The sequence below is a fragment of the Acinonyx jubatus genome, chromosome A3 (genome assembly GCF_027475565.1).
Source record: "Acinonyx jubatus isolate Ajub_Pintada_27869175 chromosome A3, VMU_Ajub_asm_v1.0, whole genome shotgun sequence".
Taxonomy (NCBI): Eukaryota; Metazoa; Chordata; class Mammalia; order Carnivora; family Felidae; genus Acinonyx; species Acinonyx jubatus.
The window spans coordinates 28,954,139-29,210,499 of NC_069388.1; the positions used below are offsets into that span (position 1 = coordinate 28,954,139).

At 44.8% G+C, this 256,361-nt stretch overlaps 7 protein-coding genes and 1 pseudogene across 13 annotated transcripts; 6 read left to right on the forward strand and 2 right to left on the reverse strand.

Annotated features, from left to right (window-relative positions):
• Positions 1-9,957: 9,957 nt before the first annotated feature.
• Positions 9,958-15,124, reverse strand: PCED1A (PC-esterase domain containing 1A). The gene is made up of 8 exons (XM_027069708.2): positions 14,641-15,124; positions 14,204-14,348; positions 13,604-13,683; positions 13,254-13,492; positions 13,001-13,151; positions 12,636-12,882; positions 10,699-10,974; positions 9,958-10,352 (listed from the first exon to the last, which is right to left on the reverse strand). The coding sequence occupies exons 2-8, from the start codon at positions 14,325-14,327 to the stop codon at positions 10,105-10,107; spliced, it is 1,365 nt and encodes a 454-aa protein (XP_026925509.1). The 5' UTR covers positions 14,328-14,348; positions 14,641-15,124; the 3' UTR covers positions 9,958-10,104.
• Positions 15,099-35,524, forward strand: VPS16 (VPS16 core subunit of CORVET and HOPS complexes). The gene is made up of 24 exons (XM_027069706.2): positions 15,099-15,256; positions 28,616-28,704; positions 28,931-29,028; positions 29,110-29,238; positions 29,318-29,462; positions 29,588-29,703; positions 29,801-29,923; positions 30,053-30,108; positions 30,459-30,548; positions 30,655-30,749; positions 30,851-30,927; positions 31,380-31,511; positions 31,624-31,751; positions 31,887-31,922; positions 32,112-32,220; positions 32,389-32,523; positions 32,619-32,727; positions 32,819-32,916; positions 33,000-33,107; positions 33,424-33,501; positions 33,994-34,163; positions 34,246-34,342; positions 35,020-35,123; positions 35,237-35,524. Exons 1-24 carry the CDS (start codon positions 15,204-15,206, stop codon positions 35,379-35,381), a joined length of 2,520 nt encoding a protein of 839 aa, XP_026925507.1. The 5' UTR covers positions 15,099-15,203; the 3' UTR covers positions 35,382-35,524.
• A 5,804-nt stretch (positions 35,525-41,328) lies between these two features.
• Positions 41,329-199,438, forward strand: PTPRA (protein tyrosine phosphatase receptor type A). 7 transcript variants are annotated; one of them, XM_027069702.2, is made up of 22 exons: positions 41,329-41,618; positions 85,390-85,473; positions 124,464-124,542; positions 125,109-125,450; positions 148,012-148,096; positions 149,293-149,366; positions 149,583-149,719; positions 163,186-163,276; positions 164,193-164,269; positions 173,587-173,623; positions 177,570-177,667; positions 178,790-178,909; positions 179,666-179,832; positions 180,333-180,468; positions 181,184-181,333; positions 182,494-182,587; positions 182,887-182,963; positions 183,438-183,572; positions 192,065-192,190; positions 192,270-192,421; positions 198,279-198,414; positions 199,139-199,438. In XM_027069702.2, the coding sequence occupies exons 2-22, from the start codon at positions 85,447-85,449 to the stop codon at positions 199,211-199,213; spliced, it is 2,415 nt and encodes an 804-aa protein (XP_026925503.1). In that variant the 5' UTR covers positions 41,329-41,618; positions 85,390-85,446; the 3' UTR covers positions 199,214-199,438. The 7 variants fall into 7 exon arrangements, with proteins under 7 accessions (XP_026925503.1, XP_053056140.1, XP_053056141.1 ...); XM_053200165.1 differs by having other exon boundaries at positions 85,396-85,473; XM_053200166.1 differs by lacking the exon at positions 85,390-85,473.
• LOC113602485 (60S ribosomal protein L5-like) lies at positions 170,630-173,228 on the forward strand (annotated as a pseudogene).
• A 142-nt stretch (positions 199,439-199,580) lies between the features above and the next one.
• LOC106980160 (progonadoliberin-2) lies at positions 199,581-206,384 on the forward strand. The gene is given in 3 exon segments (XM_027069698.2): positions 199,581-205,119; positions 205,239-205,313; positions 205,316-206,384. Coding segments are annotated over 3 exon segments (519 nt in total). The 5' UTR covers positions 199,581-204,965; the 3' UTR covers positions 205,606-206,384.
• Positions 206,385-206,509: 125 nt separating this feature from the next.
• MRPS26 (mitochondrial ribosomal protein S26) lies at positions 206,510-208,468 on the forward strand. The gene is made up of 4 exons (XM_027069697.2): positions 206,510-206,773; positions 206,868-207,014; positions 207,106-207,229; positions 207,956-208,468. The coding sequence occupies exons 1-4, from the start codon at positions 206,562-206,564 to the stop codon at positions 208,088-208,090; spliced, it is 618 nt and encodes a 205-aa protein (XP_026925498.1). The 5' UTR covers positions 206,510-206,561; the 3' UTR covers positions 208,091-208,468.
• A 21,350-nt stretch (positions 208,469-229,818) lies between these two features.
• OXT (oxytocin/neurophysin I prepropeptide) lies at positions 229,819-230,850 on the forward strand. The gene is made up of 3 exons (XM_027069696.2): positions 229,819-230,036; positions 230,195-230,396; positions 230,683-230,850. Exons 1-3 carry the CDS (start codon positions 229,917-229,919, stop codon positions 230,736-230,738), a joined length of 378 nt encoding a protein of 125 aa, XP_026925497.1. The 5' UTR covers positions 229,819-229,916; the 3' UTR covers positions 230,739-230,850.
• A 9,769-nt stretch (positions 230,851-240,619) lies between these two features.
• Positions 240,620-244,081, reverse strand: AVP (arginine vasopressin). Its single transcript, XM_027069695.2, has 3 exons — positions 242,488-244,081; positions 241,085-241,286; positions 240,620-240,849 (listed from the first exon to the last, which is right to left on the reverse strand). The coding sequence occupies exons 1-3, from the start codon at positions 242,605-242,607 to the stop codon at positions 240,671-240,673; spliced, it is 501 nt and encodes a 166-aa protein (XP_026925496.1). The 5' UTR covers positions 242,608-244,081; the 3' UTR covers positions 240,620-240,670.
• Positions 244,082-256,361: the final 12,280 nt, after the last annotated feature.

Sequence of the window (256,361 nt, forward strand, 5' to 3'; positions counted from 1 at the left end):
CTAGCCGTCTTCACTGCGTCACGGACTCCCGGGCCAGCCCCAGTCTATTATCCCATCCCTCCTGGGGTGAAGAGCTGTTTTTTGCGAGGTTTTGTCAGGGTCTGGATGCAACCAGTTTTAAACAATTTTTTTTTTTCCTGCTGAGCAAACATCTATGCTCTGGGTCTTGCTTCCTTTATACCGTCTTCTTACCTTTCAAATATTTGCCATCTAAAAAAATAAAATAACTTGATTTAAGATCTGTTGCTTCTACCGTATTTTCTGGCCTGTGTCTTTAAATGTCTAACAAAAACCCCACAGTATTGAAAATTGATATGTGATACTGCATACTTGTAAAATATTTGTAACATGTATGAAAGTAGTAAAGTCCTCTAAACTGAAGGGTACCACATCCATCTAAAAGCCACATGTTATCAGTATGTTGTCAGGCCTCTCCCTCTGCATTCATCTAACTGTGCAAGCTGAGGTCCCAGATAATGGCATGTGGAATTGTTACTCATAGGCACCTTTGACTGGATCCTGATTTTAAAGGAACTTCTCCGAAGGTGCCACCATTAAGAATTCTGTAGATGGGGCACCTGGCTGGCTCAGTTGGTAGAGCATGTAACTCTAGATTTCAAGGTCTTGAGTTTGAGCTCCATGTTGGATGTGGAGCCTACTTAAAAAAAACTTTTTTTGTTAATGTAGATGACTGTAGAGTTTTGGTAGTTAACCTTTATCCAGCTAAGGAAATTCCTTTCTATTCCTAATTTGCTAACAGTTTTGACTGTGAATGGATATTGAATGACATTGTTTTTTTCTGCATCCACTACAAGGACAATTTTGGTTATTCCGCTTTACTCTGTTTATATGGTGAATTACATTTTAGGTGTCTTAATATTAAACTTTCTAGAAAAAAAAACCCATCCTGTTCCTTGTTAACTGACATCAAATTCACACACATTTTATGTGCAAGTAAAATGCACAAATCTTCGGGGTACAGCTCAATGAATTTTTATATACTTGGGTGTCCGTGTGACTGCCACTCAGATCAAGATATAGAACTTTTCCATCATCTAAGCAAGTTCCACGTTGTCCTTTCCCAATCAATACCTCCCCCCAAGGGTAACCTCTATTGTGACTTCGATCGCCATAGATTAGCCTATTCTTGAAATCATGCAGAACAAACTCATGCAACATGTACTGTAGTGTCTGGATTCTTTCAAGGTTGCGGCTATGAGATTTCATCCATGTTGTTGCATCTATCAACAGTTTGCTCTCCTTTATTAGTGTATACTACCCTACTGTAAGGGAGGCAACTATTTATCTGCTCTCCTGTTGAAGGACATTTGGCTTGTTTCCGAGTTTTGGCTATGAATAGAACTTCTATGAATATACTTGTGTAAGTCTTTGAGTAGATAGAGGCACTCATTTCTTTTGAAGTGAAAGTGTTGGATTATAGAGTATTTGAATGTTCAACTTTGGTAAATTCTGCCCAATGATTTTCAAAGCAATTTATACCAAGCAGTGATTCCACAGCTTTTTTCAGCCTATCCACCTAATTCATGGGGTAGGGTGTCTGCTCTCTCCTGGTCATGAGATATGGTATTTATATTTGTTTCTCTCTCTCTTTTTGTTTTTGTTTTTTTTTACATTTGTTTCTCATTTTCACTTGTGTCTGGGGAATTTCTGAGAGGAGGAGGAAATACCACCTTTACTCTATCACCTTCAAATTGTACAACCTCTCTCCTTTTTAAAGCCAAGAATGCAAGTGTGGTTCAACATTAAAACACAAACACACACACACGCACGCACACACACACACACACACACAAATGTAATTCACCATATTAAACTAAAAACTAAAAACCATGTGATCATTTCAATAGATGCAGAAAAGCATTTCACAAAATCCAACATTCATTCCTAATTAAAAACAAAACTCTAACCTAGGAATAGAAGGAAACTTCCTCAACTGTGTAGAAGGCGTAGTTAAAAAATAGGGATCCCTATTAAAAAATAGGGATGCCTGGCTGGCTCAGTCAGTGGGGCATGCGACTCTTGATCTAGGGGTTATGAGTTCGAGCCCCACACTGGGTGTAGAGATTTTTAAAAATAAAATCTTAAGAAAAATTTACAGCTAATCTCACATTTGGTGAAAAAACAATACTTTTCCCTTAAGGTCAGGAAAAAGATAAGTATGTCTGTTTTCACCATTTCTATTCAATATTGTACGAAACATCCTAGCCAATGCAATAACACAAGAAATAGAAATTAAAAAGCATACAGATTGGAAAGCAAGAAGTGAAACTGTCTTTATTTGTAGAAAACAGGATTGCTTATGTAGAGGATCCAACTGAATCTTTTTTTTAAAATATAATTTATGGTCAAGTTAGCTAACATACAGTGTATACAGTGTGCTCTCGGCTTCAGGAGTAAATTCCCATGATTCATCACTTAAATACAATGCCCAGTACTCATCAAGTGCCCTCCTCAAGGCCCATCACCCATTTTCCCCTCTCCCCCGCCCTCCCAATCAACCCTCAGTTTGTTCTCTGTATTTAAGAGTCTCCTACGGTTGGCATTACTCCCTGTTTGAAACTATTTTGGGGCGCCTGGGTGGCGCAGTCGGTTAAGCGTCCGACTTCAGCCAGGTCACGATCTCGCGGTCCGTGAGTTCGAGCCCCGCGTCAGGCTCTGGGCTGATGGCTCGGAACCTGGAGCCTGTTTCCGATTCTGTGTCTCCCTCTCTCTCTGCCCCTCCCCCGTTCATGCTCTGTCTCTCTCTGTCCCAAAAATAAATAAAAACTTTGAAAAAAAAATTAAAAAAAAAAAAGAAACTATTTTCCCCCTTTTTTTCCCCCATGGTCTTAAGTTTCTCAAATTCCACATATGAGTGAAAACATATGATATCTGTCTTTCTCTGCCTGACTTATTTCACTTAGCATAATACTCTCTTATTCCATCCATGTTGTTGCAAATGGCAGGATTGCATTCTTTCTCATTGCTAAGTAGTACTCCATTATATATATAAACCACATCTTCCTTATCCATTCATCAGTTGATGGACATTTGGCCTCTTTCCATAATTTGGCTATTGTTGATAGTGCTGCTATAAACATTAGGTACATGTGCCCCTATGAATCAGCACTCCTGTATCTTTTGGATAAATTCCCAACAGTGCTATTGCTGGGTTGTAGGGTAATTCTATTTTTAATTAAAAAAAAATTTTTTTTAACGTTTATTTATTTTTGAGACAGAGAGAGACAGAGCATGAACAGGGGAGGGGCAGAGAGAGAGGGAGACACAGAATCCGAAACGGGCTCCAGGCTCTGAGCTGTCAGCACAGAGCCCGACGCGGGGCTCGAACTCATGGACCGTGAGATCATGACCTGAGCCGAAGTTGGACGCCTAACCGACCAAGCCACCCAGGCGCCCCCTATTTTTAATTTTTTGAGGAGATTCCACACTGTTTTCCAGAGAGGCTGCACCAGTTTGCATCCCCACCAACAGTGCAAGAGGGTTCCTGTTTCTCCACATCCTTGCCAACATCTGTTGTTTTCCTGAGTTAATTTTAGCCACTCTGACCAACGTGAGGTGGTATCTTAATGTGGTTTTGATTTGTATTTCCCTGATGATGAGCGATGTTGAACATCTTTTCATGTGTCTGTTGGCCATGTGGATGTCTTTTTTGGAAAAGTGTCTATGTCTTCTGCCCATTTCTTCACTAGAGAATCCAATTGAATTTATAAAAAAGCTACTAGAGGGGTGCCTGGGTGGCTCAGTTGGTTGAGCATCTGACTTTTGATTTCTGCTTAGGTCATGATCTCATGGTTCATGAGATTGAGCCTCAAGTCAGGCTCCATGTGGGAGGCCTCTCTGTCCCTCCCCTGCTGGTGCACACATGTGCACATGCACATGCACACGCACACACACACACACACACTCTCTCTCTCTCTCTCTCAAAATAAATAAACTTAAAAAGAAAAGCTACTAGAATAAGTGAATTTAGCAAAGTAACTAAATGTGTACATGGTCACCATTATGACACAAGGTCCATATGAAAATATCAATTGTATTTCTCTGTACTAGAAATGAATGATCAGAAACAGAAATTTAAAAAGCAGCATCATTTAAAAATTTTTAAAAAGCCCTTAGACGTAAATCTGGCAAAAGATGTGAGAGATTGGTACGCTGATAATTACAAGATGTTGCTGAGAGATTTTTTTAATGTTTATTTATTTTTGAGAGAGAGAGAGACAAAGGGGCAGACAGAGAGAGAGAAAGAGAGAGAGAGAGAGAGAGAGAATCCCAAGCAGGCTCTCCACTGTCAGTGCAGAGCTCTGCTCAGGGCTTGAACTCACAGACCATGAGATCATGACCTGAACCGAAATCAAGAGTCAGACACTTAAATGACTGAGCCTCCCAGGTACCCCATTGCTGAGAGATTGTAAAGAAGACCTAAATAAATGAAGAGGTATATCTTGTTCATGAAATGGATAACTCAATATTGCTAAGATGTCAATTTTCCCCAAATTTATATTGTTCAATGTAATCACAATAAAAATCCCAGAATTTTTTGTAGAAATAAGCTGATTTTAGTTTAGTTTAGTTTGAGAGACAGAGAGTGAGAGCAGAGCAAGAGAGAGAGAGAGAGTGCATGTGTGGGAGGGGGGAGAGAGAGGGAGAGAGAGAGATTGAGAGAGAGTGAGAGAGAGAGAGAATCCCAAGCAGGCTCTGCACTGTTAGCGTAGAGCCCAATGTGGGGCTCCAACTCACGAACTGTGAGATCATGACCTGAGCAGAAATCAAGAGTCAGACAGTTAACCGACTGAGCCATACAGGTGTCCTGAGATAAGCTGATTTTAAAACTCATACAGAAAGGTAAAGGATCTAGAATAGCCAAAGTAACTTCGATAAAGAAGAACAAAGAGAACACTACCTGATTTACAGACTTATCATAAAGCGATAATAATCAAGAGAGAATGGTGTTGGCATAAAGACAGACAAATAGATCAGTGGAACAGAGTATGGAGTCCAGAAATGGATCTATAAATATATGTACAACTGATTTTCGACAAAGGTGCAGCAAAGAGAATTTAGTGGAGAAATGATAGCCTTCAACAATAGTACTGGAATCAGGGGCGCCTGGGTGGCGCAGTCGGTTAAGCGTCCGACTTCAGCCAGGTCACGATCTCGCGGTCCGTGAGTTCGGGGCTCTGGGCTGATGGCTCAGAGCCTGGAGCCTGTTTCCGATTCTGTGTCTCCCTCTCTCTCTGCCCCTCCCCCGTTCATGCTCTGTCTCTCTCTGTCCCAAAAATAAATAAACGTTGAAAAAAAAAATAAAAAAAATAGTACTGGAATCATTGCATATTCATATGCCAAAAAAATTAATCACCTTGCACTATATACAAAAGTTAATACAAAATAGATCAGAGGGGCGCCTGGGTGGCTCAGTCCATTAAGCATCCAACTCTTGATCTTGGCTCAGGTCATGACCTCATGGTTTGCCAGTTCAAACCCCGCATCATGCTCTGTGCTGATGGCTGGAAGCTTGCTTGGGATTCTGTCTCTCCTTCTCTCTGCTCCTCCCCTGCTTGTGTGCTCTCTCTCTTTCTCAAAATAAAAATAAACTTAAAAAAATATTTAAAAAATAGATCACAGACCTACAAGTAAAACTCCAAACCTTGTAGAAGAAAACATACAGGAAAATAGTTGTGACCTTGAGTTAGGCAAAGATTTTTTAGATATGTCACCAAAAGTATAAACCCGAAATACTGCCCCTGATCAAAATTTAAATGGTCTCTTCTTCAAAAGACACTGCTAAGAAAAAGACAAGCCACAGAAGGAAAAAGTATTGGTAAACCACCCATCTGATAAAGGACTTGAATCCAGAATAAAGAGTTTTCAAAGCTTGAGAAGTTTTAAAAAAGGGGGGGAGGGGAGGGAGGAGCGGAGGAACAATTTGAACCGAAACTTTACCAAAGAAGATAAATAGATTGCCAATAAACACAGGAAAAGAAGGTGAACTTCATTAGTCATTATGGAAATGCCAATTAAAACCACATCACCCATGTATTGTAATACATAATATTAGGAAGACTAATACCAAGTGTTGGCGAATATGTGGAGGAACTATATCCCTCACACACTGCTAGTGTGAATATAAAATGGGACATCCACTATGGGAGAATCTTTGTCAGTTTCTTAACAGTTAAACATACAGGGGCGCCACGGTGGCTCAGTTGGTTAAGCATCCGATTCTCAATTTTGGCTCACGGTTCTCAAGGTTCTGAGTTTGAGCCCACATCAGGCTCTGCGCTGAGCGTGCAAAGCCAACTTGGGATTCTCCCTCTGCCCCTCCACTGCTAGTGCTCGCTCACTCTCTCAAAATAAATTAAAAATAAACATTAAGAAAAAAGAATATATTAATAAAAATAAATAAATAAAAGTTAAACATGCATCTACTGTATGATTCAGTCATTTCATTCTAGGTATCAGAAATGAAAACATGTGTCCATTGGGGACTGTGGGTGGCTCAGTCGGTTGAGCATCTGACTCTTGGTTTCAGCTTAGGTCATGATCTCATGGTTTGTGGGTTCGAGCCCCGTGTGGGGCTCTGAGCTGACAGCACGGAGCCTGTTTGGGATTCTCTCTCCCTCTCTCTCCGCCCCATCCCTGCTTGCACCCTCTCTCTAAAAATAAATAAAGTTTAAAATTTTTTTAAAGAAGTGAAAACATATGTCCATACAAAGATTTGTACATAAATGTTCATAGCAGCTTTATTTGCAATAGGCAATAACTAAAAATAACTCAAATGTCCATCAACAGGTGAATGGGTAAACATTGTTACAGCCACAGACTCAGCTGTAAAAAATGAGGTACTGATACACATAACATGAATTTGCATGTTTTTCCTTTTATCCCACTAATTAGGCTGAATGAAAGCCAGATTAAGTGGGCACCTAGTTAACTCAGTACGTTAAGTATCCAACTCTTGATTTCGGCTCAGGTCATGATCTCATGGTTCATGAGATTGAGCCCTGCATGGGGCTCCACGCTGAGTTTGGAGCCTGCTTGGGATTCTCTCTCTCCCTCTCTCTCTGCCCCTCCCCCACTTATGTACACGTGCATGCTCTCTCTCAAAATAAACTTTGAAAAAAGGAAGCCAGATTTTAAAAAGAGAGTGCCTATTTAATGATTCCATTTACGTAAAATTCTGGGAAGTGCAAACTGATCTATAGTAACAGAAAGCAGATCAGTATCAATGGTTCCTTGGTGTTGGAAGGAGGGAGATGTGAGGTTGTGGGGAGAGAAAGAAGGAAGGGTTCATAAAGAGGCAAGATACATTTCATTATCTTGATCGTGCTGAAGGCTTCATGAACGCATGTCAAAATTTGTCAAATTATACATTTTAAATATATGCAGTTTATCGTCTGTCAGTTACATCTCAATAAAGCAAGGTTTTTTGTTTTTGTTTTGTTTTTTTTCCAACGTTTATTTATTTTTGGGACAGAGAGAGACAGAGCATGAATGGGGCAGGGGCAGAGAGAGAGGGAGACACAGAATCGGAAACAGGCTCCAGGCTCTGAGCCATCAGCCCAGAGCCCGACGCGGGGCTCAAACTCACGGACCGCGAGATCGTGACCTGGCTGAAGTCGGACGCTTAACTGACTGCGCCACCCAGGCGCCCCTGTTTTTGTTTTTTTTTTAAGCATAGGTCCATTTCATGCAGAATTTATCTTTTACCAGTGTACATGGTAGGGGTACTTAAACACTGAGATGAAGTCAACATGCAAGGAACTGGAAAGCAAGCGATCTGCTTTTGTTGGGAAAATTCCAGTTTGGTTAAAATGTTTTGAAAAAAAAATTCCACTGATTTTCTTTTCTCGAAACACTTACTTTCCTTGGAAAATAAAGACTGGCATCACAGCTGACGAGCTCGTGTATCTTTTACTCCTTTCAGGACTACCTAAGTATGGCAAAGGAAAGGATATTGGAACCATTCTTTAAAAACCAAGATTCCATGAATGAGAGGGAGCCTGTGTAAGATGGTCTACTAAACGTGAATGGGTTTTGAGACAATGAAGTTTGGGTTCTGCCATGCTTAAGTAGCAAATAGTGTGCCTACGTACTGGAGAAACACAAGATTTTCATCATTTTTACATCTCAAAGGTCAGGAAACAATTTAAATGTATGTAATGACATGTATGTGGGTGTTGTTTTAAGTTTCTTGTTTCCTAGTCACAACTGAATAAAACCTATACCAGAGAAGTATCTTGTACTATATGCTTATGTGATCAACTGAAAATAAAATAGTTTATCTCCATTATACTCTTGTGATAGATTTCAAGTCTATGTTAAGTGAAGGAAAGGTTATGACACAGAACCATGGGCAGTGGGAGCTACGTAGTGAGATGGGGTGATTAGAAATGCAGGGGGTAGAATGACTAGGATATGAAGCACACTGAACAGTCTCAAGGTTGCTAACAGAGAGTTCCAGAATTGGGATAGGATTTGAAGGGACTGGAAAAGCCTAGGGAAGGATTGATAGGGAAGGTAACAAGGAGTTTTTAGAGGACAAGATGGCAAGCAACAGAGAGGGCCAGGTGAGACTGGGTAACTCACTCTTTTGTCAGTCAGTCCAGGTGGACAGTTTTCTCCAGCAACACTGAGAAGTTCCAGAATCAGAGGTGCAAAAGTGTCCAGAGGAAAGGGTTTTGTGGAAAGGCAGGAAAGAGTAGGCAAACCAGGTGCAGGTCTGCTCCAAGGATGGGTTTTTATTAACAAAAATAAGTTTTCTGAGAAAAAAATCTAAAATCTTACCTCCCTAACACAAGGGTTTCTTTCATTTTAGTAGGTTCCTTTCCATCTTACATCTATACCAAAGAAAACCAAGTTTATTTGTATCTTTCAATTCTCAACTACCCTGTCAAGGTTGCTCTCAAAAGCGTATTAACTCACATTGTCTGTACCAGTTTCTCCAGCACCAGCGGGCTAACTTAATAGCTTCCTTTCTTTTGCACTTAGTTGTCATCAATGACCAACACTTTTCTAGTCTGCTCTCATCTCCTTTTGTGTGATACGATCTCCTTTGCCATGATAAAATTTTAATAACGTGTGGAAACTCAATACAAGAAATCTGTGTCTCGCTCTTCCACCCAATTCTCCTTCAAGATGATTTAGCGGGTCTCCATCACCTTCTTCTCCTGTCTTACACCACCTGTCAGCCTACTGTCATGCTCCATCCCCCAACCCCGGGACACCCACCCATGTCACCATATGGCCCACACTCCACCCTTGATACTTAGGAGTCACAAACCTAGGGTCAACACCACTTGTCAAGGCTGAAACCCTGTACTCTTTAACTTACAGAGTTTGGCACAGCCTCTACCCGCCCCCCCGCTACACACACACCTTGGAATTCTCCCTCAGCTCCTCCTCTACTGCCACCTTCCCCCAACCAAAGAAGTTGGTCTGTGTTCAGTTTGCTCCCATTGCACAATATGTCTATTAAGTAATGGATTTCTAATCAGCCTTCCACTGGAGTCTGGAAGCTTCTCGTTTAACAGTTCGAACCACTTAATGAGTGTCCACTCTGTGCCAAGAATTGTGCAGATAACTGAGGGACGTGTATGTGCTCAGAAATAAACGAATGCTGAAGGCATGAAGACTGGGAAATATGGGTGAGAACTAGCCACATCCAAAATTCCTAATATTGACAATTGCAACTCAGCCCTTGTTATTTTCCAATCCCAAAGAGCAGCTGACAACAGGAGACCCCTCCGGGATCTTTAAGCACACCTGTGTTCTGGTAAGGGTGGAAATGAGTGTGTGAGACAGCAAGAAGAACACATTCGATGATTTTTAAATAGTATGAGGTGAGAGGTGAAAGGTCCAAGGTTGGAGAGGATCCAGAGGCAGCTCCCCAATCCTTGAGATCATGGTTTGGGAGACCAATTCCCTCACACAGGAAGATGCCACTCTGTTCTTCCACGCCTTTATTTAGTGACAGCAATGGACAAGAACAATGTCAGGCATAACAGACACCCTGACCCAGCACCGGGGGTGGCAAGCAGGCCCTGCAGGGCCATCGGCACATCCAGCCCCAGCCCAAGATCCAGTCTACCCAGGCCATGTCCCCGAATGGGCAGGAGGCTGTCTGTCCAGTTTGTTTGTGTGGATCAGTCTGTCTGAGTGTCTGAGCCGCTGTCTGCAGGGCCCCCCCATCCTCGGCACATGGTAGGGGCTGCTGGGAGCACAGCGTGGGATCCCCCGGTGGACCACTGGGCCCCGGTGCTGACCATGGGGGACAGGGCCAGGGACTGGAGGTGGCAGGGGGCCAGGCACAAAGTTCACTCCAGGGCCACATCCTACAAAAGAACCAGTCATGATCAGAGTGGGCTTGTGGCCAAGGTGAGGCCAGCTCTGCCTTCAGGCAGCTCTGATCCTCCAGGGTGAGCTTCTCGAGGCTTCTGTTTCCCCATCTGCAAAATGGCAATACCACTTCCCCTACCTCCAAACCAGCAAATTGTGACAATCAATGGATTCATTAATGAGTCTACAGACACTGTTCTAGACCCAGCAGTGACTGAACCCAGTCCTGGGGGCACAAGGAGCTACCCATCTCCTCAGCCCACCTGGGCACAAAAGGCTAGGCTGGGGAAGGTGCGTGGGGAACCTGGGAGAGGTGTGAAGGGAGGCCACGGAGGCACCTACCTAAGTGGGGTGACATCGAGAAGTCTTCTGGTGAATTATAACTGAAGAATTCATGGGCTGGGAAGGGCTGGCCTGGGAAAAAGGGGGTGTCCTGGGGCAGGGGGGGAAACAGGGGAGGCGGCGAGGGCTGAGGAATGGGGTAGGGGAAAGGTATGGGAGGGGGCAGAGGAGAAGGCTGGGGTGGGGGCAAGGCCAGCTGCTCCCCGAAGTCTGGGGGCTGCCCATGGCTCCCCTGGAACGGATGATCCGGCTCTGGCCAGTCCTCAATCCATGGGTCTAGGAATGGGATGGTTGTTTGTTTTAGGCCTGAGAGCCAGTTTGCCCTGAAATCTGGCTGTCCACATTTCTCTTCCCTCCTCTCGGAAAACAGGGCCACCAGGTGAAAGCACCCTCTGCATCCAACCCAGTCTTCCTCATTCCCTCTCATTTCAGGCCAAGTCCAGAGTACAGTCCTTCTTCCTTACCTTTCTCAAAGTCACAGATCTGCCTTTGCTCTGACTTCCTGCTCCCCTCTAGAGCCTTCTTCCTTTGTATGCCCAGCTCCTGTGTCTGTAACTTTTTCCTCTCCCAGCTTCTCCCCACAGACCAATAAATGAGCTTAAGAGGTCTTCCTTCTGGACAACGTGAGCTCTTCCTGTCATTCTCCTGTCCCAGCAGTCCCACGCCTCCCAAATGTCCAAAAGGGGTATTTTGACCATTTTCCATTCCTTCATCAATTGCTTCTGCCTCTTAACCCAACTCCACACCTTCAGCACTTTTCTGACTACAAGCAACCACTTCCTCTTTTCCTGACAGTCACGTGACACAGCCAATAGACTCTGTCCTCCCTGAAAGTGCCTCTGCTCTCTTTTCCTTTTTTTTCCTCCAGCAGCCCCTCTTCCCTTCTACAGCATGGCCCCCAATCTGCTCTCTCCTTTCACGGTCCACACTCATGCGCTCAGCCGGGCCCTGCTGACTCCAGATCTACTGCACATTTCCCCAGCACCTCAGAGGTCTGCTTGCACCAGACTCACCAATCACATCCTCCCACCCAACTCTTCCTTTTCACATTTCTATTTCTGGAGCTCCAAACCGGGTTCGGAAGACCTGAGCCACCACAAACTAGCCTTATAACCTTTAGAGCATCCCTCTCTTTGCTGAGGATTAGTTCTTCTCATCTAAAAAACAAGGAAACTGAACCATTATGTAATCAACTTCCTAATTCACCTCCCAAGGGCTCCAACTCCTGGCTACCAAGTCCTAGAAGTTCACCTCTATGACATTCCTGGTCTCTCTCTGCCCTCACACCCTATAGTGCTGCTACAAACAGCCTTCTAATATGACTCGTGCCCCCAACTCAACAAACACAATTCTGTAGGTGCTATGTACACAATCGTCCTAGACGCTGGAGCCAAAAGGGATGAGCTGGCAACACGGCAGGAACCTTGCTCTTTGAGGACATGATCCAGGGGGAACGCAGACATGGAAACAATCAGCCACCATGCCCCCTTTGAAGAGCAGGCAGGAACTGAAAGGCTGGTGACACCAACTGAGGGGCTTCTTTGCTTCTGCCACACTGCATGATTACCCTTCCTCCACTTCTGTCTTTCCACCCCCCACCCCCATGCCTAGCTAGAAACACCCCCATTTCTTTCCTATTCACCTGTAGGATAGGGGTCTTTTGACCCACTACCTTACGTGCTCAAAGGTTATATAAGCTCGTTCACCTACACAGAGATTTCTACATGCTAGACCGTACAGAACCAAAGCTCAGATCAGGATGTTGCTCCTGTGATCTCACTCTCCCCACGGGATGAGGAAGGAGCACTCAGGGGCCACAACAGTCCTTCAAGAGGTCCCTACTCCCCCCCGAGTACCTCTGTCCTGTTCTGTTTCTGAGCCCTGTGCTCTGTGAACCCCCTCTGCATCACTATCCTACCCCCTGTGGTAGGGCTCACCAGAAGGATAGTCACGCTTGGGCAGCTCCACACCCCAGGCGTCGGCCACGTGGGTCAGAAGCAAATGTGAGAGGTGGCGGTGGGCATGCTGGTCCCAGTGGACACCGTCTCGGTGACGGTGCTGTACCGCATGCCGGAAATGAAAGTGGAGGTCCAGGACATCAAAGCAGTGGTCCCCGGCCAGCGTTGCGCTGTAGAAGTTCCCTTCAACCACATCCCGCCGCAGAGACCCTGCCAGAGGCTGGAGCTGAGTAAGAAAGCGTAGCATCTAAGAGCCACACGATGAAGCAGGGTCGGGGAGGGAAGGCCCTCTATCTACCAGTCAGCTGCCTCCTCCCCCAACCTGAAGGGCCCCGGTCACTTGCCTCTGGCAAAAGGAAACCCCCAGTGACGCGCTCCCCCAAGGGCATTGCCATGTTCCACACCAGCAGGCAAGAGTCTGGCAACACCTGGTCCATGCGCACAAACACCCGCTCCAGGTTCTCTCGGTAGCTCTCCATTGAGCAGCGGCCATACCTGTTGGACGGCACACGCAGGGTGGGCGAGGGCAGAGGGTGGAGAGCCTCTGAGCCACACCTCCACCCCCAACCAGTATTTCCCTCTCCCCGCCGCCCCAACCTGGAGAGATCCCAGAGGCAGGAGTTGATGATCACCAGGTCCGGGGCAGGCCCGTATGTCAGCTCCTCCAGGACGCCCTCGAGGTACTCGGAGTAAACGCGGGTGAGGAAGTAGAAGCGCACAAGGTGGTGGCCAGAACCCGAGCAGAACTGGCGGACCTCCCGGTACTGTGTCCCGTTGTGCAGTTCGCCCAGCTGACCCCCAGCCACCAGTTGGTCCTGTTCAAAGCTCAGCTCCCCCTGCCCGCCCCCCCCCAACCCAGCTGGTCAGACCCAGGCCAGGGAGGAAGACCCTGCCAGGCGAGGGTCTGTGCCCACCCACCACTGGCATGACTATGGAGCTTCCCTCACCTTGGCTTTCAGCTGAGCAGCTGTGAGCAGGGAGTCCCTCTGGAGCAAGAGCACTAGGTCCTTGTACACAGACCGCTGGACTGCAGGGAGACAGAGATCCTGAGGCTAAGTCAGGCCTCACCCCACCCTAGCTCCTCCTAAGTCCAGGCCTCATCTTCCCAAGGTTAGGGCTGCCCACCACTACCTCTGTGGAGTGTTAACAGAGATAGGAGAAAAGGTAAGGTTAAAAAAATCCTGTATTACCTCCGCCTTCTGGCCACGCACCACCCTCAACTTAGTACGCAGCGACCCAAGATCACCTGGCAGAGATAAGCAGTCCCAGGAGACCAGGAGAGGGACAACACAATCTACTGCTCCCATACAAGGAGTCCCATGGGGGACTGTCAGGGAAAAAAATGCTGAACAAGGACGGGGTCAAAAATTTGACAGGCTACATCTGTCGGGACACCTGTGGATGGTGTGTGGGAAAATAAAAGAAAACCTACTGGCCTGGAACAGGCTAAGGGTAGAAAGAAATTTGGGATGGAGACAATGGGTCCAGTCATAGGAAACAGACTGAGGGTGCGAGGCTGGGTAGTGTGAACCTAGAAGGGCACTCACTTGAGTCCCCCAAGATGACCACGAACTTGTTGTGTAGCAGCTGCTGGACTTCTGAGGCCTGGAAGTGGACCATGGCGCTTCGCAGCGGGAGGCGTGGCTGCTCGTTGTCCAGACAGAAGACCATGCCGCCGCTGCCAATGACGGGCTGCGGGGAGAGGCCACTAAGCCGCGGCGCGCGTGGGGACTCAGGACAGGTCGGGCCCAGGGCCCGCTAAACGAGAGCTGCGCCGGCCCCTCCAGGGCTGCTCAGGGCTACAGGGGAGAGGTGGTGGCGGCAGAGGGGGACTCATGGTGGCGCGTGCCTCGGTGACACTTGGTACCAGAGTCAGGGGGTCTCTGGCCTGGGCACCGAGGCGCTTCCCGCGCGGCGCCGCCCTGAGCCCCGCCACGTGCCCGCCGCCGCCCCGCGCATGCGCGCGCCCGTTCGTGCCAATTACCGAGTCCCGGGGCTCTGCACCGTTCACCCGCGACCGGGGCAGGCCCGCACACCGCGCGCCTCGCCCACTGAGGGCTCCGGGCCTAGCCTCATGTTCCCGCGCCCCGAGAGGCCGGTCGGTTCTGCACAGCCCGCGCCCGGCAGAACCCGTGCGTGCCGGTTAGCCGTCGGTGCGCAGCCCAGAGCCCAGCGCTCTCCATGCGTGCGTCGCGGCGGCCCCGACGGCGCCTGGAGCTTCGGCGCCCCGGGCGGCGACGTTCACAGCTTCCACTTCCGGTCACCCATGTCCCGCCCTGCGCGACCCCCAGCGCCCGAGGGGACAAGGAGGCGGCGTGGGTAGCCGCGGCGGAGAGCAGGAGTCAGGGCCGGGCCCACCCGGGCGGGCACGAGGCCCGGGTGTGGGCGGGGGCGCGGCGGCGGCCGAGCGCAAGTTGCCCACAGTGGTGATGGCCGTGGCGGCAGCCTCACCACGTGACCCGGACGGGCGGAAGCGGAAGTGCCGGCCCGGAGCCCGCGGCCGGCGGGTGTCTACTTTGCGCTGCCCAGCAGCTGCTTGCACCAGCCATGGACTGCTACACGGCGAACTGGAACCCGCTCGGGGACTCTGCCTTTTACCGGTGAGACCCCCCCCCCCCGCCCTCCCGCGCGCGGTCCGGCTTACCCCGCTGGCCCGCCGACTAGAGTCTTCGGGCGGAGCCGGCGGCGCGCGCCCCCGTCACTGTGGGCGCTGGGGTCCGCCCCTCGCCGGCTCTCCCCCGGCGTCCACCACTTAACGCACAGCCGCCTAATGGCCAAGGGGCCGGGCCTTCCCCAGATCCAGGAAGGAAACTGAGGCAAGCACGGCGGTCACAGAAGTAGAGCAGCGTCTAACGCTGAAGCCCCGATCTGTCAGCCTCCGGAAGGATGCTCAGATCACGTTGAGGGAGGCGGCCTGCGGGTGACAGCGAGTGTTTAGTCTCCTGCGGCGAAGTGCTGCCAAAGTCAGACTACAGGGGCGCTCCGCGGGAGGCGGGATCGCACGGCGGGCGGGCGGGGTAACAGCAAACCCAGGCTGGGAGAAGGGGGCAAGTCGTTTGTGAATTCAGGAGCAGCGCGAGTGAGGACCCTCAGTTAGGGGTAACCCTCTCCTGGAAGTCGTAGAGTCCTAAACTATTGAAATGAAGTGTAAACCGGTCGCATCATTACCCTGATAAGGATTTTTCAATGGCGTCCCTTCTCTGTAGGTTAAAACACAAACTTCTTCTATTGGAACATCTGTAAGTCAGCCTCTGTTTGTCTCCAGCTCCATTTGCTCCTCTCCTACCCAAGTCTTGTATTCGAGTTGCACAGAATTGCAGGACTCCAAAACACCGCCATGTTTCATGGCTTCTCGATGTTTGCACCAGCTTTCAGTTCCTTCTGTGGGTACTGCCATTGCCCTCTTTATCTCACCGGAGAATTCTTGCTCATCTTTCAGGACTTGGTTCAAGGTTTCTTCCTGAAACCGTCGCTCTTCCAGTCCTAAGTCAGCTGACTTTCTTGGGCTTCATAGGGCCCAGTGTTACTTCTGTTATGAATGGTACAGTAGAGCAATATTTACATAGGTTTCTTATGGTATAAACTAAGTTCCTTGAGGACCAAGACTATGTTTATCTCTTTATGTCCAGTGCATTTTTAGGACAATGCCTGCTGTGTAGTAATCCCATAAAGTTTTAAGAATACTTTTGATTGCACCTAAAGGTCAGAAGATACTGCACTGGGGTCGTATTTCAGTACAAAATACCCTGTTGTGTTAGTGAAACTCTATACCATTTTTATTCACGTGTTAAAAGTTTTCAGCGTAATTTTTGATAACACAAAATGTTAGCTCTTAACACTTTCAAGATGGACAAATGCTTTGTGGCAATTTTTAGAGCTCGGTTGCTTTTGTTGTTTATTTATAATTATTATCTCTTGTAAATATGCATATACAATGTGAAAAAAATGCAAAAACTTAATGAAGAAGCAGTAAAGTCAGTAGGAAGTAACAATGATTTCAACTGTTTTTTTTCTTGTGGAGAAGGGATGTCATTTGACAGAAGTAGCCATATGACTTAGTGTTTACACATACAGCATACCCTTTTAAAAGTATGAAAACACACGTTGTGTGTTTTGAAAATACATATTGCCTACACAGGTTTGTTAAATCCGAGAATGCTGAAGACAAAAGACGTCATTACCACAGAGCTCCTGTTTATCACACAAAGTCTTAGCCTTGTTGATGCATCAGGAAAGTTTTAAATGAATGTAATTGTTGAGTATGTGCCATAGACATGACCTGTCTGGCTAGCCTCCCCTTCCTTGTGCTGTACTGCCAGAAAGGGTAAAGGTCTAAGCCTTTGACTTTTGCTAATGAATGTTGAGCCATTCTCTGTTCTAGACACTGTTAAGTATCTGATATGTATTAACTTGTTTGTTTCATGACCCCATGGGGTAGTTATCATTAGCCCCATCTTACTGATGGGGAAACTGAGACGCAGAGAGATTAGGTAGACAGGTTACCCAGCCAGTAAGCGGTGGAGGCAGGCTTTGAATCCAGTCTTTTAGAACCTTTAAATGTGTTAAAGCATAGGGTTGTTTTTGTTGTTTTTTTTTTATGTTTATTTATTTTTGAGAGAAAGAGAGCGGGAGCATGAGCGGGAGTGGGGGAGGGGCAGAGAGAGAGGGAGACACAGAATCGGAAGCAGGCTCCAGGCTCTGAGCTGTCAGCACAGAGCCTCACTCTGGGCTCGAACTCACAAACCCCGAGACCATGAGCTGAGTGAAAGTCAGATGCTTAACCGACTAAGCCACCCAGGTACTTCTTTGGTTTTGTTTTGTTTTGTTTTATTTTGTCTTGTTTTAACAGGAAAATATAACAGCATATTCTAGCTTCACCAGAGTGGAAATTTTTTTTTTTTAAGTTTACTTAAGGAACCTCTACACCCAATGTGGGGCTCCAACTCATGACCCTGAGTTCAAGAGTCGCATACTCTTGCAATTGAGCCAGCCAGGCTCCCCCAGAGTGGACATGTTTTAAATGCAACTATTTGGTTTTATTCATATTTGTGCATAGCCTTATGCCAGGATATGTTCCAGTAAGTGAATTAATGATAAACAAGTGGCAGGCATTGCTTTTCAAATCCTTTCTACAGGATAGGATACTTTTACATTGGAAGTAATGTTTTGGAAAGTTCACTGAATTTGGGAATGCAAGGAGAGGGAGTGGTTACTAGTTCCTATGGAGTTCCAGAATTTTAGCCATTTTTATCCTAAAAACCAAACTTGGATTGATCCCGTTGATTAATTTTGCTCAACCCTTTGCCAGGCTGTGTGTAAATAAAAAGACACTAAAGTGTCTTAGTGTGACCAATAAAAAGACAGACCCTGTCTACTCTCATGGAGCTTATAGCCAGCAGGAGAGATAGTTGATAACCATTAATGACTTAGTATTTGTTTAATCATAATCACCATAAAGAAGAGATATAGGGTCCTAAGAGAGTATATAGAATAGACTGGAGGTTAGAGGTAAAGAAAACTTTCTGAAGGAAATATAATTCCCCCATCCAGGGGATGAGTAAACGTGAGTGCAGGGACTGTGATGAAAAAGAGCATATACAAAGGCCCTGAGGCAGGCAAGACTAGGACACCCTCGATTGTCTAAACAGAGAGCCAGTGTGGCTGGATTGCCACAGGTGAGTGTTTGTGTGTGTGTGTGTGTGTGTGTGTGTGTGTGTGTGTGTGTGTGTAACTTCTAGAGGCATTAGGGAGGACAAGTTAGAAGGGACAAGCAAATATGGAGGCAAGGGAGACTGGTGAGGGGGCTGGAGGAATAGACGAGGGAGAAGTTGATGGTGGCAGTATGGTAGAAATGGAGAAAAGGGGATGCATCAGATATTTAGGGGACAAAATCAGAGGAGATTGTGATAGGTTGCACTCAGTAGGAAGGAGGTAGAGCAAAGAATTGAGGATGATTGGGGTTTTGGCTTAAGATAATGAGAAAGGAAGAGTGAGTTTTGTGCGGAAAGGGTTAGCTTGATTTGGGGCACATTATCTCAGGTACTTTAGAAACATCCCTTATGGTAAGGGAAAGGAGGCAAGATACATTATGTTCTCCTAAAACTCTTCTTAGAAAAGGGCTTGACTATTTTAGTAGGATTGCGGGGGGTGGGGGGGTGTAACACGTAAACATGAACTTTTAAGATTTTGTCTTTAAGTAATTTCTACACCCAATGTGGGGCTTGAACTTAACACCCCCGAGATCAAAGGTCGCATGCTGTACCAACTGAGCCAGGTGCCCCTAAACACAAACAATTTTAAAAATTGTGGTTAAATATACATAATATAAAATGTCCTGCCTTAACCATTCTAAGGTACACTCCAGTAGTAGTAAGTACATTGGTGTTGTGCAATGAATCTCCAGGACTTTTTCATCTTGCAAAATTGAAACTCTATAACCATTAAACAATAACTCCCCATTTTACCCCTCCCCCAGCCCTGGTAGCCACCATTCTGGTTTTTTTTTTTTTTTTTTTAATGCTTATTTATTCTTGAGACAGAGACAGAGTATGAACAGGGGTGGGGCAGAGAGAGAGGGAGACAGAATCCGAAACAGGCTCCAGGCTCTGCACTGTCAGCACAGAGCCCGACGCGGGGCTCGAACCCACGAACTGTGAGATCATGACCTGAGCTGAAGTCGACGCCCAGCCGACTGAGCCACCCAGGCGCCCCGCCACCATTCTGTTTTCTGTTTCTGTTTCTGTTACTTCCACCTCGTGGCTGTTGTGAATAACGCTGCTAGGAACATGTGTGTGCAGATATCCCTTCGAGACTGTTCTCAGTTCTTTTGGATACTGAATGGAACTGCTGGATTACATGTAATCCTGTTTATTTTTTGGGGAGGAATTCTCATACTTTTTTCCATGGCAGCTACACCATTTTACATTTCCAACAATGTACAAGAGTTCTTTAGTAGTATTTATTTTTGAGGCAGATTGGAATCGAAGGATTTCAGGGGTGATGGTGGGCTCTCCTTCGGGCCTGAGGATTTTGGAATAAGTAGATTGTTCCCCAAGGCTAGACTTGATGTGCCCCTTCCTCCCCAGTGGTTCTGTAGCCCCGCGTGGACCCTTGAGGCAAAGGCTGGAGATCATCTGTTTTCACACAAGGGCTCTTCCCACACTGTGGCGGACCATGCTTGGAACTGGGAACTTCCCAGGAGTTCAGCTGCACAGCCACAGGGATTTCTTCAGTGTTTCCTGGAGGGGGCTGGAACTGAGGCTGCAAGAGCTGCTAGGTTCAGTGATTTCCTGGTATTAGAATCCAGGGTCTGTTTACTGCTGCTGAGATTTCCCACTTCTGGAACCCGGGAATAGAGGAGAAATATGGGACTGGCCTTCCTCATTAAGGCTGTGGCTGTCCTTATAAAAGTCCATACCCCTCGGCTCTTCTGAGAAGCCGCTCTCCCTGCTGCCTTTCACCTTGCCTATCCATACCCCATGCCACCCTGTAGGCACAGCTTGAGTCATCTGACTGTCCCTGAGAAGGCTTCTTCACCTCAAAGCCTTGGGAGGTGGTCCATGTTTTGTTGTTCTTCGCTCCCTGACTCTTAATTCGTGTACCCCGTGGAGGGGCTCTGCCCTCTTCCCAGCTAGGTCTGTGCTGCCACCAGCCTCCTGAACCACATCCCCCACTGACTGATTGGACAGCTTCCTGGACATCCCAGCTCTTGCGACCTGCCAGGGTGACTTAAGTGGCCACCAGGCTTCATAGTTCCATGAGTTCTTCTCAAGTGACTTTATCTACGTTAGCCACCCTCCACCTGGTGCCTGTGTTCTTCCAGAACTGCTTTCCCTCTGAAACATTCAATTCACGCAGCTCCCTCTGTGACCATGAGCTCCTGTCTTCACTATACTCCGATACCTCCTAATACACCTGTCCTTCAACCTCATCGGGCTCCCCATCCCAGGAACCCTCTGTTCTCTTCGTATCATGTGCAGAGCCCCCTTCTATACACATGCCCCTCCCTGTCCAGCTTGGAGTGCAGCCATAGTCAGTCATTTCAGTTTCTTGCCTTTTCCCCAACAACTTTGTTCCTTTGTCCTTTGGCTGCATCTGCCTGGCACAGGGGCACCTCCCAGTGCACCAGCCACTCACCATCTCTACCCGCGCCCAGGCTACTGAGTGCTGCCAGGCAGGCCACAGACAGGCAGGGTGGGACTACTGCAAATTGTGCCCACCAGCCTCAAGTGGGCCCTCGCAGTCCTTTTATGTGGGGTCAGCCTACACTCATCACAAGGGCTCTACTTTTCCTTTAAAAAAATTTTTTTTTAATGTTTATTTCTTTTTGAGAGAGAGCATGAGCAGGGGAGGAGCAGAGAGAGAGAGAGAGAGACAGAATTCAAAGCAGGCTCTGAGCTGTCAGCATAGAGCCCGACGTGGGGCCCGAACCCACGGACCGCGAGATCATGACCTGAACCGAAGTCAGACACTCAACCAACTTAGCCACCCAGGTGCTCCGCTGCTTTTCCTTTTAAAAGATTACACAACAATTCAAATAATTTCGAAATATTGCAAATCATAGTCTTCTTGGCCCCTCTGCCCAACAGCTGACTTCACCTTGTGCTTCCCAGAGAACTTGAAGTCACATAGAAGGGCTAAGACTTCCCCCTACCAAACCTGCCAGCTGTCTATCCTGACCCAGTGAGGAGATGTGCCTGTCTCCCTGCCTTCCCAGAAACCACGCACCATCCACCCATGCCCTCCGTCAGCCACAGGGCTTCTCCAGCTGTTGTCCAGGACCCCCTGCATCAAGGTCACCTGAGATGCCGGCTACATTGAGCTTCTGTGGCCAAACCTACTCCATTATCTCTGGGGCAGATACTAGAAATGTGATCTGTATCTCCCCATCCTGACAAAAAATAAACTCCCCCGTTCCACAGGTCCCTCCTTCTCACCCCTTCTTTCTTCTCGCCGCTCTAGCCAAAGGTCTAAAGATTGCCATCTGTATTTGGTTCTGTTTTTTTCTCTTCCCACTGACCATTCGCTCTGGTCAGACCACCCTATTCTTAGTGACATCCTGTCACTTCAGCGGACAGATCTCAGGCCTCATCTGAACTTTACTCCCTGGAACACTGGTTAGAGATGAATCTTCACTTCTCTCGGAAATACACCTTAACCTTTTACTGTGAACATTTTCAAGTGTTCAACAAAGTAGAATAGTAGAATGAACACCCAGCACTATCAGTTAGGCTTAAAAATGTTATGTTACAATATTTGCTTCAGCAATTTGGAAGTTAAATATTTTATGGGCACCTGAGTAGCTTAGCAGTTAAGCGTCCAACTCTTGGTTTCGGCCCAGGTCATGGTCTCATGGTTGGTAGGTTCAAGCCCCCCATTTAGCTCCATGGTGGCAGGGTGGAGCTTGCTTGGGATTCTGTCTCCCTCCCTCTCTCCACCTCTCCCATGCTTGTGCTCTCTCTCTCTCTCTCTCTCTCAAAATAAATTTTTTTTTAAGTTCAAATATACATAAACGTAGTAAAAGTAATTTAGTGGATCTTCATGTACTCATCACCTAGCTTCAATAAGTATCAGCAGTTTGCTATTCTCTCTTCACCCCTTTTTAATATTCATTTTTTTGAGAGACAGGCAGACAGTGTGAGCAAGGAAGGGGTAGAGATAGACGGAGACACAGAATCTGAAATAGGCTCCAGGCTCTGAGCTGTGAGCACAGAACCCGTCACGGGGCTCAAACTCATGAACTGTGAGATCATGACCTGAGCTGAAGTCAGACACTTAATTGACTAAACCCCCCAGGCATGCGTAGGCACATCTTTTCAATCAAATACTTTTTCTGCTATATTTTAAAATAAATTACAGACATAACTTCAATGTGCATTACTTTTAAAAAAATGACAATTTTTTTCCTGCGAAAAGCAGTCTTTTCTATGAAACTGCAATACTATTTCACACCTAACAAAGTTAACATTTAAAATCATCTAACAACCAGTCCCTGCTCAGACTTACCCAATTGTCTTCAAAGTGTCTTTTTATGTTTTTTTATTAAAAAAAATTTTTTTAATGTTTTTATTGTATTTTTGAGAGAGACAGAGACAGAATGTGAGTAGGGGAGGAGCAGAGAGAGAGGGAGACACAGAATCCAAAGCAGGCTCCAGGCTCCTAGCTGTCAGCACAGAACCCAACATGGGGCTCAAACTCACAAACTGCGAGATCATGACCTGAGCCGAAGTTGGATGCTCAACTGAGCCACCCACGTGCCCCCAAAGTGTCTTTTTATAATCAGTTCAAATCAAGGCCTAAACTAGAATTACTCGTTTGCTTACCTGTCTTAATTAAGTCTTTCATAAACTTGACTATTGTTATCCCCACTCCCACCCTTACCTTTTGTTTTTCATGACATTGACTTGTTTAATAGACCATTGGTTTTATCTGGATTTGTCCCATTACTTCTTTGTGGTGCCTTTGAACTTGAACTGTATAATCTATTGTAGTCTGAATTTCCTGAAACTGTGTTGTAGATCTAGAGGCTTGAATAGATTCAGGTTGAACATTTTGGACAGAAACATTTCATGGGTGATGCTGTGGTGTTTATGCTGCATGAAATCTGGAGGCATCATTACATCGGATTGCCCACTCTGAGGGAAGTTGATTGACCAGTGGGTTCAGCTGCTGATGGCCACCCCCTCCCTTGCAAAGTCATACATAATCCGCTTGCAGGCTGGTCCCCCCAGGAATGGTGCCATATTGGGATCAGATATTAGTCTCTGCTATTGGCAGAGAGGTTAGCCACTCAACAGTAGTGTTAGGCCAGGTCAGCCTTGGGTAGGGAGGCTCCCAAGACATCTACCCCAAGTGAGGTTATCATAGGGTTTTCAAGCAGCCAAAGGCTAGTCTCCTTGGACACAGGAAGGCAACCTACTTCCATTGTTTGCAGGTTTCAGGATCCAATTATTTTCCTCATAAGAGCCATTAATTCTCACACGAGAAATGGTATGTTGATGATTTAACAACCCACACAATTAAATTTTGTGTTTGATTTTTAGCAGTGAGAGGCTGTGTGGCCACAAGAAAGAAGAGATTCTGTTAGGGCTGTAATGGAAGCTTTCTGCTTCTCAGACCATGACTTGAGCTGAAAGTTAATGAGCGCAAACTTGTCGTTTTCTCTTTGTAAATGTCCAAGTGCACTCAAAATAATCTGTCCCAATCCCCAGCCCTTACAATCACCATTACTGCCATACATTCAGGCCCAGAAGTCACCCCAAGGTGCATGTTTGACTTGGCATTTCACCACAGTAAACCGCAGGCTTGATTAATTGTGGTGCCACTTCATGCAGTAGGTGACTAGCATTTGTTTCCCTTTGCCGGGGAGCTCAGCACTGCCCTCGAGCCCAAGCACACAACCAAACCAATCCCCAAATCGCATCTTTAGGAGTCTGTCTTCTGCCACCACTCCCTGCACCAGGTTTATAGCAGTTTGGGTCCAGTTGGGAGACTTAAACTGAGAGAGTTTAATAAACACGAAGAATTATTAAACTGATAAAAGAGTAAGTATAAGGTAAAAGAAAGTTTTGTGTGAATCACCCAGGGCTGAGGGAGAGTACCCAAAGAATGACAAACTTGGAAGGGAATCCCCTCCCCAGGCTGGAATTCAGATCTTGCTGGAGAAAATAAAAATTGCAGCTCACTGGAGAGTAAAGTTCACTGGTTTGCCCGGACCACAGCTGGTCCCCAGTTGCTGGGCAAGCAAGAAGCAGCCCTCTGGAGTTCAGAAGGTAGGGGGACACAGGCGAGCTGCGGCTGGTGGCCAAGGGGGTGGGCATGGAATGGAATGGTGGTAATGGTGCAGAGAGGCAGCCGGGAGCACATGGTGTCTGTAAGCTGAGCCACAAGCAGTGGTTGGGTGCACAGGTGTGCGGAGGGGGTCAGTGGAAACCCAAGGGCACAGGCAGGGTAGCCAGTGGACAGGCAGGCATCTTGGCAGCAGAGGAAGTAGAGCCTGGTATGGGCAGGAGTCTAGGAGTGTGGTGTCTGGACCAGGGAGCCACGGGAAGGTGATTCCGGGTGAACTCCAACTGGAAGCAGTCAGGAGAGCCTGTTCTGCATCCCTCCAAGCGCCCTCTACTGAGAAAGGTTAAGATCACACTGTGGAGGAGAAATGCATAAAGACACACTGTCTGTTCTCACAGAACAGTGTCGGAGGGTGATTTTGGAGCTAAGTGGCAATAAATTGATAACTGGCGTGGTAGGTCTGTGTGAACATCTATTTTCCCATCAGATTTTCATGGAATGATTTTAGTAACAAAATGTCAAAAAATGCACATGGGTTATCAAAAATTCAAATAATGCAAAAGTCTAAAAGTTGGCAGTCCCCCAACATCCCTCCTTCATTCACCACCCTCCCCACAGGTACCCACTATCTCTGGCTGAATTCAGCTCCATGTCTCTGAGCATTTTTCCATGTGTTTACACACCTACATGTAATTATATGTAAATATGCTTGTCAAAGGTATGTGCTCAGTTTTTGTATAAAATAAATAGGTTAACATGGTTCCTACTGAGCTGCACCTTTTGTTGGTATTTAACAGGACATCTAGAAATCATTCATGTCCGTACACAGACTCAGCTTATTAATGGCCACATAATATTCCCCAGAATGGGCATCCCATAGTTTATTTAACCTGCACTGTACTGAAGGGGGTTTTTCTAGGATTTGGGGGAGAACTAAAAGGTCACTTGACTCTTACATATTTTTTATATACAGAATTTTTTTTAAGTTTATTTTATTTTATTTTTTTTTTTTTGAGAGAGAGAGAGAGAGTGTGAGCTGAAGAGGGGCAGAGAGAGAGGGAGACACAGAATCCAAAACAGGCTCCGGGCTCTGAGCTGTCAGCACAGAGCCCAACGCGAGGCTCGAACCCACGGACCGTGAGATCATGACCTGAGTTGAAGTCGGACGCTTAACTGACTGAGCCACCCAATATACAGAATTTTAATTTTTATGTAATAAAATCTATCATTTTTTCCCTTGATAATTTCTAGGTTTTCTGTCTTGCTCTGAAAGACTTTGCCATAGTTCACATTATAAAAATATTAGCTCATATTTTCTTAAGGTTTTTGTGTTTAGTTTTTAAATATTTTCACATAAAATAGTATGATTATAGCTCTTGACCATTTTTATTTTCTTTTGGTTTTATGTTCATTTTTGAAAATGACTCAGAGCCTTTCGTATTTTTAAGAAAAGTACCTCTTTTCCACATGTGTCACAGACATTTTTGAAAATCCCTTATCGTTGTCTTCATAGTTTGTCTTCAGTGGATTTTTTTAAATCTATGAAAGTTTTTTGATGTTAATCATTTTAATAAATAACCATTCAAGTGATTTAAAAACTCAAAGTCCCTTTCCCATCCCTGTCCCTATTCAACTGGATTCCACCCCGTCACCTACCAGTAACCAGTTACTAGATTCTTAGAAATCTTTCCAGAATCTTTTTTTTCAAATGGAAGCAGATACAAAGCACATGTATTGTTTTACCCCTTTTTATATAGAAGTTTACAGAAGTCCATTTTTATTTAGACTCATTTGTTGTTCTTTTTTTGTGACTTCTGGGTTATGTATCATGCTTAGAAATTGTTTCTATTTTGAGAATGTGAAAATAGCCAAGATTTGTTCTGATACGGCTTTATTTTTTTTTTAACATTCAAAGTTTGAATTCCATCTGGAAAATATTTTATTGTAGAGATTAAGTAATGAAATAGCGTTCATGGAAATTCTTTCCATATGGCCCATTGTCTCATTTCAAGTATCAATTTGCAACAATTTGAAATGCCATCTCTAGTAATGCTAGTAATGCTCAATTCCCGGTTCTTTTTCTGGACTCTTTTCTCTTCCATCAATCTATTTGCTTATTTCTGTGCCAAAACAACAGTTTTAATCAACTTTAGTTTTATATACTGTATTTGATATTTGGTACATATCTGTTGTTTTATTTTCAAAATATTTTTAGATATTTTCCAACATTTTCTGTTTAAGATATTTTTTTTTTTTCTGCAAATGAGTTTTGGAATCAGTTTGCTCTTCTAGTACCCGCCCCCCCCCCCCCCATTGGGAGAATTTTTATTGGAATTCTTGTGTACTCATAGATCATTTTGGGATGTTTCTTCATGTCTTCTGTGTCCTTTGATTTTTTTCTTTCAAATTTTTATTTAAATTACAGTTCATTAACATACAGTGTAATGTTAGTTTCAGATGTAGAATTTAGTGATTGATCACTTACACACAACACCTGGTGCTCATCACAGACGTGGCCTCTGTAATGCCCACCACCTATTTAACCCATCCCCCTGCCCACCTCCCCTCCAGTAACCCTAAGTTTGTCCTCTGTAGTTAGGAGTATTATTTCCTGGTTTGCCTCTCTTTTTTACCCCCCTATGATTTTATTTTGTAAAAATGTTTGTTAGGTTTATTCTTGCCTACCGTCATTTTATTGCTGTCATGATTAGGATCTTTTAGAGTTATATTTCTAATTGATTCTTGCTATGGTATAGAAAAGTTATTGGTATAGAAAACATGTAGGTTTTTGTTGATTGCCGTACTGAGCTCTTTTGTTCATTCTCCCATAGACTGCTTTGGATTTTCTTTCTTTCTTTCTTTCTTTCTTTCTTTCTTTCTTTCTTTCTTTCTTTGAGAGAGAGAGAGGGCACAAGTGATTGAGGGGCAGAGAGAGAGAGAGAGAGAGAGAGAGAGAGAGAATCCCATGAGGGGCAGAGAGAGACAGGGGGGCTGGAAGAGAGAGAGACAGAGAGAGAAGCGTGACTCACCCGAAGCCGGGCTCGTTTTTTTACCCGAGGTGGGGCTTGTGTTCACCTGAAGCGGAGCTCGAGTCATCTGATGCGGGACTCGAACTCATGAACTGGGAGATCATGACCTGAGCCGAAGTCAGATGCTTAACCAACTGAGCCACCCAAGCGTCCTGCTTTGGATTTTCTAAGTAGACAATCACATTATTTGTGAATAGAGCAAACTCACTCCTTCTCCAAAATAAAAACTTCTTTTTTTTTCTTAAATTATTTTGGCTAGAACCCCCAAAAGAATGTCAAATAGAAGGTAATGGTAGGCATCTTTCTGATTCTTATCAGGACGACTCCTGAAATGATACCGGAGGAAACACTCCCCTTAAATACTGCTTTCTCTTGGTTTTCTGGGATAGTGCCCGTTCCTTCTCTGTCCCCATGTCTCCACCTTGAGCCATCAAATGATGGCATGTGTCAGGTGTCCCACGCTGTCTTCACACAGTGTGCACTCTCTTGGAGATCCACATGTCTCAGATTGCAGCCATCTCATGCGGGCTTGTGATTTGTGTTACCTTGCATAAGCTGAGCGTTCAGAGATTGACATCTACCCAGGACTCTGTCCCCAGCTCTGGACTCACCGAAGAGCTCTTCTTGGATTTCTCTCAGCCACTGCTAACTCAATGCCTCTAAAACGGAGTTCATTATCAGCAAGTGTTGAGCTGGACCCCTGGCTACAAAGCCCACAACCTGATTTGGTGTTAAGAACCAGGCATAGAGGAAAGTCTGCCTGCCCTGAGAGACCCTCTCAGAGGGTCTTATTTCCTGCTGATGCAGGCCCAAAGCCAGCCCACCCCACCCTGACCCTACCTTAGTAGTCCTACCTGGATATTGGCTGCACAGCCGGCCTCCCGTGCCAGGAGCTCCTGCCATCCTCGGACAGGAGAACCACATCCTGCACTGCCAGCACCGTCTGCTCCCTCACCTGCAGTCCCTACGCAACTAGTGGTCAGTGGCCCTAGATGTTTCTGGTCATCACCCTCTCCCACCTGTGGGGGGCCTCGACTGCCTTGTGAAGGGCAAATGGAGGTTTTAGGGGTTCTTCTGGGGCTCACTCCCATCTGGAGGCAGGGTCATGAGGAGGCTAATCTCTGCTTGCCTCTGCACGGGCAGGAAATATGAGCTGTACAGCATGGACTGGGACCTGAAGGAGGAACTCAGGGATTGCCTGGTAGCTGCTGCACCCTACGGGGGCCCCATTGGTATGTCACCCGTCTGCCACTGCCTGCTCCGGGACAATAGGGTGGACTCAAGGTCCATGATTCTCGGGGGCCTTGCTGTCGGGTGGTTCTTGCTGATGTGTGCCACTCCGATTCCCCCCCACCTCTCACCCCCTACTGAGATGCTTTAAATTGTGGTTCTCCTGAAGCCTGCTTCATATGGGGTGGGCCTGGGGACCTGGGCAGAAAATCTCTTCGTAAACGACAGCACTGTTGAGGAACCCGTGGCGGAAGGAGAAGGCTGCCAGCGTACGGCCAGTGCTTGAGATCTATTCTGCTTCCGGCCTGCCTCTGGCCAGTCTGCTGGTGAGCATGCCTGACCCACCTTGGGGCTCGGCTGGGTCCATGCCCCAAGGACAGCCTCAGGAACCTCCCTCTCCTCTGCAGTGGAAGAGTGGGCCCGTGGTGTCCCTAGGCTGGTCAGCTGAAGAGGAGCTGCTCTGCGTGCAGGAGGATGGTGGAGTGCTGGTGTATGGGCTTCACGGTGACTTCCGGAGACACTTCAGCATGGGCAATGTAGGGGCCACAGGGGGCTGGGGAAAGGGATGCAGTCCGTGACTCTGTGGCCCCCTCAACCCTCGGCCCCTCTCCCCAGGAGGTGCTCCAGAACCGGGTTCTGGACGCCCGGATCTTCCATACTGAGTTTGGTTCAGGCGTGGCCATCCTCACCGGGGCCCACCGCTTTACTCTCAGTGCCAATGTCAGTGACCTCAAACTCCGCCGGATGCCAGAGGTGCCAGGTGAGCCCTGACATCCCCGAGACAGCCATTCAGTGCCCACAGATGTGCCTCCAGACTGTGGGGCCAACAGAGGCGGAGGCTGTGGGCTCTGGTCATCCTGAAGCCGTCCTCTTCCCTGGCCACAGGTCTGCAGGGTGCACCTACGTGCTGGACCGCCCTCTGCCAGGACCGAGTTGCACACATTCTTCTGGCTGTGGGGCCTGATCTTTACCTCCTGGACCAGTCCGCCTGCTCCGCAGTGGTGAGGGCCCCGGGTTGGAGTGGAATGGAAGGGGTGAGGGAGGCAGTGGGGAAGCTCGGAGAAATCAACATCTGGTGTCCCCCCCGGCCTGCCCCAGACACCTTTTGGCCTGGCGCCAGGAGTGAGCAGCTTCCTGCAGATGGCCGTCTCCTTTACCTACCGACACCTGGCACTCTTCACGGACACAGGCTACATCTGGATGGGGACAGCATCACTCAAGGTGTGATCCTGGGATGACACGGGGCACTGTGCCTTGTCCAGGAGTGATCTGTTAGGGGCAGGGGTGGGGCTTTTTAACCAGACTGGTAACTACTGAGACAAGGCCATGGTGTTCCCTGTGCCCTTTCAGGAGAAGCTGTGTGAGTTCAACTGTAACATCCGGGCCCCCCCGAAGCAGATGGTCTGGTGAGGATGGGGGTGTTATGCTGGGGTGGGCACAGCCTCGTTTCCTGAAACACCTGGATTCATCCTGTCCACTGGCCATGCCAGGTGGAGCTTGCATCTTGTCTTCTCTGCCACTGCATACTTGAGGGAAACCCCTGCCCCCGCTGTGGGCCCCAGATGCCCCTGGGAGCTGACAGCACAGGGGGAGAGGGAAGCAGATGTCAATCAGAGAACGGGATAAGGGGTAGCACATATGTGCAGGGCTCTACCAAGGCAAAGTGGTATAAGCAGTGATGTGGGAGAATGGGAGATGTGGCTGTACTGGCTGGCGGTGTCCTGTGTGTCCCAGATGTGCGTGATGCTGCCCACAGGTGCAGCCGCCCTCGCAGCAAAGAGAGGGCCGTTGTGGTGGCCTGGGAGAGGCGGCTAATGGTGGTGGGTGATGCGCCCGAGAGCATCCAGTATCCTTGGAGGACTGCCTGGGGACGGGGGTGGGAGGGAAGGAGAGGGAGGTTCACCTGCCTCGCCCCATTTCTGGATGCTCTTGGGAACCTTGACCAAGCTCAGGTTTGTGCTGGACGAAGACTCCTATTTGGTTCCTGAGCTGGATGGGGTCCGCATCTTCTCTCGTAGCACCCACGAGTTCCTACATGAGGTTCCAGGTGAGGCCCTCACAAGGGCACCATGTGACCCAGGGCAGGATCAGGTCATCGAGTGCTGAGGATTCCCTGTCCCACTAACCCGCACCATCTCCCTCCCCTAGTGGCCAGCGAGGAGATCTTCAAAATTGCCTCGATGGCCCCTGGAGCGCTGTTGTTGGAGGCCCAGAAAGAGTATGAGGTAAAGCCCTGGGCTTCTCCCTGGGCCCAAGGGTGTTCTCCTTTCCCTTCTTAATTGGCTCAGCCCTGTGCCCCTGGCTGGGCATGGTGGACTCAGCCAGGTGCCACTTGTCAAGAGAAGAGCCCGGGCTGGACACTGGGCTGGAGAGAGTCAGCTCAGGTGCACTGAAGTGTCCTCCGTGTGGTGATGGGGAGGCGCAGGGAGCCCTTACTCACCTCAGCCCAGGCACAAGTCAGGGTTACTATCCGGGCCCCTCGCTGGCAGTTGTGGGCTGATACGGGGGGGAGGTATGGGCACCTCAGGTGGACTGCAGGCTGAAGGGGTTTGGGCTTTGGCCTCTGCAGCCCCTCCAAACCAGCCCATGTGAAGCACAGTCCAGGGGACGGGGGACCAGACACGGGGTATTCTCTGTCATGGCACTCCATCCCTGGTACCCTTCCCCCACCCCCCAGAAAGAGAGCCAGAAGGCAGATGAGTACCTACGGGAGATCCAGGAGCTGGGGCAGCTGACCCAGGCCGTGCAGCAGTGCATCGAGGCCGCGGGACATGAGCACCGGCCAGACATGCAGAAGAGCCTGCTCAGGGTTGGCCTGCACAGCAGGGCTGCTGGGGGGCTGGTGCTGGGCAGGGGGTGTGCTGGCAGGAGGGGTGTGTGTGCTGGGGGGGTAAGATCTCTTGACCTCTGGCTCTTCTCAGGCGGCCTCCTTTGGGAAGTGTTTCCTCGACAGATTTCCACCTGACAGCTTCGTGCGCATGTGTCAGGACCTGCGTGTGCTCAATGCCATTCGGGATTATCACATCGGGATCCCCCTCACTTATAGCCAGTATCCTCAGGCCAGCTACAAGGATGTTTACAGCCAGTGGTGGTAGGCGAAGGGGAGGGACTGAAGATGCTTCCTGAAAGTCCTTGGCAAATAGGGCTTATCCCCCAGCTGGATCCTTAACCAAGTAATTTACAGATATAAGCAGCTCACCATCCAGGTGCTGCTGGACAGGTACAGCAAACCCCAGGGTTCTGGGAGGAGGGCTGTACGTGGGCAGGCGTCACAGCCCCTGCTGGGTTCTTGTGGTCACTGTTCCTCACCCGTTTCTCTGGGATCTGGGAGGCCTGAGTTATAGGCTGGGGTCAGGCTGCCCTCTCTATCCCACCTCACTCTTGTACCCTTTACCCCCTTGCCTGCCAGGCTTGTGTTGCGGAGGCTTTACCCCCTGGCGATCCAGATTTGTGAGTACCTGCGCCTTCCTGAAGTGCAGGGCGTCAGCAGGATCCTGGCCCACTGGGCCTGCTACAAGGTGAGGATATAGGGTGGGGTTCAAGGGCATTTAGGGGATTCCAGGCCCTGGTGAGGTATAGGAAATATGAAGTGTAGAGCTGAAGGGGTAGATCGTGATAGAGGGCAAGTGGGGGTGTAGGATGAAGGGTGAGATCTAGGTGTGTGTGACCACTCCCTCTATCTGCAGGTGCAACAGAAGGACGTGTCTGACGAGGATGTTGCTCGGGCCATTAACCAGAAGCTGGGGGATACGCCTGGTGTCTCTTACTCTGACATTGCTGCGCGGGCCTATGGCTGTGGCCGCACAGAGCTGGCCATCAAGGTGTGGGCGCCCAGCCCTGTCCAGATGCTCTGACATTGGTATTAGAGGCCACCAGGCCAGCTCCTTCTCTCTGTGCCTTTCTCCCCACCCCACAGCTGCTGGAGTATGAGCCACGCTCTGGGGAGCAGGTACCCCTTCTCCTAAAGATGAAGAGGAGCAAACTGGCGCTGAGCAAGGCCATTGAGAGTGGGGACACTGATCTGGGTGAGCAGGGTTTGGAGGAGGGCCAGGCTGGGGCCCCTGGGCTAAGCAAGGGGCCAGGCTGGAGTCCCTACATCACCTTATTGTCTTTTAGTGTTCACGGTGTTGCTGCACCTGAAGAATGAGCTAAATCGAGGAGATTTTTTCATGACTCTTCGGAACCAGCCCATGGCCCTGAGTTTGTACCGACAGGTGCGCCCTGGGCAGGGATGGGGCTGGAACCTCCTGAGCCCCTGAGTTGGCCTTGCTGACTGCCTGCCTGTCCATGGCCCCAGTTCTGTAAACATCAGGAGCTAGAGACGCTGAAGGACCTCTACAATCAGGATGACAACCACCAGGAGCTGGGCAGCTTCCACATCCGAGCCAGCTATGCTGCAGAGGAGGTCTGAGGTCCACGGCCGGGTGGGGCCCGTGGGCTGGGCTGTCGGTCAGGTTCCTTCTCCAGGGATCTAGGCCTCCTGGTACATGCCCCATCTGGTCCTTCTGCTGCGGGAGATTCTGGGAAGACGTGAGGCCAGGATGGTGGTTGGTCCCAGAGGAGCTAGCCTCCCCCCTGGGGACACCAGAGTGGTGCACCCAGAGGGTAAGGCTGGCCCTGGCAACCCTGGGCACAGGGACCGGGGAGAGAAGTGTACCCCAGATGAGGATGGCTGATTTCCTTTGTGCTGTGAGCTCAGGCTTCCCTTCTTGTGGCTGTAGCGTATCGAGGGGCGGGTTGCAGCTTTGCAGACAGCAGCTGACGCCTTCTACAAAGCCAAGAACGAGTTCGCAGCCAAGGTTTGGCTTACTTTCTTCTTTCTTTCTTTCTTTCTTTCTTTCTTTCTTTCTTTCTTTCTTTCTTTCTTTCCCTTTCTTTCTTTCTTTCCCTTTCTTTCTTTCTTTCTTTCCTTTCTTTCTTCCTTCCTTTCTTTCTTTCTTTCTTTCTTTCTTTCTTTCTTTCTTTCTTTCTTTCTTTCTTTCTTTCTTTCTTTTTATGTTTATTTGTTTTTCATAGAGAGAGGGAGAGGGGGAGCCTGTGCCAGCAGGGGAGGGGCAGAGAGAGAAACAGAGAATCCCCAGCAGGCTCCGCACTGCCAGCACAGAGGCTGATGCAGGGCTCAGCCTCTGAACTGTGAGATCATGAGCTGAACCAAAATCATGAGTCAGATGCTTAACCAACTGAGCCACGCAGGCTCCCCTCATTCCTCTTTTCTAAGAACCCCTTTTCCTCCTCTCCCGGTCTTTCCTCCTTGTCCCTGTCATCCCCATCCTGCCTCATCTCCATCCCAGGCCACAGAGGATCAAATGAGGCTCCTACGGCTGCAGCGACGCCTAGAAGATGAGTTGGGGGGCCGGTTCCTGGACTTGTCTCTACACGACACGGTCACTACCCTCATCCTTGGAGGCCACAACAAGCGCGCAGAGCAGCTGGCACGTGACTTCCGCATTCCTGACAAGAGGTGGGTTAGGGCAGCCGGCTGCAGATGGGTCCTGGGACCACCTGCCCATCCTGCAATACCTCCAAGCCCAGCTTCCCCGCAGGCTCTGGTGGCTGAAGCTGACTGCCCTGGCCGATCTGGAAGACTGGGAGGAGCTAGAGAAGTTTTCAAAGAGCAAGAAATCACCCATTGGCTACCTGGTGAGACACAGGCCGTCGTCCCTGTGCCCCACCTTCAGGCAGGGTAGTCCTGGGGAGAGAACCAGGCCCAGAGATAGGCAGGCAGATGGCCCATTCATGCATCTGTTCAGCTGTCCCACATAGTTAGCAGGTGCTTCCCGTGTCTGCACACTTGTGGGCCAGAGCTGTGGGAGAGCAGGCTGAGTTAGGACGCAGATGTTGGTGAGAGAAGGAATGAGCTGGTTTCTCCAAGGAGGCCCACAGCCCACACCATGTGCCTAAAGGGGAAGGTCTTGTTTGAGTAGGGGGTGGAGGGGCACTGGGAGGGCATGTGCGGGAGGCAGTTGGAGGACACCGAGGAGGTTTGTTTTCTGTGGCAGGTGGATCGGTAGGTGGGATAAGGGCAGCCATGAGAGAAAACACAGGCCCCGAGAAGTCAAGAGACTTCTATTGTGAGAGGGTGGCAGCGGATGGTGGAGCCTCAAGGCACTAACAGATCTGTGGTTTAGGTGGTTTCTGCCCTGAGAATGTTGAGATCACAACTGTTGCACATGTCAGGGAGGGGGTGGGATGGGGTTATATGTACTGAAGCATATATGAAATGCATAGGGGCAGTGTGCCCTTTGGACTTTTGCTCATAAGAGAGAGGATCTGACATACCTTCTCCTTCCACCCCTTCCACCCCTTCCTCTCTTAAGCCCTTTGTTGAGATCTGCATGAAGCAACACAACAAATATGAGGCCAAGAAGTATGCCTCCCGTGTGGGTCCGGAGCAGAAGGTCAAGGCCTTGCTTCTCGTTGGGTGTGTCATCTGAGAGCCCTGTGGGTGCTGGGTGGCTGAGCCAGTGGGCTGATGAGGGGCATGGTTTGTGCCCTTGGGCAGACCGACACCATCTCCTCTCCTCACAACCACAGGGATGTGGCTCAGGCCGCAGATGTGGCCATCGAGCACAGGAATGAAGCAGAGCTGAGCCTTGTATTATCCCACTGCACTGGAGCCACAGATGGGGCCACGGCCGACAAAATTCAGCGGGCTAGGGCACAAGCCCAGAAGAAGTGAGGGGCTCACCCCACACATCTCCTTGAGCTGTAGCCTTGGCCGAAGCGTCACTGCGCATCCAGCTTCTCCCCCAGAGCTAAGCTGAGGAGCTGGGGTGGGGTCGGAGCCAGGGGTCTGGATGTAAATAAAGTTGGGACATTTTAGAGTGCTTGTCGTATGCAGTCCAGCCTAAGCAAAAGCATGCTGGAAGCAGAACCATCCAGGTGCCTCAGCAGAACTCTTATGTGTTTGATTATTTTGGGGCTGAAGGGGGAGCTGCTCAGCAACATTTACAAGAGACTTGCTCCTCTCACTGTTACAGAAGGAAGCCCCCCCTCAAGCTCACAGCCCTTAGGAAGCTTACAGGGGGCTGTGCAAAACTCAAGCAGCAGCTCATCAAGAGCCGCACTGAAAAGCATTATACACATACGCATAAGAACCATGCCAAACACTTCACCATTGCTATTTCCTTTATTCCACAAGACCGCCCTATGAGATAGGTAACATCACCCCCTTTTACAGAAGAGGAAATTGCGGACTGAGGAGGTTTGGTAACAGTGAGTATGTGGCAAAACTGGGATCTGAAACCATGTTGTGCTTTTGGGGTCTCAGGGCTTCTTCTTGGCTATTGTGGTGACAGAGGAAGGACGACTAAAATCAGTCTCTCTGAGCAGAGAAGTCTGAGGCAAGGCCCCCGTTTGCACTGCAGTAAGGGTTGGAGGACCGATAAGCGTGTGGCCGGCGTGTTCAAGGGTTAGAGGAGAAGCTTCCACAAACCTGCCCACCTCCCCGTGGTGAGCAACTCCTGAGTGGTCTCTGGGCTGAAGAGAAAAGAAGGACGGAAGATCTCAATTCTGCCAAGGAAGAACCACAAACTGGAGTCCCCTGACTCTCCCCTACCCAAAATAGAAGCTTCATCCCCATCAGTAGGAGCCCTTCTTGGCCCTCCAGACCCCATCTCTGGCCTCCAGTTTGCACTCCAGTTACCTTGGCTTCATGCCCTTGTGCCCCCACCCAACACTGAGGGCATTTCCTTTTCCTCTTGTTGTGCCCTTAGTCTAGGAGAAGGACAAAGAAGGAGACCAAAGCCCAGAGGGAGGGCAGGTCTCACTGGAGCTTCTGGCTTTCCCTCCTTAACACCCCTAGAGCTGACTTGAACTGAGTGCTTGAAAAGAGTGACTCAGAGCCTGGTAAGGTGTTTCTTTTTCTTCTTTTCCCTCCATATGATTTGTAAAAAATGTAAGTTTGAATATCTTCCAAGGGGATATAAATCACACTACAAAGCGGCCATTTGTTATGCTCACCACTTATTACTTGGGGCAAGAATTTGGACAGGATAGAACAGTCGTTTCTGCTTCACGATATTTGGGACATGAGCTGGAAGACTCAAAGGCTGGGGTGACCTGACATCGGGGGGCTGAAATCATCTGAAGGCTTGCTAACTCACAAGTCTGGGGGTTGAAGCTGGTTGTTGACAGGAACCTTGGCTGGGGTCGTGGGCCAGAACACCTGTGACCCAGGAGAGTTCACAACATGACAGCCGGGTTCCAAGGACGGCCTCCCAAGGGAGCCAGAGCTGTGCAGTCTTCCCAAACCAGCTTTGGAAGTCACACAGGGCCCCTGAGTACCTGCCACATTCTGTCAGGGGACATTCCCACCCCATTTCAAGGGCATATAGACTCTTCTTGCTAGGGGAGAGGCAAGGCTCTGGAAGAGTGTGCAGAGCCGGCAATGTGGCCAGTTTTGGGAATCCCAGTTAGGCACAGCCCATCAGCCTTCTATCAGAATCAGCAGACAGGTCCAGGGAGAGGAAAAGAGATCCCAATATTAGGCTCATCATTTGGAGTTCTTCCTCCCCAGCCTTGGCCTCACAATTGCTCACTGCCCTGGCAGTTCTTCGATGCCTTTTTAAAATGTTGCCTCCAGTTCCTCTAACTGTTCTCAGTGAAAAAGGGTTGGTATTTTGCAACCCAGTGTGCCCTCTCTGGAAAGGGGGCCCTGGGCACTGCATTGAGAATGTACACAGTAAAAAGCCTGCACCCCCAAAGTAACATGCCCCATATGAACTCCTGTGATGTGCAAACATTAAGCACTACACATAGGAAGTTTAGAAATAGGTGAGAAATAACGATGACATACAAACGAGGCGACTACATAACAGGGTGTATGCATGTGGAGAAGCACCAGAATTGTCCCAGGGGAGAGCTGTCGGAAAATTAAAGGCAGCTTTGTGTACTTTTTTGTAACGTTAAACACTGATTCCCTCCCTCCCCCAATATTTTATCATGACAACTTGCAAACACCTAGTTAAGTTGAAAGAATTTGCATTGAACATCTATGTACCCACCACCTGGATTCTGCCGTTAGCATTTTACTATACTTACTGTATCATACATTCCTCCATCTATCCATCCCTCTATCCATCTTAAGATGCACTTCAAACTAAGTTGCAGTCCTTGGTACACTTCTGTCTAAATACTTCAGAATTTCATTAACTACGGTTCATTATCTGCAATTTTTTTCTTTTTAGATACAATTTATATATAACGCTCAGATCTTAAGTGTACATTTGCAGAGTTTTGACAAATGCATACACTTACAGTGATATTTTTAAAACGGTATTTTTCCCCCAAAATCTTAGATTGCTCAATTAAAATTAACGTAAAAAGCCTTCTACTCTGAAAGATTTGCACAGCTGCCCTGGGTCTATAGTCATAAATGGGGCCATGTCTTGGCCAATGAATGGGGCTAGGATTGCGCCTAGGACCAGGATTTTGGGACTGGGGGCAAAAAATTTGGAGACCTTTCTTCTGGTTTAGGATATCAATGACAGCCCTGGAGTGAGGGTGAAGGCCTCAAGATAAGGGGGCTACAATCTTTTTTAGGTACAAAGCTCAAGCAAATGACCCTTGGAGGTAGAACAGTGGCCTGGAAAGGCACTTGGCTCTCATTTACTCCAACTTTCTATCATTTTGCCTTGCTTTCTTTTCATTACAGCATTTAGGAAATTTTCTTTTTCACTTGTTTGTTTATTGTCTGTCTCCCCATCCACAATCTAAATTCCTGAGAGCAGAGACCTTTTCTGTTTTATTCCCTGCTGCGTCCAGCACATGGTTTGCCCTCAGTATTTGTCGAGTGAATGATTCATTGTTCCATTTGCTAGATGGAGAAAGAAGGCCCGGAGAGGGGAGGTGATCTACCTCATGAAATAGGAGTCCTTTACCCCAATTCTCCAGCTCTTCAGTCCAGCCCTTTTCTCGTGAACCCTGTGACTCCTTGGGGCACCTGTGGGGTGGATGACGAGCGCCTACCTATACGTGCATGCACCTACACGTGTAGGCGTAGGCCCCGGCAGGCAGGGCCTAAAGCAGGACTGGGAGCAGGGCTTTGGCCTCCCACGTGGGTGGGCCTGAGTACAGGAAACCTGCCTGCCTTCCTCTCTCAGGCCTGCTCTCTTATTCTTTCCTCTTGGAAGACATCCCTTTGTCCTGTGGTGATGGGGCAAAAGTGTGGAACCCCTGGGCCTCAGATGGGAAGGGGAGGCTGGGCAGGTCTCCATAGGTGGGCAGATGAGGATGGAACTCTGTCCTTTCCAGTGGCAACAGTGTCTGTGTGATTACCGAGCTGAACCAAACCAGGGTCTTCAGGATGGGATGTCCAAGACCCTGCCTCTCCTTGGTCTGAGGTTCTCTCACCCCTACATGCACACCACAAATGCGCTGACCACAGGGCCACTGTCTCATGGAGAGAAGGAACTGCATTTCCTGAGAATGGATCACTTGCCAAGCTGTACATGCTTATAATTCTCAGTCCAGGCCTGGGACGTTCCAGGAAGAGTAGCAGAGGGAGACTTAGGTCACTCAGTCAATGCCAGGGCTTGAACCCCAGGGCTCTGTGACTCTCACACCCAACCAGCAGCATTTTCCCAAGTGTGACCACATTGTGTGTGTGTGTGTGTGTGTGTGTGTGTGTGTGTGTGTGTGTGTGTAGGGGGGTATCCTTCAGATGATCTTGAGGATAAACACTTTTTTTCTAAATTTTACTTAAGTAAACTCTACCCCCAACGTGGGGCTCAAACTCCCAACCCCAAGATCAAGTGCTATATGCTCTGCTAAGCCAGCCAGGTGCCCTGACACTTTTTATTTTAATAGTTATTTTAACATATGTTAGAAAGTGTAAGTAGAATGTCAAACATTTTATGGCAATGTAAGTAAAATTGTAAAGAAACAAATCAGCCAAAAGAAGCATACTAAGAGATAATAGGGTAGGTCAGATGTAGACAAGGCAAAACTAAGCTGGTGAGGTCTGGTCTTAAGGAACTGTTGCTACCCTAGCCACCCACATGCCTCCTGCACATACAGTCTTTTTTTTTCCCCCCAGGGTTTCTAAATGCTTTGAGTTCAGGCTTTTCCCCTGTGCAGGCAGATTGACTTGGGACTTTCTGGGAAATGTTTGGAAGAACTTGCCCCCATTGGCTGCCCCTGGGGGCATGTGGCTAGAGTGTCCACTGGGCAGAGGCGCGGAGGGTTTGGCAGTTTGGTGACCCCTCTGGGCGGGCCCTGCTGAGAGGGAGCAAGAGACACCACTCTCCATAGAGAAGGAACTTCCCTGCCTGGGAAGGGACGGCCTGAAGGAGGCCCACCGCACCCCGTATTCCCAGGCCTTGGCTCTGGTCAGCATACACTCACTTATTCCACAAATGTGGAGGAGGGAGCGTGCATATACAGTCCTAAATTGGCGCCCCAACTACAAGCGGTGGTGGGGACTGGAGGTAATAGGGGCACCAACCCCGAGGAAATAGCAGCTGACGTGGACTCTTGCGCCAAAATGTACCCCCAGGCACCCCTTGTCACGGAGAGTTGCCGCTGGCCAGACTTCCCCTCGGGAGCCACCCACCAAAGGCGCGGACTTCAGCTCTGGGATTAAGGGCCCCCCAGCAATCTCCGTTTGCACACTGCTCTGCAATATGTCTCCAGCCTGCAGACGCCCAACCACTCGCCCTGATCGGGGATCGGAGCGTTCGAGGGACCTCGTGTGGGGGCCACAACCAGGAGAACGTCTCACCCGCCACACACCAGCCCCGTGTAAAGGGGCTTCAGTTGCGGACTCCCAAGTCCGGTAGCCTGGGAACCCACTGCGGCCGGACAGACGTACGCGTAACTTTGGGACGCCACACGTGGGGCAGGGAGCCCCGGGGAGGAGGGCCACGCCTGCAACCCTGACCCCAGTCCCAGGGGCGGAACGCAGATCCCGGTCCTCTATGCGGTTTGAGCCTCCCCTCCCCCATGGCGTATCGCAAACGACATCCCCTCCGCAGAGCACCGTGTGTCGTATTTTTCTACTCGACTCGGTGGCAAGCCAGGCCCCGGTACGCGCATCTAGAAAGCGGGAGAGATTTCCTTGGGGTTTGGGTGGGGATGGCGTGAGCTGACATGGTGCGTAAGAGGACACTTATGGTGCCAGGTCCATTCTAGGGGCTTCGCAGGTTCCTCCCCCCGAGAGAGCCTACGTCCTTTTGAGTCCCTTGCGGCAACTTGGGGGAGGGTAAAAAGTCGGAATGGAACACATTTGGAGAGCGGGGTGGAAAGGCAGCTTTTGAGTTCCAGGCCGTCCTGGTTGCTAAACATTGGTATAACTTGCATTTGGCCTCAGTTTCCGCATCTGTAAGCTGGGAAGAAGGCCCACGTCCAGGGGGCTGGGACTGTCGAAGCGGAAGGCGTTGGTGCACCGGCATCAGTGCCCCCGGGCTCCGGCTTCCCCGACGTCTGAGCGGCGGTGGGGCGCAGTCAAGCCTCCCCGGCGGCGTAGGAGCGGGCGAGACCGTGAGCCCAGGCTCAGCGCCCTACACGAGCTAGCGAGCGAGCGCTCGGAGGCGCGCAGGGGCGGGGCCCGCGCGGGCCGGAGACGCCCTTTCGGTATGGGCCAATCAGCGCCCGTCTCTGAACCGCCAATGAAGAAGCGCCTTACAGCCAAGGCCGGGTCGGGAGCGAGGCTGCGGCGAGTGCGGCGCTGACAGAGACGCGCGCGCGCGCTAGCCAGCTCGGACCCCGGGCCGCGGCCGCCATCACCGCCGCCCGCCCAGTCGCCCCTCAGCCGCTTCCCCTCGCCATGGAGGCGAGGCCGCCGCCGCCGCCGCGGAGCTCCGAGCCGCGGGCCGGGCGGCGGCCCTGAGGGCGTGTGGCGGGCCGAGACGCCGCCGCGGAGCCGAGGCGGAGCCGCCGTCCTCGTCCCCAGCGGTCCCGCCCAGCGCCGGACTCGGTGAGTGCTCGCGGCCGCCGCCGCCCCGGTGGGCTCCGCAAGGGGGGGGGCGGCCCCCAGGCGCGGGTGGGAGGGGTCGCGGGCCGGAGCCCCAGCCCCTCTTTTCCCGGTAGCAGCCATCAGGCGGCTCTAGTGGGACCCCGCGTCCTTGCGCTGTCCGCGGGGAGGGGGGGGGGGTCCCCGGAAACGTGCCGGACAGGGCGCCGACCCCTCTCGACTGCCCGGGAACTTCGCGTGCGTCCTCCTGGGGCCAGGCCAGGGCGCTGCCGTAGTTCATTCTGAACGAAGCAACTTGGAACGGTGAGACCAGAATCTGCTCAGGGCCATTTAATGGGGAGAAAGAGGAGAGTTGGCGTGAGAACATTTGCTCTTGCGGAGACCAACTTTTCTTTCCCTTAACCCCCCCTGGCCCCTGTCCCAGGCCCCCCTCTTTTCCGCCCACTCCCAACTGTTGAGGCTGCTGAAAGAAGGGAAATAGGGGCTCAGAGCTGCCCAGAATTCAAAATGAGCCGATTGGGAACGCAGATCCCCTTCCTTTTTACTTTTGGTAAATAGAAGCAACCTTGGTTTTTGGAGAATTGGTTCCTAATTGTACGTCCTGAAGATACAAATGACAATGGCAGAGCCGAGGGTGGGTTGTTTGCTTGTGTTTTCGATCAGGGATGATGTTTGTAGGACCGAGAGGAGGAATGCTCAGAGCCTCCGTAGGCAGGGGCAAATGCCTTCAGAAACCTGTTCCCGGGGTAGGGATTCGTGCTCCAGGACCAGTCACCTCTCCCAGGAGGCGTCTTCGCCGGCCGCCTGCTTGCTGTGACGGCAGCCCCAGAACCAGAAGATGGTGGGCGAGGAGAGAACCGAGCGAGGGTGGAAGATGGGCGAACATCCTCCTGCCTGGCCACTCCTTCAGAAAACACAGATCTGATGCTGTCACTTGTTTACTTAAAAACTCCTCGCTCTCCTTTTCCCACGGGATGAATGAAGCCCAGAATGTCCCGTCAGGTCATGCGAGCCTCTGGACAGGCTGGCCATTCATATGTACTCCGAGCTTCCCTCACCCCTAGCCATTCAGCCCTCACCCCTGCTGGACTGCCTCTTCACGCCTTTGCACGCCCTTGCTCGTGCGAGCCTCTTCCCGCCCCGCCTTTACCTGCCAGGCTCTACCTCTTTCTTTAAAGATCTTCTCCTTTGGGAAGCCTCCTGAGGCCAGGAGCTGTGTCTTGTGTTCCTTTTTCCATCTGCCGTGCCGGGAGGATTCTTCCTCTCCGTTGTCCTGTGGGTCCCATCCCGTCTCTTCCCCCTTGGGTGTCTTGTCTCTGTGTACTCCCAGACCCCCACTGCCTGAGAGCATCTTCTCCCGGGTGTTTCCTGAAGGCCTGCCTGCGTGGAGTCCCTGGCACCCCGGGACTCTCAGAATCCTGGTTGCCTGTCTCCCCGTGTCCATTTCATCCAATCCCCGTAAGTAGTCAGTCAGCAGGAACCGGCAGGTCTCACATCTTCTTGGTCTCCAATCTGCCTGTCTCTGAAAGCCTCAAAGCCCCCTGGTCTTCTTTCACCTCTGCTGGCCTCAAGTGGTCTGGCTCAGATGTGCGTTCTAGGGCGTGTGGGATCCAGGAGGCTGTTCACTGGGTACCTTTTAGCAAGTTATTTACCATCTGGATGAAATTCAGAACCAGAAAAGCCAATCTTCTGATTTAAGTAAAGGCATTCATGTGCCTTCTGTTTGCCACGTGAAGTGCTTGGGATGCAAAATAAAAGCAAGGGAGTAAAATCTTTACCTTTTAGGGGCTCATAGTACAGGTAAGGTGAATACAAATACATCCTAAGTGCTATGACAATGTGATAATAATAATAATAATAATAATAATAGTTATTTCATTTGCCTTGTGAGACACTTTGTAATAAATTTATTCTATGAATGACTTAATCTTTCAACAGCCAAGTAGGGGCTTATTCCTGTTTGACAAGGGTGGAAACTGAGGCCATATAATGGGCAGATGGAGGAAGAGTCAGGATTTGAATCTTGGCAGTCTAGTTCCAGAGCATCTGCCACGCTGCATAGACAGCATTCCTTCCCTGAGAGGTCCAAGAAAGCTTTCCTGGGAGGGGTGTTTGGGTCATGAAGGGTGCATATGAGTTTGTGTGTTGTAGACAGGATGTAGGAAAGAAGGAGCAGCGCGGAGGAAAGAAGGAGGGCTTGGAGGTGGAAGGAATCCACTATCCTTGGGGAGCAGGGAGAGGTTAAACAACTGGGTTGGGTAGAGGGGAGAAGGGTGGGAGATGAGATTACGGTGAGCTTGCAGGGCTGTTTGTGCTGTTTTCAAGTTTGGGCAGTGGAGAGCCACTGGGGGATTTTAAAGACCGTCAGGGACCTGCGCTGACTGGGCTTTAAAAGATCGCTTTGGGGCAGTGTGAGGCCAGATGCTGATGCCCCTGCAATTTAGGAGGCAATGACCAAGCCCTACTGGGGCAGAATGATAGCCTCTTAGACTCAGAGGGAGGCCTACAGAGAATCCTCAGTTTTGGGAAAAGATCGATACATCTGAGAAAAAAACTCCAGCAGTATAAAAAGGAAGAGAGAAGAAAATAAGTCTCCCTCCTACCCTGCTTCCTCCAGAGATGGCTGAAGTTTCCAGTTTCTGTGGCCTTACATAGACACTGTTGCTTTAGAAACCCATGTCTACCTGTCCATGTTCCTCCGCCCGTGGTACATACCAGTCACACCTTTTTCCTTTTTCCTTAGCACATTTAGAAAATCATTCCATATTTGTAGATATAAAGCTGTTCATTCTTTCTGTTGACATTTTAAAGTTTTTTCATTGTATGGCTGTAGCATAGTTTGTAACCAGTCTTTGTGTTAAGCAACATTTAAGTTTCCAGGTTTTTCTATTACAGTGTTACAATGAATGTTTTTGTAGATAGTACATTGTTAGGAACTTATGTGTAAAATGATCTGAACCATGTATTTCTAGAAGTGGAATTACTGGGTCAAAGAATATATGTGCATTTAAAATTTTCAGACATGTAGCCAAATCGCCACCTCTTCAAGGAGGTTGTACTAACTCAGTCATTCTCCTCCCAAAATGTGAATGGGACTCAGTGGATCTTGATCAGCGTGTGTATGCGATGCTTTTTCAGATATCATAAGCCTACTTTTCCTTCACCTACTCCCCCCCCCCCCCCCCCCCGCCATGTGATTCTAACTGATTTCTTTTGGTTTATGGAGGGAGACATTGAGGCTCAGAAGGATAAGTGCCTTGTGTGATTTGTCAGCATGGGTGGTGGTTGTTTTTTAAGCAGTTCTGATATTTGTATTGGTCCAGCACCTTTCACTGGAGGCACTCAGAATTGATTTGTAAACATTGTTGTATTATTTTTCTCCACCTTCATGTGGAAAAAATGGGATGCAGGTGAAGTTTGAATTTGAGTTATAAGCAGGAAGCTGGCCAAATACAGAATCTTGTCTTTTTACTTCCAGTGCAATAACTAATAAATGTTCCCAAATACCAAAGCTGAAGAAAAATGTTTTTAGTGAGACTGAGTACAACAAAAATAGCACTATATAACACAAACTTAATAAAATTGAACAGCAAACCCATAAATAACCCAACATTAAAATTTGTTTTAATATATTCTCTATAAGGATGTCTGGCTCAGTCATTAGAGCATGTGACACTTGTTCTCAGGGTTCAAGCCCGAGATGTTCAAGCCCCATGTTGGGTATAGAGTTTACCAAAATTATGTATATATACTCTCTATAGAAAAGAGAATTTATTAAATTGTAAAATTTTAAATGTAAAATTGTATTTGTTTTATTTTTTTAAATTTTTACCTTAATTCCAGTTAACATACAGTGTTATATTAGTTTCAGGTGTGCAAAATATACATACATTTATAATTCTTTTTAATTTTTTATTTATTTTTGAGAGAGAGAGAGAGAGACCGAGTGTGAGCAGGGGAGGAACAGAGAGACAGGGATCTGAAGCAGACTCCAGGCTCTGAGCTGTCAGCACAGAGCCCAACATAGGGCTCGAACCCAAGAACCATGAGATCATGGGACGTGTACAATATATTGATTCACCAACTCCATACATCACTTGGTGCTGATCACAAGTGCACTCCTTAATCCTCGTCGCCTATTTAACCCATCCCCCCACCCAAACTATATTTACTTTATTTATTTCTTTGTTTATTTTTAAGTAGGCTCCACACCCAATGTGAGGCTTAATCTCAGCCCTTGAGATCGAGAGTTGCATGCTCTACCGACTAAGCCAGGCAGGCTCTTGTACATTTAAATTCACATCTGTTTGTGTCAGTATACAGGCATAGCTTTTTTTAAGTCTGTATACATGGAGTATGATTTTTGTATTTTTGAAGAGCATCAAATATTTTATACTCATTTATGTATCTAATTTATATATAAATATTTTTAAATTTTAATTAATTTTTTTTTTTATTTTAGAGAGAGAGAGCACGAGCAGGGAGAGGAAGAGAGAAAGAGAATCTTAAGCAGGCTCCACGCTCAGCTCAGAGCCTGACACGGGGCTCTGTCTCCCTAAGTGTGAGATCATGACCTGAGCCGAAATCGTCAGTTGCTCAACTGACTGAGCTACCCAGGCGCCCCTCATTTATGTATCTGATTTAAATCACAGAATAGTATTCTATGCATTGATAACGGTAATTTAATTCTTTTTACTATTATAAATGATTTTGGTTAAGATTTTTTTTTGGTTAAGATTTTATTTTTAAGTGATCTCTACACCCATCATGGGGCTCAAACTCACAGTCCCAAGATCAAGACTCGTATCCTCTGCTGATTAGGCCAGCCAGGTGCCCCATAAAGGGTACTTTTCAGCACCTTTCTTCAAATACTTCTTTTGGATTATTTTCTTGGACTCTTGCTCCTAAGATGGGTTCACTGAGTCAGGTTATGGTTCCAGTGCCAAATTGCTATCTGGAAAGGTTGAACTACATTATAACATTATCAGCAATTTATGTGGCCCTTTTTCCTGACAATCCAGTCAATGGTATTACAAACAAAACCTAATATTTGATTTTATTAATTTAACCAAAACATAATGGCACTTTGAATTAGGTTTAATTTACATTTCTGTGGAAAGAGACCAGTAGCTCATTTAGATTTTGAAATAAGTACAGTGCTATGTTATGTATCCTATCCAAGAGTTATGTATTTAAAGAACTTTTTTTTTCACCCAGTGTTTGTTTATTTTTGAGAGAGAGAACATGAGCAGAGGAGGGGCAGAGAGAAACGGGGACACAGGATCTGAAGGGGGCTCCATGCTGACAGCGGCGAGCCTGATGTGGGGCCTAAACCCACGAATCGTGATACCATGACCTGAGTTGAAGTTAGATGCTCAACCGACTGAGCCACCCAGGCACCCCTAAAGGCAACTTGTTTTTAAGGAAATACATGGTTAATAGGTCAGAAATAATGTGGAAATTTAGGTATGAAACATAAGACTAGATGCTGTTTAACTGGGAATACTAGACATTGTGCCAGGAACTGGGGATATCCTAGAGTAACATGGATGTGATGTATGACCTTTAACATTTGTGAGCTAATGCCAGAGAAATTCAATGTTAGACAGTACCTAAAAATTTACAAAGGCCCTGAGCTGAGAAGGGGTTTAGTAACTTAGGGCATTGCTTCTCTAACTTGAATGTTCACATGAACCATCGGGGGACCTTGTTAAAATGCCAAGTCCTAATTCAGTAGGTCTAGGGTGGGACTTGGGATTCTGCATTACTGACCAGCTCCCTGGTGAGGCAGATACTGCTGTGGGTGGCTTGATCACATTTAGAGTAGCAAGGCCTAATTGAGGCCTTTGTGAGTAAGAGGGGTAGTTCTCCACACTGGCTGCACTTTAGATTCACCCGAGGAACTTAAAAAATCAGGGATGCAAATACCCCACCCCCAGGTATTTTGATTTAGTTGGTCTAGGGTGCGACCTGAGAATGTATATTTTTTTAACTCCCCAAGTGATTCCAGTATGCAGCCAGGGCTGAGAACTCCTGGGCTAGAGAGAGGCAGGAGCCAGAGCTGAAGGGCCCTATATGACATGCAAGGGTGTTGGACTTTATCCTGAAGGCAGAGCTAAGCCATTAGAGGATTATAAGGAGGAGTGAACTAATCAGATTTGCAGTTGTAAAAAGTTCACTGTAGCTGCAATCTGGAGCGGTAGTTTTCAAAGTGGGGTAGGTAGGATGATTCACTGTGATGCTGGAAGAAAATTAGAGCTTTTTATCATTTTTATGATAAAGCATTAAATTTAGGTATTGTCACCGGCATCTTTTTGGGTCTGTAAGTCAGTGTTAATGTGTTAACTGTAGAACTTTGGGTGTCCTCAAGGGAGTTCTGCTGTGAGCAAGCAGATCCATAACCATACATTTGCTTTCAGTATATTGCATCATTGATAACAGTTTATGTTAGTTTTTATTAAACTAACCCTCACAAAATGGACAGGTGACTTAAAGCAATTTCTGCAAAGAAACCAGGGACTGAAGAAAATACGAATAATGCAAGCACAAATAGCTGACCCTTGTTCAGCTATTACAAACTCTTGGTGAGCTACTAAATCAGGTCAAATAAGTCAGCCCTTAATATATTGGAAAGTATAGAGAAGCCTATTTAAAACATGGATTTACATCCTCTGTCATTGATGGGAATCTTGTTTTAAGAGTATGTAGAACCTTGAGATATGAAATAATGAAATCTAAGCCTGTCATTAGTACCAAGACATCTGAAAACAGCATACAGAGACTCTACATTTTTCTTTTTCCAGTGATGTTTCAAGTTATAGGCTATTCAGTGAGATGCTTTACACAATTTTATTAACCTAGTGACTAAGGTGTATATTTTGAGGTTTCTCGTTCTTATGGAAGACAAAAAGACACATACCATTGACAGATTCTTCCTGTTGTGCCCTACCCACCAAAAGGCTTGCTTTAAAAAAAAGTATGGAAAACAATATGTCAAGAAACCAAAATGCATTCCTTTTTCAGCAAATACTCTTGTATGATGAACAGAAAATGTTGCTGAAGATTTGAACAGTATTAGGACAAATTCTGCAGTATGGGAGGTTTGCTATATGTAATTATAAAAGTATAGAAGCTTCTATCATGTCTTAGTATTTGCTAGGTTTTCTTTTAATAATACCCCCCCCCCCCCCATTACATCTTTTGTGAGCTACTGGAGGAAGATTATACTGGAGAAGACATAATAGTAAATGATTGCTTTAATGACACTGCTGTGTGGAATAATTGTCTAAATGTAAACTACCGACAAAGTTGCTTTGACTAAATAAAAGGATGAAATTCATTCACTGCCTCTTCATGGACTATTGAGGCAGGTTATCATTTGTTGGCTATCTTGTAGAGTTGATGTTATGCATTTTTCTTTTACAAAAAAAAATTGTTGACTTTTTCTGTGTGTGCTACCTGGCAAATATTATTTGAAAAATTAATATCCTCAATCTGTCTCTTCAAGTAAAGGTGTTATCTTAACAGTGAATGAAAAGTAACCACTTTTTCTCTTACAAAGAAATGTGCTCTGGAGTAGTCTTTTCCTCATAATTAAAAAGAAAAGCTTTATTGAAATAAATATAATTTACATATCATAAATTCACCCTTTTAAAATGTACAGTTCAGAGGTTTTCAGTATATTCTTGGAGTTGTACAGTCATCACCGCCATCTAATTTCAGAACATTTTCATCATCCCAAGAAGAAATTATGCACCCATTAGTGTCATTCCCCGTTCAGTCCATCCCCCAGCCTCCGGCAGTCAGGTTACCTTTCTGAGTCTATGGATATGCCTGTTCTGGACATACCATATAAATGGAATCGTACAATGTGTGGCTTTTACCTAGTTAATGTTCTTGGGGTTCCTCCATGTTGGGCATGTATTCGTACTTCATTGCTTTTTGTAACTGAGTGATACAATGTCCCATTATATGAACATACCACATTTTGTTTATCCCTTAATCAGTTAGTGAACATTTGGATTGTTTCCACTTTTTGCCTATTAATGAATAATGCTGTCGTGAACATGTTTCTACGTAGACATATGTTTTGATTTCTCTTGAGTATATGCCCTGGGAGTGGAATTGCTGGGTTAAATGGTAATAACTCTTTAACTTTTAGAGGAGCTGCCAAAACCGTTTTCTAAAGCAGATGCGCCATTTTACAGTTCTAGCAGCAGTGTACCAGGGTTCTGGTTTCTCCATACCCTCGACAACACTTGTTGTTCTGTGTGGTTTTTTTTTTTTTGTTTGTTTGTTTGTTTGTTTTTGTAGGCTCCACACCCAATGTGGGGCTGGAATTCACAACCCCGAGATCAAGAGTTGGGGGCTCACTGACTTAGCAAGCCAAGTGCCCCCTCTGCGTTCTTGATTAAGCTATCTTAGTGGGTGTGAAGTAGTATCTCATTGTGGTTTTTATTTGCATTTCTCTGATGATTCATGATGTCATTGTTATTTTGTTGCACCTATAAAAACTCTCATAACTCTACACATGAAAAACTCGGAAACATAATTTGTTACCTGATAAAAATCTCCAAATGTATTTCTAAAAAATGTCCAGATGATCTAGTGAAATAAAGGACCTAGACATTGATCATCAGTGGTTGTTAAAACCATTAGGAAAGTTTATAATAGATCAGACTGACAGTCTTATGATTAATTATGTTATCTCCAAAATGGACACAACTAAACCTTATGTTCCTCCAGTGCTGTACAGTAGGAAAAATATAACACCATTCATGAAATATTCTCCCCCAAACAAAATAAGATCAAATCTGACTTATTAAATTTCTAGATTTAACACAAGTTTATAGAATGTAATTAGAAAATCATAATGTGAGAAATTCTACAGACGAACCCAGTTACTTCAAATAATGCAAAAAAAAAATGGAGAATTATTACAGATTAGAAAAGACTTGAGACATTAACTCAATGTAATATGTATACCTTGTTTAGATCCTGTTTCATATAAACCAGCTGTAAAAAGATATTTATGAAACCATTGGCAATAATTTGAATATCATCTGTATATTTGATGATTTTTGAAAAATTATTTTAATTATTTTTAAAGTATTATAATAGTATTGGAGTTATATTAAAAGGCAAGACTCCTGGGGTGCCTGGGTGGCTGAGTCAGATAAGCATCCAACTCTTGGCTTAGGCTCAGGTCATAATCTCAGTCATCAGATTGAGCCACGATGTGGAGCCTGCTTGGGATTCTCCCTCCCTCTCTCTATCTACCCCCTCCCTACCTCAAAAAAAAAAAAAAAAAACGACTGTTTTCTCTTAGAGATAAGTACTGTAGTATTTACGGATGAAATAATGCGATGTCTCAAATTTGTTTTAAAATAATTCATTGTGGGGGCATCTGGATGGCCCAGTTGGTTCAGTGTCCCACTTTGGCTCAGGTCATGATCTCATAGTTCTGTGAGTTCGAGCCCCACATTGGGCTCTATACTGACAGCTCAGAGCCTGGAGCCTGCTTCGGATTCTGTGTCTCTTTCTCTCTCTGCTCCTCCCCCACTCACACTCTGTCTCTCTCAAAAATAAATAAAAACATTTTTTAAAAATTAAAAAAAATAATCATTGTGGGGCCACCTGGGTGGTTCAGTCAGTTGAGCGTCTGGCTCAGGTCATGATCTCACAGTTTGTGGGATCGAGCCCTGCATAGGGCTCTGCACTGACAGGGTGGAACCTGTTTGGGATTCTGTCTCTCCCTCTCTCTCCCTGCCCCTCCCCTGCTTGTATGCATGTGCGTGCTCGCGCTCTCTCTCTCTCTCAAGATAAACTTAAAAAATAATTCATTGTGTTTGGTCATTTATAGATGATTTACCATATATTAATAGTTATTGAAGCTGGGTATATGTATAAAAGAGTTTATTATAGAGTTTGCACTTCTTTTGTGTGTTTCAACATTTCTATAGTAAAAAGTTAAAAAAGAAAATACTTTAAGTGAATAGTTTTAGTGGGATTGCAAATGCATTTGTTAGGAATAAAAAATGTAACATCTTCTGATTAGTTTTCAAGAGTAATTGCATCAGGGAAGATGGACATTTGCCAGCGAGATTTAAAGGAAAATGTTTGTATAATGGTTGGGGTTGGAAAAATAAATGGCCATGATTTAGTAAGCACTGCCATAGTGCTCCTTCCTTTTTGGACCCGTATTTCTTTCTGGCTATGATAGCCATTAAAGCCAAGCATTGATTTGAGACCAACTTTTAGATTGCTCTGTCGTAAAGTATTAGAATGAGGTTTTTCAAGCAGAGGGAGAAATATTTGATTATATGGATCACACTAATATTTTTAAAATTAACTTAATATTTTAATGATAGCAATAGTTTTTATACTTACCCATATAGAAACCATTATTGTGATCATTACTTTGTTACATTTGAAAATCAGTGTTTTGTAGCATTCACATTTATTAGTACTGTTGTCATATTTATAGGTGAGCGTTTTTTTGGGATGTATATATTGGTTGATTGGCTGGTGTATAGTTGAAAGGTTTGTCATTACTGTGGAGAATGAACTGGACAGAGTATAGAGACTAATTTGATGGTTGTTAGAGCCAGGAGTGATGGCATTCGGGAATGGTTTGGGGTAGGGCGAGTGGGGATAGAGATGGGGATGGGAAATGTCTGGTAAGTATGATTTAAGCAATAGAAATGTTAGTAGGGTTCTAGAACCCTGGCTTTTTAGAAGAGATGATTGTCAGTGAACTGAGCTTCTGTGTGTGGGAAGAATTTGAAACCTCATTGCTATGAATTGTGCAAGTGGTTCTCAAATATTGATTGACAAGTAAGTAGCTTAACCAGCAATTAGCTTTCAAACGTTGGTTGGCCGGTGGCTTAATACAATGCCGTAAATACATTAATACTACCCGTTAATAAAGAGAATGTCTTCCATTGATGTATCAGCAGTACTGTTACCAGAGCAATGTGGAATAGTTCCAGGACTTTCAACTGTTCTTCTAAAAGGAACTGGGGGAGGGGTGGCAGAGTTTATACAGGGATGCTTCTGTTCTTCTGGTGGTCCTTTCCATGTCTCCAGTGATGTGAATGCTTTACTCACCTCTCAGGGAGTGAGGCCAGTCCCTGATTCAGTACCTCTGCCTGCTTTCTCTGTGAGACCACTGCTCTTTGGTGCTCCTTACTGCCCGACTGAACCCGCTTACTTTGTTAACGGGCTAAATTCACAGCGACTTCCAGCTGGTGTTTCTCTCTTTACCCAGTCTGGGGTGCTAGCCTGGCCCAGCGTTTTGCTACTCGTTGGTAGAAGTCATAAAAGATTGCTTTTTCTTCTTGTAGTTCATACCCAGTAAGCAGTAGTGCTGTTGGCAGCAGTTGTGAACCTCTCAGGCAGTGATTCTTGATAGTGGCTGTCTATGGTGGAGGGGAGGCAAGTTTGAGAAAGTGTTGTTGTTGTTGTTAAATGTTTATTTATTTTGGCAGAGAGAGAGAGAGAGAGAGCACAAGCAAGTGGGGTGGGGGCCAGAGAGAGAGGAGAGAATTCCAGGCAGGCTCTGTGGTGTTAACGAGGAGCCTGACTTGGGGCTCGATCCCACGAACTGTGAGATCATGATCTGAGGCAAAATCAGCATCAGACGCTTAACCGACTGAGCCACCCAGATGCTCCAGTTTTTCAAAAAACAAAAAAAAAAAAATACATGGGGCACCTGGGTGGCTCAGTCGGTTAAGTGTCCGACTTCGGCTCAGGTCATGATCTCGCAGTTTGTGAGTTTGAGCCCGGCATCAGGCTCTGTGCTGGAAGCTTGAAGCCTGGAGCCTGCTTCGGATTCTGTGTCTCCCTCTCTCTCTGCCCCTCCCCTGCTCGCTCGCTCTCTCTCTCTCTCAAAAATAAGAATAAACATTAAAAAAATGAAAAAAAATAAACATGGTATTATGTTTTTTAGTCAGTGTATTTTTAAGTTCTGCTTCATTTAAAATCTTGTATGCATTTCAATAATTAGTACATGTGCATGTTAAAATATTCCCATAGCTGGGGCGCCTGGGTGGCTCAGTCGGTTAAGCGTCCGACTTCAGCTCGGGTCATGACCTCACAGTCTGTGAGTTCGAGCCCCGCGTCGGGCTCCAGGCTGACAGCTCGGAGCCTGGAGCCTGCTTCCGATTCTGTGTCTCCCTCTCTCTCTGCCCCTCCCCTGCTCACACTCTGTCTCTCTCTCTCAAAAATAAATAAACATTAAAAAAAATTTTTTTTAAGTAAAAAAAAAATATTCCCATAGTATTAAAAATACACAATAAAAGGTAATTCTCACCCATCTTCCAAGTTCCCCTCTTCAGAAGCATCCCCAGGTACTATGAAACTTGTAAAACCTTCCATAAATAGTACATGCTCATACAGTGTGTTTCTTAAGTTTGACATTTCAGCTAACATTGAAGGAGGCTATGGGTGCTTTATGTTTACTCAAGGGGGTGTGTTAAGGCAAATTGAGGTGTGCTGTTCTTACCTTTGGGTGGGGGGTTAGGTGGAGTTCAGTAGTTTCTCCAGTGTTAGTGGGAGAGATTGCTTAAACAGTTCATACTTAGTTGCATTTAGTTTTCAAAGGTTCTACTTTAAAGGCTATTGGAGAGCAGGTAGTGGGTAACAGAGCAGCTCACTTATCTGTGTGTTTTTTTTAACGTCTGAGTGGGGCTTTTGTGCACAGAAAGGACTACTTAAAATTACTTGGGTTTAAATTAATATTCATTTGATTTAATTGGCAAATGAAAAACTTGGTTTTCCTTTGGTCTTGTTATTGTATTTGTAAGCATTGTAATTTTTGTACAGAAATAAGAGCAATAACTTTTACTTGCTCTTTAATTAATGTAATTCAAGCTTAACATATGAAATTCCTTCATATTCCTTTATTAGGGGATTAAATTTCCTTGGATGTTTAAAATACATTTATACATTCAATCTGTCAAGTACAGCCAGTCTTTGATAGGTCAGAGTTACCACCTTAATAAGCAGAATCTCCTTAAGCACTTGAAAAATACTGAGAAATTAAACTTACAAATTTAGAAAGCAGACGCTCTTAAGACTTCCAGTGCTTTTCATTAGCTGAATCTGAATTACCAACATTTAAAAACCACATATCCTAACCTAACCAAAACTTAGTACTGGGGGTATGATATACCTTATCTTGTTCGTGTCTTTTTCTTCCAGAGTTGTAATGTCATTTATCCAATTAAGGAAGAAATGGGAAAATGTAGAAGGATGAGAGAGGGAAAAGAAAGGAGTAAATGTTATAAACTGTACATTTACTCCTCTAACTATCTTTCCAGGAGTTCTGTGACACACTGTCCTGTTTTTTTCTCTACCTCTATGGCCACTCCTCAGTTCCCTTAGGCCCCTCTTCTCTAATCACTCTTGAACTTCTCAAATATTTCCATCCTCAGCCCTCTTGTGTTTCATTCTACACATTCTTCCTGGAAGCACATGCCTAGGCCCATGGCATCAGCTTCCGGCTTCTTGCTAATTAGGAGAAAATTTGTCCTCAGCACAGACTGGATGATAGCCAACAACCTACTGGTCGTCTCTCTTGGGCTGTTTCCCAGACACCAACAGGCTCAGAACTGCCCTCATCTTCCCTTTAAATGTGTTATTTTTATATTTTCTATTTTGATGAATGGCACAACCCAGTAACCCAGACCAGAGACTTGGATGATAATGTTCATGTGGTTAATGATGTGTTCCTGTCTGTTTTACCTTTAACATTTCTCAAATTTGCCTAATTTCCTCTATCCCATTTGTCCCTTAGCTCAGGTTTTTACTCACGTAGATGACCGCTACAGGTTTCTTAGATGTCTACTCATTACTTCCTTGTTCCAGGTCATTTGTCACATTGCTGCTAAGAGTACTTGTTTTGACTTTCTTGTCTAATCACAGCACTCTCCAGTTTGTTTTTTTTAATTTTTTTTCTTTAAGTGTTTATTTATTTTTGAGACAGAGAGAGACAGAGCATGAACGGGGGAGGGTCGGAGAGAAAGGGAGACACAGAATCAGAAACAGGCTCCAGGCTCTGAGCTGTCAGCACAGGGCCCAATGCGGGGCTCGAACTCACGGACCGCAAGACCATGACCTGAGCTGAAGTCGGACACTTAACCAGCTGAGCCACCCAGGCTCCCCAGCACTCTCCAGTTTAAAATCCTCTGGATGGGCACCTGGGTGTCTCGGTCAGTTGAGCATCTGACTCTTGATTTCGGCTCAGGTCATGATCTCACGGTTCATGGGTTCGAGCCAGTATGGAGCCTGCTTGCAATTCTCTCTCTCCTTATTTCTCTGCCCCTCCCCCCTCAAAATAAAATCCTCAATAAAATTCATACTCCTTATCATACCAAGTTTTTGCATTCCAACTCCTCTTAGCCTTTTTAGCCTTACCATCCCCGCCCCCCCCCCCCCCCACCATGCCCACTGTGCTATACTTCTTCAGATTGTCTGCCTTTGGCTAGACTGCCCATATCCCTCTTTGTCTGGCATTATAATTTCTTATATGAGGATTACCTCTTAGAGTCAGCATTGCCTTACTGACTGCCTCAAGTCTGATCTAGGTATAAATCCTGTGCTTATTTCTGTCAAGTCACTTACCATATTGTGTGGTAATCCATACAGTTATGTTGTATAATAATCCAGACATTAGCACGTGCAGATTAGTGTTCTTAGAACAGTATTGGTGGTTCAAAATGGTAGTAATATGTAGTTTTGCTGAGGCACAAATTCATGTTACCTGCTCCTTGAGTTTGGCAGCAAGTGGGTTCACTTAGCTCTTCAGTGAGCCTAACCTCACTTCAGGATCTAAAGCTGTCTTTTTATTATTTCCTGCTTTTTCCTATTCATTTTTTAGTTTTGTAAGTTTTATTTTCTGATTCCAATACTGGAAAAGTTTTTTTTTTTTAATGTGTTTTATTTATTTTTGAGAGAGAGAGAGCGTGCAAGCAGGGGAGGGGCGGGGGGGGGAGGGGGACAGAGGATCCGAAGTGGGCTCTGTGCTGACAGCAGACAGCCCAGCGCAGTGGTCTAACTCACGAACCACAAGATCATGACCTGAACTGAAGTCAGACACTTAACTGACTGAGCCACCCAGGTGCCCCAAAAACTGGAACATAGTTTTAAAACAAGAAACTTTAAGCCCCTATTATGCCCTCAAAACTCAGAAGGTTTTTGAGATGCCTTTTTCTTCTTTTCTTTTCCCATCCTCCTTATCTTTGGCATGAAGTTAGGGGATGCAAACTCAAACATGTATTTGGAGGCCAGGCAGGCACTCTGAATGAGAGGAGTAAATCTGCCGGGTCCTGTGCCATACTGGAGGTTCCATGGCCTAAAGGAGTTCACATTCGATTTTTTTTAAATTTTTTTTTAACATCTTATTTATTTTTGAGACAGGGAGAGACAGAGCATGAACAGGGGAGGGTCAGAGAGAGGGAGACACAGAATCTGAAACAGGCTCCAGGCTCTGAGCCGTCAGCACAGAGCCTGACGCGGGGCTCAAACTCACGGACTGCGAGATCATGACCTGAGCCGAAGTCGGCCTCTTAACCGACTGAGCCACCCAGGCTCCCCTCATTCGATTTTTTTAACACACTGTGCTACCAGTTTGTGACGGTCACTCTAACTGCCAAAGACTATACGTATATGATCCAGTTTATCTTTCTCTTTGAAATTGAATTCATAAAACAAAACTAACCATACTATTACTTATTCTTCTAGACTCCACTGATGTATCACCTACTTAGTGAAGCTTCCTGATTTCACCCAGAGATTACCTTTCCTTTCTTTTAGGATTGGCATAACAACTGTACTGTTGATCACAGTGTATTTTAATTACTTATTTTCATGTCTAATTTCCTGGTAGTTTATTGAGGACAATTATTTATTGATGAGCATGTCTTCTATTAAGAGTTTAATACATTTGCGTTGAACATTGAATGAAGTACTAGGCAACAGGTACTGATTAAAACCAAAATGTGGAGGGGTGGCTGGGTGGCTCAGTGGGTTAAGTGTCCAACTTCACCTCAGGTCATGATCTCACGGCTTGTGGGTCTGAGCCTCGCATCAGGCTCTGTGCTGACAGTTCAGAGCCTAGGGTCTGCTTTGGATTCTGTGTCTCCCTCTCTGCGCCTCCCCTGCTCATACTCTGTCTCTCTCAAAAATAAATAAAACATTTAAAAAATTAAAAAAAAAACAACAAAATGTGGAGGTCAAGAATATAATAACACTTTTTTTCTTTTAGTGATTTGGAGCATTATGTGTCTACACTAAATTTCAGCTTTGCTTATTATTACTGAGAATTAAGTTACCGAGAATGTTAGTGATGATGTCTGTGTTGTTGGATTTGATGTGGACAAATCTGTGTACAGATGGTGACTAAACAACTTAATCACAAATAAACAATGTTTTGTCCCCCTGAGAAAAGATGCATTGCTGGGGAAACTTCTTGCTTCCACTTTCATATGGTTAAGAGAGATTAAACACCTGATGATTATGGAAAATATCATTAGTAAAATGAGGAACTTTAGTACCCTTGGACGAGAAGGGATTTGGAATTAGCAGATTTCAGCTCTATTTCTGGTGATACTAATTAGCCATCTGACTACACAAGTCTCTCTGGGTCATAATTTCTTCATCTGTAAAGTGATAAGGAACTTGATGGTTTAAGATCCTTCTATCCCTAAAATTACTTAATTTGAAAACACTGTAATTTCTAAAATATTATGGCCAGTGAAGGAAGTACTTACGGTCAAGCTCTTTCCGAGGAGAATTTGAAGTAATTTCCTGAAATGTATGATGGCTTGTGTGTGTGTTTCTAAGTTCTCTAGAAAGACACCAAAGAAATTGGTAATAATAATAATTACCTCTGGGGGCTAGGGTAGTGGATGGCCACTGGGAAGGATGCCTTCTAGTCAGTGTATTTTCTTTTATATATTTTGAATTTTATAACATGTGCCTGATTATCTACTCAATAAGGACAAATTTAAATTTATACACATATACGTAAAAAAAAAAAAAGTCAGAATAAAGGGAAGATAAAGGTCTCATGGTAAGGGAGAGGCATCCTGGGGATGTTAGTACAGAGACTGAGTCGATTAGATGCTGTGCAGTCATTTATTTATTTATTTTTATTTTTTTTATTTTGAAAAGAGTGGATGCACACATGAGCAGGGGGAGGGGCAGAGAGAGAGGGAGAGAGAATCCTGACTTGGGGTGGGGTTTGATCTCATGATCTCATGAGATCATGACCTGAGCTGAATTCCGGTGTCAGACACTTAACCAACTGAACCACCCAGGTGCCCCTTTTATTTATTTGTTTGTTTGTTTATTTATAAGCTCCACATGCAACATAGGGCTTGAAGTCACGACCCTTAGATCAAGAGTTGGATACTTTTCCACCTGAGCCACGCAGGCGGTCCCCCTTTTAGCTGTTTTTAAGTGCATACATCAGTGTACATTCACATTGATTATCGTGCTACTATCACTACCGTCCATATCCAGAATATTTTCATCATCCCCGAAACTCTCTACCCTTTAAACAGTAACTTCCCATTTCTCCCTTCCCTATTCCCTAGCAACTACCTTTCATTAATTCTTCTTTTTTAATTTTTATAAATGTTTGTTTATTTTTTGAGAGACAGACAGAGTGTGGGGGCAGGGGAGGACAGAGAGAGAGGAAGACACAGAATCTGAAGCAGGCTCCAGGCTCCAAGCTGTCTGCGCAGAGCCCAACGCAAGGCTCGAACTCACGAACCGCAAGATCAAGACCCGAGCCGAAGTCAGATGTTAAACCGACAGCCACCCAGGCTCCTCTCATTCTTTTTTTTTTTTTTTTTTTTTTAATAAATACTGTATTTCCTTTATTCAAAGATAAGGAAGTATTTTTTAAAATTTATTTTGGGGGAGAGAGAAAACATGAGCAGGGGAGGGGCAGAGAGAGAGGGAGAGAGAGAATCCCAAGCAGGCTCCATGCTGTCAGCAGAAGAGCTCGACTCGAGGCTTGAACTCATGAACTGTGAGATCATGACCTGAGCTGAAATCAAGAGTCAGACGCTTAGCCAACTGAGTCATTCAGGTGCCTCTACCTTTCATTAATTCTTAACATTAAACACAATTTGGTCCCAGATGTACTGTATTACCTTTTGAAATCTTATATGTTGATGGCATTAGGTTACTAATATTTTGGTTAGAACTTTTTTTAATACAGCTCAGACTGTTTTTTTTTTTTTTTTTTTTATTGTTTATTATTTTTGAGAGAGAGAGAGAGACTGAGAGCAAGCAGGGAAGAGGCAGAGAGAGAGGGAGACACAGAATCAGAAGCAGGCTCCAGGCTCTGAGCGGTCAGGACAGAGCCCGCCGTGGGGCTCAAACTCACAGACTGTGAGATCATGACCTGAGCTGTAGTTGGCCGCCCAACCAACTGAGCCACCCAAGCGCCCCTAGCTCAGACTATTTTCTAACTTCCATTGTGGTTTTCATCTTAAAAAAAAATTTTTTTTTAATGTTTATTTTTTAAGAGAGAGAGACAGAATGCGAGCGGGGTGGGGGTGGTGCAGAGAGAGAGGGAGACACAGAATCGAAAGCAGGCTTCAGGTTCTGAACTGTTAGCACAGAGCCCGACATGGGGCTTGAACTCACAGACTGCGAGATCATGACCTGAGCCGAAGTCAGATGCTTAACCGATTGAGTCACCCAGGTGCCCCAAATTGTGGTTTTCATCTTTGATCCGTGGGTTATTTATAAGTATGCCTTTTAATTTTCAAACATGAGGTTTTTCTAGTCATTTTTTTGTCATGGCTTTATAGGTTAATTGCATTGTGGTTAAAGATGTGGCTTATATGATTTCAGTCCTTTGGAAATTGTTAATATTTATTTGCTATTTGGCCTAGTACATCCTTCACCCAGATTCCACATTGTTAATGTTATATTGTTAATATTTTACCATAATTTCCTTATCTTTGTCACTTTATCCTTCTATTTATACAGGTTTTCTGAATCATTTTGAGAAACGAGTTGTAGACATAATGCTCTATCACCTCTAAATCAGTGTGTAATACCTTTTAAAAAAAATTTTTTTTTAAATGTTTATTTTTGAGAGAGAAAGAGCGCAAGCTGGGAAATGGCAGAGAGAGAGGGCGGCACAGAATCTGAAGGAGGTTCCAGGTTTCGAGCTGTCAGCACAGAGCCCGACTCGGGGCTCAAACTCAAAAACCGTGAGATCATGACCTGAGCTGAAGTCAGATGCTTAACCAACTGAGCCACCCACACGCCCCTCCTTGTTTTTTTTTTTTTTTTTAACGTTTATTTATTTTTGAGAGAGAATGTGTGCGAGCAGGGGAAGGGCAGAGAGGGAGACAGAAAATCCCAAGCAGGTTCTGCACAGAGCTGATGCGATGGGGCTTGAACTCATGAACCACGAGACCATTATCTGAGACAAAGTCAGATGTTTAACTGACTTAGCCACCCAGGCACCCCAGTCAGTGTGTGTTCCCTAAAAAAAAGATTCTCTACTATATAACCATAGCACACCCATTAAAATCAGGAAATAAATATTGATATAGTACTGCTATGTAATTCACAGACACCACTCAAATTTTCTCTGATCTCCCAATTACATTCTTTACAGCAGAACCAACCAACCAACCAACCAACAAAACCCAAAAGAACAATAAAAAATCAGCTCCTCCCTCCAGAAACAAAAGCAGAAAAACCTTTTCCCATTCTCCTTGTAATTCTGATTCAGAGATCATTCACAACCATGATGTCTCTTCAGTCTCCCTCAATTTGGCATAGTTCCTCAGTCTTCATTTGTTTTCAATTATCTTGACAGTTTTGAAGAATAGGCCAGTTACTTTGTAAAATGTTCCTCAGTTTGGGTTAGTCTGATGTTTCCTCATAAATAGATTTAGGTTGTGCATTTTTGGCAGGAACACCACAGACATGATGTCGTGTTCTTTTCACTACATCATATCAGGAGGCACTGGCCAACTTGTCCCATTACTGGTTACGTAAAATTTTATCACTTGGCTAAGATGTTATCTGACAGGTTTCTATACTGTAAGTTAGTTGAAAAGTATTTTGCACTTGCTGATAAGTAAACAATACACTTTGTGGCATGATGCTTTGAGGCTATATAAATAGACCATTTCTCATCAAATTTTCACCTACTAGTTTTTGCATCCATTGATGATTTGTGCCTGAATCAGTTATTACTAAGTGGTTGCCAGATGGTGAATTTTTAAAATTTCATCATCCCTTCTGCATTCATAATTTGGCATTTCCCTGTAAAGAAAAGCTCTCTCCCTGTTTTTAAAAAATCATTTAAACATATCAGCATGGACTCCTAAATTCCTGTTTGATACATTTTGCGTTTATTTTGATGCTTGAATTTTCTCTGATTTGGTCAGCGGGAACCCTTTTCAAGCTGGCTCCTATGCCTTTTTCTCATGTCCTCATCATTCTTTGATCTCTTACTTTTTGGCACAAGGTTTTTATGCTCATCTTGTACTTGCACTGTCCCAATGCTAGGAGCACCCATGTCATGAAAGAACTCTGGTTTCTTTTGTTAGAGGATGCATTTATAAACCAAGATCCAGACACCAGATGTGTTCCTTGTTACTGGGATGTCACTGCTCTTAGGCTCTATTAGAGGTCAGAGGTAGGACATTGTTTTTAAATGTACCCAGGATTTAATTCATAAGTATGACTGAATGATGCCATGAAGAGGTCAGTGCCACTGAAGGAAGTTTACTCATAGTTCTCCAGAAGCAGGAGGCAGTACACCTTGCTATGCAGGGCCACATGGGGGAAGCAGGAGGCAGAAGGAGCAAGAAGAAAGCATGGGTGAGAGCCTTTATTGCTATAGTGTGGGAAGCTGTTGGAATGTTCCTTGTTAGGCAGGAAGTGAAACACAGATGTTGTACTTGTTGTTGGAGGGTTTGTAATATTTTTTACATATACATACATATGCATATAAACATATATGAGCATCCATATCTGCCCAAGAATGTTGAAAACCATGATTTCACTATTATACCCTCACTGATTTCGTTCTAACACCACAGCATTTTTTCCCTAGTCTTTCCCCTTTTTGAATTTATTCCTCTTTTTCTGTCATTGAGAATCTGGCTCTCTGTCCTTTTTGCTCCATCCTCCTTAGGTAATAATCTCCTGACTATGAGGACCATCTCATTGGCTCCAGCCTCACTGAAAGTGCTGGCTGAGCACCCCATCTAGTTCCATGAGCCATTTTTATATACAGACAGTTCTCACTTCGTACTGTTCTCATGCATGAAGTTCTGTTAACATGATTTTTAATTCTTTTTTTTTTTTAAGTAAGCTCTACACCCAACATGGGGCTTGAACCTACAACCTTGAGGTCAAGAGTCACAGGCTCCACCAACTAAGCCAGCCAGGTCCCCCTAACATGGTTTAATTAAACAAGACTAGTCCCCAAATAATGAGTAGCTGGAATAGCTTCTCCAAAAATTTTAAAATTTACTCAGACCCTGTAGTAGATTAATACTTCCCTAGACATCATTCAGTTGAAGGTAACTTTTTTGTTCTTTCTTTTTTTGGAAAATTACCATCTCTGTACTGCTCTCAGCTGAACTTTACACAGCTCTGCATTTCCCTCTGTCAGTTCCTCTTGGAATAGTGGGTGGGTAGCAGAAAAGAGGATATGTACAATAATGTATTTTTAGTTCTTTTGAACAGGGGTTGCTCCAGCCATTGCTATTGATGACAGGAAGTATATTTATAGCTTCAAGGAAGGAGGGCCGTGGTTTAAGAAAACCTGGGAGGCTGTACTTCATTTATTTATATTTCATTAGAGTTCATTTACACTTCATAGGAAGTTCTTGCCTTAGAAATGTAGTTGAAGTGAATGGACTTAGAAGTATAGGTATTTTCATAAGTATATGCAGTCTGCTCCTGAATTTGGAAAAATCTTCCATTTTGAAATTTCACAATTCGCAATGCCTAAAACAAAGGGCACTACATGATATGTGCAGAGAATTCAGGTGGTAGCATACAGTTGTATAGTAAGGAGATTGAAGGGGTACTGAATATTGTCCCAACTAAATATTATTCCTGAAGTTCTTATTGGTACAGCTTCTGTGATTTTTCTTTCAGAGATTGAAATCAAATACTGAGATTTTTCTTTCAGAGACTGAAGTCAAATATTGTATATGGATCATAAGATAGTTTCATATGACTATCATAAGATAGTCACAAGTAAAATCATTTTGGAGTTTTCCAGTACGCATCACATAACTTTCTCACAGGTTTGATTGGGACAGGACTTTTGCCCATGACTGTCATGTGCAATGGGCACATTAAACACAAGTTAAATTATTCTGAAGCTTTTTCTCTTTTTCCTACTCCCTTTCTTAATTGAGGGAAGCAAAGAGCTGGTTTCCAAGGATACATCTCCTCTCTTATGCTTGTCTCAGATTGACGCAGTCATGGAAACCAGGCAGTAAACTCATTCTTGGCAGCTACTAGCACTGGTCTGATCTTTTCTTTTAAAAGCATGAGATTCTTTAGTAGTACATTTTGAGAAGGTTGATGCCAAATGGTTCCAGGTCATCTCAAAGGGGTTGGGAATTTTGTTGAATAGCTTAAAGCGATTCAGTTAAATATTAACAGGTTTCTAAACAAAACTGCAGTGATTTACCTGAAGATTTTTATGTCTAGTTTAACTGGAAGGATTAAAATTACAGAATTATTAATGTTTTTTAATAGTCCTTTTTTAGGATATTTTAAAACATTCCTAATTTCAGGATTTTATTTTTTGTTTTTAATCTTATGAATTCAAAATACTAAGAGTTGTATAGCTATACTTTATTTAACACAATGAAGGTTTTCATCTGTTTTACTTGAAAAATAAAATAAAATCTACTGATGAAATGCAAAAGGAAATAATGGCTCTTTAAAATATTTTTTGGATTCTGAAGCTGACTGCTGTGGTTCAAATCCCATCTCTGCTATTTATTAGCTATGTAACACAGGACAATTTACTTAACCTCTCTGTGCCTTAGTTTTCTTATCCGTGAAATGGGGGATAATAACTCCACTTCATAGGGTTGTGTTGTCATAAGGAGAAAATGAGTTAAGTTATGTCACATGCCTAACTCATAGGGAGCACTCAACAGATTTGACTATTCCATTTATACACAAGGAATAAGGCTGAATAATTCAGAGAAGGTTTGTACTGAATTCATTTGTGAAGGACTTAAAAGAAGGAAGGCATTTTTGACATATGTATTATTTTTTAGGTAACAAGGGTGGTGGAGGATTTAGGAATCTCATCCCTACTGCAAATGGATAAACCATCTGTTTTCAGATCCCTTTTAAAGATTTAGTATTGGGTTTACACAATTTAGCAAGATATTTGTGGATTTGACAAACATTGATTGCTTGATTGCTACATGATACGTAGGTGCTGGAATTTCAAAGGTGAATGAGACACATCCTTTTCCTTAGAGAGCTTCCTGTTTTGGAGGGGTGTAGTTGGAGAAGGGTGAAGAAGTGAAGATGACCTATTACAAAACTTAATTCTTTATACATTGTGTTAAGTCCTACACTAATAGACTTCTAAATTTTAAAAAATGATATGGGGATAGGAGAGAGCACAAATTAATTTAAGAAATATGAAGACTAATATGAGGAAACTATAAAGCCTTACTGAAGGATTTTTTAAAGATACAAATTCAATATTTATGCTATGTTCCTGAATGTGAAAGACTTAAATATTATAGATACCGTATAGATGTCAGTGCTCTCCAAATTATTCAGCAGATTTAATGCATATTGTTTTGTAAGCCCAGTGGGATAAACCTTTTTTTTTTTTTTAATTTTTTTTAAAGTTTATGTATTATTTTGGGAGAGAAATAGTGTGCGCAATCAGGGGAGGGGCAGAGAGAGAGAGGTGGGGGAGAGATAGGATCCCAAGCAGGCCCTGTGCTGTCAGCACAGAGCCCAATGAGGGGCTTGAACCCACGAACTGTGAGATCATGACCTGAGCCAAAATCAAGAGTCAGATGCTCAACTGACCGAGCCACCTAGGCGCCCCTGGGGTAAACCTTTTGAAAGCTTGACAGATTGTATGGTATGGTTCATTTGGAAGAATAAATTCAGTAGTTGAGAAAATTTTGAAAATTTTTGAAAAGAACAATAATCGGAGAGCTGTAGAAATGGGGAAGGTATGTGACACTTGACTCTGTGGATAGTAGAATATATCACAGAGTTAAAGGTATTTAAGACAGGGAGTACTTGGCTGGCTCAGTCAGTAGAGCATGCAGCTCTTGATCTTGGGGTTGTAAGTTTGAGCCCCATGTTGGGTGTAGAGATTACTTAAAAAATAAAATATTGGGGCGCCTGGGTGGCTCAGGCAGTTAAGCGTGCGACTCTTGATTTGGGCACATGTTGTCATCTCATGGTTCATGAGGTGGAGCCCATGTTGGATTCTGCACTGACAGTGCAGAACCTGGTTGGGATTCTCTCTCTCTCTCTCTCTCTTTCTCTCTCTCTCTCAAAAATAAATACATAGGGACCCCAGGGTGGCTCAGTCAGTTAAGCGTCTGACTCTTGGTTTCGGCTCAGGTCCTGATCTCACAGTTCTCAAGTTCGAGCCCCACATTGGGCTCTCCAGTGACAATGCAGAGCCTGCTTAGGATTCTCTCTCTCTTCCTCTCTCTCAAAATAAATAAATAAACTTGGAAATAAATAAGCATTAAAATTTTTTTTAATAAAATCTTTAAAAAAAAGATATTTAAGTTTGACATTTGTGTTAGAATAGACAAGCATGTAGAGCAGAGTAGTAACTTCAGAAACAGACAAGGATATGTGTGAGAATTTAGAATATAATAAAAGTAGCATTTAAAAATCAGGGAGAAAAGGCCCACATGTCCATCGATGGATGAATGGATAAAGAAGATGTGGTATATATATACAATGGAGTATTACTCGGCAATCAAAAAGAATGTAATCTTGCCATTTGCAACTACATGGATGGAACTGGAGGGTGTTATGCTAAGTGAAATTAGTCAGAGAAAGACACAAGTCATATGGCTTCACTCATATGAGGACTTTAAGAGACAAAACAGATGAACATAAGGAAAGGGAAACAAAAATAATATAAAAACAGGGAGGGGGACGAAACAGAAGAGACTCATAAATCTGGAGAACAAACAGGGTTAATGGAGGGGTTGTGGGAGGGGGGATGGGCTAAATGGGTAAGGGGCACTAAGGAATCTACTCCTGAAATCATTGTTGCACTACATGCCAACTAATTTGGATGTAAACTAAAAAAAAAAAGGGGGGGGGGGAGAAAAGAATGGACTATTCAATAAATGGTCCTGCAAAAGTGGGTTGTTTGGGAACAAAAATATGTAAAGACCACTAAATTAGACTGTGCTCAAATAATCACCAGATTATAGAGGATACTTAGGTGAATTACTGAACTAACCACATTCTTCATCTTTTCTCTGGAATGTACTGAATGATTCTTTAAAAAAAAATTTTTTTTTACATTTATTTATTTTTTTTTTAATTTTTTTTTTCAACGTTTATTTATTTTTGGGACAGAGAGAGACAGAGCATGAACGGGGGAGGAGCAGAGAGAGAGGGAGACACAGAATCGGAAACAGGCTCCAGGCTCCGAGCCATCAGCCCAGAGCCTGACGCGGGGCTCGAACCCACGGACCGCGAGATCGTGACCTGGCTGAAGTCGGACGCTTAACTGACTGCGCCACCCAGGCGCCCCTTTTTACATTTATTTTTGAGAGACAGAGACAGAGCACAAGTGGGGGAGGGGCAGAGAGAGAATGAGGCACAGAATCTGAAGCAGGCTCCAGGCTCTAAGCTGTCAGCACAGAGTCCAGTGCAGGGCTTGACCTCACAAACTGTGACATCATGACCTGAGCTGAAGTCAACCAGGTGCCCCTGTACGGAATGATTCTTAAACTGAACACTCATGGTTGGTAATAAACTACTCTGGTATACCTTGCCTTTTACAATCACAAATTGAATTTTATACTTTTAAGGGTCAATATGTTCCAAACCTGCTTATGCCAGTTTTACTTACTGTAATTTTATAACCTAATTAAATATTATATAAATGTGAGTATAATGAAATATGAGTATAAAGGTAGTTGTTTTTAAGAAAGTTAAGTTGAAGATCTTGAAAGGATTAGATAAGTCCCTTTCCCCCCAAATTACTATCTTCTTTTTAAGTTTATTTATTTGCTCTTTAGTAATCTCTACACCCAACGTGAGGCTTGAGCTCATGACCCCAACATCAAGAGTTGCATGCCCAGGGCGCCTGGGAGGTTAAGTCAGTTGAGTGTCTGACTCTTGATTTCAGCTTAGGTCACAATCCCAGGGTTGTGGGACCGAGCCCCACATTGGGCTCCGCGCCGAGCTTGGATCCTGCTTGGGATTCTCTCTCTCTCTGTCTCCTTCTCCCTCCACCCCCTCCTTCTGTCCCTCTGCCCCCTCCCCCTTTCATGCTTGCTCTCGTGCATTCTCTCTCTCTCTCTCTCTCTCTCTCTCAAATAAAAAAAAAGAGTTGTATGCTCTTCTGACTGAGCCAGCCCCCTCCCCACCCTGCCCAGATTACTATCTTATTGGTTGTGGGCACATTTTAGAAGATTAGAAAAAAAAATCATAAAAATCTTGTTAAAGATTCTATGCTCAGTTGTCTCACAGTTGTTTGAATACTTGTTCCATTTTATTTTATTTTATTTTATTATTGTATTTTAAAGTGTATTTATTTTGAGAGAGAGAGAGAGTACTCATGAGCAGGGGAAGGGCAAAGAGAGAGGGAGAGAGAGAGAATCCCAAGCAGGCTCCACACTGTTGGTGAGGAGTCCGATGTAGGGTTCAAACACATGAACTGTGTGGTATCACGGCATGAGCTGAAACCAAGAGTTGGATGCTTAACTGAGTGAGCTACCCAGGTGCCTCTTGTTCCATTTTATTATTTTTTTTTAATGTTTATTTATTTTTTTGAGAGAGAGCTTGAGCGGGGGAGGGGCAGAAAGAGAGGGAGACACAGAATCTGAAGAGGCTCCAGGCTCTGAGCCATCAGCACAGAGCCTGATGCAAGGCTCGAACTCACAAACTGGGAGATCATGACCTGAGCTGAAGTTGGATGCTTAACCAACTGAGCCACCCAGGTGCCCCGCCTTGTTCCATTTTAAAGAAATTGAAATTAAAAATCATGGGTATATATTATCGATATGATACATGTAAGAAAGAACGTGTGAAACATAAATTATCCATACTCACAGAGGCCTTGGCTTTCTACCAGGGTATTGGCAGATGAATGAATGTATGTATATTTGTTTTCAGTAAAAATCAAATATTTAAGTTACATATGTATATATTTTTTTTGTTACCTGATCTACTGCTTTTTTTGTGTGTAACCAACCAGCCCCAATCCCTATTTGTGTTGGGTAAAAGTTTTTACCTGTCCCTTCAGGAAACAGAGGAGATGCTTTTATATGCTTAGGCTAAAGAAAACCTTTCTCAAAAGCAGGGGTCATCAAATATTTTCTGTAAAGAGCCAAAGAGTAAATATTTTAGGCTTTGTGGTCCAATAAGCAAAATCAAGGCTATTCAAGGTACTTTAAAAAACACATTTCCACAAATTTCTTATTGATGAAATTAAAATATAATAATTATTGAGTACAACTTTTTGTAACAATAGGTATATTAATGAGAAAAAGGGAATTCTTTTTTAAGGTGATACATTCACTTAATTGGAGTTCAGAGTTACTGTTTCCTATCAAAATTGATTTCAGATGTTAATGATGGTCTGTAATAAGATTTTACATATTTCATCTTTGAAAATGTCTTTACATAGATGTGTAGCCAAATATCGGTATCAGCCCACAAGCATATGATTTTAGTTGAGCATATTAATCACTTGGGAAGCATTTATAAAATTATATTATTCTTTTAATATTTGCCTTTTAGCATATCGTTAAATAGCAGATTAATTACTTCCAATTAAGGGTTAGATGGAAGCTCCATAATTTCACTGTTAAGTAGACTTTGAAATATGGAAATTTCTTTGTACTTTCATTGAAGTCCTAAAACTGCTTCTGGAGCTGTAGTTGTTTTGTTTTGTTTTGTTTTGTTTTGTTTGGAACTGTAGTTTTGAGCTAAGAAAATCTGTCCTCTGAAAATTTGTTTGGGGGGGTGCCTGGGTGACTCAGTTCATTAAGCATCCAACTGTGCCTTAGGTCCTGATCTCACAGTTCATTGCTTTGGACCCTGAGTCGGGCTCTGTGCTTGGCAGTACAGAGCCTGCTTAGGATTCTCTTTCTCTCCCAGTCTCTGACCCTCCCTTCCCTTCTCAAGAAAAAAAGAAAAAAAAAAACTTAAAAAAAATTGTTTTGGAATGTAGATCTCACTTCTTATTTTAAATTTAACAGCATGAGAAGTGTATAAAGCAACTTGACATTGCTTATGATTCAGATATTAATTTTTATCTCAATGACTTGATTGTAGTTTGACTTTCACATATAAGTGTTGTTCTGCCCTGGTAATGTTAGATTGAATTTATTTAATTCTTTTTTTAAAGTTTATTTATTTTGAGAGTGACAGAGAAGGCGTGAATAGGGGAGGCAGGGAGAGAGGGAAACAGAATCCCAAGTAGGCTCCACACTGTTAGTGCAGAGCCCCAGAAACTGTGAGATCATGACCTGAGCAGAAATCAAGCGTCAGACACCCAACTGACTGAGCCTCCCAGGCACCCCCAGGGTTACTTTATTAAATATTGTAAATCTGCAGCAAAAGCAAAGTTTCAGAGCCATTCATTATTTGATAATCTGAAAGAGGTTTATTGTTCTGAAAATTTTCATTCTCAACCCAGAGCTTAAAAGATTAAAATTCACAGGGGCACCTGGGTGGCTCAGTCAGTTAAGCATCTGACTCTTGACTTCAGTTCAGGTCATGATCTTGAGCTAGTGAGTTCAAGCCCTGCATCAGACTCTGTGCTGACGGGTCTGAGCCTGCTTGGGATTCTGTCTCCCTCTCTCTCTGCCCCTCCCCTGTTTGCACTCTCTCTCAAAATAAATAAACTTTAAAAAAAAAAAAAAGATTAAAAATCACCAAATTTTACTACAGCAAAGTCCCTGAACTGCTCTGTGGTCAGGCAAGTCAGATTATTCAGCTTTTATTTCTGGCAATAATTAAGACCATGACAGTGAGTGAAGTTCACCATCAGCACTGTTGGCTCAATAACACATGATAAATTTAAATATTTTTCAGAGTACCTGCTGATGAAGAATATATTGAATAACTGCCTTGCATCTTAACAAACTTTGCAAATTATCCAACTGAGCTTTTTTCTACTCCACATTACTATTATCAGTGGTAACACATTTTAGCAGATTGCAATTCAAATTGTACTGAATTAGTATTTTCTCAATTTCTGGCCTGTAGTTGTTTAACAGACTATTCATGGAAGCCAATTTTTCATTCACTTAATTTTTTTTAAGATTTCTTTTTTTAGTAATAATCTCTATACCCAAAGTGGGTCTTGAACTCAGAACCCTGAGATCAAGACTCACATGCTCCACAGACTGAGCCAGCCAGCTGAAACTTCATCCAGCTTAAACTTGGCATTGACTCCTTGAATAAACAACTGAGCAGTATTGGTAACATCTGTCCACTCATTGAGAAACAGGGACTTTACATGAACTCATTTGCCTTTTCTTTTTTTTTTTTAAGTTTATTTATTTTGAGAGAGAGAGAGCATGTGCACGAGCAGGGGAGGGGCAGAGAGAGAGAGGGAGAGAGAGAATTCCAAGCAGGCCCTACACTGTCAGTGTGGAACCTGACACAGGGCTCAATCTCATGAAGCATGAGATCATGACTTGAGCTGAGATCAAGAGTTGGATGCTTAACAGACTGAGCCACTTAGGTCCCCCTCATTTGCTTTATTTATTTAGTTAGTTACGTAGTTAATTTAGTTTATTTATTTGTTTTAAGAGACAGAGAGAGCACACAAGCAAGAGAGGGGCAGAGAGAGAGGGAAAGAGAATCCCAAGCAAGCTCCACACTGTCAGCGTGGAGCCCGATGTGGAGCTTGAACTCACAAACTGTAAGATCGTGAACTGAGCTGAAAACCAAGAGTCCGACGCTTACCCCGCTGAGCCACCCAGGCGGCCCACATTTGCCTTCTTAAAATGATTAATCTTAACTCCCTTTATCCTCAACTTTTGGAGTAACTGGTCTTTTTGAAAAGCTAGTAGTCTTAAGTTTATTTTCTCTGAATATCCTTCTTCAGCGCCTAGAACTGAGCATGGCTTAAGCAACTCACCATTGACTAATAAATTACTTCCTTTTCTTGGCTAATAGATCAGCCTTGGATTTTTCAGATCATGGCTTTTCCTGTGAATTAGAAATATTGGGTGACTACTTAGTGTGCTAATGTTGGTGTATATTGAATTTTTTTTAGCACAGCTGTAGTGTCATTGCATAATAAACACAGTGCTTCCTCGTGTGACTTAATAGCAAGGTAATCCACACTGTCCATCCACTTTGCTTAAAAACATGACATTATCAAAAAAAAAAAAAGCATGACATTATCTACTTTCTCTTCTTGTTTTGATACGATGACTATGCACTGGTAACACAAAGAAATAAGCTATCACAGTGCAGTATGTCAGTATGCGCATGTGGCAGTCAAGATGCTGCTGAGTTATATAGCTTCTTCGCTGATTTCCTCAGTGTGATTTCCACTCTGTGGTGCACTGAGCAGCAGTGCACAGCTCTGTGAGCACCACATACACAGGTAGCCACTCAATTTTGCCACTGTAGTGTTGAAGGCATCCATAGGCAACATGTCAATGAGTGAATGCAGTTATGTTTGATGTTGTTTATGGATACTGGAGTTTGAATTTCAATATAATTTTCACATCATGAAATACTATTTTGATTTTTTTCAACCATTAAAAAGTGGGGCGCCTAGGTGGCTCAGTCAGTTGGGCGTCTGACTCCGGCTCAGGTCATGATCTCACCCTGCGTGGGTTTGAGCCCCGTGCCAGGCTGTGTGCTGACAGCTCGGAGCCTGGAGCCTGCTTCGGATTCTGTGTCTCCCTCTCTCTCTGCTCTTCCCTATTCACACTCTGTCTCTCTGTGTCTCTCAAAAATAAATAAACATTAAAAAAATATTTTTTTTTTAAGTATAAAATCATTCTTAGCTTGCAAGCCTCACTAAAACAGATGGTTTGTTCTACTCCATTCTGCATACAGCATTATACCAAGGCCAAAATCAAGAAGGAAAAAATTGACTAAAATTTGATTGCGTAAAAAGATAATATAAACAAAACTAAAAGATAAACTACAGATTGGGGAAATGTATTTTTTTTTAAGTTTATTTATTTATTTTGAGAGAGAGAGTGAGCAAGCATGAACGAGGGAGAGGCAGAGAGAGGGAGAGAGAATGAATCCCAAGCAGGCTTCATGTTGTCAGCAGCACAGAGCCCAGCATGGGCTTGAACTCACAAACCCTGAGATCATGACCTGAGCAGAAACCAAGAGTCAGATGCTTAACCAACTGAGCCACCCAGGGACCCCAGCGGAAGCATATTTTTAACCCTATGTCAGGAAAAGATTGATGTCACCTAGTATTAAGGAGTCCATGCAGATAAGAAACAGACCAAAACACTATTAGAAAAATAGGCAAAGAGTGTAAAAAGTTCACCAAATAAAATCTATGTCAGTGATTATATCAACTGTTGATCTGGTACTGAACTGGGAAGGGCAAAAGAAAACATGGGAGACTTTCACTTTACACTTCATACACTTTAGTATTGTTTGAGATTTTTTTTTAAGCTGCTCTTTTAAAAATTTTCCTTTTATTTTTATTTTTGTAAGTAAGCTATATGCCCAATGTGGGGCTTGAACTCACAACCCCGAACTCTACCAACTGAGACATCCAGGTGCCCCATTGTTTGAGATTTTTACAGCAATCAGATACTACATTTATCAGTATTTTTGTAAATAGCCCAAAAGTTTTCTCATAAAATTTTTCAACTGTTGCTTGGTTTTCTGGTCCCTAAATTTTGTTTTCCTGCATGGAGATTAAAAAAAAAAAAAAGGGTGTGTTCTTTCTCTTTCCTGCCTCTGCTCTGCTATATGTGTGGCTCTGGTTTAGAAGACAGCATGTGGAGCTTAGGCCCCATCAGATTTCCCCACCCTAGTCCAGCTTTTATATGTTCTTGAGTGTGTTACTGGGCCAACATAATGGGTACTGCTTGCATTGATGCCATGTTGACTTGGAAATCTAGGGTTTGATTTTTCAAATGAAGATGGAAATTTGTTCTATTATGCATCTTCTAAATAATATTGACATCAGGGATTTTGAATTGCTTTTTAATTTTATTTTTGTTTTAAATAGTTTTTTTTTTTTTTAAGTTTGTTTATTTATTTTGAAAGAGACAGAGTAAGAGCAGGGAAGTGGCCCAGAAAGAGGGAGAGGATCCCAAGCAGGCTCTGCCCTATCAGCACAGAGCCCGACTTGGGGCTTGAACTTATGAGCTGTGATATCATGACCTGAACTGAAACCGAGGGTCGGACGCTTAACAGACTGAGCCACCCAGGGGCCCCTAAATAGTTACTAATAGAAGTAACAGGGATGGAGGGATTCTTCTAAATCAACTCTTAAAAACTTATCTTTGGTAGAATTCTTGATTTTCCTAGATTTGTTAAATGTTTCTAAAGATGTTTGGCATAGGTATTAACTTCATGGGCCTATTGTAAACAAGCCAGTTTTTTTTCTTCTTCCAAGTTCTGAATTAAGTCAGTCAAGAACAATAACAGAACCTCCTCATAGGTGGGTGACTGCTATTGCATTCCCTCAAGGCATTCGGTTACCAAGGTGAATCACAAGGAGAAGAATTTTACTTTGCATTTTCTTTTCAAATCAAAAGTTGTGGAATTTGATGCGCTCGAAGCATGCAGTTTTCTTTTCCTGTGGTCTATGTAGATGATGTCATTAAACTAGATTTTGGCTTTTATTATTTAAAAAATATATATTTATTTGAGAGAGAGAGCTGCCGGGGGAGAGGCACAGAGAGAGGGAGAATCCCAAGCAGGCTCCATGCTGCCAGCACAGAACCCGATATGGAGCTCAAACCCACAAACCATGAGATCATGACCTGAGCCAAAACCAAGGGTCAACCACTCAACCGACTGAGCTACCCATGTGCCCCTAGATTTTGGCTTTTTTGGCTTTTAGATCTTGGTTTAAAATACTAGAATGATTGGCTAAGTGATGATTATATTTTATGTGGAATTGAAAGAAGCTGATCTGATCAGGAGGAACCTTACCCTGAGCATGGCAGGAAATGAACTTGTAATAGCAGTTAACACACAGTGTACCAGCTATACATAGCGAAAGATGAGTATGAGAGAAAGTAAAAGTAAAGTGTAAATTACAAGTTTGGGAGAAAGTGACTTTGTGATCTAACTTTTGTGAGAGCCAAAATTGGGAATACTGGGTGGACATGTACATGTCCCTAGATTTTAGAAAGATATACTTCAAAAAGTTGACAAGATAGGAGTATGAATCAGTAGGAGTTGTATACTAAAAGGAAGGGCAGTTTAAAGACAAACAAAAAAAACTGCCCTTAAACCAAAGATAGGTAAGTGATTACTTCTGATAGATATTCAGACTTGATTAAGAAATTAGAAGACGGGCCGCCTGGATGCCTCAGTCCGTTAAGCATCCACCTTCAGCTCAGGTCATGATCTCATCATTTGTGAATTCGAGCCCGCATCAGCTCTCTACTGTCAGTGCAGAGCCTGCTTCGGACCTTCCTTCTCCCTCTCTGCCCCTCCTTCCCGCCCGGCCTATCTCTCTCTCTCTCTCTCTCTCTCTCTCTCTCTCACACACACAAATAAGTAAACAAACAAAAAAAGACATTAGAAGATAGGGAATTTTGAAAAATACAGGCAGTCTGTCAGCAAGTTTAGAAAAAGTAAGTTGTCTTAAAATTTAATTAGTATTAAAACTAATTTTTTAATGAAAAAGCCCTTTAACCTTTTATGGCTTTTATTGCTATTCTCTAGACCTGCATTTCCAATATGATAGTCATCAGCCATATGTGCTATTGTATTGGGCAGCATGTATGTAGAACATTTCCATCACAGAAATTTCTATTGGGAAGTGCTGTGAAAATGAGATATATTATTAGAAAAGCTTATAAAAAGGATAATTGTACTTTTCTATCTAGAAATTTTACTGAAGAACTATGTTTTTATAATCCTGAGACATTGGTGTGTGCTTCTTTGTTGTTAATATGTGCATTTTGTTTTTTATTTTGAAATAATGTTAAGTTTACAGATAAGTTGCAGAAATAGTACAAAGAGCCTTTTCCCTCTCTGAGCTATTTGAGAGTAAGTTGCTCACTTGATGCTCCGTCAGCCTTGAATACTTTAGTGTGTGTTTCCTACAAATGGGGACATTCTCCCATATAACCACAATACATCCATTAAAATCCAGAGCTTAACAGTGATACAGTAGTACCAGCTAATCCCCAGATCCCATTCAGGTTTTACCAGTTGTCCCAATAAGAACCTGTAGAGCAAAAGGATCCAGTTCAGAAACACATATTACATTTTGTTATCTTGCCTTTGACTTGATTATCATGATATTTTTGAGGAGTGTAGGCTAATTATTTTGAGTATTTCTCAGTTTGGGCATGATGTTTCATCATGGTTAGATTCAGAATATGCATTTTGTCAGGAATACCACATAAATGGTGCTGTATTTTTACTCTGTTCTGTCAGAGGCACACAATTTCCATGTGCCTTGTTTCTTATGATGTTAATCGTGATCACTTGATTAAAATAGGGTCTCTTGGTTTTCTCTGCTGTAAATTTACCTATTTTTTCCTTTGTAGTCAGTAAGTACTTTATGAGGAGGAAGCACTTTGAGACCATGTAAATACCTCATTTCCTATCTCCCTTCTCAAACTTTACCCTACTAGTTTGAGCTTCATTGATATTTCTTGGCTGGATTATTGCTGCAGCAGTTGCCAAATGATGATTTTTCTACTTTTATCATTTCCGTAACATTCATCCAGTGACATATCATAAGGAAAATCCTTTTCTCCCTGTTTGTTTATGAATTTATATTAATATGTATTTATGCATTTCTGTTTTATTCAGTGAATTATTATCTATTAATATGTTACTTTGATGCTGAATTTGTCTCATATTTGGCTAGTGGATGCCCCTGGTTTCAACCTGGCTCTTGTATCCTTTTGACATATTCTATCATTCTTTGATTACTTCCCTTCCTGACTTTCTGGCACAAGATGTTCCAGTCTCTTCCTGTACTTTTCCTGCCCCAGCCCAGTCATTTCACCAAGGAGTCCTGGTTCCTTTTATTGGAGAATGTATTTAGAAACCAGGCCTGGATGGTAGGTGTATGATTGTTCTACTGGGGAATTGCTGCCCCTAGGCCCTGTCAGTGGACAGAACTGGGTAATATATGCATGTATATACATACACAAACATGTGTATCCTTACACATGCATCCATCTTTGTGTGTGTGTGTGTGTGTGTGTGCATACACATGCACATTAGACAAGCTTTGTTCAATCATATATTATAGTGCTGCTGGCTAGGAGTTTAGTATTACTGAATCAACAGTGAGGAGCACTTGGGTGGCTCAGTCAGTTGAGCGTCTGATTCAGCTGAGCATCTCAGCTCAGGTCTTGATCTCAGGGTTGTGATTTCCAGCCCTGCACTGGGCTCTGCGCTGGGTGTGGAGCCTACTTAAAAAACAACGACAACAACAAAAGATATATCCAGGAAAAAGAAGAGGATATTTGCTGATCTGTACATGAGGTCACTCTAGAAAGTACTAAGGTAAACACCTGTAGTGCTTGGTGGATCTATGGAAAAGTAGGTAAATTTGTAGATTTGTGAGATCACAAACATAAAAATTGCACAGTGCACAGTGTTGTTGTCTACTATGAGCATCATAAGTGTTTTTGTGATGAGGAGGTGTCTGGTTTTGTTAAATGCTTTTCCTGCTTTGAGATGATGTGTTTTGCTTCTTTATTAAGATTGGTATATAACACCAATACATAGACTTTTAAATAGCGGTTAGTTTCTGTTTTATCTCATCTTTTGCATTGTATGTTGGGTTTATTATGAAATGACTGTTTGGCAAGATTGTATTGCAGGCATGTCTTCAGTATATCAAACATTAATGAGAGTATCTTTTAAAATTGGGGCAACTGGGTGGCTCAGTTGGTTAAGCATCTGACTTCAGCTCAGATCATGATTTCACAGTTCATGGGTTCGAGCACCGTGTCAGGCTCTGTGCTGACAGCTCAGAGCCTGGAGCCTGCTTTGGATTCTGTGTTTCCCTCTCCCGCTGCCCCTCCCCTGCTCTCTCCCTGTCTCTTTCAAAAATGAATAAACATTAAAAAATAAAATCAACTTTGTTGAGGGACACCTGGATGATTTAGTCGGTTGAGCGTCTGACTCTTGGTTTCAGCTCAGGTCATGATCTCTCAGTTTGTGAGTTTGAGCCCTGTATGGGGCTCTGTGCTGGCAATGCAGAGCCTGCTTGAGATTCTCTCTCTCCCTCTCTGTCTGCTTCCTCCCCCCACTCATGCCATCTCTCAAAATAAATAAAAATTTTTAAAAAAAGAGAAGGTTTTGGTTTCTATTCAATGATCTCTAAAGTTTTCTTAAAAAATCAACTTTATTGAGGTATAATCAATCTTCTTACAATAAAACATACCATTTTTCTTATACAGTTGAATGAGTTTTTGCCAAATTTATCTACCTAAGTGATTGTCACCATGGTGAAGATACCTAACATTTCTTTAACATCCACAATTTTCCTTGTGCCCATCACAGTTATTCCTCTCCATACCCTTCTTGGGCCCGAGGCAATTAGGGATCTGTTCTCTCACTATAGATTAGATTTCTTTTCTAGAGTGTTCTAAAACTAGAATCATGTAGTATGTACTCTTTTGTCTGGATTCTTTCACTGAACATGATGGGGTTTTTTGGTTTTTTTGGTTTTACTTTTATTTGCATTTATTTTATGCATAATTTACTTCTGGGCCATAAGTTTTTGTTTCTTTAGTTTCTTCTGGGATATCTTTTTCTTCTTTGTTACCTCCTCTCCTGGTTTAGGAACAACCTGCTCTTTTCTAGTAAGGATCATCTTACTGTGGCAGGGAGCAATCACATATGGGTTAATCCAACCATGAGCCCTGTGATTCTATGCCACATCTTGGGGACTTTGTTCACCTGGATGTACTCTGTGACCAGAAAATCTACATTGAAATCCTTAAGTTCAACATTACTGTCACCATTTTTAACATGTGTAGTAAAAATTCAGCACTCTTTTTTTGCCACCGACCCTGTATCCAGCCCCACTGTTTGGCCCGGGCACACCTACCAACTCTACCATTGTAGCAATGGAATGATACACTGCTTCTGCAAAGTGACATCCTTCAGATACTTGTTGGCTTTTCACAGATGCGTACCCTTGATGGCCTGAGCCATCATGTGTGTTCTTAAGGTGAACATGAAGATTTGAACCTCTTGATTTACATCATTTTGCGGGGTATTCTGGGTCAAGCGAATAGCAAACCATTTTCAGAAATCACCTCAGGCCTGCTTAGGGGAAGAGTGAGCATAATGTTTCTGACATTCATTCATGTTGTTAGGTATATTAGCAGTCATTTCCCTTTTTTCTTTTTTCTGAGTGGTATTCCATTATGTGAATATACTGTATTTTCCATATGTTAATAAGCACTTAGGTTTTTTTAGTTTGATTGCCTCATGAATAAAGCTACTAGGGGTGCACCTGGGTAGCTCAGTTGGTTAAGCATTTGACTTTGGCTTAAGTCATGATCTCATGGTTTGTGAATTTGAGCCCCATATCGAGTTCTGAGCTGACAATGTGGAGCCTGCTTGGGATTCTCTTTCTCTCTCGCCCTCTCCCTCTGCCCCTCCCTCACTCGTGTGCTAGCTCTCAAAACAAATAAATAAACTTTAAAAAAAAGCTACTGGAAACATGTGTTCAAATCTTTATTTTATTTTTCAAGTGTATTCATTCTTGAGAGACAGAGAGACAGCATGAGCAGAGGAGGGGCAGAGAGAGGGGGAGACACAGAATCCGAAGCAGGCTCCAGGCTCTGAGCTGTCAGCACAGAGCCTGACGCGGAGCTCGAACCATGAACTGTGAGATCATGACCTGAGCTGAAGTCAGAGGCTTAACCAACTGAGCCTCCCAGGTGTCCCATATAGTTTTACACTTTATATTCTCATCAGTACTGTGTTGGAGTTTCATTTCTTCCACCTCCTCACCAGTATTTGGCATTGTCGGCCTTTTACTTTTTAGCCATTATGGGTTTGTGGTGGTGTCTCATTATGGTTCTATTTGCATTTTCCTAGTGACTTAATGGTGTTTCCCTGTGATGGGTGTCTGTTTATGTCCTTACTGGCCAATTGTGTATTTGCTTTTATGAAGTGTCATTTTAAATCCTTTGCCCATTGTTGGATTATTTGGTAGTAAGTAATATCTTATGCTTGAGTTGTAAGGGTTCTTTATATATTCTGGATATAGCCACTAATTATATATACGTATTACAGATGTTCTCTCTTAGCCTGTGGCTTGGGTTTTTTTTTTTTTTTTTAATACTTTTTAAAGAATTTTATTATTTACAAAATAATTTTATTATATGGGGCGCCTAGATGGCTCAGTCGGTTAAGCATCCAACTTCAGCTCAGGTCATGATCTTGCAGTCTGAGTTCGAGCCCTGGTCAGGCTCTGTGCTGACAGCTCAGAGTCTGGAGCCTGCTTCAGATTCTGTGTCTCCCTCTCTCCCCCTCCCCCACTCACATTCTGTCTCTCAAAAATGAATAAATGTTAAAAAAAATAAAAATAATTTTATTATTTAAGTATTTATTTAAGTAATCTCTACACCCAGTGTGGGGCTTGAACTCATGACCCCAAGGTCAAGAGTTGGATGCTACCCCTACTGAACCTGCCAGACACCCCTGGTTTTTTGTTTTTTAATGGGGTTTACCAAAGTGTTAGAAATTTGTAATTTTGATGAAGTGCAAATTATTGCTTTTTTTTTTTTTTTCGTGTTTTTTTGTATCCAATCTAAGAAGTCTATCTGTAGTAGGCAGAATTCTAAGAAGACCTTAGGGACCTTAGCAACCTGCACTCTTGTATTATTTCCTTCCTGTGGGTGTGGGCAAGATCAGTGAATATGATGGGATTTTACTCCAGTGATTATGTTACATTACGTGGCAAAAGGGATATTAAAGATGTAATTAAGGTATTAATCAGTTGACTTTGAGTCAGCTAAAGGGAGGTTATACAGATAGGCCTGTCCAATCACATGAACCTTTAAAATCTGGGTCTAGAAAGAAGTCAAAAGACTTGAAACATGAGAATTCAATAAGAGGGAGATTTTTCACTGCTGGCTTTTAAGATGGAGAGAGGTCTCTATGGCAAAGATTGCAGATGGCCTCTAGCAGCTGAGAATGGCTCCTGGGTGAGAAGTAGCAAAGAAAGAAGGATCTTAGTCCTACAACTGCATGGAGCTGAATTCTGCCACGACTGTGTGAACTTCAAAGAGGAGCATTAGATGAGAACAGCCTGGTAGATACCTTGAGTTTATCTTTGTGAGATCCTTAGCAGAAGTTCCAGCCATGCTGTAGTTGGACTTCTGACCTCTAATTTTGTTGTAATTTGTTACTTAGTAATATAAAATTAATACACTGTCCCAAGATGGTGAAATTTTGTCTTATGTGTTCTTATGCTTTAGCTGTTACATTTAGGTCTAGATCTAATATCCTTTCAAGTTAATGTTTGTGTATGGCATGAGAATCGAGTGCAAAAGTTCATTTTTCCCTGTCTGTGTATCCAATTATTCTGGCCCTATTTGTGGAAAAGATTGTTCTGCCCCATTGAATTATCTTGTCATCTTTGTAGAAAATCAGCTGGTCATATATTTGTTATTCTATTTCTGAACTCTCTAGCCTATTTTCTTGATTTCTATGTCTGTTTGCATACCCATAGGATAGTGTCTTATTCCCTGCCAGGTAGTCTCCTGACTTTTTTTTCTTTGTCAAAATTCGTTTGTCTATTTTAAGATCTTTAGATTTTCATGTAAGTTTTAGAATCAGCTTGTCAGTTTTTATGAAAAAACCTGAGAATTTGATTGGGATTCCATTGAATCTGTAGTTTCGTTTGGGATGAATTGACATTTTAACAACATCAAGTCTTTTGGTCCACGAACAGATTATATCTCTCCACTTATTTAAGTCTTCTGTAAGTTCAGCAGTGTTTCGTAGTTTTCAGAGTACAGGTCTTGCACATCTTTTGTTAATATTTACCCCTAAATAATTTGTGTTTTAAAAATCCTATTGTAAATGGTACTTTAAGAAGTTTAAATTTTCAGCTCCTGCTGATATATAAAGATACAATTGAGGATGAAGTTTTGGGGTGGGGGGAGGTTTGTGGAGTCTAGAGCCGACACCCAAGAAAGAATTCTTGAAGACGTCTTTGGTGCAAAAAGGTGATTTTATTAAAGCATGGGGACAGGACCCATGGGCAGGAAGAGCTGCACTGAGGTTGTGGCAGGTAACTCATTATATACCCTCAGGTTGGGAGGGGGTCAGGGATAGAGTAAGTCTCTAAGGAATTTTGGAAGCAAGGTTTCCAGGACCTTGAGGGGCTAGCTGTTGCTAGGGAAATGCCATTTATTACCATTTAATAAAACCTCAGTCATGAGACCCTTCAGATGTATGTTGGGGCATAAGCTTGGAGTATGATTGCCAGCATATATCTTGGGGCAGTTGAGATAAAGGAGGTAGACTTACAGGATCCTCGAGGTTGGGATAATGTTAAGCTTAAGTTCTCTTTTGCCCCTAGCGAAGTGTCCTCATCCAGACAACTGAGCTCCTAGAGGGAGGTCACTTTGCCGGTTTCAAGGACTTGTCAATGGGCTGTAGGCAGTAAGGGAATTTAATTTGCCTTAGTTTCCCACATTACCATGGCAAGCATTTAAACCCCTTTCCTTTGTTCTTGGGTAGCCAAGAGTGTCTGAGGAACATCACACATATTCCACCTGGTGAGTGGGGGGTGTGTGCCAGCCTGTATTTTGCCCTCAGCTTGTTCCATGCTCCCTCATCAGTTGTTTATTATGTATATGGTTTTTATAAAAAAATTTTTTTAAGGTTTTATTATCCATATTTGAGAGGGAGACAGAGCGTGAGCAGGGGAGGGGCAGAGAGAGACAGAGAGAGAGAGAGAGGGAGACACAGAATTCGACAGCTTATTTGTCTAAGCTGTCAGCACAAAGCCCAATGCGGTGTTCAAACTCCCAAACCGTGAGATCATGACCTGAGCCGAAGTCAGACGTTCAACCTACTGAGCCACCCAGGCACCCCTGCATCTGTTTATTTTATGTTGACTTTATATTCCGCTACCTTGATAAACTTATTGTTTCTACTAACTCTTGTAGACTCCTTAAGGTTTTCTATCTATAAGATCATGTTCTCTATAAATACAGTTTTATTACTTCTTTTCCAATATAGATACCTTTTTATTTATTTTTCTTACTTTGTTGCATTGGCTAGGACCTTCCAATATAATGTTGAATAAAAGTGATAAAAGTAGGTATTCTTGCCTTGTTTCTGAGCTTAGGGAGGAAGCATTCAGTATTTCACCATTAAATGTGGCATTAGCTTTAAGTTTTCCAGAGACAGTTTCTATCAGGTTGACAAAGCTTTCTTATAATTCCCAGTTTTCTAAAAGAAGTTTGTTGGGATGGTTTGGATTATAGGGAGAAAGCATAAAGTGGTCTTGCTTTTTGAACTCAGATATTTCTCCCTACTTTCTTTTTATCAACATTGTTTTGGCTATTCTGCATTCTTTGCATTTCTATGTAAATTTTATAATCAGCTTTACAACTTTTAGCTCTGCAGTTATTTTTCTAGGTCAGGGTATGTTTATTTCTCTCTGCAGCATTTTGCATAAATTCTTCAGATATATTCTCAGGTTTATTAATTTTCTCTTCAGCTGTGTCTTCTCTAGTGGTTTACTTGTCTATAAAATTTTAGATTTCAATGGCTATTTTTATTCTGTAAGTGCCATTTAGTTCTGTTTTCGTATCTTCTTTTTAGAGTGTTTGTGCTTTTGTTATGGTTTTGATGCTTTTACGTTATTATTTTTTAATTTTTTTAATGTTCATTTGTTTTTGAGAGAGAGAGAGAGTGTGAGTGAGGGAGGGCAGAGAGAGAGGGAGACACAGAATCTGAAGCAGGCTCCAGGCTCCAAGCTGTCAGCACAGACAGAGCCTGATGCGGGGCTCAAAGTCATGAACTCAACTGTGAGATCATGACCTGAGCCGAAGTCAGACATTTAACCGACTGAGCCACCCAGGAGCCCCTAGATTTGTTTTTTAAGTTTATATATTTTGAGAGAGGGTGAGCATTAGTGGGGGAGGGGCAGAGAGAGAGAGAGAGAGAGAGAGATTGAGATTCCTAGGCAGGCTCTTCACTGCCAGTGCAGAGCCTGACATGGGGCTTGAACTCACGAACCATGAGATCATGACCTGAGCCAAACCAAGAATTGAACACTTAACCAGCTGAGCCAGCCAGGTGCCCCACAACTCTAGCTTTTGGTTCATACTTTGTTTCTTGCCACTGGCACTTTTGTTTACTTTCTTGAGAACTTAGCTAAGCTTCTCAAAATATGTTAGCATTTATCCAGTTACTATAATAACTGAAGAGTTTTAGTACATTTTCTAGATTGCTGTATTGTGAAATAAAATAGATGACTCTGTGCTTTAAAGATTGAGTTTAATATACAGAAATATTGGGTGTCAGCCAAACCTAAAACTACTTTTTACATATTCATTTATTAATTTCTATTTTTAAATGGCAGCTCCTCTTTAAAAAAGAGATCAGGAGCCTGATTTTGCCATCTACTTCCTGAGGAAGCAAAAAGGCTGAAAGTTGGTGAATAGAAAGACCATTGGTTGCTATAGTAAGCATGAGACTTCCTGGCAGTGACTCTATTAACAGTAGGAAATGAAATCATGGCAGTGTCCCTTTAATTTGCCACAAGGTTTTGTTTTCCATCTTTGGAGTAGGAAGTTCTGCTATATCAAGGAATTGGCTCTTCCAATTGATTTTATTCAGTCAGACAGTGATTAGAAAGTCTCACTGTGTACATTGACTAACAAGGGTATACATAGATCTAGGGTTCTGAAAAGAACTGAGGCTGGAGATAGATGGAGAAAAAAGGATGAGATCCAGAAAAGTGGATGGAGAAGTGGTTCTCAGCCCTGGCTGCACTTTGGAATTACCTGGGGTACTTAAAAACAGACAGACAAACAAAACCCAAACAAAACAATCAAAAAGTATTTTCAGTCATTGCCAGATGTTCCCTAGAAGGACAGTGCAGTAGAAAAGTCGTAGTTTGGGGATAAGGGAGGAATGCTCCTGCCTTCCCTGGAAGGACCTGATTTCTCATTGAATTCAGTTCTCATGAGCTCTTCAGTAATCTGAACTGTTTAAGATGGAGCTTTGTCCTGTGGCTCCTGCAGGGTTCAACGCAGCTCTACGAGACACCTTGTTAGAGTGTATTCCTCTCCCTGGGAACAATGCAGGGGTTTAAATAGGACTGTTTTGTCTTTCTAAAGGTGTTTTTTTTTTTTTTCTTTGCTAGTTGCAGGTGGCACACCAAAAAAACAAAAAGGTATTTATGGAATTCCAATGAGTGGTGATGGATGATGCAGTTCAAGTAACTAAGGTAAGAGAAATAAAACCAGAGTGGTGAGGAGCTTTGTCACCCGAGTTAGTGCCCTCACGAAATAAAGCTAAAATCCGGTTCTCTCCTACTCCATTTTATTTCTAAGCTGTATGACTAGCTTATTTTTGTGTGATTAAAAGCATTATAATTACCATCCTTTGAGAGGGTGGCTCTCAAACTGGTCATGAATTTGAATCACTTAAAGAGATGTTTTTTTTAAAAATGACCGAAGTCTATGCCCTGCCACCTTGCCCTTATTGAATTAAAGTTTCTGTGGGTAGAGTACAAGTAATCCAGATGGCATCCTTGTGGAAGAACCGATGCATTGAGGCAAAGAGTGCAATACTCTGTCTTATGTGTAGCATTGAGTAATGTGTCTTAATAAGGGAAAAATGGATTTTTATTATTCAACATTCCCGTTGCTCCAAGTTTTAAGTGGGAGTGTAAATCAGCACTACAGCTTTGGAAAACTGTTGGGCATTTTCTGCAAAGCTAAACAGACATCTATCCAGTGATGCAGGAGTCCCATTCCTACATATTTGCCTTTGAGATATGAAAGCTTTGTTTGTAATAGCTAAAAAATGGAAATGATCAAATGTCCAAAAATAGGTGAATAGGTAAATATAAGTAGTGATATATTCATACAATGGAATTTTTTTCAGCAATAGAAAGGAACAAACTACCAATACACATACAAACATGGATGAATCTCAGAGATAGAATGTTTAGTGAAAGAAGCCAGACACAAAGTAGATGTTTAGTTACCGGAAGATGAGATATGATGGAAGTCAGACTAGTGGTTCCTTTAGCAGGAAGTGGGAGGTTATGACTAGAGGAGGGTACGAGAGAGCCTCGGCAGCACTGAAAAGGTTTATGTTATTGTGTTTGTATACTTATTTCTTTTTCTTTTTTCCCCTGTTTTTGGTAAAATTTACATAACATAAAATTTACCGTTTTCATCATTTTTAAGTGTGCAATTCATTGGCATTAAGTGCATTCACATTGTTGTGCACCCATCACCACCATCCACCTCCAGAACTTTTTCATCTTCCCCCAAGTGAAACTCTAACCCATGACACACTAAATCCCATTTCTCCCTTCCCCTAACCTCTGGCAATCACCATTCTTTCTACTCTCTATCTCTATGAATTTGATTACTTTAGGTACCTCATGTAAGTGGAAGTATACAATATTTATCTTTTTGGTGTCTGGCTTTTTTTTTTTTTTTTTTTTAATCTTTATTTATTTTTGAGAGAGAGAGACAGAGCACAATCAAGGGAGGAACAGAGAGAGAGGGAGACACAGAATCTGAAGCAGGCTCCAGGCTCTGAGCTGTCAGCACAGAGCCCAATGCGGGTCTCGAACCCACAGACTGCGAGATCATGACCTGAGCCGAAGTCTGACGCTTAACCGACCATTAATTAACCACTAATTAGTATAATGTCTTCAGGGTTCATCCCATGTTGTAGCACATATCAGAATTTTACTATTTTTTTAAAGAAAATTTTTATTTTTTTTTTTAAGTTTATTCTTTTTGAGAGAGAAAGCACACAGGAGCAGGGAGAGAGAGGGAGAGAGAATATCTCAAGAGGTTCTGCACTGTTGGTGCAGAGCCTGGCATGGGGCTTGAACTCAAGAATTGTGAGATCATGACCTGAGCTGAAACCAAGAGTCGGATGTCCAACCAACTGAGTTACCCAGGGGCCCCTACTTCCTTTTTAAAGCTGAATAATATTCTGTTGTATGCATATATAACATTTTATTCATTCATTCATCCTTCAGTGGACATTTGAGTTGTCTCCACCTTTTGGCTGCTGTGAATAGTCCTGTAATATATATTGGTATACAAATATCTGTTCAAGTCCTTGCTTTCAGTTCTTTGGGGGTAGGTACTTAGAAGTGGAATTGCTAGATCAGATGGTAATTTAATGTTCAGTTTTTGTTTTGTTTTGTTTTTTGTTTTTTGTGTTGTTTTTTTTTTAAGGAACCACCCTACTGTTTTACACAGTGGCTGCACCATTTTACAATCCCATCAGCAGTGCCCAAGGGTTCTGATTTTTCAATATCCTCACCAGCACTCCTTCCTTCCTTCCTTCCTTCCTTCCTTCCTTCCTTCCTTCCTTCCTTCCTTCCTTCCTTCCTTCCTTCCTTCCTTCCTTCCATATATATTTACTTCCAGTATAGTTAACATGCAGTGTTATATTAGTTTGAGGTGTATGATACAGTGATTCAACAATTCCATACATCTCCCAGTGCTCATCATGACAAGTATACTCCTTCCTCCTTGCCACCTATTTCCCCCACCCTGTGCTGCTCTGATAACCATTAGTTTGTTCTCTATAGTTAAGAGTGTTTCTTGGTTTGTCTCTTTTTCCTTTGCTTGTTTGTTTTGTTTTAAAACTTCCACATATAAGTGAAATCATAAGGTATTTGTCTTTCTCTGACTTATTTCACTTAGCATTATACTCTGTAGCTCCATCCCATGTCATTGTAAATGGAAAACTTCATTCTTTTTTATGGCTGAATAATATTCCTGTGTGTGTGTGTGTGTGTGTGTGTGTGTGTGTGCGCGCGTGTAGCATTTACATTACTATAGGTAAGTAATATTATTCAGTGTCAGGCCAAGCATTGTTTTCTGGGTTTATAATGTTTTTCCCTGTAGGTTTATGTTGTGGACCCTGGGCTATTGAAAGGAGAAAATGAATAAAAAGTTAATTCTGTTTTTGAAACTATCAGTTATTTCCAGTCATATTTTTATTTCATATTTAGACTTTCTCATACAGTTTTTTTCTTGGTGATTCTAAGTTCCTTTTTTTCTTGTCTGAATTTTTATTTCACTTTTCCCTATCTTAGTCATACACATTCTAGTCTATGAAGACCCTTTTCATTTATACTCATTGTTTTTTTTAAGCCATCTGCACAACTGCATTCTTGAAATTTTCCTTACCACATTTTTGAGTTGGACCCACTCCACTGATCTTTGGTTTCCGTCTTCCTGCCTCCTCCCTTTTTTTAAATTTTGCTATAGTTCATTCTCAAGCTACTTCTTGAGAGAAGGGGTACATGGCAGATAAACTTTGATACTTTCTGATGTCAGCTCTTCCCTCATGTTTGAGTGATGATTTGATTGGGTATAGAATTCTGGATTGCAGATTCTTTTCCCTCAGAGTTTTGAAGTCATTGCTCTGTTTTTTCTGACATTCATTGTTGCTTGTGAGATGTAGAAATTTAGCCTCATTTTTGTTTCCTGTAGGAAATTAATTTTCTCCCATCTCTGGAAGCTTATCTTTTATATTCCATATATTTTATACTTTCATAGTGATATACTTGGTGGGCCCCCTTAATCTGAAAACCAGTATTTTCACATTTAATGAAGTTATCTTCTTAGATAATGTTCTCCCCTCCATTTTTTTCTTTTTGTCAGAAACTTTCTAATATCGGGCCTCTCCGATTGTTCTGTAATGTTCTTATCTATTCACTCTTGTTTTCTGTGCCTTAGCTTCTCTTTTCTGGGAGACTGTCATGATTTTATCTCTCAGTCTTTCTATTGATTTTTTTTTTCAGTGTATTAAAAAAATTTTTTTAGAACTGATTCTTGTCCTGATATTTAAAAATGCATTCAGGAGCACCTGGGTGGCTCAGTCAGTTGAGCATCTGACTTGATTTCAGCTCAGGTCATGATCCCAGGGTCATGGGATTGAGCTCTGTGTCCAGCTCCACTCTGAGTGTGGAGCCTACTTGGGATTATCTCTCTCTCTCTCTCTCTCTCTCTCTCTCAAATTAAAAAAAAATAATTGCATTCAGTTTTTGTTTTATCTCTGAAGATAGTTTCTAGAAGTTTTGTTTTTTGTTTTTGTTTTTAATTATCCCTATTTCCTCCAGTCATTTTCTTTTCCTGTTTGTTTATCTTGGTCAGGTGATACTTGCCCGTTCTTTCTTTTTTAAGAATGAAAGATTAAATGGGACTACACCAAAGTAGAAAGCTTCTGCACAGCAAAGGAACCATCAACAATTAACTGAATGGGAGAAGATATTTGCAAGCAATATATTCAGTAAGGCGTTAATACCCAAGATACATAAAGAACTCATACAACTCAACACCAAAAAAACAACCTGATTTAAAAATGGGCAGAGGAGGTGCACCTGGCTGGCTCAGTCAGTAGAGCATATGACTCTCAATCTCAGGGTCGTGAGTTCGAGCCCCATGTAGGGTAGGGAGTCTATTAAAAAAAAAAAAAAAATGGGTAGAGGACCTGAAGAGACATTTTCTAAATAAGACACACAGATGGCCCAACAGTCACATGAAAAGAAGCTCAATGTCACTAATAATAGAAGATTTCTAGTTTATGACAGAAGGAGCCCCAGAGTGAGCCCTCAGCTCCTTCTTACATTCCATAGTGGCTGTGGAAAAGAGGAACTGAGTGAGCTGTTACTACCGATATAGGTGTGTTACCAGTTCATCCTTGTCATTACAGGTGCAAAGTTTGAGGCTCAAGGAACATAGAGAATATTTCTTAGGGAAAATGTTTAAGTGTAAAGTATTAGAATATGGGTTTGTGATACTTATTTATATGGAACTTGAATTCCTCATCTTGACGGTGTATATTAAGGTGATGGCTTGATCTGAGTCCTAGAAATCAATTACATAAGAAATGTATAATTGAATACCAATCATCATTTTGGTCCTGGTATAGGGTTAGTGAATACAAAGATAAGTAAGGAGCACATGAAGAGGGAAACTTGGATAGTGCCTGCTGTATACTAGACTCAGTGATAGAGGTTATACATTGTTACATGTAGATATATTTATGTGTATATTACGTATATTAGTTTATAGTCCTCACAGTAACCCTCTGATATTGGTGGGAGAGAGTCCTGTTTTAAAGATGAAATGAAAACTCAAAAGTTAAATACCAGGCTGTAGTAGGGACACAGAGCTAAGTTTGTGTCACTCTACCCTGTTGCTTCTCTAAGGAAATAATTGCTTTCTTAATTTCTCATGTATGATCAAAAATATTGTATATCGCTAACCTGAGCACTGTTAGTTCTTTGTTCCTTGCATGTATTGGGCATTTGATGAGTGTGACCACTTTTGGCGTCTCAGTGAAGTAGACTTGGATTCTGCTCTCAAGGAGTATATAGTGTATGGTGGGGACACAAAAGAAGATGTTTGCCTATGAGCCAGGAGCTCATTGAAGACAAGGACAAGTCTTTTTTTTTTTTTTTTTCTTTTTCCCCTGAAGACAGGGACAGGTAGTTCAACTTTAAACTTACCCCAAAACCTTCAAAATTCTAATGTAAGTTTAAAATAATTGGCTTTCTAAACCCATCACCTACTGGCTTTTCAACGAAAGTTTGCTAAGTGAGTGGCTGAACTGGAAAATGAAGGATAAGAACTTTGGCTTTTTCTTTCTGTATCCCTAATATTTAATGCAACACCTTGCCTGTAATTGGGACTCAAATAAAATACCTGTGTGTGAGTAGTAGAGGAACAAAAGCTGTGGGAGCTAAAATTTAGTTGTCATTGTGTCCAGAGAACCAAGAACCTGAGAAACTTTTGAGAAAGGAGATAACTACTATCACATGTCAAGTGCAAGTTAAAGAGGATGAAAACTCTGGGGAAAAAATTGGATTTGAAGAATTTATTTGTAGACTTGAGAGTGAAGGCTTGAAGAACACAATGAGGGCATTAAGGAGAGGTGGAAAGTGAGGAAAGAAAAGCAAAGTACATCTTACCCAAGTTGGTGGTATGAGGAAAGAAGGGAAAACAGGAGGCTGCAGGGTTAAATGGGGTAAGTTATTGTGTTTGCATTTTGTTTCTTTTCTTTTTTTAAAGTTTATTTTGAGAGAGAGAAGGCACATGTGCTCAGGAGTGCATGAGTGGGGAGGGGCAGAGAGAGAGAGAGAGAGACCCAAGCAGGCTCCTCACGTTGAGTCCAACATGGGGCTTCATTCCACAAACGGTGAGATCATGCCCTGAGCCAAAATCACCAGTTAGACGCTTAACTGACTGAGCCACCCACGCACTCCTGTGTTTGCATTTTAAAAAATCTGTTTGGAACATCTGTGCCTATTTGTAAAACAGAGGAAAGTGAGAGCTGGAGAGGAAGGTTTGAAGGTACCAGAAGGAAAGGCATGATAATGTAGGGTGAAAGATCTGAAATGGAATCAGGGACACAGAGATTAATAGTCTTTGAAAGGATGAGGGAATCTCTTCTTCTAGTCCAAACAGAGAATAGAGGCTCTGTAGAGAAGGGAGGGTGATGTCCTCTTGTCACTAAAGCCATCTGTCCAGAGGGAGCTTTGAGCTACTGTGCTAGAAACTGACAAAGGATGTTTTCTGCATAGCACTGAGACCCTGAGTGTGATGCTTTTGAGCTGTGGTTGGCAGCCTGAGATAGGAATGGTGAAACCACATGGTGTGGATAATCCATAAATCAAGATGGCACTTTTTTGTAGATTAAAGTGTTATGGGATGGAGATTGTCTTACTCCGTTTAGGCTGCCATAACAAAAGACCATAGACTGGGTGACTTAAACAACTAAGATTTATTTCTCATGGGTTTTGGAGAACTGGCAGTCCAAGACCAAGGTGTTAACAGGATTGGTGTCTGGTGAGAATACTCTCCTTGGGTTGCAGACACCTGACTTCTTGCTGTGACCTCCCATGGCCTTTCTTTGGTGTGTGGGGGGGCAGGGGAGGGGTGAGAGGAGAGAGAGAGAGAGAGAGAGAGAGATCGTTCTTCCTCTTATAAGGCCACTAATCCTTTCACAAGAGCCTCACCCCACGATCTAATCTAACCCCAGTTACCTCCTGAAGGCCCTATCTCCAAAATCGAATTGGGGATTAAGAGCTTCAACATGAGAATTTGGGCGGGGAACACATTCCGTCTGTAACAGAAATGTACTCTTATTCACTCTTCTCCTCAACGATTCAGAGGCTTTTATAATTTTCATTAATATCATTAACCAACAGTTTGGACGCCTATTATGTGTTGGTTTTTATTTTAGGTGTTGGGAAAACAACAAAGTAAGAAAATTCCTGCCTGGAGGAGAGAGATTTTATATATATATAATATATATGTATAAGGCTAAATTATATAGCACATAGCATTATAGACTAAATGCTGGATGAGTAGAATAGATACTTAAATGTTTTCACTTTTATGAGTATGTGCCAGTTTGAGAGGTGAAAACAAACCCACTTTAATTTGCCTTTTTTCCCCATTTATTTTTTTATTTTTTTTCAATATATGAAATTTATTGTCAAATTGGTTTCCATACAATACCCAGTGCTCTTTTTTCCCCATTTAAAGATGAATTTTTTTCACTTGTGTACGAATTGCCTGTTCATGCTTTTTGTTCACCCTTCCATGGATGTGTTTGTACTTACTGATTTGTAAACACTTTAAAAAGGTTATTTAGCCCTTTGCCTATAACATTTTTTTTTTTAATGTTTATTTTGGAGGGGGGAGAGAGAGAGAGAGAGAGAGAGAGAGCGCGCGAGCGAGCGCACAAGTGGGGGAGGGGCAGAGAGAGAGGGAGACCCAGAATCTGAAGCAGGCTCCAGGCTCTGAGGTGTCAGCACAGAGCCCGACGCCTGGCTCGAACTCATGAACCAGGAGATCATGACCTGAGCTGAAGTCGGATGCTTAACTGACTGAGCCACCCTAGGCGACCCAGCCTGTAACATTTTGAAAATGCTTTTCATAGTATTTTGATTTAAATTTTGTTTGTGATGTTTTGTTGATGTATAGGAGCTTAAACATTTTATGTATTTGAAGTTACTCAATTTTTGTTTTTTTGTGTTTTGGAAAGTGTTACTACACCTCAAGAACAGACAAATATTTACAAATGCCTTCTTCAAGATGTTTAGTATAAACTACATACATAGTATTGTACTTTATACTTAAAATTAAAACTTTTTAAATGTTTGTTTATTTTTCACACACACACACACACACACACACACACACACACACACACAGTGTGAATGGGGGAGGGGCAGAGAGAGAGGGACACAGAATCTGAAGCAGGATCCAGGCTCTGAGCTGTCAGCAGAGTCCGACACGGGGCTCAAACTCATGAACTGTGAGATCATGATCTGAATAGAAGTTGGATGCTTAACCCACTGAGCCACCCAGTGCCCTATTTATACTTAGAACTTTAAACCATTTTGGAATATGTTTTTTTGGAATATTGCGTGAAATGAGCTAATTTACTTTTTGCCCAATCAGTTTAGTAGTGGATTTTTTTTATGTTTATTTTTGAGAGAGCGAGTGAGCACAAGTGGGGGAGGGGCAGAGAGAAAGAAGGACAGAGGATCCAAAGAGGGCTCCATTCTGACAGCAGTGAGCCTGATGTGAGGTTCGAACTTGCAAACTGCGAGATCATGACCTTAGCTGAAGTCGGATGCTCAACCGACTGAGCCACCCAGGTACACCAGTTTAGTAGTTTTCCTAGTACTGTTTATTAAATAAATATTTATCTTTTTCTGATTTGAAATGCTTTATCATATATGGAATCTGTTACTTGTTAGTCTGTTCCTGTATCATTACCAGAGAGGTTTGTTTTTTTAAAAAAATGTTTTTTAGTGTATGTTTATTTTTGAGAGACAGAATGTGAGTGGAGGAGGGGCAGAAAGAGAGGGAGACACAGAATCCAAAGCAAGCTCCAGGCTCTGAGCTGTCAGCACAGAGTCCTATGCGGGTCTTGAACTCACCAGCCTCGAGACCATGACCTGAGCTGAAGTTGGATGCTTAACTGACTGAGCCACCCAGGTGCCTCTGGGTATTGTTTTAGACCAGTGTTTAGTTCTGAAACTTTTTGCTGTGTTGTTTCTGGTCATTTTTACACATGGGTCACTCAGAGGTATGTCTAGTATTTTGTACACATATTTAGAAAATTTGTTTCCCTAACTCCCTCTTCACCATGATCCTCCCCCCTACTCTCTAGTTGGGCTGGAGTTGGAACTCCGTTTCATTATGCCAGGGTGGAGATAGACTACGTGCCTCTACCCATATTCTCCACAGCTGCACCATGGGGAGGGAGAAAAAGTGCTGCCTCGTTAATGCAGGATTGGAAGACAGAACTCTGCTCACAGTTTCTGGGCCACAGTGAGGTGAGGAGAGGGAGGGGTGCCACTTTTTTGGTTGTTGTTTGCCTGGAGTGGGACATATATGGTCAGAATGTTTTTATCTTGCCTGAGCTGCCCTTTTCCTGATCCTTTGTCTAGAGAAAGCAGTCTTGGCACTTTTTTGATTGTGCTCATTACTGTTTGCAGGTTGTAGGCCTCTCCAGAGCTCAAACTAGGACATAGCAAAAGTCAAACCAAACCAAATCAAACAAAAACTAGGAAACTTCCTGCTTGGTCGGTCAGTCCCTTGGTCCATGGGCCCTAGCCAGTCCACCTTCTTTTTTCCACTTTTCAGGATCTTCTGTCCGTTCTTTCTTGAATTTTGTCTGTTTTGTTTTGTTGTTGTTGTAATTAGGGTATGTTTATGTTGAAATAGGGTAGAATACGCATACTCTAGAAGATCTAGAAAACCCCATTTCAGTTTTAAAATACGAACTTTAGTTAAGGAACATTAGTTTTTTTCTAAGTACACAATCTTTCATCTTTTTTTTTTTTTTCTAAGTACATAGTCTTTCACCTACAATTAAATTTTGGGAGGATTTTCCCTAAAGATTACATCTCATTTTGTTTTCTCATCCCATTAGCTAGAACTTCTAGAACAAAAGTCAAACTAGGGCCTGCCTCCCATATTCAGCCTACTGTCTTTTTTGTGTATGACATATGAGCTCAAAATGGTTTTACATTTTTGAATGGTTGGGAAAAACCTCAAAAGAAGAATAATATAAGCAAACTATATCAAATACAAGTTATATTAACATTCAGATTTCAGTATCATATATAAAGTTTTACTGGAACACAGTCCTATTCCATATTGTCCATGGCTGCTTTCATGGGACAGCAACAGAGTTGAGTAGTTGCTACAGAGACCATATGCCAGCCCTTGGAAGATCAGTAAATCAAAGTGGTGATAGCCAACATGCTTTTCGTATTTTCTTATTTCAGCGCATCCTGCTTTTCAGTATGTTACTGACCATTAGGCTAAGATAATCTTTTCAGCTGAAAGGTTATTTTGTTTCTGATTTTGAGATTCCTGAGAACTTCCCCTCACAAATATGGTTCTTTTCCTCCCTTCCCTGACTCTTTGAGCACCACCTGCTAGGTAAAGTAGAAACCTAAGAGGAGTAACAGCTCTCTCTCCCTCACCTCAAGAGCAGATCCACCACTGTCAAGTCCTATAGTGCCTACTTGGAATGCTTTTACATCTCTGCCGATAGCCTAACCTTCTAACTGGGCTACTTAGATCCCGTCCTCTGTCCTCTGTCCCTAGCCAGAGTGTTCATTCTCTCGTGCTTGTACTCTCCAGAGGCTTCTGAATGCTTGCAGGACAAAGAAAAATTATCCTTACACGGTCCTGCTCCACATACATCTCCCAACCTTCTCTGGTACCATGCTCTTCATGCTCCAGATACAGTGGCCTCTTTCAGGCCCTGCTCCCACCATTGCTGAGACTACTGGCTAGAATTGAGTCTCCTGTCCTCCTTTCCTGTTTAACTCCTGTTCATTCTTCACATTCCAGTTCAAGGAATCAGTGCGTCAGGCAGGCCTTGACTGAGCTTTCTTACTAGGTCAGGTTTTCTTTTTATAGGCTCTTGGAGTCCTATAATTCTTCTCCTAATACTAGTCACATTTGTCCATGAGGTGATTTGTTGAATGTCATTTTTTTGTTCTTAGACTGTAAGTTTCATGAAGGTACGGATTTAGTTAGGTTTTGCTTGTTAATGTGTCATTGCTAGTGCCAGGAACAGGGCCTGACACATAGTAAATGCTCAATAAATTTTTTGGGGGTTTTTTTTTGTTTGTTTTTTTGAGAGAGAGAGGGAGAATGAGTGGGGGAGGGGCAGAGGGAGAGTGGGAGAGAGAGAATCTCAAGCAGGCTCCATGCCTAGCACAGAGCCCAGTGCGGGAGCTTAGTTTCATAATCGTGAGATCATAACCTGAGCTGAAATCAAGAGTTGGGTGCTCAACTGACTGAGCCACCCAGGCACCCCATCAATAATTTTTTTTTTTTCTAACAAATGCGGTTTTTCTTTTTTTTAAATCAGGAGTTTTACCAGCAGCTGTTTTAGCATCGGTCAGGGTAATCATGTGCCTTTTTAGTATTTTGCATTATTTTAATGAGGATTTTTGTTAATATGTTTCTCTTTTTTAAAATGTTTACTTTTGAGAGAGAGAGAAAGGGAACAGAGGAGGGGTAGAAAGAGAGGGAGAGAGAGAATCCCAAGCAGGTTCCGCACCATCAGTGCAGTGTCCGACATGGGCCTTCATCTCATTAACTGTGAGATCACGACCTCAGCTCAAATCAAGGTTGGACTCTTAACTGACTGAACCACCCAGGTGCCCCAATATGTTTCTTAATAATAGATCATGGTTAAATTTCTGAAGTAAAACCAGCAGGCCGGAGCCTCGAAAAAGTTGCAGTTCAAAGACAAGTCTGTTAGAGAATTTTCTCTGGCTTGGAGGAGGAATCAGTTCATGCCTTCAACTGATTAGATATAGCCTGCCCATATTATGAAGGCCAGTCTGCATTACTCAGAGTCCACTAGTTTAGTTTAGTTTTTTTAACAAAATACAAGAGAACAAATCTACACCTATATTTATTTACTTTTCAGTAAGTTTAAATCCTTCAGGGTTATAGCATCACACAGATTCTGTGGCTCATAGCTTTAGCAGGAAGGTTGCTTCGGAATTTGGCCCAAATCATGCCACTGTTTCCATGAGCTTGAGTTACTTTTCCCCCACGTTACTCTGGTGTTGTTTGGTTTGCCACCAGGAGTCACTGTGTTGTTCTTTGCTTTGTACACACAAACACATGAAAACAGGGTCAAGGCCATCCCACAAGTCACCGAAACTTGCATCCCGGTCACTGCTTCTTAGCTGCCAGGGCTGGGTGCCTGCACGGCTCCCTGACCTCCCTAGAGTGCTAGGAGAAGCAGGGTGCCAACCCCAACATCTCGTGCCTAAATACAATTCAGTTTCATCTCGAGCACAGTCACCTTCAATTTTAAGAAGAGCTGTGTGCTCCCTCTGGTTCTGAAGACCCTGCTTATACCCAGCAAAGTTGGCCTTGGACGTATTTGTTGTTTTAGGGAGTCCTGTTCCCCAGAGGCCTCCACAGGTGCCAAGATGGTGGAAAGAGCAAGGCCCATTGGTTTAAATGTATATCTCATAAATATACCTTCACAGAAACATCAGACTAATATTTGAGTAACATGTGGCCCAGCCAAGTTGACACATAAAATTAATCATCACAGGTCTAGCCCATGTCAACTTGTCACACATATGTATCTCCTGAAACCATATTTAATCTCTGAATAAAGACAGTAACAAGGTCATGCTTCCACCTAACATGAGATAACTATCCTTCCTATAACCAAAAACTCACTTACCTTTTCCCCAGGAGAAGATGTAAGGCCCTTGGATGATGTTTACTTTTCTTCTTGATAACCTGTAACCTAAATACTGTGATGTAAAGTTAACAATGCTGGAGTACTATGATCAGCTCTTTAATATGATATTATTCCCTGAATAAAATGTTTCTGTATCTATTTTCTATTGTTGCCTATTTTCTATTGCAGAAGACCTTAAAACTTAGTAGCTGAAAACAGCATGCATCTAATTAGCTTACTCTTCTTTGAATCAGCAAACTGTGCTGGGTTAGCTCTTTGGTTCCTGTGTGGTCTTGACTAGAGTCATTTGTGCAGCTGTAGCCAGCTCCTGGTTAATCTGGGGGCTGAGATCGTCTCAGGCACATGTTTGGCAGTTAGTGTTGGCTGTCTGCTGGCCCGCTCTATGTAAAAAGGTCAGCCAGGGCTGCTTCATGTTCCTGCAGCAGTGTTTCCAGAGAGCAAAATGGAAGCGCAGGGTCTCTTGAGGTGTCAGCTTGAAAGTTATCCATCACTTCTGCTGCATTTTGGTGGTTCAAGCAAGTCACAAGGCCAGCTCAAATTCAAGGGATGGGGAAATAAGCTCCACCTTTTGATAGGAGTGCCAGATTCTCATTATAAAAGATGTGTGTGCAGAAACAGTAGGAATTTTTGTAGCCATCTTCACAATCTACCACATTGTCTTTTTTTCTGACTGCTTAAATTTTTTTTTAATTCTTCGTTTTCAGAAATAATACTGTAGTATGTAAAGACACAGATTTCCATTTCTTTTATTGGCTTGGGGTTCTTAGGACTTCTTGAATCTGAGACTTGATGTCTTTTGTAAGTTTTGGAGAATTTTCAGCCTTTGTCCCTTCAAGTATTTCTTCTGTCTTATTTCTCTTCTTCCTTTTATCTGGGACTCAAATTACTTATAGATTAGATCATCTCATTGTATTTTCTTACCTTCCCTTTTGTATTTTTTATCCCCTTGCCTCCCTCTCCTTTATCATAGATACTTCCTTCCATTTCACCAGTTCTCTTCAGCAGTTCTTAAATCCATCTGTTGAGACTTTATGTCAGCTATTGTATTTTCTCAGTTTGAGAATTTCTATTTGACCTTTTTTTTTTTTTTTTTTTTTAATAGCGTTGATTCTTAGCTGAAATCCTTAATGCTGTGGTACTGTTCTCATCTGTTTTCTACTGATTATCGTGTTATTTCCTCATGGACCAGACACTGTATTTTTTAAATTGTAAAAGTATTTTGAGACTTAGGATGATATCCTTTTCTAGACAGGATTTAGATTTGTTTCTCACCTTGCCTAAAGTTCTTAAATCATTTTAATACAGTTTCAGGGGTTGAGATTCTTTTAAAATGGACTTTAGTCCTACTTTAGTCCACTGCCTGGGATACCTTTTATGTGTGGGACACTTTGCCAAGTGTTGGGTAGGTTCTGTGAGCAGAGCGCACATGGTCTTTGATCTACATTTGAGCATAGAATCTTGATTAAATGACAGATGGATGTATATACAGTCAAGTTCTGTAAAAACAACGAAAAGGTTGCTATGGTAGTGAATATTTAGAGTGGGGAGGGTATGAGAATGGTCCTACCATAACTTAGTTTCAGCATGTTTCATTTAAGCTCAGACCTGGCTGATGTTGAGAGAACTGGAACCAGAAGCTTCCAGGCAGAAGCATTTGTCAATATGAAGACTGAATGACACCAAAAAGAAGTGGGGGTAATGGCAGGGGGAGTGGTGGAGGGAGAATTGAGATGTAGAGTTGTCCCTCATCCCTCACCATTCTTCTCCTAGTTTCCTTCAGAAGATTAGTGAATTAGGAATTGATCAGTCTAGGCTCTAGATCTAGCTGTGTGGTCCTGTACTAGTTACCTGATTCTTCATTCAAAGCAAAAGTGGGGGGGGGGGGGTGCTTGTGGGAGGAAGGTGAGGACTTCACATGGTAGTGGGATGGGAAGTAATGAAAGAAGTACATGAGGAGAGAGACCGTACTAGGTTTCTTCATATTCCTCATAAGTGTTTACACAGTTTGGCACATATAGTAAGCTTTCTGTAAATGCCTGTTGATTTAACAAAATTAGAATAGATGAGAGATTTTTTTTTTAATGGGAAATCATAGAAAAACGAGATAAAAATTTTCTATCTTATTCCTTTATTTATTTATTTATTTTAACATTTATTCATTTTTGAGAGACAGAGCATGAGTGGGGGGAGGGGCAGAGAAAGAGAGGGAGACACAGTATCCAAAGCAGACTTCAGGCTCTGAGCTGTCAGCACAGAGCCCGACGCGGGGCTCGAACTCTCAGACCTCAAGATCATAACCTGAGCTGAAGTCAGATACTTAACCGACTGAGCTACCCAGGTATCCCTTATTCCTCCATTTAAAGAAAAGAGAGCAAATGAATCTAGATGATTTATCTACCCTCATGTATGATAGGAGTTCTGCTGACTAACCTGAAATGTTTTGGGTAACACGAGAAAGGTAGGTAAGAAAACACTTGAGATGTGAGCTCCTCAAGGGCAGGAGGTTCTCTCTCTGCATCGTTGTCTGGCACAAGACAAGAACTTAGTTGAACAAATGAGTCAATGATTGGTTCTCTGCTTTGAAGGAACGTAGGCTGTTCTTACCTCACAAGACAGGTTTACCATCCATTTGCTTTGTATAAGGTCCAAGAAGAGATTAAGAAACTATTTCCTTTCATATTATTAGCCCAAACTTCTGATCTGATCAGTGGATTATAGAACTTAAATTTCCTCAAAGCCCAGCAGTCAGAGAACATGTTGTTACACTGAGGTAAACAAAAGCGTACCTCTCGGAGCCTCATGAAGTATATTTTATTTCTGGCCACAGACTCTGGGTCTTGAGCTGATATTTGAGAGGGAAAGATTGGAACTTAGTAGACCTATACTCTCTGTATCTTAACTTTCCAACCATTATGTAAGGTTTTCTTTTTCTAGAAAGAGACTAATGTGGAATGAGAATTCTCACCAGTAAATGCAAAGCTTTAAGTAGGTCATCTGACTTTGCTTTTGTGCACTACATTCACCCTGGTTATAAAAGGGCCTTTCATTAGTTTTCTAGGCTTTCATCACTCCCAGACTCTCCACAGGCTTTGTGAAAGAATTAAACTACCCTCCCCCCCCCCCAATGCCTGCCTCATGGACTCTTTCGTAGAGTACACACTGCCCTGTGTGCAGCTCGGTAGGGACTCTTGCAGACACCGAGTATATGAACAGTCCTCCTTCCAGATAAGAGATTTCAGTATTGGCTAGTGCCATAACATTGAAATCAGCGTCTGCCAGGAACTAATATACTGACTTGGCAGCCTAATTTTTGCCAGATTCGTAGGCCAAAATTTAAATGTCTGTATTAAAATGATTTTTAAATAAAATGTGCCTCTAGATAATTTCCATCTAAGCAGTTGGATAGGAGGCTGATGAATGCTTCAAATAACCTACATAACCATCATTTTTTTTAAAGAAGAGAAGCAGCACTGCAAGTGTAAGTTTTGTCTGCAGGAATAGAAGAAGAAAGTAAACACAAAATTATGGAGGGGCATTTAGCAAGCTGCTTGTGGCATAATCTGAAGGTAGTAAAGGATTTGCATTGTACTGGTGTTAAGATCCGTATCTCAAGGCAACTATAACTGTAGAGAGTTAATGATATTTATTGATTTTTCAAGGACAGAAGCCTATCTGTTATAATAGATTCCAAATGATTCTGGTGAAATTAGTCTCTTGGGGCCTTCCGGGTGCCTGCTCTGTTGTTGCCACTATAAGATACTCTGACATCTTTTGATTTTAGTCACTTAAGTCCTTTATTTTTTTTGAATCATCTTTAATGTCTTACCATCCTTTCCTATCAAAGGTAGACTCTGGTTCAGCAATTCAGCTATTCTCTTGCCATTACTCAACCCTGTTCCTTATAGTTCTGTTACATTCAGCCAGCAAACCTTAATTCCGTGTTTTCCAAACCATCACTGCTTAGAGAATTTTTCCAGAAAAGGATTCTTTTTTTTTTTTTTTGAGAGAGACACAGAGAATGTGAGTGGGGGAGGGGCAGAGAAAGAGAGAGAATCTCAAGCAGGCTCCATGCTGTCAGCACAGAGCCCATGCGGGGCTCGAACTCATGAAACTGTGAGATCATGGTTGAGCCATAATCAAGAGTTGGGCACTTCACCGACTGAGCCGCCCAGGTGTCCCCTGAAAAGAAGTCTTGAAAAATAAGTCTCATGTCAGCTGGGTCCTTTTCTTTGATTTCTTGCCATTTTCTGTAGCAGCACTATTAGTCTTTGCTCTTTTTTCTTTCTCTTTCTCTTTCTCTTTCTCCTTCTCCTTCTTCTCTTTCTCTTTCTCTTTCTCTTTCTCTTTCTCTTTTTCTTTTGTATTTATTCTGAGAGAGAGACAGAGTGAGTCGGGGAGGGACAGAGAGAGGCAGAGAGAATCCCAAGGAGTGTGGAGCCCAGTGAAGTTTGAGGGGCTCAAACTCATGAACTGTGAGATCACGACCTGAGCCGAAACCAAGTCAGATGTTTAACCGACTGAGCTACCCAGGCACCCCAGTAGTCTTATCACTTCTTGAAAGTTTATTCCACTGTCTCCCCCTCTTTTTTAGCCTTTGACTTTTCTACATACTTCACAAGAAATCTCAAAGATGTCAAACTGAAGCTCCTTCGCTTTTCCTGTTCTTTCTCTTTTGTCTTCCTACTGAGTCCTCATCAGCATATGCATTTGATTAGTTTTCTCTTAACCTAACAAACAAACCCTTTCTTGAGTGCAAATCAGTGGTCATTTTTGCTTGGATATAAAAATCCTCTATCTAGTTACCTTGATACCCTACCCCGCCATTATTTCTTATGATTTGCCTGTAGGTTGTTGTGGATTTTTTATGTAAGTGATTGCATTTCCTGCAAATAATCCTATCCTATCTAATTTTTATTATTCTGATTTCTTTTTCTTATTGCCAAGGCTAGGACCTCTTATAAATTATTGAATAGAAGAAGTGATAATGGGTCATCTTGTCTTATTCCTGATTTTAGGGGCACCTGGGTGGCTTAGTTGGTTGAGCATCCGACTTCAGCTCAGGTCATGATCTCACGGTGCATGGGTGTGAGCCCCACGTCGGGCTCTGTGCTGACAGCTCAGAGCCTGTAGCCTGTTTCAGATTCTGAGTCTCCTTCTCTCTTCCCCTCCCCTGCTCGTTCTCTGTCTCTCAAAAATAAATAACATTAAAAAAATTTTTTAAGGGAATGCTTTCAGTGTTTCCCTATTGAAAAGAGTAACTAGATAGTGTTACTGTTTTAAAATAGGAACTGTTTTATCAGGTTAAGGGAGCCCTCTATTCCTAATTCAGAAGGATTTTTTAAAATCATGAATTCATGTGTTTTTATCCAGTATTTTTTATGTATAAATGGAAATGATTTTATGATCTTTCTTCTTTAATATGGGTGAATTATATGTATAGATTTTATATCAAAACATATTTGTATACCTTCGATAAACACAGATTGATTGTGGTTTATCTTTTTTAAATACCAGAATGACTTCATTAATACCTTGTTTAAGATTTTTGACCTGTATTGATTATTGAGTGGAAGAGGGACTATAATTTCTTTTCTTGTAATGTTTTTGTTTAATTTTAGTGCCAATTTTCACTCACCTCTTGGAATGAGTTGGGGATTATACCCTATTTTTTTCTCATCTATCATCTTGGCCTAGTGTTTTCTTTGTGAGAAAATTTTTAACTTTTGGTTCAGATTCTTTAATATTTATAAGAATATTCCGTTTTTTTATTTCTTTCTGAGCTGATTTTTAAGTTCTTTCTAGAGATTTGTCTGTTTTACGTTTTCAAAATTATTTGTTTGTTGTTGTTGATAATAGTTGTTGATAATAGTCTCAGTTTTCATCTGCTATATTTGTAGTTATTTTTACTTATAATATTTGTACCTTCTCTTTTTATCTTTTGTTGATTTGTCAAGGAACTATCCTTGAGCCTTGTTTAATTTTTATTGTATATATTTTGTGTTATTACATTTGTCATTGATTGTCCCTATAATTAAAAAAAATTTTTTAACGTTTATTTATTATTGAGAGACAGAGACACAGAGCGTGAGCAGGGGAGGGGTAGAGAGAGGTAGAATCCGAAGCAGGCTCCAGGCTCTGAGCAATCAGCACAGAGCCCGACGCGGGGCTCGAGCTCACAAACTGCGAGATCATGACCTGAGCCGAAGTCAGTCACCCAACCAACTGAGCCACCCAGGCACCCCAGATGGTCCCTATAATTTTAAACAACTTTATAATTGATATAAAATAAAACTGTATACACATTTAAAGTATAAAGTTTATTAAGTTTTGACATGTGTGTGTGGTGAAACTATCACGACAGTCAAGAGAATATGAACATATCCGTCATCCCCCCAATTTTTCTTGTGTACCTTTATAATCCTTCCCTCATGCTGGTGCCTACACCTTTGTCCCCAAGCAAGTACCGATCTATTTTCTGTTGCTATAAATTAGTTTGTATTTGCTAGGGTTTTATATAAGTGAAATCATGCATTATTGTACTAACTATGTGTTTCTGATGCTTTGACCTCTGGGGCCTTACTCACCCTGGAAAGACTGCCCCTCTCAGGGTTAAGCAATTTCTAGAGATGATAAACAACTCACCTGCTGGTGTGCCTTTCATATGCAAACCAACCAATCCAGAGCCCATACCCCAACCACCTCCTTTTTAGGGCTTTCACACTCTGGGTCACTATCTGCCTGATTTCACCCCCAACCAGGAGCTAGGCAATTAGGGATAGCCTTTAAACCCCAGAGCCCACTGTTATTATTCAGATTAGCTAATCCCAAACCTGTTTGCCTTGCCTCTGCCCATATCTTCCTGCTGAAACCACAATATAAAGTTTTCTTACTGGTATTTGCCCCTCACTCCCCCTGCCTTCTAACCAACCTAGTGCTTCCCCATGTGGCCCCTGTGTGGCATGGCATGCCACCTCCTCTTGGGAATTGTGAATAGCAAACTGTCTTTTCAGTGGCAGTCATCTGATTTTTTGGTCTCATAACTGAATAATAATAAAACCTATGTTTTAAAACAAGTAATGCTCTCTTTTGTCTTGTTTCTTAGCATAATTATTTTGAGATTCATTCGTGTTGTGAATTAATAAAAACATTCGTTTTTATTGCTGAGTGTTCTATTATATGGGTATAACAAAATTTATTTATCCCTTGATCTACTGATGGAATTTTGGGTTGTTTCCAGTCAGCTATTACAAATAAAGCTTCTGTGAACATTAATGTACAACAAGCTTTTGTATGGACATACATTCCTCTTGGATAAATACCCAGGAGTGGAATGGCTGGATTGTATGGTAGGTTTATGTTTAACTTTTTTAAGAAACTGACAAATGATTTTGTCAAAGGGGTTGTATTATTTTACATGCCCGTGAGCAACATGTGAAAGTTGTGACTTCTCCATATCCTTGACCATACTGGGTATTAAAAATCTTTTAATTTTAGCCACTTGAGTGTGGTATTTTGTGTTTTACTCTGCATTTCCATAATGATAAATGATTTGTAGCATCTTTCATGTGATTGTTTGCCTCACATATATCTTCTTTGGTGAAAATGTTCAGATTTTTTTCCCGTTATTTTTTTGGGATCCTTGTTTTCTGACTGCTGTCTATATAAAAAAAAATACCATTTTAACCATTTTTAAGTCTACAGTATGGCATTAAGTTTCTTCATTATTGGATAGCTATGATCACTGTCCATCTCGAAAACTTTTCATCCTGCAAAACTGAAACTCTGTACCCGTTGAACAACTCTTCACATCCTCCCCCCACCACCCCACAACCCCTGGTCACCACTATTCTACCTTCTGTCTCTATGAATTTGACTACTCTGTGTTCTTAATGTAAATGAAATCATACAATATTTGTCCTTTTGCAACTGGTTTGTTTCATTTAGTATGATGTCTTCAAGGGTCATCCATGTGGTAGCATGTATTAGAACTTACTTTTTAAAGCTGAATAATACTCCAGTGTATGTATATACCACATCTTGTTTATCTGTTCTTCCCTTGGTGGTTAGGTTGCTTCTACCTTTTGGCTATTGTGAATAATGCTGCCATAAACATTGGTGTACAAATACCTGTGTGAGTCCCTGCTTTCAGTTCTTTTGGCTGTATACTCAGAAGTGGAATTGGTCTGTCATATGGTAATTCTATGGTTAATTTTTTGAGTAATCACCTTACTGTTTTCTGCAGTGACTGCACGATTTTACATTCCCACTGACAGTGCACAGGGTCTGAATTTCTCCACGTCCTTGTCATTTTCCCCTTCCTTCCTATCTTCCTTCCTTCCTTCCTTCCTTCCTTCCTTCCTTCCTTCCTTCCTTCCTCTCTCCCTTCCTCCCTCTAATTCTTTCTTTTAATAGCCATTCTAATGGGTATTAAGTGGTGTCTCAGTTTTGATTTGCATTTCCTTAATGATTAGTGATTTGAGCATCTTTTCATATGCTTATTGGCCACTTGTCTGTCTTCCCTGGAGAAGTGTCTGTTCAAGTCCTTTGCTCATTTTTTTTGAAGTTTTTTTTTTTTACATTTATTTATTTATTTTGAGAGAGAGAGAGAGAGAGCGCGCGCGCGCACACACACACACACACACACACACACACACACACACACACACACACACACACACCCCAGCAGGGTAGAGTAGGGGCAGAGAGAGAAAGAGGGAGAATCCCAAGCAGGCGGTGCTGTCAGCGCAGAGCCTAACGTGGGGGTTTGATCACACAGCGAGATGATGACCTGAGCCGAGATCAGGAGTTGGACACTCAACCTACTGAGCCACCCAGGAACCCCTGCCCATTTTTAAATCAGGTTGACTTTTTCGGTTTTTGAGTTGTAGGAATTCTTTATATGTTCTGATTTCAATCCCTTATCAGGTGATTTCCACACATTTTCTCCCATCTGTTGGTTTCCTTTTTATTCTGTTAGTAGTGACCGTTGATACACAGACATTTTTAATTTTGATGAAGTCCAACTTACCTGTTTTTTCATTTTGTCGAACTATACTTCTAGCATCATATTTAAAAAATCATTGCCAAATCCAGTGCCTTGAAGCGTTTCCCCGTATGCTTTCTTCTAAGAGTTTTATGGTGTTAACCTTTATGTTTAGGTCTTTGATCCATTTTGAGTTAATTTTTGTATATGGTGTAAGGTAGGGAGCCATCTTCACTCTTCTGCATGTGGAGACAGTATCCAGTTTTCCTAGAACCATTTGTTGAAAAGGTTGTCCTCCTTCCACTTTTGCACCCTTGTCAAAAAATTATTTGAGTATGTTTGTGTGGATTTGTTTCTAGTTCTGTTTTATTTCACAGGTCTGTACATTTAGCCCTTTGCTAATCTCACACTGTCTTAGTTATGGTAGCTGTACTGAGCCTTAACACTGAGTAAATGGATTTCTCCCATTTTATTCTTTTTCAAAGTTGCCCCTGGTTTGTTTTTATTTTTTATTTTACACATGTAACCTATACTATACTTTGGTTTCATATATCCAGTAATTTATTCCAGTGTATTTAAACAGCAAATATTTTCCCATATTGTTCTTTGTCTTAACTGCAATATAAATGTATACCAAACTGTTTGTTTGCTTGTGGAAGTAATCTGATTGACCTCCTTGCCTCCAGGCTTATATCTCTCCAGGCCCCAAACTGAATCTTGCCTTAGGTATAACTTAAAGGCAGTAGAATTTAACCATCTGTCTTATAGCTTTGGTGGTCCTGCATTTCATGTATGGAAGTGAGCATCTCTTCAGGGCCTCAGACTTTTACTAGTTTTAGTGGGGGCAGGGGGCTCCTCTTCCTTTTATTTTGGACCTCTCTACCACATTGCCTTTCTCAAGAGAAGACCTGTAGTAACGCAAGTTGATTTCTGGTGTTCTAGGACTGCTTCACAAGCCCTTGGCGGTTTTTCAAGCTGCTTTAGCTCCATGGCAAGTATTCAGTGCGCTGTTCCCACCCCACCCTCTCTTAATGGCATGTATCAGTTTTCTGCTCACCCACACCCACCTATTCCTGCCTCCTGCTCCTGTCAGATGTCTCTTGGCCTGGCTCTCCCATTGCTGCTTTTGTCACTCTTACAGCTGTCTTCTTCCTTTCTTTGGCTACTGCCTGACTTCCGTGGCAGCTGCTCTGTCATTGCTTGTCTGCCATTCTACCCCTTCTCCTACCCTCATACCCTGCACCCCTGCCCCACGTAGGTGTGTGATGTACATTCTCCGTGTTCAGAACTAAGCTTTATCACCTTCCGCGTGGTATGCCGTGTCCCCAAAGTGGTCATCCTCCTGTTTATAGCATCATGACTCACCTAAGTGAGATAGCTGGGCCTTCCTTACCTCTGGCATCTTATTGTTAAGTCTTCAGTTCTATCCCCATGAAAGGCTTCCTGGACCCAGTTCCAACGTGTGTGTGTGTATGTGTAGGCTTTGCCACACCAACAAGCAATTCTTGGACACCAGTGTGTTCAAGAACTCAACTGCATTCTGACACTGTCTACTTGGAGATAGAATCAGATTCCACAGGTAAGGGGCTCAATCCCACAAGACCTCCCTCTACTTCAGATGACTGGCTGTCTACAAATTGGTGGTTCCAGTAACCCCCTCCAACTCAGGAGGCCAGCTGCAAGTCCAGGTTCTTACCTGTACTTCTGACCAACTGGCTATAAATCAAAGGTTCCCAGGACTATCTCCTTGGGTTCGATTAATTTGCTGTAAGAGCTCACAGAACTTAGGAAAACCTGTTTACTCACTAGATTTTTTATTTATTACAAAAGATATTAAAGGATACAAATCAACAGCCAGATGAAGAGATACATAGGCGAGGTCCTAAACAAGGGGCTTCTGTCTTTGTGGAACTTGGGGCTTGGCACAGTGGCAAAAGGAAGTGTTCTAGTTTCCCAGTTTGGAAGCTTTCTGAACCCCCTTCTTTTTTGTTTTTTATAGAGACTTCATTACATGGGCACAACTGATTAACTCGTTGGTCATTGGTGATTAATTCAACCTGTAGCCCCTCTTCCCAGGAAATCCAGGTGGGACTGAAAGTTCAAATCTTCTATTCATGGTTGGTTCCCATGATAACCAGTCTCCATTCTTAGGTGTTTTGCAAAAGTCACCTTCATTAATATAAACCCAGTTGTGGTGAATAGGTTTATTATAAATAGTGAAACACACATTTCATCTTTATGGCTCTGAACATTTTTGGGAACTGAGGGCAAGAGACCAAATATAACAAAAGATGCTCCCCTTGTCCCTGTCTGTCTCTCAGGACATTTTAAGGGTTTTGGGAGCTGTGAGCCAGGAGCTGTGAATAAAGATCAAATATATAACACAATGTTACATTAGTTTCAAGTGTACAACATTGAGATTCAACAAGTCTGTACATTTGTATATATTTCTTATAAATCACAGTGTCACGCCCTGTAAATTCTCTTATCAGATTCCTCTAGATATTCCTGCCCTGCCCTGAGGTCCTCCTGGTTTGTTGGCTAGGTGACTTCTGAAACCTTTGGTCAGAGCCGCCTTCTAACCTCAAACCACCCCAGTTGATCCTCATTCCTGCTGTCGTGGTTTCTAAAATCAAATTGTTCCAGTCTCCCTGTGCTTAAAAGCCTTTGGTGGGTCTTGAGTGTGTTCCATGCAAGATCAGAACTTCTTATTGTGGCCTGGAAGCCCCTGTCTGATCTGATCACTGCTTCCTGTTACCTCACCACCTGCGTTACCTCCACACATCCTCACAGACCCCAGTCTTCCGTGTCTGTCATTTTCATACTCATTTAATGCATGTTTATTGAGGTCCTGCTGGATGCCCTCACCCAGCTCTTTGCCATTCCTGGAACCAGATAGGCTTGTTCAGGCCTCCAAGTCCTCTCGCTTGAAAGACTGTTTCTGTCATTCTCTTGGCTCACTACTTACTCTTTATCCTCCTAAGTTCAGTTCAAGAATTACCTCCTCTGAAAATTCCTTCTGGTTCTGCAGTTTCACCACCTCACCTTAATGTTAATCAGCTAGCATTATTTATGGCAGGTGATGATTCAGGGTTTGAAGAAATAGTTTATTTGTGCCTCATAGCTGGCTAGGGAACTATATGGACGACCATGTTTTATCTAATCTTTCTGGTATTCCCAATGTTAGGTAAAGTGTGAAGGCAAGGACGTGAGCTTTGGAGTTTTAAATGCCCTGAGTTTGAATCCTAATAGCCACTCATTAGGTATGTGGCCTTGAAGAAATTCCTTAACCTGTGATCTTTAGATTCTTCATCTCTGGAGTGGAAGAACAGTATGTAACTCATTTTGAGGATTACATTGATTAAAGTATATAGAATGCCTAGTACTAGTGCTAAGCACCTATCAGGCAACCGTGGATTGTACTTGTAAAAGTAGTTTTTGTTCTTAATAATAAATGATATAATGTTGATTGAATGAACTGTTAGCTGAAGGAATTGAAACCTCCTTCTAGGTGCTTTTTTTTTTTCCAAAAAAATTTTTTTTCTTTCTTAACGTTTATTTATTTTTGAGAGAGAAAGAGAGAGAGAGAGACACACAGCATGAGTTGGGGAGGGGTGGAGAGAAAGGGAGACCCAGAATCTGAAGCAGGCTCCAGGCTCTGAGCTGTCAGCCCAGAGCCCAATGCGAGGCTCGAACCCACAAACTGGGAGATCCTGACCTGAGCTGAAGTCGGACGCTTAACCAACTGATTCACCCAGGCACCGCTTTAAAAAAAAAAAAAAAAAAAATTAACGTTTATTTGTTTTTGAGAGAGGGACAGAGACACAGCCTGAGTTGGGAAGGGGCGGAGAAAAAGGGGCTTCCCCTCGCCCCCCCCAGCCCAAATCAAGAACCTGAACAGCTCTAGGAGAAGGCCCAGGCAGAGTTTGACATTCTTAGCTGCCACTTCTTTGTTTCTCCCACACCTGGGAGACATCCTCAGCAGGGCTGAGAGTTGAATACTTACTTTTCTCACAGAGAGCTTCATCTCTGTGAAAAAGGTGAGTTTACTTAAAATCAAGGCTAGTACTTGAATGGTCATCTGTATTGAATATCTGAAAATCAGTGATTGATTAATGTGAACACATTTAAGTCAGTCACTGCCCCATTACTTAGAAATCTATAAAATGGAAATAATCATCAATTAGTTTTCGTTGGTATTAGAAAGATTTATCTGTTTCTCCATTAGTCTTTACATTTTTAAAGGGTCAAATGGTGATAAGATTTGTAAAGAGAAGTCAGATAGTCCTGGACTTGAATTCTGCTTCCACAATTTACCAGCTATGTGATCGTCTCTCAATTTCTTTAGCTGCAAAATGAGAGTTAAGAAGAGTATGTAACTGGTAGAGTTGCTGTGAGATTTAATTGAGATAAAATGCCAAATATTGAGATAATTTGTACCTGATGCTTCATCATATTTTATCAGTACTAATGTATTGAGTATTGAATGCATAACTTTGAATAGGTGTACTCTTAATAGAAGCTATCACAACCAAAGTCTACACTCTGGGCAGATTGGTCAGACTCTCCTTTGCTAGTGGGGGCTTCACAATATTGATTCCTGAAACATTTTTTTCTCTAGCAAGTGAAGGCAGCATTGTACTTGCTGGCAAAGGGGCTGAGAAAAATACATTCCAGAGCACTTTATCATTCCCATCCTAGGTGATCACAAGTCATAACATTTAAGAGTTGGTCTTCTTATTCCTTATAACTAGCTGTATGTATCAGGATTGGGGTTGGTTGTATATATCAGAAAATAAAATAGGTTTCTTTCTTTCTCATATATATGAAATCTGAAAGTAAGCAGGACTGGTATGGCCCGTTGGTCAGTGTCATCGGAGAACTCAGTTTCTTTCTAACTCTCTATTCTATTTTATGTCACTTCAGGGTCCATAATGGCTGCTGGGGCTCTAATCATCACATCGAAATTCCACATTATAGGAGAGAGGACAGGAGAAAAAAACTTCCTTTTAAAACCACCTTCCTAGAAATCTCATCATACACTGTAGCTTATAATTTCTTGGCTAGAATTGAATCACTTGTCCACAACTAGCTCAGGAAGGGGGCGTGTTCTCCTTACTATTACCACCAGTTTTCGCCCTTCTTCCTCTTAAATGAAGATGGCATGTCTCTCAGGACCTCTCAGGGTCCACTGACAGGGAGTGTATGTTTGATCAAGAACTATTTCTTTTTGGCCTGAAGCCAAAGGAATCATTCTCTAGCGGATACTCAGTATGACTGTAATGATACAGGTTGTATATTTCAAATAATTTACCCCTGAAATGCGTGTAAGCATCTATAATCGCTTGCTTATAAAGTTAAAATCCAAGATTTCTGTAGTTCAAGAGAACTACCCCTGCTTCCAAAGGTGCACAACACAGTAAGTTGCAGTAACACCTTTATCAGCGTCATAGGGTTGGGGAGGATTAAGTGAGAGGAGGCATACAAAGTGCTCAGTGCAGATGGGGCTTTGAGACAGGACGGCAAGTGTGAGTGATTTAACAGTTAGTGGACACTGCCCACTGTCCCCACCACTGAGTGTACAGCCTCCACATGTATCCCTAGAGAATGTCTCAGATTTACACTGAATTCAGATTTTAAGAACATTTAGAAAATGTTGTTAGACCCTCATATATCAGGAAAACGATAGTTACAATTTTTCAGAACTTCTTTGTCATATATCCTAGAGCTTTTAAGTATTGCCAGTGGCATCTTGGTTTTCCTCTGTTACTTGAATGTTAAACTTTCCAACACTCTAATGCATGTGCAATGGAACTGATTTTTTTTTTTTAACTAAGAAATGCTTTTGTAATGAAATAAGGACTGTATATTGGCCCTTTTTCTGGGTGTGGTAGAGTAGGAGAGAAAACAGAATGTGTGTGCCATTGTGTCTAATAAATTAGGGAACTGCCCAGAGTTCATGACTCATCTCCCAAAGCCTCCCTGCTCAGTTATTCTGTAACTCACAGTTAACCAAAGGATTATGGTTCACAAGTGCTTTTTGAAAAATGAACAAGGTATAGATTTGAGTTTCTTCCTTATTTTGCCTTTCCTGAAATATGTAATTCTGTCTTTACTCAGCTAGTCTTGTCTAATCAAAAATGATATGTGGGATAGCGGAAGAAATCGTATACAGCTAACTCTTCCTTAACAAGGCATGTATCCCTTGGATAAATGCCTAGTAGTGCAATTGCTGGGTCGTAGGGTAGATCTATTTTTAATTTTTTGAGGAACCTCCATACTGTTTTCCAGAGTGGCTGCACCAGTTTGCATTCCCACCAGCAGTGCAAAAGAGATCCTCTCTCTCCTCATCCTCGCCAACATCTGTTGTTGCCTGAGTTGTTAATGTTAGCCATTCTGACAGGTGTAAGGTGGTATCTCATTGTGGTTTTGATTTGTTATTTCCCTGATGCTGAGTGATGTTGAGCATGTTTTCATGTGTTGGTTGGCCATCTGGATGTCTTCTTTGGAGAAGTGTCTATTCATGTCTTCTGTCCATTTCTTCACTGGATTATTTGTTTTTCGGGTGTTGAGTTAGATAAGTTCTTTGTAGATTTTAGAAATGAACCCTTTATCTGTCATTTGCAAATATCTTCTCCCATTCCATCGATTGCCTTTTAGTTTTGTTGATTGTCTCCTTCACCGTGCAGAAGCTTTTTATCTGATGAGGTCCCAGTAGTTCATTTTTGCTTTTGTTTCCCTTGCCTCCGGAGACATGTTGACTAAGAAGTTGCTGCGGCCAAGATCAAAGAGGTTTTTGCCTGCTTTCTCCTGGAGGATTTTGATGGTTTCCTGTCTTTCATTTAGGTCTTTCATCCATTTTGAGTGTATTTTTGTGTAGGGTGTAAAAAAATGGTCCAGGTTCATTCTTCTGCATGTCGCTGTCCAGTTTTCCCAGCACCACTTGCTGAAGAGACTGTCTTTATTCCATTGGATATTCTTTCCTGCTTCGTCAAAGATTAGTTGGCCATACATTTGTAGGTCCATTTCTGGGTTCTCTATTCTGTTCCATTGATCTGAGTGTCTGTTTTTGTGCCAGTACCATACTGTCTTGATGATTATAGCTTTGTAGTGTAGCTTGAAGTCTGGGATTGTGATGCCTCCTGCTTTGGTTTTCTTTTTCAAGATCGCTTTGGCTACTCGGGGTCTTTTCTGGTTCCATACAAATTTTAGTATTATTTGTTCTAGCTCTGTGAAGAATGCTGATGTTACTTTGATAGGGATTGCATTGAATATGTAGATTGCTTTGGATAGTATCGACATTTTAACAATATTTGTTCTTCCTATCCAGGAGCATGGAATCTTTTTCCATTTTTTTTGTGTCTTCTTCAATTTCTTTCATAAGCTTTCTATAGTTTTCAGTGTATAGATTTCTTACCTCTTTGGTTAGATTTATTCCTAAGTATTTTATGGTTTTTGGTGTAATTGTAAATGGGATCAATTCCTTGATTTCTCTTTCTATTGCTTCATTGTTGGTGTATAGGAATGCAACCGATTTCTGTGCATTGATTTTATATCCTGCAACTTTGCTGAATTCATGAATCAGTTCTAGCAGTTTTTTGGTGGAATCTTTTGGGTTTTCCATATAGAATATCATGTCATCTGTGAAGAGTGAAAGTTTGACCTCCTCCTGGCTGATTTGGATGCCATTCCCATAATATATACTTTAAATATCTCATAATTTTATATATCAATTATACCTCAATAAAGCCAAAATTAAAAGATTCCTTTCACAGTGGCAGCGTAATATAATCAGGAATTAATGCAAGAAGACATGAATAGGACAAAAAAATGAGTAAATACAGTAACACCTTAAGGAACATTTTCTGAAAAAGTAAATGGAGGGGCACCAGGGTGGCTTAGTTGGTTGAGTGTCTGACTTGATTTCAGCTAAGGTCATTATCTCATGGTCGTGTCAGGCTCCGTGCTGAGCATAGAGCCTGCTTGAGATTGTCTCTCTCCCTCTCTCTGTCTCTGCTCCTGTCCCACACACCCTCTCTCTCTGTCTTTCCCCCCCTCTCAAAATACGTAAACATTAAAAAAAATAATAAGTGGGGAGAATACTGTGTCCCAGGATTATAAAATTTAGTACCATAAAATGCCATTTCTCTCTGATCTGGTTATTTTATCAGTCTTTTATTATAAAAATGTTCAAATATAGAGAAAATTGAGACCATTTTTTACCCACCCCCACCACATAGACCCAACAATGAACATTTTATTATACTTGTTTTATCAAATTATTTGTCCATCTATCTGCCATTCCTCTGTTCATTCATATTCATTCATCTTTCATATTGTTTTTAATGTATTTCAAAGTAAATTGCTTATATCAGGATACTTCTTCCCAAATACTTAAGCATGCATATCATTTATATTTGTTTATGGGTGGAATTGTCTTCAGAGGTGAAATTTATGTGCAAATGGACAAATGTATTTCCCTATCAAAATACAGAGTATCATGCTAAGCAAAATAAGTCCATCAGAGAAAGAGAAGTCATATGATTTCACTTACGTGTGGAATTTAAGAAACTCACCAGATAAACATAGGGAGAGGAAAGGAAAAATAAGATAAAAACAGAAATGGAGGCAAACCATTAGAGACTCTTAAATACAGAGAACAAACTGAGGGTTGCTGGAGGGGTATTGGGTGGGGGGGATGGGCTAACTGGGTGATGGGCATTAAAGAGGACACTTGTTGGGATGAGCACTGGGTGTTCTATGTAAGTGGTTGAATCACTAAATCCTACCCCTGAAACCATTATTGTACTGTAAGTTAACTAACTTGGATTTAAATTTTAAAAAGAAAACAGTTTTTCTCTTGTCCAGGAAGATACACTTATATTTTTTTCCAGTAAACCTTTCATCTCTTTCATAGGCAAACATTGTTCTGATTTTTTTCCCACCATAGGTTAGTTTTTTAATCTTTTATTTTGAATTTTCTTTTAATTTCAATTATTTATTTTTTTAGTCATCTCTCTGCCTAATTGTGGGGCTCAAACTCAAACTCGACCCCAAGATCAAGAGTCACATGCTTTACTGACTGAGCCAGCCAGGCACCCCTCCACTATAGATTAGTTTTGCTTGTTCTAGAACTTCACATGTATGGAATCATATGTTATATGCTCTTTTATGTAAGGCTTTTTTCACTCAGCATGATGTATTTTAGATTCATTCACGTTGTCATATCAGTAATTCTTTCCTTTCATTGCTGAGTAATATTCCATTGTGAGAACATACCACTGTTTATATAATTTCTTATTGATGGTTACCTGGATTGTTTTCAGTTTTCTGTTATTATGAATATTCTTGTACTAGTCTTTTTGTGCTCATATGTTTATATTTCTCTTGGGTAAATGTATAGGAATGGAATTACTGGATCATGAAGTAGGTATATATTTGGTTTTATAAGAAGCTGTTACCTGTAGGGGTACCTGAAGCTGTCAGACAAACTAATTTTTAAAATAAAATGAAAATACAGGGCACCTGGGTGGCCCTTTCGGTTAAGTGTCCGTCCAACTCTTGATTTCAGCTCAGGTCATGATCTCATGATTTGTGAGATAAAGTCCTGTGTTGGGCTCTGCGACGACAGCATGGAGCCTGCTTAGGATTCTCTCTCTACCTCTCTCTCTCTGCCCCTCCTCCACTTGTGCATGCCTGTATGTGTGTGTGTACTTGCTCTCTCTCAAAATAAACATTTAAAAATAAAATAAAAATTTCACAAAGAGTAGCCCATCCTAAAAACCATTCTGTGAAAGGCAAAACCATTCTTACTATTAGATTGTGTGCACTGGGTTCCTGGCATTGTGCAGACTACAGCTGGCAGTTCTGGTTTCCGTCTGACATTTCATAGTACATATTTCCTTTGGATTCAAACTACTTAACCATTCATCTGTATTCGTAACCATTCATCTGTATCTGTATTCATCAAAGGCTAGACCTTCATCATAGAACCAGCTTTTAAAATCAATTCGGAGAGAGAGGTGTGGGGAAGAGATAAATTTGAGAGCGTATGGAGTGTCAGTAAATCAGATATGATAGAAGGAGGTTGAGGGATTTAACAACAAAGAGGTTGTGTGTGTATGTGAGAGAGAATGAGAGGGGCAGGGGAGGGAGAGAGAAATACCAATGGTTCCCCTCCCCCATCAATTTTAATTTAATTTTTGCAAAGTTTATTTTTAAGATAGCCAAAAGATGTCCTGTATACTGAAATAAAATGATCTCCAGAGAGCCTCCTCATTCTGTTCAAAACCAAAAGGTGTCCTGTATATTGAAATAAAATGATCTCCCGAGAGCCGCCTCATTCTGTTTAACAGGCTTCATAGTATTCCATTTTATGAATAGGCCATCATTTATTTAATCATATTTCTCTCTCCTGTTGATAAACATTTAAGTTATTTCCAATATTTTTCTATTGCAAACAGTGCTGCATTGAATATCCTTGTACATAGGGCATTTTTAAAGTATGAGTATATATATCTGTAAAATTCTCAGTTGGAATTATGTCAAAGGGATTGTGCTTTTGCAATTCTGCTAAATATTTACAATCATATGAGAGTACCTTTTTTCTCAAATCTTTGCCCCAGTACATTGTTGTTAAGTTTTTTATATTTGCCTATCTGATAAGCAAACACTGATATCATGGTGTAGCCTTAATTTGGCTTCCTCTAATCATGAGTTGAGTTTAAGCATTTTTTTATATATATAAGAGAACGGTTTCCTTTTCTGTGAATTGTCAGTTTCATATCTTTGCCCATTTTTCTTTTGGATTGGTGGTTCCCTTTTATTAATATGTAGGAATCCTTTATATATTAGGGAAATAAGACCTTTGTGAATGAGTTGGAAATATTTTTGAAGAGCTCATTCTTTAAAAATACAGAAGTAGTTGTTTTAGTGGAATGGTGGAAAAAGAAGCCAGATTGCCATGGAGACAACTCTTCCTAGAAATTTGGCTGCAAAGTAGAGTAGAGAGAATGCTAGCTGAAGGATTGATGTAGAGTCAAAAGAGTTCTCCCTTTACTTTAAATTCTTATGTCTAAATGCTGTTATAAGTTAAAGCGTGGAGGTGGTGGTAGGGGATCTACAGGACAGGATTCCTAATGAATTGAGATTTTTAGGAGGAACTGTAGATGAGGAGGAAATGTGTAAATATGTTGACTGGGAGTTAAGGGTGTCATGCAGTCCAGTGGCTTCTATTTTCTCAAGTGAAGGCAAAGCCAACAGCCAAGAGTGTGGGAGGAGGTGGTTGGAGAGGAGAGGAGGTTCTTTGAAATCACTGCTATGGAGAATTGGAGAGAGCTGAGGAGGGAAATATAGAAACATTGCAGAAATTGTTTGGAGTTCCATCGAAGCAGTAGTAGTATCAGCCTTATGGCTTGTTTGGTTTTCTTAAGCAGCATTTGGCAGTCCCGAATGTGGGGCTGTTGGTTGGATTAGTTTAGGATTGGGCTGTTTTTGTTTTTCCCCGTGTAAGTAGAATAGAAAAGGGGTAGCAAAAGAATTTAGGATGTTAGCAAGGTAGTGATGGAATTGACACCAAGCCTTCTTGGGTAGAGAAGGAAATAGGACAGAAATACTAGATAGAAAATTAGAGAGAGGTTCAAGGGACCGGAAGCCTAGGTGAGGTCAGAGAACAGGTGTAGACATAAAAGAGAGGGAACCGTAAGGAATAGAGAGTGTGGTGGAGAGTGGGAAGGTAAGCCTCAGTCCGAGTTTTTCCTGGTGATGACAGAACCAATGTCAAGGCTGGCCCAAGTGGAGTAGAGATGTAAGGTTCTTGGAGTTGAGGAAGTCCAGTAATTCATAGGCTGGCCCGGATGTGAATTGTGGTGGCTGTCATCTGTGAGGATGTTGAACCATCTTCCAGGAGAATATCAGGACTGGGGGATGGGGAGAAAATTGTGAGCCACATTGCAGTCTCTTCAGTGATAAGGGAGTGCTAGCAAATTATTAGGCAAAAAAGCCCTCAAGAATGGGGACCATTAGAACAGGTTCTAGGGAGAATGGTTTGCATATGAGATCCTTGAGTGAGGAAACTTCAACTCTCCTTGGTGACTAGCTCTGGGATACTTGGAATAGATTTGGAGACTGGAAGAGGAAGGAAGTAAGCAAGCACAGGTATGCATGCAGTTTAGTCTGGGAGGCAAGAGGTCACAGGAATTTGCCAGAGAGACTTTATAATATAAATTTATAATATATTATAAAGTCTCTCTCTGAGAAGAATGAGGCCTTGACTGTGGTTTTCCTGGTTGTGGTCTATAGCTACACCTTGTTACCGACATGGATCTTTTTACCTTAACATACCTCTCACGGCCTAGTTTACACGCACAGGTCCTCTCCAACTTGCCATTCACTGTGCACTTCTTTTCCCTTGCAGCCTTTCACATGAAGTACGGCTTTCTTCTGCAGTTTTCTTCTTTTTGATTCATATATTCATGCTCTGTAGTGAAATCTGATTTCTTTTTAAGTTAATTTGATTGGTTATTTTTTAAATTTTTATTTATGTTAGAGAGAGCATGCGTGCACTTGCGTGCAAGTAGAGGGGCAGAGAGAGGGGTACAGGATATCTATGCTGATAGTGAACCCGGTAAGTACAATACAAAGAAGAAAATAAAAATCATAAAGTGCCATGCTAAATGTTTATAGATTTTCCCTTCCAGTTTTATTTTCATGCATATACTTTCATACACATACATGAATCTAGTTAAGATCATATGGTATATTCAGTTTTGATCTGTTTTTTTAAGCTTAAAAAATGAAGTTCTTGTTCCATTGTCTTAAATTCTTTGAATTGTAACAGTGTATTATCTTGAATAGCAGCAACATAGTACTTATTTCAGCTTTTTCCTATTTTCCCTGCTGTTGGATATTTGGATTGTTTCTACTTTTCCATTTAATGAATATCTCTGTATCATTTTCACCTGAGTTTCAGATAATTTACTTTTACTTAGAATAGAGCCTTGGAAGTGGGTCACAGAACAATATGGACACATTTAAGATCCTTGTATAATCTTTCTGGGAAGGCATTTGTTGTTAGAGGCTAATGGCCATTCCGACCAGTGTCTGATTCCTTTTCATGAGACTCTTGCTAGCATTGAATACTTCATATAATTGATCATTTCTGATTTGGAAGGTAGAAATATTATCTCGTTATTATATTCCTTTGATTAATGGGGATGGTTAGCACTTTTTCATGTATTTTCTTAGCTGTTTTTCTCTTCTGTAAATTACCTGTTTAGGATTTTTAGGGTTTTCAAAATTGAGGTCTTCGTGTTTTCCATATTGATATGACTTCTTATTTTAACGCCTTGTCTTATTGGTGGCAATTTTCCTAGTTTATTTCCCTTAAAAAAATAGACTTTATTTTTTAGAGTAGTTTTGGGTTCATGGTAAAATTGAGCAGAAATTAGAGTTTCCCAATACTCCCTGCCCCCATACATGCACAACCTCCCACGCTCGTCATCCTGCACCACATGGTACGTTTATTACAGCAAATGAATCTGCATTGACACATCGTTACCATCTTGTTTACATTAGGATTTACTTGGTGTTGTGCATTCTGTAGGTTTGGACAAATATATAATGACATGTATTTACCATTGTATTATTATACAGAATAGTTTTACTTGAAATCCTCTGTGCTCTGCCTTTTCATTCCCTCCCTCCTTCCTAGCTCCACAGCCACTAATCTTTTTACTGTCTCCAGGGCCTTGCCTTTTTAAGAATTATGTCCTATAGTTGGAATCATACAGTATGTAGCTTTTCCAAATTGCTTTCTTTCACCTACTAATATGCATTTAAAGTTCCTTCATGTCTCTTTGTGCTTTGGTAGCTCATAACCTTCTAGTGCTGCATAATATTCCGTTGTCTGGATGGAGTCCAGTTTACTTATCCATTCACCTACTGAAGGGCATCTTGGTTGCTTCCAGTTTTGGCAATTAAGAATAAAGCTGGGGCTTTATGGGGCACTTCGGTGGCTCAGTCGGTTGAGTGTCCAACTTCAGCTCAGGTCATGATCTCACAGTTTGTGAGTTCAAGCCCCATGTCAGTCTCTGTGTTTACAGCTCAGAGCCTGGAGCCTGCTTCAGATTCTGTCTTCCTCGCTCTCTGCCCCTCCCCCACTCATACTCTGTCTCTCTTTCTCTCAAAAATAAACATTAAAAAAAAATTTTTTTAAAAGAATAAAGCTGTTGTAAACATCTGTGTGCAGATTTTTGTGTGGACATAGTTTTAAACTTGCTTGGGTAAATAACAAGGAGCACAATTGCTGGATCCTATGGAGAAGGTTTAGTTTTGTAAGAAACCACTAAACTGTCTTCCAGAGTGGCTGTACCACTTAGCATTTCTGCCAACAATGTATGAGACTCCCTGTTGCTCCACAGGCTCACCAGTATTTGCTGTTGTCAGTACTGTGGATTTTGGCCATTCTGATAGATGTGGTGTCTCATTGTTTTAATTTGCAATTCCTTAATGACACATGTTATTGAATATCTTTTCATATGTTTATTTGCAATCTCTCTATCTTCTTCATTGAGGTGTCTAATAAGGTCTTTGGCCCATGTTTTAATTGGTTTATGTTCTTAGTTGTTCATTTTTAAGAGTTCCTATAAATTTTGGGTAATAGTCCCTTAGCAGATGTGCCTTTTGCAAATATTTTCTCCCAGCCTGTGGCTTGTCTTCTTTTTCTCTTGAGATTGTCTTTCACAGAGCAGAAGCTTTTAATTTGAATGAAGTCCAGGTTATTGATTATTTCTTTTATAGATCGTGCCTTTAGTGTTATATCTAAAGAGTCATCACCATACCCAAGGTCATTTGATTTTCTCATATGTTATCTTCTAAGAGTTTCATAATTTGTGTTTACATTTAGGTCTGTGAGAATAAGTTTTTGTGAAAGTATAAGGTCTGTGTCCACATTTTTTTCTTGTGTATGTATGCCCAGTTGTTCTAGCACAATTTATTGAAAAGACTATCTTTGCTCCATTGTATTGCCATTGCTCCTTTGTCAGAGGTCAGTTGACTATATTTACGTGGGTCTGTATTTGGGCTCTTTCTTCTGTTATATTGCTCTATTTTTCTATTCTTTCACCAATCCCACACTTTTTTTAAATTTAATTTTTTAAATTTACATCCAAATTAGTTAGCATATAGTGCAACAGTGATGTTAGGAGTAGGTTCCTTAGTGCCCCTTACCCATTTAGTCCCTCCCTCCTCCCACACCCCCTCCAGTAACTCTCAGTTTGTTCTCCATATTTATGAGTCTCTTCTGTTTTGTCCCCCTCCCTGTTTTTATATTATTTTTGTTTCCCTTCCCTTATGTTCATCTATTTTATGTCTTAAAGTGCTCATATGAGTGAAGTCATATGATTTTTGTCTTTCTCTGACTAATTTAGCTTAGCCTAATACCCTGTAGTTCCATCCATGTAGTTGCAAATGGCAAGATTTCATTCTGTTTGATTGTCGAGTAATACTCCATTGTATATATATACCACATCTTCTTTATCCATTCATCCATCGATGGACATTTGGGCTCTTTCAATACTTTGGCTATTGTTAATAGTGCTGCTATAAACATTGGGGTGCGTATGTCCCTTCAAAATAGCACACCTGTATCCCTTGGATAGATACCTAGTAGTGCAATTTGCTGGGTTGTAGGGTGGTTCTATTTTTAATTTTTTGAGGAACCTCCATACTGTTTTCCAGAGTGGCTGCACCAGCTTGCATTCCCAACACACTATCTTGATTACTGTTGCTTTATGCTAAGTCTTGAGTCTGGTAGTGTTAGCCCTCCAAGTTTGCTCCTCTTCAGTATTGAGTTAGCTCTTCTCAGTCTTTTGCCTCTCTGTATAATCTTGAGAATTAGTTTGTCAAAATCCACGAAATAACTTGCTAGGTTTTCATTGAGATTGCATTGAGTCTGTAGACCAAGTTGGAAAGAACTGACATCTTAACAATATCGAGTCTCCCTGTTCATGAACATATTTATGATTGATTTCTTTTACATTTAGTAGCTTTTATTTTTTCTATCATCAGATATGCCATTTTACCCTTGTGGTTTCTTACGTTAGAAAAATCTTTCCTCATTCTGAGCTCACATAAATATTCATTTCTTTCCTTTTAAAATGTGTTTTTAGGGCACCTGAGTGGCTCAGTTGGTAAGTATCTGACTTCCGCTCAGGTCATATCTCATGGTTCATGAGTTCAAGTCCCGCATTGGGCAAGCTCGAGCCCTACCACGAGTGAGTCCCACTTCTCTCTCTCCCTCCCCTTCTTTCTTTGCCTCTCATGGGATTCTCTCTCTCCCTCTCTCTGCCTCTTGCTCACTTGTGCCCTCTCTCTCTCTCAAAAATAAAAAAAAAAAATGTGTTTTTAAGCATTTAATTCTTCTACCCATCTGGATTTTATTTTTGGTATTTGGAATGAGGTGACAGTCTAACCTTCTCCCCCTAAATACATAGTTATTTTCCCCCCAAACCATTTCCTATCAAGAATAGACATGTACACATATATAGTATGTGAGCCTTCCAGTTTGTTTTCTAACCCTTTTGGAGGAAATTGTATGCTTTCCCAATTTTAGATTATGGTCAGGTGGGAATAGTGGAGAAGTGATCAATCTTGTATGGCTGCACCTTGGGGAAGGCATTACTAACCCCATTTCCCTACTAGGCATGTTGCTGGTACCAGAGTCAAACTCCTGAGATGTGCACGAACCACCTCCATCTCCCCACCCTTCCTCAGAGGTTCTCATGTACCCCTTGGAAAGTACCCCTTGCTTCCCTTGAGCATCATGACCATATTTAGTTACCACCAGGCTGTGAGGCTCCTGAAGATGGGATGTATGAGTGTATTGCTCCCTGGTTCTTTCCCTAGTACCTAGTTCACTGAAGGGCACAAAAATCCGAATGGCCCAATGAGCCACTATTACCAGTAAGAATGTGCCACAGCCCTCTGATGCGGTTTGTGAAGAAATAAAGGTTGGGAACAGCTGTATAAGGTCTGTTTCAAAGGGCATCACATTCATACAGTCACCCTACCTTCTCCAAACTTCTCATGCTGAACATGCTAAAGCCGCACATGGCAAGCACGAGGGGAGCTTTTCACGGGACTGATTCCTGGCTCTTACCCCCAGAGATGCAGTCTGCTATGGGAATTTTTTTAAGTTCTTTGGGTGATTCTAAAGTGCAGTCAAGGTTGAGAATCACGCTTTAAAAAGTAGGTTCTTATTAAGTATTATTTGTATTGATATAATGATTCAATTAAGTAGTTGGATTTGGGGGGAAATGTGCATATCAGACTCCCAAAAGATCATTGGTCCTATGTGCACATTTTATTGCTGGGAAGATTTTACTCCACATACTCCTTTGGTGAGTATTTTGGACATGGTTAACAATAATATAGGGCCTTATCTAACATGGCTGTCTGTTTTCTAGGCCAGCATGGATTCCTGGTTCATTCTTGTTCTGCTTGGCAGTAGTCTGATACGTGTAGGTGCCAACAATGCAACCACAGGTAAGTTGTCATTTAATAAAGCTGGCATTCAAAATGGAATTTTGCTGTCACATTTAATGACCTAAAATTGGAGACCTAGGTGATATTAAAGAAAAAAAACTACTAAAGTTTTACTTTAAAGTGATGGTATAAAGTAAATATCTTTGGAAATCTGAGTCGTAGTGAATGCTCAACGTTGCTCTATATACAATATACTACTTTAAATAAGTAGATTATATGTTCATTCCTGAAAATTTTTTTTTAAATGTTGCTACTTAAGATTCCTGTATACTGATTCTGAGGAAATAAGTAATGAATCCAGTTTTCTTCTTCCCTTAAACAGTAGTCCTTTGGAGGTGCTAGAAAGGGCCCAGCATTAGATAAAAGTGTGTGTGTGGGGGGGGTGGTTGGGGAGAGAGAGAGAGGGAGAGGTCTTTCTTTGGTCTATTGGTGTTTAAGAGTTTATTAAGGCTTGCTGCTTTGTGCCTTATAACTTCAAGCTATCACATTCTTCATGGGTTTTTTCTTTCTTTTGTGTGTGTGTGTGTGTGTGTGTGTGTGCGCGGTGTGTGTGTGTGTGTTTATAGTTTCACCTTCAGTAAGCGTTACAAGATCTATGAAAACATCAACAACAGCATCAGTTAAAGAAGAGACCAAAACTTCAAGTCCTGCTTCTTCAGTAACTTCTCTGTCTGTGGCACCAACATTCAGCCCAAATCTAACACTGGGACCCACCTATGTAACCACTGTCAATTCTTCAGACTCTGACAATGGGACCACAAGAACAGCAAGCACGGATTCTGTAGTCACTACAATTTCACCGAATGGAACGTGGCTTCCAGATAACCAGCTCACAGATGCCAGCACAGAACCTTGGGAGGGGAACTCCAGCACCGCGGCAACCACCCCAGAAACTTTCCCTCCTTCAGGTACTAGGGATGGTTTCTGTTTGTTTTTCTTTTTCTCTTTGAGGTTACTCACCATTTTATTGTTTTGTGTTTTCTAGCCATAAGATTTCTTGAAATAATAAACATTGCAAACTAATGTTAGCAGATATAGAGAATTCTTAGGAATATCTGGCTAACATAGAGTTAAGAGGAAAGAAGAGATATTCCAGAGGCTATCCTGCTTTGCCTGACATTCCGGTTAGACCAGGGAGGCTTAAGTGTCAAAGGTGGAGGAAAAAGTTTGAAAATACAAGAGAAAGGGAAGCTAATTAATAATTCGAGAAGCTGGGGCGCCTGGGTGGCTCAGTCGGTTAAGCGTCCGACTTCAGCTCAGATCACGATCTCGCGGTCCTCGAGTTCGAGCCCCTCGTCGGGCTCTGGGCTGATGGCTCAGAGCCTGGAGCCTGCTTCCGATTCTGTGTCTCCCTCTCTCTCTGCCCCTCCCCCGTTCATGCTGTGTCTCTCTGTCTGTCTCAAAAATAAATAAATGTTAAAAAAAATTTTTTTTAAAAAACAATAATTCGAGAAGCTAAAGATGAAAGGGTGCAGAAGCTGGGTGACAGGATTAGCCTTGAACAGAAGGGACCCTTGGAGATCATGGGAAGGCGAATGGGTCTGGACGTGCATAACAGATATGGGATAGGAATACACAGGCTAGGGGTGGAGTTAGAGGAGCTCAGGAAACAGTTAAGTTGCGTGCCAGTTTGCTCAGGGCGTTAGCCCTGCCCACTTCTTTCCTTCAGTTCATCACTAGTTGATTTGCAAGTGGCACCAGAAATAGAATCAGCCTTGAGTCAGAAACCAGGTGGGGTAGGGCAAGTTTCTGACCCCTTTGAGCCTCAGTCAGGGTCCTGGTCTATAAAAGAGAAGGGGTCCCTCAGATGGCTTCTGTGAAGAGTAAAGGAAATTGTCCCCCAACAGCTGTGTAACTGTCATTCCTTTCCTAACAAAAATCACTGTTCCCTGTTTTGTTTTATTTGAATTGTTTATTTTTGAGAGAAAGAGAGAAAAGAGACAGAGCTGGGGAGGGACAGGGAGAGGAGACAGAGAATCCCAAGCAGTCTCTGCACTGTGTGTACAGAGCCCACTGTGGGGCTCGAACTCACAAACCATGAGATCATGGTCTGAGCCGAAATCAAGGGTCAGATGCTTAACCAACTGAGCCATCCAGGTGCCTTTTTTTTTTTTTTTTAAAGTAGGCTTCATGTCCAATGTGCAGCCCAACATGTGGCTTGAACTGAAATCAAGAGTCAGACTCTTATCCAACCGAGCCACTCAGGCGCCCCGTTGTTCCCTTTTCTGTGGTCTCACCCCTTTGGTTCATATTTCTTCCCTGTTAGATAGTGAGGGCCCCTAGATTAGAATCACGTCTGGCTCATGGAGAGCATTCAGAAAGTATTTGCTGAATTGAATCTCATTCGGTTACTACACATGATATTTTTTATCTAGACCGTGTAACCCAGACCCTGCACTTGCCTGCTTTAATCCCTTGTTTTCCATTGTAAAGGCTATGCAGCACTTGCAGTTACGAGCAGTCTGCTGAGCCACGCTACCTGAGTTTGGATCCCATCTCTGCTGTACACTGGCTGTGTGACCATAGGCAGGTTTATTTCACCTCTGTACCTTAGTTCCTTCATCTGTAAAATGAGAACAAGTCTGCTGAGCCACGCTCCCTGAGTTTGGATCCCATCTCTGCTGTACACTGGCTGTGTGACCATAGGCTGTACACTGGCTGTGTGACCATAGGCAGGTTTATTTCACCTCTTAGTTCCTTCATCTGTAAAATGAGAACAAGTGATAGTAATAATACTTCCCTCGCTCAGGAACTAGTAGGATTAAATGAGTTGATACAGGGAAAGCATTTACAGTGCACACCTGCACACGGGAGGCACTATTTTTAAGCGGTAGGCATTGTACTAAGAGTTTTACGGAGGTATCCTATGAATCCCATGAGGTAGGTTCTGTTTTCTGTTTTGCAGGTGAAGGAGTTTTACAGTGATGAAACTAACTCCAGGAGTGTTTTTCAAAGTAAAGGTCGTGACCAATTCATGACATCATTTTAAGTGGGCCATCCTGAGTGATTTGTTTCTTTGTTTTTTAAGTGGATGGTCCTGTTCCATTTTGTGTTCTTTTTATGTAATGTGTATTATTTCGTGAAACTTTAATTTCAGTTATACAGAAGCACATACTAACAGTGTAAAATATATTTCTTGCTGTGAGTTATGGCTGTTGCTTAGGGAGGGAAGACAAAATAACGTATGAAATAACTCGTATGAACTGAATTAGTGGGAAAGGTGAGCCAGTAACCCATGCCTGGTTGACTCTGCAGCCTGTGTTCCTCACTTCTGTTCTGCACTGTCTTCATTTAACTGTTCTGTGAGATGACTGGATAATTCTCTCCTTTTCATAGATGCTTTAATGTAGGACTTTAGAGGTTAAATGATTTGTCTTAGATCTCAGAGCCAGCAGGTAGCAAGTTAGGCCTATTTCTCACTCTTGTGGTCTTTCCACTCTGCTGTTAAGGAAACGAATTTTCCATAATCTGCCTTAGGTCCAAATTATGCCACAGCTAAGAAACCAGTTATTATACAGCTAACACATTTCATGTCTCAGGAGAGACTGAGGCTACATTTCACTGGTGACTTTTTCAAGACGAGTAAAACTCAAGGAAACCTTTATGGTACATCAGGATGTCACAGTCTGAACCCCACATCCTTCTCATCACTACCCTCTTACCAGTCCTCCCATAATCGTTACTTAATAATTTTTGGTTAAATCAGTATTTAATGCTTTGTCTTACTATAACTGTGATGTTATTCCCTGCTGAGCTATAGGTGTAATGTGATCATTTTTCTTTTCTTGTACAATTTTTTTCCTGGATTTTATAATTGCCTTATGTTTCTGTTTTAGTTTTCTTTTTGCCTATTGCCAGCCAGTTCTTCTCATACTTTCCATAGACTCTCGATACAGTTTCAACAAAGTCAGATCTGTCAGGTAATCTGTTTTTTGTTTTTTGTTTTTTCCTACAGATTTTCCTCCTGAGTCCTCCATTGTCTTACTCAAATCTGGGCTTGATCGTCAGGGCTGCTGCCTAGGTGTTGGTCTGGGATTTCCCTTCTCTTTTATTTTGTGAATTCCTTTGTTTCCTGGCTTCTATATTGACATCTTTGTTGGATTACTCCATCATTGGGTAGAACATATCCTCCAGTAGCCTCCTGAGAGAGAGGTCCAAGGGAGGTACATTGCGTGAGACCTTACGTGTCTAAAACTGGCTATAGGGCTGCGTATAGAATTTGAGGATGTATTTGTTTTCTCCAGAATGTCTAAAACATTGCCCTGACTCCTAATTTCCAGGCATGGAGGAGTCTACTGCTATCCTGATTGTTAATCACACTTTGTGTGTTTTGGGAAGATCTTTCCTTTGTCATTCATGTCCTGAAATTTTACAGAAATGTGTCTTGATGTGTATCTTTTTCATTCATTATGTTGGGTGCTTGATAGGGTTTTTGGAGCCTTGGTTCTTTGATTCTGGAAATTTTTGGTTCTTCAGTTCGGGAGATTTTTCTTATATTTGGAAATTTTCTTCCATTGTCCATTTTCTCTGTTTTCTTCTTCTAAAATTCCTATTATTTAGATATTAGACATATCCTAGATTAATTCTTTAATCTTTTACATTTTTCTCTCCCATTGATCTTTGCTTTGAATCTCTGTTCTTTTCCTTTTTAAAATAAGCAAGTATGTATATATTCCTTTTTCTTGTGTTTATAACACAAATTATACACATATGGATTGTGTACATTTCTGCACATTGCTTTTTTCCATTAGCCTGTCAAGCTTGTTCTATATTACAGTAAAGAACTGCTTCATTGTATGGATATACCTTAACATATTTATCTGTCTTCCCTATCAGTGTTCGTTAAGGTTGTTTTCAGAGTACTCTTAGAAACAGTACAATTTGTCATTTCAAGCATACACGAGAATGTTGGTAGGATAAATTATTTTAAGTGTCCATTTGTAAATTGGTGGATATTGCCAGATTTTCCTCTGTTGGGAAATTTATTCCTATAAATAGTGTGTAAGAGTGCCTGTTTTCCTTTGCTGTCTTTAGTGCCGTAAATTATCAAACTTTTGGATCTGTGCCAGTCTAACAGGTGAAAATTAGCATCTCAAGTGTAGCTTTAATTTGCATTTCACTGAGTGAGGTTGAGCATCTTTCCATATTTGGAAAGATCACTTATATTTCTTTCTCTAAGAACTCTGTTGGTATCCTTTGCCCGTTTTTCTTATTAGAATGTTAGGCTTTTCTGACTCATTTATAGAAGCTCTTTAATGTTAGGGAAACCCTGGGGCACCTGGGTGGCTCAGTCAGTTAACAGTCAGACTTCCACTCAGGTCATTATCTCGCGGTTCATGGGTTCGAGCCCTGCTTCGGGCTCTCTGCTGACAGCTTGGAGCCTGGAGCCTGCTTTGGATTCTATGTCTCCCTGTCTCTCTGTCCCTCCCCTGCTTGCGCACATACACGCTCTCTCTCTCAAAAATAAACAACCATTTAAAAAATTGTATTAAATGTTAGGGAAACTTTGTGTACCTGTGATAAAGTTGCAAATATTTTTCCCCAGTTGCTCATCTAGCTTTTCTGCATTGCAGAAGCTATCATAAGCAATTTCAAATTTTTTTAATTAAAAAATTTGTCAGTTTATTTTAACTAAATATTTTCTAGGTATTAGATCATATATAGGAAGGCTTTCCTTACTCCAGTATTACAAAATAGTTCTCCTTATGTTTTCTCCTAGAGTTATGGTTTCTTTCTTCTTTATGTGTACATTTGTGTGCATGCAGGTGTGTGCATAAATCTTTGATCGATCTAAAATTTAGTCTGATGTGAAGTGTGAACTATGGATCTGTTTTTTCCCAAAATGGTTAATGACTTGTCCCAATACCTTTTTTTCTAAATATTTATTTATTTAGAGAGAGAGACATAGAGAACATGAGAGGGAGGGGCACAGAGAGAGAGAGAGAGAGAGAGAGAGAGAGGAAGAGATTCCCAAGCAGCCTCTGTGCTGTCAGCTCAGAGCTGTACTAGGTGTTCATCACAAACTGTGATATCATGACCTGAGCTGAACTCAGGAGTCAGAAGCTTAACTGACTGAGCCATCCAGACGCCCCTGTCCCAATACCTTTTTTTTTTTTTTAGCTTTTTTTTTATGTTTATTTATTTTTGAGAGAGACAGAGACTGAGCGTGAGCAGGGGAGGGGCACAGAGATAGAGGGAGACCTAGAATCCAAAGCAGGCTCCAGGCTCTGAGCTGTCAGCACAGAGCATCACACGGGGCTCAAACCCACGAACCATGAGATCATGACCTAAGCCGAAGTCGGATGCTTAACCGATTAAGCCACCCAGGCACCGCCCCCTCTCCTCCCCCCCCCCCCCCCCCGCCTCTTTTTGTTTCTTAGTTTGGTGTTTTTTTTTTATGTCAGTACCCTTTAATGAATTATGTTTTTTTCCTCACTGATTCAAAATGCCACCATATCATATATTGAATTCTGATCTCTAATATGTATTTAGGTTCTCATTTGTTATGTGAGTTCGATTTCTTGGCATTTTTATTTTCTATTAATCGTTTTCTCTATCCAGAAACCCCACCGTTCGGTTCTCTGTACAGAACCCCACCGTTTTAATAATTGTAACTAAAATAATCAGTATTTGATAAAGTGAGTCATCCCTTGTTAATCTTATTTTTCAGAATTTTGCTAGCAATTCTTGATTATTTTTCTTTATGAACATTAGAATCAACTTACATAGCAGGAGAAAAGTTTCTATTGATCATGTCACATTTATAGATTAACAGGGACAATTGACGTCTTCAAGTCTATCTAAGAATGCAGTGTATTCCATTTGCTGAATTCTTTGTATTTCTTGGCAGTGTTAAAGTTTTTGCCACTGATGTTGCACATGTTTTGTTCAGCTCATTTCTAGATATTTCAGAGGGGTTCTTTGTTACTTTGGTGTTTTGCTTTGTTTGTTGTTAGTATAAATGGAGTATTTTCTTCCACTGTGTCCTCTAACTGGCTGCTGTCGGGGCTGTGAAGGCTTCTGCTACTGTCATTTTTACTGTCATTTTTGACATACATCATTATTTTAGTTTTGAGTATACTACATAAAGCTGTTGGGTTATGTAGGTATATTTTATCCTGATCATCTTAATAAATTTCCTCAGTGTTTGGGGTGCCTGGATGGCTCAGTTGGTTAAGTGCCCAACTCTTGATTTCGGCTCAGGTCATGATCTCACGGTTTGTGAGTTTGAGTCCCACATTGGACTCTGCACTGACAGTGTGGAGCCTGTTTGGGATTCTTTCTCTCTCTCTCTGTCTCTCCCTCCCTTCCTCTGTCTCTTTCTCTCACTCTTTCTCAAAGTAAATAAGTAAACTTAAAAAAATAAATTTCCTCAGTGTTTGACATAATTTTCTTCAATTATCATGCCTTCAAATTAGTCTTTCTTTTTGTCTTTAAATGATTTGATGAGTATCTTCAGAACAAGGTTAGAAAACAATGGTAAAAGTCGGCCTTGTCTTGTACCTGACTCTCAAGGATGCTTTTAGTGGTTTTCCATTAATATGGCGCTGACTCTTGGGTTGAGATATAAACATATTTATCATGTTTAGGATTTATTAATTTATTCCTGTTTTGAAGAGCATATATGTCAAATTTTGCCAGTTGCCTGTTCAGCATCAATGAGCAAGATCTTTCTGATTTTTTTCCTCTTTTTATAATACGCTATGGTGAATCATTTTAATAGATTTCCTAACTTTATTCACATTTCTGCAAAAAAAAATCATACTAGGTCATGTTGTATTTTTCTTGAATGAAGTGTAGCAATTTGTTTGATATTACTTTATTTGGGATTTTTCCATTGATAATTTGTAAGTTATTTCTAAATTAAATTGGTTTATATCTTTCCTTTATATGTGTGCTGTTTTTTAATTTTAATTGTATGTGTGCTATTTTTGATAACTTTTAGTTGTCAGTGTTTTGTTTTGCTTCACAGAAATCATTGAACTTAACCTAGAAAATTGTGCATCTCATGCATGTTTTCAAAATTACTTGAATGGATTTGAAGGAAAGTCATCTCTTAAGATTAATTTCCTACATAGTGTTAATATTTGTTATCTTACATACTTATGTCCATTTTCGTGCTTAAGTTGGCTAACCATTTATCTGTTTCACAGTTTGTTGCTTTTTTCCTTCCAAAGAGTGGGTTTTTTTTTTTTCAGTTTTTATTTTTCAGTTTTTATTTCATTAATTTCTTTTCAATTCTTACTCTTTCTTTTTGCTTTTCTTAGATTTATTTTGTGCTCTTTCTTTCTTCCTGAGTTGAATGCTTGACTTGATTACAGTCTTCCCACTTAATATATTTAATACTATGAATTTTTGTAAGCACAGCTTCAGCCATATTCCATAAGTGTTCCTGTGGGTAGTTATATTAGTTATGGTGCATTCTAAATATTCTGATAAAGACAGACCAAAATTCAGTGACTTAAGTAGACAAAACTTTGAAACAGTTTTCTCTGTTAGTATATAGAATTTGGTCTACACTGGTTAGATTTTATTACCTGTTGCCATTTTAAGTCCTTTATATTCTTAACTTAATTTTGCCCTGTTGTATTTCATGAATGACCTAAAAGACATAAAGGCCTGTAATACAGTTATGTTTGTATTTCTGTTTGCCTTCTTATACTTTTTATGAATATTGGTGCTGTGTTGCCTTTGTGCTCTGAGAGGACAAACCACTGGTTAAAGTTGAGTGGGTCTGAGCAATCTTGTTTCCCATTTGTTGGAGGGTACCTCATTCTAGCTCCAACATACATAAAGAAAGAGCTGATTTTGTCTTAACTTAGGTTGAATAGTAATGTTTTTCTTTAATTTGAGTGAATGTTTCTATTTTTCACTTACTACACAGGTAATTCTGACTCGAAGGACAGAAGAGGTGAGCCAGTCACCTTATGTCTGTTGTTGTCCCTTTTACAGTGTACAGAATTCATCATGTTTCCTCTGCTCAGTCTTGGTAACCTTGTGCATCTGTACGGTTGTGTGTTTACTTTCCCTTAAATTGTTTCCATATTAACCTCTGTTCACAAGAGTAACGGAAACAAATATTCATTATGTTTTCAAGTACAGATTATGGATTCTAACAGTTATAATATCTTTTAGATCTTTTAACAAGTAATAAAATAGCTGTATCTTATTTTATCATATCACCCTGCTAATATCACCTTTTGGTGATATTAAGCCATTATTTCTACACCAGAGCTAATTCCTAATGTCTAGTCCATAATTGCCTATAAACATCCTAGTTTTTTGTGTTGTTTTCCCTAGTCTATAAAGCATTGACCCTTTGTCATTTTATATGGATTTTATGGGTTTTCACCCTCTAGCGTGACATCCCTGTGACTGGAGATGCTGTGTCAGTGGTCTAAGCAGGACTGCCGGATCCCTGGTCACCAGAGAACAGATATGGGAGTACTCGTGTGCAGTGACACATTTTGCTTAGGAGAGTAGTAAGACTGTCATCAGAGGGTGTAAGAGAAAGAGATCATCCAAAATCTAAGGAATGATCATCGCATTTGAGTTTCGAAATATTAATCTGTGAACCAGTTTTTCTCATATGTCACCTACTTTATTAAATGAGACTTCTTGAGGCTTTTTGTTTTCTTATTCTGTTATTTAACCATGCACAATTTTCCCTGCATAATTAAGTAATGGAACATTTGAAGGCTTATGAATTCCCACTAAGTAGAAAGCATCTGAATCAGAAAAGTAGATATATAACCCTTTATGTGTTGTCCATCTGCCAATGTATTTGGTGAGGATTAGTGAGGTGTTATACTGTGCACACATGTCTTTTGATTATCCAGCTCTCACTTTCTTAAACTCAGGAACTGGGTTCTGTTAAGTAGTGTCTTTGCTATTCACATTTGCTTACTAGATTTTCACTATCAGATGTAGAACTTAACAGATTTATGTTGCAATAGATAATTATATTTGTTCCTTAAAACTCTTTTAACCAATCTGAAAAGTCCAAGTGGTGTAGGCTTGAAGACTAAACATATAGCTCTCTGATTTCTTCCTCTACATAGTGTGTATTTTCTTAATATTTAGCCTTTCCTTGCCCCGGTATTATCCCTGTTTTACCTAGGTAACAAATAAGGATTTGAGTAGTTTTAATATTATGATTAAAAAGAAATAAAATGACCTTGATTATCTAGATTATTGCTAATTGTGACATTATTTATATGTACTAGCCCATATCCTTTTTAAGTTAAAAAAATAATTTTATATAATTGCTTTTGACCAAACAGGAAAATGAAGAGACATACATATTCTCAGCAATATCTAAAGCCCCAAATGTAATGACACTTTTACCAGAGCAGATCTTTAGAAGTATTTCTATAAATTTTGATATCACATTCTAATTTTAAAGCCAAGTGCTTTCTGAGGAATGAGGCAAATTTTTAAAAAATATTTGCATCATAATGGGTTTGCTAAGCAAAGTATGTCATATGCAGATGAATTAAATTACCAGCTTTTCTGCACTGGTCTCTGGGATGGGGTGCTTTTGAACAGCAGTGGCTGGTGTTTTAATTGTCAAAACAGAAAGGAATAAAAAGAGGGAAGGGAGGCAGGCAGCTTTGCTTCCTTTCTTTTGAAGTCTAAGAAACTGGTTGTTTTTTCATGTGTATTTTTTTTTTAATGTATCCCTCATTATTTAGTAGTACTAGCTTTTTTTCTGATTATGGTAAAATATACTTCCTATCAAATTTGCCATTCTAACTGTGTTCAGTGGAATTAAGACATTGTCGTGCAACCATCACCACCATCCATCTCCAGATGTTTTTAATCATCCCAAACTGAAACATCCCAAATTAAACACTAACTCCTCGGGGCACCTGGGTGGCTCAGTCGGTTGAGTGTCCAACTTCGGCTCAGGTCATGATCTCACAGTTCGTGGGTTCAAGCCCCACATCAGGCTCTGTGCTGACTGCTTGCTCAGAGCCTGGAGCCTGCTTCAGATTCCGTGTTTCCTTCTCTCTCTGCCCCTCCCCCGCTCACCTTTGTCTCACTCTGTTTCTCAAAAATAAATAAATGTAAAAAAAATTTTTTTTAAACAAAAACCACTAACTCCCTGTTTCTCCCTTCCCCCAGCCCCTGGTAACCACTACTATATTTTCTGTCTCTATAAATTTGTCTATTGTAGATACCTAATTTAAGTGGAATCACAATAATACTTTTCCTTTTGTAACCAGCTTTTCTTTTAAAACATTCATACTGGTGTTAATTTGGGTGGTTTGTGTAATATATAGTAATGCATTAAGTGCAGTTCAGGTGTTATCTTTTAAGTACATCTTCGCCATGAAGTCCCTGGCCACTAGTACACTCTCCAGCTGTTATTTAGTCTTCACTAATTTTACATAACAATTTTATTAGTTTTGTTCTAGAGAAAACCAACTCTGAGACAGATTTGCATGCAGCAAGTTTACTGGAGAGTACTTTCTCTCTCTGGCACCTGTGAAGCAGTAAAGGCGGTAGTATTGAGTAGAGACAGGACATGAGATGCCACAAGAGCAAAGGTAGGAAAGGCCTCAAATCCTGCAGGGAGCTTGGGAGCTGGAATGGGGTTGTAAGAGCTTTTCCCTGGGCCAGGCTACTCTCTCTCTCTCTTTTTTTTAATGTTTATTTTTGAGAGAGAGAGAGAGAGACAAGAGCGTGAGCGGGGGAGGGGCGGAGAGAGAGGGAGACACAGAATCCAAAGCAGGCTCCAGGCTCTGAGGTGTCAGCACAGAGCCCGATGCAGGGCTTGAACTCACGAAACGTGAGATCATGCCTTGAGCTGAAGTCAGAGGCTTAACCGACTGAGCCACCCAGGCACCCCAGGGCCAGGCTACTCTTGTAGGCCAAGGGCAGTTCCTGTGAAAGCCCTTGACTAAGAATTGTTAGCCACTAACCCTCCTAGCAGCTAGGAGAATGGGTTCTTTGGTCTTGAAGGGGAATCTATAACATCTACTGTTCTTAGGAAGTTTGAGCAGGTGGTGATGCATATTCTCATTCATCTATTTAGAGATTTTCTTGTGTGAGAAAATGCTATTGAATGATCTTGATATATAAAGGCTAGGGAGTGAGTGGCATAGTGGAATGTTCAGAGAAGCAGTGTATGCTGGTTAAAAGCCTGGGCTTTGGAGCTAGACCATCTGGGTTTGTGTGTTGACTCTTAACCACTTACTAGCAGGGTGGGATAGTTGTCTAACTTTCCTGTGACTCTTTCTGCCATTTGCAAAATCAGATAGGAACACAGTGTCTTTCATAGGGTTGTTTTGGAGAATGAAGTAACACATATAAAGTACTTGACCTAGTGCTGGGTCAGCACAGCAGTTGCTCAGCAAGTGCTGGCTATCACATTGCTACTCCTACTATTCTGTTATTGTTACAGTTGATGGGAGATTAAGGAGGTCAGGAATCTCAGTTGGTCAATCAGGACTCACAGAAACGGGGCAATCGTAGGCCTCCTGGAGGCTGGTGTGTGCACAGATCCCAAGGCAGGATCATCTTGCAACGGTACCACTACAACGGTAGACATTTAGCTGTTCCTCTGCCCTGTACCTTTTAAACAAGGTTCTGCATAAACGCATCTCCTCCTACCTTTTATTTTAATAGTTTTTTTTAATAATAGGATTTTTACATAAAGACCTTATCACTGATAATTGTTAAATAGCAAGAACACAAGGTAAAGCTATTGTAATCATACTTTAGATTATTTTAGGTGTAATAGTTTATATAACTGGGGTTTTTTTTTATATCCAGAAATGGTATCCTCTAAACATTTGTGAAGAAGGAGCCCTTGAACTACAGAGTTCTAGAACCAGACACAGTAAGCATTCTACTGAACCACAGAGGCTCCTTTAAGTTTCTCAGCTCTCATCAGATCACCTGCTCCCCCTGGCTTTCATACTTTGCTAAAGTTGGAATCTAGAAAGGGGTTCACATTCTTGTTTAAAGAAGTATTTTTTTTTATCATCATAGTAAGTGACATTATTGTGAACTCCATTTATGATGGCTTTCCCTAAGTAATCATATATTCATTCAGTACCTGTTAGATGTGAGGATTCCAGAAAGAAAAAAATATACATTCCCTGTCTCATGGAAGAAACTCGTGAACACCAAGCATCAGAGCCCACTTGGCTACACACTATTTGGATATACCATGCAAAGTGCTGCCAGGGAGCTTGAAAACATTTGTGCCTGGAGAGTGGGAAGGAGGCATGAGGATGAGCTTTAGGCACTTTAAATTAATATGGTGACTGAAGAAAATGAAGATGCACCAGGTAGGGTGAAAGAGTAAGTCAGGTGTATGAGGAACTGTGCACCGTTGATGTGCATGAGTTGGGGAGTGGCCAGATCTAGCCTCAGCACAATGGACCCGGTGGTACAGTGGGCCCAAGGGTCAGGGTGTCTCTTGGTGATGGGAAGGAAGGAAATGATGACATAGTCAGATTTTTGTTTTAGAAAGATAAGCCAGAGGCCTTAGGGAAGATAGGTAGGCAATGGAAATTAGTTTCTCAGTAATAATTTGGCCCTAGACAAGATTGGGCTCAGCCCAGTGGTTTGGGCTCTTGAGGCAACCTGATGATTTTTGCTGTTTTTAGAGCCAATAGGAAGGACTTAACATTTTAACTCTGCCTTTGAGAACTGATAAATACTTCTGTCAAAAAGTGTAGAGATGACACAAAATGGACCTCAGGAATTGAGCTAGAGGAGTATGACTTTTACTTCAGTGGTTATTTTTGTAGTTGGCCAAGGTGTGTCTAAGTCTTTAAGTGACTCACCTGTCTACATGTGAACCCTTAGAATAACATGACCCTTTGTTTTCTTGGAAAAGGGAGATAGCAAATAGACGTCTATTGTCCCAGAACATCATTTTAGTATTTTTGAAATTCTGTCTCATAGTCGGAGTCTAAAAAGTGACATTTTGCTAGAATGGATAGTGGATAGGAGGTGGGGGAGGGCAAGGAATAGACCAATGTGCTTGCCTTGCCTACTACGCCAGCCTGTATCATGCAAGGCCACCTCTCTGGAAGACCTAGACCAGGACATGCCTTAGCATGATATGACAAGTCTATCCAGTTACGGAGGAACTCTAGGAGAATGCCTTGATCCTGAGTCTGTGTCCAAGTCTGAGATTTGATACAGGGAGCTATAAGTTCTCTCCTCTTTTGTTAATAGATCTGAGTCTCCTTCCCTCACAGCAGCGTGGGGATGTCTTTCCTATCTGTATTGTTTTTAACCACATCAAAAACATGGGTGTCGGGGCACTTGGGTGGTTTAGTGGGTTAAGTGTCCCAACTCTTGATTTCGGTTTAGGTCATGATCTCATGGTCATGAGATTGAGCCCTGTGTTGGCTCCTCTGTGGGCATGGAGCCTGCTTAAGATTCTCTCTTCCTCTGCCCGTCCCCCGCTCATGTCCATGTGTGTCCAGCTCTCTCAAAAAAAACCAAAAACCATGGATATAATTCATATGTCAAAAGGTAAAATCTTGCTTCTGTGACAGAGGACTGTTCTGGCCTAAAAGCATGGAATAAAGTGGTGTTGTCCTGTAGTTTATGAAGAGCCTGGAGAATAGTGTCACTTTGTGGTTTTGCTTTAGAGTGGCAGTTTTTTATGGGCAAGTTAATGTCTGTGCTTAGTCTCCTCACCCATTCAAACAGGGCTAATAATGGTACCTAAGGGTTCTTAGGTTAATTGAGTGATAAAATATGTGCATGGTGCTTTGCTCTGTGCCTGCTATAGAAGTGCAAAAATACTCACTGTAATAATTTTTTATTAATTCCTAAGTTATCAGGCTAGCTGAGTCTCTTGTCATGTTGCTTGCAGTGGTTGCATTGGTCATAAACAATACTGCACTGCTTCCTGGTACTTGTTCCATCCATTCATTCATTCAGGACTTGTTCTGACCACCCCACTTTACATCACAGAATGCTTCCTCCATTTCCTCTTTTACCCTGCCTTATTTTTCTTCACAGCACTCATTACTACATGTATTATATATTTCTTTACTTACCTGTTCTTTCTTCCCTACTAGACTGTAAGCTTCATGAGGGTAAGAAATTTTGATTTTATTCATTACTGTACCCTCAAGACCTGCCTGACACAATAAGTCACTCAAATATTTATTGAATGAAAGAATAAATGCTGAGTGCAGGGATATCTCAGTGTGATCTTGAATCCATGCCTTCAAGAAATTTGTAATTTAATGGACATATAGTCAATGACTTTAATTCAGTGTGATTAGTGTTGTAGCAGAGTAGGTACATAGTGTTATGGAAGTGCAGGAAGTGAGCCGTTACTCACAAAAGGTGATATTTGATCTGGAATTGTATAAGTGGAGAGGTGGTAATAACATTCTAGATCAGGGTTTGGCAGACTTTTTGTATCAAGGACCAGATAATACATAATTTCAGTTTTGCAATCATACTATCTTGGTCACATCTATTCAACCCTGCCTTAGTAGTGCAAAAGCAATCATAGTGTGTAAATGAATACGGATGTGCTGCAATCAAATTTTATTTATACAAGCTGGCAGTGGGATACATTTGGGCTGTAGTTTTCCTGTTTTAGACAGAGACTTGCCTGAGCCCAAAATCTGGACTGAGGTTCTCTGCTAGTATGTGAACTTTTGGATGCCAAGGCCAAAATGTCTTCCCTTGATATCAGGCACTTTGCAAATGCTGCTTCTTTTAAATCATCCATTAACTGGAAGAGGTGGAGAGTGATAATACGTTTGTATTTCATAAGGCATTCCACAAAGTTTCCAAGAGGTTTTCACACTACTACTAAGTAGGGTAATAGGTATTTGAACTCTCAGGTTTGTCTGACCCTAAAGCCCCATGCTCTGGAAATGGCTTTCTTTTGACCTCCTGCTGAGATGAAAATTTGGCTAGATGAATAACTCCAGGTTCAAAGTGCTTCCTAAGAACTTGGTAGACAGGGCACCATTGGCTTTGGCGATGGTATTATAGATGTGAAGTCATACATAAATCTGATTCTTGTTTCTCTATTATAGGGAAACTTTTTTCTTCCGTTGGAAGTTTTTAAGGGTGGCTTCTGGTTAATTGGTTGATTTCAATCCAAAGTTTTAAAAGCTTGGTCAGGATGTATCTAGGTAAATCTTCTTTTTCAGTATTGCCACTCAAACTTGATGATCCCTTTTGGCCTGATAACTGAGCAAACTTCCTTGTATAATTTCTTTCCTTCCTACCTTACTGTTCTCTTCTTTGGGAACTCCTAGATCTGTCCAGTTTGTCTCTTTACTGTCACAGTTTCTATCTCACTCTTACTGCTTTGTGTCTTGGGAACTTCCATGATGTGGTTTTTCACGTTACTAATTGGTTTTTCAGTTTCGTGCGTTCTCCTGTTCAGCCTTTCTGCTGTTTCTCCCCCAGTCGTGTTTTAGTTTCTGAGAACTTTCTTAATTTTCAAATTGCTCCTTTCCCTCCCATTTCTTTTGTTGTAGTAAAACATACACATAACAAAATTTACTATCTTAACCATTCCTAAGTGTACAATTCACTGGCATTGAGTTCACTGACACTGTTGCACAATCATCTCCACCATCCATCTCCATAATTCTTTTCATCTTGTAAAATTGAAACTCCATACCCACTAAACTGTAGCTCTCCATTCCCCCCTCCCTCCAGCCCCTGCCCCCCCCCTCCCCGCCATTCTACTTTCTGACTCTGAATTGCACTACGCTAGGTGCAAGTGGAATCATATAGTATTTATTTGTCTTTGTGTGACTGGCTTATTCACTTTGCATGAGGTCTTCACGGTTCATCCATGTTGTAGCATATGTCAGAATTTCCTTCCTTTTTTAAGGCTGAAAATATTCCATTGTGTGTGTATACATCATTTTGCTTGTCTGTTCACTCACCAGTGGCCATGTGGTTGCTTCTGCATGTTAGCTGTTGTGACTAATGCTGCTACAAACATGAGAATACAAATATCTTTTCAAGATCCCGCTTCCAATTTGGGGGGGGGGGGCATATACCCAGAAGTAGAATTGCTGGATAATATAGTAATTCTATTTTTAATGTTTTGTGGAACCACCATACTGTTTTCAACAGTAGCCATACCATTTTACATTCCTACCAGCAGTGCACAGGGCTGCAGTTTCTCCACATTCTGGCCAACACTTGTTATTTTCTGGAGTTGTTTGTTTGTTTGTTTGTTTGATAGCAGCAGTCCCTGATAGGTGTGAGATTGCTCCTTGTTTTATAGTGGGCTTTTAAAAAAATTGATGCAGTGTGCTGTTGCAATATATTTTTATTTTTTAATATATATATTTTTAATGTTTATTTATTTTTGAGAGAGAGAAAGAGAGCATGAGTGGGGGAGGGGCAGAGAGAGAGGGAGACACAGAATCTGAAGCAGGCTCCAGGCCCTGAGCCGTCAGCACAGAGCCTGACGCAAGGCTCAAACGCACGAACCATGAGATCATGACCTGAGCCGGAGTCGAACACTTAACTGACTGTACCACCCAGGTGCCTTGCAGTATATTTTTAAAGATTATTCCAGTTAAAGAAATACTCTATTTCTTGTATTGTGTCTGTTTCCCAGGACTGCCATCGCTGTCCTTGGTATCTGTGAAGGTCACTTACAGGGCTCTAGTTGAACTTTACCCTGGAGCATTGAGTGGATTAGAATGTGCTCACAGTAGGTATCGCTTCAGGAGGACAAACAGGGACGTATCCTAAACTAGGGGTTCAGTCATGGTTTAGGAAGTTGGATGCAGTTCTTCTGTAGGTGGAGCTGCCTTCCTTTCTTTTTTCCCCTTCTTAATGTCCTGTGGCCACCTAGAATTACCTCAGGCCCAATCCTTGCCCTTTCTCTGTCATCAGGGCTGACCCAGGAAACTCTCTATGGGCCCAGTGTACCTAGCAGTCATGTGCAATGTAAAAACCCTTTCTGAGTGCCAATTCTAACCAAACCAGAAAAAACCGTTTATGAGGCAATCGGGGATATTTAAACAGTAAGTGAATATTAGATTAGATTAAGGAATTAATGTTGCTTTATAAATAGGATAATGGTATTTTCGATATGTTAAGAATCCTTATCTCTTTGTGTTACATATTGAGATAATTACAGCTGAAATGATAGGTTCAGCTTTGCTTTAAAATAATCCAGTGGGGGAAGGGTGGCGCCTGGGCAACTCAGTCCTTTGAGTCTTGATTTCAGCTCAGGTCATGATCTCATGGTTGTGAGATCAAGCCCCATGTCAGGTTCCATGCTGAGTGTGCAGCTGCTTAAGATTCTCCCTTTCTCTCTGCCCCTCCCCTACGTGTGCACGTGCTCTCTCGCTCTGTCTCTCTCAAAAAAGAAAAAAAGAATAAAATAAAATAATCCAGTGGAGTGGGTATAGACCAGTGGTTCTCAACTCAGGGTGGATTTCTCCCAGAGGACATTTGGCAATGTCTGCAGATGACTTTGGTCATCACAATTGAGGTTTTCTGCTGGCATCTAGTAGGTAGAGCCTAGGGATGTTGTTAAACATTTTACAGTGCACATGACAGTCCCTCCACAACAGAGAATTATCTGGCCCAAAATGTCAGTAGTGTGAGGTTGAGAAACCCTGGTAGAGATTTAAAAAACTGACATATAGTGATAACGTTGGAAGTAAAGTGATGTGTACATAGGAATTTGCTGTAGTGTTCTCTTTATATAAGTTTGAAAGTTTTCCATAATACGAAGTTTAAAAATATATGTGCAACTTATATTTAAAAAAAAAAAAAAAAAAAAAAAGCCATCAGCACTCTCTGACCGAACTTCCACTCTATATAGAGTGCTGTTTTCCCAGCTAAGTCTGAATGGGGCACACAGCTTGTTACCCAGCCTGTGGGTGTACGGGCCCTGCATTGACAAACCTTTGGTTAAATACCATCCTGCTACCCCAAGGCCTACATTCATCCACGGGTAGGCCTGGTTGACTCTAAGCTTGGGGTGTTTCCAGGCCCAGACTTGTTGAGCTAGTACTTAACCTTTCAACTGGAGGCTCTTCGGCTCTGATTGATCTCTCCAGTAGTCCGTTGTCTTCTGCAGATCCCTGTTTCGGGTCTACTAATGCCACTCTTTGTTGCCTTCCAGATATGCTTTTGATTCATTAGTATTTTTATATTTCTTCTATCATTTCAATGTACTTTTGGGAAGAGAAAGAAGTAAGATTATGGATTCAGGTCACTCTCTTGAGCCAGATGTCTCTAATTACCTTCTTTTTATGCGTGGTGGACAACCCTTTGTGATTGACATTTAACAAAGCCATATTTAGTGATAAGTCATTAATCTAGTATTTGTTTAGTGCCAAATGTATGTGAAATTCTGTCTGGGTTTTAGGTATGTGGTGAGAAACAAAGCAGGTATGTAATTCTTGCCCTTGTGGAATTTATGGTGTAAAGGACTGACACTCATTAATCAACTACGCTCAAATAAGTATATAACTACAAAGTGTGGGAAGTATTATCAAGAGCAGTAACAGAATGCTTTGTGAGAATAACAAGGAAGATAGTAGCCAATACTGACTGAATACATACCACATACCGTGCGTACCTGGTTACTGCGCCAAGAACTTTACATGGATGATCTCATTTAATCTGCAGATAACTTATTTTAGAGATAAGGAAACTAAGACTTCAGATCCTAATTTAGTTTTAGGAAGTCAAGAGAGACCTCTCTGGGAAAAGTAACACTTAAAATGAGAACTGAATGACTAGGAGGTAGCCAAGCAAAGAACGGAGGGAGGCTATGTAAAGCAGGAAGGAATAACATATTTGAAGGCCTAAGGAAGGAATGAACTCAGCATGAAGGGTGTTAGAGGCAGAAGTGGAGTGAGCAAGCAAAGTGTAGCAGGGGATAGGGTGGGCAGGGGCGAGCGGGGGAGGTTGTTCTAGGCCAGGGTAAGGGAGTTAGATTTCCTTCTAAAGGCTTGGGAAACTATCAAAAGGTTTTATAAGAGAAGAAGATGGTCTGACTCGCTTTCTTAGAGACCACTCTGCCTGCTTTGGGGAGAATGGATTGGCAGTGGACAGAGGCTTACTGTGGTCCAGAGGAGAGAGGATGGGGATTGAAACTACAGTGATGTCAACAGAATGGAAATAGGCAGACAAATTTGAGGCATTGATTTTAGCCCTAAAACATATTACTTGTAGCTGGGTTGGATATAGATAATAAGCAAGAGGAAGAAATCAAGGGGATATCCATGTTTCTTGAGCAGCAGGGTGCATGGTAGTGCTGACTACTGAATGGTGAGGGAAAGGTTTTAGACACAGAAGGTTTCACTGCCTGTGAAATTTAAGTGGAGGTGGCATATAGGCCCAGAAGAGAGGTCTGACCAACCAGTGCAAATGTGGGTGCTGCTAGCTTATCATTTGTGCTTACAGCCATCTGTCTGATCAGATTGGCTCGATAGAGGTCAGGAAAGAGTGCCAGCGTGTGCCTGGGTGGCTCAGTCAGTTATGCCTCTGACTTCCGCTCAGGTCATCATCTCATCGTTTGTAAGTTCAAGCTCCACATCGGACTCTGTGCTGTCAGCACAGAGCCTGCTTGGGATCCTCTGTCTCCCTCTGTTTCTGCCCCTCCCCTGTACACACTCTCCCTCTCTCAAAAATAAATAAGCATTTAAAAAATTAAAAGAATTTAAATAAAGAAAAAGAAAAGAGGCCAGGGACGGAGCCCTGAGGAAGTCAGACACTTTGAGACCTGTTGTTGAAAGAGGAACAGCTAGTAAGGTTAAAATGAGGTGGAGCAGCCAAGAGGTAGAAAATCAGAGGAGTGCTTTGTTGTGGGAACCAAGAGTTGAAAGTTCTTCAAAAAGGAGGGAGTACGTAGCCGGTTTGAATGCTCATTTCATATGAGAGCCACATACCAGGGTGTGTTTGAAAATTGCCATCAACAAAGAAGCATGGTATACCTCCCATCTCTTCTTTTTTTTAATTTTTTTTTTTTAACATTTATTTACTTTTGAGACAGAGAGAGACAGAGCATGAACAGGGGAGGGTCAGAGAGAGGGAGACACAGAATCCGAAACAGGCTCCAGGCTCTGAGCTGTCAACACAGAGCTCAACGCGGGGCTCGAACTCACGGACCGCGAGATCATGACCTGAGCTGAAGTCGGCCGCTTAACCAACTGAGCCACCCAGGTGCCCCCTTCCCATCTCTTTTAAAAAACCTTTCCATCCCACATCTCCCTCCAGCTGCTGTTCCTTCTCTCTGCACCTCTTTATGGTCAAAGTCCTCACTTCAGGAAGAGGTAGTATCTCACTCTCTTCTCTTTCCATCTTTATTTCACTCCCTTTCGGCTTTCTCACCGACTACTCAACTGAGACCACTCTTTGAAAGGTCACCAATAGGGGTGCCTGGGTGGCTCAGTTGGTTGAGCGACCGACTTCGGCTCAGGTCATGATCTCACAGTTTGAGAGTTCAAGCCCCGCGTCGGGCTCTGTGCTGACAGCTCGGAGCCTGGAGCCTGCTTCGGATTCTGTCTCTCCCCCTCTCTACCCCTCCCCTGCTCATGCTCTATGTCTCTCTGTCTCTCAATAATAAATAAACGTTAAAAAAAAAAAAGTCACCAATAGCTGCTGTCTTGTCATATCTTGTTTCACTTCTCTGTGAAACTCACCTACTTAAAATCTATTGACAGTATCTGAGTTGATTACTCCCTCCTTGAAACACTCTTTTCTTGGCTTTTATGATGCCATATTCTGCCAGATTACTTCCCATCTCATGACTGCTGCTTATGAGTCAGTTTAGCTAGCTGATCTTTTAAAAGAATGTAAATCCAGTTATATTTCTTCCCTTTTCAGAGCCCTCCAATCACATAGCGCTTCTCATCACATTCAAAATTAAATCCACACTGCTTACCATGGCCTACAAAGCCCCAAGTCTTCTGGCTCCTGCCCACCTCTGCAGTCACATCCTGTACTAAAACTGGCCTTTGTGCTATTTCTTGAACCTGCCAAGTTGCTAAGGGAGATTATGCTTGCTGTTCTCTGTACCTAGAAAGCTCCTTGTGCAGATCTTCGATGGTTTACTTCTTCACATTATTTAGATGTCTGCTCAGTGTAAGCACTATAGACCTTCCCAGACTACTCTAAAATAACCCCCTCTAGCCCATCAGTCTCTCCCTTTACTCTTCTTCATAACACTTGTCCTTGTCTGAAATTGTATGTTTACTTGTTTGTCAATTAATATGCCCCTACTTCCCCCAGATTGTAGGCTCTCAGTCACTTGTCTGCTTGAAGACTTCTCTGTTCCCAGAGTCTGGAACAGTGCCCCGCTACAGTTACTGATCAAGAAGACAAGTCTTTGGGTCACCTGGGTGGCTCAGTCCAACTTCAGCTCCAACTTCAGCTCAGGTCATGATCTTGCAGTTTGCGAATTCAAGCCCCGAGTCGGGCTCTGTGCTGACAGCTCAGCCTGGAGCCTGCTTCAGATTTTGTGTCTCCCTCTCTCTCTGCCCCTCTCCCACTCATGCTCTGTCTCTGTCTGTCTGTCTCAATAAAAAATAAAAGTTAAAAAAAGTTAAAAAAAAAAAAAAGTAAGACAAGTCTTTGAGGTGACAATAATGGATGTAATCCAGACCATATGTGACAGGATTGACCTTTGCATGGGAGGGACACGCCCTCCCTTTTAGCGAAACAGAAATGGTGAAGTTAGTTACAAACACAGACTAGTTGTATGGTTCGTGGTGGGGGTGTGGGCCTGGAGGAGGATGAGTCGGCACCTGGTTAGCTGCCATGAGAAAGGAGGCTAAGTATTGGGTGGATAGGAAGCCAGGCCCTTTGGAATGAAGGGAGGAGTTGTTCTGTCTCTGAGCCAGATGTTGCTGTAGTTGAGCTCCTGGTAAAAGGTAGCCATGCAAAGAGGTACAAAAGAGTACCCGGCATTTTTAGATACGTAGTGCTTAAGGATCTAATGTCCCTTGCTTTAATCAGGAACATTATTCTTTATGCCAGGAAACCATTGTCCTTTTACCTTCCCCTCCTATCTTCCTCTAGATGGAGCCCATTGAGACTAGGACAGAGTGCACTGATGGCCCTACACACCTAGCTTGCCATCAGGATTGACATGTTCATGCTTTCAAATATTTGAGGGTTTTTTGGTTTTTGTTTCTTGTTGTGTGTGTGTGTGTGTGTGTGTGTGTGTGTGTGTGTGTGCGCTACGCGCTGTTTTAGACTCTAACAATGAAAGAAACAGAGTCTCTGCCTTATAGGGCTTTTATTCTAATGCAGGGAGCCAGTAAACAAATGTCCAAATCAGAGATGGGATGGGCGTGTCACTCTGGGTCCTCACCCTACCTTTTGCCTCGCCTTCCACCCACACTGGCCCTGGGGTGGCAGTGGAACATGTTCTGTCTCTCACTCACTATCCATGGCCTGCCGTCTACAGAAGCATTGAGTGAGCTCTCCATTGCATACGATGGTAATGACGTATTCTCTCCATTTCAGATGAGACGCCAATTATTGCAGTGATGGTAGCCCTGTCCTCTCTGCTCGTGATCGTGTTTATTATCATAGTTCTGTACATGTTAAGGTGAGCATGCTAAAGCTTCTATGTTCTCTTGGACTCTGTTTCAATACCCCAGGGTCTCAGTATGCCCACACAGTCCAGAAGATAGTGAGATAAGAACAGTGAATAGGATAGAGGGGACTGCCTTGTGATACTAAAATTAAAATTCTACATAGTAATGGTTTAAAAACTCTACATAGTCTTCCTCAAGACCCAGCCCCTCCGCTTTGCTTCCATCTGCCCAAATCCAGTCCCCAGCTCCAGTTTAACCTAAAGCCCAGGATGGTGGTTTGAGGTTGAGGGAAAAGATATAATCTGTGTCATTGCTGTTAGGTGGGTTAAGATCCTCAGATCTAACCCTACTGTAGCAACCCCTAAAAGTACCTGAATGGAGAAGGTGCGCTGACTAGAGACCTATATTTCTAGTTGGGGGTTTGGGGGCACACGTAAGATCTAGGATCCCTGACCCTGGTGTGCTGAACTGAACTGCGTGAATTACAGAGTTCCCCCTTCTGACTTTCTTCAGGGTCCTCTAGATATTGTTCCTCAAACAGGAAGGAAAAGCAAGCAAGGGGAAGCCAGGGGAGAGAAGAGAGAGATGCATTTGCCCTCTTCCTGCTAAAGTTACTGCCCTGGCTAATTGGGATTAACTCTGCCCTTATCTTTGGCTTAAGCTGCTCTGTGCTCCCTCTGTTCTTTTGCAGGGATAAAGAGAAGGGAACCTTACACACCCCTACAATTTGTCATGTGTCTCCACCATTCTGCAGGAGACTTGTAGCCAGACCTGTGCCCACCCAGTCTGAAGCTCCGGGCTTCTCCCTGATTGCACCGGGGAAATACCAGCATTTTAGCTTAATAGGGATATTCTTATCTCCCCTCCGCTGTATTCTACTCACTTACCCCTTCTCCACCTGGTACGGCTGTCATCTCCAGTGAGTCCTGGAACTGGAGCCACACAGAGGAGCCATACAAGCCAGAATATACTGTTATGGCACCTGGGTTGGATTCTAGTGTGCTGAGGATGAGCAGGAACATCCTGAGGCACTCGATCACCCTGGAATGGAGCTGCCTCAGCATGTGCAGGACCTGTCTCTAAAAGAACATGTTTATTTGGTAAAGGAGATTTAGGATGCTGAATTGATACATGGAAACATAAAGCTAGTGATTGGTCTCTCCTGACTCTATGCTTGCTTTTTCACTATGAACATTTTCTCATTTAGGTTTAAGAAATACAAGCAAGCTGGGAGCCATTCCAATTCTTTCCGTTTATCCAATGGCCGCACTGAGGATGTGGGTAAGGCCCCCCTTAATGACATGGGGAACCTTCGTGGAGAAGAAAATCAAGAAATTAGGGGTTTCCCATCCTAAAAGGGCAGGGAGGGGGAAGACTTGAAGAAAGCAGTCCTGGTTTTTGGAGGCCTGGTGCATGAGATAGAACACCCAGTTTAGTCTCCAGAGAAGGGCTGGGTCTCCAGAGCACCTGACCAACCTTCCCCCTTGTATACTGCAGAACCCCAGAGTGTGCCACTTCTGGCCAGGTCTCCAAGCACCAACAGGAAGTATCCACCCCTACCCGTGGACAAGCTGGAAGAGGAGATTAACCGGAGAATGGCTGATGACAATAAGCTCTTCAGAGAAGAATTCAATGTGAGTTCTTTGCTGAGGCTGGTGTGTCAGCAGGGAGGAAGGCAGACCGAAGGTCAGGCCTTTTGAGTCACGGGGTAGAAAACAGGTTTCTAACGGGTTAAGAGGTGAGAAATTTTCTACCAGGTTCATCTGACTCCTTTCCTATGTGATCATAGACAGGAAATGAAATAAGATTTGCCTCACCTCTCTCATCTACCCATCCATCCATCCATCATCGCATCTGTTACTTTGTTTGTTTAATAAATACTTACCAAGCATCTAATATGTGTGAGGCACCAAGGATTTGCTGGGGAGCAAAAACAGATCCAGTCCCTGCACTCAGGGAACTCACTGTCCAGTAGGAAAACCCCCATAAATAAGAACAAAAATATATAAATTCAGACAGTAATATAAGACATGAAGGACTGGTGCATAGTTGTAGGAGCCTATATTAAGAGGTGGCCTTTTAGAGTCTGGAACACGGGTCGCAGAGTGTCTTAAGCAATAGACAATAGGAATAAATCAGTATAGAAATGAAGACCATGAAAGACTGCTGAGCACAGGCCTCATTTGGGGTATTTAGATTTGTACTTTTTTTTTGTAACTCCCTTAAGGAAGCTGAACATGTTTGGGGATCTACCAGTTGATATTCCCAGCCACCAGTTCTGATTCCAGTTCAGAACTTCCTTGAAGAAATTATGTTTTAACTGAGACCTAATCATAGGCGAGGGCATTGGTAAAAGTGGTGTGGGAAATATTCCAGGCACTGGAAATAGCAGGAGCCAAGCTATCACTAGTAAGGGTGGGTAAGGGAAGAGCGCATCCAAAAAATAAAGAAGGGCTGTGTGTGACTAAAGGGCAGAGACTTGGGGAAGTGGTAAGATATGAAACTGTGTAAGGCAACTGGGCCAGGCTGTAGATGTTGTGGATTGTGATGAGAGAAGAGAAAGCCATGGACCAACCAGATTTATATTTTGAGAAAAATCATTCTAGCAGCTAAATAGAGAAGAGCCCATAGGGAGACCAGAATGGATGCAGGGAGTACAGTTAGGGGCTGCAGCAGTTGTTAAGAGCCGAGGTGCTGATAGGTTGACGAAGGTGGTAATGATTAGAGAGAGGGGGATGGACAGAGAGGAACAGTTCCAGAGTTGGCTAATTCATCAACTGGGGCATTGTTAAACTCTCAGTCTCCTTCACATCTTCCCACTCAGCCATGTGTCAGCTTTGTCTTTTAGGCTGACTCCCCTCATGTTGCCAAAACGTCTTCCTCAGTTCTAAGTGCCACATGGAGGTATAACAAGGTCCAGTGGGAAAAGGATGACTGTTTCTTCCTGTGTGTCTCCTTTTATCAGTGAAGAAAACTTTCCCAAGAGCTTCTGAAGACTTCCCTTGTCACATGCTCTTTCTTAAATCAGTGACAAGCAAGGGAGAATTAGGCTTACTGCAACTGACTGAGATCAGTCCAGATTTTTCCTGTGTCGTGTCAGGGTTAGGCAGACAAGCCCACAGAATGGAAGCCATAGTAGCAAGGGGGAAGAGAAGAATGGTTATTGGGTGGGTGAGTCACCACTCATATCTGTTTTATCACTGAAGGGCTTAGAGGAGTGGAGAGTGATGTGAGCAGCTTTGCACTCTGAGAAAATCATTAGCAATGATGTGGAGAATAGATAGGAAAGAGGCAAGAGTTAAAGCAGGAGCCCATTTACCGGGCAAGAGTTAATGGAGTAACTTGGACTCTTTTTTGGCTATTGGAAAAATGGCATTGTGTAGTGCTCATTATTGATTGGGAACATTTACCTCATCCCCGAAGATAGCACCCAGTCTGAATACCATAGCTAGGTCCCAAATAGGCACTCTACTGTTTCATAATCTATAGTGCCGACTGCTTCTAGGTAATAGGGTTTGTGACCTCATGGCCAAATGTCTTTTTCTGTGAAATGAGTTTTTTGTTTGGAGGAATATTGCCTGAGATAAAACATTCCAGTAAATCCCTGGATGGAGGTGGTATTCCTAGAGGCGTAGTAGGCAGATTTAAACAGATACTGTGGTGAGAGCCAATTGCCATGCTACCATGGCCACTGTGTTCATGGGTTCATTGGGCTAGCACCGCAGGTAGTGGAGGAAAGGGCCGAGCAACATCTCTTGGGTTTTTAACGGTGAATGCTATCTGGTGAGCATACAGGTGAAGCATAAATATTTCCTGTCTTTCTTGTTCCAGTTGTCCACCACCCAGGGATCGGCTTAGATCCTGACCTCCAGTGAGGTAGTGTGATACCTTGCTTGAAGTTCTGTTTCCTGGAAGGATTTCTCTTCTGTACTCATTCAGAACATCCCTTAAGTAGATTATCCCGTATTAGTCCACTTCCAGAATGGGCCAGTATGTCTCACAGAGCCATTTGTGCACTAGGCTGGACTTTTTTCTTCTGTTAACTGTTGATATCATTGGGAAGTTAGGTGTGTCTAGAGTGGCTAGGTGGCAGGTGTTCTGTGCACATCACTTCCATCTGGTGGTAGAATTTTGTTGGACATGTTTAAATTTGTGGCTTATTAAGTCATATACTACTTAGCTGATAATGGGCAGCTGAAGTGACTTGAATATCTAGTTACCCATGGTCAGGCTTATCGTCTCTACCAGAGCCCAGTGCTAAGCTAGCAACCCAGCTAAACTTGCTGACAGGATCATGGTTTTGTCCCCAAATCCTAAACTTTTTCATTATGATTTTTCTGCTCAGCCTTAAGCACAGACAATTAGGGCCCCGCAGAATCAACCAGAACCAATTTCTTTGTGGCCTGGGTTAGCTAGAGAGCCTTCTCTCTTTTCATATCACTCAATAAATGAATCAGAACAGGACACCAGCATGCCTGTGGTATAGGCTGTCTTCAAAATCTAAAGTGGCTCAGCATGCATCAGTCCTTCCTAAGGAGGGAGGGGGATGGGCAAGGAGCAGCAACTTGTCCTTTATGTTGGAGGGGATATCCTGACATGCCACAGGTCTTTGACTTCCAGAAAATTTGGCAGAAGTGGCAGGCCATATTTTTTATGTCCAGCCTGAACAGCTAAGGTACATAATTCCTTCAAGTCCCATGAGCTTGATGTCATCAGCGTAGTTGTCAGGGTGATGCCCTGTGAAACAGACAAAATCCTCACGAACCAGATCACATCAGAGAGAGGTCAAGATGATTAATCCCTGAGGCTGCTCCTGCCATGAGAATGGGAACTGCTTCATGTAGTCTTTGTGCACGGTAGAGGAAAAAACAGCTATTAGTCAATAGCTATATTCCAGCAGTTATGCTAATTTGTAGAAAGGAGAGTGCATCTGGAAAAGCACCTGTAAATCGGCACCTGTACACGATTCGTATATTATAATCTGACATCCTTAAACACTGCCAGTCTTTTATGCTAGTTTATTTTGTAGTTTGCATGTGGGGAGGTGGTAATAGGAAGCATCAGAATAGCTAATACTAGTAGTTAACTGAGCACTTGCTTCATGCCATCACTAAACCCACACATGGAGATGTAGTATCTCATTTTCCTGCAACTTATAATCTTCTGTAGCAGTTCAGACCTCTGTAACTCACCTAGAGACTTAGCCTTTTGGCAAAGCTTGCATTTGCTCTTGCTATTTTAATGGTCCTCCTTATCCATTGGATTAAGAGACCAGTGTGGGTATTCTATCACTTTCTCTAGATAGCTGTTCCAACCATACATTGAGAAAAATAGGTAGTTCCTAATGTAAGTGCAGTTTGGGCCAAAACTCTTTCCATCTCCTGGCCTGCAAAGGGTCCATTCTAACTAGCATAAAATAGTGACATTCTGGGTTCCCAGGAATTAGTTAGCTCAAGGCCAGACCTAATAGATCCCAAACAGTGTATTTCTCTTTACCCCGGGGAGCTACCATGGTAGGTGGCTGTAGATTCTTAAGGGAAGATGAAGAGGAAGTTCATGGTATATGAGTGTTGATGTTATGGGGCAGAGTTCTTCCTTACATATGCCTAACACTGAAGGGTTCTGGATCGTGAACTGACGCAGGCCAGGAGTTGGATGCAAAGGAGCCCTTTCTGTACCTTAGTGCTCTAGGCAGTCCCCCTTCACTGACCTAGGCTAGCTGCCTCCCATTTTTATTATTAGGAGCCTCACAATGGTTTATCCACAACTAGAGATGTCAGAGCCCTGGTGACTATGGCCTCTGAGGCTCCTTCCATCCCACTAACATCACGAATCTCATTTTGAAGCCAGTCCCTTCCACCAGCATCCCACTCTGGTAAAGACTGGAAAGCACTTCTGAAAGATTCCAGTGCTTTCCATACACACGTGCACTCTCTGGGAAGGCAAATGTTATCCTATCAGGGACACAGTGAAGGTATCACTCAGAAGGTTGAGCCTCTGGGAGCCCCTGTAGCACTGATATCCCACACTTTGTGCCAAAGGCTTTCTGGCTTTTCATTGTTACTTAGCTGGATTTAGCATGCAGTCCAGGTTTCCACTGGCCAACCTAGCCTGCCATTTTGTAGCCAGTCTCCTGAGCTGTTACACTACCTGCAGAAGTTCACTTAACCATATTATAATTTGAAATTAGAAATTTGGCCTTATCCAAGAATGATACTCTTCCCTCCTTGGTCTGAAATCTCTAAAATCTGTATCAACAACTGTTCCCTATGTGAGTTTTGATGATCCAACTCCATGAATTCCTGCAGTTTCCTCTAAGTATTAGCTCTTTTCTTTTCTTTTTATTTATGTATTTTAACCTCCAAGTTGTGTTGTGCTTGTATCCTGGCTATCCATGAGCGATGAGAGCTGAGTTATGGGGCAGTTTTCTTCCTCATAACAGTAGGGTGCAGTGGAGAGCATAATAAAGATTTTTAGAAGTTGGCTTTCTCCCAACTCCTCTGTTTCGGCATCATTTTCACTGTCTCACTTAAGGCCCTGTCTTTCACGTGAGCCACCCAGGAAAGATGTAAATTCCATTAGCATTAACATTCAGCAATCAGCAAAATACTGAAATCTTAACATTTGGTTCACCAAAATGCATGGCACAGTCATAGAAAGGCCCTAAGTTTTGTGCTGTCTTTGGACATAAACATTTGATGTTGGAGCTGGGCTTTTTCTTATTATCTAATAGTGTCAGAAGTTACCCCACACCTTGGTTTTAATGTTTCTCGTTTCCTTTTAATTGGGATTCTTCCACATCTTTACCACCAGTGAGAAAATATCCCAGGCGATTGCAAGCAGTAACTGAAGTCGGGAACTATGGGTGACTTGCTCTTTCTCATCCTGTAACTTGGTTGACATTTCCTTTCCCTTCATCTGAACCCAGTGATCAGGGGTACATCGCCCTCATTTCCCCCCTCGGTCTCTCCACCACTGCCCTGTCTAATACTAAACTGCTAAGTCAGTTAAGGTTTTTTGTTTAAAAACAGAAGTCAACTCAACCAAATTAAGCAACAACAAAAACCCAAAGCATTAATTGGGAAGCATCAAGCTGGGGAAGCTGGCAGAATCAAAAGCTGATGTGGACTACTAGCCCTGGGGCAGAACAAGCCCTATCCTGGTGGCTCTGGGGCTCTCTAGGGAAGCCTCTGCTCCTTTCTTGGTATCACAGTCCTGAGAATCTGGTCTGGCACAGTGCAGCTCAGGTGTGACTGTGCCCACATCAGTCAGCCCTGGCTGGAAAGAGAAGGAGTAACACATAGGGCAAACATGCCAGCTTGTGTCTACTGTCAGAATAATATGATCATGGGGTGAGAAAGGCCTTTTTAAGCAAAACACAAGATTCAGAATCCACAGTGGAATAGATTGAAAGATAATAAATATATTAAAATATTAAATGTTCCTATGAAAAATGATGTCATAAAATGGCCAACTGTGAGAAACGGTTTGCCGCAGGTAGAGAATTTTTCATAATACATAAAGAGCTTCTATAAACCTGTGAGAAAAAAGTAAACAGTGCAGTAGAAAAGTTAATAGTTCATAGAAAGAAACCAAATGGTCTATAGACATATGAAAAGCTCAACTACATATAGTAGTCAAGGAAATCCAGATTAAAACTAACCATTATTTTGGGCCTGTTAGATTTGAAAATTTAAGAAGATTGATGAAGTATGGGCAAAGGTATTGGGATACAGATACTCTTATGCACGGGTAGAGCGAGTTTAAATTGGGATAGCAGTGGAGGATGATTTGGCAATATCAATCAAATTTTAAATGTTTATACTATCTGACCTAACTTCTGGGACTCTAACAGAAAACCAAACATGTATTTGTACGAGGTTGTTCATTACAGCATTATTTATAATAGCAAAGAAAATAAAATGAAAGGCAAATATCTGTCAAATAGCAGAATGGCTAAATTATTTCTTGCATCTATTATGAAATTCTAGGAGTGTCTGGCTGGCTCACTTAGTAGGGCATGCGACTCTTGATCTCAGTGTCATGAGTTTAGGCCCCATATTGGGTGTGGAGCTTACTTAAAATAAAGATTAAAAAAAGAGGGGCACCTGGGTGACTCAGTCAGTTGAGTGTCCGACTCTTCTCCTCAGCTCAGGTCGCGATCTCAGGGTCATGAGTTCAAGCCCTGCATCGGGTTCCACGCAGACAACATTGAGCCTGCTTGGGATTCTCTCTCTCTCTCCTCTCTCAGCTCCTCCCCTGCTCACACGAGTGCATGCATACTCCCCCCCCGACCCAAAAGAAATAAACTTTTAAAAAAAATAAATAAAATTAAAAATAATAAAAAATAAATGTCTTGACCTAGATTTCTAAGTCATTGTTATGGGAGAAAACACATTGCAGAGGACTATACATGGTATAATCCCATTTTTAAAAAATACTTCTTACTTTTTAAAGGTTTTATCTTTTTTTTTAAGTAGGCTTCACACCCAGCATGGAGCCCAATGTGGGCTTGAACTCATGATCCTGAGATCAAGACTTGAGCTGAGATCAAGAGTCAGATGCCTTACCGACTGAGCCACCAAGGCATCCCCTAAAGATTTTATTTTTTTAAATAATCTCTACACCCAAGATCTCTACACTCATGACCCCAAGATCAAGAGTTACATGTTCTACTGACTGAGCCAGCCATTTGCCCCCAAAAATACTTTTTAAAGTCTGGAAAAATACTGTGAGCTATGAGCAGTGGTTAACTACAAGGAGGGTAGAATATAGGAGAGACATGATAGGGAACTTTCACTTTTTACTGAATTATTTGACTTTTTTTATAAGCATATTCTTTTCATAACATTTTAAAAAGTAGAGTTTTTTAATATGGTAAATGAAACTAATGGAGCTTAGCTTTAGCATAATATCCACTGTACTTTAATGGATATATAACATGTGGAATAAAAGTTGATGTCCCAGCTTGAACTGTGCCCAGGAGTCTTGTGATCCAGTCTCTTTGGAAAGGAATATCACCAAATGGGAAATTGTTGTGGAGAAAAATTGGACCATGGAGGTGAACAGCTGAAGGGATAATAAGCATAGGACATGACAGCTGTTTTCAGATATTTGAGGCTAAATGAGAGTGTGTAGCATTTCTATGAAACCCAACAACGGCTGAAAGTTCTAGGCGATGGCCTTCGTCCTAGAGGTATAAGCTGGACGTTTTAAATTGACCAGCATTTGTCTTAGAAGCATTGAATTTATCTAAAAGAAACACTCTGAAAAGCCACTTATTGAGGTCCCTAAAGCATGTTCGAGGCTTAAAAGAAAAAGACAAAATTTAGTTAGCTTCTGAGAGGAAAAGTGACAGAGAAGAGAGAGAAGAGTGGAGACAGTGAGATGGTCTGGATCTGCCATGTCCCATTGCAAGCAGGATGTGACACCCTCCCTGCTCCAACTCAGGACTCTACATCCTTATAGAGACAGCTTAACTCTTGGACTTCCAAGTAGAGAAGCATGTGTGTGTGATCTGGCAACAGAACTGTGTGGCATCTGAGTAAGAGGAAGGCAGAATAGCCTTTACATTGACCGAGTTGTCTCTAAATAAATGAATCAGAGTCAGAAACCTATAGGCATCGACAGGAAATGTGTCAGGGGCTTTGGAATTCACAGTCCAGGGAATTGGGGGTTTGGGGTGTCCAAGGGACAGAGAAGGCTCCAGCTGACCTCTGAGTTTTCCACTAGTCAGTGCAAGGTAAATACAAAAGAAATGTGTGTCTGGGTGTTGGGTCCTCCTAACCAGAATTGTTGCAATGAGATGAACTGCCTTAAAAGGAAGTAGATACCCTGTCGTGTCAGAGTCCTTAGGCACTGATGACCTTGCTTGGGTGAGAGTGTTTGCAAGGGGATTCAGATTTAGAAGAGAATGAGACCCAGCAACCATCTGGAGATCTTAGGCAGCACAGTGAGGCAAGAAAAAAAATGAAAGGCATTAAGGATTAGAGAAGAAGAAACAAAATATGCGTTTTTGCAGAAGAGAATAATTGTCCTTGGAGAAATCCAAATACCCATCAGCTAAATTATTAGAATTAATAAGTTATTTTAGCAAGGTTGATAGATACAAAAACAGCATAAAAAATTAATGAATTTCTACACATAAGCCACAATCAGAAAATCAAATAATTTTTAAAATATGTCATTTACAGTAGCATCCAAAAGGAATAAATTTAACAAAATTTTACAGAATCTTTGGAGAAAATTATAAAAATGTTTGAAGGCATTAAAGAAAAAGCCTAAACAGTGAAGAGTTAAGATCAGTGAATTAGAAGGCTCAATATTGTAAAGATGTCAATTCTCCCCAGACTGATCTACAGATTCAATGCAATTCCCATAAAAATCCCAACAGGTTTTTTGTGGAACTTGACAAGCTGATTCTAAAATTTATATGGAGGAGAAAAGATTCAAGAATAGCCAAGACATTCCTGAAGAAGAAGAACAAGGTGAGGAGACCTGCCTTACCAGATATAAAGAGTTATTACAAAATTAATTAAGATAGTTTTGTATTGGCACTGGGATAGACGGATTGACCACTGGAACAAAATAGAGAGCCCCAAAGCAGATTCATGTATGAGTGGAAACTTATTTATGGCAGAAATACCATGGCAGTTTAAAGGATGGTCTTTACAATGAGTAGTGCTGGGACAATTGAGTAACCCTTTGGAATAAATGAAGTTGAATTCTTGTTTCATACCAAACAAAACATTGGTCCCAGTTGGTGTAGACACTGTAATTTAAAAGACAAAAACAATGAAACATAGAGATAGTAATGGAGGGAAGTATACTTATGAACTCACAGTGAAAAAGGATTTAAGATTTAAAATGTTGATAAAGGGAAACATTGATAAACTTGACTACATTAAAATGCAAAACTTCTGGGGCGCCTGGGTGGCGCAGTCGGTTAAGTGTCCGACTTCAGCCAGCTCACGATCTCGCGGTCCGTGAGTTCGAGCCCCGCGTCAGGCTCTGGGCTGATGGCTCAGAGCCTGGAGCCTGTTTCCGATTCTGTGTCTCCCTCTCTCTCTGCCCCTCCCCAATTCATGCTCTGTCTCTCTCTGTCCCAAAAATAAAATAAAAACGTTGAAAAAAAAAATTTTAAAAATAAAAAAAAAAAATGCAAAACTTCTGTCCATAAATAGATATGACAAAGAAAACGAAATCGCAGGCCACAACTTTGTAAAATATGTTTGTAACCCTTGTACTGACAAAGGATGCGTATCTAGAATATATAAAGAACTCCCACAAATAAATAAGAAAATAAATAAGCAATCCAGTCGAAAAGTAGGGGAAATACTTGGAGGGAATCCCGTTGACCAGGAAACTATGGAAAGATGGTGAACCTCATTAATAATCAAGGAAATGTAAATTAAACCTACATTTGCTATATTTAAAGTCTGACAGCAAATGTTGGTGAAGATACAGAAAAACTAAAACACTTCACATTGCTTTTGGGAGTGTAAATTGGTACAACTATCTCGAAAAACAGTTTGGCCTTATCTGGTAAGATTAAAGATGCTCATACCTGAAACTCTTGCACATGTGCACGAGGAAACACATACAAATTAGTGCTCAAAGCAGGATTGTTAACTGTAAACAACCCAAATATTCATCAGTAGTAGAATGGATAAATAAATGGTGTGGTCTCAAAATGGAGTGCTACAAAGTAGTTGAAGTGAATGAACTTTGGCTACCTGGAGCAACCTGAGTGAATCTTCAGAATATAATGTTGGGCAAGAGAAAAGGTCACCCCTTGATTATGATTCCATTTTTATTAAAAAAAAAAAAAAGACTGAACAAAAAAATATAAAATGTTCAAAGATACAGAATGTGTGGGATACAAATAAAGTAAGGTGATGGTAAACACAAAATTCTGCGTTTACTTGTGGGAGGAAAAGGAAGAGGATATGAAGAGGAAGGGCCCAAAGAGAACGTCTAAGTTCAATTGTGTGATGGAGGGGCGCCTGGGTGGCTCAGTCGGTTAAGCATCTGACTCTTGGTGTCGACTCAGGTCATGATCTCAGGGTTTGTGAGTTCAAACCCAACATCAGGCTCTGGGCTGATAGTGAGGAGCCTTCTTGGGATTCTGTCTCTGCTCCTCCCCTGCTTGCTCTCTTTCTCTCTCTCGAAAATAAATAAATAGACTTAAATTGTGCAATGGATATCCTTTTTTATAAATATAAAGGTTGAAAACAATTTTTTTTTAAAAAACTTGACATTTAAAAAAAATGATTTCATTCATAGCCTGGCTTCCAGAAAGAGCTTAAGCAAGGGATGACATGGTCTTTGATGCCACCTAGTGTTTCTAGAGATTTTAACATCTGGTAGCCTTCTGGTTCAGATGCTTGTGCCTCACTCCGTGAACTAGGTTTTTCAGAGTAGAAACTGAAAGTATAGAGTTCCCCGCCCCACCCCCACCCCCCACCTTGTTTTCACCCCTGCCCTGGATTGTTCAGTGTGACCCATTGCATGTAGCACCAAGTTTTCTGGGTCAGGCCCTTTCTTTTCTCTTGCCAAACAATGGTGCCTGTTTCTCCCTAACTTTCCTTTTAGGGGTCTCAGCCTTGCTGGAGACCTAGTTTTCCTGCATCGTCACTATGGGAAGCTGGGAATGCTGATTGGACTATAAGGTGTGGTCATTGTCCTAACCGACCCCTGAGGCCTATTTTCAAGAGTCTTGCTGTCACTACTTGTGCTCTACATCATTTAAGCAAGGGGTGTACGGAAAAATAATGTCTCTGGCTTGTCATGAGGACTTGTATCTCATCCTGCCCTGTAGCAGGGTGGAAACCTATGGACATCTAACCTGTCTGGAAGAAGAGAAGGCAAACCGGGGGTGAACTGGGAAATTCCAGACTTCAGTCAGGTCTCTGTTCCATGTGCAAGAGTCCAGCCCAGGAAACTCCCTTTTCCCCTTTAGGTATTGGCAGTGCAGGGTCTAAGGAAATGCCTCTCTCCGTAAAATGACATGTAGAACCTGCAGGACTTTAACTCTGAAAGGAAATTCTCATGAGCGAGTGAAGGCAGGTGGACTATGAGACCCTGACTTCTGTTAGGATCTCCCACTTTAGTTTCTCCTACTGTGATCTTGCTTGTTCCTGGGAAGTGTATTTGTTCTCTTCTTAAAGCTTTTGCATCTGTCTGGAAAAATTTGTTGCGTTTAGGCTGGCATTTCTTTTATTTAATGGTACACTTCTTTGATATTCAAAGCTAGAAACCTGAGAGTCATCCTTTATTCCTGTCTCTCTCTTCCCAACCCACCTTCCCATCTCTAATTCTAACTCCAGAATATGTGTCAGATGCATCTTTCCTTGTACCATCATCCTTCATGCTCCCATTCTTGCCTTCCCACTGGTCCCTTTTCCACATAGCAGCCAGAGTGATTCTTTAACATGTAAGTTGGAGTACAGTTGAAAGCCTTACATGGTTTTCTCATACACTGAAAATAAAATTCAAACCCTCTGTTCAAGGACCTACATGGAATTGTACATACTATCCTTGCCAAGCTTCTCCCCTCCACTTCCTCTTGCCATCCTCACCAACCACATTCCGCGTTGTCTACCGAATACCCTCACTAGCCTTTCATTCGCCTCACACAGCCAGGCCTTCTCCTGCCTCTGGGTCATCACAGGTGTTGGTCTCTGTGCCTAGAATACTACTTTCCACACTTCTCCTTCCTCATCGAGACCTACCCTTAATCTAAATTTGGGTATTTCTTAGGCTTTCTGATACTTTCTGTAGTAACATTCTGTTCTTTCATTGTACTTATCATGGTATGTAATTTATATTTATTTGTTTTATTTGTTTAATGTCTTTCACAAGTTTGTACTGTCCTTGAGAACAAGGACTGTGTATATGACTGATTCACCACTGTTGGCTCTGTATTTATTCCAGCACCTAATAGGTACATAATGTATATCTGTCAAAAAAAAATAAATGAAAAGTAGTACATGAACCATGATTTACTTAACTGTTCCCCTACTGTTGAAAACTGAGGTTGTTTTCAGTTTTGGGTCGTTCCAAACAATGATAAAGTAAATAATTTGAGCAAAGATTTTTATTTCCTCAGGCTAGATTCTCAGAAGTAGAGTTGCTAGGTCAAGAGTATGGATACTTTTAAGGCTCATAAAACATATTTCCAAATCATTTGTCAGAAAGGTTATCTAGGTTGGAATTTGAAACTTTCTTTTTTTGCTTTCTGAATTTTGAATATATGGAGCATGTAAGAAGAAAGCAATTCAATTAATAAAACTTAGCTTCCCACTCCTGTAAAACTAATTTATTGAATGCTTATTCTGTGCCAGACATGAGATTATGGTATTTACTCCTCATGTGGCAGATATCATTAGCCCAGTTGTACAGATGAGGAAATGTGCTAGAAAGTTTAACAGATTTTCTCAAGTTCATACAATCCAGACTGTCTCATGTCAAACCATTTATTTCTACCCACACACTTCCCAGTGCTAAAATGGTGCAGATTCAGTGTCACTTAACCCAAATCCTCTGCTTCCTAACTGCTGTGTCCATGTGAATGCCCTCCCACCCATCTGCTTGTCCTTGCTTTCTTGCCACGTGGTACGGGAGACGGGGCTGTCATACCCTTCAGGTCCCTAGGGCTTAACTCAGCTGACCATCCAGACCCCTCCTGTGTGGTTCACTCTGAGATGCTTCTTATCTTTGCATGTTGGTTAACATGGGGATAAATGGCCCATCCCTTCAGTTCTGTCCCCATTCCTGTTTACAGGGGTGGTCCATTTTGACCCAGCATTGTAACAGATCCCTAACCACTCCGTAATCATATAAAGAGCATGCTGCACTTTTAGTAACAGAAAGGGTATTCTGCTCCCTGGGGATTCTTGGTGTTAAACTCTAAGGAGCTTGTAGGCTATATTTAGAGGAGGGTGCACTCTCTGTGTTAGGCTGCAAGTATTCCCTGGGCCCATCTTTTTCCCCCAAGTAAGGGTACAGCTTGCTGTCAGGTTGGGGGATAGTGCAGCATTTGGCATGTTTGGTATTTATCCCTGTTAGTAACTTCCTGTAATTTCTCTTAACCTTTCAGGCTCTCCCTGCTTGTCCTATCCAAGCCACCTGTGAAGCTGCCTCCAAGGAGGAAAACAAGGAAAAAAATCGATATGTCAACATCTTGCCTTGTGAGTGTTCGTAGAGTTTCCTGGCGTATAATCTGAAACTGCATCTCTAGCCAGATTTTTTGAGGATGGAAAGAATCTCGTGGTTGATCATAGGAGAGCTGGTAATAAGAGTAGGGTCAAACCTTTGGGCTGGGAGAGCCTTTGTGGACCCCAGAGTGACCCTAGGTGCTCATCAAGTTCAATGAGGAGCTTGCCCATAGGCCTCAAGTTTCTGGGTCAAGAGGAGCAATTTCACCAGGACCGGATAGGAAGTATGTGGTTGTTACAGGTTTTTGTAGTGCTTATCGCAATGAAATCCTAATACAGAGTTCTCTTCATTAACCCCTTCCCAGAGTTAGTCATTGCTAGTCAGTTGATTTATAACCTAACAGACATTTGTCTAGGCCAGTGGTCTCCAAAATGGGGTGTGTATAATCCAGTGGGATGGGAGAGCAAAATGTTGAACTGTGCTTTTTTTTATAATTGCCTTTTCAAAAAATATCCTTTAAAAAAATTTCTGGTGTATTTTTGGGTACATACTATAATAGAGATCACTATACTAGGCCTTTATAGATACTGAAGTTTTCTTATTAATATATGAACATATGCATATTACATAATTTTTTTTAAATGTAATTGGTATCCTGGTTACATTGTTCTGACTTTTTTCTTTTAATGGTGTATATTGGCAGTTCATCTGTCAAGAAACAGAAGCATTCACTTTCCTTTTTATCAACTGCTTACTGTTGCATGTTGTGAATATATCTTAATTTATTTAACTAGTCCCTGAATAATAGCTGAGATGTGTCCAAATTTTTGCTGTTATAAACAGTGCTGCATTGACATCTTAATACATGTGTGTCTCTGTGCACATAGGCACAGATGTCTCAACCGGCCTGGTTGTATCGTTAACTGAAACGTTAAATTTTTTTTCTAGATGATCATTCTAGAGTCCATCTGACACCAGTTGAAGGAGTTCCAGATTCTGATTACATCAATGCTTCATTCATCAATGTAAGGAACTTGAGCTTTTCTCATTATTACCTTGAATGACCATTGGCTACCATTACTGGCTCCTTCCCAGCTGCACATTAGAAGGAGTATTTGTGATGGCAAGTTGTCCCTAAGGAGTCTAATTTTTTTAAGAAACTGAAAAATTCTTTTTTTTTTAATTTAACTTGTTTGTTTTATTTATTTATTTATTTATTTATTTATTTATTTATTTATTTATTTTAATTTACATCCAAATTAGTTAGCATATAGTGCAACAATGATTTCAGGAGTAGATTCCTTAGTGCCCCTTACCCATGTAGCCCATCCCCTCTCCCACAACCCCTCCAGTAACCCTGTTTGTTCTCCAGATTTATGAGTCTCTTCTGTTTTGTCCCCCTCCCTGTTTTTATATTATTTTTGTTTCCCTTCCCTTAAAGTCCTCATATGAGTGAAGTCATATGATTTTTGCCTTTCTCTGACTGACTAATTTCACTTAGCATAATACCCTCCAGTTCCATGCACGTAGTTGCAAATGGCAAGATTTCATTCTTTTTGATTGCCGAGTAATACTCATTGTATATATACATATCACATCTTCTTTATCCATTCATCCATCCATGGACATTTGGGCTCGTTCCATACTTTGGCTATGTCGATAGTGCTGCTATAAACACGGGGGTGCATGTGTCCCTTCGAAACAGCACTCCTGTATCCCTTGAATAAATACCTAGTAGTGCAATTGCTGGCTCATAGGGTAGTTCTATTTTTAGTTTTTTGAGGAACCTCCATACTGTTTTCCAGAGTGGCTGCACCAGCTTGCATTCCCACGAAAAATTCTTTTTAAAGACCAGGTAGTTTCATGTGTATTCTTATGTTTACCCTGTCATCATTCCCAGAGATTTCCCATGCAAAAATCTGAATCTAAATGTGTACTTTTCTATAAGAGTCGGTGAATCCTTTATTGAACTTATTCAGATGACTAAGAACAAAAGCAGGTCTTGTTATCTTTAGTAAAAGTATGGGAGAACAGGGCAAGAATATCTGACACCAGGTAAGTCTGGTTAGCTGTGAGGGAAGAGCTGAAACTGGGAGGGGATTTTTTAGTGGTGATTTAGAGAATGTTTACAGAAATGGTTTAAGAGACTTGAGTACATTTTGTGGGCTGTGAGGAACCAGTAAAGAAGGTTTGAGAAAGAGAGAGGGAAAGTGACCGCAAGCTAGCAAGAGCAAACCTGACTACCGAAGCAGGATGTGTGAAGAGAACAGTGATAGAATTTGCACACCACAGTTCACAGCAGCATTAATCACAGTACCCAAAAGGTGGAAGCGACCCAAGTGTCCATCAGTGGATGAATAGATAAGTACAATGTATATACATACAGTGGAGTATTATTCAGTCTCAAAAAAGGGAGGAAATTCTGACACATTACAATTCTGAAGACATTATACTGAGTGAAAGAAGCTGGTCACAAAAGGACAAATATTTTCTGATTCCATTTACACAAGGTACCTGCAGTGGTCAAATTCATAGAGACAGAATGTAGCGTGGTGGTTGCCACGGGCTGAGGTGAGAGGGGAATGGGGAATTGTTTAATGAGTAGAGAGTTTCAGTTGAGAAAGATGAAAAAGTTCTGGAGGTGGATGGTGGTAATAGTTGCCCAGCAGTGAAAATAAACTTAATACCACAGAATCGTACACTTAAAAATGGCTAAAATGGGGGGCGTCCACGTGGCTCACTTGGTTAAGCCGACTTCGGCTCAGGTCATGATCTCACGGCTCATGAGTTCGAGCCCTGCGTCAGGCTCTGTGCTGACAGCTCAGAACCTGGAGTCTGCTTCTGATTCTGTGTCTCTCTCTCTCTCTGCCCCTCCCCTGCCCACGTTCTGTCTCTGTCTCTCTCACTCAAAAATAAATATAAAAAAAATTTTTTAAAGAATACTGATGGAGAGATTAGCATTGAACATGAGAAACAGCATTTGTTCCCCTGAGATTGATGGTAAAGGAGAATATTGAATAGATAGAGATGGTTTGTAGATGTGGGTATTTAAGTTTATTTATTTTGAGAGAGAGAGCATGCGAGCAGGGTTGAGGCAGAGACAGAGGGAGAGAGAGTCCCAAGCAGGCTCTGCATTGTCAGCACAGAGCCCAATGTGGGGCTCAAAGTCATGAACCATGAGATCATGGCCTCAGCCAAAATCAGGAGTCAGATGCTTAACTGACTGAGCCACCTGGTGCCCCACATCTGTTTTCTAAGAAGTCAAGTGCTGGTTATCTGGTGGAAAAAAGGGGATTGGACTGTGACATTAGAGTAATGAAAGTTTTAGAGTAGCTTCTGAGATCAGTAAGAAAGAATACTGAAAAGAAAAAAAAAAGGCCTGTCTAGCTGCACTGAGGGGCCAAGATGGAAACCATTGATGTGTACGGCCTCAGTTGTGTGATTTTTCTCTAGCTGTACCCTAGGATTGGTAATATGCAGAGAAGTTGTGGTATTCAGACAAAGGGGCTGCTTCAAGTAGTCAGCCATGTGCTAGAGGTTCAGTAGAGAAACGGAGTAACATTTGGAATGAACTGCACTAGGGAAAGGTGGTGGGGTCAAGGAACTCTAGGTCTTGAGAAGGTGGAAGAACAATCTTGGGATAAGACAAGGAGAAAGATGGAGGAACAAGAGACTACCCAACAAATAGGCTATTGGGTGAACTTCAGAAATGGAGCAGTCCAGACATGCTCACTGGAGTAGATTTGCTGACATTCTTGTATGTTTTTAACACGATGGTCATGTGTTTATAGTTGGAAGGAAAGGCAGCCTAGAAGAGACATGATGGATGCCCCTAGATAAGGAAAATAAAGAAAGGCTAGTGATCAGCTGGGATTCCCAGGCTTCTTTCAAGGATTGTGATGAAGGGGATGGGAGGAACAGCTTGACTGTTACACAGAAGAATATAGCAATATATTGCTATAGAATGTATCCATGTGAAGATAAAAGAATACTCAACTAAAAGTGGTCTAGATGGGAACATGTATTTATCTCATATAATCTGAAGACAGTTGTAGGCCAGTTCTAGCGTTGGCTGAGTCTGTGACTTTCTTAAGAAGCACCCAGATGCTCCCATCTTTCTACTTGCTTACCTTCTTCCTGTCCACGTTATCTTTGTGGTCACAAGATGGCTGCAGCAGTTCCAAGCATTCCTTATAAATACAACAAACAGCATAGATGGGGAACATTTCTGCACATGCTTTACCCTTTTTAGGGAATGTGACCTTTTCCAGAAGCTTCTGCAGCACCATGCTCTTCAGGGTCAGCAGGCCAGGGTTGGATCACATGCTTATACCTGTCTCTAGTCACTAGATAGGGCATTGAGAATTACCGTGATTTACCCTTCTGAAGCTGGGAGTGGTCACCTTACAAGCCAGTGGAAAGTAAATATCCAAACAAAATCATGGTTCTGATGGCAAGGAAGAGAAAGGGAAGAGTGGCTTTTTTAGTTGGTAACCAGCATTGTGTATCACCGTAATCAATTTGCCTCCTCCCTGCCTTGAGGGTGAAGACAGTCAAAAATTAGTTGGATGTTAAGGACATTCACTTTCGAATGTCCCCTTTCTGAGAGCTTTCTACTTTTCTTCCTTTCTGGTCTTATACTCTAATAAACTTTTGCCTGCTGCTCAAAAAAAAAAAAAAAAAAAAAAGTTGGATGTTAAAGATGGTAAGCAGTAAGATGGGTTTATTCATGGTGGTGGTGAGTAAGGGTCTAGGAGGAAACAAGACCATTCCTTTGACTATGCTTAGTTGGAGCTCACGTTGGGGCATCCTGTAATGCTTTGATGGTTACTGAAGAGTTATTAACAGGTGAGATGAAAGTTTAGATGAAGAGAGTTAAATTTCGGACCCTTATGATCTCAGTGAAAGTAGAAAGGCAGGAAAAAGCTTAAGGTTAACTATGAGTAAGAGTCAGGGATTAAAGAAGATTTAGGTCCACAGGTTTTTTTGAGCACCTGCTTTGTGCAGAGCACTGTGTGGGTAGGCTTAAAGGTTACAGAGATAACATTTGGTCCCTGTTAACGACATACAGACCATTTCCCTTAGTGAGCAATGTGTATGAAGCTAGTATTGCCAAGTTCTGTGGGACTTAGTAGAGAACTATTCAGACAACTTGGTGATCCAGTAGAGCTAAATATTGAAGGGTAACTCTGAGATCAAGAGAAGAAAGATGGGCAGAAACTTCAAAGTAAGAGGAGAAGCATGAGCAAAGTCAGAGACTGGAAACTGCAATCTTAGATTATAAGGTATAAGATGGGAAATTTAAAAAAAGGAAAAAAAAGATAGGAAGTCATGGGGGAATTGGTAGGGACTGCGTCTTAGAAGGCACTGAATATTAGATGTGTCCACTGGGGTTCTTAGTTGCAGACAATAGAGTCCACTTTTTATTTACCCTCATAGTCAAGAAAGGGTTTATTATAAGATACTGACTGGGTAGCTCACAAAATCTGTGGGAGAGCCAGTGAATCAAGCTAAGGTGCTGTCAGCAAGGAACAGAACAGCTGTAGATGAGCCCAGCTATCCCATGTGACTTGAAAACCTCTGCACAGGTGCTACAGAACTGGATGCTTCTGCTGCCATACTTGGCCAAAGACCCTCTAGCACAGTCACCTTCTCACATTGCTTATTTACTTCTGCCCCAGATCTGGTATGGGAGCATCTGCTAGTAACAAACTAGATCTTATACAGAAGTGAGCTGCAAGGGAATCTGGGGAATATAGCTTTTCATTTCTGAGCCTCTATAGTAAGAAAGTCCAGCTACAAGGAGGTGGGACTGGGTGCTGAGTGAGCCACCTCGCAGTATCTGCAAATTTTCAGTACAGCTAAAGGTTTTGATTAATTCTCTAGGCAGTGAGGTTTAAAGGCGTTAAAGACAAGGAGTGACATGGCCACATTTGTTTATTGATCATTTAGGTTTACCATGTGCAACATGGATTTAGGAGGGACCAATTGGATAGTAGCAGGGTACAGATAATGAGGGCCTATGGAAGGGTTGGAGAGGAAGCAACAAAGTAAAAACTTTAAAGGTAGAATCTAGCACTTGGTGATTAATTGTATATGTGAGAGACTATAGGGTGATACTCCGTAGGGCGTATGTGGAGTATAGGGTGGTCCACATGGGTGTATCCACCAGACAGTTGGTCATATTGATCTGGAGTTCAGAGGAGATAATTCCAAAGCCATGGCCTTGGAAGTCATTAGTGAAAGAAAAGTGGGGCCTGGGCCCCCCCAGCCTCTGCCGGGCACACTGAGCAAGAGGGGCTCATGAGTGACACAGAGGGAGACCAGGAGAGAAGAGTATCTCAGAGGGAAAAGGATAAAGAAAGCATTGAGGAAGCATCAGGTTGTCAGCAGGGTTAGAGATCACTGGGAAATAAAGAGCAGATATGCTTTGGACTTGGAGTATAGGGGCAAACAGTGTCCTTTGCTGAAACAAATAGAGGACATTTATTGTGGGCTGTCAGTTATTCACACTTAACCAAACTTTTTCCCTCTATTGAAGAATAGTTTCTACAACAAAAATGTAAATATTTAAAGTGTAGAATTCAGAATTGCAGTGATAACAGTTCTGCTGTCATCAGCATTATAAAAGTATTTGGGGGGTGGGGGGACTGGGTGGCTCAGTTGGTTGAGCATCCGACTTTGGCTCAGGTCATGATCTCGCAGTCTGTGAGTTCGAGCCCCGTGTTGGGCTCTGTGCTCAGAGCTCAGAGTGTGGAGCCTGCTTTGGATTCTGTGTCTCCCTCTCTCTCTGCCCCTCCCCCGCTCATATTCTCTCTCTCTCTCTCTCTCAAAAATAAACATTAAAAAAAAACCATTTTTTAAAGCCTGTTTATTTTGAGGAGAGAGAGAGAGAGAGAGCATGAGCAGGGGAGGGGCAATGAGAGAGGGAGAGAGAGAGAGAATCCCAAGTAGGCTCCGCACTGCCAGCATGGAGCCCGGTGCAGGGCTTGAACTCATGAACCGCAAGGTCATTACCTGAGCGGAAATCAAGAGTCAGGCGCTGAACCAACTGAGCCACCCAGGCACCCCTAAAAACATTTTTAACAATTTTATTGAGATGTAATTCACATACCATAATTTTCACCCATTAAAGTGTACAATTTAGTGGTTTTTAGTATATTCACAGATGTGTGTAATCATCACTATCCAACTTTAGAATGTTTTCATAACCTCAAAGAAACTTTCACCCCCTAGCTATTGCCTCTTATAGAACATTTTGCCTCAATAAGAGCTTTATTGTTTGGAGCACCTGGGTCGCTCAGTTAAGCATCCGACTCTAGACCTCAGCTCAGGTCTTGATCTCCAGGTCATGAGTTCAGGCCCCATGTTGGGCTGTGCACTGGGCGTGAAGCCTGCTTAAAAAAAAAGAAAAAAGAACTTTATTGTTTATTTACAGTTAACCCCCATTTCCACCCCTGGCAACCCTTTAACAAGCCCTTTTCACAGAGAGCTGAGATGAAATGTGGGTCTTGAAGAGACGTGGTTCCCAGCACCATAGAGTGGTGGCAGCAAGCAGGGGGGAGTGAGACCTAAGGTTCGGAAAGCACAAAGGTCTGAAAGCAAACCTGACATTGGTCACAGGAGGTGATGAAACCGACAGTGACACAGTTGGCAAGTGGGTTTTCAACCTGGAGTCTTACCTTAGATGTCTAAGAGTATATAGGGTCTTTAGAAGTGTTTATTTTTAACTCATAGGAATGTAGCTACTGGAGCAAGCTAGTTTTGAATTTCAGAATTCTAAGATGTCTCAGAAACCAGGCAGTCACATTTTATCTTTCCCTTGATCATAACACAAGGAAAAGCAGTAGTTTTGCCTCATTCTAGTAACACCTTATTGGTTAAGCAGTGCTGCCATATCACAATATTAGCATGCTTTTGTAGGGGACATATGGCATACTCTTGGTTGGGACAGGAAGCACTTTGTGGCTGGGCCCTCCAACAGTGCTTTTTAACTATTCATGGCCCACATGCTCCTGTGAGAATTTAGCAGTGCCTTCTTGTGGAGCAGGGATATGACATGGCTTAATATACTCTAAGAGCTTCTCAGCCAGTTAAGGCTTTCTCAGTTTTCATCTTCTAATGATTAAAAACATTTGCAGAAACGTGAATTCCCCTTCTCAATAAAAACTTTAACAAGCTCATTACTGACTCTAAACACGTCTAGTTCTGGGCCTAAAGCTTTCTACTGTGCTAGGAAGGAACTCAGCCCTGCTCTGGTTTGAACTAGAATAGGACGTGGCTTCTCAGACTCAGGCCCCCTCCTTTTTTCTGCTACTGCCTTGCACACTTGTATTCCACACCGTTTTCTTGGTGTGAAATGGTGTCCCATCTGTGAAGCTGCCTCCTTCCTCACTGCCCACTCTGTGTCTGTCTTTGAGCAGCAGAGGGTGATTTACAATCCTTACATCAGATGATTTTCACTTACCTAGGACTTCGCAAGTGAACACTACATTAAACAAGAGGTTGAAAAGATACATAACTAAAACAAAGACTGAAAAAGAAAGTTACTGCCAGCTGTTAGTTTTTCAGAGGCCCCTTTTCTGTTACATGGCATTCCCAGGCCCCTTTGCTTCTTGTCTCCTACTACCTGTCATGGAGAACCCCATTGTCTAACACTGGGAACTATTCCACATACCCACAGGCTATTCCCCAAAAGTTTTTATACCTGGGTAAAGCATTATCAAAGAAATAACCCCTTAAAAGAGAAGAACCCCTTTTCCTTCCTCACGAGGGTCCAGCTTCATCCCTGGAACCACCACATATGCTTCTGCCTTAGAGGGTTCCTGTCCATTAACATTAACACTAAGACCTAGATTGTCAGCTGCTGAGAAAGCATCAGAAACAGTCTAGCTGCTGGTCTGTGGTGAACCGCAGACGCGGGTCTCTGTTCCACAGCATGGGGTTTGTTAAAGTTGTCAAGAATAAGGCTTACTTCAAGAGATACCAGGTGAAATTTAGAAGAAAACGAGAGGGTAAAACTGATTACTATGCCCGGAAACGCTTGGTAATTCAGGATAAAAATAAGTACAACACATCTATATACAGAATAATAGTTCATGTAACCAACAGAGATCTCATTTGTCAGATTGTTTATGCCCATATAGAAGGAGACATGATAGTTTATACAGCTTATGCTCATGAACTCCCCAAGTGTGGTGTGAAGGTTGGCCTGACAAGTTATGCTGCAGCATATTGTACTGGCCTGCTGCTGGCCTACAGGCTTCTCCAGGCTTATCTCCATGGATAAGATCTATAAAGGCCAAGTAGAAGTGACTGGAGATGAATACAATGTGGAAAGCATTGAGGTCAACCCAGTGCCTTCACCTGCTGTTTGGATGCAGGACTAAGAAAGAAGTTAAAAAGAAGAGGTGGAACCATCCCCAAATGTCTGTTGCCCAGCAGAAAGATGGGGTAGCTCAGAAGAAGGCAAGCTTCCTTAGAAGCTGAGGAGTGGGCTGCTGAGAGCTAATAAACCAAATCACAATTTTCTTTTTTTTTTTTTTTAATATATGAAATTTATTGTCAAACTGGTTTCCATACAACACCCAGTGCTCATCCCAAAAGGTGCCCTCCTCAATACCCATCACCCACCCTCCCCTCCCTCCCACCCCCCATCAACCCTCAGTTTGTTCTCAGTTTTTAACAGTCTCTTATGCTTTGGCTCTCTCCCACTCTAACCTCTTTTTTTTTTTTTTTTTTTCCTTCCCCTCCCCCATGGGTTTCTGTTAAGTTTCTCAGGATCCACATAAGAGTGAAACCATATGGTATCTGTCTTTCTCTGTATGGCTTATTTCACTTAGCATCACACTCTCCAGTTCCATCCACGTTGCTACAAAAGGCCATATTTCATTTTTTCTCATTGCCACGTAGTATTCCATTGTGTACATAAACCACAATTTCTTTATCCATTCATCAGTTGATGGACATTTAGGCTCTTTCCATAATTTCAAACCACAATTTTCTATGAAGATTTTTCAGATAAAGACAATAATACACTTATTCATCCAAAAAAAAAAAAAAGTCTAGCCTACAAGTTGGTATTTGGATGTTCTTACATCAGTGTTCATTAATAATTCCCTTTGAGAAGACTACCTAGACCATGTGATCTTTGTAATCTTTGATTCCTGATACCCAAAGCTAATCCTTTGGAAATTTCTAGAATGGAAATCTTGTTAGTGGCCTGGACCTTTTCACAAGGGAGGCTTTGTTAACTGGTTGGGAGTCTGGAGAATTTCATTCCTATCCATTCTTGGTTCTCACTTTCTTTTTCTCCCTCCCTCCTCTCTTACCCCACCCTCAGGGCTACCAAGAAAAGAACAAATTCATTGCTGCACAAGGTAAAGTAAATGACAATTTTTTACTTTCAGGCTTAACCATGAGCTCATTAGTGGGCTTGGACTTTTTCTTCCAAATGCTAAATAGATTAATCAGAATGCTGTAACTTTTCTGTAATTACTGTCACCTGAAAGAAATGCAGTCTGCCTTGCACATTTATAATTAAGGGCCTTCATCTTGATGACTTAGTATCCAGGGGTCCTGTAAAAGTAGTCCTTTTTTGTATGTGCATAAAAAGGACTGGAAAAGGGTACACACACACACACACCACAGTCTGATGAGGTCCTCTGTTTGGGGGCCCTATGGGAACCTTAGGTTCAGGCCAGGCAGCTAAGAGTTTGAATTTGAATTTGGTGTCCGGAGAGGATCGGCCACCTCACAGGGTCCAGGCTGGCTCATCTCCTCCCCCAGTTGTTGAGCCTGAGCTCATCTATTATTCACAGAAAAGCGGTCTAGGAACCCTCAGAGCAGGGACCCAGTGCCATTGCCTTGTACGTGCTCTGCACACGTTTCCATAGTCCAGAGTTTTAACACATGTCTTCCACCTTTGGGATCCTAGCAAAAATATCTCGATGTTTGCAGCACTAAAAACAATGGATGTTATTGGTGGTCCATCAAAGTCCATTGTTTTAGTCATTCAGCAAATGTTTTTTGACTCTCTGTTATGTGTCAGGCACTGCCCTAGGTGATGGGGATATGTAAAGGGATAAAACAGGATATGGTTCATGCCTTTTTGGGGCCCTTAGTTGGTAGAGGACAGTTTACACCAAAATTAACAAGTTTCGATAAGTAGCTATACTGATGCAATAGCGACTAGCCACGTGTGGCTATTTAAAATTAAAATTTTAATTAACTGAAATTAAATAAAATTTAAAACTCAGTTTCTTAAACATACTAGTCACATTTTAAGGCTTAATAGCTACATGTGGCTAGAGACTAACATACTAGTACAGATATGAAACATTTCATCATTGCAGAAAATTCTATTGGATGAGTACCATGGTAGAGATAAAACAGATAGAGAGGTAAAATAAGGTGGTTAGGAAAAACCTTAGATCCTTCTTGCCCTTGCAGTCTCCCACTAGGGTCTGGCCATTGCCTAACCAGGCCCTGCTTTCTCTCACCCTCTGTAGCCACCCATCAGGTCAGGTCTACCCTCTGAAGCCCAACTCAACTGCCCCCTACTCAGTGATCATTTTAGCACGAACAGTTACGTGCAGTCTCTTCCTCTCTCTATTTGCCACGGGGCCTTGTTGATGCTATTGTTGAACAATATTCAATGTATTTATTGAACTAAGGTCACCTATGATTTTCTGATGCACCTTTTCTCAGACTCCCATCCTCTTGAACCCCTCCCCAATACTTCACACTCCTTGAAATTCTCCCCTGTTATTCCCTGACATTCAGTTCTCGATTTTTCTCACTTTTCTAAATATCCCTTCACTGGCTTTTCTTCTTTCTGCCTCTTAGATATAGTTTCTCCCCAAATCTGTGGATGACTACTTTCTTGCAGCTCCATTCTTATCTTTCGTGGCACCATTTCTCTCAGGTCTGCCTCTCTGTCCGCTCTTCCTTAGTCTTCCAAGTTTTTCTATCTGAACTTGCATAATGCTTCAGATCCCCAGGTTTCTCTGTTTGACCCCTTCTTTTCTTCTCTTCTGTATCCTCTTTGAGAGACCTCATCTCATACCTACCTGTTTGACTGGCTACTGCCTCTCTTGAGCTTCTGAGCCACATTTTCAAACTAATTTTCTACCCCTTCACCTGGATACCTCCACATACCCGTCCACATCAAAAACTAAAATATGCCTTGGGGCGCCTGGCCGGTTCAGTTGGTGGGGACATGTGACTCTTGATCTTGGAGTTGCAGGTTTGAGCCCCACATTGGGTGTAGAGATTACTTAAAATCTAAAAAAAAAAAAGAAACTCACTAAAATATACCTCTCCGGGGCACCTGGGTGGCTCAGTCGGTTGAGCGTCCGACTTCGGCTCAGATCATGATCTCACAGTTTGTGGGTTCGAGCCCCACGTCAGGCTCTGTGCTGACAGCTCGGAGCCTGGAGCCTGCTTCCGATTCTGTGTCTCCCTCCCTCTCTGCTATTCCCCTTCTCACATGCTGTCTCTCTCTCAAAAATAAATAAAGGTTAAAAAAATTAAAAAAAAATAAAAATAAAAAAATAGTAAAATAAAATATACCTCTCCTTCAGCCCCCAAACTGCTTTTTCTCCTGTATTCTCTGGCTGTCACCATGACTGGAATGCAACCCATCTAATCAACCAAGCCAGATTTGGGATCATACAAATTTCCTACCCATTCCTTTCTCTGAGTATGAGTGGTCCTCTTATTTCTTTCTCCAAAATCTGTCTTCTCTGTCACACTGTCTTACTCCTGTCATCTCTTCTAGCTGTGTTGTCATAGCCTACTGATTGGCCCTCTAGGCCCAGCCTTGCTTCTTGGGTTCCTTCCACGAAAATGGCCTTTCTTGATGCAAAAATTTTGTTAGAACTCCTGAAAATCCTTTAACGATTTTCCATTATCTATAGAACAAGCCTGCCTTAGTCTGACCTCTACCCCTTTAGATTCTGATACCTTACCTGTCTTTCCAGCTCTATCTTCTGCCACTCCGTGTACCCTCCACAATCACCTTATTGCACTCCTTACAATTCCTGGACATCTCATGCTCTTTCTTGCTGCTATCCCCTGCGCTTCTGCCTGGAGCACCTCTTCTCCCTATGTCCCCTTTCTAAACTCCGATCCACCTGATCCACCTGAGCCTAACATATGGCTCAGATGTCACCACCTCCAGGAGATTTTTCCTGACCTTGCCAGGCAGTGGCAAGGCCTCTGTGCATCTTTTTGGCGTGTGTCCACTTCTGCCATTATTTGTTTTTCTTCTTGTTACTATTTTTTTTTTTAACCAAAGGGAATATAAAGTTTAAGAAAGTCAAAAAGGTATTGCGAGGCATATAAAAACAAAATGTCCCCCCCCCTTTCCTCTTCCTTTCACTCTAATTCAGCCATTTTTATCTGTTGGTGACTTCTTAGGATAGATAATTTATTTAATCCTCTTACAGATTACCTCACACTCAGACAGACATGCATACACAAATCCTTTTTCCCCATTCTCCCAATAGAGTTAAATCACAATTTGGGGTTAAGACAATATTTATTATTTACATTATTATTACTGTGCTAGTATTATTTACAGCTAAGTACATAGTATTCAATGATGTTCCCCCCAGACTCTCCACTAGAAGTATGTATTTTCTCTCAGTACCTTCAGATACATGAGGCTTAATTCTTTTTAATTTTTTAATCTTGGGATCCTCCTAGAACTTTTTTCAGTTGCCCTCTAGCCTCAGAGCTCCCATCTTGAGCCTTCCCTTCACCAATACCCAGGGAATTCCATTAGCCTCTATCCTATGTTAGCTCCCATTTCCTTCTCTTTGTTTGTGCCCTCATTTTTGTGAAGAAATCTTTCAGGGGCTTTCCCAGAAAGGCTGGACTGGGGTAAATTTTAAATTCTAGCCTGAGCAAATCAACCTGTCCTCTCTGTGGCTAACGACACCCACCTTAGAACATGATAGGAAGGAGTAAATGAGATGCAAAGCACTTAGCTCACTGTCTGGCCAGTAACACAGGTATTTAGCAAGCGGTCATGATTTCTAATCCTCATTTATAATACCCTTGGGAGACATTATTTATGTTCTCTTTACATTTCGACAACATCCCACCCCCCACTTCACTCCCTAGTGAAGTACCTGGCACATACAGAGTGGATGGGAAATGTTCAGTTAGTAGGTGGGTGGATGGATTGATGGATTGGATATTTAGCTGGGGACACGTGGGCACAGGCTTCCAAAAGTCAGGAATGAATGTTCCCAATTTCCCAGCAGATTTCTTCCCCTTGGTGTGTGTTCTCCTCATCTTTGCTATTGGCTACTTTAGGACCAAAAGAAGAAACAGTGAATGATTTCTGGAGGATGATCTGGGAACAAAACACAGCCACCATTGTCATGGTGACAAACCTGAAGGAGAGAAAGGAGGTGAGTGGAGACATTAGATAGACCAGCATAACTAGCAGAGGAACTCCTCTGTGTTTGAGCCTGGGCTGTCTACCCTTTGTGGTTCCTGTGCCAGTCATTGATCAGACAAAGCCCAGGCCACTGTGCTTATCAGAATTTCCTATGGCCTGGAAGTCTCAGATGAACTTCAGGGGTGTGCCTAGGGCATGTTGCCTATGTCTGATAGTCAGACAACTCACCCTGGTTTCAAAACAACCTGAAGGAAAGGTTGGGCCATTTGCCAAGAAAAGCTACAGAGGAGCTTTTTCCCCCGTGGCTTCTCCAATCCCTCGTTCCTCTGGTTTCCTGCACCTTCTCTGAGTCAACAGAGGAAACTGTATGAACTGAGACCCTGTGGGGTGCAAGGGAATCAGAGGCCCTGGTCTGATCATGCACTCAACTTTCTGACTGATCCTTTTCCTTTTGTGTCTGTGGCTGCCAAGTCCATGCCTGGCAAGGCCCTTCATTGCACCATAGCTAAAACCAATTCTGAGTTCTAGATCAAGCCCCAGAGAATAACCCCCATTCATGACAGTCTTTTCCTAGAATGGCCCTTAAATTACCTTGATCCCCACTCTGAGGTGTTGAGTGTGTTAATCATCAGTTGCACAGTGCTTAGGAGGATTGGTACTAGGGCTGGGCTGTAGGTTTGTTTCCTCCAACCTGACCTCTGACTCTGAGAAGCTGTTCAAGGTCCAGGCACCAGAGAAGGCATCACTCTGCCCTGGTTACCCCCTTAGCAGGTTGCTGGTTCCTGGGAATCAGGCGGGCCTGTCCCTAGACCATGACCTGGCATAGTGGAAGGGCACATTTTGTAGGTAAAGTAGCTTTTGATTTGCCCTGAACTGAGGGAACAGGGGTGGGAAAGAGCAAGAAGTATAGGGCTGGGGCTATGTATAATTTAAGAGATAGTGCTAAACAGGATGGAAGCTGAGGGACTTGAAAAAAGAAGTTAAATAAGTCTGCAGCTGACGGAGGTGAGAGAAGAGGCCTTCTCTGGGGACTTCTGTCTGGGCTTTTGTGCTCCTTTCCTTCAGGTCCTTCACATCTGCTGGGGGCAGGAGGTCTGAGGTCATCAGGTGATGTGTGTCTGTTCCCTTCCAGTGTAAGTGTGCCCAGTACTGGCCAGACCAAGGCTGCTGGACCTATGGGAATATCCGAGTGTCAGTAGAGGATGTGACCGTCCTGGTGGACTACACAGTGCGAAAGTTCTGCATTCAGCAGGTACTGCCTCCTTCCTCCTTTCTCCTCTCGTATTTGGGATCTGCTGACCACTAAGAGAGTGGAACAAACTGGGTCATCCCCCCCTCTTATCCAGGGTGGTCAGGAATCACTGAGTGTGAGGTATGTTTGGACTCTGAGATTAGAGATCTGGGCTCCCAAGGAACTTTGTCAAAGCTAAGGGAGGAGCATTTTCATGACTGGGAGAAAAAAAAAGTATTGAGATGGAGTTTGATCATCATCGGGATGATGTATGTGCATCAGGAGGTGGTATAATCTTCTGGGGACTTGACCCACCTTCTCCTTTCTTACTCCAGAGGCTCCTGACATCAAGGATATGGTGGGCCCTCCTCTTGGTCCTCCAGAGTGACCCTGGAGGCTTGAGCAAAAGTTGCCTTCAGAGCTGCGGGGTGGTGTGGTGCTATGAAAAGGGGACTTAACAAGAGTTGGGAGACCTGCATTGTAGTTCTGATCTTGCCATTAACTAGTTCTGAGACCTTGACGGGGTCACTCAGCTTCACGGAGTTTCACGTTTCACACCTGTCCGCTGGGAATAATAGTAACAGCCCTGCCTACCTCCATGGGGTTCCTGGGAAGAGATCCTGTCTCCGTAGTTCACACTTCCTTGGGTTCATTCTCATCTTCCCATTGTCATTGACCACCACAGCTGCCCTGGCCCCCAAGCCTCACCTCCCCTCCCCTGGCACTCCCCTACCCCAGGTTATCAGGGCCAACACACAAGATCTCCTCACTCCACAGGTGGGCGACATGACCAACAGGAAGCCACAGCGCCTCATCACTCAGTTCCACTTTACCAGCTGGCCAGACTTTGGGGTGCCTTTCACCCCGATCGGCATGCTCAAGTTCCTCAAGAAGGTGAAAGCCTGTAACCCTCAGTATGCAGGGGCCATCGTGGTCCACTGCAGGTCAGTGTGGCTGACCCTTGGCTCCCCATATACCATATTCTCCCACGGTTAGAGCAGGGGAAAGCACGGGGGCCCTGGCTGAGGAGAGGGGGCTAGCACAGAGCAGATCAGCTGTTAGGGTCCTGGGACAGCAGCCAGAGAGACTCCTCAATTTTGGTGCTGGGTATAGAGCGTTTGAGGAAAGAGGGAAGGGTAGTCACTCCAAGATTGGGGATGGGCAGACCACTGTTATGAAGCCAGAAAGCTGGATTGAGTGCTGCTTTGTGTACTTGGAGCCTTCTGACCTTTCTAAGTGTCGAGGTTCCCTGGTCCTAATAAGTAAAGGTACAGAGTCCGGGGTGCAGTGGGATTGTTGGCTCCATGAGAGTTCCAGCTAGTCACCATTCAGAACTAGAATTTAGTGGCCTGAAGAAAGAGCCCTGGCCTATGCTGCCCCCTCCCTGTATGTTCCCACAAGGCATGCTGGCCGTCCCAGTAACACCCCTGCTCTCTGGCTACAGTGCGGGTGTAGGGCGTACAGGTACCTTTGTTGTCATTGATGCCATGCTGGACATGATGCATACAGAGCGGAAAGTGGACGTGTATGGCTTCGTGAGCCGGATCCGGGCACAGCGCTGCCAGATGGTGCAAACAGATGTGAGTGATTTGTGGATAAGGTGGGAGGGGTGAGGGGGGGAGGGCACATTCCAAGACCAAAACATCTGCTAGCCTCATGGATTACTCAGCTCCTAGGTTATTGTAAATGATCAGCATGCAGTGTAATGAAGGACCCTTATAAATTATGTATTAAAAGAGACACGGAGCATAGAGGAAGTTGTGCCTACGGGAATTGGGAACGCAGGTGTCATTTGCACTAGACTCCTAAGGATAAGGAACAGGTCCTAAGAGAAGCATGCAGGCAGCTGAGAGAACCAGTGCCCACAGAGTTGTGACACAGATTGGCCATGTCCAGGAGCAGCAGTGGCCGTGTCCACAGAGCAGCAATCCGCTCTGTAGTTGGGGCATGGAGTTCAAAGCGCACAGCACTGGAAGGGAGCCTGGCAGAGGTTTTGTGTGTCACCAGATTTTGACAACCCCTTCAGACTATTAAATGTGTGTTGTCAGAATGAGCAGGAATTGGATCTGTCCTTCTCTCCAGGCTTCCAGTCTAGGAGGCTGCCAGAGTAGGACCCTCCCTCCTAAGTGAAGCACCCCCAGAGGGACTCATGCATTTCAGGTCCTGCCCCGGGACGAGAGTGAATGATTTTATTCCTGCTAGGGTCAAAGGAGAAGTGGACCGGAGTGAACTGGAGGTGGGAGGGTGTGATCTATGTTGTGTATAACTGAGAACTCGGGCATCATGGCATTTCAGATGCAGTATGTCTTCATATACCAAGCCCTTCTGGAGCATTATCTGTACGGAGATACAGAACTAGAGGTGACCTCTCTAGAAACACATCTGCAGAAAATTTACAACAAAATCCCAGGGACCAGCAACAATGGATTAGAGGAGGAGTTTAAGGTGAGTTGGAGCTGAACTCCTTCATTCAGACTGGAGGATTCACGTGCTCTGGGGAATCCCCTTGTGAGGTATGTGGGTGGTTAAGGGGTTATGTGGGTTTCTGGTCCTTTACTCATACCCTAGTCACTTTCAACCCATCCTGTATGTTAAAATCACTTGGTGGTATTAGGAGGAAAGAAAAAACGGGCAATATGTTTTTTAAGTCCCCAAGTCTGCCCCCCCACCCCCACACACAGGTGATTATAATGCATAAGAACAGCAAACCTTTCCTGTAAGGACCAGAGAGTAGATATTTTAGGCTTTGCAAGCCATGTGGTCTCTGTTGCAACTACTTAAAACCGTTGCTATAACATAAAAGAATCTACATATAGATGCTATGTAAACAAATGAGCATGGCTGTGTTTCCATAAAAGTTTATTTATAGGCAGCAGATCAAACTTGGCCCATGGAGCATAGATTGCTGACCTCTGCTGTGTGCCATTGGACAATGGTTCTTAGCACACCTAAGGAATATGTCACACCCTTGTCAATACAGGTGTTCCCAGAAGAAGAGATTTCTGGGTTGCAGTGGGAAAGACCACATCCCTTAAAGCAGTTCTCAAACTGTAATGGCACACAGATTACCACAGGAACCTGTTAAGGTGCAGGTTCTGATTCAGCAGGGGGAAATAGAGTTAGGGCCTAAGATTTTTCATTTCTAACACAGTGAGACTGATGCTGGTTTCTGGGCTACACTTTGAGTAGTAAGGATCTAGAAGGAGCCTCAGAATCAGGAGAAGGGAACATTTGCATTTGAATAAAGTTTTCTAAAGAGTCCAGTCTTCCTCTGGCAGAGCAGCGGGGAGAGAGGAAAGGCAGGCACACTCCTTCCTATGAAGCTAGGATCCTTGCTCCAGGATCATAAAGTTCCAGCCCCAGGGAATCCCAGAAGGGTCCACAGGAGCCCTCAAGGCAGTGTTTCCCAAACACTTGTTCTTGGCTTCTTCACTGAGCTTATGACAGAAGGAACTGGGTTCCAGCAAGAAAATGTGGAAATGGAGGTCAGGGCTCCAGTGAGGAGCAGTAGACGCCAGAGTAGCCTAGAGATGCAGGTCCAGTGAAGGCATCATCTTGCCAAGTTATGGGGCGCAGTAATGTTTCCCCTCTCCTTCCCAATTCAGAAATTAACATCAATCAAAATCCAGAATGACAAGATGCGGACTGGAAACCTTCCAGCCAACATGAAGAAGAACCGGGTTTTACAGATCATTCCATGTAAGAGCCCTCTCCCCATCCCAAAACCTTAGTGTCCCGTTCCCTCCTTCCCCTTTACCCCTTCCACTTCTCAGGTGCTAATTAATGATCACCTTGGAGACAAGAATTAGGGCACTGCCTCTTGTCGCTCTCAGTTCTTCAGTGGCTTCTGGAAATGAAAAAGCATGAAGGCCAAAGGGTTTCTCCCTCCTGCGCTGGGAACAGGCATGTTATTGCCCAGCTGGGATGGGTGGGAAGGAGAGATTGAAAGAGAGCCTGGAGGTGATGTTGGGGAGCCACAGCTGCTGTCCTTCCTGCAGATGAATTCAACAGAGTGATCATTCCAGTTAAGAGGGGTGAGGAGAACACCGACTACGTGAATGCATCCTTCATTGATGTAAGTGGTGGCTGTGTCCCCAGAGCTCCCCACCCTCCATGGAGACTCAGCTGGGCCTCGCAGTGCCACCCTCCCAGTGCTTGGGAGGGTTGTCTTTGAGTCAGTCAACAAATTCAGAACTGATACCAACCTGTACACTAGGTCTTCCAGGCCCCAGAGAGCAGAAGGTGGGGAGGAAACAGAGGGCACACACCAGAGTGATAGCTAGAGGGAAAGCTCATAGCACACACCAAAGGCTAAACGCCTCTGGTCCTTCCCATATCTGTTCTCTTCATCACAGCTCCAAACCCCCATCCCTCACCCTCTTCAAAAGAGACTAGCGTGTCACACAGGGTTTGGTCCTTGACCAAAGGGAGCTCTGCCTGGGATGAGTTTGCCTCCAAGCAGCCCCATCCCATCCTAGTGGCCTGTCTTCTTTGCTCTCCCCTCCCTGATTAAACCACCTTACTCCTACCATTGACCTGGCCTGCATAGGGCTACCGACAGAAGGACTCCTACATCGCCAGCCAGGGCCCTCTTCTCCACACCATTGAGGACTTCTGGCGAATGATCTGGGAGTGGAAATCCTGCTCTATCGTGATGCTAACAGAACTGGAGGAGAGAGGCCAGGTGAGCTCAAAGAGGTCCTGGGCTGTGGGAGAAAGAGAGCACAGGAAAAGGGTACGTGTAGGGGAGCTAAGAAGATCTGTTTGGCATAAACTGCCCAAAGAGCCATATCCAAGCAGCTGATATGTGAGCAGTCTGGAGCTTCTCTCAGGACTGGAAGGGCAGTGTGATCTGAGTCCCCAGACAGTTCCCACCATTTTACTTCTGTCCTGAATACAGTTCGCCCCGAGCCTAGCGTTGTGCACACCTCCTCCTCCCACCCCCCTGGCGGGGACAGAGCTGGTGAAATGAGGGATGCAGAGCCAGACCGAGGCTCTGATGTGGAGTTCCTGAGTGTCTCTAAGAAGAGGGTGCCTTCCAGGCCAGAAAAATGAACCAAAGGACTGTGGGAAGATGAGTTGCCTCTTTGCAGACTACAGTAAAGGAAGCAGTGGAACTTGAGAAATAACAACAACACAAAAGGATATTTATAAGTTAACATTCAGCTAACAAGGAAATCTTTTAAATTTTTTTTTTCTTTAACATTTATTTATTATTGAGAGACAGAGAGATACAGAGCGTGAGCAGGGGAGGGGTAGAGAGAGGGGGAGACACAGAATCTGAAGGAGGCTCCAGGCTCTGAGCTGTCAGCACAGAGCCCGATGCGGGGCTCGAACTCAAGAACCGCGAGATCATGACCTGAGCTGAAGTCGGTCGCTTAACCGACTGAGCCACCCAGGTGCCCCAACAAGGAAATCTTTTAAAGAAAAATGTCCTCTAGTCATTTAAAAAGTAGAATTGCTTGGGAACTCTGAATATAAGGGACCATAGAAGCCCCCTTAGGTCAGCTCCATTCAGTGTAGGAGCTCTCTTAACACTGTTCCTGAGTCACCGTGCAGCCTCTACTGAGCACTTTGAATCTCAGAGATCGCTCTTTCTCTGCGCACCCCCACCCTGGGTGGCCCAGTGTGTGTTCACACAGTGTTTCTGATCTTAAAAACTCTCTCTGCTGTGGTTAGAGTGCAGTAAATGGTTGCTTTGTTATGCCTGGCGCGTGACTTAACAGGGATCAGAATTGAGAGAAGCCAGCAAGGGCCTGGTGATAAAGATCTTTCTGAGCCACAGTGAAGAGTTTAGACTTTATAGGGCACTTTAAGAGCCCTTGACAATATCAGATTTGTGGGGTTTTTTTGAAGTCCTTTTGGCTGAGTGAGGACAGATCAGAAACGAGCACACCAAAGGCAGAGAGGAAGTCGTGACAGTACTGCTGGTGGCCTAGACTCAGGGATGGTGACAAGGGGTCTGTCCCAAAAGATAGTGAAGAGATGCATGGACTGGGCAGGGTGAAGAATTAAGGATGACACCCACTTATGACTCACTGAATTTGCAACCAATTAAAAATAAAAATTACTAAATACATCCTACATTAGTTGTTACCAGCTACATCTTCCCCGTTCTGTACTTGTACAGTTTGTTTATTTTAATCTTGATACAGTTTTATACATATTTGCACACCCAGCTCTTCTGTGCGCCAAGAATTTTTTCAGGCTTAATCATTTAGCACATTGGCTATTCTTTCCAAGTTTCCATCACGTCTCTAATCAACAGACATACTTCATGGGTCTTCATCTATCATTAATGACAATACTGATGAAGTGGAGTTTTGGGGCACAGTTCCTGGCTCTGCAGTTGTGCAGTGAGCTGCTGTGTTATCAGGAACTAGGTGTGTGTCTCCTGGCCCTCTGTGACAAGCTAGGATGGAAGGTGCACGTAAACCACAGACCTGCACGAGGTTATCCCCACGCCCCCTGCCTCCAGATCTATGATGGACAGGCCCACACTGCAGGCAGAAGAGCTGGGATGGCAAGCACAAGTATCCTGTCTCCATCCACTGCCCTGGAAGGAAATGTGGCCCAGTGAATACCTCACTAAATACATAGGGATTTAGTCAGTTGACTGAGGCCCGTTCCCCTTTACCTACCACTCGGCCTTATGCCTCTGTCTTTGCAGGGCCAGGGAGACAGGTAGCAGCTCTTGCCCTCAGAAGCTTCTGAAATGAATCAGAACAGGATATTAATAACATTCTTTACAAGGCCTCACTGCCCCCCTAAGACCTAATTCCGCTTCCTGTTCCATCTCCCATTCGTCTTGTCAAGTGTAGCCTCCAGGGAGGCGAACACAGTAAGCCTAACTGATACATTTATACAACATGACACCACCACTGCCCACGCCTGGTTTTAAATTCTCAAGGAAAAAGTCTTAATTCCAAAATGTAAATTTTATATACATTAAAATCCCAAAAGAATTAGAACTTAAAATCCAGAGTCCTCTTCTCCCTGTTTTCTTTTTCTCCTCTATCCTAACCAGAGGGGTCCACCAAGATGCTTGTGAGGCCTGGGTGCCCTCAACAGCTGTAAGTTGGACCGTTTGTCCGAGTGGGCAGAGCAGTTCCAGCAGTTTCTGCATGAGGACAGCCCAACCCAAGGTTGTGTGCCCCTTACCCAGTGTCGGCAGAATGAGATTGCATTAGGCACCTGCCATAAAGCGTGTGTCCCCATAACCATTGTCAGCCTCGGACCATGCTGAGACTAGTTGCTGTCCAGGGGGAGGAAGTTAAAGACAGCAGGAGAAAGGACACAGAAGCTTCTGCTGTAGCTTCTCTAGGCTATCTTTTCCAGAATCCATAACCCGAAAACATAAATCTGAGATTAAAGCCCTGTTCCCGAGTATTCTGCTGCTGGACTTGAGCACATCTATTCCCAGTCTCCCATCCTCTGCTACTGATGATTTTAACACCTGCCTTATTGCCCCTTAGTGGCCCCTGTGCCTGATGCCTGCCTCTGCTCTTGAAGGCGTAAGTATCCACGTGGGCGACCCACTTATTCTTGGTCTTTCCACCTCTCGGCTCCCTCAGCCACCCAGTCAAATCACAGCCTTGTCCCTGCCAATATCTGCGCTGCCTTTGAGATCTCAACCCTGGGTCCCGCCCTGCTTACCATCTGCTGATCGCCAACCTCACTACTTCCCTCCTCTTACTCGAGTTAAGTTTTTCTCTCCACCAAATCTCTAGAGCTGTGACCAGGGCCCGGGGGCATAAGAGCACCTGGCTCCACGTCTCCGACACAGACAGTTTCGCCACTCACCACTGACAAAATCCACAGACCGAGAGACACGAGTGGAGGTGAAACAAGAAAAGAATCTATTTCAGTGAGGCCGACACTGGGACGATAGCAGACTTAACATCTCAAAGACTATCTCCAAGTGCTGAAAATATTTCTAGGTTCATGTAAGGAAGCTGTGGGACAAAGTTCAGTGGGTACGTGCAGGTGGGCAAAAAGGTCAGGTCGATCATGGTCAGATATGTGGGGTCTTGCTGAAGTCATGGCAGTCATTATTGCCTCAGGGATAATTTCAGTTCCCATCCCTGGATGCTTTGCTTGCCGGATCTTTTGCCTGCGTTAAGAGAGAGGCTGGAAAGAAAATTAATCAGAAAGTACAGACTGAGGTCAAAATGGAAGTGGTTAAAATCCTCTTCCAGAGCCACCGACTCCTCCACTTTTCAGCCTGGGACTCCCCACTCATGTTCTCACCTTCCTCCCTACTCTCTCTAGAGTTTTTGTGATTTGTCGTTATTATAATCCTTCCCTTGCTAACATCTGTTATTCCCCCCGGTCTCTTATTTTCATGGCTCATTTTTCTCTAAGAAATCAGACAAGAGCAGGTTCATCTTCCCTCCTGCAAGCACCCAGCCTCCTCAGATCTGTAGGCATTCTCTCTCCTTCTCTCCTATTGTAGCGGGAGGGGGTCCCTGCCCCTCTCTGTCCACCTGTCCACTGTGCCGGGCCCCCCCCACCCCCGCCTTCTCAAGTGTGTTGCTACAGCGCTCTCTGACCCAATTACGCCAACCAGCCTTCGCACTGTTGCACTTCCTGTCTTTACAAGATGAAAATCTCTCCTGTCCCACAGTTCCTTCCCTCTGCCCCCATCTCTCTGTACCCCTTCCTTCCCAGCACAACTCCTTTGAGGAGTTGGCTTCCTCCCTTCCACTTCTGTCCTCATCCTGTTCCTTCTCGGTCAGGATCACTGGTGACTGCCTTCTTGCCCTTCCAAAGGCCTTTCTTCTCTCTTGTCTCTCTGGTCCTTTTATTGCAGCATCTGAACACTCAACACCTCCCGCCTCCTCAAAACACTTTCTTCCTTTGAATTCTATAATATCACCCCCTCACTGGCCCGGCAGTTCCTTTCATTTTCTTTGTGACCACCTCCTCCTCTGCATGACCTTTTAATCATTGAGGTGTCCTCGACTCAGGTCTTAACCCTCTGTAGTTTGTCTTAACACACTATCTTTTGAGGACCTCATCTAGTCCTGTGGCTTGAGATGCTGTCTATACGCCAGAGTTCCCCAAATCTGTGTCTCTAACCCAGCCCCCTCTTCCCACTTGTGTATCCACGTACCCACCCGATATCTTCACATGGCTCTCCGTTGAGGATCTCGAACTCCACCTGGCCCAGATGAAACTTGATTTCCTCCTTCCCCCATACTAGTCCACCCCAGTCTTGCCATCTCAGTAGGTGGTGCCGCCTTCCACCCGCTTGTTCAGGGAGAAGTCTAGAAGTTCCATTCATCGCTCCCCTTTCCTCACTCCTCACACCGGTGAGGTCTGACCTGTGCTGACCATATCCGCTTCTCTCTAGTGTAACTACTGACCCGTCCTAGAAACCACCGTCCCCTCACCTGCACCACTGAAGTAGCCTGGCAGCCCGTCTGCCTGCTTCCATTCCACCCACTTTTAGTCACCTCACATGGCAGCCGGAGATCATTTTGAAAACATAAACCTAACTGTGGTCACTGCTTAGAGTCCATTTGGGGCTTCCTGAGATCTTGAGGGGAAATTTACTTATGCGTACAAAATTTAGGAACCTTTCATATTGATATCCAGTCCCAAGACTTGAATTACATTGTTCTTCCTCACAGGTTCCCTTGCTCATGTTAAATAGTTTCCATTTTCCCTCGTTCCCTTCTGCCCTCTAGCTGCTGAGTGGAGCATGGCTTCTGAGATGGGTCACAGCCTACTCCCTGCGAGGGGGGGTCCCACCTTTGCCCTTGCTCTGTGTTCTGCACAGGCCTGGTCTCCAGCTCACATCTCCCTCCTCAGCAGGATCCCAAGGCCTTTGTAGCCCTGGGCATCAGGAGGTACGGCTGCTGGCCCCTGTTCTGGATTCCTCAGGTCCCCATTCTGCCTGCTTAAGGAAGGGGGTTCCTCTCCTTTGGCCCAGAGAAAAGTCACCCCAGGAGATTTCTAAACTGGAGCTGTTCTTGTGTATTCCAGAGCCTTCTCCCTCAAAACTTAGTTCCCTAACTCTGTATCCCTGGAGGCCTCCTTCCAGTTTGCTCCTTTTCTTCTCTGTTGTGCCTCACCACTAAGGTCTCAAATACCTGAAAGCCATCAACTGTGGGTCCGTACTATTTCTTTTTCTAGTCATACTGTGATTCTAGCTCATACACTTCATTTCTCTCAAGCCCATTTGGATCTTAGCACTGGTAATGGTTTTAAAGTTCCAGTCTTCACTCGTAGCTGGTAAGCTGTGTAAAGGCAGTGTTGGGAGGGAACTATGGCAGCAAAACTCATTCCACTCACTAATGGCCTAAAAACCAACATAATCTCTTGTTTAAGAGCCTTAATTAGAATTTTTTTAAGCTGTTTTTCTTGAGAAGAGGTCCCAGGGCCCCAACCCCCAAGGCATCCCCAGGGCCCCCAGTGGGCATATTGTGGAAAAGCACTAGTCTATGACATTGCTGTGATCCACCACTTTAATAATTCTGTGTTTTAGAATGAGCTCAACATCATTTATAAAGTGGGTAATGAATGATTACACATATGAAAAGCAAGAAGAGTCACTAAAATGGACTTCTAATGATTAGTTTATTCGGACTGAGAGACTATTGGTGATTTTTATTTTTCTACTTCTCATAATTTTCCCAGTGAATGTAAAATACATTTGTGGTTGAGGATTTTAAAATTGCCAGTAGTGAAGTGTCCGAGATCTTCACCGAAATGCTCTGAAGAAATGGACAGTATAACTATATTGTTTTATTTATGTATTTATAGCCTGACCCATTCTGCAAGCATTGAACAAATTCATTTACCAGATACTGAGAGCCTACCACATGCAGGCAGTGTGCAAGGTGCCGGGGAGACAAAGATGAAAAGTGGCAGTCGCTGCCCACAAGGAGCTGTGGAGGAAATTGAGCCAGATGCCAGCAAGACAGGCCATAAACCATCTCCTGCTCACTAGCAAGGACAGCAGTGCGGGTGCCATTGCAGGATCAAAAGATAAAGAAGAGGGGCTCCTGGGTGCCTCAGTCAGTTGAGCCGACTGGTTGAGGTCATGGTCCAAGGGTTGTAGGATCAAGCCCTGTGTCAGACTTCGTGCTGAGCATGGAGCCTGCTTACGATTCTCCCTCTCTCTCCCCCAGTCTGTCTCTTTCTCTCAAAAAAGAACAAAAACAAGATAAAGAGGGAAGGGATGATGGGGTGCCAGTGTGGCTCGGTTGAGTATCTGACTTCCACTCAGGTCATGATCTCATGAATGAGCCCACATCGGGCTCTGTGCTGACAGCTCAGAGCCTGGAGCCTGCTTGCGATTCTGTGTCTCCCTCTCTCTCTCTATCTTCCCCTGCTCGCTCTCTGTCTCTCTCTCTCTCTTTAAAATAAATACACATTAAAAAAAAAAAAAAAGAGGAAGGGGATGAAAGGGTGCTGTGGCCTGTGCTGTCTGAAGCACCATGGCTGGATGGGAATGTCACTGGGGTCAGTTTCCCTGGCTTAGCAGTCTGACATATGTAAACATCTGTAAGATGTGGAAACACCCCAAGGGAACAAGGGATGGGGAGGCATTGGAGCAAAGACATTTCTCTCCACCCTGCCATTGAGTGTTGGATGCAGCTGAGGTGATGGTCAGAGCTCTTCAGAGATACCATAATATATTGCAAATTAGACTGTAAGTAACACCGAAACGTTAAGGGATTATGTCCAGTAAGGGAATTAAGTTTTTAAATTTACATTTGACTCGTGAACAACATGGGGGTTGTTGTTCAACCCCTAGCACCCTGTTCCCACTTTGTGCAGTCAGAAATCTGTAGGGGCACCTGGGTGGCTCAGTCAGTTAAGCATCTAACTTCCGCTCAGGTCATGATCTCATAGTCTGTGGGTTCGAGCCCCGCATTGGGCTCTGTGCTGACAGCTCAGAGCCTGGAGCCTGCTTCGGATTCTGTGTCTCCCTCTCTCTCTGCCCCTCCTCTGCTCACTTGCTCTCTCTTAAAAATAAACATTTAAAAAAAAAATCTGTATATCCCAGGGATGGAAGCTATAGCATATGGAATATAGTCAGTGGTATCGTAATAGCGTTATATGGTGACAGATGGTAGCTATGCTTGGGTGAGCACAGTATAATGGATAGATGTGCCAAATTACTGTGTCATATACCTGAAATTAACACTGTGTGTCAACTGTACTTCAATTAAAAAAAAAAAAATCTGTGCCGGGGCATCTGGGTGGTTCAGTCGATTAAGCGTCTGACTCTTGGCTTTGGCTTGGGTCACAATCTCATAGTTAATGAGTTTGGGCCCCACATCGGACTCTGCACTGACAGCACAGAGCCTGCCTGGGATTCTCTCTCTCCCTCTCTCTCTGCCCCTCCTCTGCTCTGTCTCTCAAAATAAGTAAACTTAAAAATTTTTTGAGAAAAAAAAACCTGTCTTTAGCGTTTGACTCATCAAAAATGTAATGAATAGGGGCTCCTGGTGACTCGGTCGGTTAAGTGTCCCGACTTCAGCTCAGGTCATGATCTCACAGTCCGTGAGTTCAAGTCCCACGTCAGGCTCTGTGCTGACAGCTCAGAGCCTGGAGCCTGCTTCGGATTCTGTGTTTCCCTCTCCCTCTGCCCCTCCCCTGCTCATGCTCTCTCTCTCTCTGTCTCAAAAATAAAATAAAAACATTAAAAAAAAAAAAAAGATTCCCTCTGCCTCTCCCTTTGCCCTCAAAAAAAAAGTAAAAAACAAACAAAACAAAAAAACGTAATGAATAGCTAGCCTACTGCTGACCTGAAGACTTATCGGTAACATAAACTGTTAGCACATATTTTGTATGTTTTACATATTCTATACTGTATTCTCATAATAAACTAGAGAGAAAAGAAAATGGCATTAAGAAAATTGTAAGGAAGAGAAAATACATTTGTACTGTACTGTATTTATCCAGAAGAGTCTGTATATGAATGGGCCCATGCAGCTCAAACCCGTGTGGTTCAAGGGTCAGCTATAGATGTCCTAGTGAGGATCAGAAGTTAATTGGAGTGATATTAAGTAATGTAATGGCACTGAGGTTTTGGTACCTTGGAGATGAAGTGTGTGCAGTAAGAGCTGGCTAAGAAGGGACCAGGCAGCTCAGAAGGCAGCCCTGCCTCTGCCACACATCATATCCCGGATGCCTCACCTCTCCCATTTGTCTCTCCAGGAGAAATGTGCCCAGTACTGGCCCTCGGATGGAGTAGTGTCCTATGGAGACATCACAGTAGAGCTGAAGAAGGAGGAGGAATGTGAGAGCTACACCGTCCGAGACCTCCTAGTCACCAACACCAGGGTAAGGGGGCCGGTGGGTGCGCCTCCTCCCACGGGGAGAGCCACGGTGCCCTGCATCTCTGACCCCCCTTCTTCCAAAGGAGAACAAGAGCCGGCAGATCCGGCAGTTCCACTTCCATGGCTGGCCCGAAGTGGGCATCCCCAGCGACGGAAAGGGCATGATCAGCATCATCGCAGCCGTGCAGAAGCAGCAGCAACAGTCAGGGAACCACCCCATCACTGTGCACTGCAGGTACCACTCTCCCCAGCCCTCTGAGGGGCAGAGAAAGTGACGAGAGGCAGGCAGGGAAGGCGACCGTGAGCATCCCGGTGAGCATGTGGCAGTCAAGTTTGACGACCAGCAGGGGGCCAGATGATAAGAGCGTCTTGGTGTTTGAACTTCGCATTAAGTGCTAGGGAATCGGTGACATTAAGATATTGGGCAGGAGGAGCATTTGAGACCATGATGGGATACAGGAGAGCAACAGGGGAGACTGACAGTGGAGAGACCAGTTGGACAATGTGGGGGTGAGGGTCTGGCCTCCTTAAGAAACAGAGGAAAAGGAGGGGCACCTGGGTGGCTCAGTCAGTTAAGCATCCGACTTCAGCTCGGGTCATGATCTCACGGTCTGTAAGTTCGAGCCCCATGTCGGGCTCTATGCTGACAACTCAGAGCCTGGAGCCTGCTTCGGATTCTGTGTCTCCCTCTCTCTCTGCCCCTCCCCTGCTCATGCTCTGTCTCTCTCTGTCTCAAAAATAAATAAAAACATTAAAAAAATTTTTTTTAATAAAAAAAAGGAAACACAGGAAAAGAGAAAGGGTAACGATTTTCAAAACAGTTTGAAGAAAAATAAACAAAACTAAAAACATACTTGTGAAAGAGGAGTCCAGGGTGTAGGATATATCCCAAGTGTGAAACGGGATTACTGATAGTAGTTGGTGTCACTGACAGAAGATGGTAAGGGGACTCATTTGAGGCGGGGGTGGTGAAGGTGAATTGTTTGGGGCATGTTTGATTGCATTTTATTTAAAAAAAAAAATGTACCATGAGTTTGTATTGCTTTTATAATTAGGAAGAAAAAAAAACTCTTAAAAGAGAATGAAAACTAGAGTATAAATCCCTGCCAATTAGTTTTAAAAATAGAAAAATGAGCAAAGGAACTGCTAGGAATGTATCCAGTGAATGTGCTTCAGGAAGGTTGTAAATTATCTAAACATTAATAGGGGACTGATTCCATAAGCTCTGATGTATCTCATGCTACAGAGCTGCAAAGATTAATGAGGAGTCTGCTTATATACTGGGTATGGGTTAATCCTCTAGACTTATTGTTTTGTGAGCAAGGCAAATGAGAGATAGGGAAAGAACGTAGTTTTCTGTTGGGCGGCACCTGGCTGATTCCGTGGGTAGAGCATGAGACTCTTGACCTCAGGGTCCTGAGTTCGAGCACTACGTGGGGTGTAGAGATCACTTAAAAATATCTTAAGGAAGGGGACACCTAGGCAGCTCAGGCAGATAAGCATAGCTCAGGTCATGATCTCAAGATCATGAGAACGAGCCCTGAGTCCCTTGGGATTCTCTCTGTCCCTGTCTCTCTGCCCCTCCCCCATTCACATTCTCTCTCACTCTGTCTTTGCCCCTCCTGCCCTTGCATTTGCATGTGCACACACTCTCTCAAAATAAACTTTAAAAAAAAAAGTAAAAATAAAGGGGTGCCTGGGTGGCTGAGTTGGTTAAGGATCCAACTATTGATTTTGTGTCAGGTCATGATCTCATGCATCGTGAGTTTGAGCCCCACATCAGGCTCTGCACTAACACTGTGGAGCCTGGTTGGGATTCTGTCTCTCCTTCTCTCTTTGCCCCTCTCCCACTTGTTCTCTCTCTCTCAAAATAAGGAAGGAAGGAGGGGAGGGAGGGAGGGAGGAAGGAAGGAAGGAGAAAGGGAAGAAAGGAAAGAAAGAAAGAGGTAAAGGAAAGGGAGAGGAAAAGAGGAAGAAAGAAAAGAGAAGAAAGGAAAAGAAAAAAGCGAAGAAAAGAAAGAAATCTTAAGGAAGAAGTGGCCAAGTGCAGCAGCTACTACAGACGGATGGTAAACATGAAAAGATGCTAAACTTTACTAGTAATATTCTGAGAAATGAGGATGAAAATAGTGCAGCGTGGCTTTTTATCCATTGGATTGGCAAAATTAAAAGGATTCCTTGGTGGGGTGCCTGGCTGGCTCGGTTGGTGGAACATGCAGCTCTTGATCCTCAGGGTTGTGCGTTTGAGCCCCATGTTGGGTTTTGAGATTACTTTAAAAATTAAATTAGAAAATAATAAATAAAAATGTTAAGGAAAAAGGATTTCTTGGCCTGCCCAGATAAACACTTCTTTCCCTACACTTTTTTCTCTCCCTTGGTCACCCTCTCTTGGCAAACTCCAAATTCTCTAGCTACCCTGCGTCTGCACCGTGCAGCTGAGTGTGGCTGAAGAAAAGCACTGGGTTACAGGCCTCATTTTATGATCCTGACCGCTGGTCTCATGGTGGGCCCTTAGCGCTGCCTTGCTGTCCTTCCGCACCTTCCACTCTTCTAGACCAGGGCTGGACCCACTAGGACCCACTGCCATATCTGGCCTGCCACCTAGTTTTATATGGGTCTGCAAGCTAAGAACTATTTTTACATTTTTAAATGTTTTTTTGGTTTTTTGGTTTTTTTGTTTTTAAATCAAAAGAAGACTAGAGGCGCCTGGGTGGCTCAGTCAGTTAAGCATTCGACTTCGACTCAGGTCATGATCTCACAGTCCGTAAGTTCAAGCCCCAACTTCAGCTGAAGCTCGAGCCCCACTTGGGGCTCTACAGTCCTTCTCCCTCTCTCTCTGCCCCTCGTTCATTCGTGCTCTGTCTCTTTCAAAAACAAATGAATAAATTTTTTAAAGATTTTTTTACTCAAAAGAAGACTATTTTATGACCTGAAGATTGCTTGAAATTCAGATTTCAGTGCCCCCATATAAGGTTTTATTGGAACACAGCTATGCCCATTTGTTTCTGTACTGGCTGCTCTGGTGCTCCAGCAAAAGAGTTGAGACCATACGTGGTGCTCTCCTCACCTCACACTGCTGCTCAGCACATAAGAAGTCAGAGTTGCGCTGTTACATCTTGATTTTGTCTTTTCTCAGCAAAACCTATGATGTATTCTATCTGGCCCTTGATAGAAAAGCTTGCCAGACTTTGTCCTGTATGACTATTTCACACCTCCTCTCAAACCTAAAACCACCACTGCCTCTTCTGTCCTCATGCTTAAGAGAGGACGGTGATTTCTGTTTGACGAAGAAAAGAGAAGCAATCCGAACTCCCACAGGCTCCCACCACCACAGCTGCCAATCCACCTGCCGTGGTGCTGTGGACCCTGCATCCCTCCTGTCCAGTGGATGAGTTGTCTGAGCTCTCTCTGTAGCCCATTACATTAACCATCTATTGCTAATCTCCGCACCTTAAAACAACACACATTTAGCTTACAGTCTCTGTGGTCAGGAGTCTGAGCACATCTTAGGCGAGTTCTGCGCTTCAGGGTCTCACAAGACTGCAGGCAAGGTTTTGGCTGGGGCTGCGGTCCCATCTGATGCTCGATTGGGAAGGATCCATTTCTGAGCTCACCTGGTTGTTAGTAGCATTCAGTTCCTTATAGGCGGCTGTACTGAGGGCCTCTGTTGTTTGAAATTCCATGCCACATGGACCTTCCCAGTGTGGCGGCTAGCTTCTTCTAAACCAGCAAAAGAGAGAGTGTCTCCTTGCAAAACAGGCATTATGATCCCGCATAACATCATATGCGTGTAGTTAAATACATCCCATCACGCTTGCTGTAAATCTGTTGGTTAGAAGCACAGCACATGTCCTGCCCACACCCAAGGGGAGGAGATCACACGAGGGCATGAACAACAGAAGATATCGTGGGGGATCGTGGGGGATCGTGGGGGCCATGGTGAGGCCTGTCTGCCACACACACCCTCCACTTGGATATCAGTTCCATCCGCTTTTGTCTCCTCAGGACTTGACTTCAGTATCCTACATCATCAGGTTTTCCTCTGAATAACTGTCTGGATAACTACCATCTTCATATAGATGTGCTATAATTTCTCCCATCTTAATATTTTAAAAACTCTTACCTCAGGGCACCTGGGTGGCTCATTCGGTTGAGCGACCGACTTCAGCTCAGGTCATGATCTCACGGTTTGTGAGTTCGAGCCCTGCGTCGGGCTTTGTGCTGACAGCCTAGAGCCTGGAACCTGCTTCTGATTCTATGTCTCCCTCTCTCTCTGCCCCTCCCCCACTCATGCTCTGTCTTTCTCTGTCTCAGAAATAAATAAACATTAAAAAAAATTTAAAAAAGAAACAAAACTCTTACCTCTAATTTCCTTCCAGGTAGCCCTCTGTTTCTGTTTTCCTTAATAGTAAAGCTTCTCAAAAGATTTGTCCAGACTAACGCCCCAGGTCCTCTCTCCTCATTCTCTCTCTCTGTCCCATTCCAGTTAACCCCTTTCCTCCCACATTCCATTGCAGCTGCCCCAGTGGGGGCTACCTGTGACGTCCACGTTGCTGAGTCCAGAGATCATTCTGTCTCGTTACCCTTGACCTTCATCAGCATCAAACACAGTTGACCACTCACTTCTCTGTGGAATGCTTTCAGCAACACTTCTTTCCTGGTTTGTGTCCTCATTGACTGATTCCTCCTCATCCATGGTCCAGGGCCTCGTCCTTGGACCTCTTGTGAGCCCATCTTGTCACCTGGCTTTCATCCCAACTCCCACATGTCATTATCACTGGTTCAGCCTCTCCCCTAAACTCCAGATTTATATGTCTAGTTACCCAAGTCAACATTTCCACTTGGGCATCTTCAGTTTAAAGGGTTCAGATAAGAACTTCTGGTCTTTCTTTCTAAGCCTTCTATTTGCACAGCCTTCCCCCAAGTCAGTAAGTGGCATCTCCGTCCCCCAGCTAACTCCTATGAGAAGCTTTGGAGCCATACTGTTCTCCTTATTTCCTCACCCATGCACATCTCATGTTGGACCTTGCTCTACATGGAAAGCAGTTTCAGAATCAAGTATTTCTCACTCCCTCCAGCAGCACCTCTCTAAGCCACCACCCCTTCTTCCCAGTACTTATACTGGCCTCGCTGATTTCCCTGTCCCACCTTCCTACCTGTTCTCAACACAGCAGCCTGAGAGACCCTTTTAAAACTTCAGTCAGGCCACATCACTTAGAATCCCAACATGATCTGAGGGCTCTCACCTCGCCCCGACCACGCTCCTTCCTTCTGTCCGTCCGTCCATCCATCAGATCCAGCTACACAGCTTCCACACCTGGACATCCTGCCTTGTGCCTAAGATACTCCTCTCCCAGACAGCTACAGGGCCTTGGCCCTCGCCTTCTTCCGGTCTCTGCTCATGTGACCTCCTACTAGAGAGAGAACCTTCCCCAACCACCCTGCCTAGAACTCCTGTTCCTCTTTTTCCTTCCCACACTGCATATCATATTGTCTGGGGATACTGTTCCCCTCCACAGCCCCTGCCACACAGCAGGCACTCAGGAAAGGTCTGCTGAAGCAACTGATGACATTGAACAGGGCAGATAATATGGTCAGAGCCTGGATTCCTGGGACTTAGGAAGCAAATGAGAGACACGGAAAAGAATCAACACACACACCCCAGCGCAGAGGGGCAGGGTTTCTCAGGAGAGGAAAGACAAGACTAGAATCCCAACATGAGTGAGCAGCGGGTCAGGGCAACTCAGGCACATTTGCAGGTAGACAGTGAAGGCTCAGTGTTGGGTAGGAGGGGGGTATATGTGAGGTTCTTCGCTGTCCTGTGGGCAAGTCCCTCAGCAGGCAAAGTGGGCCGTGCAGGAAGGACAGCTGGGGTGCCACTTCCTCCTCAGAGCAGACTGAGCATGTGGCTTACTTGGAGAGGAGCAAATGGGCCTCCTGCCCCAACCCACCCCAGCAGCTCCATTAGATGACAGCCCTTCCCAGGAGCTGTCGCCATTACCCTCGGCCTTTATGTGCTCGTTGCCGCTGTCTTCACCTTATCAGCACAGTGGGCTGTAACAGATGTGGTAAGTGCATCTGCTCTATTACAGCGCAGGGGCAGGACGGACGGGGACCTTCTGTGCCCTAAGCACAGTCCTGGAACGGGTGAAAGCAGAGGGGATTTTGGACGTCTTCCAGACCGTCAAGAGCCTGCGGCTACAGAGGCCACACATGGTCCAGACACTGGTATGCTGCCCACACCACCGCCCCATCTAGAGCCCTTCTTTGTCGGGGCCATCTCAGGGGGAGGCTTTTCCAAGCAGCCCCTCCTCCCCCAAGGTGCCCCATACAGAATGAGCCTTGCGGGCATTGAGAGCAGAGGGGCACAGCCCTGCCACCAGTAAGAGAACCAAGCGGAAGGCTAGAGGGGGTGGCTGGGTGCCCCACGGGGCTCCATGGGTCCTGGCGTGGGAAGTCTCAGGAGTGCTTCCTTTCTTTGGTTCAGGCTCCTGACCGTCTCGGTGACCAGTAACCACTGAGTATGGGGATAAGCATCCAAAAGGGTCCCTGAACCTCCGAGAGACATGTCTGAAGGGGAAAGAAAAATACATTTTAAGAGTTTGGGGAGTTGGTGAGGCTTTGAGAGCCAGGGCGCCTGCAGCTTGGCTACCATGGTGAGGTGTGGGCCCCACAGAGCCGTCTCCCTGCTTGCGTGGTTTGCCAGCCCAGCACACTCACGTCTGACCACTGTAGGCCTAGGACGACATCTTCCTCTCAGCTCACCTCCATCCAGAGGAAATTAGCTGTACTCAACCCAGAAGGAGAGTACAGGCAGGTCAGGGCTCAGGTGCAAGTCCAAGAACGTTCATTTCCTCTCGGTTTTCCATTTTTTGTAAAATAGGTTTGTCAGGAACTGCAGGTACCTTGTTCTTGTCAGTAACCCTGGCTTTTCCCTCCTTGTGCTCTCCAGGAACAGTATGAGTTCTGCTACAAGGTGGTGCAGGAATATATTGACGCATTTTCAGACTATGCCAACTTCAAGTAAGAGGCGATGAGACCCGGTGGACAGGAAAATTGCCTTTAATATTTTGTAATATTCTCTTTTGTTAATATACCCAAAATTGTGTATATATCTTATAACTGTTTTAGAAATTGGTACATAGGCTTCTATTACCTATTAGGTGGAGATTTTATATGTAAATGTGTTAGCACTGATAGTCCTTTTTCCAATGTTTTATTGGGGAATTAAATAGTGTGATGTTTGGATTGATATCGTGAAATCCTCTGCCTGGAAATTGGGCTGTATTATTCTTTGGTTTAGACATCTTTTCCTGAAGAAGAAACACAAAACTCATTCCAGGTAGCTCAGTGTCAACTAAGAAAATAAGCACAAAGTTCTCAGAGCTCTTGAGGAAACTGGTTGTCCTGGTGCCTACCCCCACCCCCCCGTTCTGTAAATAATCCTTCCCCTCTCTACCCCCTCCGCCACCACTCACAACCCACTGTGGGGAGTAAGGGGACCAGAGCGGTATCTCTGGCACCACACTAGGGATTATCAGGTAATAAAAGCTTTGACTCCCTAAGGAAGCGTCTCCCTTTGTCTGGGGTGGGGCAGCTGTACCAGGGCCAGGGCTCTCCCAGGCCACTCCTGGCCCTGCTCTCAGTGTGCTGTCTCAGCTGGTCTCAGAAGCCGTAGTCTTCTCGACGACTCCTTTCGGACCCGCGCAGCCTCTCCAGCTCTTAGCTAGTTGCCAGGACCCATGTCTCATTCTCAGCACGTCTTTGGTGCGGTGATCCCAGCCAGCCTCACTCCCTGGGAACATGGCCAGGGTCCCCACTGTTTGCCTAGCGTGGGGCATGGAAGAGAGAGGAGGTAGCTGGCTAAGTAATGCCAATCTGGATTGTGCTACAAAACTCTGGATTGTGTTGCTTTGTCCAGGATAAGCCTTTATATCCACACTTATTGGGTTAAATAGCTTTCATTTAATTTAACAAAATTTCACTTCATTTCATATTTGGACTTTTTTATGAGAAGTGCCTCAGACCCAGAGGCCAGGGTGATGGGAGTCTTCGATCCCAACTTGGTATCAAGCCTGACGTATTACACAAAAGCGTCTAACTTTTGTGTCTTAAATAAGGTGGGTGTTTCATTTATTTCTCATGTAACGGTGTGCCCAGTCCAGAGACCTAGTGTCCTCCCATCTTGTGGTCCCAGTGTCCCTTTAGGATGTTATTCGTGTCCTTGTGGCTGAAGCTGGATCACCGTCTTCTCCCATGGAGAAGCAGAAAGAAGATGGAGAGCAAGCAACCTCATTTCTAAGGACATGAAGCTTCCTACAGCCTTCTTTCCATTTGCACTCATACCCCATTGGCTAAAACTTAGTCCTAGGCTGTACCATAGGACAATAGAATTGCTAGGAAACGTGGTCTTTGGTTGGCACAGCTGGGAGGGTGGGTCTCTTCGTTGCCTCTCATCCTCATGAGCAGCCCCTGATGGGAACAGGAGCGTAAACTGGTTGCCACAGCTGCGACAGCCTCAGTGCGAGGCTGAGAGAGTCTTGTGGCCTGTGGGGCCTTTTTCAAGAAGCAGGGATAGGCCCTGCGCTACTCAGGCTGTCAGGAGTGAGAAGTGGCACTCCATTCTGGGCCGTGGAGGCACACTCAGGTCATTGCTGGTGTGCTTTTTGGCGGAGATGGGACTTGAGCTACCCAAGGGATGCTGGGAATTTGGATGAGCAAAAGGAGGCAAAGTCATACAGAGCCACATTACAGAAGGCCTCAGAGCCCAGGTGAACAGATGGGTTGGCTCCAAGATGGAAGCCAAGTTCACCACATATTCAGGATATCCTCAGGAGGCAGGGGCACCATGACAGACAACCTCTGGAAGTTTCTGTGAGGTGAGTATGTGTCAGAAGTACTCGGTCCTTCTGTAAGAACTAAGGAACTCCAAGGGGCAATAAATTAAAAACTCAGTGGTTTTCAAAGAAGCCTAAGTAAGTTAAGCAAAGACAGAATATGAAGGATTTCTGAGGAGAGGTGCCATGTTTGGGAAGGAGACCCTGATTTTTTGCAGGCTACCTCCTGGCAGATGGAGAAGAGCAGGCTGGGGTCAACAAGCTACATAGCCAACTTATAGGAGAGCCCTTCTCATGCCTGTGCTGCCTCGCTACCCCCCACCAGGCTGCCTACCTCCTGTTGCTCGGGCTGGCATTGAGCAGCTTACACACCAGTGCTTACAAGGGTTTTTACAGAAGGACTGAGTATCTCTACCAACTCACCAGTGTGGGCTGGCAGCTTTCTGCTGGAGTCCACGCTGATTTGCTTGGTGGCTAGGCCAGTATTTTAAATACCACTGGTTGCTTAACAGACATCTTTAAGCAGGCCTTGCATGGTTGCAAGAGACATAAACCCAACGGGAACTAGTCGAGGCTAAAGGGAAGTGTATCAGGGCTCACACCACACAGTCGTGTGAGAATGGCAAGGGTGATTGCTTCATCCATTGCCCATCTCCCAGCTAGTTAGCTATGCCCCAGGGAGCATGAGCCAGTGCAGATTTCTCAGAAGGGGGAGGGCGAGGCATCCAGTGCCCACCGTGCTCAGACCTCACTTCATCAAGTCAGCACCCTCCTGGGCATTCAGTTCCCTTCAACACCCCTCTGACCACCACCAAATGTACAAGTCTTTGATTTAAAAAAAAAGGGGGGGGTGCCTGAGTGGCTCAGTCAGTTAAGCGTCTGACTTCAGCTCAGGTCATGATCTCCTGGTTCGTGGGCCCAAGCACCTACATCAGGCTCCATACTGACAGCAGAGCCTGATTTGGATCCTCTGTTCCCCTCTCGCTGCCCCTCCCTGACTTGCGCACTCTCTCTCCCTCTCTCAAAAATAAACAAACATTTAAAACATTTAAAAAACAAACACCACTTCCCCCAGGCCTAAAGTCTTCTGCCTTTATGATAGACTCACTCTCACCTCTTCCATAGTTCATCCCCACAGATTCCTTTCTTTCCAATTCCCGGGGATCCACTCTCTGTCCACTAGTTCCTGCCTTCTGACTTTATCCTCACTCTGGAGCCACTGCTCCTCCTTTCTCCTCCTTCAGAGACTGGCCATTCCTGTGGTCTGTAGGTTATGCCTCCTTAGCTCTTCTGCAACCCTGAGCTCCAGGTCGGCTTCCTGCCACGTGACTGCACGTGGTGACTCACGGCACCTGTCTCACACTCCCAATGCCCAGGGGTTCACCCTGTCTCTCCAGAGTCTTCGGTCCCTTCCTCCAGCCTTCCAGCATTCTCTGCGCCTCCCTCCCTCCACCCCTAGCCCACAGATCCAGACCTGCCAGCACTTCCTGTGTTGACTCTTCTCCATTTTGTTCCTTGTATTGGAGCACCACTGCTGCCCTGTGTGCAGACTCCAGCTAACTCTGTCATCCTTCATCCAGACCATCTGCTCAGGGCTTCATGCCCCTCTGTGCTCCAGCAGCACCCGAGCACACTGCTCTGTGCCTCTGCTTTCCCAGCCGGCTACAAGCAGTTCCCAGACTGGAATGAAGTCCTATCCTCAGGACCGAGCATTAGTTGCTCAGTGGTGAACACATGGCTTTCTGGGTCCTGCTGAGAGGGATAGGAGGATCAATTCCAGAGTCTATAGTCTGGAAGAGGACAGCAAACGTTCCTGAAAAGCTATGTATGTGGCCAGAAAGAAAGGAACAAGAGCATCCTTTGGGAAGCTTAGTTCTGGTTTGGATGTTTTAGGAAAAACCACAAACAAACTACGGAAAAAATAAAGGCACCCCATTCCTCTTTTAAAATAAACACAAGGGACTTGGAATAAAACATTCTGTAAACCCAAACCAGAACTAAGCTAGTTTACTGAACTCAAAGGAATCATTTTCACTAAACCATAAAACAAATGTTTTTCCTAAAAATTACTTGGTTAACCAACACACATAGGAACAAAGTATTTTCCAAAACAATTTCACTGAACATACAATCCACACATTGTTTGGAAATTGATGTGTGCCTTCCTGCAAGGGAAGCTGAAGTCCAGGCGCCCATGAATAACTGGTGCCTGTTGTGCCATCCCCTCCCCCTTCTTTGCTTCCGGATTTGATGCACCTGCTCTCCTAATGACTGGCCACCACGCCACCAAGCCTGACCCTGGCCCTTGCATTTGCTGTTCAGCCCAAATGTGGAAATTGCCTATTAACCCTGTAAACAGGCCTCTGCCCGCTGCCCCCGCTCCAGGCGAATAGCTGGTGGAAAGCTAATAGCTGGTCCACGGTGGAAAGTTGAGCTGATGCAGAATGAGAGGCAGGGGCATGTTTCAAGTGTCTAGGTGAGCTGTGCCAAACTCCACGAATAGTCTTGGGTTGAGCACAGGATGGGGAAGGCTTGGAACCTTGAGAGGCAAGATTATTCCTACCCCCTGCTCATAGGCCCACAGATGCTGCACTGCCCCCTTAGCTGAGCCCCCTCTCATGGGCCTGCAGGGAGGAGAGAGAAGCCCCACCCAAAACTACCTCCATCTAGAGCGACCCAGCCCTGGTGCTCAGGTGTGTGGATGAGGTTCATTCCATCCACCCCCTTTTACAGTTGAGCAAACAAGCCCTTAGGTCCCCATGGCCTCCCCCAGACCTCTCCACAGGTTGCTGGCTCCCCACTCAGGCTGCCAACTGCGTGGGACACGGGTCCCCAGCCATTGCCGCCTCCGGGCCACAATTTCCTTTTCGGGTCAGGGAAGACTGAGGGCTTTGTCGGCCTAAGGGCAGGAGCCTGAGGATGCAGCCCCGGAAGTGGGAGGAGGATTCTTAAGGGCGTGGCCCGGCTGGAGCAGTCCTACCTCCTCAGATCCCTGGGAAGACAGGGAGCGGGAGCAATCTGTCTGGTGACCCCAGGGCCAGTGGCTAGGAACATGCACTGGGAAGGGAAGAGTGTCGGGTGGCAGGCTACTCCCCCTCCCTTCATGGAGACGTCACTGGAGTCTGGACCAGGAGCAGGGGGAGGAGTCACCATAAATCCCAGAGCTGGCTGTCTGGGGGTCCCACTGTCACCTGGAGGAGCCACCTCAAGGAGCCACCTCGTCCACAGCTTTCCCTCCGTGAGTGAAGAGGCTGCTTTCCCTCAAGGGCTGGGACTCCTGGATGGCAGTCTGTCCTGGGTGTATGGCACTCTGTTCCTCTTCTCCCTCCCAAGTCCCTCTTACCCATGAATCACGTCCCAAAAAGAACCCTTTCCCTTTCTCTCCCCAACACTGTTTCTATGCCTGCTGCCTCTAGTGTGGGAGGGACGAGGGGTAAAAGCACTTGCCCCTGTCACCACCACACATCCATTCCACATCCCCAACTGCCATGGAAGAGAGATGGCAACCCACAGAGAAAAGGCAGGGTGCTGTGCACCAGGTGCCCCCAGTGCCCCTACACTGCTGCCTGTCTCTAGGAGGGCTCCCCTGACCCGAGTCTCTGTTACTTTTTCCAACTTTCTACTTCTGGAATCCCTGACGGGAGGAGGGGTAGGCCTGACTGACCAGGAAGGGCCCTCAGCTGGCAAGGCTCGAATCCTCTATGCCCTGGGGGGGGGGGGGGGGGGTCTGGGGAAGGCTAGCCGCCAGGAGCCTCTGGGGTCCAGATCCCTGGACTCCTGGGATGAGGAGCAGTGGCAGAAGAGGGAAGGGCATTAGGAACCACTAAAGCTGCCCCTGAAGCGCCAGCTGTCCAAGGGGCCCCCGGCAGAAAAGGAAGGAGGTGTGGATGGAAGTATCCGCCTTCTTGAGTGCTGTCCACTATCCGTGGGAGCAGCCCTGTCATGGCCGGCTGCAGGCTAGGCCTTCTGCTACTGCTGCTGCTGACTGCCCACCCTGGACGCTGGAAGGCTCAGCACTGGTCCCAGGGCTGGTACCCCAGAGGAAAGTGGGCTTCCAGCTCAGCCCAGCACCCACAGCATGTCCCAAGGCTCCCAGGTAGGTTAAGGGTCTCCCCAGCCTGAGTGGGAGGAAGAAGGTGCTGGGTGGAGCTCCTTCACCTACCGTGAGCCTGGGATGGGGTAGTGGACAGGCCACAGCCTTCGCTCCCTTCTGAGGAAGGGTCCTGGGCACTGCAGCAAGCAGACCAGACAAGGCTGCCCATAACCTCCCAAGCGATGCCCTGGCTCCCCTTAGAACAGTGTGCCCTGGGAGGCCAGAACCACAGGCTGGTGGTCCCTCTACAGGAAGCAGCGCCTGGTGCAGACACTGCTGGTAAGTACAGAGAGAGGCCCAGGCATTGGCCACCAGGGGCCATTATGGCCAAGGACTTGGGCTATGTGGACAGAAGAGGGGGTAATGAGAAAACACAGAGACGCCCCCTGCCAAAGCACCCTCAGGCACACAGCCAGATGCCATCTGCTATTCTTCCTATTTCCCAGAATTCTTGGAACAATTTATGATAAGATACTTATGTTAAAGTAAAAGATTAGAAGTCATTAGTGGAGTAGGAGGAGACAATTGTGCTTAAAACCTCCATAAGTAAGACCATAGCTGTAGCGGGATCCTCTAGGCTTCTTTCTCATCATCAGGAGAACCCAGTGTGTCTCCCAGTGGGAAGAGATGAGGAGTGTGAACTCACACTAATAGAAGGGGCCCCAGAACCAGGTGGTCACTGCACTAGCAATGACTTGGTGATTGCAGAAGACCGAGTGCAGAGATGGATTACTACTATTTTGCAAATTTATTTTAAAGTGCACCAGGAGGGCGCTAACTGAAGGAGAAAGTGGTAAATTCCCATAAGGCAAAAACTTATCACCGAGTTTAAGTCGGTGTGAGCTCAGGCTTTTACATACCAGGTTAAGGGTGGGCAACACCCAAGGAGCTACAGAGCGCCCACGCTGGGTCCTCTAGCAGCCAAGGCGCGTCCGCCAGAAGGCCACGTCCAGCTCCGCGGGGACAGGCCTGGAAGAGAGGGGGCGGGCAAGGTCGCAGCTGGGCTGCCAGGGCATCTGCTAAAAAGCCCGCTTCCTCCCCGCGCAGACCGAACCTAGAGCGCCGCGCCCTGCAGCCCTCCAATAACGATGTGAACTCCCTGAAGCTACTGCCTCGAGTTCTCTCAGTCGTCCCCTCCCTTGCCCACCCGCGCTGAGACCCTACCCCGCGCGGGGGCTGGAGGGACGCGGGCCGGGCCCGCCGGCGGGAGGGACACGGGGCGGGTCATGGCAGGCCTCGCAGGAAGGGCGAAGCCAGAGCCAGCGGGCCGGGGGGTGGACGCAGACGTGGAAGGGTAGATGCAGATGTTGGCAGGTGCGCTCCCCTCGACCCGGCTCCAGGAGGTGGGAGGCGGAGCCCGCGGACTACGAGTCCCGTGGTGCCCCGCGCCCGCTTCCGGGCCCCGTGATGCCCTGCGGCGCGCCGGACGCGGGGCATCCTGGGCCATGCTGCGCGCGCTGAGGGTCCTGGGGGCGAGACCCCCGTGCGGGCCTTGGGCCCCGCTGCTGCAGCCGGTTCGCGGCCGCAAGACCCGCCATGACCCGCCGGCCAAGTCCAAGCTCGGGCGCGTGACAACCCCGCCTGCGGTGGATCCTGTAGAGTTCTTCGTGCTGACGGAGCGTTACCGACAGTACCGCCAGACGGTGCGCGCCCTCAGGTGTGTACGACTTAAGGGGAGGCGGGCGTCGGCGCCGTGGGCGGTGTGTCCGGGCGGGCGTAGAGGGTGCCGACTTTGGCGCGTCTCTGCCCAGGCTTGAGTTCGTGTCCGAGGTGCGGAAGAAGATGCACGAGGCCCGGGCCGGGGTCCTGGCAGAGCGCAAGGCTCTGCAGGAAGCCACTGAGCACCGCGACCTGATGGCCTGGAACCAGGCGGAGAACCAGCGGCTGCACGAGCTGCGGTGAGTGGGCCGGGAGGCGGGGCGGGCCGCTGGCTGGCGCGGGGGAGATCCAGTCGCACTGAGAGTCTCTGCCTGTTGCCCTCCACCCCAGGTTAGCGAGGCTGCGGCAGGAAGCGCGGGAGCAGGAGCAGCGACAGGCGGAGGAGAAGGCCCGGCGGGCTCGAGAGGCACAAGCCTGGGCGCAGCTCAAGGAGCAGGAAGCGTTGCAGCTGCAGGTGGGCCTTGTCTCCAGGGGCTGGGGCTAGAGGCCAGGAACTCCGCCTGGGCCGCACTCGGAGTCCTGGGCGCCGCGAAATGGGGCACTGGCTGCGTGCAAAGAGAGAGCGAACAGCCTTGAGTCTTGAGAGTTGGCAAGTAGGTGAGGATTTGGGAAAGATGGCGTGCGAGGAGAGTGCCTGGCAGGCGCAGAAGTAAGAGTTGACATTGGAAAGTGTTCAAGTACTTGGGTGATGGTAAGCCTGCATCTGGGAGGGACCCCCGGTTCCACAAGGAATTCGTATTTTGCCTTACAGGTGATAAAGTCGTTGAAGTTATGTTCTAGGCTAGGAGATCAGGTATGAGGCTTAAAAGCAGACCAGTTAGGAGTGATCCAGCAACAGAGGACGGGGTCTGAATTAAAGTAACAGAAGGAGAAGGACAAGTTTGAGAGAGATTAAGAAGGACATTGAGGCAACATTGAGGAACTGATTCCACCTAGCAGGTCCAGAGGTTGTCACAACTGGTGCGATTTCTTATCTGAGAAAGACGAACGTGGTAAGGCTGCCTGATATTTTTCCACTGGAAGGTCCGCAGGATCGTAGCTGTAGTGGGAGCCTCCTCTACAGAGGTCCTAGGCTCCAAGCATCCATCCAAAGAGAGCTGGAGCCTCTCCCTTAGTGGGCAAAAGGGCAGCAGGCATGTGCTGGAGACTTCCATTCAGCTGGCCTTCTCTCTCACAATAGGAGGAGGCAAAAAATTTCATCACCCGAGAGAACCTGGAGGCACGGGTGGAAGAAGCATTGGACTCCCCGAAGAGCTACAACTGGGCCATCACCAGAGAGGGCCTGGTGGTCAGGCCACAGCACAAGGGCTCTTAAGGGCCCAGTAAGGACAATGCCTACCCAGGGACCATGTGTGTATGGGGTAGGAGGGTTGGGCCTGATCTGGAATAAACCAGTTGATGTTTCTTACGGAGAAGGAAGCTCAACATATTCTGGTGTGGCCCTCACATTCTGGCCTCTGCACCCACCACTTGGTCAGAAACTCCCATACACAATGCCCTGTTCTACACCCATGTACAACTCTGCAAAGCACCAGACCTTAGAGGTTTCCATCTCACAGAAGCAGAATGGATCATAGTCCCCTCAGGCAGCCAGGTCGTCTACTAAGTGTCATCAAAGACTGGTTGGGAAATTACAGTCCTTGGGCCCAACTTGGCCCGCTGCCTATTTTTGTAAATAAATTTTATTGGATCACGGCTACACTTGTTCACTGACTACTTTCACACTACAGTGGCAGAAATGGGTAGTTGCAACAGCGACATTTGACTTGCAAAGTCTAAAATATTTTATACATGGGTTTTTACAGAAGAAATTTGTCAGCTCCTGATCTAGAGCGTTAGGACTCCAACCAGATTATCAAGTATCACCCAGTACCTGAGAAACAAGCTAACCACTAGCCAAAGACCTGCTTCTGCCTGACCCTGAGATTTGGCGGCTAGGGTCTGGTGTGCCCAAGACACAAGACAAGGAGGAGACCCCATTTCTTCTGGTGGCTCTTTCTACCCATGGCCTCAGTGGCTCACATGCACCCTGGCACTGCCAGCTTCCTTGGACCATGCCCCAGATTGGTACTGGTTGACCTTTACAAGGTCAATATGGCTTATCAAGCACTTGGACCAAACCCTACAGGTACCAGAAATACTTGTAATTGAAGTTCACAAGGTGGAATAAGTGAACATACAGATTTATGGCCCCTATTCAGACACAAGTCCTCATGTTTCTCGGAGCCAGAGCTGGTGCCCCTTTGTCACCGTTCACCTGAACTTGCCCAGTTACCACCAGAGGAAAATGAACAGAATCCTAGTTTCTTTCCCCAGCTCCCATGTTGCTGAGACGATCTGGAAACACCTAAGACGTGAAAACCTTTTAGGGAATATGAGCCACCCCTCAACATTTAGGTGAGGAAGCAGGTATAGAGGTATAAGCAGAGGGCCAGTGGTTATATCGCCTTGTACCCAGCTCCCATCAGGGCCTTGCACCCCTGACGGCAATGGCCTCCCTTCTCAGGCTGATTAGTGTTTTCCCTGGCAATGAGCCCAGGCACAGGATAGTGCAGTTCTTGATTTCAGGTGCTCAGTGTAACTTCTGAGGTGAGAGCTGATGGGTGCACACTGTGGGCCATGGGTTGACAACTGTGCCCATAGCCTTGGGCTTTGTTGTGGTAAGAAGTGGACCATCTGGTCCCCTGCAGTGGAAACCTGTCACATGGGACCTGGCCTGTGTCAGGAAATCCGGTTTCCTTCTTGCTAAGTCCCTGCCCTTCTGCACCAGGATCCAGACAAGCGATCTGTCTTCACCAGAGAAGAGTGTATCACACTTGAAGCTCTGTCTTTGGGCTGCTTATTTCCCTTGGGCTGCAGCTGTCCTTTAGGGTCCTGCATGGGGCTGTAATTCCTTAACATTCACTGCTGATGCCAGTATGTCATGCAGAAGCACCTGTAAACCAAGCTTCGGTGTTTTTATTTTTCACCCATCTTCCTGGTATAGGCACCGATAGGCAGCTTACTGGTACCGTCAGGTTAAATCAAGCCCAATCCCATCTGTACCTATATCTAATGGATCATAGAGTGTCATTAGGTGCATAGGGAAGTTATCGTATCCTGCCTGGTCCAGACTGCAGTTACGTGGTGTCCCTCGGAAGAATGCCTAATCTCTAATAGAACCCTGATAGTTAACCTGATGGCCTCAAAGACACCAGGGGCTCTTCTGAGTTTTACCTCAAGTTCCAAATATGCCTTGGGTCTGCTATATACAATGTGAGCCTGGATCTGCTAGAAAATCTCTTGCTCAAGGCCCCACCTGAGCATAGTAGATTGAGGGCTATCCAGTAAATGCATTTGGGTAACAATACCCAAACGTAAGTGCTTTCGCCAAGATTTGAAGAGGCCTGCCTCCCTACCATGCTCTGTGCACAATGGGGCAGTGAGGGTAGTTTGAGGGGCAAGTGCAATTTGTGTTTCACTTGGCTGGGGGTGGGGGGTGGCAGTAAGTATGCCAACCCCCCCCCCCCGGAACTTTGCTGGGTGGCCAGTTTTTCCCTAGGATTTATCTCCCCAAGCAAGCATCAATGTTTTACACCTGGATTACTGCCCCTTCTAGTTCTCCGAGATAAGCAACATGACATCAGTGAAGTGGACCATCAAGATGTCCTGGGGTGGGTGGTCATGGTCTTGAGGATTAGGTTGAGCAAATTTTCGGACTTATTGGGGTGCCTGACTCAGTAGAATGTGCAACTCTTGATCTCTTGATCTTGGGGTTGTAAATTCAAGCTCCGCGGTGGGTGTAGAGATTGCTTAAAAAGAAAATCTTAAAAACAAAAAGCCCACAAAACTGCAGAGTTACTCACATCTTGGGCTGGGTGGCAGTGGTATACTGCCGCCAGGTAAAGGCAAATTGCTTGTGGTAGTCCAAGTGGGCAGGAAAAGAGAAGAGTGCATTTGCCACATGGATGGGCACCGGGTGCTGCCTTAATCTCTTCCATCAAGGAGACCACACTAGACCTGAGCAAGCTTAAGGTCATTCCCCAGATTTTTCCAGTATACTCCAAATTTTCTGTGTGGAATATAGTTACAGGTATCCAATATTCCCTGAAATCTTTGGGAGGCTCCCTCCGGAACTTAACCCTGTGGTGGTTTTCCTGACAAGTGCAGAGGTGAGAGGGCTCCCTGGGAAATAAGCCCTGCAGACTGCTGAAATAAGGCAATTCTGGATTCCAGCAGAAAGAGTCAAACTTGCAACTCCCTTGCCTTCCCAGGAAGGAAGTCAAAAGCGACATTTACAACCCCAAATCCTGAGACCAGTGTTTCTCTTGGTCGCTTTGATGAATATTTCCTCACTGCAAGTAAGTGTATAATCCATAAAAGTGAACATCCATGTCAAGAAACAGAACATGGGGTCCAATTCATAGTTCTGCTTCCAAGGCCTCAGTAAAGGGACAGGGTCAGAGCTGCATAGGCCCCACCCTCACCAGTACTCCACAGTGGCGCTGTGGGTCACAGAGCCAATAATCACCCACAAATGCTTTGGCATTTCCCGTTGCTGAGGGTAAAAACACAGGTAAGGGATTGAAAGTCTCTGGGAAGTTGTGTTCTCTTTCACACTCTTATTTTTTCTTTTCATTGCTGGCCCCTGGGGGAAAGAGATGGTCCAGGAGTGGGATTTTGTGCCTACGGATTCCATAGCCACTGTGATGTCCTACGGGTGGGTGGTCAAGGTCTTGTGAGTTTGAGACACAAACGAAATTTGACATGTGGATGTCAGTCATGGCTACCGCACCCTTGCCCATCTTGCCAGACCCCAAGCCCACAGGGGCTGGTGCTGGCGGACCTGCTGCTGTTGCTGTTGAAGTCCAGTCTCGTGCAGGAAAGCAGGAGCCACTTGTGGCTGCAAGAGGTGACCCAGATGCTGAGGGGAAATGTGGATTCACCCTTCCTCTGGCCACAAGAACAAACCTTGCCAGAGACTTTTAGGTTATTGTCCTAACGGAGGCCAGCTGGCAAGGAAGTGTGGGCATATGGTGTGCAGACCTCCAGCCGCCTGTGGAACTGAGGATCGTGGATGAACAACTTTGCGGCACTGTTTGTCACAACTTACAGTATGTAGAGCGAGCTCTGCAGAATTGTACTGCAGGGACTTTTTCTTTCAATCTTTAAAAAGATTTTTAGATTTACTTTGAGAGAGCGCATGAGTGAGAGAGAAGCAGAGAGACGGGGGGGACAGAGGATCCAAAGCAGGCTGTATGCTGACAGCAGAGAGGCTGACACGGGGCTCGAACCCACAAACCATGAGATCATGACCTTAGCTGAAATGGGCCACTCAACCAACTGAGCCACCCAAGCGCCCCTGCAGGGACTTTTTAAAAATAAGGTGAAATGGGGTCACCTGCGTGGCTCGGTCAGTTGAGCGTCCAGCTCTTGATTTGGGTTCGGGTCATGATCTCTTCTTGGTCATGAGATCAAGCCCCGTGTGGGGCTCTGTGCTGGGTGTGGAGCCTGCTTGGTTGTCTCTCTCTCCCTTTCTCTCTGCCCCTCCCCCCCTTCTGTCTCTTTCTCTTAAAATAAATAAATAAACATTTTTAAAAAGGACTTTAAGGGGCACCTTGGGTGGCTCAGCTGGTTGAGTGTCTGACCTCATGTTGCAGGTCGTGATTTCATGTTTCACGAGTTCAAGCCCCTCATCTGGCCCACCACTGTCGACGTGTACCCGGCTTGGGATCCTCTGTTCCCCTCTCTCTGCCCCTCCCCCACTCACGCTTTGTCCTTCTCAAAAGTAAAATAACTATTTTTAAAAATAATCACTTAAAAAAATAAAATTTTTAAAAAGTGAAATGAACTTGGAGACAGTAATATATTTTGACAATTAGGGATTTATACTTTCTGAAATTCTGTAAAGTTATTAATAATTATATCACTTGCTTGGTTGTTTGTTTTGTTTTGTTTTTTTTCCTTTTAATTTGAGAGAGTGAGCTCAAGCAGGGGGCAAAGGGAAAGAGAGAGAATCTTAAGCAGGCTCCTTGCTCAGCACGGAGCCCAACAAGGAGCTCAATCAATCCCATGACCCTGGAATCATGACCTGAGCTGAAGTTAAGAGTCAGATGCTCAACCAACTAAGCTATTCAGGTACCCCATACGTCACTCCCTTGTTCTTTGGTTTTGTTTTGTTTTGTTTTAAGTTTGTTAATTTTAAGAGAGAGAGAGAAAGCACAAGTCAGGGAAGGGAAGAGAAGAGGGAGAAAGAGAGTCCCAAGCAGGCTTTGCCAGCACAGAGCTGGATGCCGGATCCGAACCCACAAACCGCAAGATCATGACCTGAGCCCAAGTTGGACCCTAACCCGACTGAGCCACTCAGGTGCCCCACCCACTTGGTTTCCAATCTGAAAACATTCTGACACTTGTAATTTTTGTCCAAAACAAATGTAGCTCAATTCCAACTTCTAATAATGTATAAACTGTATTTGTCAAGAGGGATTTTGTGTAAAATACCTCCAAATTAATGTTTGGCAAAAATCATCATTAAAATGTATATTTTTGAAAGCAGCTGTCTATACCCCTTTTACCATCCATCATTCGTCGGGACTGTCACTTCCTTGTGTGAGACACGTGTTTTTTTTTCCCTCTGAATATTTTGTTGCTCCCTGTAACATTCAAAGCCTAAGAGAAAATTTTTAGTAACAAATTTCCAGTATTTCAGTTCCTGACCTGGTGAAATTTAAATCTGTGTTTGATTTTGGATGATCTTTGCATGTATACTAACTGCTGTTAAGGTGCAACTGATCTGGGGGTGACTTGAGCTGATTTGAGTCACACCTCTTAGCTACCTGGACCCTCCAGTGAGTTTATAATGAAAATAAAATCAGATCTGGTAAAAGAAAAAAAAAATTCTCCAAGAAATAGGAGATGGTTTGCCTGATTGCCCCCCTCACTGCTTCAATCCAGAAATCCATATGAATAAATCAAAGCTGCAAGTGGTTACAAGCCTGGTGCAATTTGCCTGGGCTTGAATCCCAGATCCTTCAAGTATCGTTGGAAACATCTCTTAGTCTCTGTGGGTCTGTTTCCTCAAAAGTAAAACAGGAACAATACTGGTATCTACCCATCAGATTGTTGTGGCAATTGAATGAGACATTCACGTGAAGCTAAGTTCAGTGCCTGGAACACAGTAAGTGCTCAGTACACGTTGAATGCTATTTTTTCTTTAATTTGAGTATAGTTGACACACGAAGTCACATTAGTTTCAGGTGGACGATACAGTGATTCAACAACTCTGTACATCATGCTGTGCTCACCACAACTGTACCTACCATCTGTCCCCATACAAGGCTACTGCAGTATCATTGACTGTATTCCCTATGCTGTACCCTTCATCCTCGTGTTGTGTCCATTCGATAACTGGAAGCTTGTACCTCCCACTCCCCTTCATCTATTTTCCCCGTCCCCCTACCCACCTCCCCTCTGGCATCTACCAGTTTGTTCTCTGTATTTAAGAGTGTTTTGTTTTGTTTTTTTAATTTTTTTTTTTTTTTTTTTTTTTTTTTTTTTAGTTTATTTAGAGAGAAAGTGAAGGAGGGGCAGAGAGAGAATCCCCAGGAGGCGCCCCACTGTCATTGCAGAGCCCAACATGGGGCTCAGTTCCATGAACTGTGAGATCATGACCTGAGCCAAATCAAGAGTCAGATACTTAACTGACTGAGCCACCCAGGTGCTTGTTTTGTCTTTTTTTTTTTTTTTTGGATTCCACTTATAAGTGAAATCATATGGTATTTGTCTTTCTGTCTCTGACTTACTTCACTTAGCATCATACCCTCTAGGTCCATTCACATTGTCCCAAATGACACAATTTCGTTCTTTTATATGGCTAAGTAATATCCCAGTGTGTGTGTGTGTGTGTGTGTGTGTGTGTGTGTGTGTGTGTGTGTCTTACATCTTTAGTCATTCATCAATGGATCCTCGGACTGCTTCCGTGTCTTGGCTATTGTAAATAATGCTGCAATAAACATGGGGGTGCATGCATTCTTTGAATTAGTGGTTTTGTTTTCTAGGGGTAAATACCAGTAGTAGAATTGCTGGCTCATACGCAGTTCTACTTTTAATTTTTTGAGGAACCTCCGTGCTGTTTTCCACAGTGGCTGCACTGATTTATACACCCGCCAACAGTGCATGAGTGTTACTTTTTTTCCCCCACATCCTTGCCAACACTTGTAATTTCTTGTCTTTTTGATTCTAGCCATTCTGACAGATGTAAGGTGATATCTCACTATGGTTTGATTTGCATTTCCCTGATGATGAGTATTGTTAAGCATCTTTTCATGTGTCTGTTGGCCATCTGTATATCTTCTTCAGAAAAATGTCTGTTCACATCCTCTGCTCATTTTTAATGTGATTATTGGGGGTGGTTTGTGTTATTTTTTTTTTTTAATTTTTTTTTAATGTTTATTTATTTTTGAGACAGAGAGAGACAGAGCATGAATGGGGGAGGGTCAGAGAGAGGGAGACATAGAATCTGAAACGGGCTCCAGGCTCTGAGCTGTCAGCACAGAGCCCGACGCGGGGCTCGAACCCACGGACCGCGAGATCATGACCTGAGCCGAAGTCGGCCGCTTAACCGACTGAGCCACCCAGGCGCCCCTATTATTTTTTAATTAAACTAGAGAACGACCTCAAATCATACCATGGGCCAAGAAGAATTACATACCAAATACAGTCAAACTGGGAATGAATTTCTGGAAGAGGCCAAGATCTGCCCTGCAGCTCCCCTTACCTCCAGCAGAGGGCAGTCTTATCAAGACAGTGACAGCACCCTCAAAAGTGTAAGAATTTGACCGCTGTAGTACTTGTCTTAGGATCGCTCGACTTTACAATGGTACAAAAGCAATATACATTCAGTAGAAACCGTACTTCGACTTTTGAATTTTGTTCTTTTCCCAGGCCAGCGATACCCAATACAGTACTCTCGTGATGCTGCGCGACAGTCACAAGCATCCCCCTCCCGCAGACGGTTAAGTGCCCGTCTGGGCACCGCTGCTTTTGCTTTGCTTCCACCTTTGCTATCGTTTCTGCTGCCATAGCATCAGGCGGTGAGGACTGAAAAAAGGGAGCTTCCCCACTCTCTCTGACTTTAGGAGACGATATCCTGACTCCCCAGACCAGACAGGACTTTTGGAATCAATTCTGTCCACACTGGTGCGCACGTTGAGTTGTGGCCGGACAGTACTAGAGGGGAAAGCATGGTCGGCTCACCCACCGGTGCCCTGGAAGTTCGTATTCCAGTCTCCCTCCCCACCTGCCTGCTACCGTTCACATTTCAGAGTCCTCAGGCAGCCACTTCACGCATTTTGTCCAAAATTATAGCATGCTAGCGTTCAGTGAGAGAGTCAGGGCCAAGTATGCGTGTTTCATCTTCTACAGAACAAGAAACTTCTTCTTACTTTAAACTTTTTAACTGAAATATACATACCTAAAAGTGCACAAATCTTAAATATTTTGCTAATTTTCACAAAATAAGCCTAGTGCAAACTCAACACCAGATCAAGAAGCATCTCTCTGATGGGAGCCCCTCTCCCCTCCTTCCCCTCCCCAGCACAAGGAATTCAGTGGGCCTCCGTTTGAACCTCACGTAAATGAAATCACACCTTTCAGTCCATATACATCCTTCCACGTAACACAATGACTGGGAGATGTCTTCACACATAGTAGTAGTTTGTTTCTTTTCGTGGCTTTATTGCTATTGTGTAAGTTCATTTAGTCCACTTTGGTGGTGACGGACACAGGGGCCGTTTCCAGTTTGGGGCTGTTACAAATAGTGCCGCCAAGATGAGCACCCTTGGATGTGTCTTTTGATGCTCAGAGGTATGTTTCTGGAATGGAACTGCTGGGCCATGTGGTAAGTACAGGTTCAGCTTTAGAAATCTCACTGCAGGGAGATTTCCCAAGTAGTTCCCCACCAAGCAGTGTATGAAGGTTCCTGCTGTTCTGTATTCACGTGGTAATGCTAGCCTTTTAAATTTTTGCTGTTCTTTTTTTTTTTAAGTTTATTTTTTTTTGTTTTTGAGAGAGAGAGAGAGAGAGAGAGAGAGCAGGGGAGGGGCAGAGAGAGAGAGAATCCCGAGCAGGCTGTGCCCCGGCCAGCGCAGAGCCCAATGTGGGGCTCGAACTCACAAATTGTGAGATCGCGACCTGAGCCAAAACCAAGAGTCTGATACTAAACCACCTGAGCCATCCGGGTGCCCCAAGTGCTAGCTATTCTTGTGGGCGTGTGTCTCCTGATGGTTTTAATTTTAATTTCCCCCCAGTAACCAGTGGGATAAGTACCTTTGCATTTTTACTGGACAACTGTTTCGCTTCTCTTAAAAATTTTAAGGTTATTTAAGTAATCTCTATGCTCAACGTGGGCTCAAACCCATGACCCTGAGATCAAAAGCCACACACTTTTCCAACTGAACCAGCCAGGGGCCCCTGGATAATTGTATAGCTTCTTTTGTGGCTTTGTCTTGGCTCGTTTGTCTTTTTCAGTTGATTTTGTAGGAGTTTCAGATTGTGACTATGAGCCCTTTTTTGAGTGTGTATGCTGTGCTAATAAGAGTGATTTGATTCACGGGGATCTTTGGGAGGTACTAATTATCATGGGTCTCCCAGGTCTTAAATAATCAGGAAGCCCACTAAGGTCCCACTCTAAATGGCCAAAATACCCTGTCTGTGGTGAATTGGGGCCCAACCTGCACCCCTGCAATATAGCATCCTAGTCCCTTGCCCAGTCACCAGACCTGTCTTCATTCATAGACCAGGGCCACTTGGGTAAAGGAGAAACCCTACAATAACATTACATGTTTGTACTATACATCTTCCTCCTAGTGTTTGCCAAAGAGTCCAGTTACCTGTGTAACTGGAGTAGGGGAGGAAAAATTCCCAGACCTTCCTGGAATTTCTGGGTACACTAATCCCCAGGGACCCAGAGTTCCACTGTGGCCCTCTGATCAGAACCAAAGCTTGTGGCGGTCAGGACGTAAGTAGGACCTAGGAAACAGGATGTAGCCTCGTACCTTTATAAAATATATGTGTGTTGGGGGGGCAGGGGGCGGTGAGAGATAACCCCATGGAAACCCAATGGCTTGCCACACCAATGACATTTCTGGGACCCATATGTCTGGGGCAAGTTGGGACATGTCGTCAAAAGTAAGAGAGATGTCTCACACTGTGCTGATAGGGAAAACTAAACATACGAAAAGTCCTGAATCTGGCAATTCCACCCACAGGTATATACCCAAGAGAAATGATACGTCTGCCGAAAGACACACAGAGGGTTGTTCATAGAAGCTCTATTCATAATAGCTAAAAACTGAAGATAACCCAAAAGTCCACCAACAGAGTAATGGGTAAACAGCTTCTAGTATGTTCGTACAACTGAACCCTACCCAGCAATGACACAGAGTTGAGCCACGACTGTATGTAACAGCAGTGGGTGAATCTCCGGGAGATTATGTCGAGCAGGGAAAGCCAGACATAAAACAGGACATACTCTACGATTACACCCAGATGGATTGGGAACCAGGCAAAACTAACCAATTACGATACTCATTAGAGGAGAGGCTCTCGGGCTGCTGAACAAGAGAGTGCACGGGGGTCTCTGCGAGTGCTGGTCGTTGTGCTATTTTCACAGTGTGTCAATAGGTAAAAATCCATTGAGCCGTACATCTCAGGTTTGTACACTTTATATAAATTTCACTCTGGTAAATAAAAGTGAAGGAAAAATACTTTCCATCACAAGGGCACGATGACGTAGTGAGAAGTGACTGCATAAATTTGTTGGCCACGAAGGTAAAGAGGGCATCATATGAATATCCTCTTTATATAAACGTGTGTTGCTTTTGTTTTGTTATTTTTTTAAAGTTTGTTTATTATGAGAGAGAGAGAGAGAGCATATGAGCAGGAAGGGGGGCATATGAGAGGGGGACAGAGGATCCAGAGCAGACTGACAGCAGCAAGCCCAATGCGGGGCTGGAAGTCACGAACCAGGAGATCATGACCTGAGCCGAAGTCGGTCGCTCAACCGACTGAGCCACCCGGGCGCCCCTAAATATGTATGTTGCTTTTATAGTTAACAGCAAAACAGATGGTCTTTCTACCCCCAAAAGATGACGGGCAAATTGCTATACCTAGCGCCTTTTACCCCTGAAAAGGGGACACAGTGCATGGTGACCCTCTTGATTTTGGGGTCCACATTGGCCACCCTTGAATGTGCTGTTCTGACCCATGTGCCCGAACCAGAACGACTGCCGGCTTGGAGAGTCTTCTAAGGCAAGAGGACACCACGGGCCATCCAGCTGCATGGCAGGCAGTTCTGCCTTTTAGACCTGTGACCCAGAGAGTCCCCTCGTGCTTAAGATGTCCCCCGTGGACCAGAATGCTGGGGAAGCCTGTGGCAAGCTCCAGTGAGATCTCACGTCAGAAGTCCCTCAGGTTTCAGAACAAAGCTGTAACCCTTTTTGACAAGTCCCTAGCTCCCTTGGAAAAACAGATCTTCCCTAGTCCCCCAGCCCTGTCAGAGTTTGCCTGATGCTGACACTCCAGGTGGGTTTCGGTTTAGCCTATTCTGTATCACAAACCACCCCAAACCTTCATGGTCTGAAACAATAAATACATGTTACTGCTCACGAGTCTATGTCTGGATGATTCGTCTGCCCTCGGTTGGGCTCCCTCATGTATGTGCGGCCCGCTGTGGGGCAGATGGCAGCAGGGGCAGGGGCAGATGCACTGTCCCTGAACGCATGCACCTTCCTCAAGTCCTATTTGTTTTTGTTTTTTTTGTTTTTTGTTTTTTTATTTTTTATTTATTTATTTTGGGGACAGAGAGAGACAGAGCATGAACGGGGGAGGGGCAGAGAGAGAGGGAGACACAGAATCGGAAACAGGCTCCAGGCTCCGAGCCATCAGCCCAGAGCCCGACGTGGGGCTCGAACTCACGGACTGCGAGATCGTGACCTGGCTGAAGTAGGACGCTAAACCACTGCGCCACCCAGGCGCCCCCTCACGTCCTATTTGTGATCTCATGGGGAGTCTCATGTGGCCAACCGACCAAAGAGGAGGAAAACGGAGTCCTGTTTTTAAACAGCTCATATCCAGATGGCAGATGTCTGTGGTGTTGCTGTCTCGCTCACGAGTGGCCCTGAAGGACAGTAAGGAGATGGCTTTCCCCAGCTAGCAGCCCTGGAGACGCAGTATCACAACCGCTTTACCTGGGACTAGAGACACCCTTAGGGACAGGCAAGTAGCTGATGACTTGGCTGCATGATAAGGGGCTTGGCGCTTAGCAGCTATGTGAGGGGGAGGGGGGGTAACACGGAGGCCTGTGGGAGAGTATGTGGATGGACCTTCAGAACGGACCTGAAGTTGGGGAATATTTGTGTCTCTTTAGGAAGCTCACCAAAAGGACCTACAGCAGAGGTGGGCTGTCAGTAATCTGGGAGTAAGGTAACTCCGTGCCTGCACATGTCAGGCACCCTTCAGCCCCTCCCACCGCACGTCTTGTTGCTTGGACTCAAGAACGACGTGGTCACGGTGGTGGGGATTGCGGCCGAGTGCGTGCTCGAGCTCACGGACTTGCCCTCACCAACGCCGACCTGGCTACCGTCACTGCTGAGAGCCCAACCCGACAGCGGCAGGGACCCACCGGACGCCTCATACAGCACGATGGATGTCCCACCAAATTGCCTCTGATGGAGGAACTCCCTTTATGGGAAAAGAAAGAGGGCAATGGATTCTCTGGTCTGTCCGCGCACCCATCCGAGAGGTGGGCCTCGAAAAACACCAGAAACAGCCTCCTGAGGGCAGACTTAGGGCTCAGAGACCACGGGGGGGGGGGGGGGGGCTATTTTCGAGATCTGCAACCAAGATGTGGGGAGAGAACCGTTAGCCCCAACAAAGAAACCTCATTGGGGCTGTGCGATTTCCGTGGGAACTGCTGAGCCCCTCTGGCATAAGAATAGAGAAGGTGGCTTCAGCATCGTAGACCATTCTGCGGGACGCATGCACACGCCATCTCAGCCCTGTCAGCCCTACTGTCCCTCCAGCCACCGCTGGGAGTCCTTCCCTGGGGCTTCAACTGGCTCCACACCAGGACCATCAGGCGGAGGGGACACTGCTCACCTTTCCTTCTTTCTTTCTTTCTTTTTTTTTTTTTTTTAAGATTACTGCTCTACAGCACTCTATTGTTTCTATTTTATTTTATCTTTATTTTTGTTCCAGTATAGTTAAGATACGGTGTTATATTAGCTTCGGGGGTACAATATAGTGATTCAACAGTTGTCTCCATTCCTCGGTGCGGTCATGATGAGTGGGCTCTTATCCTCTTCCCCTATTTCACCCATCCCCCCACCCGCCTCCCCCCTATGGTTGAGTCTGTTTTTTGGTTAGTCTCTCGTTGCTAGTGTTTGTCTGTTTCTTAAATCCCACGTACGAGTGAAATCGTATGGTATTTGTCTTTCTCTGACTTATTTCAGCTAGCATTATGTTCTCTAGATCCATCCGTGTTGCTGCAAATGGCAAGATTTCATTCCTTTGTATGGCTTTGTATGGCTGAGTAATATTCTATTGTATGTGTGTATGTATGTGTATATACATACACATGTATATGTATGTGTATATATACATATATGTATATGTGTATATGTGTATACACACATACATACATATATGTATATATGCATATGTGTATATACACATACATACATATATGTATATATGCATATGTGTATATACACACATATGTATATGTATACATGTATATGTGTATATGTACGTATATGTGTGTGTATATGTATATATATATCACCTCTTCTTTATCCATTCATCTGTGGGTTGACACTTGGACACTCCTTCTGTAATTTAGTATTGTAAATAATGCTGCAATAAAACATAAGGGTACATATATTTCTTGAATTAGTGTTTTCATATTCTTTGGGTAAATATCCAGTAGTGGAATTTACTGGATCATATGGTAATGCTACTTTCAATTTTTTTTAATGTTTATTTATTTTTGAGAGAGAATGCATGGAGGAGGGGCAAAGAGAGAGGGGGACAGGGGATCCAAAGCAGGCTCTGCACTGACAGTAGAGAGCCCAATGCGGGACTCAAACTGATGAACCAAGAGATCATGACCTGAGCCGAAGTCAGACACTTAACCGACTGAGCCACCAAGGTGCCCCTCTACTTTCAATTTTTTGAGGAAACTCCATACTGTTTTCCACAGTGGCTGCACCAGTGTGCATTCCCACCAACAGTGCAAGAGGGTTCCTTTTTCTCCACATCCTCGTCATATTTGTTCTCCCAAGCCACGAGCATGGAATATCCTTTCATTTGTTCATGCCGTCTTCACTTTCTTTCATCAGTGTTTTATAGTTTTCATAGCACAAGTCTTTCACCTTCTTGGTTTAGTTTAGTCCTAGCTATTTCACTATTTTTGGTACAATTGTTCTTGCTTGTTTAATTGTTTTAATATCTTTTTTTTTTAATTTAGCGAGAGGGCAAACACGCAAGCAGGGGAGAGGGGGAGAGAGACAGACAGAGAGACAGAGAGAGGGGGTGGGAAGCCTAAGCAGGCTCTACACTCAATGCAGAGCCCAACACAGGACTTGATCCCACAGCCCTGGGATCATGACCTGAGTTGTAATCAAGAGTTGGACACTCAACTGACTGAGCCACCCAGGTGCCCCTATTTTGGGTGCAATTGTAAATGGGACTATTTTCTTAATGTCTCTTTCTGTTTCTTTGTTATTAGTGTTTATAAATGCAGCGGATTTCTGTACATTGATTTTGTATCCTGCAATCTTACTGAATTCACTAATCAGTAGTTTTGGGTGGAGTTTTTAGGGTTTTCTGTATATAGTATCATGTCATCTGCAAAGAGTGAGTGTTTTACTTCTTTACCAATTTGGATGCCTTATTTATTTTCTTGTCTGATTGCTGTGGCTAGGACTTCCAGTACTATGTTGAATAAAAGTGGTGAGAATGTACATCCTTGTCTTTTTCCTGATCTTTGGGGGAAAGCTCTCAGTTTTTCACCATTGAATATAATGATATCTGTGGGGTTTTCATATGTGGCCTTTATTATGTTGAGATATGTTCCCTCTAAACCTATTTGTGGAGTGTTTTTTTTTTTAATCATGAATTGATGTTGCACTTTGTCAAATGCTTTTTTGACATCTATTGAAATGATCATATGGTTTTTATCCTTTCTCTTGTTGATGCGATATATCACATTGATTGACTTGGAAACATTGAAACACCCTTGCATCCCGACACTGTTCACCTCTTAAAAAGTTAACGGGACATATATTTTATGACCCCGCAATTTTACTCCTAGATAACTACCCAAGAGAAATGAAAACGTGTCCATGCAAAGACTTGTATAGAAATGCAAGATTATTATAATGGTCAAAACAGGAAACAGTTAAATGTTTATCAGCTGGTGAATGGATAAGCAAAACGAGGTACATCCGTGAACTACTCAGCAATAGAGAAGAACCAACTGCTGACACATGCAATCACTTGGATGAGCCTCAAAAACACTATGGCAAATGAAAGAAGCCAGACACGAAAAATTACACACCATATACTTCCGTTAATAGGAACTTTCTAGAAAGGGTGAAACGACATCAGTGGTTTCCTGGGGCTGGCAATGAGAGCAGGGAGCAATGGCAAACAGGCATGAGGGACATTTTCAGGGAATGAAAGTGTTCTAAAACTGGATTGGGGTAAAGGCTGCACAACCGTTTACTAAAATCGTCAGACTGTGTGATTACAATGGGTGGGTGTTATGCTACACAAATTATACCTTATTGAAATTGTTTAGTGAAATTCCACTTTCATGACAGCCGCATTTGGCACAGCTGATCATTGCCTCCTCCTTGAAAGCCTGTCTTCACGCTACATTCTTGTTCTTACCTGCGCTCCATCCATGGTCTGTTTAAGAGCACAATTCAACCCTTTCTCCATCTCTACTCCTCCTGGGTGAGCTCGCTCTGGTCTATGCCTTTAAATATTGATACTGATGATGTCCAGATGAACGTGTCTTCAGCCTAGCCCTCTCCTGAACTCCCGACCCTCGTAGCCAAACGCCTGCTCAAAGTCTCCTTCAGATGTGGGATGGGCATCTCGAACATCATATGCCCACACTGAGCTCCTGCCCTTCCCAACCCAAAGCTGTGCCACACTCAGGGTCCTCATCCCAGTTGATGGCAGCTCTGTCCTGCCCACTGCTCAGCTCTAAAACCTTGGAGTCATCTTGGATTCCTCTTTTTCTCTCTCGCCCGTATCCAACCCATCAACAACCCCCAACTGACACTTCCTTCTAAACATGCCTGGAATCAGATCACTTCTCCCTCCACACACCCACCATCTTGGTCCAGCCCGCTGTCATCCCCTGTGGGGATTCTGCAGTAGCTCCCCCACCGGCTTCCCTGATTCCACCTTTGTCCTATAGTTGAAAAAAACTATATAATCTCCAAAGTTGTCCTAATAACTTGTAAATCCAGTCACATTGCTTCTCTCTGCTGAGCCTTCCCTGGTTCCCCATTGCATTTGGCCCAATCTGACCTGGCCCCACATTAACATTCTGACCCCAGGTCTTTGGTCACTCACTCTGCTCTGGCCCCTCTGGCCTCCTTGCTATTCCTTGAACATGCCAGACACATTTGCACCTCAGGACCTTTGCACTTACTATTTCTGCTGCCTAGAACACTCCCTTTCCATGACAGGCAGAATTCCAAGATGCCCCTGTCTGTAATCACTCCTGATATCCACACATTTGTGTACTCTCCTGTTGCATATGAGTAGGACATGTAACTTTCTTCTAACCAATAAAAATCATGGTAAAAATGATGAGGTATCACTCCCTTTACATTATATGGTAAAGGTGAAGGGATTTTGCAGATATATTCAAGGTCCCAATTATCCAAGTTAACCAGTTTGACTTTGAGTTAAAAGAATGATAGAGATTTCACTATGTTGTACACCTGAAATTAATGTAACGTTGTGTATCAACTATATTCGAAAATATTTTTTAAATTAAAAAAAAATTTTTTTTAACGGTTATTCCTTTTTGAGAGACAGAGAGAGACAGAGCACAAGCGGGGGAGGGGCAGAGAGACAGGGAGACACAGAATCCAAAGCAGGCCCCGCGCTCTGAGCTGTCAGCACAGAGCCCGATGTGGGGCCCGAACTCACGAACCGCGAGGTCATGACCTGAGCTGAAGTCGGATGCTTAACCCACTGAGCCACCCAGGCGCCCTAAAAAAATTTTTTTTAGCGTTTATTCATTTTTGAGAGGCAGAGGGAGACAGAACACGAGTGGGGGAGGGACAGAAAGAGAGGAAGACACAGGGCCCAGATTCTGAGCAGTCAGCACAGAGCCCAATGCGGGGTTCGAACCCACGAACTGTGAGATCATGACCTGAGCCGAAGTCGGCCACTTAACTGACTGAGCCACCCAGGCACCTTTCAAGTAAAAATATTTTAAGAAAAAAAGAAAAAGAACAATAACAGAAAAAAAAAAAGGAAAAGAGGGGTGCCTGGGTGGCTCGATAGGTTAAACATCTGACTTCAGCTCAGGTTATGATCTCGCAGTTCGTGAGTTCAAGCCCCATGTTGGGCTCTGTGCTGACAGATTCTTGGGATTCTCTCTCTCCCTTTCTCTGTGTCCCTTCCCCACTTGCACTCTCTCTCTCTTTCTCTCTCTCTCTGTCCTCCCCCACTCACACTCTGTCTCTCAAAAATGAATAAATGTTAAATTTTTAAATACTTTTTTTATTTATAACTTTTTTTAATTTTTATTTATTTTAGTTGTTTAACTTGTTTTATTTTTTATTTTTTCAAATTTACATCCAAATTAGCATATAGTGCAACAATGATTTCAGGATTAGATTCCTTAGTGCCCTTTACCCATGTAGCCCATCCCCCCTGCCACAACCCCTCCCGTAACCCTCTGTTTGTTCTCCATATTTAAGAGTCTCTTATGTTTTGCCCTGTTTTTATATGATTCTTGTTTCCCTTCCCTTATGTTCATCTGTTTTGTATCTTAAATTCCTCATATGAGTAAAGTCATATATTTGTCTTTCTATGACTGATTAATTTTGCTTAGCATAATATCCTCTAGTTCCATCCACGTAGCTGCAAACGGCAAGATTTCATTCTTTTTGATTGCCGAGTAATACTCCATTGTATATATATACCACATCTTCTTTATCCATTCATCCATCGATGGACATTTGGGCTCTTTCCATACTTTGGCCATTGTTGATAGTGCTGCTATAAACATGGGGGTGCATGTGTCCCTTCGAAACAGCACACCTGTATCCCTTGGATAAATGCCTAGCAGTGCAATTGCTGGGTCGTAGGATAGTTCTATTTTTAATTTTTTGAGGAATCTCCATACTGTTTTCCAGAGTGGCTGCACCAGTTTGCATTCCCACCAGCAGTGCAAAAGAGGTCCTCTTTCTCCACATCCTCGCCAACATCTGTTGTTGCCTGAGTTGTTATTGCTAGCATTTTGACAGGTGTGAGTTGGTATCTCGTTGTTTTGATTTGTATTTCCCTGATGAGGAGTGATGTTGAGCATTTTTTCATGTGTCGGTTGGCCATCTGGATGTCTTCTTTGGAGAAGTGTCTATTCATGTTTTTTGCCCATTTCTTCACTGGATTCTTTCTTTTTGGGGTGTTGAGTTTGATAAGTTCTTTATAGATTTTGGATACTAACCCTTTATCTGATATGTCATTTGCAAATATCTTCTCCCATTCTGTCGGTTGCCTTTTAGTTTTGCTGACTGTTTCCTTCGCTGTGCAGAAGCTTTTTATTTTGATGAGGTCCCAGCAGTTCATTTTTGCTTTTGTTTCCCTTGCCTCCAGAGACGTGTTGAGTAAGAAGTTGCTGTGGCCAAGATCAAAGAGGTTTTTGCCTGCTTTCTCCTGGAGGATTTTGATGGCTTCCTGTCTTATATTTAGGTCTTTCATCCATTTTGAGTTTATTTTTGTGTAGGGTGTAAGAAAGTGGTCCAGATTAATTCTTCTGCATGTCGTTGTCCAGTTTTCCCAGCACCACTTGCTGAAGAGACTGTCTTTATTCCATTGGATATTCTTTCCTGCTTTGTCAAAGATTAGTTGGCCATACATATGTGGGTCCATTTCTGGGTTCTCTATTCTGTTCCACTGATCTGAGTGTCTGTTCTTGTGCCATTATAACATTTATTTATTATTGAGAAAGAGAGAGACAGAGCATGAGCAGGGGGGAGGGGTGGAGAGAGATGGAGACACAGAATCTAAAGAAGGCTCCAGGCTCTGAGCTGTCAGCACAGAGCCTGATGCGGGGCTCAAACTCACGAACTGTGATATCATGACCTGAGCTGAAGTCAGCCGCTTAACAGACTGACCCACCCAGGTGCCCCATAAATGTTAAAGTTTTTAAATAAATAAGTAAACGTTTAAAAGAAAAAGGATAATAAAAATGTAGATCCTGGTGGGTCTGGCCTAATCAGGTGATCCTTTTAAAAGAAGTTTCCCTATGCTCAGAGACTGGAAGCACCAAAGAGAGAGAGATCTCTCCCTCTGTTTCTGGCCTTGGAGAAGCAAGCCATGAGTTCTACAGCTGCAAGCAAATGAATTCTGCCAACAATCTCCCAGGCTCCGGGATGGAATGCAGCCTGGCTGCCATCTTGACATGACCCCTGTGGAGATCCTGAGCAGAGAACCCAGCTGAGCCATGCCCAGACCCACAGAAACTGGGGATGGGGGGCGGGGGTGGGAAATAAGTGGGTGCTGCTTTAAGCTGGCAAATCTGTGGTAATTTGTTATGTAACCATAGAAAACAGGGCCACCTTTCAGATAGCCACGTGGCTTCCTTCTTTCCTTATGCCCAAGTGTCTGCTGTTACCTTCACAAAGAGGCCTGGACTGAGCACCCTGAGAAAAATTGCAACATGCCCCCCCCCCCTTTTTCTCTACTGCAGTCGCTACCTTCTAACCTGCTGAAATAGGGTTATTATTTAATGCCTCCCCTCCTCTGCTGGAATATAAGCCCCTGAGAGCGGGGAGTTTTGTCCATTTGGTTTGCCAGTGCTTCAGGCATCTGCAGTGGGACCCCGTGCATCTTCGGAGGAGGAGGCCTTGATGAGCTGAAGGAATGCCAGCCCTGGGGGGCCTTTATGCGAGGGCAGTTTATGTGCATGTGTTAACTTTGGTGAGGTCAGGGTGCCCAAAGGACAGGCAGGAGGCCCTTCTGGGGCTGCCTCCAGGGTCAAGCCCTTGGCCTTCTAGCCCGGCAATACCGATGGGCTGATTTGGGTGAGAAACAGGATTGGCCGCTGACTGTAATGAGGTCGGCCTGACCAGCTCCTCATGCCAGGCAGCTGACACAAGTGTCTCGGGGCCAGCCGGGCGCTGTGACCCGCGCAGCCCCAGCAGCCTCAGCACCCTTTTTGAGGAGGGTCCACAAGAGTGACGGAGCGGCTGGGGCCATCCTAGCCTACGTGTAGAGCCTGAGCCCACTGAGTCTGCTCTGACACTGGCCTCATTTCCTCTGTGCAGTGGCAAGTTGGGCTTCCCAGGGAGCCCTCTGAGATGGCGTCCAACATGCTGGGTGTTCGTTACCAGGGGCCCTCAGGACCCACACCCGTGGGAGGGAAGGGGTCGAAACAAAAGTCAGACGTTCAACCTACTGAGCCACTCAGGCGCCCCCAATTCCCTTCTTTTTTTTTTTTAAGATATATATATATATATATATATATATGTAGTCTCTACACCCAACGTGGGGCTCAAACTCACCACCCTGATATCAAGAATTGCATGCTCATTAGCCTGAGCCAGCCAGGTGCCCCAGCAGGTCCTTTCTTTCTTATTTATTTATTTTTAAGTTTATTTATTTATTTTGAGAGAGAGAACATGAGCAGGGGAGGGGCAGAGAGAGGGAAAGAGACTCCCAAGCAAGCTCCCACTGTCAGCGTAGAACCTGATGCAGGGCTTGAACTCATGATCCGTGAGATCATGACCTGAGCCAAAATCAAGAGTCCTTCTCTTAACCAACTCAGCCACCCAGGTCCCCACCCCCCGCAGGTCCCTTCTAGAAGGATTGGTTCTGAGCATCTCCTTGTTCATGACATTGACCAACATCCCTTCCACTGTGGCGGTCTGTCTTTATCTGTAATTATTTTCATTTGAAGATATATTAAAAATGCAAAAAAAAAAAAGCACTCTTTTTAAATGCATAAAACAAAAGACATAGGATTGCAAAAGAAACCAAGTATATTTATATTCAGATATCAAAATGTTAAAGCAAATTTGTGATACAGTCACAATGCTTACTTAAAGCATTAGATATCAAAAACTTAAAATATATATTAGAAATATAAATACATAAATGCAGCATTAGATAACGTCCAGTAACTGCCATAATTTCAAAGTGGTGATGAGTCTAAACAATGTTTGGAGACATTTGCAATAGCTGCGATGTGATAGGAGAATATCTGTCATTTTGATTTGTGACAAAGCCACATGCGTTGCAAGTCCCACTGGTTCTTTGCCCACCTCATGGTTGAAGCAAAGGCTCAATGTCGGTTAGAAGTTAGAGAAAATAAAGCCCTTTCCCTATACAAGTTCCAGGTGCAGGGAAGCGGGTGCTGGTGGGAGGGTGGAAGTGGGTTCCTGGAAATTTGGGCTCAGCAATCGGGGACCTCGGGAACAGAGGAAACAGGATGTGCTGCGGCCAGGGCAGAGGCCAGATGGGGAGCCTGGCGGGGTCCAAGGGTCTGCCCTGTAACCCATCCACCAGGTATTGGGAGACGAGCTACACAGTCCTTGGTTGGGCCGCACCCCCATACTCCCTGTCCCACCCTAGGTCACCGCACAGGCCACCCTCCCCCGCACGGCCTCACTGTCTGCCTCCCCTGCCCCCAGTCCATTAGCCGAGGCGGTGACCGTGACAGGGCCAGGCCCCTGCAAATGAGGGGGCGCGCCGGGCGCCCACGGCCTGACCCGCAGTGACCCGCTGTGACCAGTCATACGGCGGCCCTCTTAGACAGGGCTCCGCCTGCTGCGGCCCCAGCCATAAAAAGGCCGGTGGGAGAGTCGCCGCTGCAGCCGCCGCCCCCGACCCAGTGTGTCCACACCATGGCCGGCTCCAGCCTCGCCTGCTGCCTGCTCGGCCTCCTGGCGCTGACCTCCGCCTGCTACATCCAGAACTGCCCCCTGGGCGGCAAGAGGGCCGCGCTGGACCTCGACGTGCGCCAGGTGAGCCCCCGCCGCGACCCACCGCCTCTGCCCGCCCCGCCGGGGCCCCAGGGGGTTTAGTGGACGTGCGCCCCTGCCCGTGACCGCGGCCCCTGCACACCCCGAGCCCGGGCCCCCGGCCTCGCGGGGCCCGCGCTCACCCCCCGCCCTCCCGCCAGTGCCTCCCCTGCGGCCCCGGGGGCAAAGGGCGCTGCTTCGGGCCCAGCATCTGCTGCGGCGACGAGCTGGGCTGCTTCGTGGGCACGGCCGAGGCGCTGCGCTGCCAGGAGGAGAACTACCTGCCGTCGCCCTGCCAGTCGGGCCACAAGCCGTGCGGGAGCGGGGGCCGCTGCGCCGCCGCGGGCATCTGCTGCAACGACGGTGCGCTGCCGGGGCGGCCCGGGGGCGGCGGGGGCGGCAGGGGCGGGGCCGGGGTCCAGGTGGGGGCAGTGCGGAGGTCCCGGTGGGCGCCGCCCCGGGGGCGGAGTCCAGGTGGTGCCGGTGCGGAAGTCCCAGTGGGCGTGGCCCCCGGGGCCGCTGCGCCGCTGCCGGCGTCTGCTGCAGCCCGGGTGAGCCGGGGCCGGGGGCGCGGAGGGGGGGCAGAGGCCGAGGACCCGGGACCCGGAGGGGACCGCGCAGGGCGGCCCCTGACCCGCTGTCCTTCCAGACGGCTGCCGCGCCGACCCCGCCTGCGACGCCGAGGCCGCCTTCTCCCAGCGCTGAGCCGACGGTCCGGACAGCGGCGCAGCGCGCCCCTCGCCCCTCCGCAGCCACCCCCAGAAATAATGAAATAAAATAAAGCAGAATTTTCTCCCCCTGCAACTCGTCTGGCGTCTCGTTTTCAGAAACGGGAAGGAGGGCGCTGGGGGAACCCCGAGGGTCGCGCCTGGCGGGGCCTGCGTCTCCGGGCAATTCCGAGCGGGAGGGCCGGGGTTCGGGGCGCGCCGTTCCCGCAGCCGAAGTCCTGCACGGGCTGGCGAACGAGGGAGACGGAAACAGACCCCAGCTTCCCGCTCCAAACAGAGCTGGGGGCCTTTAGCAGGTGGCCTAACCAGGAACATTTCAAAGAACCCAAACGACGGGGGTGCTGACAGGGAGCCAGAGGAAGGGGAGACGGCCAGTGGCGGGGGAATGACTTCCCTACCTCTGGAGGGAGGCTTGAACCGCGACCCGAGGGCTGGGTTTGGGGCCTCGCAGCTGAAGGGCTTTCACGTTTCCGAGGAGCTAGACTCCAGGCCACCGGAGGCCACTGGTGCGCAGAAGAGGTGGCCGAGCTGCCGAGGACCCAGCAGGCCTGCCTCTGCCTGTGCGGCTGAGGAACTTGACAGTGCTGGGGACCCCACGGGCCAGGGACTCCTGGGAGCCCACAGCCACAGAATGACCGCAAAACACAAAAGCCGCCAACAAACAATCTTCAACCTACTTCTCGGCCATTCCTGGATCCAAAACCCTTTTGAGAATCAAGACGGCCTAATTCCTCTTTCCCAAAACATGTGGTCATTCACTTACCCGAGCAGTTTCAGAAGGTCCACGGCCACACTCCCCCCTGCAAGTGAAACAGCAACAGATCGCTGTTAGAAAAAGTGTAGTTTCTAGGGCTTTCTCCCACACTGGAGGTCTGCATAGCACCCCCCCCCCCCCACACACACACAGCAGTATGTGGGTCTCACCAGGTGGAGAGAGAAAAAAATACCCTGAAGCGGACCGTAAGACTTTTTTTACTATAAATTACGAAAACAGGCAAAATCTTGGGTGAGGTGGTGACTGGAGGGGGTCCAAGGGCAATTCTGGTCATACTCTCTTTTCCTGGTCTGGGAGCTGGTAAAACAGGTGCGTTCATTTTCCGAAAACTTAACATGTGCATGTGATTTGCTAACTTTTATATGTATATCATATTTGAATATATTTTTATATTTTATATGCATATCGCATTTGAATAAATATACATTTTAAAAATGAAAAAAAGATCATTATTGCTAAGATGTGTAAGAAGAATAGAGATGAGGCTTTTGAAAATCCCAGTGGCTTACAGCAACCTGGACTGTGGTTCTTTTTGTTTGTTTTTTTAGTTTATTATTTGTTTTGTTTTAGATTTCACATATAAGTGAAACCATACGGTGTTTGTCTTTTTCTGTCTTATTTCAGTTAGCATAATACCCTCTAGGTCCATCCGCGTTGGCACAAATGGCAAGATCTCACCCTTTTCGTGGCTGAGTAATATTCCACTATATAGACTGCGGTCCTTGCTGAGGCCATGAGACTAGCCCCTCCTTTGACCCCACATCTGGGGGGATTAGTCATCAAAAGGGACACGAGATAACTCAAAGCGGAGTCCCGTTTAAACCAACCATGAGGAAGGATTCGGTGTACTAGCTGGGTATTTGAGGACGGTCGCAGAGTTCTGTGTCCCTCAGAAACCACACAGCCAGGGAGGGCTGCAGCTAGAGGTGACCGAGCTCCTCAACTAGAGACGTGTGGGAACGGATTTGTGCTTTCCCGAGCTGGAGAGTTCCCCCCCGCCCCCCGCCACCTTAGCAGGAAGTCTGGGATCTCCCCTGGGACCTCACTGCTTCCCCTGAGTGTCCTGGGGTGCCAGCCCAGCTGTCCCCACCCTGGGAGAGAGCTCAGGTCCCCTCACCCACTCAGGCACCCACTTTGCTGTCCCACTCTTCCTAAGAATCCAAAGGTCGATAGTATTTTATTGCCTCAAAACACAGGGTCAGACTGATGCCTCTTTTCCTGAGTTTGTCCCAGAGGTGACGTCAAGCTGGGTCCAGTGGCCCCACTGGCACAGAAGCGAGCTGGGTGTCATTCTCCATTCTTCTTGGCTGCTCAGTCCCACGGCCTTTGGTCCTCGCTAGAATGACCCCTTCAGACCTCCAAAGTGCTTGGGGGCTTGTCCAGGGCAGTGGTTCCCACTTTGTGTAACTTTATTCTTTGTTCTTCTTCTACCCGGAAGTGAAATTCCTAGAGAATATGCCCACCTACACATAATTTCAAAAACCGTATAATTAGTCTTAGCAGTAATATAGAGAAAAGGAATTTAGTACAAAATATTACTTTAATACGTGACCAAACAGGCAAGGCTACGCTAGGCAACATACAATCCAGTTTCTACTTATAACAAATATAATAAAAAGAAATTGGGACCCATTCTCTACAAGATGTTCAGGAAAATACCGTAAGAAAATGAAAATAGGGGCGCCTGGGTGGCTCAGTTGGTTAAGCGGCCGACTTCGGCTCAGGTCATGATCTCACGGTCCGTGAGTTCAAGCCCTGCATCGGGCTCTGTGCTGAGAGCTCGGAGCCTGGAGCCTGTTTCAGATTCTGTGCCTCCCTCTCGCCAACCCTCCACTGTTCATGCTCTGTCTCTCTCTGTCTCAAAAATAAATAAAACGATAAAAAAAAAATTAAAAAAAAAAAGAAAATGAAAATAAAAAGGTAGAAGGGCAACCAGGATCAATATTCTCTTTTGTGGGGTGCCTGGCTGGCTCAGTCGGTAGAACAGGTGACCCTTGATCTAGGGGCCATGAGTTCGAGCCCCACTTTGGGAGTAGAGCTTACTTTTAAAAAAAATTCTCGGGGCGCCTGGGTGGCTCAGTCAGTTAAGCATCCGACTTCGGCTCAGGTCATGATCTCGCGGTCTGTGGGTTCGAGCCCCGCATCAGGCTCTGTGCTGACAGCTCAGAGCCTGGAACCTGTTTCAGATTCTATGCCTCCCTCTTCCTCTGACTTTCCCCTGTTCATGCTCTCTCTCTCTCTCTGCCTCAAAAATAAATAAATGTTAAAAAAATAATAAAATTTAAAAACATAAAAATAAAAAAAATTCTCTTTTGTACCTTAAGGAAAATACAGGCTCAGATATCAACTAATTGCAAAGAGTGTAGTCATGGAACACTTGGGGAAATTTAAATAGTGCCTGAATGCTTTATGATATTAATATATCGTTGAGTTTGCATATGCGTGGCAACAGTGTGTGGTCATGTTTATTTTTAATTCATTATCCTTAATTCCAGTATAGTTAACACACAGTGTTACATTAATTTCAGGTGTACAATGTAGTGATTCAACAGTTCCATGTATCACCCAATGCTCATCGACAAGTGCACTCAATCCCCTTCACCTATTTCCCCCATCTCCCCACCAACCTCCCCTCTGGTAACCATCAGTTTGTTCTCTATAGTTAAGAGTCTGTTTAGGGGCACCTGGGTGGCTCAGTGGGTTAAGCGTCTGACTTCTGCTCAGGTCAGGATCTCATGGTTCCTGAGTTCGAGCCCCGTGTCAGGCTCTGTGCTGACAGCTCGGAGCCTGGAGCCTGATTCAGATTCTGTGTCTCCCTCTCTCTGCCCCTCCCCCACTCATGCTCGCTCTCGCTCTCCTCTCTCTCTCCCTCAAAATTAAACATTTAAAAAAATTAAAGGGGTGCGCCTGGGTGGCTTAGTCAAGCGTCAGACTCTCAGTTTCAGGTCATGACCTCGTGGTTTTGTAAGTTTCAGCTCAGGTCATGACCTCCTGGTTTTCAAAGTTCAACCCCACATCGGCTGTGCGCTGATGGTATGGAGCCTGCTTGAGATTCTCTCTCCCTCTCTTTCTCCCTCTCTCTCTGTCCCTCCCCTACTCACGCTGTCTCTGTCTCTCTCAAAATAAATAAATAAACTTTTAAAAAATTAGAAAAAACTAATTTAAAAAAAAAGCATGGTTTTCAGACTGGAACACTCTTGTCCTAAAGTCTCACACAGCTGTTGTTTTACAAATTAGTATTATTTACATAATTCATATTCCTAATTTACACTATTTTATTTTACTTATTTTGAGAGAGAGAGAGGGAAAGAGAGAAGAGAGAGAATCCCAAGCAGGCTCTATCAGCACAGAACCCCACTCGGGGCTCGATCTCACCAACTGTGAGATCATGACCTGAGCTGAAGTCGGACGCTTCACCAGCCACCCAGGCGCCCCTGGTTTTTTTATGTAAACTCAAAGCCCAACATGCAACATGCGGCTTAAACTCATGACCCCAAAGTTAAGCCGTGGGCTACACTGGTTGAGCCAGCCAGGCGCCCCAGTCTGAAAACTATAAACATCAACTTGATCGCTGAACATTTACGGCCGATTTTCCCATCGTGCTGTATTAGCGACTATCTGCGGTGCGATGCTGAAGGGCCGCAATTTCTGTTTTCTGTAGGGTCCGTACGCATAGGTTAAGCAAGCTTGCTTCTCTTCCATACCTAAGTTTAGTGTAATTTAGTTTTTAAATCTGGAATGGTGTGAAAATCTACCAAAAGTTTTTGAAGCATCATAAAAGATGATTGTCTATGGGGCAGAGGTCGGGGATATTTTTTCCCCATTCCTGATATTTCCTTCTTATAGGCATCCCTGAGGTAATTCTCCTTGAGGTGGGGCGGCGGGGGGGTGGGGGGTAGGGGGGGAGTAGCTGATGGGATGATTTGAGAGGAAAGGAATGTGCACATGCACAAGCCCACCCCTTCATCTCCGATGCCTCATGGAATCAGGCTGCCAGGCTGGGAAGCACATGCTGTCATCATGGTAAGTGCATGGAAAAGCAAAGAAGCAGGAAAGTCCTGGGAAGAAGGTCCAGCTCCCTGTGCCTGGGACGGTAAACTTGTCTCCAACTTGTTAATCGGCCTGACAAAGCCCACTTGCCAGCAGATAGAACTAACATCAGCTCTATCAATAATAAAGGTGGTATTGCGGCTTCCATAGGCCACGTTCTTTTGTTTCACTTTTCAATCGTTGCGGAATTCAGGGGTTATGGTTGGTTAAGGTTAAGGTTAGGCTGCTGTAATAAAAACACTGAAATGGTAAGGAGGCTTTAGAGGCTTCTAGAGGGTAGATGTTTATTTCTCTGTTTCTTATCAGCCTAAGATGAGCATTCCTGGCTCTGTCCCATTCCATCACTTAGGGACCCAGATTTCTTCTGCCATGCAGTTCTGGCATCTCCTTGTCCTTGTCATTGTCTGATGCTTGAGTCTAGGATGCTGTGGATTCCAACGGGTGGGAAAGGAAAGAGTGGGGTGGAGGCACAACCACTGTCATAAGACCCCAAGTTCACTATCCCTTTTACTCACATTTTTTTAAATTTTTTTAACGTTTATTTATTTTTGAGAAAGAAAGAGACAGAGCATGAATGGGGGAGGGTCAGAGAGAGAGTGAGACACAGAATCTGAAACAGGCTTCAGGCTCTGAGCCGTCAGCACAGAGCCCGACGCGGAGCTCGAACTCACGGACCGCGAGATCATGACCTGAGCCGAAGTCGGACGTTTAACCGACTGAGCCACCCAGGCGCCCCTACTCACATTTTATTAACAAGAACATGGTCATATGGACACACCTCCCTGCAACGGAAGCTGGAAAATATAGTTACAATTCTATTACTACGTAATTCCAATCAAACTCCCAGAAGTGTGTTTTTAAGTGTGTTTTTGTTTGTGTGGGATTTTTTTTTTTTTTTTTTTTTTTTTTTTTAGAAATCATTAAGCTGCTTGCAAAATTTATATGGAATAGCAAAGGAACTAAAATACCCAAACCAATTCTTTCTTCTTCTTTTTTTTTTTTTTTTTTAACATTTTTAAGAGTGGGAGAGAGCCAAAGCATAAGAGACTCTTAAAAACTGAGAACAGGGGCGCCTGGGTGACTCAGTCGGTTAAGCGTCCAACTTCTGCTCAGGTCATGATCTCACGATCTGTGAGTTCGAGCCCCACGTCGGGCTCTGTGCTGACAGCTCAGAGCCTGGAGCCCGATTCGGATTCTGTGTCTCCCTCTCTCTCTGCCCCTCCCCTGTTCATGCTCTGTCTCTCTCTGTCTCAAAAATAAATAAACATTAAAAAAAAAATTAAAGGGGCGCCTGGGTGGCGCAGTCGGTTAAGCATCCGACTTCAGCCAGGTCACGATCTCGTGGTCCGTGAGTTCGAGCCCCGCGTCAGGCTCTGGGCTGATGGCTCAGAGCCTGGAGCCTGTTTCCGATTCTGTGTCTCCCTCTCTCTCTGTCCCTCCCCCGTTCATGCTCTGTCTCTCTCTGTCCCAAAAATAAATAAACGTTAAAAAAAAAATTTAAAAAAAAAACTGAGAACAAACTGAGCGTTGAGAGGGGGTGGGAAGGAGGGGAGGGTAGGTGATGGGCATTGAAGAGGGCATCTTTTGGGATGAGCACTGGGTGTTGTATGGAAACCAATTTGACAATAAATTTCATACATTAAAAAAGATAAAAAATTAAAAATTAAAAAAACCAAAAAAAAGACAAAAAAAATTTTTTTAAGTTTATTTATTTTGAGAGAGACAGAGGCAGGATGAGTAGGGGAGGGGCAGAGAGAGAGAGAATTCCAAGCAGGCTCTGCGCTGCCAGCACAGAGCCTGATGTGGGACCCGAACACACAAAGCTGTGAGATCATGACCTGAGCCGAAACCAAGAGTTGGACACTTAACTGACTGAGCCACCCAAGCACCCCTACCCAAACCAATTCTGAAAAAGAACAAAGTTGGAAGAGTCATGCTACCTGATTTCCAGACTTACTAAAAGCTATCATATTGGAGACAAGATGGTAATGGACAAGGGACAGCTCTACAGACCGATGGAACTGACAAAGGAGTCCAGAAATAGACCTACATGGATATGGTCAAATGATTTTGTGGGAGTTACGAAGACAACCTAAAAGGGAAAGACTCATCATTTGAACAAGCAGTGCAGGGACAAATGACTACCCAGATGCCAAAAACGAACTGCAACCCATAACTTGGACAATACAAAAATTAACTCAGGATGGTTAACTCAAATTCTCACCTGTTTCAAACTTACACAGTTTTGCTGATTACCAACAGAGCCATTCCAAACATTTCCATTTCACTTGGATGACTGATGGGATTGGCTGGGTTAAACAGTAAGCAAAAGCATAACTTTACGAGAAACTATTAAACATTTTTCCAGAGTGGTTGCCTGATTTTGCGTCTTCACCAACAATATATGAAAGTCCCAGTCACTCCATAGCCTTGTCAGTACCTGATATTGTTAGCACTTTTTAAAGTCATTGTAATGAATGTCTCATTGTGGTTTTAATTTGCATTTCCCCACCAGCTAATGCTGTTCAACATCTTAACATGTGTTTATTTGCCACCTATATATGTTATTTGGCTATACGTCTGTTTAAATCTTTTGCCTATTTATTTTATTTTTTTTTTAAGATTTTAAGTAATCTCTGCACTCCACGTGGGGCTCGAACTCACAACCCTGCGATCAAGAGTTGCATGCTCTACTGACTGAGCCAGCCAAGGGCCCCAAATCTTTTGCCCATTTAAAAATTTGAGTTGAGGAGCACCTGGGTGGCTCAGCCGGTTAAGCGTCTGACTCTGGCTCAGGTCATGATCTCGTGGTCCGTGAGTTCAAGCCCCACATCGGGCTCTGTGCTGACAGCTCAGAGCCTGGAGTCTGCTTTGGATTCTGTGTCCCCCCCGCCCCGCCCCTCCCCCACTCGTGCTCTGTCTTATTCTGTCTCTCAAAAATAAATAAATGTTAAAAAAAAAAAGAATAAAAATTTGATTTGAGTTGTTGCTCAAGGTCATGAACCATTTCTTCCATAGTTTCTTCAAGATGTTTCACCGTTTGGAGGCTCCTGGGTGGCTCAATCGGTTGAGCATCCAACTTTGGCTCAGGTCATGATCTCTTGGTTTGTGAGAGTGCGAGCCCCACATCGGGCTTGTTGCTGTCAGCTCAGAGCTCGCTTCGGATCCTCTGGCCCCCTCTCTCTCTGCTCCTCCCCTACTTGTTCTCTCTCACACGCCCTCAAAAATAAATACAAAACATTTAAAAAATTTTTTAAAAAGGATGTTTTATAGTTTAGGTTTTACATCTAGGTATATGATCCATTTTTAAACCAGCTGTGGGGCACCTGGGTAGCTCAGTTGATCGTCTGACTTCAGCTCAGGTCATGATCTCACAGCTCTGTGAGTTCGAGCCCCACATCGGGCTCTGTGCTGACGGCTGGGAGCCTGAGCCTCCTTCGGATTCTGTGTCTCCCTCTCTCTCTGCCCCTAACCCACTCGCATTCTGTCTCTGTTTCTCTCAAAAATAAATAACATTAAAAGAATTAAAAAAAACAGCTGCTTCTTTCCACTTCCTTGTGTCAGGAAAGGTTTCTAAATTCTTATTAGGTCTGGTCCTGCCACAGACAGTCCTACCAAGACCTGGGACCCACCCTGGATGGGCCATACCAGGGCAGAGGCAGGAGACCATGGCAGGGATAAAAGCCCACACAGCTCTTGCCCTCCCTCTACATTTAATCATGATGGGCACTGAGCCAGGTCAGGGGTGACAGAAAACGGAGCTCTAAGACCAGAAAAAACTTGACCTTGACTTGGCACATGGAACCTGGTCAGGTCTGACTGAGGCTGAGTCATAAGGCTTTGCCCCAAGGTAGGGTGTTGGGGTCAGGGCACAGAGTGACTTCTGTCTTTGCTCCCTCCTGGCCTCTAAGTGGAAGATTCCAGAGGAGATGTAGCCTCTTCTCACCCCAAGTTCTGGAGCAAGAAATCCCAAGGATAGGATGTGGAGAACAGAGGGGGCAGAGACAGAGGCTGGGAGGTGACGGAGGGAGTGAGAGGGCAGAAGGTGCAAGGGAGGGATGTAATGGGACAAGGAGAGAAGCAAGAGTGGGCCAAGGAGCTGGAGGATGGGGAAAGAGAGGGGAGTGAGGCGCAAAGGGGATAAAGGAATAGAGGGGACAAAGAAGGACATAGGGACACAGAATAGCACAGGCTAAATACCAGTGGATGTCTTCCCTGAAGTTGCATGTGTCCAAGGGTGGAAGGTCCTAATGTGAGTGTGTGCACCTGTCCATGGTTGAGTCTGTTGTGTTTGTGATTTTGAATGAGTATCTCAGGGTCTACATCTGTAACTGTGGTCAAGGATCATAAGGAATGCGGCTCATGATTATTTGTTGGTCTGTGTGGCAGCACGGATGCGGGGACATGTAGTTAGGGTCTCGGTGGGCTCCCTCTCCCACTCTGGCTGAAGGGCCCCCATGGGACCTGCTTAGCTTTTTCCTGGACAGAGAGTACCTGGCCCTCTCTCTGGTGTATCTGGGGTGATTTGCCACCCCCCCCCCCAACACACACACACACACACACACACACACGGCACAACCCTGAATGAAATAGTAGACTGGAAATCTGGGGTGTTGGGTGGGTCCCTGAAGCTGTGCCTCAGTCTCCTGGGATGTAAATGGGGATTGGAACTCCCTTGGCTCCTCCCCTTCGGCCTTTCTCGCGCTTCCCTCTGAGGCTCTCAACCTCTGTCTCTCCATCTCGGCTTCCTCTGTCCTTTCACACTATCTTGTCCACCAATGTCTCTCTCCTCCTTGCCTTTACTTCTATGCCTCTGCCAGAGGATGCCCTACTCCCGGCTCTCGCTCTGCCCCCCCCCCCGCCCCCCCCCCCCCCCAGGTCGCCCGGTCCCTAGAACTCTGCAGAGCCAAGATCTCTTCCCTTAAAGATCCCTGACTAGTTGCGGCGGGTGAGGTGGGGGGGTCCGCGCCCCACCGTCTCTTCTGCCCCCCTCCTCACCCCTGGAGACGGAAACAGACACTCGCAGGTGCATTTTAAAAGGTTTATTTTCTGGACTGCGGGGGCGGGAGGGGGGAGCGGGCGGCTCAGTAGACGCCGGGTGCGGCGGGCTCCGCAGGCTCGGGCGCCCCCGCCAGCTGCACCAGCCTCAGCAGCAGGGCGCCGGTCGACCCGTCCAGCTGGGTCCCGTTGCTCCGGTCGCTGGCGCGCGCGCGGCGGTGAAAACCAGCGCCCTCCCGGCACTCGGGCTCGGTCACGCAGCTCTCTGCGGGGGGCACGGGCAGAGCGCGCCGCTGACCGACCCAGATCGACCAGCCGGGGCCCGCGGGACCCCGCCCGCCCCCGGGGCCACGCCCACCGGGAACCTCCGGACTTGCCCCGCCTGGACCCCGGCCCCGCCCTCGCCCGCCCCCGGGGCCGCGCCCACGGGAACCTCCGCACCGCCCCCACCTGGACCCCGGCCCCGCCCCCGCCACCCCCGGGCCGCCCCGGCAGCGCACCGTCGTTGCAGCAGATGCCCGCGGCGGCGCAGCGGCCCCCGCTCCCGCACGGCTTGTGGCCCGACTGGCAGGGCGACGGCAGGTAGTTCTCCTCCTGGCAGCGCAGCGCCTCGGCCGTGCCCACGAAGCAGCCCAGCTCGTCGCCGCAGCAGATGCTGGGCCCGAAGCAGCGCCCTTTGCCTTCGGGGCCACAGGGGAGGCACTGGCGGGAGGGAGGGGGGCGGGGGGTGAGCGCGGGCCCTGCGAGGCCCGGGGTGTGCAGGGGCCGCGGTCACGGGCGGGGGCACACGTCCACTAAACCCCCTTGGTTTTCAGGTGACTGAGGATACCGCACTCAGTGACAGCCCTCAGCACCCTCTCTGTCCCACCCCACCCCCACCCCCACCCCCGGGCTACACGGAAGACACCCTCCCTCTCAGCTCTGGAGCCATCAGTGGTGTGCACCCTTCTCAGCTGCCCACCGCCCTTCCCATAACTCAGACCTTCTCCCGCGCCCTCACTCAAACTTGATCTTCAGCACCCACGCCCCTAGCAGAGAGCGTCCTGCCAAGCCCAGAACACTTCCAGGCCCTTCCTCCCCTTTCCTGTCCCATCGCAGCAAGCTGGTGGGCCTCTCTGGGCCCTGACCTCTGCTCACCTCTGTGGACTGTGGGTGAAAGCCGGAGACCCAGGGAGAGCATGAGGCCCCTTAGTGACTCAGGCTTCCAAAGGTGCCAAGCAGAGAGAAGGGTAGTCTGTGGGGGCTGCTCCCTATCCACTCTAGTTTGTTCAGTGGCTCAAAATTTAGCCACCTATGGCCTGGGCAGAACTGGGCATGCTGATTGGATTTCCTTCCAATGGAAATGGAAGGGAATGGATACAAGGGAATCTACTGGTCGTGCAGCACAGGAGAACTGGGCTAGGTACCCAGCAGAACTTCCTCGAAGGAAGTGGCACCCTCACTCGAATGAGCTCAGAGCAATGGCCAGCTTCTGTGTGAGGCTTGGCCGGGGGGGGGGGGGGTGCTGTGGCCAGCAGAGGCTGAAGGCTGGATGGGAAAGCCTGCAATCCTGGCTGGGACAGAGCCTGTCGGGGCTGCAAGGTCCCCATGGGCACAGAGGAGGCCTAGCTGTCCAGGTCTCATGGACCGGCCCCAATCCCAGGTCTCACAGACCGGAGTAACAGCTGTCTTTCCTGCATCCCCTGCCTGGCTGGGGATAGTGTCTAGGAAGTCCTGTAGCCCGTCCTAGCCTGCCCGGCAGCCTGGCCCCTTCTGCCCAGCCATGTCAAGCCTCCCTTCTTCTGGGCCGGTCCCCTAAAGCCTTGCCTCCCCCATGACTTCCTTCCCTCCCAGCCCCTGCACTAGATGCCAGCCCTAGGGCTCTGCCCCCTCCATGCAGCCCTGAGATGGGCCACAGTCATACCTGTCTCAGCTCCAGGTCAGACATGGCCCTCTTGCCACCCCTCGGGCAGTTCTGGAAGTAGCAGGCGGAGGTGAAGGCCAGCAGGCCCAGGAAGCAGGCGGGTAGCATGGTGTCCGGCATCCTGGAGCAGGTGGGCACAGTGTGTGGGGCCGCTGTGCGGACTGTGCTGGGCTGCCTTCGCTCGCTGCCTATTTATGTCCGCAGGTGTTCCTGGGAGACGACGTGGCCGCCACCCCCCTCCCCAGTGGCTCCCCAGGAGCCCACGGCCTCCAGGTCCCAAACCGTCAGCAGTGATTCAGGCATCTGGGGACGCACGTGGACCTGTCTGTGGGGGCCTGTGGGGGAGGGGTGCCAGCCTCTGTGCTGTCATTGGCAGCCGTGTGGCTGCGATGTGACAGGAGCTGCAGTGACTGTAATTGTGGCTCTCTGGACCTGGGAAGAGGGACAGATGTGAGGGGCTCTCTAGGAGACCGTCCCCAATCTTTCCAGCAGCCCAGAAGAGGCTAGGGGTCAGTGAGCCTGTGCCCAGACACGGCCCCCTGAGAAAGTGGTGAGGGAGGCCCAAGTGGCTGGTGTGTAAGGAGCAGGGTCAGGCCCCAGCCCAGGAGTGCTGGGACAGGGGACAGTCAGGTGTGTAGAACTCCATGAGGATGGTTAGCCTTGTGAGAGGAAAAATGACCAAGGACAGCACAGACCCAAGGTGGTGCAGACAGAGGGCTTTGCACCAGAAAAGGAAATGGCTGCCATGGACCAGGCAGAGGGACCAACATGGAATCCGGACTGACAGGGTGAGTGGATAGGCTCCCAGGGGAAGCTGGGGACACTCCCACACACACAGCCCCCAAACACACACCCGGAGCAGGGTTCAGGGACTCAGACGCTGGAGACCTCGAGGACAGCTTCTTGGCACGTTTCCATTACTCCCCTCTCAGGTGGGAATACGGGGGTAAGGGAGTTTCTGTGGAGGAAAGGAGAAATCCAGACCCAGTAAGGTTCAGAGGTGAGGGGCGAGCCACCTGCCCCAATCCCTACCCCTTTAAGGAGCATATGGGGACCAGGGCAGGTACCATCTCAGGCTTTGGGTGGAAGTAGGAGCACGGAAGATTTCTTGTTGGGGGATGGGAGGAGCCACAGCCAAATGAGCCCAGCCTGAGAAAGCAGACTTTGGTTGGTGACCTCAGGCTCATGGGATGAAGGGACTAAAGCCTCCCTCTCCTGGGCCACCGAAGCGCCTGTCCCGTCCTTGGACCCAGGCTAGCCACATGAGTCCTTTCAGGATTTACTCAGCCCCCAGCTCTTCTAACCCCAGACTCTTCGCCTCCTCTTTGGGTGCCACGGGAAAGCTCTGACTGCCTTCTCCCCACCAAGTGCTGGAGGGGCTCCAGTGTCCCAGGGAGGGAACCACCACACTCAGGACCTGATGCCAGGCTTTTCAGGAACATCCCCTGAGGGACGGTGAGGACACTGGAGCCAATGGCCTGTCAAGAATCTGGCCTCTCAAAGCGTCATGACTTGGGCAGGTTACCCAACCTCTCTGTGCCTCACTTTCTTCCAGTGTGAGTTCGGGAAGATACTGGATACACCTCACAGGGTTGTGAGGACTGAAATAATGTACTCTATAAGAGCTTTAGAAAAGTTCCTGCACCATCGTAAAGCCAATTAATAACAGTATTGTAGGTTTGTTTTTTTTTTTGAGAGAGAGAGAGGGCACAAGTGAGGGGCAGAAAGAGAGAGAGGGAGAGAGAGAGAGAGAGAGAAACAGGGCTCACCCAAAATGGGACTTAAACTCATGAACCATGAGCTCATGACCTGAGCCAAAGTCAGATGCTTAACCGCCTGAGCCACTGAGGTGCCCCAATAGTATTGCATTATTAATGCCTTTATTCTTATTAAAAACTGAAGAGAGTTTTTCAGAGAGAGTAGCTTTCTGGGTTAACCCAGCAGGAACATTTTCATTCCATTCATGGGGCCCAGAGAGAAGCTGGGTCTAAATTATTGCCTCCTGAGACACTGGGCTGTGGAGGCCACAGGCCTGGTGTAGGCCAGCTCTGTGGTCTTGGCCCAGCACCTTACCCTCTCCGCACTTCAGGTCTGAGTTGTCATCTGAAAATGGATGGCACTACACTAACTGAAGGGGTCAGGCCCTGACACAGGCCAGGACACTCATGTCCCAACCAGTCATGTCTACCCAGACGATCACTCTAAGACTTGCCTCTCACACCAGGGCCCTCTTAAAGACCCCAAGCACCATCTCCCTTGAGAAGCTGGAAGGCCTGCTTCTCCTTATATCCATCTTCTTGGAACACATGTGGGCTAGAAAAAGTCTTGTTACTGTGCTGACTGGCATTTCACATATATCACCTCACATGTCACATGGACCTTCTGGACACTCCATGTTCCTACACTTCCCTTATATGTTCCCTTTTCAAGTCTGCTTTTTCACACCTTCTCTATCCTTACATTTCCTACACCTGGGCTCATGGATCTTTATTCACATGTAATTTTTATTTATTTTTCTTTTTTTAAATTCTTGAGAGAGAGAGAGACAGAGCATGTGCTGGGGAGGGGCAGAGAGAGAGGGAGACACAGAATCCGAAGCAGGCTCCAGGGCTCCAAGCTGCCCTCACAGAGCCTGACGCGGGGTTGAACTCACCAACTGTTGAGATCATGACCTGAGCGAAGCCGGGCGCTTAACCAGATGAGCCACCCAGGCGCCCCTCCAATCTCAGAATATTCTTTAAAGGACTTCCTCACCATTAGACCCTCTTTTCTGAGAACAGGTAACAGTTAACTGCCCCTGTCCCTCCACTCGTTTCTTCGTTTCTTATTTTCCTTTTCTCAGGACCAACCCGGTGGCTGTACCACGTGACATGCATGCTACCTGTTGGCAGGGGTTGGCCTCATCTTCCTCTTCTAAGGGACTCTGCTGCCGGAAGTAAGTCTGTCCCTCCCCCTCCTCACCTGTTTTCCACAAGTGTGACTCGAGGACCCTCAGCAGTGTAGACACACAAATGCCCTGTCAACTGTGAAGAGGTGAACAGCAGTGAACACAAACTGCTTACTGAATTGAATCCCAGACGACACACTGAGCAAGGACAATGGGAGAAAATGCTGGGCTTCAGGCAGACAGGTGTGGAGCTGAGATGCATCCACGCCACTAGTGGGAGAAAGCACTCATGGGGAGAGCTCAGTGCGAATATTCATCAGATGTCTACAGGGGGTTACGTTAAGCCTAAAGGAGTCAGACATGAAAAGGCCTCGTAAAAAAAGTCTAATTTGCAAAAAACAATTTAAATAAGAGGCAAAATAAGCTAGGAGACGTATTTTTGACACTCTCTCCAGTGTTAAAATCTTGTGGCGGCAGGATGGATGGAGTCACCTCTGGGGGGCTCAGCTCCAGCAGTGGCCTGGCTTTGTGTCCCTGCTGGGGTTACTGGCTGCCACTCCTAGGCCCACAGAGGCCGTCCCCTGCGCTATCCCGCCTCCTGCAGCCCAGGGGAAGGCCAGGAGCCCTGTGGGGCGACCGAAAGGAAGACAGGAAGAGGCCCCGAGGGCCTCGGGGACCCAGCGGCGGCGAGAGCCGTGCCCTGACTGCTGAGAGCTGCATGAGCGAGGCGCCTGCGGCCCCGCCAGGCCAGCGGGGTGGGGGGCGCCCCTGGGGACCCGGCCAGGCCCTGCGCTCCCGTCTGAGAAAGGGGTGCACCGCAGGGAGAGCGGGAAGCAGAGGCCAAGGTGCCGGGAAGGCTTCTAGAATATTCTTTCGGTGCCTCAGTCCTTTGGTGTGGTAAGGACACGGCACAGGACACACAGGCTATAGGACCTGTTGACCCACAGAGGACAACACAGACTTCCACATCAGTGAGCTATGCCGTCACGGGGCCAAATTGTTCACACTCATTAGCCCCATAAAACCCTAAGAAAGGAGGAAGTATTTTTTATTGACTGTTGCTGACAGGAGACAGGGACAGAGAGGTTGAGTGGCTTGCCCAAGGAGGCACAAGTTAAACAAAACAAAACAATACAAAACAAAACAGCAGAACTGGGCCCCAGGGTCTGTGTCCTTCACCACTCCACTGTCTCATAACTGGCCAGTTATGGCTGACTCACCAAGACATTACTATGTACTAGGATTCAAAGTTGGAGGTCGGTGGTCTTGTGGTTGGCTCAGGGGTCACCCAGGGCTTTCTTATACCCTCCTGGCACCCTCCACATGTCTGGGTGTCTCTCCTCATGGCAAGGAGGGCCGCCACAAAATGGTTCCCTCCTCTGAGCTTTTCCCTTCTCAGGGACCCTCAGGAGACCCGAGGTCCCCACTCCCAAGCTCCTCCAGGCTGGGCAAGAAACTGGCTGTGTGTTAGGCCAGCAGAGGTTCACCCCAGGGCTGGGTGTGTTCACGGGCTCCTTCCAAAATGGGGTTCTGTCAGTGAGGAAGAGGAGGGAGTGGCTGTTGGCCAGTAACTATGTTTGCTGCAGGCCCCAGGCTGGGAGGGATTTGTAGACTCATATGGACCACTTCACGAGGCAGGACCCTGTGGCGCAAAGAACCTCAGTGTCTTGTCCTCTGGGGTCGCACAGCTAGGCAGTAACAGAGTTACTGACCCAGGTTGTAGGTCAGGCTGACAAAATGTTAAATAATGCATGTTCTGTCATCTTTGACACGTATGTGCTCATAATGATCTGGAAGCCCCGGTTCAAATCTGGAGTCTCCTGCTCTTTGGGACTCTGGCCGCAGAGTTGGCGGCGGGGGAGCTGACCTCTCCCTGCAGCCTGGCTCTGTCCCACATCCCCAGGGACATGCACACAGGTGGGCGCTCTGCCCTTGCAGCTCACAAACCGCCTCCTCTTGCCACGACGCAGACATGTTTGCGCACTTCAAGTGGGTCCCCCTGAGCACAGACCCAGAGGAAAGGACTCCTCCAGCTCCTCCAGAAACAATCATGAGAACAACAGAGTGTTCCAGGGCACAGCCCCCAGGGTATGTCCCCTGGTCTCACCCAGAGGAGGGTCAGAATAGACCCTCTAAGGCATGAGGCCAGGGCCAAGGCCCCTCTCTTAGGCCTTACTGGTCCTTGAAGCCCTAAAACCCTGAAATCCTGTGGTAGCAGACCAGAATCTGCCAGAACCCCGCCCTCAGGAGGCCACGTGACTCCAACGACCCAGCTGCTTCATCCCCCACCTGCCACAGGGCAGCGGGGTCCAAACCAGAATGTGCATGTCAGTTTCACTACCTTCTGGCCCTTTCTGGACACTCCGACATGCCCCTCATGTTCTTGAGAGTCTGGCGCCAGCCCTCTACTCCTGGTTCTGTGTTCTCTAACAAGGTTTGGTAAATTTGAGCAAAAGGAACTTACTGAGAGGCTACTGAGAGCTCATAACGTAAGGGAAAGCTGGAGACCCGGGGCTCAGAAACTATTTCTGGAGGATCATGAAACAGGAACCTGGGAAGTACTCCTGGAATGGCTGTGTCGGATCTCCCCGGCGGCAGCCCCTGAGATGGGGGCTCTTGCACGCGTGATTGCCGAAGGAGGGAGGGAGGGCTCTCGGGAGTGAGTGAAGCAGGACTGGGCTGGGGAAGAAGCCAGGCAAAGGTGGGTCAGCTGGAGTCTAGCCTCAGCCTGATCCCACGGACAGCTCCAGAGTTGCCCTGCTTTGAGGCCAGGGGGTTGATTTTTTTTTTTTTTCCTGATGTTTATTTATTTTGAAAGAAGAGAGAGAGAGAGAGAGAGAGAGGGAGGGAGAACTTGAGTTGGGGGAGGGGCAGAGAGGAGAGAGAATCCCAAGCAGGCTCCGCGCCGTCAGCGCAGGGAGCACAGGGCTCGATCCCATGAACTGTGAGATCATGACCTGAGCTGAAATTGACTGAGCCACCCAGGTGCCCCTGGGTTGATTTTTTTTTTTTTTAACATATCTGAGTATTAGTTGTTGGGGGCTGGGGGCGGGGGGAGGGGATCTCCCAGGCATTTTCTTGGTGAGGTGGCTGCCCTTGGCTGAGGGCAGGTCTTTAGAGACAGGTCAGCCGTAAGCCATGTGCAATGTGCACAGCATCTGGGTGACGAACGGGCCCAGCGTCCGCCGTGGGATGATTTCGTCCCTCTGCTCAGATTCACGGTCTGGAGAGTGAAGTCTGGCTTTGCTCGCCTCCTATGCCCATCCCCTAGGTGTCTGAATGAAGCTCCCTCAGACTGTATCCAATGGAGAAAGAAGCCGAGGCTTGAGGGAAAACCAAGGCGGTATTATGAAGGGGCAATGGATGCTGCGGAGCGAACTCCTCCCCCCACCAAAAACATCCACAGAGCGATTTTTCTGAAATCAGAACCAGAGGCCTATCTTTCTTGCCCCCCAACTTAACCTTAGCAGAACTGACCTCCTCCTCCTGTGGGTCGACATGGTACCCCCAAAATGCTTGGTTCACGTGTTTCCCTGTCCCTCTGTGCCACCAGACAGTGTTCCTTTCTACAGTGGGTCCCCGGACCCGGTGCATCCCACACAGGGTCTTTGGTAAACGACTGACTTAGTGGCGAGCCCCAGTGAGCGTCACGTGCCTCTGTCTGTGCCGGGAGCACAGACACGTGTCAGGATGCAGAGTATTAGCCTAGGAACGTCTTTGGGCTTTCGCCTTTCTCTGCCGAGGAGGACTCTGGCTTTGCCTTCCTGGTTTCTCCTCGCCATAACCCCCCCCAGCCCTCTCTGGACAGCCGTCTAGGATCTTTTCATTGTTGCAGCTACTACTGCCGTAGATCAGAAGTCCACACGGGGCACAGCGGACACCTTTTCTCTGCTCCACCACGACTGGACGTGTGCATGGCTAGGAGCTGGAGTCCTCTGGCAACTTCTTCACTTGCGTGCCCGGGGAACCTGGGCTGGGGTGACCCAAAGGCTGGGCTTGGCTGGGACTGCCGACTGGAGTACCTGTGGTACTGTGGTACTACCTGTGGCCCCTCTGTGGGGCTTTTTGCAGCTTGGTGGCTTCGGGATAGTTGGACTTCTTAAGTGTTCCGGCTTCCAGAGTGCTCCAGGAGTGTTCTAGCAAACCAGGGCTTGGCAAGTGTTCCAGCAAATGAGGCAGAAATGTTGTGGCATTTTGTGACAGCCTCGGAAATCACACAGGGTCAGGGCTGCTACACTCAATTGGTCGAAGCAGCCACAAGCCCGTCCGGAGTCGAGAGAAGGAACAGCGTGCCCCTTTGGATGGAGGAGCACTTGGCACTCTGGCAACTGGTCATTTAAAATAGTCACAGTGGGGACGTCTGGCTGGCTCAGTTGGAAGAGCGTGTGACCCTTGATCTCAGAGTTGTGAGTCTGAGCCCCACGTTGGGGGTAGAGATTACTTAAAAATAAATAAATAAGCTTAAAAAATAAAAACAGAATAGTCACAGGGGCATGAGGTCAGGAGGAAAGGACGAAGACTAAGACTTGAGATCCATTTTTCCAAGGAGTCTTGGAAAGGGAGGTGACAGAACAGCTGCAGAGGAGCAGCATGGGAGGTGGATGGGAGGTGGCCGGGGGGATGGCCAGGGGACAGGAAGTGGCGGGGGTGGTGGTGGATGGGAGGTAGCCAGGGGACGGGAGGTGGCCGGGAGGTGGCCAGGAGGTGGTCAGGGGATGGACGAAGGATGGGAGGTGGCCGGAAGTTGGCCAGGGGATGGGGACAAGGGGTGGATGGGAGGTGGCCGGGGGGATGGCCAGGGGACAGGAAGTGGCGGGGGTGGTGGTGGATGGGAGGTAGCCAGGGGACGGGAGGTGGCTGGGAGGTGGCCAGGAGGTGGTCAGGGGATGGACGAAGGATGGGAGGTGGCCGGAAGTTGGCCAGGGGATGGGGACAAGGGGTGGATGGGAGGTGGCCGGGGGGATGGCCAGGGGACAGGAAGTGGCGGGGGTGGTGGTGGATGGGAGGTAGCCAGGGGACGGGAGGTGGCCGGGAGGTGGCCAGGAGGTGGTCAGGGGATGGACGAAGGATGGGAGGTGGCCGGAAGTTGGCCAGGGGATGGGGACAAGGGGTGGATGGGAGGTGGCCAGGAGGTGGCTGGGACAGGAGGATTTTAGGAGGTGTTGCTGAGTAACAGCCCGGTGTGAAATGGCATTTAGGTTGCTGAATCTGTTTCTTTGGCCCCGAACTGGATGGCTCTAAGACTGAGCTGTGGTGGTCAGACTTGCAAGCATTATGCAGACCAAGTTGGGGCAGGTCTAGCCAGCCGCACCCAGCCTGCCCCCAGAAACTTTCAGGGTGGGGGTGCCTACTGTCATTTCCGTCGTCTCATTACCAAGGGTCAATTTGCAAGGCCATCTCATGCATAAATGCGTGCCCTGGCATCTCATTTCCCCTGGTGTTCATGCTCCCCGGCCCCTCCTTGTTCCCAGGGGCCAGATTCCCCCCAAGCCTGATCTCATCTTTTGGGTGGGAGGGAGAGGAAGGCAGGACAGAGGGGTTCTCTCTGGAGGATCCTGGTTCCTGAGACAGGCTAATTGCAGGCTCCCTAATTAATGAGCCATGGGGTTGCATTTCATCAGCTGAGTCACAGTTGATGTCTGGGCCCTGGACCCAAGGGGAGGTATCAGGAACCATGGGAGGGGAGGCCAGCCTGTGTCTCTGCCTTTCCCGTGATTCTCTACCCCTTCTTTTAAGATTTTATTTTTAGGTAATCTCTACACCCAACCTGGGGCTCGAACCCACAATCTTGAGATCAAGTCGAATGCTCCACCAACGAAGCTGGCCAGACACCCCTATTCCCTCTGTTTTCAAACCCAGTTCTCTCTACTGGCTTAGAGGGTATCAGACTGCCCGTCCTCCTCCCTACTCCTGCCTCTGCTTCCCTAGCCCTGGCACCTTCCTGGGACAGTCCCCTAGTCTGTCCATCCCTCATGCCTTCATACCCCACGGGACCACACAGGGCTCATCTGGTTACTGTTTCCCACTCATCCCGTTCCTCTTTCAAACAGGATCTCCCCCAGCCACACATATCACACAACTGGGGTTGCCATCTGCAGTGTGGCAACCACGGCTCGGTGGGATGCCAGTCCCCACCACCGTGAGCATGACTGCAGACTGCCAAAGGCCATTCCGGGGCCACTTGGCACCTGCTCCTCCCCATGTCGTCCTCCTTCAGTGGCTGCACATGATGGGTACTTTTCCATTCACACTTGAGCTAGATTTCTCCACTTACATGAAGTTAACTGTGCTGAGTCTTTGTTGGGGGAACAGCTTTTATTTTTGTGCCTAGAGGTGTAATATTTTTTAATTTTCAAAAGCTGTGCTATAGCTTGGTCATGAGTTGTTACTCCAAAATTAGACTATTTTTTATGCCTCTGGTTCTGGTTTGCATGGTGGACTTGGGCCCAAGCAGGTAGAGGAGTTGCACCAGATCAGTGCTAGCAGTGCCTCTGCCCTGCCTGAGGTCCCAGCTCAATAGAGGGATCCTTAGAGGCCCTCCTGTGACATCCAGGCCACTCTTATGGAGGGAACTTGAGTCTGCTCTTTGGCAGCCTCTGCCACCAGTAGGGCGTCTCAGGGGTAAGGAGTGGCCTTCAAGTCAGCCGAGCTCTTCATGGACCCGAGCCTCAGTTTCCTCCTTCAGGAGTTAAAGACTGGGGGGGGCCTGCCTAGCTCAGTCCGTAGATCATGTGACTCTAGATCTCAGGGTTGTGAGTTCAAGCCCCATGTTGGCCAGAGAACTTACTTAAAAAAAAAGCGGGGAGAGCACCTGGGTAGCTCAGTATGTGAGGGTCTGACCTTGGTTCAGGTCACGATCCCATGGTTTGTGGATTCAAGCCCCGCATCAGGCTTGCTGCTGTCAGTGCAAAGCCCACTTCCAACCATCTGTCCCTCTCTCTCTCTGCCCCTGCTTGATCGCTTGCTCTCAAAAAATAAATAAATCTAAAAAAAAAAAAAAGCCGCAAGGATTAAATGAGGTAATACACACAAAGCACCCAGCACAATGCAGAGAGAGGGAGACACATAATCTGAAGCAAGCTCCAGGCTCCGAGCTGTCAGCAGCTGTCAGCTTATCCGAGTGAGCCACCCAGGCGCCGCCCCCCCCCAAAAAATTTCTGGATGCCAAGTTTTTTGGGTTTTTTTTTGAAACTCACATGGGTGGTGGCCTTCAGAATCTCCACAACCTCCTTGGTAATAAATGTATGATCATGTGTGTGTAAACCACTTGTTCCTGGGCACTTCTTCTGGATGCAGCTGGCCCCTCCACTGGGGGGCGATATGGCTTCTCAGGTGCTGCAAGGGCCTTGGCTGGCTGCTTCTGGTGGGGCGACAAGTGTTCTCTTCCTAGTTTTGCGAGAGTATCTTTGGGGCTAGAATCCTGGGAGTGGGATGGCTGGGTCAGAGGGTCCACACACATGTAGCCCTCTCACCTTGCCCTTGGCAGTTTGTACGCCTCTCATTCCCACCAGCAGCACGTGATAGCACCTGTGAGAACAGAGCACCCACGGCACGTTGTAGCCAGACTGTGAGATGGGTGCCCATGTGCTAAGCAAGACACGGTGTTTCAGGATTGTTTTTATTTTATCACATTATGAGCAAGGTTGAGCATCTTTTGATATGTTTAAAAGGCTATTTGCATTTCTTTATGAATCTGGATTTTATTTTTATTAAAAAAATGTTTTTAACGTTTATTTATTTTTGAGAGATAAAGCACAAGCAGGGGAGGGGCAGAGAGAGGGAGACACAGAATCCGAAGCAGGCTCTAGGCTGCAAGCTGTCAGCAGAGAGCCCGACCCGGGGCTCCAACCCACGAACCATGAGACGATGACCTGAGCTGAGGTTGGACGCTTAGCCGACTGAGCCACCCAGGTGCCCCGATCGGGTTTTTATTTTTAGAAACTATATATTAACCATTTGCATAATACAAGTCCCAATATATTTTCCCAGCTTGTAATTTATATTTTTACTTTGCTAATGGTGGCTTTTCCCCCGATGTACAAGTTTTTTTGTTTTTAATTTCAACGTAGTCAAATTTATCACTCTTCTCCCGTGCTGTATCTGGATTTTGAATGAGGAGGGTTTTCCTCATTCCCGGGTTCACAGTAATCCCCTCATTTTCCATTTTCTTCTAGTTCTTGGACGGTTTCCTTCTTCCAGGAGCTCCAGCTCCACTTGGTGAAGGTCCATTTTTCCCTCTTGGTTGGTGATGCCCCCATTATGGTGCCCCGCCGCCCCGAGTTTCCACAGGCACTTGGACCTGCTTCTGGATTTTCAGTTCTGTTTCGTTGGTCTATGTATACAAGGGTCAGCTCTCCCCACTCAACCCAAACCATTCTTCATTTTCAGCATTTTCCTGTCCCCCCCCCCCCACTCTGGCTTGTTTTTCCAAATGATTTTGGTAATAAGAACAGTGTCTAATGACAAAGGCAAATGTCCAGGAAAGAATGTTAAGGGAAACCGCAGTCAACAGAACCACACAGCATATATACATACTTTCTTCCTCTCCTGTAAGATATTGTAAGAGAAAAAAAACCAAACAAACCAAAGTGTTTGTGTGGTCACATGCAGCATCGCCTCACTGCCAGCACAAACCTTTGGTGGAGGGAAGGGTGCCTCTTGTCCCTTCTTCCTCACTTCCTCCTGTGCCACTCTGGAGATCTTGTCACCCCTCTGGGCCATGGCACTTCTTTATAAGAGAGGGAGTGCATCACTGCGGGGTGGAGCCTGGGGTATGGCCTCTGCCACCTATGGCTGGACAGAGCATCTTAGGCTGATCCCCAGCCCAGCCAGTCCCTTCCAGCCTAGATCTGGAAGGAAAGACCCTGCCGGGGCAGGCTGCAAAGGGACTTGAGGGGACTGGAAGAGGGCCGAGGGGCCACCTCCGAGGGAGGGGACAGCCCTGAGGCGCCCCGCCCCGCCCACAGCCCTCACAATGGCAGCTGGCCCAGTGTTACAAGCCCGCCGGCAGGAGGCTAGCAACGGCCTGGAAGCCGGGCGGGCGGCGGCTTCCTCCAGGGACAGGTCGCTTTGTCTGCAGACCTACTTACAGCAACCCCCGTGGCAGAGGACTGGTTTCCTGGGGGATGGAAAACCTTCGCACGGCCGGGCGGTCTCGAGCTGGAGACGCGCGGGGAGCAGCAGTGCGGCCGGGGGCTAGGGCAGCCTGCTCCGTCCGGGCGCCCAGATGCTGCAGGGTCCTGCGGCCAGGCTTCCAGGAGATGGAATACTCTGTGAGCACCGAGCAGCTGCTCCTCTTCTTCCTGGCTATCTGGTTCTTCTACTTCTTCTAAGTGGCCCTCCCTCCCGTTGCCCCTGGGGCTGGCGGGCCACAGCAGGAGCGAGCTGGCCCAGTCCCTGTTCAAGGGCGCAGAGTGGCCAAGGGCTGGGGCCTCAGCCCCACAGGGAGGACAGCCAGGACGCAAGGCCGCACTGCCCCTTGGAGATGAATATTTGGGGCCCAGGGGCCCAGGGCTGCGCACCACAAACAGGCTTGGCGTCGAGTAAATGATACAGGAAAGGGGAAGACGGGCGCCCCACAGAACCTGCGGTCTGCGAGGGGGCAGCGGGCCTCATCAAGGCTTTGCGGTCCTGCATCTACTAGAGTCCGAGTCAACTCCATGTTTACTGGTTAGCTGCTTTGTGCCTGGCCCCTGGCTCTGCTGAGAAATAAACTGCCCTCTGAGCCTGGTTGGCAGCAGGTGAGATGTTATTCCCATTTTCTAGGGGCGAGGAACTGCCCAGCTGGCCGTGCCTAGTGCCGTTTCTGGCAAGGCTGGTGAAAGACAAATGTCCTTTTGGGGGGCGCTTTAGAGTAAGATAAAGGGGCACCTGGCTGGTTCAGCCGATAGAGCATGTGACTCTGGATCGTGGGGTCGTGACTTCAAGCCCCGTGTTGGGTGTAGAGCTTAAAAAAACAAGTAAGATAAAAATGAATGCATCTCCAAGGATGTGGGTGTGGCTCCACCTGGTCACAGGACAGGAACTGTCCACCCCAGCAGCTCCCATGGCTGGTTTCCTACCAGAGCCTCCTGGGGCGCAGAAGCTCTTTTCAAATGCAGATCACCAGGCCCCTCCGCTAGAGGGAGAAAACTCTGCCCCCATCTGGATGTGCCTTGTGTAGACCCCACCCGGGAAGGGGCTTCCTCTGGCTCCCTGGGGTGGGGCTCACAGGACGCCCCCCAGAGAGAAGGGCTCCTGAGTAGTGAACCTGCTTCAGGTTGGCTGCTCCCCTGAGGCCACCACAGGCTGAGGGCAGCCATCCCCCCACCCCCAGCAGTGCTTTTGCTCCGAATGCTGGGGCTTTTCTTAGAACACAAGCAAGGAGGGTAAGGCCAGGCCATTTGAAGCCAAAGAGCAGCTCAGAGGAAAGGCCAGCAGTGCAGACTCTGAAGTCTCAGGTGAGGCTGTGTCAAGGGAAGGAATTTCCTTTGAGGAGCACAAATACCCCCGGAATCTCTAACCCCACCCCCAGATCTCTAAATTCCCGGGACTCAAGAATCTGAGTTTTTAATCAGCTCCCATCTTCCCGGGGTCACTCCCTGGGGTCCCCCTGGAGCATGAGCTGCAGGCCTGTGGGAGGGGAGGGGAGCAGGTGGCTGGGATTTCTGGGCAGCTTATGGCCCTGAGGACTCAAGGTGAACTCCCTCCTGACATCCTCCAGGGCACGGGGAACAGCCTGGTGCATTTTCTCACTGCAGTCCTTCCAGGGAGTAGAACCTCTTCCACACAGTAAACAGTTGTAGGAATACATACGTTCCCTCTGGGACGCCACAGAACTGAATTTTGAATGAAAACAATGCAGCCTATAAACAAGCACTTTTCCCAGAATGGGCCCCGTGCAGAGAAGCTCTGTTCTCAGAGGGCAGTGCACAGGCTGTGCCAAGATGAGGGAAGCGTGTGCCACACCGGCCCAAGGGAGGGTGCCCAACCCACCCTGCGTGCACAC

Bases quoted from the DNA above. Each gene is read 5' to 3' on its own strand.
- VPS16 (XM_027069706.2), top strand. From the start codon at position 15,204: ATGGACTGCTACACGGCGAACTGGAACCCGCTCGGGGACTCTGCCTTT. The intron at 29,029-29,109 runs GTGAGCATGCCT...TCTCCTCTGCAG, and splicing joins TGCCTCTGGCCAGTCTGCTG to TGGAAGAGTGGGCCCGTGGT. The intron at 29,463-29,587 runs GTGAGCCCTGAC...CCCTGGCCACAG, and splicing joins CCGGATGCCAGAGGTGCCAG to GTCTGCAGGGTGCACCTACG.
- MRPS26 (XM_027069697.2), top strand. From the start codon at position 206,562: ATGCTGCGCGCGCTGAGGGTCCTGGGGGCGAGACCCCCGTGCGGGCCT. The intron at 206,774-206,867 runs GTGTGTACGACT...GTCTCTGCCCAG, and splicing joins CAGACGGTGCGCGCCCTCAG to GCTTGAGTTCGTGTCCGAGG. The intron at 207,230-207,955 runs GTGGGCCTTGTC...CTCTCACAATAG, and splicing joins AGGAAGCGTTGCAGCTGCAG to GAGGAGGCAAAAAATTTCAT.
- PCED1A (XM_027069708.2), bottom strand. From the start codon at position 14,327: ATGGTCTTCTGTCTGGACAACGAGCAGCCACGCCTCCCGCTGCGAAGC. The intron at 12,883-13,000 runs GCAAGTGACCGG...TTTCTTACTCAG, and splicing joins GGGGTTTCCTTTTGCCAGAG to CTCCAGCCTCTGGCAGGGTC. The intron at 10,353-10,698 runs GTAGGTGCCTCC...GTTCTTTTGTAG, and splicing joins CTCGATGTCACCCCACTTAG to GATGTGGCCCTGGAGTGAAC.
- AVP (XM_027069695.2), bottom strand. From the start codon at position 242,607: ATGCCGGACACCATGCTACCCGCCTGCTTCCTGGGCCTGCTGGCCTTC. The intron at 241,287-242,487 runs GTATGACTGTGG...CCCTCCCGCCAG, and splicing joins CTGACCTGGAGCTGAGACAG to TGCCTCCCCTGTGGCCCCGA. The intron at 240,850-241,084 runs GTGCGCTGCCGG...TGCCCCCCGCAG, and splicing joins GGGCATCTGCTGCAACGACG to AGAGCTGCGTGACCGAGCCC.
- OXT (XM_027069696.2), top strand. From the start codon at position 229,917: ATGGCCGGCTCCAGCCTCGCCTGCTGCCTGCTCGGCCTCCTGGCGCTG. The intron at 230,037-230,194 runs GTGAGCCCCCGC...CCCTCCCGCCAG, and splicing joins TGGACCTCGACGTGCGCCAG to TGCCTCCCCTGCGGCCCCGG. The intron at 230,397-230,682 runs GTGCGCTGCCGG...CTGTCCTTCCAG, and splicing joins GGGCATCTGCTGCAACGACG to ACGGCTGCCGCGCCGACCCC.
- PTPRA (XM_053200164.1), top strand. From the start codon at position 94,543: ATGCAGGATTGGAAGACAGAACTCTGCTCACAGTTTCTGGGCCACAGT. The intron at 124,543-125,108 runs GTAAGTTGTCAT...GTGTGTTTATAG, and splicing joins TGCCAACAATGCAACCACAG to TTTCACCTTCAGTAAGCGTT. The intron at 192,191-192,269 runs GTAAGGGGGCCG...CTTCTTCCAAAG, and splicing joins TCCTAGTCACCAACACCAGG to GAGAACAAGAGCCGGCAGAT.